We start from the raw sequence: 283,902 nt of genomic DNA on the forward strand, positions 1-283,902 counted from the left end.
CTAAACAAAATTTAAAACATTTTTTTTACAGGATGTTCTCTCTATTTTGTGTTGCCATACAGGAAAAGAAGAGTAGCGCCACGAAAGACGACCCATGGGCCTTGACCCGTGACGCTGTTGGCGCCTAAAATAATTAATATATTATAATATTGTGCAATATCGTTGTTATTTTTTAATTATTTAATTCAAGAAAATTGCCTCTTTTTTTTGTGGTGTCTCTCAATGTTAGCCAGAAGGGCTTCTACATTTTAACGCGGACGCGGGGGTGAACTGAAGGTTCACCCTGGTAGCGACATGCACAAGGGCGTCCCCCCTTGACGGGGACCACGAACCTCGGCTTGAGCTGTCGCTTGAGTGGAGGAGGCCAAGGGCCCTAATCGGACGGGGAAAATTGCCCCATTGCAGCAGCTGCACAACGGAAATTTTCACCTCGAGATTTAATATTTAGTACTAACGCAAATTAAGCCCTGACAATAACACATTCAAATCACTGACTATTTTAATTTTATTTTACACATAAACGGTATAAACGAATAGAAAATCGAAGTACAAAGTAATAAAAAATTTCAGTCACACAAATAATAGAAAATCCAATAAGTATCCCGTAGAAACTACCAACGGTACCTGAAATGAAAGGGATGAAATACAATAATGAATCGTATAGCATTAATAATTGTAAACCCGCCTTTATAAGTTAACTAGCATTCCGGCTGCTTCCGGCTTTTTTCCGCTTATTAAAATTATACTAAAATCTTCCTTTTGAATCACTCTATCTTTTACGAAAGAACCCATCGAAATCAATTGCGTAATTTTAAACACCTAAGCATATACAGACACACAGATGTCAGAGAGCGAGTTTGTTCTATATTATATAGTAGTGATGTTCTATCAAAGGATTTAAAGAAATGGTATTAGATGTTTTACAATGTTACAATACATAATATTATTTATACTCACTAATAATCTCAAACCAGTAGAAGACAACATCAAGGCGGTTCAGTACGCCATCCCTCGAACCTTTATAGACTGAGAGCCATATCTTTCCCGTCATGTTTCTACGATAATTGTTAAGAAAAAATATTATTAAATATATTTCATAATCCATCAGGCCCCGGAATCACAGACACAATAGAAAATCTATTGTGTCGCGGTCGGATCTGGCCGTTCGGGGCTCAATGGGATAAACAATAAACTCGTTCCTGTTCTTAATTTTTATACATTACTAGCTGCTCCGTGCGGTTTCACCCCCGTGGCTCCACTCCTGTTGGTCGTAGCGTGATGATACATAGCCTATTACCTTTCTCGATAAATGGGCTATCTAACAGCGAAAGAATTTTTCAAATCGGACCATTAGTTCCCAAGATTAGCGCGTTCAAACAAACAAACTCTTCAGCTTTATAATATTAGTATAGATATGAATCTTAGTATTCTTTTTAGCTAGTCTAGAGCCTAAAAGAGGCTCTAGACTAGCTAAAAAGAAAAGAAGTTTTGTATAAGTAGGTACTAGACAGCTAATAATTATTATATATATTATACCGTAGATATTGTATAAACATCATGTCATGAGCATACAATTTATCGAATTGTACTTTGGAATATTTAGAGAAATACTTCGTGTGCTGGCAATCCGATAAACAATCATCACATTTGAGTGAATCTAAAAGTTCCAGTTCCAATCCAACTTTGTCTGTTGGTTGTTTCGGGTATAAGTATAACAACTTTTCTGGAAGAAAAACTTATATTTTAATGGCTGTGGAAGAAAGTGTAATCCAGTGGAACTTATTTCAAATTCCGTTAAGGATTACCTAATATTTTATCATTCTTTATTTTTAGTTACCTATTTTTTTATCTCTTTTTCGTTCTAACATCTTTTGCCAAGAAAATAAGTATTTTTTAGGAGAAACATTGATTGGTATGGTCAATCTATGAAAAGAAGAAACAGACAGAATGAAGTTTATAATGGAAGTAGGTATGTGTTTTGTAAACACCTTTTATTTGATTGAGACACGGCAGATCCGCGAAGGTGCAGATACGATCAGCTGGGTCCGCCATCGATTTGTATACGTACGAAATGCATCGACACACATTCATCATTGTTGTGAGTCGACACCGGACTATGCAAGCGCTGTAGGAATATAATGGATTCAAAGATTTGTACTCGTCGTGGAAATAACATTGGCGCTGAAACAAACATTTGATTTGACATAGTAATTGCATCGTAAGTTGTCCTCATTGTTTTGTGGGTCTTTGTCCTTGGGATTATTTTCAAACAGAAAAGGGCGAAATAACTAACTTTACTATATAGACAAATAAATATTAATACCTATATAGAAACAAGAATAATTTCCTGATACTGTATCTTCAAAATTATGCTGTATTTTGTTTTAATTATACCTGCTCACAGCTCAATTGAGTTGTCGACGACAACTTGTCGTTCATTACCTACACTAGAAGTGAAATCTGCTATTCGGTTTCATAAGGCGTTTAATTTTTTCCAAAATTCGTTCTACTAAAAATGAGGTCTTCAAGCAAGAGGAACGAAAAGTTCTCAATTAGCGACTTTTCTACTTACCGTTTTGGGAGAATATTTGCGCACTTCAGCTGACGCGGCCTGCGTGGTTGACCAGATGTTGAACATGGCGCGCTGGCCGGGCTGGGCCGTGCGGTGGATCACTCGTCCACTGCTTATGTCCGGAAAGTGGGTGGGGTCGAATAGAAACACCTGAAAACATCTCTTCATCTATACTATACTAATAATATTATAAAGCTGAAGAGTTTGTTTGTTTGAAGGCGCTAATCTCCGGAACTACTAGTCCGATTTGAAAAATTCTTTCGGTGTTAGATAGCCCATTCATCGAGGAAGGCTATATTGGGCTATATATCATCTCGCTAAAACCAACATGAGCGGAGCACTGCGGGTAAAACCACGGAGCACAGCAAGTAATTGATAAAGGTGCTTTAATGGAAATGTAGTTCGAAAATTGTCTTTAGGCATATTTTGTTACGTGATTCATCGTGATACTTAACGATATTTAGAAGAAAGACATAACGGATTTAAATATACGTCCATTTATAGAATGTTCATAAAATATACCTACACTTATGTGTCAACAGGTTTGTATTTATTAATTATTAATGTACCTCGATACCGTAATAATTGTAAAGGGAGTACGCGTAGTCATCGACTAGCGGGTCCACCAATATGTTCAGACCTTCGGGAATTCCTGGCATAGTCTGACGCCGTGGTTTGAGAGGAATTTTCTGACTGTACGAAACAAAGCAATATGAGAAAGAAAGAAAGAAATATGTGACGAATCTTTTGATTACCGTTATGTGATTAGTTACGATGTTACTATCACATAACGTTAATCATTCCCTTGCCCTTCCCTAGATCCTGTATAAGTTCATAGATAATTTTAGCTGTTTTCATAATAAAAAGGCCGTTATTATTGAAATTACAAGCTGCCGTTTATCGATGATATGGATTTTATTTATTCAAACATATTATTATCGATTATTACTTACTTTAAATCGCCCTTTTTGTTGAGTATATAATTGAAGACGCAGCAGTGGCCGTGCGAAGTGCGACGGACTTGGAACAGTTCGCTGCAGTTTGCCTTGCGATTCGCCCAAAAGCAGTCTAACAGCATCTCGTCACATGAGGGTGCAAGCTATATGTTAATTATAACAATTATTATATTATTAACACACACAAAAAACACGGAAACAGATTACCATGTACGTACGTTTAATTTATAATAATTATTAGAACGGCTTGACTTATTACAAACAAACTTATTCCCGATGCTGCATGTGGACATTCTTTTTAAACATGCGTGGTTTATGTATCGTGATTATGTGTATGGACTCAAGCTTTGCTTATTCTGTAGAGAAATATTAATACGAAGGCATAGGTAAATTTATTAACATGGCGGTAAAACATTTTTAAATAGAGATTTTCAATGAGGCTATTGAAAACCCGTAATAAAACCAATAATGAATACAAATAAGACATAATATATTATGCTTTTAAAAAGTGAGTTTTATAGAAAGTAAAGTACCTACATATTTTGACGGTAGGTAATTGCAATGATGACATCGGTTAATTGAAAGGTTGTTCCCTGAAGGACAATTGTGGATCAATTGAAAGTGATTTGTGTGGGATAAGTCGTTTTTAATGTCAATAATAGCCATGCATATTTCTTCATAATATTATAGGTACATTCATATTGTAGGTACACCGCCGCTCGTTACTGCAGTTTATGAAGATATAGCGACTACATACATATTTAAATACATTTGGATTTTTAAACGTATTTTTGAATCCTTTAAACGTAGAGATTCAATTATTGTCAGATTTCTTAAAATAGCAGGACTCTTTTTGTGGTGCGGACTCTATCATACATATTATATTTAGTTTCTTACCAACTCCATCATGTCTACAACGTTGTAAGTTGTATTCATTAAGTGCTCGAACGGCTTATTGAAATTGTGATTCCTTAAAGATTCATTATAGGAAAAGTCGATAAAGCTGCCCAATTGTCTCAAATAGTCCACCACATCTGATACAGTTTCGTTGCGTTTTGCTATCCAGGGGTGACTATATAATATAAACAAATATACTTAAAACATATGTACATATTTAAATTAAAATTACAATCTATAGAAATATTTTGTAAGCTATTGCATAGCTTCTATCGCGGGCCTTGAGCGCGGGGACCGAATCCAGAAATTGCGTAACGAAAAACCTCACGCTCCCCACTCCGACGGGCGCGGAGGTGTGGCTTGAAGGCATAGCATGCAATAATAATGGTCTTTTTTTATGTATTGTAAAGGTGCATTTAGATCAAACGAACATAGAGCTAGAGCACATAATATATTTTAATAGTATCTAACGCTAGCTAGAGCTAGAACAAGAGCATTATTTCGTGATCTTTTAGTGTAAACGAAAACTAGTATTCAGTGTTGTTCAGTATTAGAACATGGTATAGAATCTTTTCGAACGTACTAAGAACAACGAAAGAATGCTCTACGCCTGTTTACACTAAAAGAATTTGACATAGTGGCATGGCGTTAGAATGAACATTCGTTCGTTTGATGTAAATGCACATTGACGTTGGATAAAAATCAAAGCCACAGAGTACAGTATCATTCAGTAGCAAACTCAATAATATGATATTAATTATTAATAACTCACACACTACGAGCAAACGTTTTCAGAGCTTTTTTACTAATTCTGTTTGCATTGCATACAGCGACGGCGGGAAAATCAATCATGGATATGGGGTATGTGGAAGTCTCCATCGTCACAACAAAGGGCTTATCCAGGCAATCGATCCAGATGTAAAATATTAAGAAATATAACATTATACCAAGCATAATAGCATAACCTAGAACCCAGATTAACCTGAAGAAAGATAAAATATGAAAAATATAATGAATCACATTCGGTTAATACATAATTATGAAAAATCATGTTTAAATCATATGTTATTTTAGAGAGTGAAATAAATTAAGATACAATACGATATCTGGACGATGCACAGTATCGTTAGCGTTAGCTAGTATGTTTTAAGTATTCTGTGCTATTGTCTCAAAAATTATTAAATAGTTAAGTACTAGTTGTATAGGCCTAGACCGAGAAATTTAGAAAAAAGTAAAACTGGCTTTAAGGGCACATTGGCTTTAAATCCAAGTAAAGAAACTCAATCAGCCAAAACAATTATTATAATAACGCGACCCCTGTTGTCAAAAATTGTCGATAATGTTCTCTAAAAGAAATAGTTAGAGACCTCTTGGATATAGCTACATCGATATTATAATAAACATTAATATTTAATATATTATATACCTACCTTTGTTTATGTGTAATATTTGGTTTGCACATTTGCTGGAAACCACTAATTGAAGAATGGTCGGCGTATTCCCGAAAACTATCCTTTAACGCTTGTCGAACTATCATCTCAATGCTGTAAAATTCCTTTGAATTTCGTTTTCTGTAATCATGCCACCACACTTCGTCTGCCTTATTTTGATCAAATGCCTTCATTCTTACTTGTATATAACGAATTTTGCTATTTTTTAAAAGAATTGAATATAAAAATGGCTCTACGTAAGTCCTGCCGGGAATGACTTCAGTCAGGTCAGGTCTATAGGTCTTAAAATCACTAAAACAATCAAAATTAGAATGGAGTCAGTATAGTAACTATGTTTAGTGATGTATGACTTATGAGGTGTGGAGCCAAATACAGAATAAATACCAATTCTACATTTTCTATTGTCATATTTTTATTCAAAATGTTAATAGGATTCCGTATAATATATTACAAAACCTAATTATTATAATTTGATTAATAAAATTCACAATATTTAATAATCTATCCGTGGGTCAGACCCACATCAGGTAGGTAAAATGATGAATGATGAAGATGCGGTTTTGATGAAGAAATAGCTCAATATTCTCTTAGCCTAACGATGAGATCCAGTATGTAAATGAGAATAATAAATTAACGCTTATAAAAAGTTCTACAGACCTCTAGTACTTTGCATGATGAAGGCTAATTAAGTTGGACATATTAAATCGTAGACATAATTATTAACACGCTCTTGCTCGAATATTTAACATAAAATATTTTTATTGTTATCACTCATTAAAGGCTTTATCAATAGTTATTTAAACGATCTTAATTGTTGGGTATAGTTTATTTGAAGATGTGTTATGATAGCGAAAATTAAACTAAAAAATACATAGAGTGCATTGGGGGAATCGGAAAATTGTAAACCACTTCAATTTTATTGTAAGTATTGTGATTTGTGAAGGTATTTTATACAGTTTTGATAATAATAGTAGCCTAAAGTTTTGATATTTCATTTCCTCTCCTGGTAGAGATTGCTGTTTAGCAATAAGGCCGCCTGTGTCATGTGTGCCAATTATGCTTTTGCAATACTAGTTACTTCTTTTTGCATGCTATTGTTTTCTTACAATTTTTTCTTACTTACTTACATGCTATTGTTTCTTACTTGTTGTACAGTATAAAGAATTATAAATAAATAAATAAATAAATATTTTTTTAATCAATCACTAGTTACGTATTACTTTCATCTTAGGTTCTAGGTATGAAGATATCTAAGCTAATCTAAAGCAATTTGAAAAGTTTCGTAGGTACATGCAATTCCTATGGCGGACACAGTCACAAGATGTGATGACATGTTCTTATTTATAATATAATATTATCCACCATTCTATTTGCAGAACTTAAAACTAAAGTTTCTTTGTCTGGTTAAAATTTAAAAAAGTTTTATATTGTTACTTGTAGCCCTAAAAGGACTTAGCATGATATCAGGAACGACAACTGTTCTTAAATTAAACAACTTGTAACGGTATGTTTCTTTTAATACATATTTATAATTATATACTAGACAATAGACATCCTAATATAATTGTAATATACGCGGAAGGTTTTCGTTGAAGGTAATTCGTGCCTCTTTAGTGTCACTACACTAACGAGGCTACTTACATTACTAGGTATATTATAAGAGTATAATTTCACTTATGTCATACAAATAACTAACTATAAGATATCTAAAAAACTTTACTATTAAGTAGTATTTTTGATAATAAATAAGATTCTAGTTGAATTCTTAACGTGGCTCACGTCAGGTTGCTGGCAACTCACATTGAAAATATGCCTGTGGCTAGCCTATGATGTAACTATTTACATAAATCTAGATAATAGGAATCAGGAAGAGGTTATAACAAGTCACACTACCAACTTGTTCAGTTCAGAAATATAATAGAATTTTTTTGAAACAGAACAGACAAAATTAAATGCAAAAATCAAGCTAAAAAAATAAATTTGCGTCAATAATTAAGCAAATGTGAAAACATAACGACCATATAATCTTCACGGGTTTGACAATTTACGAGTAGATAGAACAACGTCTGTCGGGTCAGCTAGGCCTAGTTTTGTATAAAAACGAGACGAAACAGTTATTTTATTACATCCACTACAATAATTAAATAGGCACAAGCTACTTGATAAAAAGAACAAAACAGCCTTTGCATATCGACACACAATCATAATGATGCAGGCGACAATCTCTCAATATAAAAAATGTATAAAAAACGTATAGAAAATGTTTATTTCTTTATAGCTGGAAAGACTACGTTCCAAGTAATTACCTTACCTTTAGCTAATTTATAGTAATTTTTGGCTTGTTAACGCACAGTTTTTGCATTCATAAATTGTAGGTAATATCGAAGCTCTAAGAAGCTTTAATTGGCTCAATGTCATTTAATTATTATACGGTATAAGCTAAGAAATAAATAAAAAGGCTGATTGTATTTCTGCAGGCAGCTGTGTTCAATACATATTGCACGATTAATTATGGATTAAGAAAGATTAGGAAACTATTATTTTTATGACATGAAATTAATTATAAAATTGATTTATTATGAATACGAATCTCACGATTTCTCTTTTGTCTCAAAGATGAATCTTAAAATTCGCCTATCTAGATACTATAGATCTTACACTGAAGCAGCTCTAAGTACTCTAAGTTTAATTTAAAGCATAACATTTATTATTTTATTTATTCTTAAACTCATTTAACATAGACTCATATAAATAGACACAGATTGCTGATTTATTTAACTTGACCGAAAAAGTTACCAGACATACATCTGCTTATAGGGAACCTTGCTCGATGCAATAAACATGTTTGCAGATATATAAATATATCAGATTTAGACAAACAGGTGAGAACAGCAGACTTCTACTTTTTTGAAAATATATAGATATATATGTAAAATGCTCTACAAACCCACTGGAATTATGTATATCTATTGCATCTACATACATTCACATATTGTACTTGAAACGCTTTAAAATAAATAAAAAGATAGGCCAATTATTAATTAAACGACAAAAATATTTCACATCTTAAAAATGTAATTATTAAGTCTCGACACCGTTATTTCTCTAACATAAGTTTATAGTTTTTGTATTGTAATTAAAACAGTCCTACAACCGTATTTGGGTCACAGGCTGTTTACATGCTTATAATGGACCTAATTAAAATATATATTTTACTATGAAGAATTCTGATGTATTAAAATATGGTCTGGAGATAAATTGAGACGAATACTTCAAGTACAAAAAGCTTTCACAAAAAGATCATGGCTTCCTTACATCTAAAGGAACCGGCTATTAGTTATTGGAAGAGAACTGTATTGTTTATATCTATGTCGTAATTTCTAGGTACATCCGTTCATATCCTGAGATAGATGAGAAGATCTTATTTAGATTTTGGTATTAAGTCATAACCCATAACGTCTAGATTCGTCTGTTTTGATGCTCAGCATAGCATACGGCCCCAGTATTATGACCTCTTATTCCCAGTCAGTTTACGCCGTGAATTGAACTGATTGGCTAGTTATTGCAATCATAATATGAATTTGCCAGTCAGTTAAATTCACGGCGTAATCTGTCTGGAAATAAGAGATCATAATACGGCCCCTTTAAGATAAAAATAAAGTGTTGGGAATCATTTTTATGATAAATGATTTTAATAGCTCTACCATCTGAAGACAATCTATTTTTCTTCTTGTCATGGAAAAATGTAAGAGTTGTAAACGTATAGTAATTCGACTCTGGATCTGGAAAAGGTGTTATACAAAAAAAGAAAATGAATAATAAACAGACATGAGGCTACGTCTAATAACATGTTTGACTGAAAAAGTCAGTTATTCATATCTAGTTCTTCCTTGTACTATAATATTATGTATGGTTGTCAAGTCATCTTTAATTAATAAGTACAGGTTCGCATATGTGTATGTCGCTTAACATCAGGCGTGGGGCTTTATTCATAGACGAGCTTATGCCACAGATAATGACACAAACTAGTTTAATCGTAGATAATGTCATAACATTGTATTCGTATTAACTGTACGATTACAAAAAAGTAGAAGGATATTCTAATTATGTCGATTATTAACGTAAATGATCTGAATGACATAGTAGCTACCCCTTCTTTGCATGAACGTAAAAAATTAGCATTTTTAATAACGATTAAATTTTGCATTCAAAAAAAGTTTTCTAACTCTTTATAATATTGGGTAGGTACGGTAATAGCCACTAGGAACTACATACTGATAGAAAACTAACAAATTATTAAACTGAATAACTTAAGACATAATGACACGCCTATACTGTTAATTATTATCATTAATCTCGCCAGCGATCCATCTCTGATTTCACAGAATGAATAAATATGTTATAAGTAAACCAGTATATCCAGACCTCTTTGTTGTATCGAAATGATAACCAAAGATAGATCAAATTACATTGAACGCTTCTTAACGTCTGATAAACATGCTCTTTTCAGTTTTTCTGAAAAAAAAAAATCATCAATCTAGTTTTTTCGCGATGTTCAATAAATCAAATACAAAGAGTTTTTGAATATAGTTTGTTCACGAACCCACACTTGATTTAAAAATAATACTTGACTTAACTCATACTCTTATTGTCTCTTTACAGAAGACAACATATTTAGTTTTAAGTTTCAGTTTTGTGAATATAACGTTATACTTTAACGTCATATACTGCCACTTGTCGTCACGGTAGCAACTATACATTGTAATAACGACAAAAAATATACCATAAGCCTTCATATAAGTTTAGTTTTAATTGAATATCATAAACGACAAAGTTCACAACATATTCCAGTTTTTACTGCTATCATACGACTAGCAGAAATGCGAATATATTCTAAAAGTGACCTCTGAATAAAGTAACATGACCCGTGGTAAAATAATTATTGCGATGTTATAGCTAATATTAATTTTCTTTAATCATTAGAAAGTTCGTAGACATATGAGTTAGGTATACATTGTTAGAAAATTTTATGTTTCTATAAAACAGTAGTTTTAATGTTGTAATTATAGGCATTGATTTAAGAGGAGGATTAATCTTCCCAACATGGATTAAATCTCAACGTAATAGTTAAAGCAAACGTTATGGCTTTTCCCTTTAAATATAAATAAAATTGCGTGCTTTATAGCCTTATAGGCTATAAAATTTATGATTTTTTTGAAAGATATCAGCTGAGAGCTTTTAAGTATTTATATGAATGTATTTGCATTTTGGCTTTATTTTCTTGTTTTTGACTATGTCCAGATAAATGCAGCCCATGTCCTAATCCAGAATATGAAATTATTACCTAATATTCAAGTGAAATTTCATCAAGATCCAAGACAGCTGAGCTTGTTTTGTAGATAATATACTTCAGCTATTCTGATGATATTTATAGAGCTTAAATTATTAGTTACCGCTCATAAAATTTAGTGACGGACTCTACCGTGACACCATATAATATGATTCCAATTAGATTTTAAATGGATTTCTTTGTTTGCCATTACAATATGCATCTATATTTATCGTTCCTAGGGTCATAAACTTCCCAACTAAAGCGTATTCATCATTGTAGTTTTTGTGTGACCCTTTACTTATTACTCTTGTATACCTATAAGGAACTAATATCTGTTATAAAATTATTATTACCACTCTTGCATACAATGTCTTCTTTATGTTTAGGATATTCCTTTCATTTCCTGTTTCCATTTATACTAGTTAGCTGTTAGCTTCACTCGGCTCCGCTTGAGTGCACCTCATATTAGCGCGAAAGCCGTTATCTATACAATGCTTACCCCCCGTTTCACCCTTTTTAGGTTATACTTTCGCGGCACAAAGCCTATGTCCATTCTATATGATGTTCTCGTATCGTATCCTATGGAACTGAAATTCTTCAAAACTAGTAAGGCCTTTTAAAAACAACGTTATTGGTATGCATAATGTAAATAATAATTTATATTTACTTTGCTTAATTAATATAAGTATCAAAAGTTTTATGAATAAAAATTGTATGCTAATCCGGTTATCTCAATAGTAGAGCATTGGTGTATTAGTAGGTATTACTATATAAAACAAATTAGAACTTAGTACATACTAGAAAAGGGCTTTTCATTATACGTTCGTTCTTTTAGCAAGTTGTTTTCTTGTCATGGCTATGTTTTATGCCAGTTATATTTTACCAAAATATGTAAACGTAAGGTAGGTAGGTACGTTTATGTAATATATCCAATTACCCCAGTAAAAAAACGTATATATGCGTACTGTTTATACACATTTATTCACCCTCAAGTTTCAACCCTTGGCGTGGTGGATTATGGCCCATGGGAGACGTGTCTGCTTGCAGAAACAAAGATAGGCTAATGAAGATGAGGCATTAGGCATGTTTAGTATCTGGAAACAGCTATACTATACATATATAGAAGTACAACCTCAATTGTACAGTATAATTGATTAACCAGCATATACAGGGTGTAATCGTTAAGTGTGCACAGGCGATTATTCCGTAACTATTACAGATATCAAAAAACTTTAAACTGATATCGAAAGTACTTAACCTAATGAGTAAAATGGCCAGAATAAATTTTTAAAAATAAAACGAGAAATATCTAAAAAATTAACTTTAAACCCTCCCATACATTTAGTATGAGATATGAATATCCCATGTACATGGGTTGATCCAAAAGTAATGATAATCAATATTAAACAAGGTCATTACAGTTAAAATAATTATGTATTTCTCTAGATAGTCTTCTAACTAGATAATATACTTCGATATTTTTTTTCCTTAACTTATAAAAAAAAAAACTTTGACTTCATCTACAAAAACCCCTCAAAATCGGCCATCACTTCGCTGTCGTCTTAAAATTTCTTGTATCGACGGTGTTTCTTGTGCCGAGGTAAGAGATAGAATTAACTAGGAGCTAGATCTTACAAACAGGGTGGGTGTTCAAGCATTTTCAATGCCGATTTTTGATTGGCAGCCATCGCAACTGACGCTTTGTGATCTGGTGCGTTGTCTTGGTGAACCAACATTCAAGACCGAAGTTTGCCATGTCTCTTTTTCTTACTAACCTACCCGCAATCTTTTAATTTGGTCTGTGTAGTAAGAGCCCTGTGTAGTAGTGGCTACCTTCTTAAAATATTCCACATTTCTTCAGCGTCCCAAAAAACTACGGCTTTAATCTATCCCACTAATTTTCACTTTGAAAATCTTCACCGTCACTTTGGAAGCTCGCATCCAGGCCATTGATTGTTTCTTGGTTTCAGCATAAACATGGTGAACCCAGGTAACGCCCATGGTCACAAATCGTGACAAAAAATTATCCTGATCTCATTAAAAATTTAGAAATTCACCCTCTAAATGTCGAATCGTTGTTTCTTCTTTTCATCGGGAAACATTCTGGCTCGCACTGTTCACATTAAAATTAATGTTAATACTTGGAAACGTGGCCTGTAGATATAATTTTTTTGTGATAACTTAGTGATTACATGAGCAAGCATAAAACATTTATTTTATATTTTTATGTGCACAGAAAATACCCAATTATCATTACTTTTGGATCAACCTATACATTTAATATGAAAGATTTTAGCTTTTTTTTTGTTTTTTTGGTTTTCTGCTTTAATTACTTCGCAAATTCGGAGGGAAGTTCATTTAGAAACTGTAAATAGAGCTCCTCATTGTATTGCACAATGAGGACGTCACTTCGAAAATCTACTATGAATACAAAATGTATGGGAAATAAATTGTATGGGAGCGTTTAATGTAACATTTTTGGTTATTTCTCGTTTTATTTTTAAAAATTTATTATGGCCATTTTACTCATTAGGTTAAGTACTTTCGATATCAGTTTAAAGTTTTTTGATATCTGCAATAGTTACGGAATAATCGCTTGTGCACACTTAACGATTACACCCTGTATACACTATAAGTAAAATTGATTGATCATTGTTATTTTGCTTAAAACAGCAGACGGGCAAAAAATGTGCTTTTTGAATTGGTCGAAATAAAAAATGTTATTAATACGTAAACAATACAATTATGGACATTCGATATGAGACTGGTTTACGAGGTTTTAAAATTAATAATGATTTTGAATTACATAATTCAAAATTCTACATTCTACGCTATTGCTTTAATTTGATAGAGCATCAAGCCTTTTAAGGAATTTAAAACGTTGTTAAAAAATATGAAATGAGAAGAAGTGAAGGGGAACCACTGATTAATTTGAACCAAAACACGTATCTTTGGATTTATGATTATCCATAATTCATAGTTCTACTAATCCTTTTGTTTCGTCTGTGTATCGTGCTCTATCATGCAACAAATGTTGCACGGTTTGGATGCAATTATGTATAGTGTATACGATTTATATGTGTGTATAGATACATTCAATATTTACAGGAATAATTCAAAATTGACGGATCTTTTTCTTTTTTTGTTAAGTTTTTCAAATTTATCACAGAAAACAAAACAAACCATTAAATATATAGATATAGATATATTACACAAAATAACTATGCTGCAAGATGCATAGGATATGTTCATTGGGTGTTATTATAAATTCCTTTGGTTTTATTTGTTGTTTTTAAATGATATAATGTCTAAGACTCTATCAATAACAACTCTATATATGGAAAATCATTATAAAATTAAGAGATATCTGAGAATTTTCAACTAGGGTGAAACTTGAGTATTTAAAAACATTATCTGACCTTTTTACACAATGCCTTTTAACTGTTAGATAACTGTTAAGCATATTAAAATATTTTATAAGTAAATACATAATATTATTTATCTACTAGACTAACTAGACGATTAATTAATTTTATTAACAACTAACAAGGCGTAGGAATGTCTGCAAACGTAAGTTGTAGCTTGATTCCAAAGAGACAGCAAAAATATCCGAAAAAAATATCAAGGACAAAGTAGGCTGCGTAAAATTTATTTAAAGATGAAAGTTTTATATCTACGTATAAAGGCACAACATTCAAAATATTTATATGCGGATACAACTAAATAATTAAATTAATTAAGTTGAAATTAATAGCCATTTAAAGGCCAATGCGCGAAATATCATCTGTTTGAATAAATAAATAATATATTGTAAGAACATACTCGTGGTTTTAATTGTATAAGTTTTTATGTAAATTCGTAGTTAAGTTCTCATTAAAACTGATCATATCTTGACTAATTAGTTTTCATCGTTAATTGATTTAAGTGTTATTGCCATAAATATATTTAAATTTGATTCATTGTTTTTTAGATTTAATGTGTAACATGCTAATATGCAGTTTTTATCACTGGTGTTACATTTACATGTGTAAATTGGAATATTTTACAAGTTTTTTTTACTATTTGTTAATATTGTAACATCGTAAGATATGTATTATGCTGTTGAATGAAATATCATTTGCCATTGCGTACATCGGAATGTACCGGCTTAGGTTTAAGTGTAAGGTGGGGTATCTAGTTTAAGGATCTAAATTAATATTTTATTTAGCCTATGACCTCGTAGGAGCATTTAAAAGACAATTCGGTTACTGTGTAGAAATTAGAAATTAGAACATAATTGTTTAAGATTATTCACACATACGTAATTATTACGTACACTCTCCACATGCACAGAACGCACACAGTTACACTTTGGCAGTGTATCAACGAGACTGCGCGTGTGTGCGTTACACGCGACGGCTAGAGGTGCAGCCACACGCAGGGAGCATTTATTAGTGTGCCAATTTATTTTATTTCTTAATATATTTGAAGTGGGAGCAAAGGGCATATTACTTTCACATATGACAGTTGAATGGTAGCTTGTGTTAAGGTGGTGGTATACCTACGGAAATTTTTCGACTTACAGTTGATTTAGATAATTATGTATTATGCGGTTGTATTTTTGGTTTTTAATAGGGAAATTGTATGTGTACCTGAATGAAAAACAAGCATAAAATGAATTTGTATACGTTAAATACATATTAGACACGTACTTATTTTGCGCAACAATAATATGCTCCTGATATGATTTATCAAAGATAACTGAAATATTAAATAACGATTAAATCGATATAGTTACTGAAGTCTTAAAGATCGTATTATCATATTATGATGCGTATAAAAACAAATTATTCACCTTCTTGACCTTATGGTTGGCAAAGTACCAGCGTAAGACCGGTTTAACCCGCAAATAGGGAAACAATTGAGTACCTACTAAAAGTGCTTTTATGCTTTTTTACTAAGAGTACAAACCAATTTCTACACAACTTTAAAGTAAAAGCTGTATACTTCCTTAATATGAAATCCTTATAAAATGAAAATAAGAAAAATTAAAATCATGATGAGAAAATATGTACATATTTTGACAAAAAAAAAGCCCATAGCCACGCTTACCAAAATTGCCCTGTTGCTCGAATCTTCCTAATGTAAGAGGTAACTGCAGCGGCTGAGGCTGCACAGGATGATTAAGATTTGATCGTCCGCAGTTCCGTGATCAGAAAAGTAATAAAAAGTGCAAAGTGCATCGTGCACAGCAATAAATGCATCGCGTCGAGGAGGGGCGCGGGGCGGGGCAGCGCAGCCGACGGCGGGGCGATCAGTTGCATCGTGACCGCGCGTCGCGTCGCGTGTGTCGCTCGACGCATCTCATACATCGCGAAACCATGGTCTCCGTGGGCAGTTGGCGGCGCCGCTCGCCCGACCAGTGCGAGGAGCGCTCCGAGCCCGGCGCCTCCAGCTCCGCCGTCCCCCGGGCGCCCCCCAACTGCGCGCGCTGCCGCAACCACCGGCTCAAGATAGAGCTCAAGGGCCACAAGCGCTACTGCAAATACCGCTACTGCACTTGCGAGAAATGCCGGCTCACGGCGGACAGACAGCGCGTCATGGCGCTCCAGACGGCCTTGAGGCGCGCCCAGGCGCAAGACGAGGCGCGGGCGCGGGCCGGCATGCAGCCGGTCGGCGTGGAGCTGGAGCGGCCGGAGCCTCCGATAGTGAAGGCGCCGAGGAGTCCCGTGGTGCCGCCCCCGGCGCCGCGCTCGCTGGGCTCCGGCAGCTCGGTGGACTCGGTGCCGGGCTCCCCGGGGGTGTCGCCGCACGCGCCGGTGCCGCAGAGCGCGCCCCCGCAGCCCACCATGCCGCCGCTGCTGCCGCCGCAGCAACCCGGTGAGTACAGTGATACCGTACATGATAACAATATTAACAACCATCACGTTACATGAGGTTATGCGTGTTTGTTTACGCGAGGACGCGTGTCTGTCGCTCACTTTCCGAGATAGATGTAGTAACATGCGGAAACGCGTAAGCGTTTAATAAACAGCAATCAATAATATATTTGTTAAATGTTTTGAAATAATTGCAATATAGGTAAAAGTTTAAAAATAACAGTCGATATATAAGTGTAAAATATTGGCTATAAAATTGTTTATCAGCTAGGTATAACAATCTTAAAAATTAACATAAGACTCAATCACAAAAAGATTAACAAAAAAGTCGCGCTCTGTCCTCCGTATACCTACCTTGTATCAGATTTAGATTACGGTTAGTTTATTTCAAGATGTATGGGTCGATTCTATTTCAGAAGCCCGTATCTAACCTTTATTTAATACTGATACAAGAGAACATTTACATTTGCATTCGCATTGTAATGTAATCATGCAAATATATAGGGTATATTAAGATAAGTATGCACTAAATACAATAATATTCCTCGATCCGAATTACCTTATCCGATTGTGATAACATGAGTGATTGCTGTTATTATTATATTACCTATAAGCAAATCACGTCTTCATTGTCGCTTTTAAACAATGATAGATTTGACCTTATAAAGAAGTCGCGCAAATTGAAAGAGGGTCATCAGAAAATGTTTAATTTGAAAGATAACATTTACAAATAAAGTCAAGTAAGTCATTATAATTTAAGATACTTGCTAGGCCGTATGTTTCTCTGATTCTTATTCAAAGGAAAAAAGTTTTAGTACTTTTAAGTAAATTCTATTTGTAAAAAATAATTTAAAAAATTGACTCTATCTATAAAATCAAACATCACACTAAAAACAAAATTCATAGTTAAACTTAAAAATTAACTTAAAATTCAACAATTCTTGATGTCAGTTATTATGGTTAGGTAGGTACCTTAATTAGGTCAGTATGATGATATATTCTCCAGTTGAATAGTTAGTCAGGAACGAAACAAATATAAACAGAAGTGCAGTGGCATAGGTATCATGCGATGTTATAATATAATATAATTTATTTGTGCGATCCTCATTCAGTACTGTAGATATACCTAGTCTTCTATTAGGTTTTGAATGATGTATTTGAAAATGCTTTATCTAAAATTATTCAGGTTATACTTTCAAAATAATTTAGTTCATCAATCAAAGTTGTCATTCTTTTAATTGAATGTGTTCGAAGATATGAAAGTTAATGCAAATACCTACTAAGTAAGAGAATCTATCTACAAAAATTAATCGCAAAATGTGTTGGTAAGCGCATAACTCGAGAACGGCCGAACCGATTTCGTTAATAATTCATCTTCCAAATATTCTTTGAAGTACGAGAATGGTTCTAATAGAGAGAAAACTTAAACATGTACCTACCACGGGCGAAGCCGGGGTTGACCGCTAGTTAATATTAATAATTAATGTAACATATTCCGATAAAATGCGATATTATAGCAAATTAAATACCATAAGATATGTAGCAAATACTACATAACTGTTTGAAATATTTGATCAGACATGCGAATATTAGCTCCTACGCAATGGACGAGAAATCGAATGCTAAGAGCTTCTAAGAACATTTTAATCCGTAATTTATTAATCTAAAAACAGTAAAATGTACGACAGTTTTATTCAAAGTATGTATTGAAAGATATCTTAATAGATAGAACGCATTGTTGAGGCATTGTCATTGAAATTATGTAGATGTTAACTTTATTTTTTTGAATAATGCAGTATGCAATTCAACAATGAGTTATTTATTCGGATTATTTGCTTATAATTCGATTTAAAGTAGGTATATATTATTCTTTTAAATAAACACTTTAATGGAATCATTAAAAATCTTGTTCGTATTCACTAAGTTTTATCAACAGCAACATTCCGTCGGCAAGTTATAGGTAGGCTAGTAAATTGTTACTGTAGCAACAAAATTTAACAACAAGCAATTAAATTTCTATAATTGTATTTTAATTTCCGTATAAATGACAAAAACAAATAAGTTCTATAAATAATATTATTGCACAGATTTTTTATATATAGGAAAGCCATTTTAAAAATTGTGCAAAAAATTATTGCCTGGAAAACTATAACAAATGTGCAACATTTTTGATTAAATAAAATAAAAGTTATTTATTATTTTCTAATTAAATGAATGTAGTAGGAGTTACAGCTAAAGCCGTTACTCTGTAATGGTACATTTATCTAAATCAGAAGATACTGAGTCAAATACAGGAATTTGAATTATTACTTTGTGGGTTAATATTGTTTTTGGTGTTGAAAATGTCGAGGAATGTATATAAGTGAGACACTAATTTTTAAAAATATTCCTGAACTTCGACAGAACATAAAAAGAAAAATAGATAGGTTGGTATCTCGGATGCATTATAATTATTTTTTATTCTGCTTGAAAGTTGCAAAGATAATTTTTTAATATATATACTTAGATAATATCTACCTCTAGAAGTAGCTAAGTTCACTCGGGTAGACTATTTGTTTTAACTCTATTACTGCAAATACCTATGTAGATACTATCTACTGAATGATTGTTGAATTTATTAAAGATATAAAACATCTACTTAAGCTTCAAAATGTAAGTACATACTAAAAATACTATTATTATAGCATAAAGACACCAAATATATGATAAAAAGTAACTAAATATCTTGTGAAGCATGAACGAAATAAGACTAAATATAATTTCTTAGGTTACATTGCAAGATAAGAATTTTTATCTTAATACGGCACACAGAATGCCTTAATCATATCACACAAAGATATATGTACACTGAGTACTGACCATGTACTGACCTATCTTTCAATTACCTAATAATGACATTGTTGTGACTATCGATGTATAAAATTCTTTTTTATAAAATTAATGGACTAGATATTTTTTTTATTTATAAACATTGTACCTAAGAAGTGCTGATTAATTTTCTTAATTTAAAACGCTCCGTTTCTGTTTGTTCTTAATTTAAAAATGTCAGAAAATTTCCTAACTGAATGGGCACAGATTAAATATTGCCATTCGCGAATTATAATAAATTTGATTTTCGAATTTTATCAAACGCGTTGCTCCAATGACATTTGCATAACCTGGCTGCAAGCAACAAGATAGTGTATCGGGCGTATTACATCAAATAAAATATAAGTAATCAAAGTAACAGCTGATAACGCAGTGTCAATTGAAGTGATAACAATTGCATGGATAATTTAATTGTTCCTAGGTTATGTTAGCATTGAAAATTAGGTTGGCTAGATAGCTCATCTTGTGATAGTCATTTTGCTGTTGTTATTAAGGTTAGGTTTGGGGTTGGGTTGTTATTAATGCATTGAATAATATTTTTTTTTAGAAATATTTGTATTGCTAGTAAAATGTTATTTATACCTACCTACTTTACTTATTAGGTTATCTATAAAATATTACTTAATACGACGCAGATAAATCAATGTACCTATTGTCAATAATATCTTTAACATACAATTTATTTTGTTTTATTTACCTAACTAGCGACCCGCCCCGGCTTCGCACGGGTGCAATTCTGATACTAAATACACTACAGAAAAACTGTGAACGTTGTATATAAAAATTAAAAACATAGCGGCCCGCTCCGGCTTCGCACGGGCATAAAATAGATAGCCGGGCGGCCGGCCGGTACTGCCGCAAACGCTACGTCCCGCAATTTTTAAATCTGTAATATCTTCGAAAATATTCACTTAAATCATACGGTGTAAAGGGCCATATAGATCTATATTAAATGAACAATGTATTCAGGGTATTTAATTGGTTAAGGATTAATGCTGTATTGGTTAAAATCGCTTCGAAAATTAGCCATTATTTGTCGTAAAAAGTAAATGACAAAAAAAGTTATTGTGGGTTATCCATAAGAGATAGACATATACCATCGCGGACTTTTCTGTAGACCTTTTCAATGTGTATAATACTTAGTACATTATTTTGATAAAACTCGTAGGGTTCAGCCTGCGTTTGCAATGTAAGTGGAAAAAATGTAATTTTTTACGACATCACATTAGAAACCCCAAAAATAACAGTACTTCTCCACTATTAAATGGATGTTATTATACATATAAACCTTCCTCTTGAATCACTCTATCTATTAAAAAAAACCGCATCAAAATCCGTTGCGTAGTTTCAAAGATTTAAGCGTACAAAGGGACATAGGGACAGGGAAAGCGACTTTGTTTTATACTATGTAGTGATATAACAATTAATCATAGCAAAAATCAATACATTAACATTCAGTCGTCCTGAAAAATGCTGCATCTTCTACAATCAAAGTCAATTGTACCTACCTAATAAAGAAAGATGTAGGTACGCACTAAATAAATAATAATCCAAGTTATTTCGCATATCACTTATTACACGAACTTTGACGTTCGCAAATTTATTATCAACACAAAACTCTTGCTCTTTTACACACAATGTAAGACTGAAGCAGTTAATTGAACTATTAATTGCAATAAGATAAGGGGAGATTTAATTTTTTGTTTTAAATGTTATAAGTTATAACTTTATTGTTCTTGATTAAACATTGTTTAATTTGCTGCGATAAGGGCATGCTTTTTGAAGTATTCATAATTTTTAAGATTAAGTAATTAATATTGAATATTCTTCATTCATGGGTAACTGCGGCTGGCGGCAAGACTGTTTTTAAATTATTTCTTTTTCTGAAGACTACTTTCCGAACTCCTGGTAAATATATAGGTATAAAAATGAAGGTTGGTATGTTATGTATTATCAAAAAAAAAGAAAATAGGATTCAAAATTATAAATATGGTTGAATAAATAAATGTTTGAGTCATTGAGTTACATGTACTACGTACTAGAGAGGACATCGCTACTTCACTATTTGTAACATGAGTTAGAGTCAATCGTCTCAACTCTCTTTTTTTTTGCTACATTGATTGATTTTAATTGATAAGTTTAATCATATTTTTTAATAAGATAAACAATATTTATTTGTTACATTGATTGGTTTTAATTTATAAGTAATAATAGGCAGAATATCTACAAAGTCACGCTTGTCGCACAGATTTTGTTCGTGGATGGTTTGAGTACGATTAGAACAAAGCTTGGTTTGAGCTAGGTATCTTTCCAGCGAAGTGATGGCGGAATAATCGTTTTATTACCTTTATTTAATTTATATATAATTACATACATATTGACAAGGACTTACATAAATACATATTAAACAAAGCATTTTTATATAAATAAAACATAATAATATAAATTCTCATTAATTAATTATGTTACTGGACTTGCAAAGGAGATACATAGTTGTATATTGTTAAAAGAAAAAAATGTACATAATAATATAAATTGAACATTGATTTTCATTTTTATTAAACTTCTCAGCGTCTTGATACGCCTTAATTGCTTATTATGATTGACGTGGAAAAGAGACAGAAATAAATTGCTTAAAAGTAAATGTCGTTCGTCTCGCTCCCTCCTTGAGGATATTTGAAGGGGTGGAACGATTTGGTAGGGATGAAGGCGGCGGCAATAAAAACTAAGCCTATAGGGGCGGCAATGTTTACTCTAGGGGTTGCTTGGACATTATTTTTGAAAGCCGAAACGTATTTCTGTACCGACTACCGAGCCTAAGCGTATTTAGAACTTTTTAGGGCTTTAAGTAGAAAGTAACTGATATCGGCTTTGTCATAAGTTTTACTTTGGTCATATTGCTATTATGAGTGCGTTAGTTTGTGAGGATGGACTTAGGTAGGTACTACTCTGTTACGCGAAAATAATTGATTGATTTTGAATGAAAGTTTGAGACATTATGAAAAAAAAATAAACTGTGGTCTATCTTATCTTTATGCTCAGATACCACGCAGGTCACGGCTGAACAACAAATATTTATGTATAGATAATAAATATATTTATTTATAATTTATATATTATTACTTATTAGTTGCAGATGTGTTGTTAACTTAATATGGCGAATGGAATCTGTATGGAATTCTATTCAGAGTAGGAATGAAAGAATGGGCATCTGGGTAGCTGGCTTTAAACAAACTACCCCTATGTTGCAAACATTCTTTAAAAAAATACATATTATAAATATGGAGAAATATCTATCATATCTCTGAAGTCAAGGTATAGATAATTAAAATAATTTTTCACAAATCTCGTTGTTAATTGACAACAACAGTACCTATATGAAGGTTCTTTATCTTCTCTTTAAATATAAAAATGAATCGCAAAATGTGTTGGTAAGCGCATAACTCGAGAACGGCTGAACCGATTTCGATATTTCTTTTTTTATTATATTCCTTGAAGTACGAGGATGGTTCTTATGTAGAGAAAACGTAAACATGTACCACGGGCGAAGCCGGGGCGGACCGTTAGTATTATATAGTTTTGTATTGTCCAAATTACCCCGTATTCGAAATTCCCGTCGTAACAATACCTACCAAAATACCAAATTTCTAAGATTATAATTCTCGTAACACGAACACATTTTACCTCTAGATACATTCATTCGTAGACGTATAAAATTCCCTGAACACAATTTAGTTTTCAATTACATTTGTGTTAGACAATGTCGAATTGTTTATGTTACAGTAAGTCTCTATCTCTAAAATAAGTGATCAAATATTGATAAAGTTCGATTGGGTTCAGTTTGGACAAAGAAAGGGAACTTTTGATGTGATTGCAGTCGAAATCGCGATCGCGTCTGAAAGAGTTGCTTGAGTTCAATGGGCTAGTGGCACCGTGACTTACTGCTACCAGGGTTGTCACTTCGTACAAAATATAAATTGATAAATGTGTCAAAAGTTATGTATAACAAAATACATGGTACAAAGAACATAGATAAATAGTTTTATTATTCAGTGTACGTAGAGAATTTATTTTATTTCCCGTAAAAAGAATACTTAGGTATACCTATACTCATATATTTCTCATTATTTATTTTAACGAAACATTAAACGCGAAAAACATAATATTATTAAATAATTGTTTGTTTTTGTCATTGATTTAGTTTAATAATAACACTCAATTTCTTATATAAAAAGCGAAACAGCTTCTCGTATATTATTTACATTCTCAAGCCATTCCGCCCTTTCAATATAATAATGTGTCTAGCGCAATTAACAATCCCATATCTTATAATAGGGGTATTTGTCCCTTTTCTACGTAAAGCGCAAACGGGTTGGTTTAACAGAGGACCTCCTTCTTCCATTTATACCGGTGTGATGTTAAAGTGTCCATAACGCTTCCGTTTTTTGTTATATATGGAATCCGAGGCCATATTTATATCTCATTGCTCTTCCGTCCCCTCAATTATGAGTTTACACTTTTTTCAAACTACTAACCTTAATAAACATATACTTAGTGACGGATGGATGCTCTAACGTCATTATAGTGTTTAAGACTTTAAGTGCTTGTAGTGGTAACTGATCAATGGTTTATTTGCATTTAAATGAGTAAGTACTTGTGTTCATAATAATATATAATTATAAATAATTAAATAATGTTAACAAATATAATAACAATTTGTTCCCATAAAGGCTTTTTATTTATATATTTTTTGTGGCTTTGGCAACCCTATCGGCAGATCGCTGTTTTATGAGCACTCGTCATTAAATCTTCACCGCTCTGCAGGATTTAGCTTAGGGTTGACGTGCACAGACTAAAGATCGAATAGAGAACGTCTGATACATAATTCATATTATTTGATTTATGACATACCTCCTCGTATAATGAAATAAATGAAAGAGAGACGATAAAATGAGTAACGATTAAATACAACATAAAATATACTTTTTAAAACTGTATGATATAAATATAATAAAGCTTAGCGTGTGAATTACATTTTTCATATCAATAATTAAAATAGTGTATGTACAAACTGACTATCAGCGGTATTACTTAACAACAAAAAAACAATAGCTGCCAGCCCTAATATTATGTTACGTAAATTTGATGTTAGTCGTATTTTGAGTTTCAGCGGGCAAGGTCGTGTGTTTATATCTCGCATTTTCCGCGGCGCAAACTTTATTAAACTGTAGCTTTGGTAAGATATGCAAACATCATACGGGGGCATAAAGTCCGTTGCTGTTGAAATTGTTTTATAAATTTCTTTGAATTACTTAGGTATTGCAAGAAAATATAAATAACTTTATTGCATATAATTTTGTCCTTTAAAATCAGGGATAGTAGATATCCAGCATCAGCTTAAAGTCAAATAGTTGGGGAAATTGGAATAAATGGTGTTTTATAAAACGCAAAACATTGCAAAGTTTCTGCAATAAATACGGAAAACACAGTGTTGTTCTTGAATATCTCGTCCGTATGCAATGATAATTTAATTCTCTTTGTCTATTGATATTATTAATACAGTAACTAATTGGGATTAACTATAATATTTGGGTTTGGGACTGCTGCCAACAAATAGTCATTTCATTTATTTTGTTTTATTTGGCTGAAAGCTTGTGCTTGTAACTTGCAACATCAGTTAAGTTTTAGAGATAATTCTGGAATTTGTTTCAATTAAGAACTTGGATAGTTATCTTCAGATTGTTGTTTGTTCACATTTCGTGAATTTTTGCGCTGAATGAAATGTGGAAGAGTTTGTAATGTCGCCTTTTTCTTATTTAAAATTATCTTAATTTTTTATAATATAAAATAGGTAGGTATGCTGATTGAATATTAGAGATTATGAGGTAAAATAATTTCTGCAAATTAGAACGGTCATGTCCATTGTCTAGTAACGATTCACAACCTAAATGTGACAGTAAATCTTTTATATGTCCAAGAAAATATAAGAACTTACTTATACCTTCCGTATTATTTACATTTGACGAACATAAAAGTTGACACAAAAGGGTGTCGTACCCACGAAAGGGACTGGAGTAATAATATTATAATATTATAACTATTAGTTAGGTACGTGGCAATTCGGTAGTGCTAGATAAAACTTAAAGAGTCTAAATCAAGTCTTAAAAATCAATTAGCCGTGTTTTTTTTGTTATATCCAAATATTTAAAGTAGATAGGTATGGTCTACCACCTACTTTGGTATTATTGTTAAATTATACATAGATCCTAGATCAATTAATAATTATACTTAGGTACCTATTTAAAATAATTACAACCACTAATACTTATATCCGAAGAATCTTTAGTCTAGTAAAGGTAGGTATCTGTTTAAAAACTGTTTGTTCAAACCGCCTCCACAATTACCTACACGTTTTCATATTGTATTTTACATTCTGAAATATCATCAAGATATTCTCATAACTACATATAAACTGTATTAAAATAAAGCCGTGTACACAACGAGATAATTATAGAACGAAACTGGGCTTTAATTATGCACAATAAACCGAATCAAAGGTTACAATTTAAAGGCAATTCGTTTTATAGTCCGCTTTGTGCTTCTTGTATTGTGAAGCATTTCTAATATAATCCCACAAATACTAGCTCACGTTTAAATTATAATAGGTAATATTTTATTTCCTTTTACTTCACTATGTACTTGATATGACGGCTATTAAAGACCACAACACGTATAAACTCATTATGAGGAATGGAGCTTTAGAATATAGGTATAGGTAGGTACTGATAATCACTACATACCTAGTATAAAACAAAGTCGCTTTCTTTATCTTTAAGAAGCATAGGTACCTATGCTTCTTAAATCTTTAAAACTCACACACGCAACAGATTTTGATGCGGTATCTTTTACAGATAGAGCGATTCAAGAGGAAGGTTTTAGTATAACAATTATAATTTATTAGGTTTTAGACAAAGCGGGCAAAGTCGCGGATTGAAAGCTTGTTTACTATAATGGGACACCATTAAATAGGCAGTGTAAATTATAATGATTGTTCATTATATACGTTACGCAGACTGGCATCGACAAATATAATATTTGCAAAAAAAGAGAAAACCCACATGTGTTTGTCAAAGCAGTTTTCCACGTAACCAAATAACAGTAATTGCAATTATTAGATATTTTAAAATAACGGTTTAATTATTGTCCCGTGTACGCACATTCCATAGCTTTTTATTTACCATAAAACGGCTCTTGGTAATAAAAACTCCGGGTTTTTATTTAAGTGACTATTATTTCTATTACTTTTACCTAGAGTAGGGAATTTTCCCCTGTAACCGTAAGTCCCCACTGAAAAACGTTTGTTGTTGTCGTGGTGATGTTTTGAAACGAGTTATGTGACAACCCTACGCTATATGTAACGTGAAGCGCTGACGATGTGCTTTCGATCGTGAGAACGTCTTATTCCTATAGATTATAATATTAGAATTAAAATATATTGTGAAGCATCGTGCTCATGATAACACGTACTTGTAATTTTTATTTTTAATTAAAATCATTTAAAATATATGATTTTTTTTATTAATTCACTGTAAAGTGAATTTAACTGGCGCAGTCGGTAGGATACTCGGGTCGCCCGCGGGAAGATATATCCGAAATAAATATCGGTTCCGAGGCCCCGCGCGGCCGACCGGTTTTTTTAAAAACCCAAGCGAGTATCCAGAACATCAGCAGTATCCAGCCATCGATACGGAAACCATGTTAATGTGAGTTGCACAGAATTATTTTATTGTGTTGCTTTCCTATATTATATTCCTATATTAATTTTAGAATAAACCTTCACGATTTTCCATCCTAGGAAATCCCGGGGTACCGAGGCTGTTAATTCCCAACAGTCCTCGAGAAATAGTTTAGTTGATAGTATAAGAAGTATTGATAGTTTTAATATGTCATTTGACACGGAAGAAATTTTTAAATCCTTACGGGTGGTCCCAGATTTTGATGGTAACCCCCATGTATTAACAAGATTTATTAAAATATGCGACCAATTAGTTATTAAATATATAAAAGATGACCCCGAGTCCACTCTTTCAAATTTATCGCTGATAAATGGCATTTTAAATAAAATCACGGGACCGGCGGCACGCCTCATTAATACTAACGGTATTCCTGATAGTTGGGGAGGAATCCGTGAGGCCCTAGTCAACAATTTTTCTGACCAGAGGGACGAGACGGCTCTGTATAATGATATAGCGTCACAAACCCAGGGCGGCAGCTCGCCCCAAGAGTTTTATGATAGATTACAGTCTTTATTCAGTACCATGATGACTTACGTAACTTTACATGAATCTCTTAAAAGTACTATAGACGCAAAACGTGACCTATATAAAAAATTGACGAAACAAGCTTTTGTTAGGGGTCTTAAAGAACCCCTCGGGTCGCGTATACGATGTATGAGGCCCGCAACAATAGAGAAAGCATTAGAGTATGTTCAGGAGGAATTAAATACAATTTACTTACAACAAAGAAACGATGCTTCATCCAAATTTAATTATTCGAATCATAATAATGTACCGAAGTCCATATATAATAATTCTTTAATGCCGTCACTCAATTTTCATGTACCCAAGCCTCTCTATGTACCTCAACCATATATGTTTCCTCCTAAAGTCCGACCAAACCCACCGTATCAATTTAGAATGCCTGTTCAAAACCAGCAGCATGTTCCTAGAATGCCCACACGTACCCAACAAATATTCCGAGCTATTCCACCTAACTATAACCCCCATAGCAACGTATTCCGATTACCACAACGTCCTCAACCAAATTATTATAAAGGTCCAACGCCAATGAGTGGCGTGAGTCATTATGTCACGAAGGAATCACCCTCGACTGGACATGACTGGCGTAAGCATGGTAACCCACCACCTACTAACTATTTTAAAACTCGTGATGTCCATGTTAATGAATGTGTGCCATATGAATATTACTCTCCATACTATGACTACTATGACGCTGACTATAACAACTATTATGTTGACTATGCTGACGATAATTACTCTAACTATGACGCGATTTATGATCAAAATTACGACATGCCATCAGAAAACGTATGTGAAATTAATGAAAGTAATGATACTAACCAACAAACTGACTCGACAGACAATGAGAATTTTCCGAAGGCCAGCCTCACAAGAAAGCCAAGATAGAAATTAATTTGCAGACACAAAGGCAGCTACCGTACATACAGATTTTAGACCCACCATTAAAACTTTTATTAGACACAGGAGCTAATCAGTCATTTATAAGTCCCGAAGCGGTTCAAAAGTTTTATTCAAATATAAGATTAAATTACGATCCTTTCGAAGTCACTAATATACATGCCACCACTAGAAACGATTTCTCAATTACTATACCATGTTTCAAAGAGTTTCAAGAGACTGATAAAATTACACTTTTTGTATATAAGTTTCACGACGTATTCGACGGACTTATAGGCCTAGATTTGCTCGAAAAATTGGAATCGAAAATTGACTTAAAAACTCGACAGTTTATTACGCGTAATGCCACTAACCCTATTAAAATGTATAATTCGTCCAATGTAAATTTATATGAATGCGTTTTACCAGCGGAGTCTTCCAAATTACTTAAATTACCCGTTAATGTACCAAATGGTGACACTTTAATACCAGAACAATTTATTTCAAATTGCGTTATTCCTTATTGTTTAACGTCGGTTAAAAATAACAGAGGAATTTTAGAGGTTCGTAATCCAACTCAACATGATATCATTTTCTCAATGGATAGACATGTCACCGGTGAAATTTATAATACAGAATTATTTAATTCAAATAAGTTATCAACCCGTACATCAGACGTTATATCTCGGTTACGTACAGATCATTTAAATGAGGAAGAGCGAGCTAACTTAGAAAGATTAGTTGCACAGTATTCAGACGTTTTCTATTTAGAAGATGAACCACTTACATTTACTAATAAAATAAAACATCGCATACGAACCACGGACGAAGTACCAATTCATACTAAAAGCTATAGGTATCCATTTGTACATAGAAATGAAGTTAGAGATCAAATTCAAAAAATGTTAAGTCAAGGTATTATAAGACCTTCAGACTCAGCCTGGAGCTCACCAATTTGGATTGTTCCCAAAAAGGCAGACGCTTCAGGGAAGCAGAAATGGAGATTAGTCGTAGATTTTCGTAAATTAAACGAAAAAACTATTGACGACAAATATCCTATACCTAACATTACTGACGTCCTTGACAAATTAGGCAAGTGTCAATACTTTAGTACACTAGATTTAGCTAGCGGGTTTCTACAAGTTGAGATGGATCCTAATGATATTTCTAAAACTGCGTTTAGCGTGGAACATGGGCATTTCGAATTTTTGAGAATGCCCATGGGACTTAAGAATTCTCCGTCCACCTTTCAGAGGGTTATGGACAATGTCTTGCGCGGTCTACAGAACGAAATATGCCTAGTTTATTTAGATGACATTATAGTCTTTAGCACCAGCTTACAAGAACATATTGTTAACCTTAAAAAAGTATTCCAACGTCTACGTGAGTCTAATTTTAAAATTCAAATGGACAAATCCGAATTTCTAAGGTTAGAAACTGCATATTTGGGTCACATAATTAGTAGAGACGGAATTAAACCAAACCCAGATAAAATTAGAGCTGTAACTAAATACCCTATTCCAAAAACTTCTAAAGAAATAAAGCAATTTTTAGGTCTTCTAGGTTATTACAGAAAATTTATCCCTGACTTTGCCCGTGTTACAAAACCGTTAACTAGATGTTTGAAAAAAGGTAGTAAAATTACTCTAGATTCAGAATACGTCAATTGTTTCGAAAAATGTAAAACACTTCTATTGAATGACCCCATATTACAATACCCAGATTTTACGAAAGAGTTTATACTTACGACTGATGCATCCAACGTAGCTATTGGTGCCATATTATCCCAAGGCCCAATCGGTTCTGACAAACCTATTTCATATGCTTCACGTACTTTAAATGATAGTGAAATGAATTACAGTACCATTGAAAAAGAGTTATTGGCAATTGTATGGGCAACAAAATACTTCCGACCGTACTTATTTGGCAGAAAGTTCAAAATTATAACAGACCATAAGCCCTTACAATGGATAATGAATCTTAAGGAACCGAATTCTCGGCTGACTCGTTGGCGCCTTAAGCTTTCTGAATATGATTATACGATAGTTTATAAGAAAGGTAAATGTAACACGAACGCGGACGCATTGTCACGTATAGAATTGCATAATGAAAACGTAGAATCTATGATAGTGAATATTTCTGACTCAAAATCGACTGTAACTGCACCCGATGACAGACCATTAAATAGTAGATCATCGACTGTTTCTGCACCTGACGACAGACCTTTAATTAGCCAATCATCGACAGATACTGCCCCCTCCTTAAGAGCTTACGGTACAGACGAAACTCTTAACATTAATAAACCAGAGGGCACAAAACATACTAGCCGTGAAAATCCTATTCTTGACATTCCTATAAGTGATGACCCACTTAACGCATTTCGTAAACAGATATTTATAAAAATCACGAATAACTCACCTTCAACGAAACCTACCATAAAGAAACCATTTGAAACATTCCTACGTGTTTCAGTACAAATTAACGAAGACAGCTTACAAGAAAACATTGTAGAGCTGATTAAGAAGTATGTAGATCCTAAAATTCGTACTGCAATTTTGGTCAATCCTGTTAGTAAAATGTTCGATATAGTACCTTTAATCCAAAATACTTTTAAAAATTCATGTATGAAATTATTTCTTGTTAAGCGACAGATTGAAGATATAACTGATTATTTAGTTCAACAAGATACTATTCGAAAATATCACGAAGGTAAAACGAACCATCGCGGTATTAACGAGACTTACCTTTCCTTGTCCCAACGATACTTCTGGCCTAAAATGAAAACCGACATAACAAGTTACATAAATACATGCCCAATTTGCAACAGTGCAAAATACGACCGTAACCCTGTACGCCCAGTGTTTAAAATTGTGCCTCCTCCTTCTAAACCATTTGAGATTGTTCATGCTGACGTACTGACTCTAGAACAGGATAAGTATCTGACTATTATTGACTCATTCTCTAAATATGCTCAAGCATACCGAATAAGCGACAGTACCGCACCGAATATAATTAAGACATTGTTACTTTTCATGACGCACCATGGTTCACCTATGTCGATAACTACTGACCGAGGTACTGAATTTACAAATCAAGTATTTTCCGAATTTGTACGTCTGCATAAGATTAATCATCATATGATTGCTCCTCATACCCCCAACGAAAACGGTATGATAGAACGCTTCCATAGCACCCTTATCGAGCATATAAGAATATTGAAATTAAAGCATAAAAATGAAACTGCAGCAAATTTAGTGCCATACGCGATCTTAGCATATAATAGTTCTGTACACAGTCTGACTAAATGCCGACCTTATGATGTAATTACAGGACATTATGACCCTAGAGACCCAACTGACTTAAATTTATCGGAAAGACTTTTACAACAATACATACATAACCATCGAATTAACATGGAGACAGTTTATAAATTAATACACGACTCATCATTCGCAGAACGTGAAGCAATCATGACGCGACATAATACCCGGAGAGAACCTGAGATTGACTATGCACCTGATCAAGAAGTATATATACGTAATCCGATATCCGCGAGGCAAAAGTTAGCTTCACGATTCATAAAAGACAAAGTTGTGTCTAATTTACCGATACATGTATATACTTCCAAAAAACGCTTACCTGTTTCGAAATCCCGACTCAAACGTACTCCAAAACCCACTACTTCCCTTTAACCTCGGCCTGATAAACGTTATCACCCATTACCATACCTTTTTACCTACACTATATAAGACGACATTGATTTAAAAATTAATTTAGCTAGAAAGTAAATGTTAGAAATTGAAAAGAATTTTGATAATCGTACATTATAAGATACTATATAAAATTAGGGTTCAACATTTGAACGAAAAATTGGAAAATTGGATAACGCATCGTCCTTGTTAGAAGTTTTAAAACCAGGGCGTTCTACAGAATAACCAGGTCCCTTAGACGATAATATTAAAGATTTACTTTTAGTTATAAGAAATATAGAGGATAGTTTAGCTTTTACGCGTACATCGCGAGCGCGAAATGTTATGTTAGGAATAGATATATTACGTAGTATAATTCGAACTGGATCATACCTTAGTAAGAATAGGATAGTAATTATATTTAGATTCCCCATTATAACTCCTCACACTTATAACCTTTACAAACTATCCGTCTTGCCTAATCGTACAAATCATATCATCATACCTCCCTATCCCTACATAGCAACCAATAAAGATATTTATGTGTACATAGAGGCTGAATGCCCGAAGTTGAGCAATCGGTTTCTATGTGAAGAGACCTTAAACCACCATACAAGAAGTTCACCCGACTGTATTGCAAACCTCATCACCACGCAAGAGATATCCAGCGACTGTGAATCCACCTGCCTAACATTAACTAAGCCAGCAATGGAGAAAATTGGACGAAAGTCACTTCACCATTATTTTCCCACATCTCACAAAAGTTGAATTATCCTGCAATCATAAGGAATACCTTCATCTCCAAGGCAGTTTCATAGCAACATTACCTACAAACTGCTCTCTACGTACTGACGACCTCACTATTACAAATATTAATAATGAAATTAAAGATACACCTACAAAAATTTTAATTGCACCAATCAGCAATATTCCGACGAGAACGCTAAAAACCTTGGGACTGCACTCCATTAACCTACAGGGATTACACAACCTACATAAGCAAATAGAAGTATATACGACGGTCGCCCCTGAGAGAGAGTTCGCCATCTACCATACGACAATACCACTTTACATCTTTCTACTGTGCGCAGCGGCCACTTCAATGCTCCTGTGCTATCGTCGCTACAGATCAAAGAAAATGAAAATTCAGAGATCGAATAATACATCAGCCCCAGAAGTTGATCCTGCCGCAACATTTTCACTCAATGTCCTAAAATAGTTGCGGATCTGCGGGGGGAGGAGTTATGTGACAACCCTACGCTATATGTAACGTGAAGCGCTGACGATGTGCTTTCGATCGTGAGAACGTCTTATTCCTATAGATTATAATATTAGAATTAAAATATATTGTGAAGCATCGTGCTCATGATAACACGTACTTGTAATTTTTATTTTTAATTAAAATCATTTAAAATATATGATTTTTTTTATTAATTCACTGTAAAGTGAATTTAACTAACGCATAGGTATTTTGTCATTTCGCTTTCTTTGGCATCTGTTACGTTACAATAATATGTGTCTGTCTGCATATTTTTTTTAAACTTATATTTTACAGATAAACTAGAAGTTAAGAAGATTCACACACTATTTTTACTACAAAAGCAGTTTCATTTACAAAATTTATTGGACAACTAAATAATCAACGTGTCATATCCAAAAGTTTTGTGACCGAACTTATTGAAGTTTGTAGATTTGGCTCGAGCTCTATTTGATTGTTTGGAACTTTGGAACAAAGGCAACAATTGTCTGTGTAAAATATATCTTGTATCCTCTACCTATTATTATGAAAATCGAAGGAAAACTGCGTAGTAAAATAGAATAGAATCGTTTGATGAATGTTCAACTACGATTAATCGAATATACAGTCTTATTTCCATAATATTATGTTATTTATTAGGTATACAACTAATAGACTTTATTCCTATTTCTGAACATAGAAAGCTCTGAAGGTTAAAACAAAAGCCGTACGATTTGTGTAACACAAAGCAAGCTTTCGAGTATATATTTAGTCGACCCTAACTTAAGTTTAACTGTTCACCTTGAGACCACATATAGAACATGTGTAATATGAATTCATTTTTAATTAGTGAGCGATGAGTAGGTACATAGGATAGCTCGGAACCCTTTTAGCCGGATGGGTATTATCCTGGCGGTCGTAAAACCACGTTTATAGCTCATAAAACGAAGTGGAGATACACATTCAAAGCGAATGTGCATTTCGCATACTTGTTGCACTTTTATAACCAATATATTTGGTTTGATTTGTTACTTCTGGGCGACGCAACGAAATGGATACGATTATATATGAGTATACTGTTTTTTGTTTGTTTTACATTGCGTTTTATGTGCGAGCTCCGCGGATGGACGATAGTAAAATGTTTATGTAAGCTTCATTGTGCATCGACGCTGTTAATTTTGAAATAACGCGGCAACAGAAAATACGTGTCGATTCTATTGTTGTTAAAGACTAAAGGTGTCTTCTCATCATTTGATAAGATAACACTGGACTCGAATAAATATATCAAAAAGAGGCTATTTATTAAGTAGAAACTTTATGAACAAGTATTATATATGCTCTACTTGTTATACACATAATATATGTTTTAGTTATCTTTATATTGATAAAATTGTAATATCTATATACCTACTTGGCTACTTAATATTATAAACATTTAGGCCTGAAATAAAAGGAAAGTAAAAGACAGGTGATTTCAATGTTGTTAAAATTTTATGACGCTACAATAAAAGTCAAATGTGTAAAATATAGCCAAAAGTAAAGATTGTAATAATTGGGTTTGTTTTATTAGTTAATAAGAAGTAAGAATGCTAATTTCATTATTTAATTAAGCTCATTTTTATTTCTTCAGCACTTTGAACTTCAAATAATCCAATTTCATTTTACCTACACATAATATTTTCAAACATTTTCAATTCTAAGGAAACATGTACAAATTACAACAGTTTATCTTGTCCCATTAAATGTTACTTAAATTTATTTAAATTATTTAATATTTGTAAGCAAATATACCGTAACATGTTTGTTCTAAATACATAGAATCAAGGTGAATACTTGTGGCAAATATAATGATAAAATATTTTATTAACAACATTGATAACAATTTGTATGAAATATATTCCTAATACGTGCTCTATTTTCTGAATACATAGGCTACTTATTTTTATTTTATGTGCTCTATTTCTCTTTTCTTGCAAAATTATTATTTTTGTTATATATGTATTTAATTACATCTGTTTCTGAATAACTGATATCAGAAATTATACATTCCGTTGATTAATGTAGGTTTGTTATAGTTATAAGTTATGTTCGAGAAAGAAAATATTTTTCGACGGATTTTCAACTGGGTGGATTATTAATTATTATGGATATATACATATTTTACTTGTAAATAACATTTAAATGCCTTAAATATTACTTATTATGGATAAAGATACAAAACACACACACACTTTATTATTTGTGTTTGTAGTTTATCGTGTCTAAAATGTTAACAACAAGGAAAATAAACACTCACAATTATTTAAATATTCAAAATCTACAGGATAACCTGTTTGCATCTATCGGTATTATTTACCTGAGTTAATATTTATTTTCACAAAAGGACTTTGTAAATAATTATTTGAATGTCACATTGACCAATTCGTTGGTTACCGGAGAGAATTAATATTAGTAGAAAAAGATTATTACATTTGAATATGTATAAGTCCTTAAATGAAACGTTTGCATTAATTATAAAGTAGATTCAATACGATTGCGGTTTTTCTTTAAAGTACTCACGCATATAAAAGTGTAAATATGAAGAATTATAAATTTATATGAAGAATTAAATTTAAATCCGTTGATATATTTTATTCTCTCTTAGCTGTGGTTGGCAACGAAACGCTCCCCATCCAATATTTCGCCCGAGTTGCACATAATATGGAACACATTAAGACTCAGAACATATACACATATACATATAGGAATAATATAAAATGTATCCATAGTAATTTTAAGTGTAGGCATGGAATACTTAATAGTAGCTAACGCTAGTCTAGGTAAGCATTTCAATAATATGCCGTTTGGTAATGGTCAATATCTAGATGAAGATCATAGAGGAAAAGAACGAGGAAATAATTTTGTTAAAACCGCAAACTTAGGGCGCGGGCACACGATGCGTTGCGGCGCCGCACCGCAAAGATTTCACCGTGTCAGTGGGCACACGAGCGGTGCGGCGCCGTAACGTTGTTATGCCGTAACGTTGTCGTGTGCCCGCGCCCTTAGTCTCTAGCCGTAACAGCTATTACATCCCATGTTCGTTGTTTGCTATTTGTACGTAGATTTAAGGACATTAACCCACGGGGCAATTTGTAGCCTTGTTTGCATTTAAACCGTGCAAAGGGAACAGGGACCACACACGCTCCTCACTAAATACCGCCCTATAAAAATTCGAACGCAAACAACTCATACAATCATATACATAATTATATGTAAGGAAATAAAATATAATTTTATTACCGCTCGGTTTATAAGTTTTATGGTTCGAATGATCGTCGGATAGATGTCAGTGAGGCCTAGACGTCGTAAATAAGTATGAAATATGATAATTGCAAAATTCTCCAATATATTACGATTTAAACATTGACGATTCGCGAGACGTTTTGTGGGTCATAACTCGGGCTTTCGAGGAAGGGATGCCGTCCCTTTCGCACGGTGTTTGCAGACAGCATTCTAGCTTAGCGTCTCACGCGCGTCTGGCTAACCGCTAAAGTAAACCACGCATACTGGATTTAAAGACTACTTCGTTTTTTGAAGTGAAACTTCTTTATGCGCGTTGAGAGTAAAATTTCAACGTCGTGTCATGGCAATACCGTGACGTCATGGAGTAAGGCGATGATTTTGGTATCTTTGAATCTTGCCAAAGAAGTTTCACTTCTGACACGTGTGCTCGGCACACACGCTCTTTTTTTTAATTAATTTTGACACGTTAAATGATAGACATACCCAAACGGGTACAGCTACAATTTTATAAAGAATCTTTAACTTAATAAACAGAAACGGAACGTTTAAACACAGACATGTACTGTGTGGTTTTGTACGTCCCGTTTTCACGACAAAACGGCTAAACCGAATTTCCTGTTAGCGCTATGTAATGTGTAGGTATGTCACAGTTAGAATTGCGAAGTTGATTACGCATATACGTGCGGCGCATATCAGCATAATGATCGGGAAAGTTGCATTCCATTTCTACGCAGTTATATTTTTGCGTAAATTTACAACAAGACAGTCATAAATCATATCGTGAAAAATTCGATTTTGTTTCGAGGAGTGCATGTCCTTTGAAAATGTGCTTGTTAAAATGTTTGCGCTAAATTGAAGATGTTTTGAAATTTTCCACAAATTACCGTGAAATGCCTCTAGTGGTCCAAGGTTGTTCGCAGCACGTTTCATCCATGTCATGGATACGCCTCTAGGGAAGACCTATAGCGAAATGTAATATTGAGTTTCAAACTATTTTGCATTCTATTATTGGGGAATTTAAATTCTAGGAATTAAATATTATGTTGCCAAATAAGATTTTGATTGTAGCTAGTTTTAGCTTTGGTCAATTAAAGCTGCGTTCTAGACGTATTCTAAAACCTAAGCAGTGTTTCTACTTCTTTACTATAATAAACCTCTTAGAACGATGTAAGATGCAATTTAGTTATTGCATATACATACCTACATAAGGTCAATATTATAACATAAGTAGATTCTAAATACAAAGCGTATGATTATTATTGTAAATATTGGAAACACCATAAAACGACAGTAGAGATCTTTCCAGAAATATAACCAAAGATTTGAACTAGCTGTCCAAGTTCGTGACAAAGTTGTTCAAAGGGCAACGAGCTTAGAACGAGCTGTATTTATTTCATTTCTAAAACAAACACAGATGCAACAACGGAACAAATATTGTGACTGCTAATGTTATGTTACAATATGTTTTATCGTTATCGAATCAAAATTTAAATCTTACATTTAAACCAATTTTAGTTATAGCCAGATAAGGTGAAAACTGAAAAATAATATAATACTACCTATGACATATTATAAGCACGTGGATGTTATTTATCCATCTTTCGGCTGGTTATTAACGTGTTTATAAAAGCTTCACTAAAAGCGCCCAATATTCACTATTCCTATCCGTGCAAACTATAACTCTTCATACGTGATAGAGCAAATAACATCCTCCTAACTTTTCCCTCAACTTTCACCGATAGGATAAGCAAGTAATAAACTCGATTCAACTTTTAATTATTGAACAACTTGTATGCGCATAAATGCATACCACGATATCGGGTTAATTAATTTTTTATAGCTATGTTCGTAATTAGCAGGACTCGATTGTACACAAGCGTTACACCAAATTATGTATGACCGACCTGAGATTGATTAAGCACTACATAAATTGATTAACACATTTTATCAGAGGTAGATTGTGTTCCTGATTATTTAGGGTTCCGTGGTTGTGTGGTAAAATCGTGGTCATGAGCTTTAACATATTTTCAATTATTTATATATGGTATCGTAGATAGAAAGATGAGATAGAAAGATTGTAGAAACGATCTTTCTTTATAATATATAAAGTTGGTGAGGATACTTGGATGAGCGCAGAAAGCTTATTGCATTTGTATGAAAATTGGCAGCTTCCACATTTTGCATTGTGAAATAATCAAAATTCAGGTTTTACTATTAGTACTTAGAATTTGTTATAACAAAAATTATTTTCATTTGTTACTAATATCAATCATGGTTTTATAGAATTATGGTTAGATAGGTACTTAAATAAAAATTAAATCCTATTAGGTATAACGAATCCGATAAAAATTAAATCTTAGGTGAGATACGGAACCCACACTACACAAATAGATCTAGCATGACCATTGACCAGTTTAAATGTGCACATTGATTAACCGGTCGAATGAAATTTTGTTTGAATTAGAATACGTTTTTTATCCACGAATAGGTACGTATATTTCAACTTGTACGTAAATTTAACGGAAATATAAATCAGGCGTTTTGAAACTGCAATATATGCAGTTAAGAATGAAGTTACTAGTTTTTGATTGCAAAATTAATTTTATTTCACACTATCTTAGCCAATCCGAAATGAAGCAAATGTATGGAAAAAAGACAACAGACAGATAAATAAACTTTTGATTATTTGGTGGATATTTACATTGTACAGTGTACCTACACGTGTACCTATTATCAAAATTATTTTGTGAACTTTTTTTAATGCAACATTTTAATCATGGTAAGTAATTATGAAATTTATTGCAATCTGAATATTTATTTTTAATTCGCGTCATAAAGTTCGTTATTTATTTGCGTTTGACATTAACAACGAATATCATCAAGTTCTCATTGCATAAATAAAAACATCACGAAACAATTAAAACCATTGAGATAATATTAATAGGAGACGACACCGCCTACATCACTTATGTTCCACTCAACATACGTCATGTGACGTATGTTGAGCGGTATTTTTTAATGGTTTTAAAGTGAAACGCATCAAACATGCCTTCGTGTGTGTTACGATATTGCACAAATAATACAAATAATACGGAAAAGTGCAAAGGAATAACTTTCATCGTTAAGTACCTAACTAAATAATAATTTTTAAAACTTAGTTAGAGCAAAAAAATGGCGCACAGATTTTGTTCGTGGTGTCTCCTCCATACGTAGTAATATTATCTCAATGATTAAAACACGTTATTCAGTTATATTTTAGTGTAAAAGCGATATATCAAAACATCAACACACCTTTACACTTATATCAATATCACCTTTTATAATTCCAAACTTTCCAAACATACCTAATAAAACAAAAAGAAATTCATACACATTTTAAACAATTTTTTTTGTGATTTTTTCATTTCCTGTTCTTAAAAATAAAACTTCGAACGTAATTTTATAATCAAATCATTCAAGCTTCATATTTGAATTAAATCAGAAAATGATTAGGATATTAAGAGTCTGGGTGGAAACAGGAGTTACACTATCTCTAGTTCAGAAGTTAATGCAATTCAAAGTCTCAATTCTATCATTAAATTGTCATTGAGATAGCCTACTTTACTTTGTAATTCGCGTATCATTTGTTGCTAAGTTGTGAAATATTATGACTGGAGCGGTCTAATAAATATCAGACTCAAGATTGTTCTAAGTATTTTTAACCTAATTAGGTTTATCAGTTGTTTTAGAGACTTCGTTCGTGCAATCTGAGTTACTTAAAATAAATTATTTTAAAACATTAGAATAAAATAACTTGAAAATCCACAAAGAGGCACTCAAAAAAGAAAAATAAATAGATATAGATAATTATTCGCTACCCATTAATCAATTTGAAGTCGATGCCAGCCAAGTATGTAAGAAGTAGATTTGTATTTCCGACTTAATTTAACTTAAACGATGAAGATACTAATATTTTTGCTACAATATAGTAAGCCTTTAGTTTACATTAATTTCAATACCAATAATTTAGCTTAAGTCCCAAGATATTATCTGTGCCAAGAATAAAATAACTTGATAGAACCCATTGTTAAGGCATTGTATTGTTATCATATTCAAGAGCAAAATACAGTGAAACTTTAAATCAAGTCCGCATAACACGTGGACGCGGTCTATTTACAATGCAAGGGCATTGTCCAGTTTTGATGGAATTCGACAACTCAATTACTCTCCAAATGGGTTACCGGGAAGAGTGGGTCAGTAATTGTGGCGGGACCTCGGGATCCCATCGCTAGTGACACGTAGGTAACTAGAATTGACTTCATATAATCGAGTCGTGTTGTCTTGGTGGAGTTATTTACGTTTGTATTTTTCGGATATTTCAGATCTTGGGTAAACCTTTTCACATATTTGTAAAATTCCAATGCCGAGTTTTATTCTTAAAGTTTGATAAAAAGCTTATCCCTTTTCACAATAAAATACAGATTTTCTATAATATATATATAGTATAGTCGAGATCTTTTTGGACTTTTAAACGTACAAGAACTAGGTCAAAAGTCCAGAAGGTCCTTATCACGATCGTGATGAAAATTTAAGTATCTCCATGTTTTTTTTAATTGAAATAATGTCGATACTTTTCTGGCTTACCAGTTTCTTCTGCTAGTTAAAGCATGGCTTATAATATCTCTAATCTCTAGGTGAAAATAGCTTAAGATTTAACCATTGGCCGGTCACGTAACGGTGCTTAATAACTGCTATTTGTTGTGCACGACTTGATACCATTTCTGTGTATCTGTTACTAAGTAGCAGTGGACAATAAAAAGGTTTATAGTTCACCAAGAAGGGTAACACTAAGTAGGTATATTTAATATGATTTAATAAGGTTTTATCTTCTTGTGGTTGAATTAGGATTAATGTTTAAGTTTTTCTTTATTCCCTTCACCACACTTTCACTGATCAACCATTTATTATGTTATAGGTAGAGGAATAATTGCAATTGAAGCATGATTGAGCAAAGCCTATTTTATCTGTATAGTCTTCTCTAAATAACACCAATAAAATTGTGGTTGATTTTGTGCGAAAATAACAGATTTGCCCACTGTTTCTAACCACATTTGTTATAAAATGTTTCAATCTAGTATAGATATTGTAAATACTGAATTGAATATTGCTTTGCCTTTAAAAAATGTATGCAATTAAGATATAATTTTTTTTTAATGAGAAAAACCTTCCTTTCCTGGACAGCTCAATGACTAACTTTTATTTTTAAACCCAAACTTACACTAAAAGCACAAAGAAGCATGTATTGTAGATATCATTACCTCATTAATAATATATTAATATTTCGAAATACATTTGAAAATTCGAATCGATTTGAAAATTATCCCACTCGAACTCGGATGTTACATTCAAATTATTGATTTAAAACTACCTCCGCCGTTTTTCAGCAGTTTGTATGAATAGTTTTTGGATGTTGGCAGACTTAGCTCCTTGTATTGTTTAAATTTACACTCGCAAAAAACTTAACTGTTTAGTCTAAACAAGAAAACTGTTGTAATATCAACAAACACATACAAATGAGTTGAACATTAATCACATTAACACAATAATAATATTTAATCACATGTAACGGAAGTAAAGTGGCCATCGTACAGATACGATCCACTCGACATTGATTGTATATATATCTCACACGTGTTGGAACTAAATATAATTATATAATTAGTGATAACATTGACCCGTATCAGAGAAAACTAAGAAAATAAGATGATTTTCACTTGATATGTTGATGTCTTTATTTATGGTGGTAACTGTTAAAAATATGTAATGTCGATTCAAAAGTGCTTCTACAGAGTCTAATTGAATAAATAAATGTTTGAGTTTGAATATGGTAGTAAAAGGGGATATTATTATTTTGTGAGATACCTTTCAAATAGAGTCCCCAAGGACCTGGTTTGTTCATGTCTGTTTTGAAACTGCCTCGAAGGACCAAAATTTCGTTACTTTTAGATTCTGAGTAGGTTGAAGCTTAGAAGAATAGTTGTTTTTGTTATCTAAGTATATTTAATTGCTAACTATATGTATAATAATTAGTTATATTTTTGACATATTATCTTAAAAATTACCAGCTTAAAAGTGAAGTCCCGTGTCCCCGTAGTGGGGTAAGGAGCAGATGCATTATGCATACATCTGTTTCACTGATCAATTTTCTTTAGGGACAAGTAGGTGGTCAGCCTTCTGTGTCCTACCAGACCGAGACATTTTTTTTTCTTCGTCTCCACCGGGAATCGAACCTAGGCCAGGACCCCTCGGTTCTACGCTCACGCGTCAACCACTGTACGAAGGAGGCGGCCAAAGCCAGCAAAACCAGCTTAGCTAATATTGAATTAATAAATTTAAATGCGACCAATTATAAGTATATTGATTTTAGCTTCAACCACGTGGTAGATAACACTTTAACAGAGACCTTTGTTTCAGTACATTATCATACACTTGTCTAAACAGAATCTTTAATTGGATAAAGTAAACCAGTTAAATCTGGTTTTAACACAATTTTATGTCCTGCAGGACATCGTAGTTGTTAATGAAATTGATTAAAAAGAGCTTTATTGATTTGATAAAAAGAAAATGATTCAGACTTTCTTGATTTTAATAATTCATAAAGTGAATTTAAAATGTTAGGTTGAGTTGAGTATTTCGTAATCTTTGCAGAGGTTATCTTTATTGGTTTAAGTTTGTGAAATTCAATTCACGAAATCATTATTTTTATCTATACATATAATAAAATCGTAGGAAAGTCAAAACTGTACATTGAATATTTTTTTAAAAGAATACATAATCCATGATCTATAATCGATATAGAAGCCAAAAACATAGTTTTTAGAATTTTTGTCTGTTTGTCTGTTTGTCTGTTTGTCTGTTTGTCTGTATGTTTGTCCAGGCTAATCTCGAAAAGTACTGCATAGATTGACTTCAAATTTTGCATGAATATTACTAACAGGTCGGGTGAGGCTTTTTTAAACATATTATCATGCTATCACCTCCGGGGGAGGAGCTGTGAACCTTTTTTTTTCTTACGTATTCCGTGTATTACGACAGCGTACAATCTAAAGACTCATGTTTAAATGTTGGTTTCGGGTAAGCTATGCTATTATCTAGCTTTACACAATAAAAACTATGTCATTTACGTAATTTGGGCAGAGAATCAGTTTAATGAATTTATTAGTATACAAATTTGAAACAGCGCCATCTATGAGATTTCGTAAAAATCAAATCAATTTACATGTTAACACTACTGAACACAATGTTAAAAATTAATAATTTAAATATAATTATGTTATTTATTTATTTAACTCTTTAACCCATATCTTCCCTTCCCTATAAGGTGCGCATATAATTCGTGTGAATATACTACATTTTTAAAAGTGAGGGTAGATGTTTATTATTTTAAGTCAAACTAGACACCATTACAGTTAATCTAATATTGATTGTGTTCATTGGTTACATTTTTAAAAATCTTCGTGTTTTAAAAATTGGATAACGAGGCGGGACTCGAACCAGCATTCTTTAGTGGTCGAATTTTTTCTATTCTTTATAAATTTATTGTTTATGAATTTATATTTATAAACAATAATACAAAAAGGTTAGTTCGTTGATAATTATTATTCCTTCATCATTTACATGTTGTAAGTAAAAATATACTTTGACTGTTAATACTTTTGTTCAGTATTTACCTGTATGATTATTGCTTGGTAATTAATATATTTTCATGTCGTATACCTAATTAAAAACATAAGTTTGATGTGAAACTAGCTGGATTTATTTTTACACACTCACAGTCTTATATTTTGTGTTAATGTTAAAATAGTATTAATTAGGGATGTAACGATACATGATTTTGCCGATACGATACCGATACCGATATTTGTAGTAATGTATCGGCGATACCGATACCGATACCGATATCGATGGCTTGGTAGAAAAATAAATAGTGAATTATGCATAAAAAGTTACCAACATTTAACAGAGACAACTGTTAATCGTATTCTTTTAAATAAAAATGCCAAATCAAAAAACAACAAAACCATTTATTTTAGTATTATTATTTTACGAAGTTAAACTTTAAGTAATACACATACAATCAGTACCTAATAAAAGTTTACTATAATTGGTAGAGTTTTTTCAGAAAACAAAGTGCGCACGCGCGGGCGGCCTCCCGCATCGTTCATTGGGCGCGGATTTTTGAATTATTTGATATCAAAAAAATTGGTTGTTTGTAAAGTAGGTTTACGATCGAGATGTTTACGTGATAACATAATGCAGTGGCAGCGCTCGAGATGAAACGGGAGATCGGTCCGTCTCTCTCTCGTTATACCTGCGATCGCGCTCGTGAGGTTTTGGTGTGACACAAGTTTATGACATGTTCACCCGACTAAAACGATTTTAAAAACGTTATCACGTTAAAAATTAAAAAAAATTCAAAATTATTTATTTCTTTCCTTTACATAAACAAATTTGTGATTGGAACACTCCTAGTAAGCAAATAAAATGCTTGTGTCAGGAGGTTCCGCTCTTCCTTAACACTATTACAGAAACAGAAATAAAACAATATGAATGAATACAATGCAAAAACATAAAAGAAAAGAAAGAATTTAATAAAAAAATATCGGTATCGGTTGATTTATTATCGGCGATACCGATATATCGGCTTGCCGATATATCGGCCGATATATCGGTATCGGTATCGGTATCGTTACATCCCTAGTATTAATAGTGTAAATCATAATATTTTTTCTCAATTAAAAATATTTCCTTTTTTCTGATGTTGGCATCGAATTAAACCGCGCTGTCGTTTCGTTCACAAAAAGTGATGTTATGAGGACCGAATATGTAGCCGCCTCAACTTACGGAAACGAGAGTAACCTGCGTTGTCTGTTAGTTATTGTATAGTCGAATTTAACGTTACATGGAAATTGGAATCTAAATATATGTATACTTATATACTTATATTAAATCTGTAGAAGTCAATTCTGTACATGAAATATATTTCCTAAATAACTATCACGAGGTGATTAGGGATCGACACTGACGCCAAAAATTTTTGTCCGTCTGTCTGTCTGTATAACCGTTATACAAACAAAAACTACTATTTAAACGAAACTTGGTTCAATTATTTTTCATATTCGTGAGCAGAGCAGTAACTCCATTTTTAAGCTTTCGTCGCGTGTGCAACCTTAATGGTTAAAGCTACACAGAAATCAAGTATGAAAGAAATGTTCTCCATATTATATAAAAAATATCTCCCGACATCATAAATGTCTATCTTTTATGGTTGAGCTTAGGAGTTCAAAGCTTTCTGATTATATTTGTCTACTAGCTGTGCCCGCGACTTCGTCCGCGTGGAATAGTGACTATGGGACCTATGACCATGGGCTCAGGGTGGGGCAACAATAATTTTTTTTATTTTCATGCTTCCACTCCCACGTTCACTCCCAGGCCCACGCCAACGCCCACGCCCACTCCCCTTCACAATTGGTACCTACCAGATCAAAGCCAGGGTAAGCGCCCCACCCAGCCCCACCGTGGCTACGCCCATGCTGAATTACTACTTAACATACAATTATTGAGTAAATACGTACTACCATAAATAATTAAAAGAATTGTTATTAAAATTTCTTACTAAACTGAGCTAAAAAACTTACGTACCAACTTATTAAAGAAAATCAAGAAATGAAATGCCTAACCTATACCAAATAGTTACTACATAATATTGTAATTAAAAATTATGATTAGTAGATATATAATATCGAAAATCAAAAAAGAAATGCCTAACTAATTCTACGTAAAATTTCTTTTAAATTATGTCATATTATTTTTTAGGAACCAGGGGGGGAGAGGAGCAAATTCTATTTCCTTCCTTTCTTAAATGGATGTTTTTAATAATGTATGGTGTAGCCCGTGATCAGCTTAATCGATACTCAATTTTTATCAAATCCAGCAACAAATCCAAATTAGATGTTTCCTGTCTCACGCACGTAACTAAAGGCTGAAGAGAGAGAGAGGGAGCACGTAACTAAACCGTTTAGACGAAGAAAAGTGTATAGAAAAAGGAATAAATAATTTCATAAACTTCCCGACGATCTTTAAAAATAAATTATTATATCATTTTTTTCATTCCCACTTTTACCCCTATGTAGGTATAATAAGTGGATGAACCGATTTTGATACAATTTATCTAAGAACCAGCGTCGGAAAATATGCTGCCTAACAAAAAAAAAGCCGCATCTAATTCGGTTTACCTGTTAGCCAGCTACGGTGCCATAGACAGACACACACACACACAGAAATACATAGCAGTCAAACACATAACACCCGTCTTTTTGCGTCGGGGGTTAAAAATTATAATACGACATAATTTAAAGGACATTTTATGTGGAAAATTTACCTATTAGAAGTAACCATAATGTTAATTTGACCCCCCCCCCCCCTACTACCTCAGCTTACCCCCAAACCCTTGGGGAATTTTGATATGATCACCTGGACATGTAAAGGAATAACTGTAGCGTACATATAACAGATAAATTACGTTTTATCGTACACTGTACAGTGTACAATAGAATGCCTTAGCAAATGTTCGCCGTGATTACTTAAATGGCCATAACTTTTTTATTTATGAACCGATTGATATAAAATAAACACTAAATGTTAAATGAAGATTAGCACAATACATTAGTGAAAACCGCATCTAAATCGGATGAGCCGTTTCTGAGATTAGCGTGCACAAACATACAGACAAACAGACAAAAATTTTTTAACTACAGTTTTGGGTTCAAGATCGATTTAATAATAACACCTGCTAATTTTTTTCTACATATTTTCATTGTACAGACATCGCTTTTCCACAATTTTATTATATGATGATGATTGATGATTATAACACTCTCAGTCCGTTTTGACTTAATTTTTATTCACTCGCATCAGTGCTACCTAAAAAATCTTTATATCGAAATTCGAGCAAAGCTAAGAAAATGAGAAATAAGAGTTCTCAAGGATCGTTAGAGGTAAGAGGCTTACTATTGACCGAAAACAACATGTGTTATGCCGAGAACCTGAAACCGCTTCACAACGAGAATTGCCTGTGAGACCGAAACCTTCACTGAGAGGGTATAACGTCTCACAGCTGATCGCAAATGGCATATTTTATCTCGATAATCTGAAACTTTTACTCAATATGAAGACCGTTTGACAAATGATAGGGTGCACCATAATATTATTCGATCTCTTGAAGATGAACATGAGCATAAGCAATGACTAGAGTAGGGACGCGAATATTACCATTATTTGAGACAAGATTATTTGAGACAAGTACGTTTAATAAGTTTGTTTAATGAAAGATTAAGAATTGAAACTATTTGGTCTCTTGAAACGGACGAATAGCGAGAGGCCCGTCTTACTGTAGATAGATTTCGACAGTCTTAATGACTTAGAGGTAAACATAGAAGATCAATCTACGAGTTCGGTGGTGTGGTCCGACAAATATAAAAGTGGGTTTGCTTATAACCTCACAATTGATTACAGATCATCTTCTGTATAGGCGATATTAACGTAGTATGTTCTTTTTGTAATGCTTTAGGAGGTCTGCTCTTTTTAAAAGAGGAGTAAGGAGTCGGCTTTCGTTTGAAGATATACCAGAACCTTTGAAATCACTACTTTTAGAGGAACATGTGCAATCTAAACAGTTCTTAGACAATATTCGCTCTTATAGTAGTGCGTTTTAAATGATCCTTTGGTGCTCAACAATTATCAGAGGATCCTTTCATGCTTACTTTTAAGATACAAGGTCAAGTTTATCATTTGATAGGATCCCTTTTGCCTGAAGGCCAACCTAAGTTTCTTCAAATATATTTTGTATTCGACTATTCGTTTAAAATATTACAATTTTTCCTACAGTAGGGCGACGAATGTATTTTCGCATAGTAACGGAGGGGAACTCACGGGGGGTCGAGTGACGCGGGCCACGTACCACAAACATGCTTAGTTTGTTGTACCGAGCGCGAAAGAAAGTCATCGTGTTTTAGTAAAATTACTATACGTAAACTATAACGTAATTTAATACTTAGGTACATATTATATAATGATGCGCTCAAACTGTTAATCTACATTTAATTTAGATTATTATTTGAATTACTAAGTAATGTAGAATTTAAATCAAATTCACTCATGTTTTCCTCAGATTTTCGATGTCCTCCGATTTTAAGATTTTCTTATCAGAGTATTCAATTTTAATGTAGTTAATTTTTATAAGAGACAATTAAGAACATTCAAAAATAAAGTGTCACGTATTTTTTTTAAACGACGAATGACGAAAACGACGTAATCGCGGACGAAGTCGCGGGCAACAGCTAGTAACGTAATAACTCAGCAAAACTATCTTAGATTTTACAATATGAAGTATTGATATCATTAATTCACAGAGAAAGACAAATATGTATTTAAGATTTAAGTAAAGAACCCTATTTTAATACGTTTAAAGCTGCTCAATTCACACGTATTGTTTTCCATCGACAATGAAACGGTAAAAACAGAAATTTATTGAAAGTAGCTCATTAAAATAGAATCATAAATAGTTGCTAGTATAAATTAATGCTGATTACTGAGATATCGCTCGTGAATATAATTCATATATGCAGATCCCACGTACAACATACAAGCGAACAATGATATCATAAATTTATAAGTAAAAAGGTGTGGATAGGTTACCAACATAATGTTACCAACATAAGCATAACATTCGAATTCGATCCACACCCCGGACACTCCATACAAAATTATCGTTTTGACAGTCACACTGTAGAGACTGCAAATGTGTGTGTTAACGCTTTATGGTTGGCACATTTTTGACAAGCGTAAAAAAAAATTCGCGTTTTTCTGATGAAATACATCCGTAAACAGCACAATATCTAACCATTTTCTACGAAAAACGATAATCACAAATCCAAAATTAAATAAAAAATAAATATGAGTCAATTTGATTAATGTTGTCAATGTTCGTTGCGTATCGTCCCTGTAGAAAAATATGGACCATTTTTAGACTGATCGTGCGGGGTGAGGTAAGTGTTTAATTTTGGCGGGAGGCGGAGAGTGTCCGTTCTGTAGTGTTTAGCTACTACATATTATGTATTCTGTGTTCGATCTTCAAAAATGGTACACCAACGCACACACCAATAAACGTCAAAGTAAGATGGCATGATTCAACTATCGTGAAGGAAGAGACAACTGAAATAAATGTGGCTAATTAGCCTCATTTTGACATGCCACTCCCGCTAATATATAATTTATACCATTTTACTTAAAATATAATTGCCGACGAATACATTTTTCGTATCATAAGTCATAGGAATTGTTAGTTTTTTTATATCAGTCGGTACGAAACCAGAACTAAACGAGAAGGAATAATTGCTAAAAACTAAACGTGTAATTATATCCTTATACGACGATCTTTAAATAATTTCGATCAATAATGGCTTTAACATTTTAGCACCGTCTGACTGTTCATCCAAGCAAAAAGTGATCTTGATTTGGTCTGTATATCTGGAACTGTCTCGAAATCTTAATTGCAAATTCCTTGTTTTGCTACAAAACGTTTCGTATACTATTGCAAGTGAAGTATTTTAATATCATAACAATTTAGTACCTAATGTTTGCGTTTTTTTTTCAATATATTCAGTTAAAAAACATAAAATGGTACGTGTTACACGCTGTATGAAGGTAAAAAAAATTATACTTTGTTAATATTATGCAAAGCCTTGTTATAGAAAACTTATACTTTACAAACTAAAACCGTAATTATAATTCTTTCAATTATGCTTTTTAACACAACATACCTATTGTATCATCAAAGCTTTTTATTTATTTGCATATAAAAACTGTAACAGCCACACTGGTTCATATAAAAAGTGGTAATAATACTACAAGACAACGTATTACAATATAAAAATCCCTCATCTGGAAAAAGACATCATTTGCATTTGTTGACAAGAAAATAAATGGACTTTTAAAGACTTGCTTCAACAACCCGAAGAATATGATTAATGATGCAAGTCCGAGGACTAACGCAATATTTATTTTAACTTATTTTTATTGAATATAATATGTGTGATGCAGGTACCTAATATTATACTGTTTTCAAATGTATATCGAGTGCGAGAGAAAGAGAGAGATTTATAAGAAAGTCCAATTTCGACCAACAGACGATAGGCAATAGGTAGTCAATACTTTTAATACTACCTATGTATTATAACTTATAAGCCACCTATGTTATACAGCATAATTAACACTAAAGATAGGTACCTAATATTTTTTCCAGTTTCAGCATAATACGTATCGGAGAATAATGCTCAAAAGTTATTAAATTAATTCGTTATTTTTATGTTCGAAGTGAGATAAAAACGTATGTACATAACTGAATGATATAAAAGTGACTTTAAATATAAGTCATTCTTAAATAATTTCGTAGTAACTGGTGACCTCTAGACATATGTTATCAATGAATGATTTAGCTGAAGAGATAACTGAATTCGGTTGTATCTTGCGGTAGGTTATGGCATTACGATAATTTCGCAAAGATAAAAAGAATACTGCATACGTTGGTAATAAGTTATAATGCTATAAAGTTTTGTTAATAAAATTAAATATCTCGGTTTTACGATTTCCTTGTAACGTGCAGCAGGTGCAGAGAATTTTGTTGCAATTATATGCAATGCTATAAAATGATGAAATTTATAAATGTAGGTATGCTTTGAATCCGGTTGTAATGATTTTTATTTGGTTTGGTAGAGTTCGTAGTGTTCCTAAGTATTATAGATTTATTAATGTTTAATTATTATAACAAAAAAATGATTAGGTAATTGCTATACGTTTTATATGTATTGATTGTAACTTTTCTGAGAAATAGCATGTTTTTAACCGACTTCAAAAAAGGAGGTTATCGGCCGGTATATTTTTTATTTTTTTCTATGTATTTTTCCATAATATAGTTCGTATTAGGTATACAATTATTTTTGGTTTTACGTTATTGTTATTTTACCTATCATGCTCACATCCATCACGTCTGTCTCATGCTTTATCGGTATGTAAGAAACTCATAACGTTAATATGTACCTATGTAATTGAACCGTCATAAAACTTCATAAAGACCGTCATCTTAACATTTAGCATTACTATAAAATTATTAAATCATTATCATTAATATCCGAGAGTACTCTGTTTTTCCGATAACATTTAATGGTCTGGCAGATTTCGCTTGAGCACATTTTATATCACGCGAATTTATTACCGTCAACAATATTTTACGAGTGACTGTATCGTGGTTTTTATAATACTTTAATTTCACCGCCAGAAAACTATAAAAATATGCTAATGTGGCGTTAAACGCGTAGTTTAGGGTGAGGGAAGTTTGATTTCAATGATTGGGTTTTATAGCACTTTCTAACTAGTCCTACTAATCCTACTATTAGAATAATCGCGAATTTTGAGGATGAATAGTTTATATTCTTGAAATAATGCGGATGGATGTCATTTCCCGTTCGTGTAATCGTATTTGATTCTGGCTTTAACTTTCATTGTCCTATCTGTGTAACATTTGGCATAAAGATCAATCCAGATCTGCAGACGAGCTACTTTTAGAATAAGCGTTAGCAAGTAGCAACTATAAAGTATTTAAAATAAGTATGAAATTGTTTTTGTAAGTTGTATTTAAAATTTTACGTAACGATAAAATAATACTACTTTTGAATTCACTTCAAAACATAGACTGCAATTTCCTTTAGAAAATAATCTTATTAAAAACAAACTTAAATTTATGAACCATTAATTGCTAGTCAATTCAATAGCAGAAGGAAAATTAAAGCAATCTTATAATTACTTCATTGTATCCAAGTGGAAAAAAAAAATATTTATAAGATTGAAAATGTGTTTATACTGTAACGTAGGTAAAGACAACTGTCGTAACGTATATATATATAATTAGGTATATGTACTTATATATACTTAGATATTTTCTTGATCAATTTTAAATTGCTTAAGCCTTATGAATTTCAGTGCGAAAACTGAATACGAGAGGTTGCACAATTTGACGTCACTTATTAAGTTTTCACTCTACTTTTTCCAGGATCTTTATTCTATTTTTTCCGTTCGTATTCTAGTTTTCAAAAAGACTCAATTATATATTTCATTATTTTACTTTTAATAACCCATATCTCTTCCATACTAAAATCATATTTAGAAATAACAATGCACAATCGTCATACTATAATTTTATAAAACAGTCGTAGCAATTACGAATTACAATTTACAGTGAAGAATGTGATTTGCGAAGATGTATCAATTAGTTATTTAATTGATTCATAGACGAAGCCTTAGCAATGAGAATTGGCGCCAACCTCATAGAATATTTGTATTGGATTGTGACTATTAATTCACTAATATTTATTACTGTTTATGTATGTAATTTTTATTTAAATTGAATGAACATTATAAATGGGACTCCATATAGTGAATACGCATATCGTATATGTATTGAGAAATAGTTAATTATTATCTATTGTTAGATTTAATGATGCGACTGCAAGCAATCCAAAATTCTAGACAATCACAGTATGTAATTGTGGACAGTTTTATTGGCACTTAGTGCTAAATCCATACTAATATTATAAATGCGAAAGTAACTCTGTCTGTCTGTCTGTTACTCAATCACGCCTAAACTACTGAACCAATTTGCATGAAATTTGGTATGGAGATATTTTGATACCCGAGAAAGGACATAGGCTACCTTTTATTGCGAAATATGTACCACGGGCGAAGCCGGGGCGGACCTCTAGTAGGTAATATATTTTTATTCATATCTATACTAAAACAAAACATAAAATGCCAAAATCTTTGCTACGATAAAATACAATCGAAACAAAATAAGTAGATACAAAACCTAAGCCCACCTGTCTGTTTATTATAATTTAGCGACATCGATTTCTGCAAATGCATATAAAAATATTAACCCATTTCGTTCCACGTCACGTTGCGAATATTCTAGAAGCGGATGAATGAATAAGAATAGCGGCCTTATTGGACGTTATTAGAGCATTGTTTAATTTTGTATGTTTGTCCGTGTGAATCCGGTGTCGAATTCGCTATAGTTTCATAGAAATAGGTACTTATCGCTTAATCTTCCGGATATAATTATTTATTTATGTGGGAATTGTAGACATGTTTAGTTAAAAGGTAACTTTGAATGATAAAGGCTTCTAACTCGCAGTAGTGTTTTTTACTCAATGGTTTTTTATACGCTTTGTATTTATTTTCATAAGATTAATTAAAGTACACTTTGATACCTGCAGTCGTAAATTATTTTGTATGCGTAAATTAAATATGCAGTCATTAAATAAAAATGTGCCCACTTAATTTTACTCCATGTGTGGTCTTATTTGATATAATAAAATAACCACAGGAATACTGATGAGTTTTGGGAATTAAAAAAGTAGCGAACCGAACAGGCACTTTCGAAAAATATGAGCAAATTATTTGGTGTCACTTCTTCCACGGTTATTTTCATATTGGGCTGTAACTTATAAAATAACCTTTTTATGGAATGTCTTATTTAGAATGTGTACCTATAATGCAATGTCTTTGGCTACCGTCCTAAGGGAAGCTGTAGTAGGTATGCTGTGTATAATATGAAAGATACTGTGTATAATAGGATAGAGTTTTGCTATTTGCAAAGCTATTTGTATATCATTACTAGCGGTCCGCCCCGGCTTCGCCCGTGGTACATATTTACGTTTTCTCTACATAAAAACCATCCTCGTACTTCAAGGAATATAATAAAAAAAGAATTATCGAAATCAGTTCAGCCGTTCTCGAGTTATGCGCTTACCAACACATTTTGCGATTCATTTTTATATATAAGAAGATTATTATAATAATCGAATCCAGGACATCCTGTAGGCACAAAATTATTAAGATAATCGACAATATTCACAATTGTCTCTCAGTTTTTATGATACCAAATTAAATATGCATGTCAGGAAATCTAAATGCCCAGTAATCGGAAACAGGTCCAAAAGTTTCATAGAATCGTTTAAATGATAATTTTGTATTTGCATGCATATGAATGAACATCACACGCATTTTGATTATGTTTCTGGGTATTTGGTTCATGTGTTCGCAGTTAGAGGAAAGAAACGTATCAAGGATTTTTTAATACTTAAGACAAATTTCAAAAAATTGGTTGTCAGTAAAGGAAGGTAAAGTGGCGGTAAAGGTAGCTTATGAAAATTAAGAATCATTAACGATATATGTAAATACATAGGTAGTTACTATAAAATGCTATTGGGTATATGTATGTTAACTAATTAATAGCTAACATAAATATACCCTATTTATATATATATTTAAAAAAAAAATGACCAGTCTGTAGATGCCTTTAGGGACAATATGCGATCTAAATTTAAGAATTTAGATTTCTGTTTTTTTGCTAGTAGGTAACTATTGGTTTAACATAAGTCATAACTTTTAATCTTCGGGCTGACAAAAAATCAGACTGATGATTTCTTTCTATGTTTCTGCCACATTCCATAAATCCGTTCATTTTTGCATAGCTGAGCAACAAACATGCAAACACAAAAAGTTTCACATTTATGAAATAGCTAGGATAAAATATGCATCTTCTAATTAATCCAATGCTGAGAAAAGTACGGATGATTAGGTTGAAAACAATAATGAGGCATTACTGCAGTTATTCTTGAATAGTAATGTTTTCACTAAGTTATAATGATTATAATGGTGTTAATGCGATCGGAATGCATACATTTTACACAATTATGAATGTGGCCTCTCGATTAGGTAAGCAATTACATCATTTATTGTTTAATTGTTCATATTTATAATGCATTTCGCCGTACGTCTCCGTATTTGTAAATAATCTGCGTTCGCGTTTATTTACTAGAAATTGAAATAGTGTAGTAATTTTCGGGGAAGTTTAATTTTTGTTTACTATTGTTTATGCTACTATTGGCGGCTGATATAGTCATTTTTCTGGGAATTTAACTCTAGCTCAGGGATTCTTATTAGTGAATTTGTTAATAACTCTTTCATACTATCTTTGAATTGTTCATTCAAAATAGATGCAATTTGCAATGCAATTTCTATAACTCTTGAAATGTGGTATACCTAGATGACCAGCGTATTGTCGTTAATTGTCTAGGCCACGATAAAAGGTGCTAAAAACAGGACTGATTTTCCCTAGACACGTTTTCATTAAGTTAAGTGAAAGATCATCAGAAAAGTAAATATTTTGATCAACTTTGACCATTAACAACCGCATACCTATTATAAGCCTATTAATTAATTTTCCCGTTGCGTAATAAATAATTCCTGTAAATATATAACTGTTAAAGATATTAATGTGTCGATATACCCGTTAGAACTAAAGCTTCTAAACTATTTAGAATAAAAAGGTGACATTTATTTGTACAATAACAACAGCACTGAAACTAATTACTTACACGTAAGTATCTATTTCTCACGTAACCTTATACTAATTTGACGACCATTATAAAATATCTAGTGTGTTTACGAGTTAAATTTAGAATATTATGAGGGATGAAAAGCGTTGGTAGGGGCAATGTTTTGATGACGTCATAAAAACTTTTCATTGGCTCCGTCAACCGGCGGTTCAACTCAAAGTTAAGTTTATATCTGTTTTATGGCGCGGACGCTATATCTTAATGTGTATTCTTCCTACTTTCCGCGTTTATGTTTTCATATAAGGATAGTGCATATTTATGAGGTTATAACTTATAAATAACTATGATGGGAGTTGGGAATATGAACGATTTTGCTCGAGCAGTTTACTGTTATTACAATTTTTTTCAATAATAAAGCAATATTCTTATGACATAATGCATAAATTAAAAAATAAATAAATCATAAGAACGTTTGTGTGAAGTTCCTTTTTACTAATATAGGTAGAAGAAAAGAAAAAAATTCAACACGTCATACAGATAACTTTTATGGTTCAAACAATTTATGAATTTTTTACGCATTGATCTGATGCTAATTAAGTAGTACCCTCATAGGGGGCCCGTGTCCCAGCAGTGGGAACTAAAATGAGCTGATGGTGATGATGAATTAAGAAGTGATAATATGACGAATACTGAAGGGACATGAATGCTATAAAATAATCAGTTAATAATAAAATATTAAATATTTTCCCATATTTTTATAATGCACCCAAGGACACTGAACGTATAGGTAGTACCTACTTACAACAATGCACTCATCACGAGTTACAGCATTTTTTCTCATGTATATAAATTACAAAGACAATCGTAATCGTATGCTTTAATGACCTATTGAAAATCAAAATGGCCGATCAATCGTGTGTAGAGACAAAGGTGTTAATTGGTCTTGACTTACTCAATTATATACAATTATACATTTTATTCGAATTTGAATTCAATACAATCTCGATAATTCTTTCAATTAGTCTTAAACGCTTTTATTGTTTCTGGAATGTTCATTTTAATACATTCTTACAAGTATAAATTGTTTGCCATTAGTTCTTCTATAGGTACATATTGATTATTGAGTTTGATTCTTCGTTGTAGAACCTTCTTCTTTTGTGAAGTCGATTTAAATCAAACAATTTAAGCTTTAAGTACCTACCGACACATACCTAATTTAATTAGGTAAAGGTACTTAAAAATTAAAATTTAACTGCTGCTAAAAGTGGTACCTACCCAACTCTCTATACAGCGCGTGCTGCTATGTTAATTATGTTAAAAATATAAAAAAAGGGTTTTAAACAAGTACTTATAAGTATTATAAGTAGCGAAATTATCTTATTAATGGACCTTATTAATGTCAGCACAGTTCCTTGATATAACATATTATATTTTATTGCCCGATCATGGCAAATTTATAAAACCTCATCTCGATTTTAGAGGGCTGATTAACCGGTCAGCCCTCAATTAAGTTGTGAAGATATTTCATGTTAATAATGATATAAATGAGCACCAGATGACCACAAATGGTGGTTCACTAAAAACTACATTTTGTTTATGGAAGTTGAACGAGTTTTTGTGGGCAATGCGTTTTTATAATGGTATTGTTCTTCATAATTAAAATTGATCTCTTTTGAGAGTCAATTATAATAGAATTTCGAGGACCATGAGATTTTTTCTACAGGAGATACATAGAGAATTGTTTCTTGTGAATATAGTTTTTGTCATATTATGCCAGTCCGATTTTGGGCACTCAACATCATTTTAAATTGGATTGGCAATTTCATTTACCTATATTAAATGAAAAGTGGGTGTTTGGATAAAGTTATTGGTAGAGTAAATATTGAATGTCTTCTCGGCTATGTATGGTGACTAAAAGCGTTTCTAAAATGAGTCTATTTGAATAATCTTTTTATTTTGAATAATCCAATCGATTTTTAATTCAGTATTGAGTAAACATAACTTAGGTCATAGATGAACACATCGAAATGTAAGAGTTAAATAAGACGACATTAGACGGTCTTCTCATTGTAATTTCTTTAATTATTCAGTTGAACATTACAATATAGACAATGCCATTATTCCTTTCAACATATCCATTTGCATAGTCATCGCATGTCTAACGTTAATCTTACAATTGTTGAGAAATCTTTATATTAGTCGTGATAAACTAAAACTCGATAAATTCTTTGTTTCAATATTTCCAATCATAATGTCTAAATATTACGTTGCATTATTGAAGCTTCGACTATCAAGACTTGCCTCGTTCTCTATAATTGTTCTCTCTTAATAATATCGCGGTGTAAATAAGCACAATAAATGATAATATAACTAAATCGAGAAAAGAATGCTCTTTTACTTTTCTATAATGATTGATTGTCACTTCGTTTCCCAACATAAACGTCGCCTAGAAAAATAATGAATGCGTGTGTTACCTAAAAGGGACTTTGATTGTATAAACTGCACCTATATGGTATTGTACCATTCATCATTGCAGAAGGTGCGGCTTCGCGGATGGATAGCTAGCTTGAAGACATAGCCCTTATGTCGATGGGGTAAGATTGAAATTGCTTAGGAACGTTTTAGTGGCGTAATGTGTCTGCGCACTGGGTGGAGTCTCACTGACAGATATTAATGACTCCTAGCTCGGGTCCGCATCAAGCTAATTTCATGAGGATAATGCCCATTTGTTTATTTGCTTTTTGTGTAGGACGTGTTTTATCTCGGCGACATGATTGGGTTGAGAATCATACGGGTATCTAATTGAACTGCTGGATGCATACCTAGTTAGTTTTTTTTGCACTTTATAATCCAGTGTGAAGTTTTCAACGGCTTCTTAGGTTGTGTAGAGCGTTGATATTGTCAATGAAATAATATGTATTATGTAGAATTAACAGTCATTAAGTAGGATAGTGAAGATTATATGAGTAGGTATATAGGATAGAGAAGAGGGTATGGGGGTAATTTTTTATAAAACGCATTACATACTTAGGATAATGTAGGTACTATTTACGGAGATACCTTATCAAATGAGAAATAAATACTTAAACATTTCAAAATCTATACTTAAATTTGATAGAATGTACAATACATATTTAACTTCGTTGATAGTGAGTAGTGAGTACCCATACCTCCCTCACATCAGAAAATGAATATTAACATAAATTTAACTTGTAAATAGCCAATAGCTTATACGTTATGAACATTGAACAAGTCACGCCTCTCAGCCTCAAAGTGAAGGCTAACCTGTGAATCGTAAAGTTAATATTAATGTTTAAATTATTGCTGAAACACGCTTATAATATGGCGAAAACGTGGTTCCGAAACATAAATGGTTGGTTTTTATTGCTAGAAGCTCATGATTTTTCTAGAAATTTCGTGTTATTGTAGAACATGTTTAAAATTATAGGTTAAACAAAAATGATTGCTATAAGTATTGTTTAATATCAGCCAATTAATGTATGTGCTTATTACAATTAATATTTTAATTATAAAATAAATTTGATTATACTTACATGGTAATTGGTATCAATTTAATGCCGATAATTGAAACTTATCGTTTGCAAACTTACCTATAGTAGGGGAGCCCAGGATGCTAAATGTGGATTTACTCGAGCGTCACGGGAACCTATTAAAATTGGTAGATTAGACCATAGCGAGAAAAAAAGGTCCTATAATGTTTTCACTTTTAGCGGTGGGGAAGGGTTTTTTGATTTTTTTTAATTTAAATAAAACCGGCCAAGTGCGAGTCGGGCTCGCGCACAAAGGGTTCCGTAGCAGCAAATATAATAAATTACAGTTAAATCAACCTATCTCAAAAACTATAAGAGATACTTTGATCAAACCAAAAATCGTTGAAAGAGTTAATTAGCATGCATCACCTCTATTTTTTTTAGAATTTTATACCCCGTAGTTATAAAAATAGAGGGGGGGGGACATACTTTTTACGACTTTGAGAGCTGATATCTCAAAAACCGTTCACTTTAAGAAAAATGTTTTTTAGAAAACTTTATATCATTTTAAAAGACCTTTCCATTGATACCCCACACGGGTATGTACATCGAAAAAAAAAATTTCATCCCTCAGTTACATGTATGGGGGGCCCCACCCCCAATTCTTTTTTTTACTATTTAGTGTCATATTTTTGTAGCGGTTCATACAACACATATTCCCATCAAATTTCATCACTGTAGTACTTATAGTTTCCGAGTAAATCGGCTGTGACAGACGGACAGACGGACAGACGGACAGACGGACATGACGAAACTATAAGGGTTCCGTTTTTGCCATTTTGGCTACGGAACCCTAAAAAGAAAAAAATTGGCTTGGAAATACTCAAGCGCGTTAGATATTGATATTTTGCATGCTCCAGGACGTCACTGAAAAAAAGTATACGTTAATCTGACGATTTAAGTGGCGATTTAATCGCTATGAAGAAAGGGTAAAAAATTAAAGTAGTATTATTCGAGCGCGTCAGATTAATATATGGGGGGGTTAATTACAATATAAGAAGTCCCCATTTCGCTAATCTGACGATTCGAGCTCAACCTTAGGGAATTATGGATTATTCAAATTTTCCAGCGGGGCCCCTGAGCGCACCCACCAACCATAACTGCTCATATTGACTAGAGGTACTAATGAATAGCTAAGGTACCGTCCCTTATAGTAATCTGACGCGCTCGAGTAAATCCCAAAATCCCCTCTTGGCCTCCCCTACTACTATATTTCAGGAATATTGACAGAAATGCCTGGAAAAAATTGGTTAAAACTGCCTTGGAAATTTACATTAGGTACCTACCTATCGAAAAATGTCAATACTGGTTATCTATATCTAACGAGCTCATATTAAATTATATGAGATCATACTATCTTGTTTATGTACTTAGCTACAAGGTGATGAAAATATAAACTCCAGGGGATAAATAAATAATTAATACATTTAAATTAATCTCATTAACTTTTAAGTTTATTTAATAAAGCGATTCATATTATAAATACTATTCATTCGTAATCGTGTAGGTAGGTAAAGTGTGTTCTATAAAGATCTTTTACATTATAAAATTGTTTTTCCTTGCTTTTAACATATTAATAGGGAATGCAATCCCGACTCGAGATTGCAAATTCGGGATCCCGCGGGATTAGAAATATCAATCCCGCGGGATCCCGGAATTTTCGGGATCCCGTCTAATTTAAAAAAAATGTTGAATTCAGATGACTGAAAAAGCTAATAACTGCTTGTTTGTGATAGGGGGCCATCCATAAATTACGTCAGGCGAATTTTAGAACTTTTCAACCCCTCCCCCCCTCCTTGTCACAGGTTGTCACATTTTTAGTACCCCGTCCCCCCTAATGTGACGTCACACATTTTTCAAACTTATGTATGTATCTAAAAATAATCAAAAGAAAACAGTTAATTTCATTTTTTTACTTATTTTTACTTATTAAATAATCTTAAATATCGAAAATTTTAAAAATCGTAAATTTTAGTGTCCCACTTGCATTACAAAATGACTCTAGGAATTAAATGTTGTTGCGTAAGAGATAATTTTATAGCGAGAGTGCGAAATTATTAATAAATACATGAAAGTGAAGTCCCGTGTCCCCTAGTGGGGTAAGGGGCAGATGCATTATTCATACATCTGTTTCACTGATCGATTTTCTTTAGGGATAAGTAGGTGATCAGCCTTCTGTGTCCTGCCAGACCGAGATATTTTTTTTTTCTTCGTCTCCACCGGGAATCGAACCCAGGACCCCTCAGTTCTACGCTCACGCGTCAACCACTGTACCAAGGAGGCGGTCAATAATAAATACATGAGGAGGTAGATTAAAAATTTTCTGTTCAAAGTTTTTTGCTCACGTACAAATTTCGTTTCGTTTTATTATGTCACGTCACAAAGCTTTTGATCCCCCCCTGCCCCTTGTTACATTATGTCACATAAAGATGATACCCTCCCCCCCTATTAACGTGTGAAGTAATTTATGGATGGCTCCTAGTGAGGTTAACTAAAATAACATATTACTCGAATAAAAATAAAAACCTTTATTCTTTAATCTTACCAACTAAATAATAATCAGGTTGTAAGGAAATTAACGTAGGTAAATTAGGTAATCAAAACAATAAGCTTATTTCAAGGGAATTAGGAAAAATTAGGAAAAATTGATAAGCTTGCGCCTCGAGTGGTTGTGTGTTGCGTCGCTGACCACTGCCGCCCAATCCCGTCAATCTCGAACGGGATCTCGTCATATGATGCGTCGGGATTGATCCCGAAAAATTACACGAGATCTCGCGAGATCGGGATCCCGCGGGATCGGGATTGCATTCCCTACATATTAAGGCATCAACAATTTAAGCTGTCCTAGTCTTGTCTCTGATTTAATAGGCAGTATAACTGTTACTTGTATTTTCTATTTGCATTTTTATATAGAATTTTATACATCTTATAAGAATCTTCATACACGTGCGTTCAGCCAATTCTCGACTTCCTGCAGGACGGATCGATATTGACACTAAACAATAATATATTAATAACAACGGTTACAGTATTGTTATCGAAGTAGGCGTTCGTTTCCTGCGGTACTCCCGCCCGGTCACGTACAAACACAAAGTAATGTTTTTCACCGTTTATTTGTTTGCCTGAATGGGCCCTTGTTTGTCACCGGACGTGGCGATAAGTGTCCATTAAGATTACTGAATAATAGGCCTTTGGTGACTCTCGAATGTAACTTTGTTTATAATGTTACTGTTTCTCGCGAATGTATTTATCGTCCTGGTGTGATAACAGCATTTTTGGTGGTATTATTATGCGTTTTGTTACTTTGTCACTTCGATAGCAACAGGTTAACAAAATGGCGCTCTGTTTTGTTTTATGCGGCTTCCGGCAGCTATCATAAATAGCTTTTAAGAGCAGTTAGAGGGTAACAACCATTCTGGCTTAGCGGGGAAATAAGGAAATTACCTATATCCCTATTTCAAGTCATGTTCATCAAAATGTTCCGATTTTAACATGACGATTTCTTTAAAAAGCTTTTTAGAATCAGAAACAAATGAGCTTTAGCACTGGACTGGCAATGTTATTTTGGATTTTCGCATTAAGATGAGTTCAGCAAAAATTCTTATCTCTATGAACACTTTATGGTTATGAAAGCTATAGTAGTAACATAGTATAAATGGTCGAAACCAAGGTATGTACCTACTATGTAGATAGGAAATCTAGAAGTTTCCATCATTAAACAAACTCGTGTTAGAGTAATAAATGCCTGTCCTTGTCGGCATGGTGGATTTACGTTTTCACGGCGTTTACTATTTTCACGTTAATTTTAAATACAATGTATCTATTTATGTGTTCGTGTCTGTGTTTCTTGTGATTTTTCTCATGGCACACATTTTATGGGTGTACTCGTGTACCATGTAAAAATACCTAAGTACAACATAATATTATAATAATTCATAAACTTAAGAAGTTCTTTCTATGGCAAAACTAACCTTTAAGTAGGTACTAATAATTAGCTTCATCTGTATTTTTTAATGTTCCTATAATCGACTCCTTTACTCGTTTCCACCTACTTTAAACGGACAGGTTTAATTCAAACTTTGTACACTTATCCGAAATCGGTGACGATAATTTCTTATTTCACTTTTTTGTTTCTTAACTACCTACATTAATTTAAGTTTAAAATGTTTTGCCTTCTTACAGTAGGTACCTTACTAATGAATGTATCCATATTCCCTTTGCTTACATTTCCAGTGGAGCTACTCCTTTTCCCGGTTGAGTAAATAACACAATTGAAGTGGAACGGAAGTGACGGAACACGCAATAGCCGCTTGTGGTTGGTTACTTCTTACGATATTTATGCACCACTCAACCAAGTAAAATATTTCTCCCTATTAGCAGGTGGTACTTAGGTATGTTTTACTTTTACATAGTGTTTAACAATGGCTACCCATATGATGTGGATATCAATTAGGTTCCTAATTCCTATACTCAGGTATCAGTAGTTACAGATGTACCTATAGTCATAGTGACGGAATGAAGATTTTAATATTAATTTTATACATTTGAATGCCATTGTAAATCGACGAATCGAGCAAAACGCAAATGTCTAAAAATGTCTTTCCTCTGTCAGTATATTTAAATGTAGAGATAAGCTCTACACTGAAAATAATGATTTATATATTATGAAAAACCCACTAGAAGAGCAAGAAAATAAAATGCCTGTATATATTTCGAACATCAGGACAAATCAGTGATAAATTACCTCCTATCATTTCAGAAATAAACGTCAGGACAATTTTTTCAAGTCATTTGTGAATAACAGCAAAAACACGGTGTTGTTAAAACTAACGTAGATATTAATTGAAACATGCAAGGTAGAGACTAGAGGGTAACTTCAAACGAATTGACTTTTTTAATTATTCATCTACGTTTAATGAGGGTAATTGCTTTATGATACTCCTGTAGTACCTACCTACTTGCTCTTTCACTGTAATTACGTAATATAGGTGCCGTATCTGTTACAATCTTTTATATTGTAATTTGTTTTTTACAACCGCGTGCAAGCTTATGTTAGTGGTTATTTTTATAATGCTGAATTATCATTGAAAACTATCTTTAGTCTGTTCCTGTATAACTACCTAATTCCTTGTTTATGAAAGGGTGCAGGATTTTGACTGATATACCTAAGATAGATGTTATATATATCTATTAAAGTAGGTAAGGATTTATAAGGAAAACTTCTAAGTTTAAAGTTGTTTATTTGCAAATGCATTTGTTTGGACTTTATAGAGATTATGTTATTTTTAATAGAACGTGTAATGGATTTTAAACGTAGCCTTGGTTGAAGTAACATGTTTATAAGTAGCAACAGGCTTTGCTCATCGGGGACAATCTGCTTACTGCAGGTAAGAAGATTGACAGGCAAAGATTTAAAAAAATGTAAGTATGTAATTTTATAAAAAAAGTTATTTTAAAGATTTTTAAGTTTTAAACAGTTTATTTAAAGTAGGTAACTACAAGTAGGACAATATGCATGAACTCCTTATCTAATGAAAGATTAAGCACAAATAGGGTAACAAGACGCATTTATTTCAATGCGAAGGTCCCTAAATTCAGATTGATATTAAACCTAGGTGTAAAACATACTTTATCTGACACATTTTTGTCATTGATATCGTCGTACCTAATTGAGCCATTTCGATTTTGTTAGGTACATTAAATAATAGCTATTGCTTTATCACAGTATCTTGTGCTAAAAACTTCGAAACAAAATGTCTTATTTCATCCATGATTCACGCTATCGGTTGTAACATTGTAACGCTTACAGTGGGAGTGCCAGCCGCCCATTTCCTTGTTTTAGCAATCCTTTCCTCACCAATCTTAATATTTTAATACCTACTATTATAAAGACGAAAGTTTGTATGGATGTTTGTTACTCTTTCACGTAAAAACTACTGAACCGATTACAATGAAATTTAGCACACATATAGAGGGTAACTTGGATTAACACATAGGATAGGTTTTATCCCGGAAATCCCACGGGAACGGGAACTATGCGGGTTTTCCTTTGAAAACGCGGGCGAAGCCGCGGGCGGAAATCTAGTAACTTTATATTACGAAGCATACATAGGTACAACGGACTATATTACGCAGTATTGCTCAGGCGAGTTCTTCAAGACGATCTCAGTTAACAGTTGCGTGGTTGTAGCACAGAATAGTTAACAGTACAGGTAGTTGTAGTGAAAATGTTAAGCTCAATAGTCGTAGGCGTTAGAAAAAAAGCGGTTCTATATTGAACGTCACGATCGACCAATAGCGAGCGGCGGAGGCGTGGTCGCGCGTTCCGATTGGCCGGCCTTTCCTTACAACGCATCCGATTATAAAGTTACATCGCGGTTTCGTGGTCGATGTAACTGTTTTATTGTTACCTACAAAATTCGATGCCATTAATTATTTTTATTTGACGGTATTTATTTATGTCTGAGTTAATTCTGTTTGGCTGGGATCGATTTGTGTGGAAAGATATGCAGAGGCGGCTCGTGACAAAATTTTATGGGTGTTCACTTTAAATAAAACACTGAAAATACATGGTGTAAAGCAGTACATTTATCAAAAAAAATACTTATAAAGGAAATACATACGTCTTTCTTTTTGGTGTGCAAAAATATCTATAACTTAAAGCGACAAGACATTCGTAAATGTCTGTTGTTGCTTTCATCACAACCACACAACCACGGTGTTTTCACATATTGTTCAGATTTAAACACACGCGTATAATATGTTTTCGTTTTTGTCGTACATTTTTGCGTGATCAAGTTCAGGCCGTGGCGGTCCCTTAGCTTTACATTCAAGCCGAATTTGTAACGTTTTATCACACTTTTTAATGAACGCCACATTATAATTATTGTTCATTTTAACACTCACAAGTAATACTGATAACTACAGGCTATTTCAACACGTATTTTATAATTTTAATTAGAAAATTGCATGAATCGCGCGCGTGCATTGAAGTTGACTCGAGTGTTTGTTTATATTATAGAAGTGGCAACTTGCAACGTCGCAATCGCTGTCCTGCCGGGCGGTAAAAACGAACCGGCAACGTTTGCGGGTGCGGCGCTCCGAATTTTGCTACTTTTCCATAGAAAATCTTCTGTTTCACGCGCAGGGCTCTGGCAAAACCCTATCTTTCACTCCTATTGGATTTCGTATTAGGAAATGTACTAAATCTTTTTTCATTGGAGCGCAATCGTGAGCGCTCCGCTTCGCGCGTTACATAATACAGTAGGTATTATACAGGTGTATGGGATGATGGAACGATGGATATATTCATGGGTATTAACAGTAGTTTTAAAGATTACGATTGATTTTAAATAGTAATAATTAATGTTAATAATTAAATTAAGGAGTATGATTTTATTATAATTATTTATGGGAGTTCACTGCACCAGCGCTCCTTAGGGCGAGCCGCCTCTGAAGATATGGGTGGTTATCGTCTTGTTAGTTTGTCTTGTAAAGCGATTTGTTTCAATGTCGTGGTAGTGACCTACTTACATGTACCTAAGTTCAGTCCAGTAGAAGCAATGATTATTTATAAATAACAATTAACATCCTACTTACGTAAAGTTTGTTTAATTAATAATTCATAATATTAATATCGAACATAATAATTTACCTGATACAAAAGATAGATAGGCCGCAGACTATTAAAAAAAATACCTACCCCTTTTTCTCTAGTTACCACATAATAAACAGCCCTAGGTGCAATAATATCTTCCAAGCAATTGAGGTCGACCTCTGAAGTTATATTTCACACCTTAGTTACAATCAAATACAGTGCCTTAGGTACCTTATATACCTATGTACCTATAGGTATAACTGACATTGTAACTAAAACCTCTAAAAGCGAACATAAATGGCGAACCATTGTTATCGTTATCTCCTCACGGATACGCCATAAAACGCCCCTAGCCTATGTACCTAGTACCTACTGTAAAAACAGAAAACGTGTAACGCTTTACTTATCTTGAACTGCCATTGTTTAGTTTCCTTACTGCTTAATTGCCAATGATAGCTGGAGGTGCGATAGTAACTATATCTTTATATGTAGAAGTTATTATAATTATACTAAAGTATGTAAAAAGAGTGTTCTTGTAAGGTGTAGGAAGTTCTTGGAATAACTGTTGATTTTGTTGCTCAAGCTTCAGGCTTTTAATAGAAGAAAAATATTTGATAACTACACTGTCTACATAACAAAGAGGTTGGTATGTAAGTAGGTGCATGTCAAAATAAATTAAGGCATACATTATAATCCGTGTATGTATCAGTTTCAGAATGTGCAGTCAATGCTCAATATAGTTCCTGAAAGCTAGGAATGGAAAAACGTTATTAAAACTAAAGTTGTTTAGTTTTGTAGAGATGTCTATCTTTCGTCTCTGTCCGGTATCTACAGAACAGCCAACATGATAACTGGATCAATAAAAAAAAAGACGGGTTGCACTCCGGGAGTGCCGGCAGAAGTGAAAACTTGATAATTAACGTTGAGCATGTTTGATATCCATCCGTCTTACGCTTTTTCGATCAGGTCATGGTGTCCTGACGCGAGTTTAAGATTTTATACCCAACGCCGCTAAAGAAGTTTTCACTTCAAAAAAATTGGCAGATCGAGGTTCCTATAAACCTTCAAAGCGGATAAAAATCACAGCATGCCTTGCTATCCTTGTATTACTTCTCTATAAAGCAATCAGCTACCAAAATTGTACTTCCAAAGAACATTTTCTCATTTCGCTCGCATTCCAATTATGCGAATAAAAAGAATTATTCAACACGAAACGGCAGCGCAATAACGTGAGTCGTAAACCGTATCGCAGGTTATCCCGCCGTAAACCAGATGCCGTAAACATACTGCATTGCGACTTGCGACTTTTGTCCAATTCTTAGCTTTAGGTACCTCCGTTTACCCTTTCAGTTTTGTATGATAAGAATAAGAATTGAGATATATAATCCAAAAGATATGATACATGTCGAATGTTCTTACAGTCATTATTTTGTTGTAGATGATAGGATGGTAAAGATATTTCAAAGCCATATCCATGAAATATTAAGCAAAATTGTAGTCCACATTTGTAAAAGCATGGTAGTAGACTACTACTAGTAGATAGTGTCTTGTTCTTTCTTAACATAACGGTTTCATTACGAAGTCTCTGTTAGTTCTCTCCATTGATAAGTGCATTGTCCATGTGGATAATAGGTATGCATCTTCAACCCTTAGCCTTAACTTCGAACACACCATTTTTCATCCTTTTTTTTTCATCGTCGTAGAAAAATAATTCAATAGTATAGCCTTAGTATAGCATAGTGACTGATGAGTTATGATGCATTCTGATTGCCACCTTGTTTTATTGGATAATAAAAAATGTATGTTAAACTACTTTTAAAAATAAATGTAGCATATGGTAAATTGCAACTACCTTCATTTAGTGGAAAGAAACCCTAGTATCTAGGCTCGGATCAGGAGTTCCTCGAAAAACAAATCAATGTATTGGCTGTGTGTCTTCTTGACATTATTGTTGAACGAAACAACTAATTGAAGGGTAGGTGATTTTCTTTGTGATGTTTGATCTCGGTTTATTCACATTTTGATATGTTTTGTAAACGAAAGTTACAGTTGTTTAGTCATAAAAAGCTCACCAAAGGAAAGAAGAATAGGTTTTATTTGTAGATAGTGTTGTATTTAATTTTGATGATGCTTTGAGCCCTGTTCTGTTACAAATAAGTATATGGACATGGGCAGACTATTTCGTCTAACCTTTATCATATTCCAAGGATATAATAATCGAGTAAAACACAACGCTTTAAAATTATAGTTATTCTTTTGTAGTAGAAAAACGAAAAGAACGAATGATTCATTGAAATTATGGATCTGAATGAGATTTCTGAACAGGGAAGTATGATAGCTCTTCCCCAGCTATTCACAACAGTTGAATTCAGTGACAACCATAAAAATAGTTGTTAGGAAGTCATAGAAGTTTTCATAGGTAATCAAATGAGACAATACCGTGACACACGAAGCATACAAAGCATTGACACAAGGTGACTGAGATGATGGTCCTCCCGTGAATAGGTATTTACGGACAAAGGGAAGTCGTAAAGCGAATGGCGCGAGACCTTCCACTTTATGAGCTGGTGACGATGTTTCTTAATCCTTTTTACGAGCTGCGTACTTTGTAACTGGGATGCGCGCTATGGCGGGAAAATTATTTCATGAAATGTTTAAAGATTGTAAATTGTCATTTTCTATAGGAGTGCTTGATTCAGTAGGTAGGTACCTATGTATAAAGCTAGAAAGGAACTAGAATTTACAGTGTTTTGATATTTTGACGATATGTTAACACGATTTTTTTTTTATTTTAATATCTAGTTTATCTTGCATATATTTTCTTAACTCCAATAGCACTATTATTTAAGAAGTTGTAGTATATTATTTATACTATTGTAAGGAATTGACTATATTCTAAAGAACATACATATGAACATATTATACCAGTCTCATATTTCTGTCGCACCAGATCTTAGCGAGCTCCTTGAAACAATTGACGCTTTCAAATAAATATTTATATGAACGCTCTCAAATATTTACCTTTTCAGAAGTGTGATTAAATTGTATAAATAAACATAAAGACCTAAATAATGTCACAGTATAAACTCTTCAGCGTATTTAGTTTACACGGTTCATTTCTGTTGAGTTTACATTAGTGTTGGGTGGCTATTAACCTTCTTGGAAGTAAATGCCTTAGGTCAGTGTTACTGTGGTGTTAATAAGTTCAACTTTATAACGGCTTTTCTAACAAACAGTATGTAGAACGTTCTGCGTGAAGGATAGGGTTAGTGCTTGATTAGTAAGAAAAATACGTTACATATTTGCCTTCATGTATGCATTTGATTAACAGATTACAATTGATAAGACAGGTACACCTATCTAGATACTGTATGTGCTGTTTTAAAGGGAATACACAAATCATTATTCATTCATTCATATTTTTCAAATCATTATTCATTCGAAGCTCCTTATTTCTTAAATTGGCAATACGGGTATTTATTGATTATATTATATATATTTTTCTTTGATTGATGTGTTGATTACGATGCATCAGGTTAAAGCAGTTTTCTTCATTAGAAGGTTAATGGGAAAATGCCTCAATTGATGATAGAACAACGGTTCGCTAAATGTGCGAATAATAGTTGGGTAGCTTTTGCATTCAAGTGAACCTTTGTAAGTGCTTATGAATAGTATTTTAATAAGCTTTTATAATCAAAAACGGTCAGCAACTATTTAGAATTTTTCGCACTTAACCCTTTGGAAGAAGTGGGTATACAAATTTTATCTTTATCTTTACCTGTATAAGAACTAAAGTCGCATGTAAAGACGTATATTTGAGACTACTCAAAGGGCGAAAATGAGTTGCAATTATTTAAAGTGGGTAACTAGCTGCCGTCTCAACGACGCTTCAGTTAAGCCTGGAGATTGAATACAGCTTGTTACTTGAGACAAGCATAATTTTGTTTAAGTAGGTGTGGAAGTTACAAATCAGTAAATTATCTAATCTTGAGATGTTAACACCATTATGGGGAATATATTTTAAGATGCACATAATTGCTCCGAACTGTTGGTAAAAGAAGTCGGTTAATAATCAATAATATTCCAAGATCTATTATTATATTTTTAACTAAGAGGTTTGGGCATTGAAATAACATTTTATAATGTCCATTTTAAATTGAAGGAAAAGAGAAAATATTGTTAAAATTGAATCTATCCTATTCATCAATATCATCCATTTAGATACCTACTTGTTTCTTTTTAAACATACCATCTTAATAGAATTAACCTTCTATTCTTCAATTGGATGTCAAATCTAATAACAATTAATGAGGTTCTCCATTGTTCCAGCGGTGTCTTTAGAGCCCCTCGTCGAGAACTGTCACAAGCTGTTAGAAATATTCCACTACTCCTGGGAGATGATGCCGCTGGTGCTCGTCATCCTGAACTACGCGGGCAACGACCTGGAGGAGGCCTCACGGAAAATTGATGAAGGTAGGCAAAGGATATTTATTATATATTTATATATTGATAGCCTTTATATATTGTAACAGGGGCTATCCAAAGATTACGTTTGAAAACGTAGGGAGGACCTTTACATAGGTGCGATATTCAATTGCAAGGATTGGGAAGGTTCATGAAATGCCTCAATATAATATGATGACAGTCTAGTAAGCTTAATAACTTCAAAAGTATTGAAATTAAAGTACCTACTTAATTTAAGCTCTGTGTTAATCATTAAAATATATCATCTTACAATAGAAGAGGAATTCATATTTAAATAAGTAGGTAGTAAGAATTCAATTATTCAAACACATGAAATTTGCATGACGTAATTTTTGGATGACCCCACGCAAGGACCTTGGTCTTAAATAAAAAAAAATAAAGGTGAGAATATGTATCCAAAACGAGCAAATCAAATTATAGAGTAGTGAATTTACTATTGGTTTTCTTGATTTTTTGTGTACAATATATATTCTCATTTAAATTACTCTGTTTATATTTTATATCACTATCGAAGTAAATTTTTCGGATGCAATCATAATAATAATTAGATAATTAAATATTTAACGGAACAATCATGTTTACTTCAATTTGATTATTTAAATTAATTAAATTGCCGAGTTAAATTTAAAGCAATGGATGATGGGTCTTCATCATCATCATTCAAAATAATAATATCCCTACTAAGGACGAAGAACCTTATAAGATAGACACTGCAAATTATAAATAGAAGAAAATGAAATAAAAATATTTTTTTACCATTTTAATTTTTATCATACCTATGCTTATTCAAATAATACATTATGTTTATTTCATCACTTCAATAAGGCTCATAGATTTTAGATTTACAAGTATGTCATCATATAAAGAACTTATCGATAGAACGGGCTTTGATATAACATTGTAACACAAATAAATATTATAGAAAAACGCGATTTACTCCTTCAACTTGTCATGTTTCATATATTCATCAAAGAAAATATATGGGTCTCGATGGTTTTTCCAAGTAAGTTAAGTAAAATGTTATCTTCAATATATTCAAAGCATTATGCAAATATCTAGAGAAAATGTAATCTGTTAATGTGTGTTACATTTGCAAAAAATAAAGAATTTACCTCGTGAGTCGTGGCTACGCAGGCCTTACTAATTAATGTATGATAAGTGGTAGGTAGATGTCCTAGTAACGCCTATTACATGTAAAAAGTAAAATATTAACGTCAAAGTGTTGATAGGAGCCACTTCTTTTCTATAAACAACTCTATTTTAATTAAACGCTGTTGAAGGCTCGTGTTTAAGTTATTAGAAAACTTGATGTTTTAAGGTATTTCTTCTTACTAGCCAACATTTATATCTTTCGTGAAAGTTTTAATTTTTCCGTGGGATAGAGGATAGCTTTATACCTATACTAGCGGTCCGCCCCGGCTTCGCCCGTGGTACATGTTTACGTTTTCTCTACATAAGAACCATCCTCGTACTTCAAGGAATATAATAAAAAAAGAATTATCGAAATCGGTTCATCCGTTCTCGAGTTATGCGCTTACCACACATTTTGCGATTCATTTTTATATATAAGAATATAGTAATAGGTACCTTACCTCCGATTTTTGTTTGTGTTATTTTTACTGGTTATAAGTTATAACAAAACTTCCAAGTTTAATATTTAAATTCGATGGTGATATAAAGTAATATAGCATAGAGTTATTTAGCAGCAGCGAATTTTATGCAATGCGATTTTTTTATGAATTTACAACAAAGTATTATTTGAGCACAAATATATGTTTACTTTTACCATTTTATCATACCTGAGTAATAAATGCAATAACATATCTGTCGTAAAAAACAAGCAAATATAATATTTTATAAAAAAATGTGCTTTCTTAATACTATGTTGAATGTTATTATAGTTAAAATTTTACCCATTTAATATTTTAGTTATAGTGTTGAATTCTATACTTACTACAATGTCAAAAAATAACAAAAAAGGAATACAATGTCACTCCAGCTCGCATCGGCAGATAGAGCCTTTTTATTTAATATTTTAGTAGGATTAATTGTGGGAAAATAAACGTTGAAACATTCTTTTTTTGTTTATTTTAAAAGAAATATTTGGACTCTACCAAAACACTTTTCATTTCTGAAATGTGAGTTGAAAGTTAGTTGATTGTAATCTCTTGTATCATGTTAGTTCAATAAAATTGTTGACATGCAAATATTAACCCAATACTTGACCAATAAAAGCAGAAAAATCAACATCGTATATCTCTATACCATGTTGATGATAAAGGAACGTACAGAAAATTGTTACGGGTCCAGGGTCTAATCCGGACAATCCGTTAGCATAGAATAAGCCCATTTTATTAAAGACTTATGTACAACAAACTCAGTATATAAATCTATATTTTTTTAAATATATAAAACTCAAAGGTGACTGATATAGTGATCTATCAACGCACAGCCCAAACCACTGGACGTATCGGGCTGAAATTTGGCATGCAGGTAGATGTTAGGACGTCATCCGCTAAGAAAGGATTTCCCGAAATTCTTGCGGGAACGGGGAAAAACGGGGATGCACGTACAAAGTCGTGGGCGGAAGCTAGTTGATGATATAATTTATAAATGATGAATTGACCCTGATCAGGAAACCAAACAAAAATGCAAGTACTGTTTCTACTAAAACAGAGAAAGATAATTCAAATAGACAAGAGAGATAAGAGAATCAGTTTGACGTAAAAAATATATAAGTGATGTAAAAAATATATAATTACTTTACTTATTCAAAGAATTAAATGTGGGTAATTAAGATTTAAGCTTGTAGATAAATGCGGGCTGGAGGATGTCGAAAAATTCCGCCGTTACGTAGGGATGGTAACAAATATGTTGATAATGGTATTAAATGGGTATGAAAAAATATTTTCAAATAATCTACATAGTTCCATATTTGACTACCTACTCCTTCAGTTAAATAAAAAAAAAAAAAATATTTGCAAGAGATTGTCTTTGATTGTAATGATTGTTTTTCTTAGATTATTTGTTTCCTATATCAAGGGAAAACTTGATTGTTAATTAGCTGTAACAGCATCAATAGTTGGTCTATTTTTTATACCTTCTTACTTTTGAAGGCTCTTTAGTCTGATTTTCTCTTAATGAAGTCAAACAAATAAACCATAAACAATCATTATTTCCTTCTTCTAACGAAGACGTAGTTAAGATCATGAAAAATGGATATTCAAAGATAAATTTAATTCAATATGAGTAGGGTCAAATATTGAAACGATTTAATGAAATGCTAGCGATTGTTTATAAATATGTGTCTTAAATGTTGGTTTGAAAGAAATAACTATAATTTTAGGAAACTTTTAGCCTTAAATTAAATTCTCAATATGCCATCATGTTAATCTAATTATTATTTGTATTTTAATTAACATTTGTAAGTACCGTAAATCTATTCAAAATTTCTGATCAATATCCTGCCTGTAAAAGCATCTCTTTTATCTATACGTAGAGTCTATTTGCTAAAATATACAAAATAGTTATTTCTTCCACCAACCCGCACTGCGATTGCCTTTACGCGTCGTGTCACTTGTCCGCAGGCAAAATGATAATCAACGAGTACGCGAGGAAGCACAACCTGAACATCTTTGATGGTCTCGAACTGCGGAACTCTACTCGCCAGTACGGACTTTAATACAGTAATAATAGTTGTTTCATTACACACTTACATACAACACATACAAAAAATAAATAAAATAAAGTTTTATTGACATAATAAATAGGTACAGCTTGTATATAAATCCATACAAAGTTCAAACTAGAGGGCTAGGAGTTATATGATAGGTTAAAATAAAAAAAATAAAGTTTTTTTCACCAAGTTTGTTATCAAGCAAAAGAACTTAACAAAAATAAGTTCAAATATAATCTATTTGTTATTTAAATTCATATCATCCAATTAAAATCAGTGAAATGCGCTGAATGGATTAAATTGACTGGTTAGTGGTTACTATGATAAATTTATTGTTAGGTTTAGATTCCTTTTATGATATTTGTTTTCGTATTTTGTAAATACATTACTTTTATTTCACCTTTGTTACTGTAATTTCAAGTAACTACCTATAACAGGAGTTTACAGGAATGTACGAATTAAATTATTTTCGATTATTTTGTCGTAAACAGTTTATTTTTGAGATTAATTATTCAGTGCATTGAAAACTTAAATTTGTATGAAATATTTATGAATACAGAACATGACTTTTCACATCCACTATCCTCATATTGATACATGGTATGCATACAATTCTTGTTTTGTATTTAAAATTGAAGATATTTGAAAATAGATACACAATCATCAAATTATCTGGCACATTACTGATTCGGCTAGTCTATCAATTTATTGTTGAAATTAGAGCTACAGTCATCCATTTACAAATATATTCTTATAGGTAATTGAGACTTAAAATAAATAATCGGCACGGTCTGTACTAAATTAGAATATAAAATTTTAAAATACAAAAGCTCAATAAATTTCATAAAATACATTGTTTTTGTTTCGTATTTTTGTTATCATACAGCTCATTTGAAAAGTATAGATGCTATTTGTAATGTACAGTGCATTGCTAAGTTGTACAATTATTGTTTTTTTTTTAATTACAAAAAGATTACACGTACCTAGTACAAAATCTAGAGCTTAATTTCAGTTATAATTTTAATTTAAAACAAGACATGTGAAAATCAAATAAAATTAAAATATTTTAACATTTCAATAACCAAAAATAATTTAATAAAATAGCATATTATCTAATAAATAAATCAAACAATATGATTTTACAAATTGCATGTACGAATTTGTTTCTCAACTCGCGTCACTTTAATTATGACAAAAAAAATTAACAAAATATTACGGATACTTTTATAGCTCTGTTCCTTTATTTATCATAGGAAATAGATTCTTGCACGAGACAGTGTTTAAGCGGTATTATGTTGCCGCATGTTCTAAATAAACTGATGAAATCACGCGTATTTACCGCAAAGTCGCAATACTTTCAACATTGAGTATGCGCTCGATTAGCAAAAAGAAAATATGTGAACAGAGTCATGTCATATCAATAAAAAATGAATCAGTAAATACTAGTAGCAGCATATGTATATTAGGCAATCGTTTGCATTAATCAGTTTCCTCATTCAATGTATTATACATTGAAACAAAGCAACAATGTTTAACACTCACACAGCAGAATTATTTACACAAGTCGATAAAAGAAGTTACAAGTCAGCTAAATCAGTAACACACACACACACACACTAACCAGTAGTGATTTCCACTTTGCAGTGATCGGACGAAGTTGGAGAAATTCGATAGTTAATAGTGAACATCGAAATCAGCATGCATAGTGACGCAAGTGTTGTGCTAGTGTGTCGTCGATGTTTTTAATTTTTTGTTTTATTTAGTGTTATTTTCTTTTTTGTAGGAAAATGCTGAGCGAAATTAATAATATAAGTGGTGTACTATCGTCGTCGATAAAGTTGTTTTGCGAATGATACTTTATTTTACAAGTGCGGTGTTGTGTGTGGACGTGCAAAGCGCAAAGCATATGTGTTGCGAATAAGGACTGTGCGGTCGGACGGAGACGGCGTTCCAGGGTGAGCCATTTGATTTTATACTGCGCAACCAAGCTAATTTCTTTATTATTCATCTCGACTAAAAATGAATTTTTGAAAATTAAAATCATAATATTAGATTTCTTATAAATTTGCTTGGTTGCGCTCATATTTCAATATTTTATCTAGATGTGTAAAGAATTACGCTCTTTTTAAGTTTATGATAAACAAGCCGATGATACGCAGTAAAATATTTGAGTTTCGTAAGGATATAAATTAATTACCTATCATACAAAAAGTTTAGTGAATACAATTATAAAAGTTTCGCATGTACCTACATAGATCGTCACGGTCGTTACACGTATAGAAATTATTAAATTAAAATCGCAATTTTCATACACTTAACTCTACCTAGTAAGGGCTCCTGAATACTTCTGAAGAAAAAAAACCGCTGAGTTGTGGCCGAATATAAACAATAATACTAATTTTGTACGGCTTCATAATTAAAAGCCTCATGGACATTCTTTCATTCCTCCGCAGCCGTAAACTGCGGGGTTTATCTCCATTTATAATATTTCCTTCGACTTCAGCCATAACGCGGGTCGTTCAGACTTTTATAATATGCAATTATAGATTGTAAAAATGTCGAGCGAATCACTGTAATGGCATATGCTGTAAAAACAGGCCTGTAATGAGTCGCGTGTAGGCAAATTGTATTTAAGATTCTCAGAAATGTTGTAAAATTCTTTTCGCAATTATATTATATGGCACGTTAATGCGCTTTCCTTGTTACGACTTCTGCAAATTAGAGCGATTAATCAATTGTATTATTTACCCAGAAATAAAAATAAAATATAAATAATCTGGTTTCACCTCTACAATTTTGAATCCGAGTTGCATCATGACTGTCGCATTTTAAAGGTAGGTACCTCAGCAAGTCGTAAAGAGTTAAATATTCTATTAGAAAGACGCATTGACATTAGTTTACGCAGTTTTTAACCGCAAAACTGATTACCCGTATCCCGTATGCTAGACAAGACCGCCAGGCAAACTTTGTTGTACCAACTTCTGCTAGGGTGGTCCGCGAAAGCTCGACAATAAGTAAAAAAAAGGCTATGTGGTCATTATACAATTTACTTCAAATAAAAAGTTTAGGATTCGAAAATATCGATATGAAAGAGATGTTATCGATTCGATTGGATCCATCGTAGAGTTTTACTTCTCTTGATATGTCATTGCAATATTTACGTACCATAAATAAAATTGTGTATGTAAAGCACTACATTTTTGATGGAACTCTACTCAAAAGATAACATTAAATCATATTCATAAATTCTAAATAATCAAAGGACATTAATATTCTACTTTTAGGATTAACTGCCATATCATTCAGTTTTAACAATCTATAACACATTATGTTATCCCATACCGCCAACAATGTAACCGGATATCGCTGTTGCAATCCCACTTATCGTTAACGTCTCAAGTGTGACAAGGACAGTAGGAAGTTTTACGATAGTTCGCGAATAGAAGGACTTTAAACGCTTTTCATTGCTTATTTTGCTCTGTGACTAATTTTACACTCGCAAAATATAATACATATCATGCGTTCCGATTTCTTAGAAACACCGCAAGTTGAGGATTTTATTACTACTTTTATATGACTGTTTCTGTCAAATTGTTTTACCATGTATAATGTTTGGTCTGAACAGCAAAATTGCGTGGAATAAAAGTAATTTTGTAAATTTTAATTAGAAGAAACTTATAGGATGGCTTGTATCTACTGCAATGTTCACTAGGTAGTACTCAGTAGGTCTACATATAGACAAAAAGATACAATTTATATTAGTTAGTGAAGTGAAGTCAAAGATATTTCAAGTATAAACATAATATTACCGCACAGAGATTTAAATAAAATGTCTGTGTTTACATCTCGAGAAGCCACGAAAGTGAAAGATGTAGAAATATTTATAGAAATTAATCATTTACACGTGTAACGTATAGCAAATAATCTGTTAATCTCTTGATTCCGTTACATCTTACAGAACTCATTGATTGATATTCAAATGAGATATTAATAGATATTTACGCACTTGCAAAACAATTGTATTAACTACTTAATTATGCGTAGGTTGTTTTTTATTGGTGTTACAAAATCACTTACCTATAGAATAGGCACTTTAAGGGAATCAATGGTAAAATAATGTTTAATATTGTAATTTATTCATGGATAAGACAAAATGGTTGTTCACAGATTTTTACAGTCTTCAAGATATTTCCATTACTTAGACCGCAGATACATTATTTTCATCACCAAATTTTATAGTGTCCAGTTTTTGCTGGTAATAAATCATAGAACAGGGCATCGTTATTAAGAGTTAAACAATATTTAAGGCCTTAATAGGGGCTAGCGACCTTGCTAGGTGATTTACAAGGCGGGATCGGAGGACCGGCGCGAATCTACCGTAGTAAAAGTACGTATAAAAATTATTCAATTTCATAAACACACTGTAAAAACACTACAATAATTGACGTTATATTGACTTAGCGTTTTGGTTTAAAGTCCAAAAATCGACCTCAGTTCATGATTTTTTCCAAAAACCTGATTGTAAAATAAACAAATTAAAACAACCATGCCCATTATCATATTCGAAACTTTAATATAGGTACATTTTTTTTAGATATATGTTCATTAAGAATCTAAGAAGAACAAGTGATAACTGCGTTAAAAACAACCGACTTCAAACTTGCACTTGCAACATTTACAAATACAGACAAAAATGCTTATAAAATAAAAACTACTGGGCCTACCCGAAAAAATTTTTATGGGACCAATTCGACACCATCCCGTATCGAACAAAAAAAGAATCACGTAAATCGGTTCAGAAACCTCGGAGTAATCGGTGTACATACATAAAAAAAAAACATACCTGCCGAATTGATAACCTCCTCCTTTTTTTTGATGTCGGTTAAAAACGGTTATAAATAGAGTTAATTTTCGGTATTAAAAGGGAATTCTACCCGATTCAGGCCTTAAAGATCAATATTCTCTACATTCTAGCTAATGCAACACAATTCACATCAATGCAACAAATCGCGTTAGGTAATATCGCATCAGATTATATTAAACTTATGTAGCTTCTTCTCATATAAACATTTAAAGGGTCTTTTCAAATCAATTCGTCAAACAATTACCGGCTTAATGTAATTAGAAAATGCAATTGTTTGTGGTTAGTCCAATACAATAGGTTCTGTGTTGGATGACCATTTCATTAATGTCAATATCATCCCCTTAGCAGGGGGTTATTAAGGTTCCATTATCCATTTGTTTGGAGACAATCAGCGGTAGTTAAAAAGTGAAATTATACACATACGACTTAGGGCCGATTTTTCAATGCTTGGATAAAACTTATCCGTGCAATAAAGTATTACACGATAATATTAAAATGTCACGTAAACTGTCAAATACGGGCAATTAGAATACGTTTTTAAAATGGTAGTTTTATACATTATACGACGAATAAGTTTTATCCAAGCATTGAAAAATCGCCCCTTAAAGGGGCGTATTATAACAAATTAAGTGCTGTGATTTAAAATAAAGTTGCTTAACTGGATTAGATATTTAACTGGTTTTGTTCTATTACAAGTTACAACATACTAACGGATAATAAGATAAGGAAGATGCATTTTAAACGGAATTACCTTCTTATTACAACTAAATCTCATTTAACAAAATAGAGCATTTCTAATATTATATTGTTAGTTGTTTTAAGAAATAACTTGTACATTTCGATAACAAAACAAGTGCAGTTGTCAATTCAAACTTTTCAGGTGGAAAATTAGACAATTGTTACTTCATTGAAGTTAGAGCGACGGTTTTCAACTGTCGCCAACTAAAGTTCTCATATGTGGTCGTCCGGCTTCGTCTGTTTTAAACAACATTCAAGTTTTCAACGTTAGACAAGTTAAATATGGACTCTAACTACATAGATTGAGGGTTGAAATTAGATGAAAAGTAAATTCAAAGTGACGTTTGTTTTGGACAGTGGGTAAAGTTTGAAAGCCACAAATTGACCGCGCTTGCGAAAACAATCAAAATAGGGAGCCGGTAATATGGACACCCTGATTACATCTGTCTTTAATTTAGTTCTACCGTGTTTTGTTTTGGTTTAACATGGAGTGATTAATCTATACTAATATTATAAAGCTGAAGAGTTTGTTTGTTTGAACGCGCTAATCTCGGGAACTTCTGGTCCGATTTGAAAAATTATTTCGGTGTTAGATAGCTCATTTATTGAGGAAGGCTATAGGCTATATCTCATCACGGTGCGACCAACAGGAGTGGAGCCATGGGGGTGAAACCGCGCGGAGCAGTTTATAATATAAAAATAGTAAAAAATTAATAAAATAAGACTTGTAGAGCATCGGTAGAGTTGTTGCAGCGTATCTATAATTCAATGTCAGTTGGAATTGTAGTAGAAATATTAAACTTATAAGAATACTGTTATACGTAAACCCTTCCGGAGTCTTTAGGAAAATCCTTCAAAAGACAAGGAAACCCTATTTGATAAAAAGAAGGACTTGAGTACTTTAAGTATTTATATTTTATTTCCTTAAAGGTAATAAAATATTTGAAAATGTTTAAAACTGCCATAAACCTAGACGATACACGGACCTTCGACAGTAAAAGCAAGCTATGTCCGATATCGCGGATTCCGTCGGATCCTATCAAAGCTTTTATTGCGGAAGCTTTTGTCCCGCTCACACTGCACCGGCTCAAAAGAGATGATGCTATTATCTTTTTCAGGAATTCATGGTCGTTCTAACTTTTATGTGTCTTGTGGAGCATCGCATATTTTTATTGCGTCTCGTGAATTGAAAAGCGGATGGAAATTGCGAAAAATACAACCAAGACTATTTTAGTTTGACTGTCAGACTATCCTATTCATTAGCAGATAATGCACTGAAAAATGACACCAATATTGTTAAATCTAGTTTAATTGTGACTGGCATAATAACTAATAAGGCTTCCGTAAAAAATGCAACTACCTACTACATTGTAACCGACGGTCGCGCTCGTGAAGGTGTATACAAATAGGTGTTAACTATACGTTCAAAGGTCAGCTTAAACCGACTTATAATTAAAGGATATTACGGGGTAATACCATATGATTAACAATAAAACACATATTTTAATCGATACGTTAGGCAATAGCTAGTTAATGACTTAAACCGATTATGTTCAGATTATCTATGTAATCGGTTGAATGGGAAAATTTATTGTTTTATAGTAAATTGAATAGTGATTCAATTTACTATAAAACAATAAATTTGTGAAATGAAAAACAATAAACAGTGGTTCATAGTAATAACGATTATAGTGAAATAAAATGCATTTTATTTTACCCTTATATCGGATAGGATTGATTTTTATTATGCCTTTAAACGTTGCGTTCTTTTCAACTTTTATTTATAACTTTTATTCCATAAAACATTAACATTATAGCTTCTATATAGTATAATAGTCATCCAATCTCCAATATAGTAATGGTGCAATCGGGGCAAAATGTAAGCAGCTCAATAAAATTATCTTTTACTGAATGTTGTGTTTAATAAAAATGAAAAAATGCAAAAAAAATGCTGAAAATCAGCGTTGCAACTATATTGCAACTTATGCTGAGTGGCTACCTGACTTGGCTCCACTTTTCGGCTTCATTTTATTTTATTTTACTCTTTCATTTATTATACTTATATTGTTTTGTTTCATGTTGTGTTGTTTTAATTTGAATTAAGTATTGTATTCAGTGTCAATTGTGTTTGTTATTAATTATTATTGTGGAGTCAAATAAATGATCTTTCTTTCTTTCTTCTTTCTTTCTAATATAACGGTAATACATGAATGATTGCAGAACATTTTATAGGATTACAAGGAGAAAGTTAAATATCTTTACAACAGTTGATGCACCTTTTAGGGCCGATTTTTCAATGCTTGGATAAAACTTATCCGTCCAATAAAGTATTACACGATAATATGTATTAAAATGTCACGTAAACTGTCAAATACGGGCAATTAGAATACGTTTATAAAATTGTAGTTTTATACATTATTCGACGAATAAGTTTTATCCAAGCATTGAAAAATCGGCCCTTAAATAAATAAACAGTAACTTATCCTCTTATTGTCACCAACCGCTGTTTTTACTATCCCCTTAAACGTTTTTTTGTCCTTGCATTGTAACTTCTGTGTCAATTTTCTCATGATCCATACTATAACTAATCACTACATAGTATAAAACAAAGTCGCTTTCCCTGTCCCTATGTCCCTATGTCCCTATGTCCCTTTGTACGCTTAAATCTTTGAAACTACGCAACGGATTTTGATGCGGTTTTTTTTAATAGATAGAGTGATTCAAGAGGAAGGTTTATATGTATAATAACATCCATTAAATAGTGGAGAAGTACTGTTATTTTTGAGGTTTCTAATGTAATGTCGTAAAAAATTACATTTTTTCTGCTTTCATTGCAAACGCAGGCTGAACCCTACGAGTTTTATCAAAATAATGTACTAAGTATTATACACATTGAAAAGGTCTACAGAAAAGTCCGCGATGGTATATGTCTATCTCTTATGGATAACCCACAATAACTTTTTTTTGTCATTTACTTTTTACGACAAATAATGGCTAATTTTCGATGCGATTTTAACCAATACAGCATTAATCCTTATCCAATTTAATACCTTGAATACATTGTTCATTTAATATAGATCTATATGGCCCTTTACACCGTATGATTTAAGTGAATATTTTCGAAGATATTACAGATTTAAAAATTGCGGGACGTAGCGTTTGCGGCGGTACCGGCCGGGCGCCCGGCTATATATTTTATACCCGTGCGAAGCCGGAGCGGGCCGCTATGTTTTTATATACAACGTACACAGATTTTCTGTAGTGTATTTAGTTACAGCATTGCACCCGTGCGAAGCCGGGGCGGGTCGCTAGTAATATTATAAAGCTGAAGAGTTTGTTTGTTTGTTTGTTTGAACGCGCTAATCTCATGAACTACTGGTCCGATTTGAAAAATTCTTCCGGTGTTAGATAGCCCATTCATTGAGGAACGCTATAGGCTATATATCATCACGCTAAGACTAACAGGAGCGGAGCCACGCGGGTGAAACCGCGGAGCGCAGCTAGTAATTTATAGAACATAATCAGCTCACATTTTATATGTATATCTAAAAGTCTGTTTCTACATTTTGACATAAAATAATAAAAGACCGGATTATGTAGGTTATTTAGTATTGTAAAGAAAAAAATAACGTTATATTAATGATGCCCGCCAACTCAGTAAAGTGGTTTTTTCGACATCGTTTAAACAAGGAAATTCGTTTGAAAGTAGAAATCTGTCTTCCAAGTGAGAAATCAGATTTATTACCCAGAAACCTAAAAGAATATTTGCGTAACGTATAAACTATAAGTTTGGAACATCTAATCGTCTAATAACTAATTACTGTCCTTTAAGAGATATAGCAAAAAAAAAGTGGTCCTGACCTGATTAGCATATTCTTTAAAAATTGCATCGATATAAATAATATGATATAATAATTTATGTATTTCTTATATTTTAACTTACATGTCTGTTATAAAATTAAAAAGAAGAAGTTAAAATCACCGACGACCTCTAAGATGAGTATTAGACGAATATAACAAGATTAGAACCTTTGTTTTGAAACTAAAACGCTACGTAATGAAATACTGCAGCAGCAAAACTTTATGTTCAATAGCAAGCGAAATGTCGTAAATACATTCCTTGACAATAAAAATGCGACGCATTCGGTCATACGCTTTTTACAACGAACCTCGTAACTTGATGTAAGACCCGACTTTATTGATCTATTCCTCTTTATTAAAGTCTAGACTATTTACCCACAGATCTATTTGCTTAATAGTGTACTGGAGACCTTGTTCTCTTGGATTCGTTATTTCATTCTGAGTCGCTGTAAGTAGGACATAAAAGTGTTTGCCGAAAAGCTTCATCAGCTTCATTTTATTTACGCATATTTGTCGTAGATTCAAGGTCATCGTGTTTTGTATTAGTCTCAACATACGAAGAGAAATACTCGTTCTTATAGTAGTTTACAAAATAAAGCTATTTACATTGTAATTTATATAGGCATCGCAGTTAAATTTAGATAGATGGCAGATGGTAGAGTATGTTGAATAAATATGAGGTCTTTATTTGTACTTTGTGTCGTTGTTTTACTTAATCTTACAAAAATCAATTATTAAATTCTTATATTGTAACAACACCCTTGTAGGAGGCCTGTGTCTGTGCAGTGGAAACAATGATGATGATCTTCAAAACGGTAAAAGTAGTACGGGCGATAAAATACATTTTAAAAAACCAGTGCTTCGCAACCCGTACCAATAAATGTTTGTGAGTTTGTCCTGGAATCTTTAAATTAAAAAACCAAAAAGACATTTGCTTATCAGCTTTACAGTTTTGAACTCAAAACCTTTTGCAAAGTTTTTTTTTTATTTTATTTATTCCAACAATTCGAACGCTGCGAGCGTGAGCAATAACCCGTTATTCAAGTGCGTTTTAAGATATTTTAAACTCCCAGTTGTCAAACAGAAGATTAATTATCGAATGAGTATGGCATCATCACTATTTTAAGCTTTTTTTAGTGTCACGCTGACAGTAGGCTTACAATCGTTGCTGATAGCCGAAAACTATGAAACTCTATGAAGCACGCGCGCTGATAAAACGCTGCATAGAGTTTCATACGTTTCAGCCTTCATTACTGATGGTCCCTCTGTCCGCGTCAGCGTCATCGTGACACTAAAACCAGCCTTACAATTCATATTTTTAAAAAGCAAGTTTTAAAATTATAATGCCATGTTATGTCAATCATATAAGCCTACATTGTAAATTGTGTTGAAGAGTGATAGTTTAGAACTAAACCGTTATGGTTATAGGTGGTTATAGGATAAGTATTGTCACCGCTTACTCATAATAGTCGTAGGTGTGCTATTTATATTCACCTGCTTAAATACTTATTTTTCTTACCGATACAATATTAAATCTTCACTTATCTTTTGGCTTACATTATCATCGAGTTGAATAGTTTATAAGTTGCAAACATAAAAACTCAGTGCACCCTATTATCATAATGCCGTTGCGTGTTCCGTAAAAACTTGAAGATAGTAACACGTGTGTTCTTACATAGGAAGTAGGAACCATGGTAACATAGTTTTTGTCTTTACAATTGCCCTTTCAAGACTTACTGGAATGATATGAAAAACGTAATGCTGAATGTAGTGTCGGAGGTGCCGGCGTGAGTGCATTTGCATAGCGCATATGCGACCAAATAATACGCTTACCCTTAACTACTTTAATTAAACTAAGGCGAACGTCACGAACGTTAAATGTAGACGGAGTAGACCATTGTAAATTCCACCAGCGTTTCAGTTTCATGGCTTTAGTTGGAAAACGCCGTCCGACTTTTATGGGCAATTTCGGTTCAGACGTTTTGTTATATTACCAATGCTTTTAAGGTGCTGCACCTCGCTCCGGTAAACATATGTGCAGTTTTACGAGCAACTAGTTTATGGAAAATGTGTAGTAATGATCGCAGAAGCGTTAACTGTTGTATGTAATGCGCCATATATTGTGTTCTGACAGATGCGCCTATGAGAGACAGCAAGGGGCAGACAATGATACGTCTACTTGGCGGAACTAAATGCACGGTCAGACGAAGCTACAACAAGTTTTAAGTATGTAAATCCCTGGCGGTGAATGAAGCAAACACTTTAAAAATAGATTAAGTATACTAAAGCCATTGTTGAATCTACAGTGCTAATTAAGAATTTTTTTTTTTAAATTTTCTTTCTTATTACTTATAAAAGAACTTGTGAATTAAAAATGAACAATTGAAATAATTTTCTACCTTAGAACACAGAACTATATCGAGATATACATAGTTCTATGGCTTAGAATAGTAAACTTTTAAGGGACCAATTAGCACTGTAAAAGTTGTGGTGAGATCGTTAATATAACTTTATTGCAAATAAGTCTCAATAAACTGTGCTAAGTACACTCGAAGTACACTCGGAGCCGACAAGGGAACAATCAAAACGCAACATTTTAACCATTTTAATGTCTCGCACTGCAGTAAAACCTATCTCTGTTTAATTCCATAATGTGCGAAGGTACTTTACGACCTATTCTAATCTTTGCAAGATAGATAATGACATTCGATGAGTCAACTAGAGAATTAAATGTGTATTTTTATTATTTAGCGTTCTTAATTTCTATCTTTAATAATATATTTACACTCATCTATTTGCACCTACTTATTTACGATGTGAGCAAATATTCCCGAATATTAAATAGTAAACTTAGTTTATAATTTACTGTAGGTACGCATAAGTCACATCTGCGTAATAACATTTGCTGTTAGCATTGAAGCGAGCTATTAAATTTATGTTCTTGTAGTAGCTATCCTTCATTAGTTATTCATTTCCCGGGCGATGGAAACTTCGACTTACCAAATATAATACTTAAACTAGATTTCCGACCGCGGCTTCGCCCGCGACTTCAAAGAAAGAAAATCCCGCATAGTTCCAATTCCTGTGGGATTAGTAGCCTATGTCTTATTCTGAGTCTTCAGCTACCTACATACCAAATTTCATTGAAATCAGTTCAGTAGTATTTGCGTGAAAGAATAACACACATCCATCCATCCTCACAAACATTCGCATTTTATAATATTAGTTCGATAGCTCCGATTACTAACGACGAGCTGTGTGACCGTATACGGGTAAAAAACCTTCGCATCTAACAGTAAACATTATTAAATAAAGTACGTGTAATCGCACGAGGCGATAACTCTCAACAAATATTGAGACCGGTTAACCTTAATGTTTTTGCAAAAAAAAAAACTACATGAGAATTTTGTCAAAGCTTTAGAGGAACAAAAAAATTTGGCTATAATAAAAGCAATTCATTCATTATTTTATTGTTTGTAGTTTATAGACTTGTAGTATATTACTTAGTAACCTATAAAAATACTATTTCTGTGTCGTCGCACTTGCCATCAAGGCAATATGATTATCATTTATTTCGCATTAGTAAGTATTCTTTTTATTATCAAGGTCCTTTTCTTTTACAATGAAGCTACATTTTAAGAACAATATCGTCTTGGAACGTAAATAATGGCGGTTTTATGGCTCTATAATTATAGACTTATCCAGAAGTATTGATCGAGCGGTAAATAAATGTTTATTGACTATCATTAAATCTAGATTCTCGTATTAACCGCAGGCGAACATTTGTTGGCTTGACAGCTGTGCTTAAGAAAAATTGTTTGCAATCGTTATCGTGAACGGGCTTGTAATATGTAATATAAATGTAGTAAACAGTGTTTTTGTTTCTCTAAGTCTTAAAAATCATCAAAAAGAAATTATTCATGATAGTTTATCGCATACTTGAAAAAAATCATTAAATTTCTATATTACGGTCAAGCTTTCACAGTTAGCTTGTTTGAGGCAGTTTCTTAACAGTTGAATAAGGATGTATCTTGCCTTATCAATTGGGATTTTATTTTATAGTTCACTTAAAGTGACGTGGGATATAACTCTAGTTCAGGAACGATAAAACTTTAGTATTAGGTCGCATTACCGGGAAATGCATTTTCGCGAACTAATCAAAGCGTGTAGTTAGCTAAAAAGTCACGCGCCTTCCTCTGAAGAGCTGAAGCAATTCTAATAGGGCTGTCACATTAAAGTTTTCTTTGATTACCTTTGTATTTTATGTTGCAGAACTGTGCTAATAATGTTTTTATAATAACTTTAGATCTAATTAAGTAGGTAATTTAATTACCTCAGTTTATTTGCCACATTGTATAATTTTCAAAAAACACATGACGTGAAGTAAACATTTTTAAATCGTTTTTTTTAAGTTATATGCATTTCCTTACATTGTGCCAGCCTAATCACTACACGCAAACTTATAAAAAATGAATGGAAATCAGCAATATATCGTGTCGATGAACTCGAGCATTTTATTAGAATGTATTTTTCATAATTAGGCAAAAGGTTAAACAACAAGACTAATTGTAGGCTATTCTACTAGGTAATAAATATCCAGAGCGTGTTCAAACGTGCTTAGAGTTCCGTAAATAATATATTATACGAAAATGGCAACTTAATTTGCTAAGGGCATTTTTATGTCAATTATTTTTCATTGAAGCTGAAAAAAATTCATTCGTCCCGATAATTTTATAATTTTCTTATTACATAATGCATAATATAGTAACAGACATATAAATAAAAAATGAATATGTTGGAGGTCCCTTTTTATACTACAAAAAATTTGGCAAGCCCGTAATGATTTTGCATAAATTAATAGATTGATAGACACTTCATTGAAGACAAAATTAGTATTATAATAAAAATTAAAAAATAGAACAGAAACTACTATGACACGATATTATTTTTTAAATATTTTGTTGTTTATGGGCATTTCTTCAGTTGGATAATGTAGCCGCGAATTTAAAACGCAATATTACATCAGTGTCAACCCTATTCGCGTTGTGTACAGTCAGACTCATAAAACTCAGCTCTTTTTACTGCCATCGAATTTTGTTCCTAGCTCGAACGAGCCTGTATTTTTAAAGGTTTAAAAGGAAAACTTCTTTTATTACTCAGTGCACTTTTAGTAGTAAAGGCGTGGATTTTACGAGCGCGAATGGCGGTGCAATTAATAAGTTTTAATTACTCATCTCGTCGTTTCCTTATATTGGTACTTGACCAAGTGTAACCTTTTATTTTATGGTGTCACTTACACCTTTGCAGTCCCGATATGAAATACACACAGGCTCTATTCTATTTTTAGTCTAGTAAGAGCAAACGTCGTATTGAACTTATGTCTAAGATACTTTTTTAAAAGCCCGTGCACACGATATGCCATGACGGATGTTTAAAATTAATTGAATAAGACACATGCCTCTATAGAAGGCATATAAGTTACATTGTACATTTCGTTTCCTCTTATAGTGTACCTTAATGAGGACAAAAACTTGACTAACCATATCAGATATAATAATTAATGCATGGACGTGATCAAGGCCGAAATATTATTAACAAAACGTCCTGCCCAAAATTATTATTGTTCGGGCTCATCCAATCAATCAATTCTTTGCAGTTAAAACTTAAAATATGCAATTCCTTGTAAGATTTTTGTATTTTTTATACTCGTATACAATAAAATATGTGCAGTAAAATAATGTAGGATCGTGATTATTTTATAGTAAAAATATAGCAGTATTTATAATTTCTTATCAACTTATGATAAATCCAGGTTTTATAGCATATTGCAAGACTGTAAACTGTTTTGTTTATTGACAACAAGTTGATACTGCTGACTAGTTTCTAGAATTATGTAAACAAGTTAAGATTGTAGTTAGTACACTTATCTTATATTAAAATATTGTGGTACGTGGACCAATAAATTTTAGATTAGGGTAATTCCGGGGTAGATGGCCATACAGGAGAGATGGCCTATTGAAATATTTCAGGGATTCGTTCACTAGGGGTCATTATTTAGCACTTAGTTCGATGCGCGTCGTGCGTGAGGGCAAAGGTACGGCAAAAAATTAATCGAAAAACAAAGAAAAAATAAGTAAATCCTTTGTTTTTTGATTCGAATGGCTTGAATATTTTTTAGATGTCAACTGTTTTTCACAACTGTGGTGTTAGTTTCTTAAAATAATGGTGATATTTGAATTTATTGTAAAGTATACGAACAGTGCTACGTTATAACCTCAAAATTATTTGTTTCATGTCATTACTTGTTTTAGTTTTTGATGTGGCCATTTCTCCCGGAATATAAGGACAGATGGCCAATTCTAGTCGGTATATGATGGCCATAGTTACATAATATAAAAATTATGTTTTGTAAAAATAATTGATTTATTTTTATATTTATTTTAGATGCCTAATAAATAAGAGAGAGGCAGTGGCTGTGAGAGGTCGGAAGAATCGGTAAAAGCAGCTATTAATGCTGTAATGATAGCTTATCCGTACGCGCGGCAGGGCTCCAGTACCAAATACCAAAAGAACATTAGAATGAAAAATAAAAACAAAAAGAGCGTGTGTGCCGAGCACACGTGTCAGAAGTGAAAGTTCTTTGACAAAATTCAAAGATACCAAAATCGTCGCCTTACTCTATGACGTGACAGTATTGTCTTGACGCGACCTTGAAATTTAAGCTCAACGCGCTTTAAGAGGTTTCACTCCAAAAATAATGTCAAGAAAGCACCAATGGGACCTACTTCATTTGGAGAAGACTTAAAAGACGTAAAATTAAAAAAATGGGACTAAAAAGTAATCGTAAGCCTACAATTGAGTTATGGCCATCTTAACTCTAGTGCCATGGCCATCACACCCGGACACCTCGGGAGAGATGGCCAATTGTGTTTTTTAAAAAACTTAAATAAATAAGGTGTTTTTATTAGAAATTGTTACTTTTATGTTTAGAATATCATAGTTTAATCTTTAAAGTTTAATAAAAAGTAAATACAATTACAAAAACAAAAGTATTTCATTTCTGACAGAGCTTAGAAAAAACTATGGCCAACTACCCCGGACTTACCCTATTAAAAATGTGCTCTCCTCAGTAAATTAATTTTCGGGATAAAAATTAATTACCCGCCTATCCGATTAGAGATTGTCTAATCTAAAAATGAACGCCCCTCCACTAAACTTAATTGTTTCAATGTGTGAGGACAAATAATTATTGAACCACTTTATATGTGTGCGCGCGTCGATTCTACTGCAAACTTTGACACTCGCGCACTGATTTGTCAACTAATCGGGCGATCAGTTCAGGTGCCTAGAATTGTATGGCGGGGAGAGCGCGCTATGTACGGAATGACACGTCCGTTCTGTCGTGCATCGCGTCATTTATGCACTAGTTGGCCAACTGGTCCTGTCGTTCGGGCATGGACAGGACTGGAGGACTGAACGACCAATGAGGCAGACCAATTTGTGTGTATTGCGTCTATACACGTACTTTGAATGTGAGCGTAAACACAGTGGAGGGGCGTTCATTTTTAGATTAGACAATCTCTACCTACTTACGAAATTATTATTTACGCCAATTTTGTTTAAGACTACTGAAATTCTTTCATTTGATATACTTAATTACTTAATTATATTGTATTTATTGTAATTATCCTGTCTGTACGCAGGTTGTTGCAAGCTTTATATTGGCTATTCATTGTCGACTTTATTAGATACGGTGACAAATAATCAAGAAATTGAGCTCGTTTTGCCGAGCCTACTACCTATCAGTTGTAGAAAATAACAGCTGTACTTACCTACTTATATTAAAAATGCGAATATATGGTACGATTTCATGAAAATACTACTGGTAACCTGCTTAAAAACATCGATTAAAGTGAATTAAACGATACGGACTTGAAACATTTGTCAATCGAACTTGTAACACATGTCAATTTTAAAATACATCAGGCAAAGCCCTGTCCCAGTAATATATTTTCTTTCGTGAATTTAAGGAGCAAAATAAGTATCTGCATAATAAAAAAACACAACGCATTTATTAATTTATGGTGTTTTTTTTTCACAAGGAATCAATGCATTCGATTCTAGATGTCAGATTTCGATTTTTAGAGTAACATCTCTGGTATTTAAAAAGAAAAAAAGTTTATTGACACAACATTGTAGCGACGTCAGTTCTATAAATGAGATCGTTATGAACGAAATAAAATATTATTCTATGGCGTCGTTACTAGGTTACGTTGATGAATTTTATTGATCTGTCAAATGTTGCCTATTAAAATGACTCTATTATAATAGAGAACTACTTTCAAAAATATAAATTCTGTAAATATTTATTAACCCTTCCCCTTTTCATCAAGTTGGAAATATTATATAAATTGTCCTGACTGATAAAATGACTGTATAATTATGTAAAGATTGCTACTAAAATCTATAGAATCGTTGTCTTTGAAATATTAAAAAAATCAGTATAAAAAAAAATCAAAATTTTCGGTACTACATAATAATATATATACTTCTACAAGACCCTGTGCATTGAACCCTTTACGTGCCTTTAGGCCCTGCGCAGACGGCACACTTTTTGTGCGATCGAGTCTGCGGCGCACAAAAAGTCTGCATGGCGCGCAAAAAGTCGGTCGCGGATTTTTCACAGACTCAACGCACACGACGCACATCTTCGATCATTTTGTCGGCAGAGCTGTAGGGACGTAGACGCTATGGAAATCGTGTAAAGTGTGCGCCGTCTGCGTTAGCGCGCGTTGAAGCAAACGTTCAATTCTTTTCACACACTTTTGTGCGGAGCGGCGCGGTGCGGTCTGCCCGAATTACACGGATTTTTTGTGCGCCGGACTTTTTGCGCGTCGTGTGCGTTACTGCATATAATTTCATAGGTTCTATTTTCGCAGACTAAAAAGTGCGTCACGGATAGTCTGTCGTCTGCGCATGGCCTTACTGTGGTTTTTCCTTACCGCAAAGGGTGAAAATTGAGATATTATTACCAGGGGCTGAAGTTTGAGGTACACTAATTACTTAACTTGTATATTATGTTAACATCATTGTGACATTTAATATATTTTTAGTGAATACCTAGTCTAAAAAAAGTTCTGAACTAGCCATAAGAACTTGTAACATCCCTGTATACCGTGTTTATTGGCAAATAAATTAATTTGAATTTGAATTTAGAAAACGTTATAGTTTTTTTTTATGTTTGCAGTTGCGTTAACTATTGGATCAAAAAACATCGTTATTTAAAATAGAAACTGACCTATAATCGTTTGCATAAAATATAGTACTGGCATAATGGACAAAAATATGTTAAGAATGTCTGAATGCCATATCTATTCCATTCTATACTTAGTCTATGCTCTATATAGGTTTATAATTAATGAAGTCTTTTAATTAATAACTCTTCAAGTTAAATTAATTACTAGTGTTAATTGATGTTATTCATTACATTACACTATCAATAAAATATCAATAAAAAAAATTATTTAAATTAATTTAAAAAAGGTGTATTGAATTAAAAGCCAACCAAGAAATATAATAATATTCGTTATTTAGAAACTTCAAATATAAACCCACGTGTTCCTATCAAACTTAGCAACTAATTTGGAAATCCGCTAAAACCTAGTAACAGTTTCTCCCTGCATGCAGGTACCGCTTAAGCTAGAGAAGCCTGTCCGCAGACACACGAAGTATTTTATATAAAAAATAAGCGGACTCGGTGACAACCTATTTTCTACAAAGTGGCTGAAACATTTAAAGGGGAAACCGCCTCATGATAAACGTTAATAAACCTAGTAATTACCATGACCTTTCTCACGTGCATATTCTATAGTGATTTAAAGCAATAATATGAGATATTTTCTTTTATAACAACACAAAGACCCATCCAGCGCATACTTTTCATACATTGCGCATCTGTATTGCGCGCGAATTTCATAAAAAGTCAGTGCAACGGTCTGTCACGATAAGACAATGTGGTTTAAGCGAAACCAATAAGAAAATAAGTACAATTTATTCGCGGCGGTCGTGGCAGAAGTATTGAGTTCCATTTTTCTTTATGTCATAATCAATTTAAACCACTTAAGTATGAAAGGCGGAATAAAACGTGCGACGAAGGTATTGTTCAGTTTTTGGAATTTGAATGATCCATAAAAGTCCCCGTTCAATGAGTACAAAAACTTAATAAATTGATATCCCGTTAACGTTGTACTAAAACTCCGTTTAATATTATATTGTAGATCAAGTATGCAGCAATAAACAGCGTTGAAATGTTAAACAGATATGGTTATTCTTTTGTTGCATTCTCCTAAATAGTTGAATTATAATATAATTTCATTAAAGTCCAGGTAATATCGTGCTAATTACAGAAGTGGATGTACTTTTTATTTAATACTGGACGTATTAACGGATGTAACTTAACATTTAGCATTGCGAGTGGATGGCAAAAAATGCATCGCACTATACAAGTTGCGTTTCCAATGTCGATTGTGCGGCGATCCTTACACTCGTTACATTGTAAGCGTTCGTTCACCTGCCGGGACCACTGTACTACTATAATTAGGACCTGTTTATACACAACGTTATATATCCCCAATCAATATGGGACAGCATTGTAATACTAAATACAGCTACGAACGATTATTAGTTTTTGTTGGATTGATTTTATTTTTTTTTACCATTTTTTCCATGTTAAATGGAAATTTATATTTGCACTTACCTATGCTATGTAAATAATGGTTGTAATAAAATAAACATAATTAATTGATCAAATAGTAACATATTTTATGTGCATACTTAAGTATACGAGGATAGTAAATGTCGGTAAATAAAATTACTGGAATAATAAAATTATGTAATAGCAATCTAACGAGGACAAAGAGGGAAATCTGCTTTATACTATATGTACATCGCGTTGCATATTTTCTTCAAATATTTAATTGTCAATTCGCCCCGTATGTAACTAACTACCTTTATCCTGTCGTCTTAAAAATAGTGACTGACCTTTGTACCGCATCGCATAGTAAAAAGGTCAAGATGCATCTACACTCTACACGAACACGAGGAACGCATGGGCTGAATAATATTTTTCCGTTGGATTGATAATAATTTTTTCAGGTATTTAGAGCGAGTTTTAGATCTGTCATAACATTTTCTTTACTACATTAAATTATTTTTCTTTTAAGGTAAAAACACTGTCAATTTCGTTTCTAATTTACGTTGGCTTTTGGATGCCAAAAATTACAAAATACGATTCAACGATTTCCATTTTAAAGTGACACTGGTAAAAAGTTGTAGAGCTGATATTGAAAGTTAAATGTTGCGTTCTCTCGTCGTTTAAGGAAAGCACATATACATATCACACCGAGCAGAGGCTTTTTATCGAATGTATTCACGTTGAGTGTCTAGATCGAATTAAAAAAGTGCATAATCTGTTAGCCTTAGCGCGCGCCGGTGCGTGGCATCTGTTTGATTTGAGACAATGTTGACGCGGCGCTTATGACCGGGCCGGGTACAATGTAAGCCATTCTTTACAAAAACGCCGGTATGTCTCATTACTATGGAATTCCTGTGTTGCGTGGTGCCAGTGTCAAGGTCATGCGACAAAGTTGCAGTTTGTTGGCCCAGAGTCTGCTGACGTAACGAATCAAAACATTCGCTCGCGCAATGTTGCATGTTGCAAGGCCGTCCCTATGTTTGCATTGTATTTTCTCTTATCGTCACTTCGCACACACGATTAACAACATTGACAGGTATCTTGTGTATATTTAGTAGCTCAAGTCACAGACTTAAGTGGGTCATTGCATTGATTAATATAATTTAATGTTTTTGTGTTATTGGTTAAATGCGCATTATGTGCGTTTATTGTGATTCGTGACTCGTCTTAAATGAATACAATCAAATTTGATACAATTTTGTTAAGCCACAACAATATTATTGGTACGAAAATTATTTGTTTTAATGATTTTCACCTTATTGGCACAATTTTGCGTTGCTTTGATAAACGTAGGTGGTTGAAATCTATGGAATAACTTCTCTATGTAGCGTTTTCCTAGACCTTAACCTCTAGATTATTGTTATTAAGTGTTTTATTCTTATAATTATCACTTCTTAACAAATATTACGAGAAGAGTATCTATAGATGAAGTTAGACGAAAAACATATTGAACTAAAATTCAACTTGCAATTTGAATTATAATTAGGTATTGAACTGCTAATATTAATATTTTGTATGCTGGATGAATGAAATAGTGAAAGTAAATGTTGCATGCAAAAGTAAGTTCATACATCATTTCTTTCAATATTTACTTATTAACATCATAAATAAAGTTGCAGGTTTCTAAAATCACACTATTTGCATATCAGCCCCCCTAGTCAAGTGGCTTTCTGTTAGCGTAGCGTTCAATAGAATAGACTACGAATGTATGAGATTGACGTAGGCTGTAGATAAACGTATCTTGACTAGGGGGGCAGTTTAGTATTCGATATCGCTTGGAAAGTTATAGAGTATAAATTATATTTCAATAGTAATAATTTGAATTAGCCTATCATACCGAAAACTGCCCAAAGAGCGTTAAAACGTATGTTGGTTATAATTTTTGAACTGTGAACAACACTAATTATTAACAACGATTAAAATTTAAAATATACGAATAAAAAACTATCGTGATACGCGCGCATCTAACGTAGAGAAACTATAATAAGTAACGCGTTAACACAATTAGGCTTGTATTTTAGTTATAACAATGTAATGTGCCAATTCACGTTAAGTATAGCCACATTACATGCATTAAATGGCTTATAATGTAGACATGATATTATTAATTGTGTACAAAAACATTTGCAGTGTTTATATAATAGATGCAATAGAAGGGAGTACGACCTTGACCGAGCGCTACACGTGGAAGCGTGACGTCAGCGAGCGACAATGTTGCGCGACCTCATTCCGATTATACAATCGAGTACATGCTTTTAATTGAATTTTCATTAAACTGCTATAAACGGCTATGGGATTTAGAAGATTGTCTTGTGTTCTTACTTTCTTGCGATCGCTTCGGTGACTTCGCGACGTTTATTTTTGTTTATTTTTAGCGTTCTCTATTTATAGAGCTGTTCAAATTATGGGATATAAATCGATGGAATATATGAAATATGTATGTAGGTATATGTCTCTAGGCATTTGAAGTATGATAGTATCAGTCTGTTCCTATAGTCAGTAGATTAAACATCTTTGTTTTTTCGGTATGACGATTTTTTAGGAAGGTTTAAAATAATTTACTTATTTCTTAGTTTTGATGAAAATAATTCATTTCAAAAAACATTAAAATTCAACATCAAAATCGTTATTAGAACATACGATATGCATCGTGCATTAAAGGAAAATTTATTAATGTAGATCAAAGGTCCTAATACTTTTTGATAACTGCACACGCAAATAACTATTAATGAACATTCTGGAATAATATTTCCACTGCAGTTAAATAAAGAAGTAATTATAAAATAATTTGGAAAATCCAAAAGTGCACGCCTCATAATTTTTTTTTAATAAATATTTATTAATTATTATTTTTGTTTATTTAATAACAATTAAACCACATCGAATCAGACCCTGAAAAATGAAAGGGTTCTATTCCTGAGCATACTCAAGCGTAAGAGAAAAAAAAAGACTCGATTAGTAAAGTATTTCGGTCGCTATCGTGTTAACAAGAAAAAGGATCCGCACATACAGACACACGGACGTCCAAGACAGAACTTTTTTAAACTGTTTTTTAACTAGTTTAAATAACAAAAATGACATCAAAAATATCATGAACGTTAAAAATAGTGTTTTTTCTCAATATGTGTGTGTATGTATTATCTTACAAGTGCAATGTATGATACATAAAGACATTTTAAGTTTGAAAAATCAGATGTTTTGCGCGAATACTTGTACTTTGTAGGTTAATATAATTGGTTTTGTATAAATACTTCTGAGTTCTGAGGTAGTTGACCTTTATAATTTATGGTTTATAGTTTATACATTTATTTATCAAGGAACAATCTTTATGTGATAGAAGAAGGATGTATCAAGGGACAGTTCCATCATTAATTCAGTGTTTTAATTTTTTAGATGTAAACACTACGCAGGTGTGGATAACGGAAATATATACAGACTAAGAGCTATTGAACTAGACTGCACTATCTTTTATAATATGAAATGATAGCGGTCAAGTGTATGCTACTCAGACATGTAATCTATAAACCTATATGCTTGCTATGTTCTCAAGTGTTAATCTCTCTTTTTTGTTTCATAGAATGAATTTTACATCAGATTATTTATATTGGAAAATTAACGCATATTCTTCGTAAAGCTTTGGTCTGGTGATCATGACGCACAACGCTGAGGTATACGGTTTGCGATGCCGGACACTCAATCATATGAAAAACGTCGACAATGTTCTCTTGTTCCGTCGCAGTATGCGTCCGCGGCGAAGGGCAAGCGCGGTGAGTGGGGAGGTGTACTCCCGCACAGCGCGGCGTCATTCTCGATTGAACGCTGCGGTGTGCGGGTATGCGTCACGGCATATATGAATGCGACAATATGAATTTTTTCGAAGACAATTTAATAGAATTAGTTCGCAGCTATCCTTCTTTATACAAAAATAAAGACAAAAAACATAGAAGTTTGATAATTACAGCAAAATTGTTCATGTTCACGTCTACCTTGGTAGCTGCGGCAAAATCAACTGACCACCTCTCCGCAGGGACGGTAAATGCTGCGTCGTGACGCTGCGTTGGGGCGCATACCTCAGCGTTGTGCGTCATGATCACCAGACCAAAGCTTAAGACGAGGAATATTTTAAAGAACGCTTTAGGCACACTTTAATAAAGGTCATAACGTAGTTTAATATAATTTATGGTTATACCTTTCCCTTCCGGATTAACCTTTAAGTTTATCTCAAAATCAAAGTCGATGATTTTGTTTTAATTAAGTGATAGTAGTAAGTGTAGAAAGCAATACGTATGTATTGAAATTATATTGAGATTTATTATGTAACCGTTCATTGCTTGTAAGTTCGCCTCAAGGAAATCTTATATTTTCAAATGACATATTTTATGTTAGCTTAAGTATATAACATTTTGATATTTGGCATTTTTAACTCCATTTTCCATTCTTCCTATGTAACGTTTTTTAATCATATTAGGTAATACAAGATCGTTTATTTTAAGGATACACGACGTTCTTATAGCCAACTCTTGGTCTAATAGTTTTTTGTCAAGTATGTAAAATGAATGCAATGGAGTGTTACTAACCGAGCAACATTTTAACTGCAAAACCGACTGTAATTTATGTATCTAGTTTCGATATACAAGAAATGTGTGCTAAAGGATATTCATTTTTACTTTTAAGTATAACTGAATCTAGTTTATGATGACGCGTGAAAGAAATTATTAAAACTATTAGGTAATTTACGCAATGTTTTAGATATAGGCTGTTTAGTTTGTGAAGAAAATATTAATGCTCATAAAAGTGTTTCATTTTATATAAAGAGAGATTACATCTCCTAATGTGTAAAAAAATAATTTGTACCAACCTCTATACATATTCTTCGTCTGGCTCAGGTCCAGAATGCAGATGTATCATTTCATCTAAGTATTATTATTTATTTTAATAGAGTTACTAAGGTATAGATGACGCACGGACTGCACCATTATTTCTTCTTCCTGACTTTGTTCTTTTATGACAGCCAATTTCTTGTTGTAACTGTATATGGATTATTGGTAAAATTATTATTTAAAATTTAATGTTCAACTAATTGACTAATTCACTAATTGACTAGTTATGAAACTGATGGATAGATTTTTCGATGTTTCTTGCGAAACCATTCACTGAAGCGGAAAATTATCGTTACAATGTAAAGGATATAATCATTGAACATGTCAACGAAATCGTTTTTATAATGGCTACATAATTGCTAGATAATATTATGAAGAGAATATATTTGAGTATAAGGTTATTTGTACTCGGACGATTTAGAAAATTCTTTCACCAGTATGAGCTTATAAACTCATGACTTATTCTGTTGAATAACCTATATGTACTGTAAAATTTCATCCTAATCCGTCCATTCGATTTTCCGATAAGGAGTAACAAGTTACATACATGGTCACAAACATTCGCATTTTAAATATCAGTAGTATATTTATTAATCCCGTGCAAAACCAAGGAAAGGGGCTAGTTTGATTAATTTTCTTGAACAAAACTTCACTTGGATGTGCGACGTGCTTGGGGAAGCCGTTCGAATCTTATCGCAGATGCTCTGGAGCTATGAAAACAGGGGTCACGAGGTTATCTTAACAAGGGATACCTTCGACTTCGGTATACTGAATTGTCACGCTGTTTCATTTGGGTTTTGGACTACTTTATTGTTCTTTTATTGGTGTAGCTTTTAATTTAACTGTAGGATGAATAAGTACATATACTTATCGTCTTTTTAAGAATACTTTTAATAGTTGGTGAACGATAGCAAATATAGGTTGTGGTATAATATTCTAGTTTTTAGCACATTCTTGTACAACTTATAGACCGGGAGATACTGACACAAAATTTCGAGTCATTTGTAACAGGATGGCGGTTCTACAGGGTTCTTAGTACGCAATGACAAAAAGAAAAATGATGGTGTGAACGCTGGTACCGGCGGCTTAGTCGCGTGGGCGTTAGTCGAACTCGTCGGAAAATAGCGAAAGTCAAACGATTTGTAACAGTATGGCACTTATTTTTCCTGTAAGTTTGAGGATCAACGAATATAAATACAAAATTTCAAAGATCTAGGTGTTGGAAATCTTCACTTATATAAATTAATAATAAATTTATTTTTCAAGTATGACAGCACTTTTTCCCCCTACTAGAAGTATGGCAAATATATTAATGGTCACATTTTATCAAATACTCTCCAAAAAGCCAAATGCAATACTGGTACAAAAAGATAGGCGAAATAAAAAAATTTTGCAGATTTTCGGCGGTATGGCGACCATTTGGAATCGTCCGAAAAGTATCGCATGGCGATTTTCGTAAATGGCTGCACGACGATGGTTACCTGTGCAAAAGTTAGCTTGGTACAAATGGTTGAATAATTGTTTTTTTTAAATCAACACATTCGTGTCGGTATGGCGGGCTGTAAGTCATACCGGAAAAGTATGGCATGACACTACCGCCTACTTCTTTTTTATGGGCTATCGGTAAATTCTAAAATTTTTGTGTTACAAATCGTTTGACTTTCGCTATTTTTCTGACGAGTTCGACTAACGCCCACGCGACTAACCCACCGGTACCAGCGTTCACACCATCATTTTTCTTTTTGTCATTGCGTACTAAGACCCCTGTAGAACCGCCATCCTGTTACAAATGACTCGAAATTTTGTGTCAGTATCTCCCGGTCTATTACAAATCCCATATTGATAATATATAATCAATATCTTAATTGATAGATACATGCGTATTTAAATAAAATGGAATATATGCATTGAGAAAATTAATATAAGTATATTATATTTTTTTAATAACACGTTACACGATTAGTAAGACCTTGAACTACATATTTCATTACTACAATTAGAACATAAAGGGTAATTTCCTTATAATTGAAGATATAATAGGCACATAGGAACATATAAAAATAATATGTACAAAGCTTTGTGTTATTTTTGTTTATTAAAGTGAAACTTTTATTACATCGTCTCAAACTTTTTGGTCTGTGTAGCGCATGTCGCGTGTATCGCGGCTGCCGAGGATACCTACTCGGCAGCCGACCGTCACGCGACATGCGCTACACAAAGCAGTGTTCGGAACCGTTCGGACAGTTTCACTTTTACCGTGGTTTCATAAAACCACACAACATTTTTTTTTTATATTAGAGATTCCAGGAACCGCGAGTCCGATTTAGAAACTCATCATTCATCTTAAAAAAAGAAACATGCTATACAGTGGCTCCTGCATTACATTATAGGTGGTTGAGATTATTTGAATTTAATGACCAATGCGACTCAATTATAAGATATGATACTTAACTAAGTATGAAATATAAAGCAGGTTATTTGTATTCCGCGTTTTAATATCGGACCCATGCTTGACCCTGCATAATGAACCATAATATAGTATAATTAATGCATGCTTGTGCATAATCGTTGGAAAAAATACATTTTAATTTTACAAATTATTGTATTGTAAGAATGTATTACAAAGTCTACTTTTTTATCCGATTGTAAATAGGTAGTCTCGTAACAGTTGTAATAATGGAATATTTAATTATTAATTTAAACAAGGTTGCTTAATTAGGTCGATCGTTATGAAAGACAGGCGCGTTTATTCCTATTTCCTTTTAGGGCTGATTTATTAATCCTTGGTTAATACTTATTCGTCGAATAACGTATTAAACGACCATTTCAAAAATGTATTCTTTGTAGTCCATTGAATAAAAAGTTCTAGAGTGCGTGAGTTAGTAACGTAAGATGTTTCTTCGGAAACATGTCAAGAGTCCCTGGGTAATAAACATACTAAAACCCCGGGACACTAGGAGGAGCCCCGGAGTGGGGGGAGGGGGGAATGGGTCCATTTTTTTCATTTTTCGCTTAAATCTCAAAAACGGTACATGTTAGAGAAAAACTTTCAAGGAAAAGTTGAAAGGCCATAAAATTATCTACAAGTTGTACCTAAATCATTTTTTCCTATATCCTACCGTTTCTGAGTTACACGCAGTAAAAAATGATTTTTGCTCAAACAATTTCCCCATTCACATCAATCGATCAAAAAATATTTCTTTCTTCCAAAAAACTCAAATGTGCAACTTGTGACCGGTACTGATAGATTGCTCTTAATTAGGTCTATAATTGGTAAAATAAACACATTCCTCCATGGAAGCCTTTAGGAGGAATCGATTGTCAAAATATTATAATATTAGGGTAGTTTGAGTTACCGAACTTGATCTTTTTATTTTTTTCTTCCAAAAAACTCATATGTGCAACTTGTGACCGGTACAGATAGATTGCTCTTAATTAGGTCTATAATTGGTAAAATAAACACATTCCTCCATGGAAGCCTTTAGGAGGAATCGATTGTCAAAATATTATATTAGGGTAGATTAAGTTACTGAACTTGATCTTTTTATTTTTTTCTTCCAAAAAACTTAAAAGTGCAACTTGTAACCGGTACAGATAGATTGCTCATAATTAGGTCTATCATTGATAAAAATACCAGATTCCACCACGGAGGCGTTTACGGGGAATTTAATTTTATTAGGGTAGTTACGATACTTGAACTTTTTATTTTTTTTCTTCCAAAAAACTCAAAAGTGCAACTTGTGACCGGTACAGATAGATTGCTCATAATTAGGTCTATAATTGGTAAAATAAACACATTCCTCCATGGAAGCCTTTAGGAGGAATCGATTGTCAAAATATTATAATATTAGGGTAGTTTGAGTTACCGAACTTGATCTTTTTATTTTTTTCTTCCAAAAAACTCAAATGTGCAACTTGTGACCGGTACAGATAGATTGCTCATAATTAGGTCTATCATTGATAAAAATACCAGATTCCATCACGGAGGCGTTTACGGGGAATTTAATTTTATTAGGGTAGTCACGATACTTGAACTTTTTATTTTTTTTTCTTCCAAAAAACTCAAAAGTGCATCTTGTGACCGGTACAGATAGATTGCTCATAATTAGGTCTATAATTGGTAATATAAACACATTCCTCCATGGAAGCCTTTAGGAGGAATCGATTGTCAAAATATTATATTAGGGTAGTTTGAGTTACTGAACTTGATCTTTTAATTTTTTTCTTCCAAAAAACTCAAAAGTGCAACTTGTGACCGGTACAGATAGATTGCTCATAATTAGGTCTATCATTGATAAAAATACCAAATTCCACAATGGAAGCGTTTAGGAGGCGGGCACCCTAAGTTGGTAAAATAAAAAGTTTTCAAATTTTTCACCTTTCATGGGATGTAGCTCGAAAACGGCTGCGAATAAGAAAAAATGATTTAGGTACAACTTGTAGATAATTTTATGGCCTTTCAACTTTTCCTTGAAAGATTTTCTCTAACATGTACCGTTTTTGAGATTTGAGCGAAAAATGAAAAAATGGACCCATTCCCCCCCTCCCCCCACTCCGGGGCTCCTCCTAGTGTCCCGGGGTTTTAGTATGTTTATTACCTAGGGACTCTTGACATGTTTCCGAAGAAACATCTTACGTTACTAACTCACGCACTCTAGACCCCCCTTGGAGGGACTCATTCAATGGACTATTGCCCGTCTTTGACAGTTTACGGGTGACATTTTAATATTATCGTGTAATACTTTATTGGGCGGATAAGTTTTATCCATGGATTGAAAAATCGGCCCTATGAGGGTTTTAATGAATAAAAATAAGGAATAAATTGTATCACTTTATGGGCTAGCAACCTAGCAATGACGCGTAACTTTCAAGTTTCAACATACTTTTTGTTCATTATACAACGTAGTCTATACTAATATTATAAAGAGGAAAAGTTTGTAATTATGTATGTATGTATGTATGTATGGTTTTCACTTTTCACGCATAAACCTCTCAACCGATTTTGATGAAATTTGGCACAGACAATCTTTAGACCCTGAGAAAGAACATAGGCTACCTTTTATTGCGAAATATGTACCACGGGCGAAGCCGGGGCGGACCGCTAGTTTTCTATAAAGGTATGAATTTGATGGACGTGCAGTTGTTATTGTTCATATGGGATACTTTGCTTAGATATAATTCACTGTTTTCTGAGACACAGGTAATAAACCTAGTTCAGAAGGCAGAGCAAAATTGTGAACTGAATATGTAAAATTTGCTAATAAATATTATTTTATTTTTATTTATTTTAATTATTCAATTATATAAATAAAGTAATTTAATCGTTCAATAGTTCAAATATTATTTATTTCATATGAGTAGTTTCTTTAAAAACCGTAATATTTATTAAAACATAATTCACATATGCTTGTATGTCTGTAAAATTACGTCCATTACGTACCTACGTTACAATAAAAATACAAAAGTAATTATAACTGCTAAACGGATTTTTATAATATTTGTTTCATAAAAATCCAAATCTCTAGAAAGGCATAACGTCCAAAAATTTAAATCTACTGAAACGGGAGAAGAATAGGTACTAAATTAATATAGTAATTAGGTATTTGCGCGAATTTCAAGCGGGGCCAGGTTAGAAAATTTAACTATTAAACGCATAAATTAAACTCTCTAAAGGTTACGGCAACACTCCAATTTGTATGTACCTACAATTACATACGGTATTAGTTCGATAAATATATAATATTGACACTACAAATGTTTAAGCCTCGCTTAGAGCTTGAACACAATGCAATCATGAGATTATGTTAATATAAATAATAATAACGAGTTATGTAAGAAAATTATGTTTAATTATCATTAGAAGTGTCCTAGAATGCAATTTCTATGACAGATAAACGATTGGAACGATTGTTTCAAAAGTGAAGAAGCGTCATGTATTACATAATACTTTGTTTGAAGTAAAATATTTTCATAACTGTTACATAACAGGTTCACATCTTTTGGTATTCTATATAAGCCGGCTACTCATGTACCTGCAGCAGGGTCAATATTAGATTGGCTTGTGTATAGGCAAGCAGGGGCAATTTACAGAACAGATTGTTCCAATATTGCCCCTTAGCGTTTATTCTTTTGCCTTGTGATGTTAATAACAAGAAAGGACCGAGCTGCTATCAATATGTCAAACAGGACTAACTAATCACATACCTAGTAGGTATGTACCTAATGTACCGTATTTCATAATTCATTATTATTGATGTGTTCCTTTTGTAATCATTGGGAGAAACAGTTCATAATATTTTTATATCAGCCCGCTTTGTTACAAAGAATTCCTTTTCTACCCCAGCATGTGTAAAAAGATCAAAAAGATTTGATTCATATATAGACTCGTATAATTTATAAATCCAAGCTCAATTGCATAGAGTTAATTATCTAAATGATTGGGCGAAATGCCAACATTCACGATGCATACAAAATCTCACTTTGGTACTCTCGTCGTACTGTTCGAGTATTTCCTTTTATCTCTAAACAGCTGTGGTATTTCTGATATGATATCCTTATTTAATATTTAAATATATTTTAGAAGTTAGTTCTTTTTTTAAATACTAAATACATACCATATGATGCCAGTTTATATTGTAATTATTGATGAATAATACGCTATACACACATTTTATTCAGTCACATTATATCATAAACAATACTGCACCATTAAATGAAAAACAAAAATCACACCACTAAAATATTTATATTTTAACATACTTAGATATAATATTTTCAGTTTTCACTTTTAAATAGGTACACTCAAGCCACCTCAAACTCAAAATTGAATTTTTAAAACATTTCACGCGCCTTATTTGAATATCGAACGATGAACCTTTTTCTTTTTTTTTTACTTTTTTTCTTTTCGAATTGCGGTTTAATGTATTCTTATTTTTAAATTTTATCAGTCACCAGGACCTACAATTTTTTTTTGCTTTTTATACAGATTAGGTATACAGATTTTTAAAAATGTTCATGGATCATTACTTTTTCTTACTTTTTATTTGAATTGCAATTACATTTTACTGCTTCCAGTTAAAGACCAAAGTAATAAATAAATTATACTTATCGCACATGTAACAACGGAGTATTCACGTAGCATAACATTGATATTTCATAATTACTCTATCGATAACGGACACAAAGAAAATCTTTGTTTGAAAGTCGCTACAAATTAACATACAAAAGTTGCTTTGTTGATGTTTAGATTCTTTGACGTTAATGTCTTGGTGAAATATGAGTTAACATATTTTATATGTAAAAGTAACTCTCGTTATTCAGTTTTTTAATTTGATGTATTTAATAAAAATAGTAGAAAACGAATATTACCATTGTAAATATGAATAATCTGTATTGTTGGTATTAATAAATATATTGTGTATTGCAAATTCCACGCAAAAAGTAAAAAAATGCAATATAATTGTAGTTTACATAATAATCTAGATATTAAACCTTACATGTAAAACATAGACAAAAACATCTTACATCGAAGAAAACTTGTTATTAAAGTACTTCAAGGATCATAAAATTCTTTAAAAAAGCCATTAAAATATCAATTCGGACAATAAAAATTGCGTGTTGAATAATTAATTGACATTAAGCCATTGAGATATACATATGGAGACGACAACGCCATATGGCGTATGTTGAGCTGTTTTTTTTAATGGTTTTAAAGTGAAACGCATCAAATATGCCTTCGTGTGTGTTACGATATTGCACAAATAATACAAATAATACGGAAAAGTGCAAAGGAATAACTTTCATTGGTAAGTACCTAACTAGATAATAATTTTTAAAACTTAGTTAGAGCAAAAAATGGCGCACAGATTTTGTTCGTGGTGTCTCCTCCATACGTAGTAATATTATCTCAATGCATTAAGCATATAAATAAAACTCTCGCGTAATCCATAGGTACTATTTTTAAACATAATAAAATATAGACAATATACTTAGTTATACAGAGTGTAATCGTTAAGTGTGCACAGGCGATTATTCTATTATTATCTGTGATTACTAGATATTTATTTTTCGCAAGCATTCAATTGCAGCTACAAAAAAAAAGTAAAAAAATTGTCTATTCCTTGATTCATTTTTATCATTAGTTATAAATTAGGCACTTTATAATTCTAATTGAGTGAAAGTGTACAAGAAAAATACTAGGTTTTTAATTTATAATTTTTATAGAAAACAGAATGATTCATATTTAAATAAAGCGGTAGGTACACTCAAGTACGTTGCGATCAGCCAGCCCATATAAAATGTATAACAAATTACCCTTGCACGTGTTTAAAATAAATTTATTTATATCGATATCATTTCCCGCGCTTCTAATAACATATCTTATGCATATCATGTTATTATTATTTACATATTAAAGACATGAATCTTGCTTCATTATTAATTTTTAAAGTAATAATATGTGAATATTGTTCTAATTAAAAAACAAATGGTATTTTTAACATTCCTTATAGATGTGAATCTTAAGAAAATATTCGTCTTTACCTACTTCATAACTTAATCAAAACCCTCTTACATCTTTAATTTATAAACTTTATTCGTCTAATTTCAATCGATCCGTTTTAATTTTATCTCACAACACTCAACGGAAGCGTAAAATTACTATGTAATAAATCTTTTGTAATAACTTTATAACTTAATCAAAACCCTCTTACATCTTTAAATAAACTTGATTTGTCTAATTTCAATCGATCCGTTTTAATTTTATCTCACAACAATCAACGGAAGCGTAAAATTACTATGTAATAAATCTTTTGTAATAATATAGCGTGTCTTGGCTCAATCGCAACATGACCAGAATGATTGATCTGCCGGGGTTCCTTATCTCATGGAATAGTGGGTGAAGATAGACTTGTGAGGAGAGCGAGAGGGGTCAACGTATGTTGGTCAGACGATTGTATCAGCATTCAGCATACATAGTGTGGCGCGTGGTTTGTATAGATAAGTTGGCAATTCAATACATTTCACACATCGCTTATTGCACACATGCAAGTAGCAACCCGCAATACTGTTTTAGCAAGAAATTGTCAATTTTGATAGCGTATTGATACTTTCTCAAATAATTATTTTGTCGGACTGATATAGTGGCAAAATGTAATTTTAAATATGTTCCGATATCATGATGTGTTTGATGAACAAAAACTTCAATTTTGCTTCTCTTAACTTAGGTGAATGTTAGCCAATATCAAAACGTTGATCGAACAATCTGAAGATATAAATAATCCAAATCGAATGTCGGGGTTCTTACTCAATGAAGTCAAAATTAAAGTCCACTTCAGAGAACGGTATGTTAAAAATAATATAAGTTACACGATTAATCAAAGCTTGTCTAAGCCTTACATTTCTTACGCAGTACAGTGTCTAGACAAGCTGTTAAAACGCTACCTTGTCAACTAGAGCTTATTACGTCGAGTGTCCTTTATGTTGTAATAGACTTCCTCATTCTATGGCACAGGATATAAAAAAATAATATATTTTTAACATGGCCGTCGCACTTTTAGCGTGAATAAAACATAAATTACTACTAAACAGATGATAACTTAATGATAGATTAATGTGTTTATTTTAATTTTACGGTTTTTAGGCTTAATCAATTACAATATTATATTATTCAAACATGAAGATTAAACCAATAAATTGAAAGCACTTGTCTGATAAATGCATTCATTCATAAATCAAGCATAATAAAATAAAAGTATTGAAAGCACGTACACTGAATAGGTTAAAGTTTTTGCTAACGCTGCAAATATCAAGCATAGATAAACATAGATCGAGCATAGATAAACCCTTATAATGTGGTAGCTGCTAATAAATTTTATATTTATTTCAATAGCAAAATTTATGGTCACATTTTGCACACACGTTATTATTTAAATACGACGTCAAATAAATTTTATTCCATGTTGTCAGTTGTGTGATGAATGTAGACTATGGCGTGATACTTACGTTCAAGTTTATATTTCTGATATCAAGTTTCATAAAAATAAGTTCGTCCGTTTTGTCTTCAAAAATAGCACATAGTGAGAACTCTATTATTACTCCAATCGATATCTAGTTAATATTAGGAAAAGTTTACTGCAATCAATACTAACTATCTAACTCGATACTTATATTCAATAGGTACGTAATCGTTTAATGATTATCGATACTATAGTATTAAAAAATTGCATGACTTTTTCCGCCTGTTACGCTATCGTGGAGAAATTGAGCCACTTTTGATGCAATTAATAATGAAAATAGCGTGAAAGTACGAGGGTACTACATTATCAAATATAGGTCAAGTGTTTTTTTAAGATTCGACCCCTATAGGAATGAAGTGGATGACATAATTAACTATACACTTATATTTATTTGTATTGTTATGCGTAGCTAATTTAATAATTATTTTTTTAATAGAACAAAAGGAATAAGTAGGTGCTATACTTATTGTCAAAGAAACTTATAATCCAAAATCGTATTTAAAACTGTAAAATTGATTTCGATTTGATTTAAAAAATTTCCACTTTCACTTTAGGTATCTTATTTCTAAAATAATCAAAGTTCGACTTGTAGACAGGCATTCTAAATTGTAAAAGATAATGTTTCAAAACCACTGAATGAACGATTATTAAATTAAGCCATAAATTTGATTCTTCAACACAATGAAAACAAGACAAAAAACCCACTGCTACCAGGCACGAAGCTCATAAATTGACACCTGATATTTCATTTGAGTTTGATTCGCGCAGGCCTTTCATTACTATTCGGGAGTGAGGCACGATTTTGAATTATGGCCTATCATCTCATTAGTTTTCTCCCGGGGCATGCCTCATGAGGGGTGTTTAGTATAATCGCGGGACGTGCAACCCGGCGTAATTACAATGTACCGCTACGGCGACGGTATACAAACAGATTCACGGTGCCCAGACAACAACAAAGTAACATTTGTAGATGGTTACGTTGCAATCACATTTTGCGATAGCCATTGGCCATTTAGCTTGCACGATTCAGTCGGCGGCCGGCTCCTTTTGTGATTGACATTGTTGCGTATACGCATAGTATAATAAAAAAAAAATCTGTTTTTTTGTGGGAATAGAAATAAGATAGTAGGTAGTTCATGATATAATTAAATGTAATAACCTACATTTGCGCTGAAATCATACTTACTCAGGTGTTAGAATTGCCGTAGAAACATTATTCTTATCTTAGGTGAAGTCCCATGTCCCCTCGTGAGGTAAGGGGCAGATGCATTATACATCTGTTTCACTGATCGATTTTCTTTAGGGACAAGTAGGTGATCAGCCTTCTGTGTCCTGCCAGACCGAGACATTTTTTTTTCTTCGTCTCCACCGGAAATCGAACCCAGGACCCCTCAGTTCTACGCTCACGCGTCAACCACTGTACCAAGGAAGCGGTCAATTTATTCTTATCTTAGCAGGATATAAAAAGATTAATGTCATCACACAATAAGCATCAATCAAAATGTAACAAGTATTAGTTTCATTGAGAGGTGAAAACAGTCATTACGAAGCTAATCACCAGTCAATTACACAGTTGAAGCTAACGCTGTTCAAATATAAATAATAATAATAGTTTAAAAAAACTAAAAAACACGCTTTTTATAGAAAACCGAACTAAAAAATAGAAAATTTTATCAAATTAGTGTATTGTCATCGGTCCTCAATAAATCTACAAAGTTTGAACGAAATCTGACCGTTTAAAGTGGGTCAAAATCGCGCCCAAAGAAGTCGGTTACAAACATACAAACATACAGGTGAAGCTAATAAAAAGCGTGTAAAAAATAGACTAATGTGTTAGTTGCACGTGCTTCTTGCAAACTCCATCTGATCACGAGATCGTTACAAAGAACATGGCTTATTTCATCACAATTCACAAGGTCAATAGCACTTAGTGACAAACATTGAACAATATATTAGTACTCTGTACTACACAGTGCAATTAGCAATGAAAATGAATCGAAAAGAAGGCATGCGTAATGCGGTTGTTCAAATTGATATATTATGCAAAATTCAAGCACCGTTATTATGACACCGAGTTTTATGCATAAAGAGCAAAAAATGTTAATCACTTAATCAGCATGTTAATCTACAAATTACATGAAAATAATTCAAATGTGATGGTTGCGGTATGCAAATCATTGCGTAATCTGTTAAACACAACACATTAAGCAATGCAATAAAATAGTTTCAGACACTTGTGATCATCACAATGTCCTCAATGGACTCCTAAACCACTTAACCGATTATAATAAAATTCGCACACCATGTGCAGTACGATCCAACTTGAGAGATAGGATAGTTTAAACACGTAGGTACCACGGGCGAAGCCGGGGCGGACCACTAGTAAATTATAATTATAATCAGAACTGTACTAAGTGTCAATACACTTTTTTTCAACAAATAACCTTTTTTAGTTAACAAATTATATGATATACCATTTGATAATATCATTTCAATTTTCAATATAAACAAATGCGTAGTTCTATTAAAAAGTTTTTCTCCGAATCATCGCAAAACTCGCCCATAGAAGCTGGGATAATCATAAATTCCTCTTTATAATGAACTTGTTTACTCGTTTCCATATTTTCTAATATACATAGTATGGATTTTAGAATTATTCATATCACAGATTATGTAATTATTGCTTCCTATCCTACATTGATTAGTGCTTCAAGTACCTTTATTTAATTCAATTGAACATTATTACATATGTTTAAAGTATTATCAAAAAACGCTTCCATCAATTTAATATCAAATACGTATTTTCTCGTATTTTGTTTCTGTCTTGAAAATTTAAAATAATTGACCATTATATAAGTATAAAGTATAAAGATTTAAACTTATAATGAAAAAATCTTATAGTCTGTGGTTGTCCTATATACAGTTAATAGCTAAAACTAGTAAAAAAAGTAAATTAACAAATAGTTGATGCATGTCGATTGACACTTTACAATGTAAACGCAGTGAGATGTTAAGCGACATGTACGCGACATACGACCCGCGTAAGGGGAAGTTTACATTGTATCATACTTTTTATAAGTAGAAGTAGTATAGATAGCTGTATTTTTTTAATGCAAACAAACGTATATTTAATCTCTCATCAGGGTATTGAATTGAAGTTTTGGCTTTGCACTAGGTAGTTAGTTTTATTACAAAATTTGACGTTTTGCATGTAAACATCAGAAGCAATAGATCACTTTTTGGACACCAAATACTATTAGGATACTGTTAAATCATTAGGTACTAATACTAATTCTAATTCGTCTATTAATATGCGTGTATTACACGTTGTTAATTATTCTATAATGACCTGTAATGTCCATTATGCACCTAGCACTATGCCTTACAATGTATGCACACAAAATAAGAAAAAGCTAACCTAACAAAAGTGCATTTTGTGGCCAACTAAACACACGCAGCGACGCGTGACGTCACACGTGGAGGTGCGGACTGCGGCTTACGTTTTCGCATTCTGTCGCGTCTCGGCACATGGTATCGAGTTGCAGTCTCGTAGACCGCCTTAGTAGCCTTACCACAGTCAATAGAACACAGACAGTAAGACAACTTAGCCGATGAACCCACCATTGAATCTAGTTGTTACTTTGTAAATCTTTTCATTACGTAACCTTTATTCGATACGCCGCGCCCGTGCCGTGGCCCTTGAAGGAAGTTTCACGCGCTTTTTGAAGAGGGCAATCGCTACTGACAACAATGCTTTGACTACAGCTTACTCGAGTCGCGTCGATGTTTCGGACGTTTTGTTTGTAGTTTCCGTACGTTTCGTATATTAACTGTGGCCTTAGCAACCTTACTTACCCATAATTATGTACGTATAATATCGTTCGAAGAAATTGAATGATCGGTTAAAACATTCCTCAGCATAGATTTGAAAACGTTTAATCGCATGAGTAATTAACGTTAACAGGCGTTCATTAGTTTAAGATCAATTGAATTAAATTAATTAAACCTTCTGAGTGTGTACCGCACTTAATGCGTAGTAATTATATTAATAAATAATTTATGGTTTAATTATTACAATCCTTCAAGTGTTTTCTGCGTCAACTATGTATTAGCTATGTTACGGGTATTTAAAATTAATTAAAAGAGAAAAGCATGAATAAAATGACTAATTCCAGGTTGTGAAAAATCAATGGCATTTACCAGTAATCCGTGAGTAGTAATAATTTACATATTTAAAAAGTATTTTAAGTGCTATAATTTATTATGTTAAAAAAATGCCCGGCGATTGCTCAATTTTTGCGAATTGTGAATTTAAAATCGAGTGTCATAATTCAACTTAACCCTTAGCTGGTATCGCCTTTTTTGGCAACACTACCGGTATCGTGGGTCAAATTTTACCCATACCAAACAATCTGTTGTAGAACGTTGATTTTTTATAATTTGTATAAAATATGGTTAGTCATGAAATAAACAAATATTTTTTTATAAAACTAACTTTGTTTAATTTTAGAATATATAAAAAAATATCATGTTTTACACGCATTTGTAACTAACCTTATTCTTTGGCACTTTTTGGTTAGTGTGAACTTAAAACATAAAAAAAATAGAAATGTAAGAAAAAATTTAACTAAAAGATATTTATGGCACTTCTCATATCTTTATAATAATAAAAAAATATATTACTTCTGAGATCAGCATAAAATAAAAAAAATGACAACCAAAACCAAAATGACTTCTACCATCAACCATCATCCTCATCTCTCGTATTTTCTCTTATTCTCGTATTCTCCTCTTTCTTTTTCACTGTCGTCAGAACTTACTCCAAAATACTGTCTTCTGAGCAACTAACAGGTTAGGGACTGTCTCGATCGTCGTCGATGATTTCGTCGTCACAAAGTTGGGTTATATTTGGTGTCCTTTCATTTTCCGATTCCAAATCATCACTTAACCCTTAATTACTCGCGTCCATTTAGTTACACTTACGCTCGCGTGGGGTATATTTAACCCCAATTTTAAAGGTACAATAAAACATATTCTTAATGACATACTTTTATTTTTATTATAAAAATTAGAAAGAGACAACATTGTTCTAAATTATAATACTATCTTTAATCAATATAAATATAATAAACTTTTAAAGATGAAACTTTAAATTTAGGACCTTTTTATTCAATACATTTATCACATATCATAGTGGAATGGTCGTGACAAACTTGCTGGTGGAATTTGGCACTGATAAATCTTTCTTTTTTATCCTTTGACCTTGGACAGATATGACACATTTTATAAGTTGTCGATGGACCACCTCTGGAAGTGGGGCTAGGATCCTGAACTTGAGCATTTTTTTAGCCGTTTTTGTATGGCCCTAGGCAGTGTGGTAAATATAACCATAGGCCATCTTTTTGTTCTTCTGCCGACGTTATAGTTAGCACACATTTGGTTGAGTTGTGGTCACTCTGGATCACGTCCTCGTCTACCTCATCTTCATCGGAACTATCTATGATGCTTTCTTCGTCGTCTTCCAAACGCTCAACAATCTGGTAGTCAGAAAGACGCTTACTTGCCATTTTAGGCGTTCTTACCTAAAACAAATAAACATAAAACAAAGATAAGTAAAAAAACGAACCATTTAGTATATGTACTTCACATTATAAAATAAAAATACACATACTCACTCGTCCAAAAAAGTTGCACGAATACTCGCGTGGGGCAATATATACCCCAGACGCGATCTCCTGGCACAACCACATGACATGGAGTGGCACTCGCGAGTGATTCACGGCAGGGGAAGGTATTTAGGCAGCTACTAAGAAAGGCACGCAGGTAGCTTTAAAAATGGCGGAGATACGACGCTTCAAATACGCCGTGGGGTTAGATATACCCCACGCGAGTAATTAAGGGTTAAGTCGTCTATATCAACTCCTCGATTTGTCTATCGTTCAAAAAGCCTCCATTGTAGTACAAATAAACACTAAAACAAAAAAAGTACGTAATTACACCCAGTGAAAAAAGTTACTTATTTGGTGTCGTGGGTCAAAAGTGACCCAGACAGCTACTTACCTCCGCTCTTAAGATAGTCCCAGCGCTGCACTTCCACCCCCCGCCGCAGCTAGTGAAGCACTGAGAATACGTAGAAGCGCACAGTCGTTGCATAAATATTAAAAGAATTATAACCGAAAATGTTCGCTTCTGGGTCAAATTTGACCCACGATACCTGCTAAGGGTTAATTTAGTGTCATTACAACTCAACGGCACGTACAATTTCAGATCTAAACGTATTTTAATTACTTCCGAACCACTGAGTTAAGCTCATCATTATTAATCACCAGATGATTATATCTTACAAAAAGATAAATACATGTTCAATCGGGTACCTATACTTCTGTGAATTGAATCAAGCTGTAATAAATTACACGAACGCATCGAAACACAGCTCGCAATAACTTGATAACCCGGCCAAATTAAGTGGTTATTTTTAATTATTTGGATTGAGTTGTACTGTCCCTGGATTTAGTAATTAGCGCGGATTTGTTTTAATCTTTGGTAATAGGTGGGTTCACACAGAGCGAGCCTTGCGAAGCACTGCGCGAAGCGGTTCGGTCTATGTGGATGTGCCTCGGCGGAGGAAAATGACGGCTCTCGTGTTCTCCTTAGCCTTACCCAAGCTATTGCAATCACATTGCAATCTTTGATAATAGGCGGATCTTCCCAGTGCGAGTAAGCTTTCGAAGGCTTTCTGCGCGAAGCAGCTAGGTCTGAGTCTGTGCCTCGGCCGAGGAAAAATTTCTTTAGCCAGCAAATGCTTCGAGAGGCTCGCTCTGTGTGAACCCTACTTATTATGATCAATAGCAAAATGTTGGCTCACGTGTTTTCCTTAGCCAGCTTAAATGCTTCGCGAGGATGGACCCAGCTATTTCGAATTGTGGGCTTAGTTTGCATATATTTGCAGCACACTGGGTGGTCCGGCAGTGGCAGCTGTACGAGCGGTCGCTGTGCTCGCTGCTGGAGCTGCAGGCGCGTAAGCGGCCAAGCGTGTGCCGCATGCCGCGGTGCGTGATCACGCCGGAGTACGCGTCGCCATGGTTACCGCTACCGCTCGCTGCGAGGCATTCGCCACCGCCTGCGCACTTGTAGCATTGCGACGCGGCACCGCCATTGGTGAGTACTGGTTTTGTTATGGTTAAATTTTGATTATTGTTCTAAAAACGGGTAAGTATGTCTAGGCATTAACATCGTTACCTTATGTATTATATTATGTATACCATATAGAATATAGACCTTCCGTTTATTAACATGCCAATAATAGTTGAAACGGTTGAAAACTAAAGAGTTTAATTGATTGTAGTTTAGCTTTAAAAATGTCCACATAAACATAGAATAATAGCAAATGTTGGCTGATAAAAAATTGAAATAATAATACTAATAATTATCTACTTAATTTAAATGTATCTACCACAATAGGTAAACAAATAGAATAAACAAATTTTCCCTACCACTGAATTAACGGTGGTGTCAGTAAAACTACACATAATATTAGCATAGCTATGCGCGTTTATTGTTAACGAAACCGTTAAGATTCTTCGATTGAATACAAAAGGCATTTAAATTTCCCCGCTTATTTCAGTATAATCTGCTGTAAAACCTAACCAAGAATAAGTTATTTAAATAATACGCATTGAAGCTAAACGCCTGTATGTGTTACTGTGCTGCTACACAGTTTAGCCCATTAGCCATTTACATGCTCCTAGCAATAGCTTGACCTGTATGTTTAGTTTGTATGTATAGGACTCATTAAGGCTCCATTTTGGGCCACATTAAACAGACAGATTTAAATCTACGTTTGTATACTTATAAAGAATCGATGAATACAATAATTTCACGAGCCTATATCTTCCTAAGCGTGTTTTTTATTTATTTTGAACTAGATATAGGTATAAATTTATAAAGAATAGATATATAGGTATTTATTTAGATTGAGATTAGCACAGTGCCAATGTAATGTGCTTCTATGTCTGATCTGAAGTACCAGTCTAGTCAAAATGTTGTAAATCTTCGATCCCATCAAGCTTTAGAGCCGTGTCTAGGCTCTCGAGGCTAATGAATTCATGATTGCAGCATAAATTAAGGACACTTTTTTACTATGAATATTGAACTTTTAGCTTTTTTCTTCTTTCTTTAAAAAGTTGTGTAGAGTGAACTTTTTAAATTAATTTGACTATGATCACCTATTATTTAAAAACACTATATTTTAAGTATCTTAAATATCAGTAAGTCTAAACATCACTTATTATTCTATCAAATCATAGGCATAACCTATCATGCCTTACTTGTCTGTATATAAAAGTTCTAAATCAAAATATGTTAAAATAATAATATTTGTATGATATAGTTTATGTTTGTTAAAACATCATTCAAATACAGCGCTCCACAAAAGTTTGTGAAGCGAGCGTCGTTAAAATATTAATAATTAACCTGAAACACTTCCCTATCCCAACGTCAAGTTAACGATGCCATCAATTCCTGGCTCAGAAGCCATGTGATAGGTTGTAAACCTCGCGATGATAACAATAAAACCGTATGTGTCCGAGCACTTGGAAATAGTTATTGCAAATAAAATTGCGCAAACAATCTAGAATGTTCTAATCTTTGAATATCATTTGGCGACACGTGATATCTAAATTTGTGATTAACTGTTAATTGATGATAATTGATAAACGTTATTAGTTAGTTAAAATAATGTAGATAATAAATGATGTATTAGTATTTAGTATTTTTAATTTATGCTCTACATTCTGTTCTATAATTACATTGATAAATCAATATCAGGTTTAATGTAAAAAATCGACAGTTGGTATTTCAGATATAGTAATAATGTTTTTCAGACAGCGTTCTAGTAAAGCTCACGCACTTAGTACCATAAAAAGGAAGCGTCCATAAAACAACAACGCAAACGTTATAGACAGGTTAAAATTGATAGGTTCTTGTCTATACTAATATTATAAAGAGGAAAGGTTTGTAATTATGTATGTATGTATGGTTTTCACGCATAAACTACTGGACCGATTTCAAAAATTCTTTCACCATTAGAAAGCTGCATCTTCATTGAGCAACATAAACTATATTGCATTTTCAAAAAAATTAGAGATCCTTACCAAAAATGCAATAATGTAACCTAAGGTGTAAAAAATTCCTTAATAAAAATTCTGTCATCGCGTGCGTTGCGGAATATATTCCTTGAAGTACGAGGATGGTTCTTATGAAAAAAAACGTAAACATGTAGGTACCACGGGCGAAGCCAGGGTGGACCGCTAGTATTTTATATTTTCGTTATTATATTTGCACAATTGTTATAACAACTACCTAGTAAGTGTCACGAATAAAAGCATTTCTCTAAGAATTACCTTCGCCATAAAACATAACTCATAAGCGAATGTGGTACTGTCACTACACTCGTAAATTTAAGCTGTTAGAACTCTGTACGTCTGTCTGTAACTCTGCAATAACTCAAAGAGTTATGACGATTTCACTTCATATACCATTTTGTACCTGACGCCTACGCAAATGTGAACTGCAATAGCTAAAAAGAAGCATAAACTGTTTATAGACTACCATTTTATATGTTTAAGATTAACAATAAATATTTACCACAATATAAATTTATATTATTGAAAGGAAAGACTTTAACTCAAAAACTTGATAACAAATTCTGAAAATTATAACATGGAACCTAACCTACATTATTCCTGAGTGACATAGGCTTAATTTCATTTTGGTTTTAACCCGATCAAACCGGTCGAGCGGCTTGTATCATATGACATATTCGAGAATGTTGAATTTGGCTATAACATATCAAAGTTTACTGTACTCTTAAAAGCCTTTAAAAATTAAACACATATTTTTTCCATCCGCTACCGCCTACTAGTTCAAATAAATACAATTGATTCATGAAATGAGTAGCAGAAAGATTGTCATTAAGTTTTAATTCGTTTAATAGTGCGTAGCCGCCATTTTGGTTGTGCGTGACGTCACAAGAATTCTATTCGTCCAGAAAAATCTAACCCGTATTTTTTGTACCAGAGTCCAAGTCTATAAATGGAGACGTTAACGCCCACATACGTATATAGATCGTTAAAATCATTGACTTTTCTTACTGACTGCTCTAATCGGTTAACATATACACATAATCCTAAATAACTGGCCAACTAATTGCTCTGTATGGATGCATTTAGTTTTAATTAAATTATTTTATTCGTCTCTTGGTCCACCTCATGGTGTAGACCATTAAATCGTTGCAAATTACGTAGACTTGATGGAAAAAATGTGAGAGCAAATAAGCAATTAATAGTACCTACGTACAAACATTACAGGACATGACTTCATGATAATCATGAAACGCATGATTCTTAAATGCAATTAAAATATTAGAAACAAAATGGCATCTCCTTATTTGTAACTAGAGGTCCGCCCCGGCTTCGCCCGTGGTACATATTTCGCAATAAAAGGTAGCCTATGTCCTTTCTCGGGTATCAAAATATCTCTATACAAAATTTCATGCAAATTGGTTCAGTAGTTTAGGCGTGATTGAGTAACAGACAGACAGACAGAGTTACTTTCGCATTTATAATATTAGTATGGATTACATATAACGTAACGTCAATTACAGATCTCCTGCAATAACGTGTATTAAATTAAATTTCATCTTATAAAACACGATTCCAACTTCACACACGAGCATGGCTACGCAAAATTTCTTTGAACTTTCCAAACACGTTTACATCGATACATATTTTTTCCCTTCCAAAACTGGCTCCGCGTCAGTACAGATAATTTTAAAAGCGGCTCACGTATACAGTTAGCGTAGGTCAAGATATTCAACGTCGATTAATTTGCTTTTTTTAAACTTGCTTCACTTCACTCAAAATTTATCGATCAGTCATTTTCGAATGGTCGCGTAATGTTTGCGAAGTATTTTATTTATTGCTGATGTATTGCGGTTTATGTTCTTTGAAGAGGTTAATGTTGCCGGCCTGTGTAACGTTTAGTTAGTGAACGGGTTTGCGTTTTTTATTTTGGTAGGTCAAGTATAATCAGGTATGGTCAGGAACGATGATCTTAGATTAGATGGAGATTTCAACATACATGGCTAAACAATGTAATTTTATCTTTGATAGAGACCGCCCATATACTGGGCATGGACTTCATAAAAAGAGGTCATAGAATTATGAGAATAAAGTAATACAGAATTCTTCATACTTTCTGTGTTTGTTTCGGAATCCAGAAAAAAAATGGTCCACATTTTGCATTCTTGATAGAAAATAGATATAGAGCCACATAAACTACATTCTCACGGTAACGTTATACGGTGACTTATCACTACTCATATTAGATTTGATATAAAATATGTGTTCTTTTTTAACTTGAACCTCCACGGCGCGAAACCGTATCCTTCTGGCTTCTTTTTGGGGTTCAAACACGCGAAAGCTAATTACGCGCAGAGGCCGTTTCTACACCGCCCTCTCGCATTTTTATCCTACCTCAATTGGCCTGAATACATTAATACAAGAACGACGCACCTGGACAACCTTTAATTAATTGAGATGACGTTTTGTATGCGGCGAATTTGACAAGAAAATATTTATTAGCCGATTGAGTTGAATTTATGAGTCACATTAACACATTTTTTGCTTACTAATTCAAGGTGTCAATTGTTTATCCGTAAAAATTTTCATTGTTTTTGTGTTGTTTGTATGTACTGTCTTTTAATTTCATTTTTATGTTGTTTATACCACCAAATTTAAACGAATTTCTATATTATAGTGCATAATTATGATATGATTTACAATTTCTGAAGCCATAAAACAATGTATTTAATAAGCATAATCTTGTAGAACAATATTTTACGATGATTTTAACATCACATTAACATATTGAATGCTACGATAAAGGGAAAAACGCCGCCAATCTAGAATAGCTTTTAAGTTCGCCGAGAAGCTGTTAATAGAAATAAAAATATATTTAAATTAAATCGGTCTTGATGTTAATTACTAAAAAAATTGTTTTAAAATATTTTAAAATTGGTGTCAAATATTTAGTTTTCCTGCGTTTTCCAAGTTCTATATTAAGTTAATTATATACTTACGAATAATTCGGATTTTGATCCAACATATTGAAATTAAAACGGTTGTTACATTTAAATAGTATGAGTTAGGTACTGGAAATTACACGTAATTATAATAATTTGTACTTTTGTAAATTTTTGTAAATATTAAGTATGGGAAATAAAAAAAACTCGTCAAGAGGACTTAAATCCGTCTAAAATCTAAAATCGTGATCTCCATCAACCGTCGTCGATTGTGTTAATGTGTGCGCGAGTCACTCAAGATCAGCTAGCTCTTATAGTCCTCTTAAGTCCAACCATCAAACCAGTTATATTTTTATAGTAAATCGATGTGTTCAATTACACTGTCATTCAGATGAATCCATTCAGTTGGCCACTTCAAGCGCTTATTTATAATATTGTATTAATTAATACAAGTTGTCTAGTAACCACACAAGACTTGGACAAGATAATAAATCACTACATAGTATAAAACAAAGTCGCTTTCTCTGTCCCTATGTCCCTTTGTATGCTTATATCTTTAAAACTACGCAATGGATTATGATGCGGTTTTTTTAATAGATAGAGTGATTCAAGAGGAAGGTTTAGTAATAATTTATTCGGTTGTAGACAAAGCGGGCGAAGCCGCGGGAGAAAAGCTAGTTAATAATTTTGTACTTGTAACCACACAAGACGTGAACATGATAATTTTTCATATAATTCCATCGCACAAGCCGATTACGATACTCTCCATGTATTTTCTACTCTGTGGCTTCTTCAATATTGTGAACGCAATACCCAATTTGTCTCGTTTTGTTTGCTTTTAAATCCTTACTATATAATAAATGTGAAAGAGTATTAATTTGTTTGTCAACTTTTACATAGTAAAAGGATCGATTTCATAATGTGATTTTTATGTCTGGATGTAGAAGGCTAGAGAGAGATAACTTTTAAACGCGACGAAACATCTCATTCCCATAGGAATTTCCTTTTACTTTGCGGGCGAATCCGCGAGCGAAAAGCTAGCGTAATTAATGGAAAAGTTTTATACCCATTACTCATGTCGCTATTAAACAACATCTTCATTTATTGAAGCAATGATGAAATGAATTGTGTGCAGGTAAGTCGAATATGTCGATCTATATTTTTGCACGTTCGTGAGTCTTCAACGTCGAAGCATTGTTCAGTGAAAACTAAAAACTACGTCTGGTGTAATCAAAGTTCACTGAAAAAGCTCTCTGTTGCACAGATCAAAGCGGCCGATCGCAAAAACATAGCCTAATACGGCAGATAACAAATACAAATGTCATTATTACATTGATTTACAATGGAGGGTCATGATTAGCTTTCCGAAACAATATATACGATGCGCGTCTGCAATAAAACCCATGAAATATATAACCATCTCGCGTTTTCACGCTCGTAAATGCCGGCTAGAAAGGGATAGGGGATTTATAGCTACACTATTCGCAACAAAAACTTTTATAACCTCGTAATTTATACGCAGACTTGTTCCAAGGAAAAATTTTAGTGTTTTTACTTTTATGCATTCCATTGCATATTCTCTAATAGATGGTAAATTTTAATGATGCTTCGGAATTTTATTGTGCTATAGATTATTGAGAGATTTAATTGTTCATTTTTCTTACTTCCCCGAGGTTAATACTTGTAGATAATAAATGCAAATATCATGCAATCTGCGAGGGTTAGCCGAAGCGCACTGTAAAACATCGTGTTATGAGATACTTACACGTTAGCTCCATATTCATTTATTAATTAACTCGGACATCAAAACAGATTTTTGTCATGGCTGGATAAACAAATGAATGCGGTCACCTTATGCTCAGCAATTTTTCTAGCTATTTAATTAGTATTATTTATCTAGCTTTTACCCACGACCGTTCGCTACTTGATACATTGATAAACTGTTGCGAAATCAACAGAGATAATTTCATTGTAATTTTAATCGTAATTTGTCCAGTTGATCGAATGTAAAATTTATTCCAACTCAAGACATTATCTTGATGAACATTGAACACTACTTTGAAAAAATTCTATATCTATAATAATTATTTCTCTGCAAGCTATATTGATAAATTATGATATAATTAAAGGCATATCGACCTTATTCTGTTATTCCAATGACCTACCACAAGCGAGGACTCGTTCTAAAATGGAACTCGGATACGAGACGAAACGCTCGTAAAATGAACCCTTTAGTGATGTCAACGTAACTTATCGATAAATAAATTAATATGCATCAAAAAACGAATAAAATCTCTCGGAAAGATCAAGGAGAGAACTTAATAATAAATATTGAACTGATTATTCTTTGTTTGTTGTATGTTAATAAAGAGATAAAAATCTATTGCATGATTGGAAATTACTTCATGAGGGAGCTAATCTAGGGGCATTGAAAAAATACCGGAAAAAGTGAGTTGACTAGCAATCAATGTATTATGAGGAAAGATGAAAGATAACTATGTAAGTAAGCGAAGATAGATAACTATGTAAGGATTTTTCAACCAAGATGCGATCCGATTTATGCAAAGACACTCGAAAGTTTTATGTTAATAACTCTATCAAGCCACAGATCAAGCGTAGGTATACATAGTCGAATGTAGGATCTACGAGCAAATTAAGCTACTTATGAACGATTAAAATAAACAAATCGACATCGTTATTCTATCCACTGCTACATCACTTGACTTTTGATGCGTCTGCGGGTCGTAAAACTTTTCGCGCGTAAACGTCACAGATGATATTAAAACAGCAGCTGCAGCGCTGCGTAAAGTTCCATTGTTTTGTAACCGTCTAATAAGATAGTTGGTTTTATCGCTGAATGCGCTTACCTGTGTAATTTGTTAAGCTTTGTAAACGACGTGAGGATGTAATGGTATTTGCCGGATTTTCATGCTTAGGTACTTTTAATACAGCTGTAGACTTAAAGTGGCTATAACAAAGCTTTGTATTTACGAGCGCTTTAACGCTGTAATTTTTTGGCAAACATAATAGGTTACTAGGCATAAGGCATAGGGACCGAAGTGGTTGCATGTAATGTCGTTACTGAATATGAATACAAATAAAAGTATTGGCAATTGCAATATTTGTTGTTTTCACCAAAATATGTTTAGTTTAAAATATGTAAAACATAAGAATGAATATACGTAATATGTATACGAAATAAATAGACGTCATATGTTTTATTGTTCACCAAAATAATGATCGTTTAACTATTGCCACTTCTGCGATATAGAAGCTCCTTCACAGTTCACTATGAATACCTACTTTTACCTCTTTTTATCGAGAGTATTGAGACTCGTTAAAACTATAAAAGGCGTAGATATACTAAAGTAGTAAATAAAATTAAAGCGGCTAGACTATCCCAAAATGGAAAGGAGAACTAAGATAAACACATTGGTGTCGTATGGGAACAAAAGCTGTGCTTTTAAAACTTTTTAAATGTTAATTTAGTATATAGAGTATGGGAGTATGTGTGGATAAGTTTATAAGAAAAATAATAAATTATGAGCGATATTAATTATGCATGATATTTAGATATACATATGCAATTATTTATTTATAAGACTGTAACGTCTGTAACAAACAACAAGCACCTGTATAGCTGTATAAAAATACATATTTATACATAAATACATATTTGTAACCTAGTTATTTGCAAAATTTATATATAAAAATTAAAATTGTCATAGTAATCATTTGTTCCGCAAACTTACGGCCATTATATTAAAATACTTAATTTATTAGACGACTTAAACCGCCACTCAAACCCAAATATTTCAACACAAACAAACATCACGCCAAACGAATAGAAAATTACAAACATATTCCCATACTCATGTGTTTAATCTTCGATAAACATCTTTACAGCGGTTATAAATAATTTGAAAGCATAATGCCGTCCAGAACTAGACAGTATTAAAATCTAGACGCAGCTTCGTCTCCAATCGTAAAACCGTACCTAAAATGACCCATAAAATATTGTCTGCCTGTTTAAATTTATCTGTAACGCAGGGTTTATTGGAAACCCTATCTCGGGCAAAGCCCATAACTTGAGCCCATTAAATACTATTTCTTATTATACGTGCGTTTTTAATTGAAACGATATTACATTGGTAATAAACGTATTTATATGTTAGTGCTTACAAGTTGAAATTGATAACGAATGTAAAGGAAACCCTTTTAAAATGATAAAACTAGTATGTAAAGATTTCTGCTCTTTTTCCTTTTTCGTGTGTATGTCGTCTGTATCTACTTAAAAATTTTCAGTTTTAACCTTAGTCTGTTATTTTGGCATCTTTGACAGAAATTATGAAATAGACTTTTAACTTCGACCTTAAATGAAATGGTTTAAGAACTGCCAACGTTCGGTTAATTTGCTCTCACTTGTCGCCCATCCATTCTGAGAATGTTTTAACGACCCTTTATGGCCCTGTCGCAATTTCTGTTGAATACTTGCAAATAATTAAACGTCTTCCAGAAAAAAAAACTAAATGTACGTATCTAAAACTCTACATTACTATCTTTACTATAATATTGTAAACACTGTTATAATTAATTATCCCCTGTCACAGCTTCAAATGGAAGCTAGGAAAGAAAAAAATGTGTGCTCTAGCCTTAAACACTCAGTAATTATATAATGTAGCATGTCAATGAGTAATAATAGAGCTTTCTATTGGTCTATTTCTGTGGTATTAGTTGTAAAATTGAACCTTTGTTTTTATATCTAAAAACAATCTACATACATGTAGTTCGGTATTCTTTCAAATGTATGCTCTCACAAAGACCTCAAAACACGTTTAGTAATAAAAAAAAAATTAACAGAAATATTCATCGCAATCAAAGGTACGAGAAAGAAGCTATGCGATTTCGTGTGGCCGGTGAAAGACAAAACCTCCATCGTTTCCTGATGGGGCCTTTATAAATCGTTCCAGCAAAAAACTAAATCAGACAGGAAAGCATAGAACCTGTTGTGTATGGTTCCGTACTTTTAAACAACAATTATATAGCTTATTCACTGTAGTGTTATATGGTATAAATGTTCAAATAAAGTCCTTAAAAACTGCCAAATTATAAGAAATAATCTAAAACACAAAGCTTCGGTGATTGTATTTGAATTGATTTATAACTTAAACTCGAATCCCTAAAAGCAGCATAAATTACGTCCAATTATTATCACACCAAAATAATCACGTCTCTTTTTAATTACAATTAATTGCGACCTAATAAAGTATCGGTAACGAGATCAAAAAAACTAACGACATTGAAATATGTCTGTTATTTTGTGCAATTAAAATTGTGTGTTTTCTTGTTCAACCTAAGGTTCAACCGCTTCATTGAGCTTTATAATTCGCAAGATTTAAATACGAATCTGCATTTTTTCTAGAGCACGTAAAGATGTTTGCTTTTTCAGTGCTGTTTTTTGGAGAATAGCAAACTCCTTCGGGTGACCAAAAGCTTTGCAATATCAAGACAAATATTATTACTTAAGTAAACATTTTTAAAATGATTGCATCGCGATCGTGCTTATTATAAGACAGTTATCATAATATATTTTACGTTAATCTTCATTAATGGGAGTTTAAAATTGTAGTTCAAATGTGGTATATGACAAAATTCTTAGGCAACGTCTTGTAAAATATAATAAAGCGTCCGATGTCATGATGTAATTACCGTTTGGCGACCCAAATGTTTTTGTTTCGCGGTTTGTAATACAAAATGTGTACTGTCAATTGATACGATCAATACGTCAATTCATATTAGGTATACACAGTGGATAGTGGATAGCGATTCACTTTTTAACCTTTTTGAAACTCGTCTGATTTATTAAGATATTTTTCTATAATAATTAATGTTAAGAATGCGTAAATGTCCAACTGGATTACTTACTTAAGAATGTTTTGCCCATACCGGTAGTCTGGGCGAAACATTCTTATGACGCAGTGTTTCCTGCTGTTAAATAAATTTATTGGTACGCTTTCATATTATTATTTTAAGAAAAAAAAATTAATATCCTCAGCATCAAACAGAAGTTTAACAGGTATAAACACAATCATTTTGATCGTTGTTACATTATTGCAAAAAGAAAACCAACGTGTAACGTTCCTTAAACTGTTGCTTCGCATTCCAATACTGATTTTATCAAAACCCATGCTCTTTCTAAAACAATCCTTTTCAATGTATTAAGTTGGGCTTTTATGTTGCTTATCTACAGTATCTTTAAAGATTCGCTCCTTTTTCGTTCTGGAATTGCGCCCTTAGCAAATATAGAACTCTTAACTAGGCTATGGTTCCATCGTTTAGTGTAAGAGACATTATGGTACAACTAGTGTCAGAAAACGAAAATTTACTGAGTAAAGTTTTGTATTGAACGGAATAAAATAGCAATTTACCGTCTTAAAAGTGGTGTAATCTGAATATCTTACCTACTAGTATTATTTTCAATCTCTTTTACATTCCTGCATAATATCACCCAGCTTACATGCAATGTCATTTGTACGCAAACTTTGTATGGAAATTATAATTAAAACTTTGCACAGGCAAATTACAAGTTTCTTGCTGTTTGTGATTCACAGTCCGTGTTTTGATGCAAAGATTTATTGATAGCAAACTAGGGCTGCCACTTAATCAAAATCATTTTGTTCATATTACAAGTAATGAGGATCCAACAATAATAGTACAGTTACAATAAAAATTATGATTTTTGTAGATTCTGCATAGATGTAGTTACATTATCTATTTGTACGGGTCGACTATATCTTAAAGGCTTATTACACTACCCGATATTAAGGGCCCTGCATCCAGGGTGGGCGTGTTCCCTAGTTAGTGTGGCGCTTATTACACTTCTCTGCGAATTGGGCCCTAACTCAGTTTATACGCGAATGTCTAGAGAGATAAACATATTGTTGCATTTTACATTATGCCGTCGTCAGTATCGAAACTTCAAAAAATTGCTGTAGCAGTGGCAACCGTTGTCGCAATAACAAATATTAAAAAAAGAAAGAAGAGAAAGATCTGGGTGAAAGAGTATTTGCGGTTACGTGAAAAGCTTTCAAATATGCAAATACTAAGCGTGCTTGAACCGGGAGTTTTAATGAATTAATAAGAGTAGGTGCAGAACAATTTGAACACTTGTTGAGTTTGGTGACACCTTACATACAAAAGCAGCCACTCCATGCACTAGTCGCGCGGCAACTGAGCTCCCTAACCGCCCTAAACGTTATTACATTACCCAATCTGCAGGGCGCTTAGGGAGCTAGGCAGATCGGGCAGACCCGATCGCCCTAAATCGGGACACTAACTCCCTAAGTCTTATTACACCACTCTTAGTTAGGGTTAGAGTCCCTAAAAATTGGGTGGTCTAATAAGCCTTTAAGGTATATTAAACAGATAACATGATTAAATGTAGGTTTTACGATCACATGGCAACCCTAACGCCGACCCCCAGTGTGCGCTCATAATACCAGATATTATTAAGTGATTTGTGAAATTGATTCACTTATAAAGCCGATCCGTAATATCACGATACGATAGATAATTTTATATGATTTTAAAGATGTCGGCGCATCTTTCGAGATGATTTAATACTTCACACGTGAATCTTGGATTCATTATACGTTGTAAATGTTGAACATAAAAAAAAATATGAAACTCAATACGAGAAGCGGTTTTACTTGTCAAGAGTAATAGCTGATGATTACTATATTCAAAATATAAATCACCTTGATGAACGTCTGTTAAATATTTTTTTTTAAAGAAATAACTTGTCTCTCTCAGTGATGCTTTAATTTTAACTTTTAGGTTATTTATTAGTTTGAATGTTGCCAGACGTACATTTTACTAAAATAAATGACGAGTACTCCGGGCATGAAACAGACTTGTTAAAATTTAACTTCATTACAGTACTTGTTTAGTATAAGATTATTAGTAGTTAATAAAGATCCTTGCGAAATTTTCGATATGGATATTCAAGTGCATATTTCTTGTACACTCTTCCAAAACATATTAGTCCACTAAAACATTTAATTTACCTTTCACAAATAGGTTTAAGGTGGTTTTCAGGTCATCGTGTTGCGGTTTTTGGTTTCAACTGTGTTCTTAACCAAAACCAGTTTGGCTGCAAACACGTCGGGATAGTTTATGGTTAGCGCTCATTAAGTATGTCCAAAACGTTTAAATTGTTTCGTGTGATGTATAAGAATTTCAACCATGTTTATTAAGACCTAAACGACTTATTACAGCATACCGGTGGAGGTTGGCTTTGCAAAAATTTGAGGTTAAGGTTTAAATTAAATAAAATAAATTATTATGTATTTAGTTGATTTCATCCTTTTGGAACTAATGGCTCTATTAGTTGAATTATTCAACTAAGCCGCCCTGAGTTTAATCTGGTAGATGTTCATTAGCTTAAAGCTTGATTTAATAGAACACAGACAGCAAATTTGTTCATTGTTGTTGTTATTTCTAAGTCGTTACTCATGCCTTTGTATGAAATGACCATATATGGGTGACATAATAGATATATATGCTAATAATTAACAATACGTAGATTTTTATTCCTGTTCAGAAATCATATTAAAATTTAGTTACTTATTGTCTTTTACGTTTTAAATTTTGTGAATACCATTAGTTTATGATTTCCAATTACATGTTAGGACCCTACCACACCTACAATTTGTTCCATCAACAAGGCCAAGTCAAATTAAAATAAAAATATGTATTAATATTTTTGAACAAGTAAACCATACCTACTTAATTTCATTACACTCAATAATTTGCTGCTTCCAATTATTTTTTCCAGTATTATTATCACTACATAGTATAAAACAAAGTCGCTTTCTCTGTCCCTATGTCTCTATGTATGCTTAAATCTTTAAAACTACGCAACGGATTTTGATGCGGTTTTTTTTAATAGATAGAGTGATTCAAGAGGATGGTTTTAGTATATAATTTATTATGTTTTAGACAAAGCGGGCGAAGCCGCGGGCGGAAAGCTAGTACTGTATAATTATCACACTACATTGACTTACCACCGCAGGGGTTACTCAGTCCAAACGCTACGGCTTCTAAGAACAATTTAAAAGTCTAAGACGAATTGAAAACCAATAAAACTGACCTTTTAGGGTTTATGGAAAGCCTTCGTTCAGTGAGCTATGGGCGGGTACTAGATTACGTTTCTAGTAAACTATAAACTCTCAAGTCTCAGTAGACCTGCGATTCCTTGAACTTGTTATATAATATTTGTGGAATATGGAATTCCCGAAAATATTTTACAAACTTTTTTACATTATATGTAGGTAGTGTGTACACAGTACACTGTACCTGTAGGCACCACCACAAAATAATAAAACTAGTAGTGGCACCACACCTTTTTATGGCAAATTGAGACGACCATTTTCATCACTGGATAACCTTATAAACCTTGGATATTAATTTAATTACAACATCAATACGAACGCGCATAATTGTAAAGAAGTACAAATTTTAACATTCATTTATTATAATTATAGAAAATAATAACAACAGTAAAATTAAGCACAAAAAGCTCGTTCAGACTCGCGATTTATCTCCGTGCAAATTTAATTAATTATATAATATATTATCCTACATGCTTTCTCTAAGAAAAATTAAACATATAGTAATAATAATGGGTAATAAACCCTCGCCTCCCACATCAACAAATCCCACCGGTACATTCAAATGCCAAAAGCTGTCCCAATGACCTTAATTTGACATTTATCTTCTAACTAACCATAAACAGCATAGGTAGCGCAGTTTTAACATAAAACGCCATTAATTAAGCCCAGTATTACAATATGCGGATAAAATATTTCTCGTTAAGTGACAATAAACTTAAATTCAGGCCTTATGTGCATATCAATCACAAAAATTTAACGCGGATGGCATTCCTATCGCCATATTTGAAACAGCGACGCAACATTGTTGCAAGAATCGGGTCAAGGCATAAGCTTGAAGCGATGTTTTATCCTGACACGTGTCCTTCGCCACTCCTTGATATATGTTGAGATTATTTTTTATAAATTATGCACTTTATCGAATCGATCGCTTAATTTATCATGTCGATTTTTGGATTACAATTAATGTGGTTTGGACACAGTGATAAGATACTTTTGTAAGATTCACATGGTTTTATGTCTCATCAATTTAATATGACTTGTTATATGAATAATAATATTGTTGACATCGCCTGTGTTAAACTGTTTCTCATGTTTTTGCCGGCAATGATGAATCTTTTCGACTTTAGAAGTTTGCTTAGTTGAATCTCATGGCTCATATCTCCCAGTGAATATGTCCTGACATAATCTGGACAATTATTATAATATTAAAAGCTGATATTTTGACAAAAGATAAATAGGTGAATTTAATTATATAGATTTATTTTTAAAAAGCAGATATTTTTAAAAGCTAATTACTAATTAGTTATTTTAATATATATCGCTATAGATATACATTTTAAATCGATTTGTATTTTAAGACATTATTGCATGAAGATGTGTAAATTCTTTAACGATTCTTATGTTAAACTTCACTAATGAAACATAACAATGCATTAATATTCATAATTTGTAATGGACATACAAGACAAAGCTTTTAACGTTTCTTATACGAATAATATCATGTTAACATGGCTTTTTATGGCTTATATGGAAATTTTTAAAGGCTACTTACTTAGATTCGTTGCGTTTATTTCAACGTGTTAAAAATCTTAAAATAAACGAAAAGAGGTTTATAATAGCACCAGACTAGATAATCGAGGATAAGAAATAAGAAAAAGTGAATAATAATCATAACTCAATCTACAATCGTTTTAAATATGTCAGCTGCACAGCTCCTATTTGGTTTTTAATCGTGTGATAAATTATTTAGTCAATCATTCTGAAGAACAACGCATAATAATAAACATTTGAATTTGTAACAATCAAAGTCAAATTAAATAATAACCCGCTTGACTTATGTAAAATATCCGTAAATGTACAGGATGATGTTATTAAGATCCCTGTGTTTGATGTTAATTAAGTTATTCCTATAAATAAACCTTACGCTTTTATTCGCTTCATTAAAATATAAAAACAATATTATTCTGGCTTCGAATGAAGTTATAAAAGGATTATTCTGAATTGTAATTTACATACGTATTTACGTAAATTGAATATTTTAATACCCTACAAAGAGTTGTAATAAAAAGATATAGTTATAAATAATTATATAATTTATTATGTGTATTTAAAGTGAACGAACGTCACTTCAATTGAACTTGAAGGTTTATTATCATTGAAATGTCTTACTGAATAGTATTTATTATAAGGGTACGTAGGCTTAACAAGGATGTACATAATATATGATTTTTTTCTTGATTAGTGATTACAATTGTTCATAACGTTTGCAACTTAATTAACCGGAACGACTAAAACATGGGCTAATATACTTATAGCGACCATCCGAAACTGTCTGAAGATAAGCAAATAATAACAACCGCTAGTCTCTTCTCCCTTAAAACATATAAAAAGTCCAGTTGACAACAGCTGGCGGAACACACTTGTGCAGTTATGCTGTAGGACTTAGTAGACCGGCCTGCAGGTGGTAATGAAGTCCAGAAGCCGGCGAAACTTGCTTGCTGGGAAAGTTCGATACCTTGTTCTTGACGAACATCACTATTGGTACAATATGGACAGTTATTTATTATATAAATGGGATAGATAGTATGGTTATTGGTATTAAATATGAACATAATTTTTAAATATTATCTGTTTAATTTGTTAAGACTGATTATAGAATATTTATTGTAGTGTCGCTTTTCAGCTGTATAAAACAAATTGACTTGAATTAACGTCCTATAAACAAAAGTTTATGGAAGACGTAAAAATTGTCTCTTGAGTAAAAGTATATTATGGCTATCGCAATTCCGTTCAGGATGATTTCTGCTTGTAACAATTATTAACAAATTCAAATGTTTATTTTTGTCATTTTGGTCAGTTCTTACATTTCATTTAACATTTTTATTTGATGCTCATTGACCTTATTCAAGTCAATTGGCTACCCATTCTATCAATCGTGAATGAAAGCAAAAAGTCTTGCAAAGAAAAAAAACAATTTTTATCATTAGAATGCGAGAAACACATTGCATATTACAATGTTTCCGCTCCTATTAGGATATTTCGATAAAAAAACTGAAATACTAACTGTGTAGTAACAAAGCTATCAGCTTGTAATTAACCACAACATGACTTAGTAATTTTTTCCATCAAACTTCAAAGACATACCTACGTTTTGAGCATTGTTTATTAAAAAAATGAACGGCTTTTAAATAATTATTTTGAACCGTTAATCTTGGGGCAGAATCTATTAGTGTGAAAAAGGTATTACTACGATTTATTTTCACAGATAATTCAAAATGTTTTGAAAAAGTGTTTTCTTAATCAAAATCTTATCCTCAATCTTTAAAGTTCAAAAGAACACCTACATGCATATTGCTGTTTCTATGATCTAACTCAAACTACATTTCATTTTTTTTTCACGGTTCACGTATAAAAAGTTTCAAGTGCAAAGTCGACATTTCAAGTTCAGACCCCCGAGTCCCGTCTCATTAATGCGTATGACAAATAACCTGCGGCGTACATATTCCCATGTTTACAGTAAAATCACGCGCGCGCGGCCACCGCGGCAAAGTATTTGTAAAACAACCCCGTGGAGTTAACAACTGGCTGGTAAAGTTGGTGGCACACTGGGTTCTTTGTTATTTTTATTATAAGTTACACCTGTGTCTATCTGTGTTTTATGATAATGTGATGACGTTGTAACTTGTATTCCGTCGTCAAAACATTTTGTATCATTGCAGTAATACTTATTTTAAAAGAGCTTTATTTATGACACCTTCATCATTCACACATAACTAACACCAGCATCCAGCATATCAGTAGTCGGAAGTCACTAGATACCTAGATAATAATGTACCTAGGTAAATAACGTTTTACGGTTAACCTAACGTTTACGTTTTTACGGTTTTACGGTTTTCATTCATGAAATACATGTAATTATATTATATTATTTATTTTCTTTTTTTATTTTCCTTCCATGTAACAAAGGAATAAAGTGAAAGCTTATGTGAAATTACCATATTAAATACCTATGGAAATTAGAGCTTAGAAGATACATCTGCCTGCGTAAGGTAAACTTTATTAATATAAATGTTGTGTTATAGTTGGTCACTAATGCATAATATAAGACGGTTGTCTATAGTACTAGAATGGTACAACGGCGCAAAGTAAGTCTTAACCTTCGACAATATAAGAGCTTTCAATTTGACTATATCCTGCGCCATCTCTTGTCAGTTTTGAATTTTACCGCCTTGATACAAGTAAATAAAGAAAAGTTGTAGTTGGTGCCAAGTGTGTCAACACCTTTAAGCTACACTGAAATAATTTCTTGCTGATTTATATCATGTTTGCTAATACGCATCCGGATTGATTAACAGGCTTGGTTTTATTTTAACTTGAGCGTAAGAACTAAAAATATTGAAATATAGGAACTTATATACTTACCTAAGTAATAAGTAAATAATATAAGCAATTATTTTTTTTAGGAATTAGGAATAGGAATAGGAATTTTTGGCTATTGATTTTACTTTTCATTGATTTAATTTTCTCTTATAAGCCAATCCGGCACAGTATAGAGTTATGAAAAAATTTGGAAAATCCAAAAGTGCACGCCTCATAATTTTTTTTTAATAAATATTTATTAATTATTATTTTTGTTTATTTAATAACAATTAAACCACATCGAATCAGACCCTGAAAAATGAAAGGGTTCTATTCCTGAGCATACTCAAGCGTAAGAGAAAAAAAAAGACTCGATTAGTAAAGTATTTCGGTCGCTATCGTGTTAACAAGAAAAAGGATCCGCACATACAGACACACGGACGTCCAAGACAGAACTTTTTTAAACTGTTTTTTAACTAGTTTAAATAACAAAAATGACATCAAAAATATCATGAACGTTAAAAATAGTGTTTTTTCTTAATATGTGTGTGTATGTATTATCTTACAAGTGCAATGTATGATACATAAAGACATTTTAAGTTTGAAAAATCAGATGTTTTGCGCGAAGTGACAGTAGTACCCACCTCAACGCTTCGCTTATGAGGCGTGCAATAAATAATTACATTTCTATATAACTTCTTTGTATTTAAATATGTAATGAATAAATTAATTTTTATCGTGTGGTCCTATTATAAAAACATAGCCCAAATAGTTTCCTTTGTACGTCACAGGACAATAATAAATAGATAGGTATACTACGTTTCAAATTAACTTACCAATTTCACAAAAGGCACACAATAAGAATTCATACCAAACCTGTTAACTAAATCAAGTATACACGATTAGTTTTGGTACCTCACATGTGGTGACACTCGTAAAAATACGGTCATTAATTTTGACGACGGCTACCAAAAGACCCGACACAATAAACTTTTAGATTTACAATAATTTTATTCATGTATTTGTACCACGGTAGCTGACGCTTCAGCTTTTTAAATTAGTGATGAATAAGGTTAAGTTACTTAATTTTTTGTTTGGGAATAATAAGGATACATATTCTCTATTGAGTACCAATCAATACAGTAGTACATGTTATGAGAATCGGAATAAAAAATATTGAGCCAAAAGTGAATAAAATTATTACTTAATAAATTTTGAGAAATAATTGTATGATTTTTAATCGCTAGTACACCGGGCATGAGGGTAGTCATAAGATTCTACCCTTACCAAGTTTGGATAAGGAGATATTACATGCGGTCAACTTTCTCTCATCACAGTGATTTCCTGTACCTGCAAATATAAATTTTGGCTAAAATTTTTTACGCTCCTCCAGGACTCTGTCCGTTAAAACCACTAAATTAAGAGATTTATCGCACCGAACAGTACCTATACGATAACACATTCCAAATCTTTAGGTTGTCATAAAGTGTTCTGCCAATCTGAAAATTTTTTTAAATATACCTGCCGTATTGTACTCAGTATGTAACGAAGCAAAACGCAAAATTTTTTGCTTCTTGACACTAGAAGATTAAACTCACAGGACTTAAACGTTAATTTAATCACAAAGAGAATCCAATAATCATCCCGTTTTTATTGTGAGCGACTATGTCAACGCCCCAATCATTATAAAAAGGTGTAAATTATTGCGCTGAATTATTTAAAACTGGTTTCACCACCCAACACGATAATTTCCCTTATTAAAAGTGTAACCACATGAAATATGATGTGTTTTTGTTGGCCATCGGCTGTGATCATTAAACATAAGAGTTATAACTTCATCGCGAGATGGTGGAGCTTTGTACTTATGATATACGAAGCAGTTTGACTCATACAGACGGTTGTTTTTTATATAATTCCTCCTGGTTTCGTTTATGATATAGGGCAACGGAAACAGTACCTGTGCAATCTTATTTAATCGGATATTGGTGCATCATCTAAGCTAAATTAAGTCGTTTCTGTAGATAAGGACTAAACAAAGATACCTATATCATACCTATATTAGATAGACCTACCTAATTTATATCTTTATTAATACGGTTTTGATTGTACGTAGATACTAGATATATTTGTAACGTAAAATCGTCGGAACAAGTTCTGATAATAATTATTTTTTTATAAGCTTATTTTGTACCTATTGCATATCATAAGGACCTAAATCTGCGTCGGTGAAACTGTAGGCAAAAATGTAGAGCCTTTTGATCATGCAGACACTCTTTGCACATTGCAGATATCTCCCGCGTCAAAGTATTTTGTACTAATTAATAGCAGACAAACGATAAAACTAAAGATTATAATTATTGTCTTACAACTATGTGAGGGCAAAAACAATACAGACGGTCCAGTGTACATCGCCGACTATATACGTTTTTGTGTCATCTAGATTGGGCTGTAATATTCTGTAATTATGTTTTATAGTTATAAAAGACTAGTGTCGGTATGCCACGATAATATGCTCAATTTGAAAATTAAACGCAAGAAGAAGAAGATGAAATAGTTTATTACCTCGGTAATTTATAGCTGTTAATTTATTGGTCTATAAACAAAAACTTATCTGTATAATTTTAGTGTCTAGGTATGTGTTAATATGTCCTTGGGCGACTGTCTGATGATACAAATTCCTTGCAAAAAAAATTATGAGTGATTATTATAGCGAACTTTTATTAGAATACGTATAGAAATACAAATGAAATTCTAATGATATTTATTTTAAATTTTTATAGCATTAATTGTAGATTTGCTGGGTGAGATTATGGGTTGTCTAACGGTCTAAACTCTTGAGGGTTCACGGCAAAGGTTAAAGTTCTACGATAATCCTGCCTCAGGTCCCTAAATATTTCAGATATCCTCTTATATTTATCTGGAACACGGAACCTTTCAAACCACGTGGTTTTGTCGAGGACAAGTAGTTGGCTTTTTGTACTAGAAGTCAGTTTGGAGCGAAAGCGATTGATAAGAAAAGTGACTACTTAATGCCTTATAAAGTTTTATTGGAACGAAGAACATTTCGACAGCTTTTAAAGCGTCCAATTTGGCCCTTTTGTGGACAGATCCAGATTCCACTTTTATTGCAATTAATAAATCCTTATCTCAATTTTGATTTCTAATGCAATGTCTTTAATAACATGAAAATGGGTAATAATTACCTACATGTAAACAATACAATGACGAAATAAGAAGGCTATATTTTTTTAAATTAATACTATGGTAATTTATACTTATGCAATCAAAGAAATCAATGTGAAGGAGCAACAGACACAATATGCTTGCTTTTCCTATAGATATAGGTAATAGAGCGTAATAAAAATAATAAATAAAGTTCAACATATTCCCATCATACTTCTCTATGTAAATTCTGGCAAAAACAAACTGTTTAGTTGTTAATGTAATTGTAAATGTTAATGTAAACTTGTAACTCATTAAAACATTTGTACATTACATTATAAAACACAATTTATGATACTTTTTGTTATAAATTTAGCAAATTTTATCGATTTATAGCCTGCAAATTGTCTGTTTGTAGTTTTAAAGCGACTGCGCAATGCAATGTTATAAAAAGAACAATAATCAATATTTGCATAATTACATTAAGCCTTTTTATATGCAAATTGCAAAGTACTGTTAATTGGTAATTTTGTTCCTTAACACTTTAATTAACATCGCTGCATTTGATTAAAACGATATTATCTTAGGATAATTCATTATTCATTTAAAAATCACAGCTGAAAAGTTATCTATATTGTAGCCAATCCATTATATGATTTTCTAAAAATATCTAATAACACTGCTTAATTGTTTTTTTTTTCTATTCTAGAACTTACCACCATGAACAGGCACCAATTGTATTATTTAATCTGTATTATATATTTTAATCTTAACAAAACATAATGAAATACGTTTACGAGTGCTCCACTTCCCGCCGACCGGCTAGCGGCTGTCAAAGACACTTCACGTTCAAACACTGTAACTTTTATTGCGTCTCGCATAATTCTTACTAATATTGTAATATATTTCAAATATTAAGAAGCATATACACTTAGGAATTATTTTTCAAATTGTGAAATATTTATTTTTTATTCTCTCACACTTTTCCTCTCTCTGAAAAGGCACATATCTATAACTTATTCGAATTAGCTTTCAAATAAAGATAAGTTGATGATAATTGCAGGATTTTCAACCAGCAAAGCATCTATTCTTTAACATAGACCGTCACTTATTAGAAAATGCACTGCAAATGCAATGTCTGGCTCTATAAACAGTTTTTCACTCATGCGTATGAATTTCAAATAAGTTTCAATGTAAATGTATAAACTTCTTTATCCCCAACTCTACACCTATAAGTACTCTCGACATGGGTGTTAAGTCTCCATTAAAAACAACTATAAAATAAATACAATATGCTCTTTCAACGAGCTATTAGTTTCGGATCAACAACGTTGTGCGACGGCTTTCCAATGTTGACGAATGACATTTATGAGTTACTCATAAATTGTATAAAGAACTAATTTCAAAGCTCTGTAGTTTAGTTATTATTTGATTTTTATTCTCCTTTGAATAGGTAGGTACTCGTTTTTGTAAAGATTAAAAAGCTGGCCATCTGTCCGCGTTCCCAATTCATAAGGAATATAAAAACAATTTAGCCCGTTGTAAAAGTAAATTTTTCTACTTTTGCATACCTAGTTTTTGATCTTGATACCCAGAAAGGGCTATTTCGCCACATATGTATATCAAGTAGCACTATAAAACTATTTACAATATTACTTATTTTACGATCACAATAACGTTGAAGCCCACAATAACACTAAACGTTTGGCTAGATCAGTAAAAATAATCGCCAGTAAAGTGCTTGAGAGCGCTGTTAAGCGCTTATACCGCTGACCGGCAGCGCAAATTGCTTTAAACTTCGCACATATTGTGGGGCGGATAAAATGTTATAGCGTGTTTGTTATCTTTTTATTATTAGCTTCTGTTTAAGGGAAGTGTCGCAGGGTATTTTTGCCTTGCACTATAGGTATAAATTCTTGCAGAGCAATTGACGTTTTTTTTTTGCGCAAATGTTTGAATACAAAGTTGCTCGTTAAAGTGTTTTGCATTGGACCATCATGTTGTGTTAGTTCAGTTATGGTGTTAGGGAACCATTAGTATTATCACCTGCCTATTAATGTTCCATTGAAGAGATCCTTTGATGGATTGAACAACAATTTATCATTATACATGTGCTTGATATACGTCTTATGTTGGTAAAATGACTAGTTCTTTAACATATCGGTCTCATAAATTTTTCTACAATTTGTTTTTCATAAGTTATTCAATATATCATAAATATGTATAAGTAAATAATTTATTCACTTACACATATTTATGATATAATTAACAGTGTCTGTATCCTTGTTTACGAATTACGACCTAGGACATATCGAAACAACACTTCTTATACGAGCCCATTTGTTTATAGCTAATAGTTTTCAGAATCAACAAAATATAAAATATAAAATAATTGAGGTCATTGATTTCTTTATTACTAAGAAATAGACTAAAATGTCACTTTTCAAATATAATTAAACTAACCGATGTTGTTGCCAAGGATGATACAATTTGTTACGATATCTATTAATATTTCGAATTAGTTCAAAACAGTTATGTTTATAATAATATGCTATTTGAATGGCAACAAATTAGGATTATCACCGAACATTTTATGTGCAAGATATAAAGCTGTTTGGCTGAACGCGGAATTGAGACAATTGTCGTAAATTAGGGTATTATACGATACTGTTGCTATCCTTATGTATTAAAGTATATTTAGCATAATCTCCATAATAGTTAAAACAAATAAAAACAATATCAGCTTTAATTTAAGACGCAATTTCGCTTGTCACATACCTATTTCATAAAGCAGTCAAACATTAACTGGAAAGAGAAACTCTGAACTTTCCGACAATAATATTTAAAGTTTAATATTTCCCCGTATATTGAGTTATAATAAAGCTGATTTCCTACGAAACATTCACATGGAGGTAGTAAGTAATAAAAGTAAGTGGATGCGGCGTTTACGATCACATTTTACGAGACTTCACATAACTCGCTTCTACGCTCCATGATTAAAGCGAGATATGGACCAATATAACAACGCTTGATTAAATTTTAAACCTTGATTATGCAAACTCATAATTTATATTAACTGACATTGATTTCACTAGTATCGTTCGTAATACGCTGGATGTTATGGCTTAGATAAATTGCAGTAACCGTGGCGAGGAAATGACATTTAGTACTGTATCAGGGCTTTTTCACTGACTGTTTTGTCGCGGTTTATTCTTAGGTTTGATTCGTCATACAATTTTAACGCTATAGCGACTAAATTTTCATCTCCGAAAGATTATGAATTGTTCTGAATGGAAATGTGTTCATATTGCATCAATGTATAATTAAATGTACATATATCCCTAATTAAGCGACAAACTATGACAATAAATTTTTCCTCACATAGGTACCTACTATGCGATCAACTAAGAATAAGAAAAGTGAATGACAATTATTATATTGTGTCATATTATGTCATTTGATAATATTTAGTTTGAATTAATTTTAAGACGGTTTATACAGTTATTGACACAGAGCCTATACTTTCTTAGTTGAATCGTATCAGTACTACATCTTTAGTTGGTTTAGTTTTATCTATTACATCTTTAGTTTCCTTTGTTTAGCTTATCTGTCAGTTAAAAACAAAAAAAATGATAGTTTATGAAAATTGAAAGCAAAAAGTATTTTATACACTATCAGTGACTTTATCAACAAGAAGGAAATTGACCCTTAGCTTCGTCAATTTTTAATGATGTACCTACGTATGAAGCCGTACACACAACATCGGTTCTTCGAAGTTCTCGGCGCTTTGTTTTAGTTTTGTAATATGATTAAATTATAATCGCCTTATGAAAATATTAAGACCCTTGTTAAGCATGTTAGCAACGCCGATAGATATAATCTGTGATCTTTGTTCAATATTTAACAGGAAGCATTGTAAAGTTCTGATTTATTTAGCAAGGTGTGTCTCTGGTTATCACGGTTAAAGGCATTTATTATATTACTAGCGGTCCGCCCCGGCTTCGCCCGTGGTACATATTTACGTTTTCTCTACATAAGAACCATCCTCGTACTTCAAAGAATATAATAAAAAAAGAATTATCGAAATCGGTTCAGCCGTTCTCGAGTTATGCGCTTACCAACACATTTTGCGATTCATTTTTATATATAAAGAAGATTATAATATATTAATTATTAAATTGTAGATAAGTAGGTATAAACCTTGTTTTTTATCCTACAAACAGTACAATTCTTTGAATTACAACTCGGTATTAAAGAAAAACATATTTTTGTGCTTGATATATAATTATTACCTACATATTTATCTATTCTCTCTCAATGATTTAACTATATTTTACACCTTTGTAATCAGGTGTTGCAATGATACAAACATCTATATTACAGTAGTCAGTAAATGATCCACAACCCGACGCTAAAACGTCTGACTTGCTTACAACCTGCCCAGTGCCCGGCGCTTCGAGTCTCCAACGTCTTTTTGTAAGGTTATACAAATTTGTCCAAGTTTTTCCACTCCGTTAATCTGACAAGTCTTTTTGTTCGCGTATCAAATTTCGCTATAATTTTCGTGCTAAATTGTTAGGTGCATGTCGAAATAAGACGGGTTAAACATTAGTATTTCAATCGGCTTAAATGTCGGCATTAAACCGGTGTTGATTTATGCACGTAAAGTACCTGCCTACTACGCATCTTTTGGTGTCGTTTATTTGTTATTTTGTTAAAAATCTTTAAATGGTACCTATCTTATTTTTGTGTGTGCGTTTTGGGACAAAGGAATTTCAATATAAGCAACAACAATCAATTTCATATCGTCACTGGAAAGCCAATACTACTGAAGCGCCAAAAGGCCTTTTTACAGTAGATCAATTCAAAGTTTTTTTTTCCACAAAACCAGACATAACTTTTTTTCTGATTTATGCATCGAAAAATGCTTAAGGAGAAAAAGTTTTGTGACATTATTACGCATCTAATAAAAATAAAACCTTCTGCATACTTATTTTAATTCAGGAAATAGCTGTCGCTTTAGTACTTTTACTTTATGAAGTTAGTAAACAGAAAGTACTTAATCTGTGAAATATATTTGGGGTGCGGTGTCAAAAAATACTAACAGCGCAGGTTTGTTAAATTGTACTAACGCAAATATTACTAACGTGCATTGCGGATTAATAATGTCTGAGGGTATTATTACTGAACGTTCTAATATGTCACTTATACCGTACGTTAAAACGATTTATATTATAGTAAGTTAGTACTATTGTGTCATAAAAAAAAACTAATGTATGAAAATATGATTTAAATTTAAATCTATTTTACTTATGGCGCAGTTGACATTAAGTAAATTAGGCAAGTGGCAACAAAATAACTCAATCCTGTTTATTAGCAGTCGCGCGAGGTCTCATCCAGGTAGTTCTAGGTATATCTACGCTAAAAAAACCATAATAGGTTAATCACATAATATCGCAAAAAAATATAATGGTTTTAAAACAAAATGTACACAGTTTCGTAATAATCTTTATTGAAAAAAAAAAAACGTTATTTTAATCAGTCTTGTCATAAGCTTCTTATTAAATAATTATTACTTGATAAAAAAAAACTTAAACAATGTCATTTAAAGTAAAATATAATAATCACAAATGTTAGCTTTATTTGGTATCATTTACGAAAAGATCAATCAATTAGGATGCATAATTAGATCCTTCATACCCGTATGAAGAATATGTATTTATGTAGTATTTTGAAATAATCATAGTTATAAAATTTTAGGTATAAAAAATATTATTTAACTTAATAATAATTAGAATTTTAATTTGTTGCCATTTTTTGTAATTAAACGTTGTCTTCGACATCCGTTTCTTGAAGGCTATCCTGGATATTCATGGCATTTGGAAAATTTGCATATTCTTGATGGTAGTTTTCAGGAATTATTTTTGTTGTACAAAGTTTCCATAAATCTTCGTATTTCTTTTTTGATATAGGTAGGCGACTCTTGTAAATATTTTTCGGTTGTAGATTTTTGTTTTTATTAATTATTTCAATGTTTTCCTTTGCTTCATCCGTCGCCATTGTATATTTAACTGTCATCTTCTGTGGTTCAGCTTTTTTAAATGTCGCTGTACGCACCTGTAATATTTTTAAAGTTAGAATATTTATATCAAAATAGTCTCCTAAGTGTAATTATGAAAAGACAACGATTGAGTTACCTACTTTCGATATTTTTCCCGTCAGATTTCCCTTAAAGTATTTATCTGCGACAATATCCCAGCCGCAAAAATCCTTAAATGTTAAGACATTCACATGATAGGGCTTAGGATTCTTTCGGGCTAAATTAAACACTGTCGGCCATTGAGATGGTGCCCAAACAATTGTGTTTGTAACACTTTTTTCTATAACAGAATGCATTGAGTCCACTGGCATATAAGTGTGTCCGGGCAAGAGATAATTCATTTGGATGCTAGTTATATTCTTTCATTTTTGTAGACAAATATGGATACAAGCAAGGACGATTTTGTTTTTATTTTGTCCGGGGCAGGCATCACTGTAAAACAGAAGATGTTTGATAGAGCCACGACCGTCCACCATCTTGATGTATTTTTCTAAGACAGTGCACACTTCGTTAGCTCCGCGTTTTCCTTCTGTTTCCGTCCAAGTGTAACAGTAGCCTTCTCTAGTTCCAGATTCGTAAAAAGTTAGATTATATACAGCCAATTTGCGACTGTAATACAGTAACATACTTTGGCCATACGGCGTATTCAGAACTTTCTGTAAATCAAAAGATACGCAAAGTATGTTTCCATTTTGAATTTTCTGATGCGCTTGAAATCTTTCATAAGTCTCCTCTTTGTCTTTCAGATGAGCCAATTTCTCTTCTTCTTTTTCTCCTTTTTCTTTTTCGAAACGCACACACTTAGCACATTTGTCTTTATGAGGTATATGAAAACCAATATTATATTCTTGAAATATCTTCTGAAAAACTCTTTCTCCTATTAATCTTTTATCTTCGCGTATCATAGATTCTTTGTAAATTTTATACAAATTACTCATATTTCGAAATTCTTGAGGCAGATAAAATCGTTTTGAGTTTTTGCGGCAATAATGAGACGGTAAATATGGTAAACTTTTAATGTAATTCCTTGTTTCCTCTACAATGATCTCTGGTGTTTTATTTGCTGGAATATGCTTTCCCCGTAAATCGTCTTTAGATGAGCCGTATGCAGCTTCTGTAATAATGTTATATAAATATTTTTGTTTTATATCTAATGTGTTCAATAAAAACTTCAAACAAACTTTTCTTTTTCCTTCGCCTTCATTAATAAAATAATCAAAAGTGTATTGTCTACGACTTTGGTCTTCTTTGATACGCTTCCTCTTAATCGTCGTCCTCTTGGCATTTCCCACTAACCAATCTCTTCGTCTTTCAGTGCTTAGACTCCAATAATGTTTAAAAATTGCTTGTCTTTTTTCGGAACCAATCTTATAGCATTCATTATGGCAATTTTCAGGTTTACATAAGTTATCCTTCATACTCTTCTCTGCAACAACTTTGCCAGTTATAGATATAGATACATACTGCTTTCCACTATTTCTTAATTGTTTTCTAACTTTGTTTTTATTAATCTTTCGCTCTTTTTTTTTCGGCTCTGAATTTTCTTTTGTATCGTCAAAATTATTCAACTTCTTTGTTTTACGTTTCTTCTTCAAACGCTTCTTTTTTTCATTAACACGGTCTGTATCATTTGATTCTGTTGAATCCTGTCCAGTGCTCGAACTATAAACAAATTCGTCACTGTCTGACAAGAAATCAATATGCTTATAAATTCGATTATTCTTTACATTTTCTTTGTTTATTGTTGTATTAATATTTTCAATCTCTTCTTCATACTCATTTTTGTTTTCTTCTGGTTCAATATTAATAACTATAGTTGCGTTGTTTAAGTTTTCAGTAGAAGCAGTTTCATCCCTAATTTGCTGTATACAAATGTCCATTTCCTTAAGATGCTCGTATAATTTTCGTTTTTTATATGGTTGCTTCAAACATAGTTCAGAAGATGGAGATCCAAAAGATGTGCTTGCTTGTTGATTATCTTCATATACTTTTCTTTTACCAGCTTCTTCTTCTTCCAAATTGTCGTCGAATCGCGAAATTACTGTTAATGAATGATTTATGGTCGGCTCTATGAACGTGTTTGACTGTATGAAATTACTTTTGAATGGGATTGGTGCCTGTTTAGAATGTATGTTATTGACGAAGGATGTTCCTTCCTGAGCATGATCTTCTATTGGTAGTAGATTATCTTGATGTATGTATGTTTCTGCCTGTATCAAATCGCATGTTTGTGAGATTGATGCCTGTGTAAAATGTATGTTATGGACGAAGGATATTTCTTCCTGAGCATGTACTTGTATCGGTATTAGATTATCTTGATGTAAGTATGTTTCTGCCTGTATCAAATCGCCAGTTTGTGAGATTGATGCCTGTGTTGAATGTATGTCTTGAGCAAAAAATGTTTCTTTATGAGTGTGGTCTTCTAGTGGATTATTCGGATCGATGCATATTTCTGCCTGTGCTAAATCGCCTGTTTGTGAGAATAATGGCTGTGTAGAATGTATGTCTTGGGTGAAGGATCTTCCTTTCTGAGCGTGTTCTCCTGTTTCAAGAGGATAATCTTTATGATTGAATATTTCTGCCCGTTCTAAATCCCTTGTTTGTGAGTTCGTTATTTGAGTGGGATAGTTTTTTTGGACTAAGGATACCCCTTCTTGAAAAGTACAGTCTTCTATTTCTGATGAATTCGGATGTATAAATTGCGATAAATCCAATCCTTGTTGTGAAAAACCAGCTTCTTTCATCATACCTGTTTAAACGACAAGTATTATTAATAAGTGATTTAATGCCCCATTTTTGTTTTTGTTTTTACTTTTCCATATTTATATTTTTTAATATTGTAGAAAAAAATATTATAATTATATTTCTTGTAAATAAGTATAATTATTAAATGTTGTTTATTCACACATTTATACACACGACATGACATTCACCCACATCGTCAGACAGGCAGAGTTATCTTAGCTAAAAGAATAGTATTGATAGCTTAGTGCTAGTTAAAATTTAAAGTTAAAATAAGTAACTGAAACTTCACCGTCTTTTGTTGGGAGTATCTCCAAAATTTTATATTCTTCATTGCGTGGATGCCGTAAATTTGTGACGAAACTATCCTGTTCGGAGTCTGACCCAATATCGCTTTCGTCTTTGGCAAATAGTCTACGAACAACATTTGGCTTAGGCGATGATTCTTTTGAATTTGCGTTTACAGTACGCATGTTTGTAAATTTTCTAAAAAATGAGGATCGTCGACTGTCCATGCTCCGTTTTCTATGATTCTGAAAATTTAGATTGTAAGTGCCTAATAATAATAATACAATAATTATGAATACCTAATACAAATATCTGACGATAACTAGTATAGGTAGAATACGCACTATTTCAAGAATGATGAAATAGAAATAACAGAAAACATTGTACCTATACATAATATCTAGATGTATTATTTGTGTAGGTTACTAGTATGTTATCAATATTATTAAACTTCCGTAATTTGTACACACATTCTCGTTACCTATCTTGTCTTGCAAGAATAATCTCTTTAATTAATTACCTTTCCTAACAATATAAATGGGCAATAATACCAATGAATACCTACTTATTCTTAGATAGATAGGTAACGACAATTACGACAACGCAAACAAAGCCAGATAATAATATGCGAATAATAGATCAATAACCATACAGAAATAGTTTTGTAAAATGCAGGAATAATATTTACTTACCTAGTTTTAATTATACGAACAACTAACTCGGCCGCCGCGTAGGCGGAACAAGCAAAAATGCGTCACTCAGTCACCGCTGCTCGAAACCGACTAACAACGGTCAACCGGGTCAACTGAACCGCCGTCAAATCCCGCGCAATGTAGGTATTCTAAATACTTAAAAGATGTAACCAGAACTTATTTGAATTTCAAAAGACTAAGGTTAATCTTTATGATAAGTTTACGAACTTCTTAATACTAAACGACTAATGTAATTTTTTTTTTTGTAAAATAATCCATACTAAAAGTACAATTCTCTTCAATTTCACTGATTGCAAATATTCTTACTAAAGACTCAAACAAATATTTAAGTAAAGCAAATATACTTACACTATTATCTATTAAAAAACTGTGTAAACAAAATATACTAACGCGCCACCACATCTGTTTCTACGTAAAGCAAATTTACTTAACCACCGTAACGATTTGTATTGTAAAGTGCTAAAGCGACATCAATGAATAAAATAGCGTATTTTGAGTTGCTGAACGAGCTCAGTGTGGCTAATGTCCGGTAATATAAATACTTAAACGACAAATTTTAAAATTCAAAGATAAATTGTATTATGTAAGCATTTCTCAAAAAAGCAAAGTTATGAAAAACTCCGACATTTGAGGTGCTAAAACGCCACAAAAGTCCTCAGATCGCCATGAAACCTAGACCATTAGACGCGGAATAAAAAATCCAATCCATCGATATATATAACTCATTTTGGCCAAAGTGGCGCTTTAGTAGTTTTGGATTTTCACTGACGATATGTTTCTAATATGTTTGAAATTAAAAAAGAAGAAATCGAAATGATCTAGAACAGTACAATTTTTTCTTTAATAATAATATCTATGAGTAGCATTTAGCTCCTTTGTAAGTAGGCTAATTTTTTGGTAACAAAGGTAAAATATTTTAAACGTGTGGTAGGTATTTAAGTCATTGTTACAAAGTCAGCTAGTTTGAGCCTCTTCCAGTTTAAATCTAGGCCACTCGCGGCTCGCCCGTCTAATGCCTCTCTGGTGCTTGACACCACTCTTCAATATAATATTCGGAATAAGCGCCCATTTTATATTAAAAGTTTTAACACGCTTTTATTAGCTTCATCTTTTTCTATTTATTTTATTTATTTATCTGTATGTTTGTATCTGACTCCTTTAGACTCGATTTTAACAACAAACGGACGATTTAATTTATGTTTTTTATTCAAGACAAATTAATGTATGAATTCAAATAGATTAAAAAAAATCAATATTGGTACATGTATCAAGAACTAGCTGCGCCCCGCGGTTTTTACCCGCGTGGCTCCACTCCTGTTGGTCTTAGCCTTCCTCGATAAATGGGCTATCCAACACCGAAAGAATTTTTCAAATCGGACCAGTAGTTCTTGTGATTAGCGCGTTCAAACAAACAAACAAACTCTTCAGCTTTATAATATTAGTATAGATTGATGACAAAACTGCTACTACTTTCCTAAGTTTCTTAGGTACCAACAATTTACACATTATAAAGAAAACTACCTATCTCTGTGTCAGTTTTACTCGTAAGTCGTAACATTTAGTAACATTCTCGAGTTATGTTTACAATATATATCAAAACGTTTCCAGCTAATGTAAATTATTACGGACTACGGAGATATTATTAAACACAAGTTGGCAGTTATTTTAGAAACATCGTCTATAATTACTAATCGGACAATCGATGAAAATTGTGGAAACAGAGTTGTTATTGCACTAACTCTCCCAGACTGGAACAAAGCTAGGGCATGAGTAATATCAAACAAACATTTTATATTTCTTCATAGTTCGATATTTTATTTCCATTTATGGTAATAAAGATTGCTGGGCTACGTTTTTTTTTCAGGAAGATATTTCAGGTTTGTTACAAGTCTGTGTAAGCGTGATAAAGAAAAATACATAATCAGTTATCAAAAATTGATCAATCATTTTTCTGGTTTGTATCAATATTCAATACTCAAGCTGACACGTCAAAGCATATCATTTTTTGTTCCAATCTAAAAGTTCCATAAGTCGTTCCTAGATTTATGTGTCCAAATAAAATAGGTCTCGTTTCATTGAATATATCCGTCAGTAATTCGCGGTAACTCGTAAAGTACGGACGTTAAAAACTTTCCCACTCGACGTCTGTACACAAAGGAGATCGTAAATTCTCCTCATGTCACTTTTTATGGGATTTTCGAATAATTCCAATAGCTTTGCGGTTCTAAATCATATTCCTTATAACCATAAAAGTTAAATTTTCATAACTTTAAATAATCATTCTGTTATCCTTGTAATTTATTATAATTATAACACGAATCTCTTATTAGTCAATGTAGCGATGTTTTGCTTAATTCTTAAAATACTAATTTACATAATTATATTTTTATACCGACAATGGTACTGATATGCAATAAATAATTCATATTTTTTCGTTGCGTTTGTTAATTTCATGAAAAATGGGTTTTGCCTACCTTCTAAGCGATATAGCAATCAACGGCCTAACCATGCTTAAACTAGATGACACACACAATCATACACGTCCGAAAATGACTATTTTATATAAATTAGTATTTTAAATGGGTTTGACGCATTTGGTGCACTTCGCAACTGGTGAACTTCTCAGTTTGTGCACTTCGCAAAATGTTTTTATGATGAGTGGAGATTTGGAAAAATTGTTTAAAAATGAAAAAATCTTTTGTTTTGCGTAGGTTATTTTCTTAAAAAATATTATCAACCTTTTAAGTAGGTACAACTCTTACTCAAATAATTTTCAATGATCATATAAAAGTCACCCGAAAGTTATAAAAAAAATTATGCACCAGTTGCTAAGTTCACTATTTGAGCATGGTGTACAAGCTGAGAAGTGCACCAAATGCGTCAAACCCCTTGGAAAGAGCATTATAATAAATAAAAGGAACGTAAAAATAAATCCTTGACCACCAGTGGGACACTGTTTTTAATATTTTATGATATGTTCACGTGAAAAACTTAATAAAGACCAGCTCCTTAATCGCCGTGATACTCATTTTAAGGAACATATTTTATGAGATTAAAAAATCGTCAAAAGGGCATATTTCAGAAATTTTATAGACTTTACTTGGACTTAACGCTTATTGTTACATTAAGTGACGTATTTGGGTATATTATCTACAAATATCTTTATATTATAATATTTGAATAATTTGATACCTGTCTGAAATGGATATCTACAATCTACTACAGAATATGCGAACCTCAGGACGTCTAATGACTGTGAAATGAATAAGGAACGATGTATTTAGGAACTGCTCCATCCTAGCTAGCGTTGCTATTGTAATTTATTTACTTTTATTTATTTTTTACATACATAGATTCCTTACAGCTATTTGTATTACAATATTTATAAATTACTTTAACAAAACAATACGATAATAAACTAAAAATTTAAGTAAAAATAGGTTTTGAAAGCTAGTTGATAATTCAGTTTATTCAATAGATAAGTGAGTAAATAAAAATCAAAATAAACAAAAGTTTAATCTTTTAATATAATGTAAATAAAATAGGTTATTAAGTATTAACTTATTAGTGTAAGTTGCGGTTCCAATATAATCTTATAAAACAGGACAATACACGCAACGCAGACAAATACAGGTTACATGCAACATTGTTGCGTTGGCGATGTTTTTTCAGACAATTACTAAAGCAAACCGGTACACTGCCCTAGTGACCGATATAGAATGGAGTTGGAAATAGATTCGATTCAGTCCGATCAAACGATCTTTAAAATGTAATGTATCATTTATAATCCAAGCGTATTGAGTACGATTTTTTATTCGATAAAGTTTAAAGGGGGATCTCAATTGAATCGTTACACTTTTTGTATGTGGACTTGCATAATTTTATGTTTTAATCAATTTTAATGATTGTATCAATTCAGTGGGCTATCTTATTATCATTTTGGGCGTATAAAATCCATTCTAATGTATATTTTACATCGTTAATTTTATCTTATGTACCTAATGTGTATGTTTAATCTAAAAGTGAGTGTAATTGCAGACGCAAAGATTAAGAATAAAATGTTGATAGGAATTTCAAGAACATTTTTAATGTGTCTTAAATATTACAAAATATGTAACTTTTAAATTATTCCATTTACCTACTTTTAATTTTAATGCATGAGAGAGACTGGATGATTTATTTGTCAATCGCATGAATTATGAGAATCGTAGCTATTACCGAATATTTATATATGGACCATAGCTACTGATTATTAATCATATATAATTTTTATGAATTAATTAGATACCTATGTACCGAATTTAGAATTAATTTTTACGACTAGTTTTTTGACGATGAAATATATGGTCAATGGTCATACACCTAATAAATATATGTATCTAAGTATCATTAAGTGCATGATAAATAAAGACAATTTTTTTAAATTATATACCACTCGTTACCTACATTGCGTTTAAACTTTAAACACATAATTGTATGAACAATAGATACAATTAATAAGTAACAACAGCGCAGGCTAGGTATTTTTTTTGTGTTTAATTTAACACGTGTACATTCAAGAAAACCTTCTTATAATTTTTTTTTTTTAATCTGTTCGAAATAGGTATAGGTACTGTTTGATAGTTAATTGAATGCTTAGTTCTACGTCTATATTTTAACGTTGTTGTTTTTTCTTTTCCAGGCGGTGCTCCACCCCACCGAGCCTCCTTCGGCATCCACGTCGGAGATCGCAAGCGAATAAGTTTTGTTGCTACCAGTGGGCCCCAACCGGACTACCGAACCATAGTGTTAGATCTGTATAGACATGTATATATACAAGTGTTCGCGACACGAAATGTACCTTACTTTAATTTAAACATTGTATTGTATATTATTAAGTTTAATTTGTTACAAATGTATCGATATACAAAACCATAGGTTGACAATTGTTTAGCAACTTCGTTACGTCTGTTCCGTTTATGATCTGTGGTGAGTGTCACTGCAGATTGACATTTGTATACATCTGTTGTTTTTGTATATCTGTGTTGTTAGCTATGAAGGCCTCTATGTTTTGCGGTAATCGTGGTATAATCAAAGCGTGCCGCCCTAAAGTAGGGCTGTGCAATAATCACGCAGGCGTCGGGCGGAGCGTCCATAGATACCGCCCAATATAGCTATATCACGTCTGTTAAGCTGTTCCCAGTGGTAGCTCTAGGCTCACGCAAGGTCCCACTACTGACATCATTATTCGATAAACCCTGCGTGATCTTACCTTAATTCCCATTGGACCCTAAGTCCCTAAATTAAACTTCCTTCCAATTTAGGCGGTATATATCTGTGATTTAATTTTAATTGGTTTGGATGTAATGCTGCTCATTTCAATTAATCGTTATATTACTATGTTTTGAACATAAGTTTAGTATAGTTATGGTTATGAATTTTCGAATATATGTACATACAATTATGAATATGTCCACAAAATATTGATTGTAACTCTCTCGGTCCATTCGTCTCATCATGTCCAACTCCGATTTCCGTCACGAGTCCGTCAAAAACGTTTATAAATGTTGTTACTGTTATAAATTTTGGATGATCTCAAAAATTTTGTGTAAGAATATTTAATACATGTTCCCCTTATTCCGAATTTTACACAAGGTTGCTAGTCAATATTTTAACGGTCGCCATCGTCATAGCCAGTGCCCAGAACAAGTATCGTGTATAAAAAATATAGTTAAGGTTATTTACATAGTTAATGATGATATTTTTTAGTTTGGTTAAATAAAAAGTTGTTATGCCTTTTTTCATACCGGCCGGTTCCATACAACGCGCTAGGCACATTTCAGTTAAAAGTTTAAAGGGTTTTAATTTAATTAACTTAAATGAATGCGATAATTACATTCGACGCGTGTTTATTAACATTTCCAAGACGAAATTTTCGCAGATAGTTGTAGCTAAGATCGAGTATAGTTCAGTAGGTACAATCGACGTCGGCCGGACCCGGTCTTCAGTATACCTAGATACTGCTATATTGTGATACATCATCATCATCATCATCATTCCAGCCTTTCAAGACGTCCACTGCAGGACATAGGCCTCCCCCAAAGATTTCCAAAATGACCGATCACCAGCGGCCTGAATCCAGCGGCTCCCCGCCACTTTGATCAGGTCGTCTGTCCATCTCGTTGTAGGCCGTCCCACACTGCGACGTCCTGTACATTGTGATACAAGCCCTCGGTATACCAAATCGATGCATCTCACTTATAACATTGATATTTTAAACATTGACAAAGAATTACCAGCAAAAATTCGATACAATGAGCGCCGAAATTTTAATTCGTCCTTGGAAATAATTCCCGTCAGACTAACATTATAAGAATAAATTAGTTTTAATGTATTTTCATATTTCAAAAATGTCTTTATGATTATACTATAAACTATAAAGTAATGTAAATATTCTGTATATTTAAAATTATATTATGTATAAACAAACTAATATAAATTTCGTAAACATTGTTTGATCGTTCCCTCCTTCCTCCGTTCTTGAAACTTTCTGCCCAGTAAAGAAAAATAATAAAAGTTTCGTAAAATTCTACCTTGTAGCGCCATTTTAATGTAATGGTATTGAAATTTAAGACAATTCAATTTTTAAAAAATCCTTCCGATGTAGTTTTTTTTACGCTACATAAATTATAAATTTAATTTAGATTGAATCCAATTTGTTGAATGCTTAAAAATACCTTATAATAAAGTGTAGGTATCCTTCCCGTTAGTTACATTGTCTAAATACCTACCAGTTGTTTTTAGAATTTATTTTAAGTAAGACGCAGAACACAATGTATAATTTTTGAATGTTTATAAATAAATGTTTTCCATCTCTATAATAATATAATAAACTGATATTTTGAAGGTTCTTTATAGCGACACAATTCAACGAACTGATGTTAATTTATACCTCTAGTTTATAGCTAATTACGAAAGTATCCTAGTAATTTTAAGGTTTTTATGTATAGAATAGAGTTTAAGATATCATTATTTATATTGTGTTATCTATCTAGCATTTTGTGGTGGGCCACTAATTGATTCACTTCTAATGTGGTCATAGTAGATTATTGCAACTGTAAATGTGCAAAATAAAACATGCTAAATCTCATCTCTATGGTTTGAATAACCCGTTTCCGAAAATAACGTTAGGTACCTACATTGCTTTTTTATGTAGGCAACACAAAACGACGGAGCTGGTACTCCGAATATCAGATTTTGTGCTTAATCGAGTATAACTACAGCTGTTTAGAATGCTTTCTTTTCCTATATTATTTCTCTCTCAAATAAATTAAAATAAACATTATGACTAAAATGTTGCCATGCGTCAACCGTGAGATAGAATTTTAATAACAACACGCCATCGTAAAGTTGGGCCGCTGAATTTTTTCTAATTCCATTTATTTTCATTGTACAGATTTCATAATTTCATATAATAATCTTACATAATTTTAAAAAGCCTATTTATAATATGTAATTGAATCCAGGCATCTAAAACTATGCAGCTATGCAACCGTATTGCATTAATTCATAAGGTTTCTAATTAAAATAATATCTAATATTGCAAAAGAAAAAGATGTCGTTTTGTTATTATTTATTTGTCATCCCTGAATGCGTCCTTTTATTGAATTGCACATTTTCAATTGTAGCACAAAATGCTGCATAGACTTACAATTCCGCCCATCTACATGAGGCATCACTTTACATTTTGTGATATTCATTATAACTTTCCATAACTTTGTCCACTATGCATAAGTAGATGATTATTTTTAGATAGATTGTAGTTTGAGAAGCCAAAGTTTTCCTTAGTAGCTTTCGAATAATCCTTTCTATTGATGTCAAAATTATTCGGGTGCTGTAGTCACAAAATTTAATATGCCTACCTTTCTACTAAACTGTAAATAACCCCCCCCCATCTCTTTGTGGAATAATTAATAATAATTAGATATTTTAATGAAACATCACATTATATGTATTGTATCAGTCCATCACAATCTATAATTTAAAAAAAAACATTTTAATTACTTAGATTTAAGTGAAAATGTCTTAACCGTTTTGTGGTTTTAAAATATAATATTAATGGTGTATTTGTACATAACAAGGCGGGAAAATTGAAACTAATAAGAAACGATCCCATTGAATACACATTCGCGAATTTCACATTGATATCATTTATTTTATCTGGATCTGTTATGAATGTCAATTTATATATTTTTCATTAATTTTACAAATTTGATAACTTGTATTTTTGTAAACTTTATTGTTTCTTGTAACATAATGTTGATAAGCACCTAGGAGTTCGATGTAAAATCAAAATTTATTCACATCTCAATCAAGATACAAAAATTTTTTTTTCATTAACAGATCTTTTAGAAACCGGTTTTCTAGACGAAAGCTCCTGTTGTAGGTAAATTTTTATCCATTCTGGAAGTGGATAAGTATAAAGTTTTGTACATGATTTATTGTTACATTTTGTCGTTGAAGAAAAATGGTCGTTCAATGGTTTTCGCATTGTACCTAAGCAATGTTTATAATTCTGAAATAAAACATTTTGGTGATCGTTTGTCGTGTTTTTATTTTACCTCCTATACTGTCAGTCAGAACTCAGAACCTGTCTCGAGTAGACAGACAGTGACTGTACTAATACGAGATTGTGAATGATGAATAAATTGAAAAGCATTTAAATATTATGGTATAGATTGTCTAATCTAAAAATGAACGCCCCTCCACTAAACTTAATTGTTTCAATGTGTGAGGACAAATAATTATTGAACCACTTTATATGTGTGCGCGCGTCGATTCTACTGCAAACTTTGACACTCGCGCACTGATTTGTCAACTAATCGGGCGATCAGTTCAGGTGCCTAGCATTGTATGGCGGGGAGAGCGCGCTATGTACGGAATGACACGTCCGTTCTGTCGTGCATCGCGTCATTTATGCACTAGTTGGCCAACTGGTCCTGTCGTTCGGGCATGGACGGGACTGGAGGACTGAACGACCAATGAGGCAGACCAATTTGTGTGTATTGCGTCTATACACGTACTTTGAATGTGAGCGTAAACACATTGGAGGGGCGTTCATTTTTAGATTAGACAATTCTAAGAGCTACATTATGGATTTATAGTGGTACACAATTACTACATGTACCTATGTGGCTAAGTGTATACAAATATTAAAACCAGATTTCGCTAGGTCTATTATCTATGATCTATCAGCTTAACTATAGGTAATCTATACATATAACGTAAAAAAGAGTAAGAAAGCTTTCTTATTTAATGAATTCAACGCACTTTACTCTAGAAATTCAAATTTCACATTGCATTATGTAATTAATGGACGCCTTCTTACGAAATGAAATAAAAAATGGTCACCGTCGTCCATAAGCATCCTAATACATATTATTAAATGCGTAAGTTTAGGAGGATGGATGTTTGTAATAGTTACCTATCTTAATAACATATCAAAAAAATCAGACATTTAAAAATAAATTATGTTCATTTATTTGAGCTTTAAAGCATTAATTTGACAAAGTAAACTGACGTTTTCTGTGATTATCAGTTTTTGATGAAATAAAAATAGCGTTGTCACGAAGTGAATGATTGAAAAACGGGAATGAATGAAATTGAATCGATCGTCTAGTGAATATTTAGTGTGTAACGATATAACATCAAATAAACACAACAATGACAACAAACACAACGTAATAAGTTAGATACAATTAACGAAAAAATTACAAAAACAATAACGTAAACAGCGTAAAAATAAAAATAAAAAAATGATTATAAATACATTCTACTAGTAACTTATATCCTATATAGCTTTATATAGCTTTATATATTATAATTAGAAATAATGTTATTTTATAGTTTGAAATGATGAACTATTTACACTCATTGTTCATTCATCTGATTGAATGAGAACTGAATTCCTCACTATTACTTTAAAGTTTAAATGTGGCAACATTATTTTACAAAGTGACATTAGCTGCTGTCTACTGTGAACCGAAACTTATATGCTTTAGAAAATAAATTATTGTGTCTTACAGCTCTGAAATCTTGGACCAATAATCATATTGACTATTTGATTTTTACACTGGCAATGTATGACTATTTTCACAAAGTAACGTTTTTTCACCCGTGATTCTCACGAAAAAAGGTCTGCAATATCGCACTGTCAAGTGTCAGTTATCACATTAGCAATTGTCAAATGTCAAAATCAAAAGCACATTTCCAGATTCCTAATTCCTTCATACAACACATTTTGGTTAAATTTATACGGATTGTTTGAAAAGAGACTGTTTTTAAAACAAACATTTTCTTCTAAATATATCCTTGCTAACTATGTTATAACTAATAAGCCATGTCTACGCTTAATATCGACGAAACAGTCCTTAAATACGAGAATTTAATCAACGATGTTCTCAAAGAGGACCTGCGTATACTCCATTTAAAATTACAACAAATCAATGCTGAAATATCTGATCTAATACAGCAGAAGCATTCATTGAAAGTTATAACGGATAAAAGCGTACACCCTGATGGTTTCAAAACACAGGTGAACTTGGGATGCAATTTCTTTATGGAGGCTTCTGTACCGGATACTTCTCGTCTTCTAATGAATATAGGATTAAACGTCTTCCTAGAATTTAGCTTAGAAGAAGCAAATAAATATCTGGATGCAAGAATAAAAGTATTTGAACAAAAGTCTGAAGAAATAATCAGTAAAGCTGCCAAAACTAAAGCCCATATTAAATTAATGTTATTTGGATTAAATGAACTGCAAGATAAGAAGGAAGGAAATGGTTAAAGTTTTCAAGTGTTAAGTACATTATATACTTTTATACCATGTTTAATTTTTCCTAATTTTACAAGTTAAAGCAAAAATTCCTTTAACAATTCTTCTGTTTAAAATTCAATTATTATACACTATCACCTAAATAATAATACAATAATAGGAAAAAATTTTGTTTAGTAGACTTGGCACTGTGGAGCAATGTATGAGTGTTTAATGAACAACGCAATCTTCTGCCGATAATAAAAACTACTACCAACTTTGCTCGGATGATGAAGCCACTGTAGTAAGTCAAGCCACAGTGGCTGACTGGAACATTTATTGCCCTAAAACTAGTTATATATGAACTCCTTGTTCCCTGGAACGACCTAAGATAGGCAGTCCAGGGAAAATTCTACAAATTGAGAAATACAAAAAGAAAATACAACTGTGGTCATCATATTGCGGGCCACTGGGTTATTGGAATGTTTGCAGTGCAGTGATGACCCTAGGGCGGAAGTATGTCCCAACAATAAAAGATCAGCAGAAATTTTGGTGCCACTTTCCATTTGAAGAACTATTAACTGTGGAATATGTTTATAAAATTCAATAAATTTGTATTTTAAAATAATTGTTTTTTATTATATTTCCTAAGTATAAAATTTTAAATATTGGAAAAAACAATTTTTTTTTACCAACCATTTAAATCTGATCATTAGTTTTTGCGTGAAAGAGTCGCAAACATACATCATGAATCATGATTCTTACAAACTTTTGCATTCATAATATTAGTAGGATTTGGGTTTGCTATACCAAAAATATTTCAAGGAAATAAAAGACAAAACTTGTGTTGTTATTCATTTATACATTTATTTTAACATTCATTTACAAAGATAGTGTTTTATAAAGTGTACATACATTTGTACAATAACTCTATATTAAAATAGGCGAAATATTGTTAATACATAACTATGCATTCATTAATTTAGCATTATATGCGACTTCCATGAGACTAGTTCTCAAAGATAATTCATAATATTCTTAAGTGTACATTAATATTCATCGATAAATGAATTCATCTATAAAAGCTGTTATTTAACAATGCTGTTAGACAAATACTAAACTTAAAAATCAGCGACAATCTTATTAAGGCCACACAATATTACATAATTCATAAATATTTATCAAAGCACCATATTAAATGTCAAAATTGTATTGTCCTTTATGACCTTAGTATTGTGTTTATTATCTACCACTAGATTTCTAAAAGCCCATATAAAATGTTTAAAAATATTCCTTATGAATATAACGGTGATGTCAAAAGTGGAAGGATATTCAGCGTAGTTATTTTTGGCATTTACATTGCTTAACGAAAATTACTGGAAGCACTACATTAAGACATTATAACTAAAAATATATTATAGAATTATCATTTCATCTTAGACTATTACACTTGTGCTGTTTCCAAAAGTAATGCATATTAAAATAGTATGTTAAAAGTATCAAAATAAAATTCTTCATAAAATTCATTATTTTCTGTTATTTAGTTGAAAACTGTTAGAAGTTTGGGCACTACTACATAATTTCACAAGGCACGTCAATAAGTCTGTACATACTAAGTATTACATAATATATTATATTCTCTAAATAAAGTGGGTTTTTATGTCCATCCTCCGGTCAATTTGTGGAATAATTCTTCGTCTAACGTCTGGTTGGCGTCTTTAGATCGCATGGATAGGAAAATGTATCCACCGATGAATTCGTGAACCACTTTGCAGTCTGCTGATTGGACTGAGAAGATGATGTTGCCTTCCTCGAATTGTACCATCATGTGCTTTATCTCCCAGTTCACGTTCCAGGCCTGTGGATAAAATTGAATTTATAACTTCGGGTTTAATAAGTAATTAATATTTTTACTATAAATAATCACGGGGATTTTGTGGAATGTATTTTTCGTTTTTAATTGAGATAGAACTTTTCTTATGTTGCATAATAATTATATCTGCTAATACGTAGTTACAATACAAATTTTGTATAATCAAACATTTGCAAAAATAAATGTTGCTGAAATTATATCAAAACTAGAATTACAAATTCGAATTCGCTATTTTTCCTTATTCAAATGAAAATATATCCTATCCCAACACCTACTGCCTATTCAAACATTTCGAAATATAGACAAAGTTTTAATTTCAACCTACCTTCATAGTACTAAACCGCCAGGTCTTAATATGGTCCCCGGTATTAGGATCGAGCCGCATGATGCGGTTATTAGCGATACTAATGATCTCATCCTTGCGGTGGCCCATGAATCGTACCACGAATAATGTTTGCCCATAGTCGGGTAAATTTTGCCAGGTCTTGATGTACTGCAGCTTGGCTTCTAGCAGCGGCAGGTCCTTGACGTTCGCGTGGCTTTCCAGCACGCGCTGTGTGAACTGAAACATTTAAGGGTTGATTAGTTTTATATTAAGTGGAAAATAAACAGAGATTGAATGGCAGACATCGGTGCATTCCACAGAAATACATTTGAGATTTGACTGATGAAGTAGAATAATCATCAGCCAAATTATGATGATTATTCTACTTTTTTGATTAAATTTGAGTGAATTACACGGAAACTCAAATTTAGCTGATTATGCAGATTGGTCATCAGTCAACCAAGCCCTTTTATGCTAAAAATATGTAAAGTCGCATGATGTTTCAATTTTAGTACGAGATCCCACAGCAGGATTAGTGCGTTCATAGTTTTTTTGCTAAAACCAAAATTTTATATTGATAATTAGGAGAATATACCGGGTGTAATCGTTAAGTGTGCACAGGTGATTTTTCCGTAACTATTGCAGATATGAAAAAACCATAAATTGATATCGAAAGTACTTAACCTAATGAGTAAAATGGCAATAATAAGTTTTTAAAAATATAACGAAAAATATCTAAAAAAATTTACTTAAAACACTCCCAAGATTACATCCTGTATATCGACTAGGTTGCCAGTCAAAATTTGGCCGCAAGCATTTTTAATTAATTTCTTTTCTAATTGATTTTTCGTAAAACATTATTTTATTATAAACATTAACATAATTTATAAACATTAATATTATTTATAAAATGTAGTCTACATCACGGTAAATCATATAAAGATTCTAAAAAATCACGGTTGCCGTTTTTCACCTGACCGCAACCTCTTCGATCCATTTATACGTTCATAACGCACATTTACGAATCATAATATATCAAATTAAAGCAATTTTTTTTTCAGTTAATTATATTTATAAATAAGCAGTTAACGAAATGTTTCCCGTAAAATCGATTAGAATTTTTTTTATTAAAATGCTTGCGGCACAAATATTTTACTGGCAACCTAGTCGATATATATTCGCCTAATTATGAATATACATAAAATTTTGGTTTTAGCAAAAACACTATGAACGCACTAATCCTGCTGTGGGATCTTAGACTATTTTTGCATTGAGTGGGAAGGTGTCGCGGGTTGCATGTCGAGCTGCATGTCGGCTGCATGTCGGTTGCATGTCGGGCTGTAATTGCTTGCAGCTCACTCACCTTGCTGCGCAGCTTCTTGAGGAAGCGCGGCGCGAGGTAGTTGTCGGGCTGCAGGTGGTCGAGGTGCGGCAGGCTGTGCTGGTGCAGCTCACTCACCTTGCTGCGCAGCTTCTTGAGGAAGCGCGGCGCGAGGTAGTTGTCGGGCTGCAGGTGGTCGAGGTGCGGCAGGCTGTGCTGGTGCAGCTCACTCACCTTGCTGCGCAGCTTCTTGAGGAAGCGCGGCGCGAGGTAGTTGTCGGGCTGCAGGTGGTCGAGGTGCGGCAGGCTGTGCTGGTGCAGCTCACTCACCTTGCTGCGCAGCTTCTTGAGGAAGCGCGGCGCGAGGTAGTTGTCGGGCTGCAGGTGGTCGAGGTGCGGCAGGCTGTGCTGGTGCAGCTCACTCACCTTGCTGCGCAGCTTCTTGAGGAAGCGCGGCGCGAGGTAGTTGTCGGGCTGCAGGTGGTCGAGGTGCGGCAGGCTGTGCTGGTGCAGCGCGGCGCCGGGCTGCGGCCGCTGCAGCGCCAGCAGCGAGCGGACAGTGCTGGCTTCGCTTGCAAACGCGGCATCGGCTAGTGATCGCCCGCGAGACCCCAGCCGGCAAGCCGCTACCCACTCCGCGTACTGGTCCTCCTGACATACAAATCGAACATTACTCACAATAATTATTAACAGTTCAGCCAAAAAAGGAAGTGAACACACGGCAGAGAGAGAGAAGCCAAAGAAAAATTTAAACTAAGCTCTTGGAAATTACGCAACGAATTTAATTGTCCATCCACCAGTTATGCAATTTACTCTGTGCCAAATGATATGCAAAAATATTTATGGGAAAAAAATATGACATCGATGTTTTTAGGATATGTCTTATCACACAAATCCCTATTAAATTATTGTATAAGATTGGTTTGCTCGTATCAGTCGTATCGACAACACAAGGGACAATGCATTGCAATCCCAAAAGAAATAGATTTCATGCAAGCAAAATGCATCAATTTGACTATTATTAAAGTAAACCAAGCGGTGTACTTCAAGGCAGAATACTGGGCCCACTATTATTTTTAATTTATGTTAATGACATGGTTGATTCGACCTTTAATAAAATTATCTTATTTGCTTACGTTTATTTTATCTTATCTACCTTTCTATGAATTGACAATTATAATCCATTGACAAATACAATAAACAAGATACTTCAAGCAAAAAACCCTTGCTGGATTTCTGACAAAGAGCATAATTTTAACAGAATGACATTTTATTCACAAAATAACAAGAAAATCTATAATTTCAACTCACATTTTCACACTTCAGCCACATTTCGTGCATGGTATCTTCAGAAGGAACCTCCAGCTTGATGCCGTACCGACCTGATGCTGGGTGAGCGTCTGGAGTTACCTGCAAAAGTATAAACATTTATAGATGTTTATTCCGTTTCAATTTAAAAGAAGGAATAATCTTTTATTATTAAAATTTTAAACGGTATTAAAATTAACCTCAAATAATTTTACCACATCATCTTTGAGAGGAATTATTACTACTATTTAGTTGAATTTTTCATCTTTAGAGTCACTAATTAATCTAAAAACACAACACTTCTAAAAATTCGTAAAAAAATAAAGAACAAAGTCTGTGCCTTTGACAACGTTGGCTCATGTAAACATAATGTACGAAAAAAAAAAGACGGGTTGCACTGGGGGAGTGCCGGCAGAAGTGAAAACTTGATTATTAACGTTGAGCATGTTTGATATTTTGGAATGGTATCAGTCTTACGCTTTTTCGATCAGGTCACATGTCCTGACGCGAGTTTAAGATTTTATACCCATTACAGAAAAAGTGCTCAACGCCGCTAAAGAAGTTTTCACTTCAAAAACTTAATTAAAAAATAATCAACAAACCTCAGCCCCCCTTAGTTCCACAGCATACGAGGGCGGATCACCCTTGACCGCGGCATCTCTGGAACTGTGTATGCGCAATACTCCATCGCGACACGAAACCCATCCACGTTTGTATGCACGTAGCGTGAAGCGTTGGCGGCTGTTGGCGGAAATTGTATTTTAAATACAGACAAATAAGGTTCATTTTCGATCATTTCATGAATAATATGCAACTTTTCACAAGGAAAAATAGGCTACATGCTATTTTACGTGAGTGTCAATTCAATGTAAAGGAAAAGAGTCAGGATTTGGGTCAAAGGGCCAGCCAGTCAGTTCCATAAACGAAACTTTAGGCATAACTATAGTATAAACAACAATATAGTTTTAGAAAAGTACTTATATCTAAGTAAATTTGTACATTGCGACGCGGTTTTAGGTAAGTAAGGTAAGTGTTCCTTTTTATTATTTTCTTTAACCTTCATATAGTCATAATATACACTCAAATAGTATAATATCAAAAATATTTACATAGTAATTAAAATAAAACATTGTTAGTAGATATCACACTAATTAGGAAATCTTAAACGAAACTTAATTTATTTTTAATTATACTCGCATCAAAAATATATACAATCGCTTGAAAAGTAATTAAAATGTTAGATAAGGGATAAATATAACACCACGGGGTAACAAAATGACGCTTACACACAAAACTCGCCATGAAACTTTCTTTGTAGCACGCCCCAAACAACGTTCAATGGAAAATATATAAAATATCATAAATATTAATAAAATATTACTTCAATATGTATAAATATGAATAATAATAGACTAATACAGTCACCACTACTGATACAATAAGAAAAATATTGATAAATACTCAAATAGCATAATAGTTCAAACAAGTATCAACTTGATTTCAGTATCGTGCTATTTGTACGTATCCATTTATAATGAATGTACTTAACCTATTCATATGGCCATATATTAGAAGTTATATTATTTTGTGTTTTAATTTTTCCATGTTGTCGCAAAAGTACACTAGTCTATTCCACTTTATTTGCGATAAGTTAACCCATTTCATCATTGCCAAATTTTGTTTCCATTGCAAAGACACAAACACATAGGTATATAACCTTAACGATAACGATATCGATAACGATATCGCAGCTAAACCCAAGAAATTAAGAATTATGTATTACTAGGTTTCCGCCCGCGGCTTCGCTCGCGTTTTCAAAGGAAAACCCGCATAGTTCCCGTTCCCGTGGGATTTCCGGGACAAAACCTATTCTATGTGTTAATCCAAGTTACCCTCTATATGTGTGCTAAATTTCATTGTAATCGGTTGAGTAGTATTTGCGTGAGAGAGTAACAAACATCCATACATCCATACTTACAAACTTTCGCCTTTATAATAGTAGTAGGATGAATAAAAAAAAGACTCGTTGCACTCTGGGAGTGCCGGCAGAAGTGAAAACTTGATTATTAACGTTCAGCATGTTTGATATTTTGGAATGGTATCCGTCTTACGCATGGAATATAAGGGCTAAAAAAAAAAGAAATCTGTCTTACGCTTTTTCGATCAGGCCACGTGTCCTGACGCGAGTTTAAGATTTTATACACAACGCCGCTAAAGAAGTTTTCACTTCAAAAAGCTCAACTTACCCTCTATACTTCAAATATCCCGCCAATTCCGGTACATGCGTTATATCGGGTCGAGCTGGTGGTCCACCTTCGAGCTGCACCTGCAACTCACTAAGAGCAGCATCTATCTCGTCTTCTGGAGCCATTCCAGCGCTGCTGTTGTGGGATCCGTCTGCTGCTTCTACACCACCACCCGCTAGGGTCTGCAGCTCGATTTGTAGCTGGAAAATTGGAAAAGATTGGTGGAAATTTTACAGAAGAACTTTTAGGAAAACAAAGAAGTGTTACTGACAAAAATATTGTACACGATAAGACGCTGGAAGACTATTGGGTCAGAATTACGAAGCTCATTGTTTTCATCTCAACGTTGCTAATAAACGTTCCTTAATAGGATTAAGGAAAATTCAATTTTTAATTGTTTTGTCTTTTAGTTTCAGTTCTATTGTGTGATCTGAGGCCTAAACTAGACCTCAACATTGTCTACTGCCTCCCAAACCCATAATTACCTGTAATGCTGCAAATAACAGCATCTCCTCCTCCGTGCAATGCACCTCCTGGTTGAGGATCTGCCAGCGAGCCTGCTGGTACAGCTGGTTGAGCCGAGATGCATCTTGAGCCCGAGGTGTTAGGTCGAAGAACGAGTAGAACTTGAAGCGCAGCTGTAGCGTGTCCCATTCGCGGACGTATTGCTCCATTATGGAGAGGGAGGAGTCTAGCCAACTGCGGACAAAATGGTTGGTCTAGTTTCAATTATATTATTTTTTATAATCATTTGATACACAATGTAGATAAGTTTGGTAAATAGTTATTTTTTATTCAGAGTTAAAAACACGTTATTCTTTTTTTAATTAAAGGAAGACGAAATATAACTTTTGATTGTGTCAGTTAACTGTTCGCTATAAACAAACAATTTATATTTCTAATCAGGATTCCAATTTTTGTCGAGTTGGAGTTGTTCAAATTTCGATATCATTATTACTTTGTATTTCATTGCAGATATTTTAATATAGTTTCAAACATTCAAGAAACAAATCTCAAATTGCTTTTTAAGCCTTACTTAATTATTCATCATAATTACTCACCCGACATTCATTCTAGCACGTTCCATCAGTGACTTGGGCGTGAGCAGCGATTCGCGCGACTGACTGTCTGGTTCGAGTGGTGAATCAGCCAACGAGAGGTCAGCTAGCGAGTCCAGTGCGTCCATGGAGGCGGCCCGTGGCGGGGTACCGCAGTAACCACCATCGCTTGACCCGTCGCTTTGCGTGCTGTATATGTGACCACCGTACCGACGGAGCGTGCCATTCTAGAGAGGAAAATTGAATAGTTATTGGGAAATCTTGAAAACGTCAGTAATCTATTACGAAATATAACATTTCAAGACCATTTATAAGTTTATTTTAATGATGAAATCATGCGTTACCTGAAGATTTCAAGACATATATAAAAAATATCACTGTCCAAACTTACATGGCGTAGGACGTAGGTTTAACAATATGAAATACTTGATCAAATACTTATACGGTACGATGCATTTGAATTCAATAATAGGAAAAAATCATAAAATGGGAAGCTAATTTGAATCGAATTATTAACCAAAAACATCAGAAAAATACGAAACTAACCTGTTGTGAAGCCACTGGAGTAGCTGACAAAGACCTCGGGGGTGGTGGAGTAGCTGGACACGCCAAAGACCTATCAAGACTGTTCGAAGAGCCCCTGGTTGCTGCTATGAATGTATTTGTGTCTGGCGGTTGAGAGGCTTTGATCTTCTTAGCTTCTTTCAAGTTCTGGTAGTTTTGCTTTAGATGGGATGGTTCGAGGGGATAGCAAAGTGATAGTTCTTCTGGATGCCTTATACCTGAAATTGTTATAATACTTTGAAAATTTAGACTATGTAATTCTGTATATTACGTAATTGTCTAAACTAATTCTTACAAGGAACATTATTTATTTACAGGAATAGGATTGTATCTTTGTAACTGAACCTGGTATTTTTTTTAATTGTTTACTTTAATTTTGTTGCAAATTCTTCAAATAAAGTTAAAACTATGATACAATCAATTACTGGAACTTATTGTTATAAATTAACTCCTCAAATTAAACTGGGTACAAGGAACATCGCGAATTTAGATCACCCACCAATTTAGATCGTTTATTCATTACAATCCCTGCATTCTCAGTAGTCTATCGTTTCTGCGAAAAATAATTTAAGCTCCTAATCTCGAAGCGACGCTGCAGCTGCTTCTGTCATATCATACTCTTTCTTCCCTTTTATATTTATTTTTTGGTAGGTTCCACATCCCTACAGGAACTTGAACTCACCTAAACTCTTGCATAGCTGAACAACAGCACTGAACGTGTCAATGGAGAAGTCGATCTTGCAGTCAATATATCTCAGGTCTGGTAACTGGATCCTCAGCGGTTTGTGCATGGGGGTGAAGTGGAGGGCCGCGTCCGCGTGCACACCATACTGGTCAAGCGTGTGTTTGGGCCGCGCTAGCCATTTGTTGCGCGTCGGCCACCAGAGGGCGTGATCTGACCAGTCCTTTTTGAAATCTGGAATAGATGATGTGTTTGTTTATAAATGTTTTGGAATTTATAATGTTTGGTTTTTGGCTGTTTTATTTCTAGAATCTACAATAAATTAATGCTTAACTATAATATGCCTTTAACATTAATAAAAGAGTATCAACATGGAAACGATAGTTGGTAAAGAATTAAGAATTTAATGTAATCATTTACATTTTCAATTAGGTGAAATATTCTGGCATCCACCATTGTTAAAAGTGAATAGGAGTTTTATTAAAGAAAACGAATCTCCTATATTGGCATAACACTCGCATATTAGAGAAAGTCAAGTCTCATCTTAACAGATTCATTTGCAGTGAGTAACTACAGGCATGATAATCTCATTAGACACATGACACTAATGAAATTCCACGTGCCCGCTCGCTCAATTCCACTCGGCACTCGCATATCCAATGTGGTCATAAGATGGCTGTACACATCTTAAAACGAGTAAAATAACAGTCATCCGGTCTCAGGCTGCGGGCACAAAACGAACAAAAAAGCAATAAGCGATCAGATCTCAGGGGCCGTGACGTCACGAGGCAGTCCACATGATTTAGCAAGATGAACGTACTCTCACAAAGAGCCCTCCTACGAGTCGTTCTGTGATTGCATGTAGGTATGAAGGGGTCAAAGTACATTGGCTATCTCCACATTCATTTTGCTTCCCTTGCATGAGTCAGTCGGTTAAGCGGCGTCAAGCGGAATTCTAGTTCTAATTACATAAATGAATCACGAAGCTTTACACCAAGTATCTATATTTTAACTGCTGTCGCTCTTATAACTGCTTTAGTTTAGTACGTTGACGCAACGTAGTGAACAATGTTGACACAGTATGAGCGGTAAAACAAACACTTAAAATGTTTTGACAAGCTTTTACCACATTATGTATAACATGATATCTAGTGCTGGCCACAAAGAAGTCAACTTCACACTCATCACAGCTTTGATAGATATGAGTGTACGCAAGTAATATCGAACTTTTATTGACCTGTAAAATTTTTATGACCCAACGGCCGTTGATATTAAGATTTCCAGCGCCATGACATTATGTAATGTGGCAACTTGGGGCATCTATGTATAATACATGTTTATTGGTTTTACGATCTCTTTACCTCCGTTAGAGTCGGATGCATAACTTACTGTTTTCGACATCTACGAACTACAAACAGACAAGATTTACAGCCGGTAGGCGAACATAAATCAATAACATAAGAAATATTTATTTACAAAATATTTTAAAGATATTGAATAAAGGCATAGGTATTATTCAAATGAGAATGAGTATTCAGAAGCCTTTGGTGAATCACTGTCAACGTTCCCTTGAAATAATATCTAGCTTCTGGGAACTAATGTAAAGCTTTAGTTACAAACTTTAGCCAGAAAACTAACCATCTCGCGTTACAAACAGACAACTCCGCCGACCGTGAGCGGCCAGCGCACACCGTGACTCACGGCTCGAAATATTGCGATTTTGTTAAATACCCGTAAGGTCACCAGATTCCGTGAAGGTCAATATGATATAAACATTATTCGTCTGCGTTATGCGCTCCACTTTATTGTATTTTTGGGCATTGGCGCGTGTAGAGCACTTATTTATCCACACAGAATACATTGCTTGGATTGGTTGTTTTTCTTTTTGGACAAACCAGAAAGCAGATATATCTTACATTAAACATACTACATGTAACAAATCGCCACATATTGTTGCTACTTGCTAATTGTAACACTCAAGAACGGCTCGACAAATTAGGCTCATTTTTTTAACGTTTTTGCACAAGAAAAAAGATTCAACACGAAAAAGGGGCAATATCGCAGAAAAACGTCTACTGGGACACCTATTATTAAACAAAAATAAACTTAGATTTACATATTTATTTTCTTCCTTTTCAACTATATTGTTATTAAACACTTTTCCCTATTAACTCATCTCGTACAAGGTCATCACATGCATAACAATGCAAATTCAAGAAAACATTCACATGAAAGTTTTAACATACATTTACATGTGGCGTCTCCGGTATTTAACAATCCTTCACAAGTTAGTTGGAAAATACAATCAATATTCCTGGCTATTAAACTTATATAATACTTATCTTCTTTATTTAATTAGATCTTCCTGTTTGTTTAATATTCTACACTGGCACAAAACAAGCGCATATTCGCAATGCATTGTAAATACAAACAATAATGATGTATTACAATCGTTTATATCATGTTTATGGACACGAGGCGCATAAATGCCTTGCATTCCAAGGAAAAAACCACAATCAAGCAGAACATGATATTTACATACATATGATTAGTTATTCTATACCTAATACGTACAATGTACATCTAGTTTTAATAATATTATAAAGCTAAAGAGTTTGTTTGAACGCGCTAATCTCAGAAACTACTGGTCCGATTTGAAAAATTCTTTCGGTGTTAGATAGCCCATTTATCGAGGAAGGCTATAGGCCTTATATGTATATGGGTATATATCATCACGCTAAGACCAACAGGAGCGGAGCAATGCGGGTAAAACCGCAGGACACCAGGCATAGCTAGTCATGGATAACTGATAAATGATAATAAACGTAATTGATAAACTAAAGATGAAGGATTCAATGAATACGTCACTCTCAAGATATTTTAATTGGCGCATATATTAATCAACAATATACGAGTTGAGGTTAATTAATTATTCCAGTTAGCTATGAGTTATTGCACGCCTCATAAGCGAAGCGTTGAGGTGGGTACTACTGTCACTTCGCGCAAAACATCTGATTTTTCAAACTTAAAATGTCTTTATGTATCATACATTGCACTTGTAAGATAATACATACACACACATATTAAGAAAAAGCACTATTTTTAACGTTTTTGATATTTTTGATGTCATTTTTGTTATTTAAACTAGTTAAAAAACAGTTTAAAAAAGTTCTGTCTTGGACGTCCGTGTGTCTGTATGTGCGGATCCTTTTTCTTGTTAACACGATAGCGACCGAAATACTTTACTAATCGAGTCTTTTTTTTTCTCTTACGCTTGAGTATGCTCAGGAATAGAACCCTTTCATTTTTCAGGGTCTGATTCGATGTGGTTTAATTGTTATTAAATAAACAAAAATAATAATTAATAAAAAATTATGAGGCGTGCACTTTTGGATTTTCCAAATTATTTCTTATATGGACTCACGTTCAATGCCGAGGTACCAAGTGACTATTATGGGGTCTTACTAGATTCAGTTCCATGCATATATACCGACTTAAACAGATACATAGCAACAAAGAATCGATATATACTAACGTTCTTGGAATTTATCGGAACCAGACGTCCACCTTAACATTTTTTATCGCCGACTCTAGACATAAAACTTATACCTTGTCGTTGTTATGGATGCAAGAGTTTTGCAATAAACAATATTGGTTTATGCTGCGCTAGCACCTAAACTAATATAATTATATTAAATAACACTATTCAATCAAGGAAGTTATGAATTTTTGGTTTTTCCGATAGCAAGTTTAGTTGGGAGAAACAGTTAATCCTTCAAAGGACAAATTATTGTTTGAATAATATTTTATGGTCCTAACTCCTAGTATAGATGGTATAGGTACATCCACTTATATGAAATAGTTTAAAAACAAATACTAACTTTTTTTATCATCATAATTAACGTACGTGACACGATTTTAATAATTATATTCTTATCATTCTAATATTCAGAATATCGTGTCATTTTGATCACCAAAGTCAACACATCATTGGTAAGTACACAAAATTACAGAGTAAGTACATATACTTGCATTTTGTCACTTTTCCTTTATATGTTTTGGAATCAATATGGACACTTCTACACACTACTATGTCATATAATGAAAAGGTATCAAATGAACAAATAATTAAATAATTACTGGTAAAATAAACAAATAATTTCTAGACCAAGTCACATACCAAGTCAATCAAAAAGTGGCTCTACGCCATAAGAGTTATCTTCACACTTTAACACTGCAAAATTGTCGATTGTTCAAGTTACAAACAACGTCAGCCGACAAATTACCACGACACTATCAACAATCAACATTTGTATGAATATCAAAGAACTTTCCAGACACGATGCACTTTACGAAAGTGCAGCTAGAACCATGACACAAATATAACGCTATAACAATTTACAGCTTAACATTTTCTTTATGACGAGGAGTCATAACAATGATATCTTAAAGCAGTATTATTACCAGTGTGGAAGAATGACAGAGCTATGTGGGTCGTCTAGTGCCATCACTTTCCCTCACTGGAAACAATACTGCTTTAAGACACTATGTTAACCTCTAGTATGCACGGACGGTAAACAGTGGGTAATTAAACAAAACCGTTATCAAGTAAATAAATCTTATACCATTCGTTAAACATAGACAACACACGCTTCCACTTTCATGATTGTTTACATTTGGTATTTACTTTGTGGCTGCTGATGCCTATTGAATTAACCGATTGAGTACTATTTTAGGGTGACAGTCGGAAGCGTTTTATACATATATTAGTAATTACAATTAGGCTAAGGGCCGATTTTTCAATGCTTGGTTAAAACTTATCGGTCCAATAAAGTATTACACGATAATATTAAAATGTCACGTAAACTGTCAAATACGGGCAATTAGAATACGTTTTTAAAATGGTAGTTTTATACATTATTCGACGAATAAGTTCTAACCAAGGATTGAAAAATCAGCCCTAATTCATGAATGTACCTATTATACTTTAGAAATTGGCAATTCTCCTCCTTCGTCAGATGTATTCATCGGAATCTGGAAGTGTAAATCGATTCAGGTATGGTAAATTCACACCCGAAGACGTGGAATATAATTTTACTTGTAAAATTGCCAATAAAGATTGTAGATTATAAGCTGATCAGTGATTACCATCTCTTGCAAATGATCTGGTACATTCCTAACAAATCTTATCAAATACATCATCCATCTAAGTTATCATCCAAAGAATTGATAGCGTAGAAAGTCTATCAAACCCACACACGATATTCGAACCACAAACCACGACCAATTAGGGTCCCACAAACAGAGATCCGTTAGTAGTAACAATAGTATTCTGCACAGCTGTCCTTTTAAGATGAAAAATTTATCGGTGACATAAGCGGAGAGTGGGCGCGATAGATCTGATCTCCGCCCACCGCTTCCGTCGCGGAGGCGGTCTGCCACCTGATGGCTGTGAAGCAATCTCTGGCCAAAGGTTACAAATTATTTATAGCTATAGAGCCGCGGGGTATCCTTTTAGTTATGGTTATCTGGATCGTTTTCTGGGAAAGAACGGAGAAATACTTCCATGGACATCATAAACGTTTTGTTTATGGATTGAAGTCTCAGGAACCTAGTTCTGCTCTAAGAAAAAATGTCTCTGTTGAAATGTTTACCTTCCTTAGTACAATGATAACATAATACTTAAATATAATTATATATTTTATTTGGTTTAACACTTCATATATTATTAGCAATGGAATTAATTATTATTTATCAATATGCATAAACATATAGCTATGCATCTGGCATAAAAGGCTCCGTCGAGAAGTAATCAACAAGGACAAATCTTATTTAATACATGTTTATGACATAACCCAATGAATTCAATAACATCAAGCCAATTTGTGCTTATAAAGTGGTGTAACCGTTAGCGTTATTCATTGTTTCATTTAGATAACGCGACCTTTAGTCATCCCTGACCATTTTATCTAGTTTGTAAATGCAACACTGTTCTGCATAATACATATTACATAGCGTCAGATGAATACTATAAATATATTATTTACCACTAACTATTAAATAATATTTTTTGCAAGATAATAATTATTTGACGATCATGAAGACTATGTACATATGTCAAAAATAAAATAACACAGTTTGTTAACATTAGTCATAAATGAATTACGAAAATGTAGTTTTCCGATTGTTCCGTAGGAGTAACGTAAATTTAGATGGAAATTAAAACATAAAACAAAATTTTACGGCAATTTAAATAACGGAGATTCACTTTATTACCTGTAGATAAGGGCCACACATTAAGCTGTAAATTGATAATCCCAACACTAACGACAAATCGGAAACCAAAGGCCATAAAATCGATTCAAATCGTCCAACGATCAGGCAAGGTAAACTCTACTATGCCGAGGCAACAATAAACCAATCAAAAGTGAGCCCTATGCCAGAGCCAGAAGATGTATAATTAAAGAAAACTGTCTGAGATAATCGAACTACTTAACCAAGATAGAGATAATAAATTTGGAATTTTATTACGTCGATTACAGATAAAACGTTGGATGCGGCTGTAGCAATCTTAGAGGAAACTGTCAACATGGCCGGTCTTCAGATCGTAATAAATGTATCCGTAAGGGATAGTGTGAGATCATACGCATTAAGCCACATTGAATTGTAACTCGCAGCTCTATTTTAACATCAAATGTGATTATGTTTAGCCCACGACCAATCCTTTTATGCTTCGGGTCCATGCATACCGCATAAATCGAATGATTGCTGCGCCTACTACATTCAAATACAACTCAGCCAAGCGAAATGCAGAATGTTACGAATTTAAACTATGGCATATCTTTAGGGACCAGAAAAAGATAGTAGAAATACAAATTTAAAAGGAACAATACGGGAAATATGAGCTCTTTATATTCCTTTTATCGAAGTGTTTGCGACACTTTGCACAGTTTATAAACCATAAAAGGTTTATAATAACAATATTGTAATTTATGTCGCAATTCGCCTCTACGGCACAATCGGACATCCACGTACGTGTATCGAAACGGAAAACCAACTATTTTACGCATTTGTCACTAATGACCAATGACCATATCGATCTAATAACAGGAAACTCAACAAAAACATAACATCTATATGAATAAAAATTACAATATACATATTTAAAAGATTACTTCACACGAATGAAGAGATAGATTTAGATATAAATCTGATTCCATCAGGAACAACGGTTCCATTGATAGTAAAACATCTGTTCGTAGTAAAGAAAAGCTAGTAAGATCCAAGATTAGATAATAAACCGGTGTACGCTCTAGATTTTGGGTTGAACAACTGCGACAAAACAAAAATAAAGAAATAAGGTCAGGAAAATATCATGTCCACTGCCGCTTTTGTTGAATTATTCTATTACGTTACCAATTCAATTCTGGAAGTGCAGCTTACCTTTACCTGAAACAAAAACAGATACATGAATAAAATATTCAAACAATACGCATATTTTCCGTCATCGCCCACTCCCAACAGTGGGTGAATAGTGAAAGTATGACACAGAGTAATCATTAAGTATTCCAAGTAGTATCTATTGCATACGTAATGCTATTTAGATAATTACGAGGTCGCGTGTGTTTCGAAAGAAATAATCATCGTCTACCATGCGGCATTTCATCAAGTTAATAAAACACTAGTCACTTATGGTCCAAGAGCCAGTGAACCCTGGGAGTAACGGTCTCCCTGTAAGGCTAGAAATTTGTATACTTACGATTTATGGCATTCTAAGAGCAATAGCCATGACCTGGCAGGCGTCAGCCCTGCACGTCATCAGCCCCTTTATTTTTTAAACTGTTAAAAAAATTGGTTTTCTAAACTTGTTTCTGTAAATTTGAAAATTTAATAGGACAAAGTTTATTTATTGTACATCTTAAAAAAAAATTGACAGGCGATTACAATAAGCAGAAGTATATGACAGATCAATTAGAAAACGCACAGTTGATGGGGTAAAATAAACTTTATCCTGTATACTCGAAATTTTTATATGTCTTCAAATAAACGTCTCAGAGTAAGTATGTACAATGCCAGGCGGTTTTGAACAGCATAAGACCTTGACAGGCGAGGGGACAGTTGCTAAGGGCGGCGTGCAAATAAGAAATTTTACATGAACGCATACAGTAAATGCAATGTATTTTATTGTGTTTTATAATTCAAATCAAAAAAGCTTTTTAAATGTATTAAAATCACAATAAAATACATTATTTCATTTTTTTAATATTTTAAAATGCATAGGTAGGTACTTCAAATAACTTTCTTTATGATGATTATGATAAATAAATATGTGAGCAATCAATGTCTTCTTAAAGTACTACCTACACCACCTAATATTTATTTTGTAATATTTTTGGAACAAGTATGTTCCATATCGCGCGTTGCGAAAGGGGGCTAGACATGGGCTAGACAGAAAAAATAAAGGCCAGAAGCTGTAACGAAGCTTTTTTTTTTAAATCGTGGCCGCGTCGCCACGCTATGTGATGTTATTATACATAGTCTATATTATAGTAGTGACACTACTAGCTATACTAGGTAATATAATAAAACTGAAGAATTTGCTTGTTTGTTTGCTATGTTGAACGCGCTAATATCAGGATTCAGGAACCACGGGTCGGATTTGAAAAATTATTTCATTCATTTGTTAGATGGTATATTTATAGATCTTATAAGATAAGCGAAAACTTACAAAACAAAAATTATTTAATATTAAATTTGTACGTTTAAATAAAATAAATCTTTACTAATATTATAAAGCTGAAGAGTTTGTTTGTTTGTTTGAACGCGCTAATATCGGGAACTACTGATCCGATTTGAAAAATTCTTTCGCTGTTAGATAGCCCATTTATCGAGGAAGGTGATAGGCTATGTATCATCACGCTACGACCATCAGGAGTGACAGACAGAATGCACTATATGCATTCACGCAAAACCTCCCACTCGCACGCCCTTAGCAACTGTCCCCTCGCCTGTCAAGGTCTTATGCTGTTCAAAACCACCTGGCATTGTACATACTTACTCTGAGACGTTTATTTGAACACATATAAAAATTTCGAGTATACAGGATAAAGTTTATTTTACCCCATCAACTGTGCGTTTTCTAATTGATCTGTCATATACTTCTGCTTATTGTAATCGCCTGTCAATTTTTTTTTAAGATGTACAATAAATAAACTTTATCCTATTAAATTTTCAAATTTACAGAAACAAGTTTAGAAAACCAATTTTTTTAACAGTTTAAAAAATAAAGGGGCTGATGACGTGCAGGGCTGACGCCTGCCAGGTCATGGCTATTGCTCTTAGAATGCCATAAATCGTAAGTATACAAAATTCTAGCCTTACAGGGAGACCGTTAGTCCCAGGGTTCACTGGCTCTCCAGCTATTAAATCATCAGTTTAATAAGCTTTAGAAACATCTGAGACATTATGAATTTAAACACATTGTAGATTTAAATTAAACACGAATGTTCTAATCCCATTTATCATTTCGAGATCAGTGACCGTGTATCTGTTTAGACAAATTATATAGTCTGCGGCCGCTTCAATTAGCAATTCTAGAGCAATTATCAATTGAGGCGCAATGCTCTGAAGCCTGCTATTAGCGAGGCGAAGCTAAATAATCATCCCTATCGAAGCCCCAAAAATGCTTCACGTGAAACATCGCAACAAACAGTTAAATACTGAAGTCATTGAACCAATTCAGATTTGGAACATTTTGTTTATGATAAAGCATGCGTAAAGAAATCTCGGCCAAGTAAATGTTTGTCCGATAAGGCGATGAGAGGAGCGCAGCGAATTTCTCGCATTTTTGGACAACATTATCTCATGTATTCTCACGATAAAATGTTGCAACATTTACTTCGCAGATTTATTGCTATCTGAGCCAACTCGTCTGTCAGTAATTTAGATCGGTTGGAACATCGTTTTAAAACTAGCGGGAGTGATGTCCGTCATCATCCACTTAGCACATTGCAAACCGTCGTCGCAGTCAATCAAATTGTTAACCTATGTCTTGCTACTTACAAACTTTTTATAACCATCTCAAAACCGTCAATAAAAGAGAAAGTAAGGCGTCAAAAGCACATTTATTTCTCTAAGAGTATTTATTATGTCTCTCACATTTTATTAAAAACCTTTCACTTATAATTGGTGGGTCTGAAGATAATAAAGGTGCGTTTATTCGTGAAATGGTAAATTAATTATATGTTTTTAATAATAGACGTTATTTTAATTATAGTGTCACTTTATCATAAATTATTACTTTAGCGTTCACATTACCATAATATATCAAATGCAACGCATGAAAAGCATGTGAATCTAAGTGCACTCAATCAACTTACCATACATTGACGTCACATTCAATATGGTAACCAGCTGTTACGACAGCTGCCATTGTGATTCTTTGAACATACGCAAATTGATAACGTATGTAATCTAAGCAGCGGAATGGACACCGCAAATTACAATTAGAAATCAGGCTGCATTCTTGGACATATAGACGTTTTTATATTCTTCAACAACCATAAACAAATGTCGGAATCTCGTTGGGAAAACAAGAGTTTTTGCGATAAAAAATCAACTTTCAAACCTGCGCCCTACCCGAGCGGGCTTTAAAACTAATATAGAGTTAAGAGTGTTGTAGGTTGAGTACTTGATAGTTTCACATGTATCAATTAAGCTGTAAGAGGTATTCGTGTCGTTTTCTCCTATTGATTAAGAGTTAAGACCTTTCCCACCTCTACTTAGACTTCACATGGCCATAAAATACATGTAAGTACCTTTTCTGTGAACTATATTTAAATTTTATATTATCTGTGTTACAATGTAGAGAAATAAATATCATTACAATTGAAAGAGTCGGTGAACCAATTTAAGAATTGGGGCACGACACTCAAAAACAGTTATTAAATAATGCAGTGCATAACGAATGCATAATAAATTACTGATGTCGAAAATAAGGACAGACTAATGATCTGGTTTCGAATAAAGATAACATGTTTTAAACTGGCTTGGAGCAATTTGAAGGCGACGAAATTATTAGTATAAGTACTAAGTAGGTAGAACAATAATTACAAAATGCCTATAGACAAGGTATTTGGTAATGATGGGACTAATTGCATTTCAAAGAATCATTAAAAATTGAAATATAGTAACTGCGAAAGCGCGCGAGTCGAAGATCGATGCGTCATTGCTTTTTTTGTAATTATCGTATCGATGTTTCTGCTATAAGCGATCATGACGCAGTCCTGTAGTAATAGAGGTTAACATGGGCCAAAACGAGGTTCACGATGGACCGTGACCCAGATAACGTATTTGTGCAGGAGAATCAAGACTGTGACCACAGCGGAAAAAAAATATTCAAAGAACTGTAGAAATGGACGACATTTTTATTGGAGTATGATATCATGGGAATTAATATAGTGTTTGATAAAATTTTTGGGAGAACCTACATCTACATGTTGTTCAAAAGTTATGTTGGAATAAGCATTATTGTGACGATTTTTTGAACCGAATAAAAAGTAACAAATGGGGCATTTCACGCGAAGCGGACACAGATTTTTCGGGTCAGGTTTCCGATTTTGGTTATATTTTAGTATGTTACACCTGTATATATCCTCGGTATGTATACGAAATATTTTTGCATTTAGAAGCTTAGTTTTCAAAATACAGGTCTTTGAAGATGTCAGCAAGCGCGAGGCATGCATGACTTTGAATGTAATTATCAGTTAAAGAAAAGGATTTTTTAATAAATAGATGACTGAATAATAACCCCCATTAAAAACCTTTTTATTCTCATATTTTTGATATCGAATTTATTTTTAAATTCCTAAGAAAAATTAAAAAATATTTTTCTTTGTAATTTTTTACGAACTTAGCATATTTTTAAAATTTTTTAAGATCATTAAATAAATGGCTTATATTATGCTTAAACTACATGCCAAGTTCTAGAGTGGTCATCGCAGAAGTTTCGAAGCTACATGTATTATAATGGCGAAGCGCGGCAATATCCCCATATATCTGCATCCCCACTGCAGAATGTCGCGCTAACCAACTAGGGCTAGTATGGGGATATTGCCGCGTTTCGCAATTATAATACATGTAGCTTCGAAACTTCTGCGATGACCACTCTAGAACTTGGCATGTAGTTTAAGCATAATATAAGCCATTTATTTAATGATCTTAAAAATTTTTTAAAATATGCTAAGTTTGTAAAAAATTACAAAGAAAAATATTTTTTAATTTTTCTTAGGAATTTAATAATAAATTCGAAATCAAAAATATGAGAATAAAAAGGGTTTATAATGTGGGTTATTATTCAGTCATCAATTTATTAAAAAAATCCTTTTTTGAACTGATAATTACATACAAAGTCATGCATGCCTCGCGCTTGCTGACATCTTCAAAGACCTGTATTTTGAAAACTAAGCTTCTAAATGCAAAAATATTTCGTATACATACCGAGGATATAAACAGGTGTAACATACTAAAATATAAACGAAATCGGTAACCTGACCCAAAAATCTGTGTCCGCTTCGCGTGAAATGCCCCAAATATTAACCATTTCATATTTTCAGGGTGACCAAAATTGGAATTTGAAAGGGAGCTCTAAGTTAGCTCTATGTTTGAAAAAAGGACAAGAAGAAAATATTTTATTTGTTTATGTTTTAAAACCATCTTCGTACACTAATAGACCAACCAGTTTAACATTTAATTCACATGAACGCATCGTGTCACGGCATTCTAACATCTTGTTAATGTGTTTCTGTAATGACATTTTAAATTAAAACCTCGCAGGAACATCGTGACGGACGGTGTGGTCAATGAATTGAAACGGTGTATGGTTTGAAGTGACTTTATTTATAGGCTTGTTATAGCGTCACCTCTGTTACATCATTATGCTTGGGCGAGTCGTGTTTTTTGTTTGCTGTGCCTTAATGGCTGTATTAATTTATGGACACGCAAATCAAAGTGGCAATGTTAAGGCTTCGATACTTGTTAGTCTTTTATTACAATACACGTTATGGCCATTATCCTATTTAAGATTGGCTGGAGATAAGCTACGCCCAAGTCGGACAGCAACCTTTCACATTTTTTGCAATATTAAACAATACATTTTGGCTAAAGAACATAACGGTCCACTATCCGAGTTTTTACAGTCGTTTTTAGAGCTTCTTTGCTTTTATTGCGATCGCCAAAGTACTTATATAGAAAAATGCAATCTATTTCAAAGTTAGTCACATTGACCGATGATATAAAGATTACCAACAATGTGAGGGCGTGGGAGTGCTGCCGGGTTATCAGTTTCTATCGCATTTTGCATTAACTAAGATTGATGTTTTGCATCCGCTCTTAGTAGCTTTTTGTTAAATTGGCGTACCTTACGTAAAATATTATATAGCATTAATACTATAAGCTATAAAATATGATCGATTAACAGTATAATGAGCAACTTGGTGTGTAATTTATTAATTTCATCACATCCTGTTTTATAAGGAGAGAAAGGTGTGTACAAGTATATCATGATAAATAATTATGTTTAATGAAAGGGCAATTCAACGGTGACTTCCTCTTGCTATTAAATGCTGTTAATTTATATCACTATAAAAAATATACAGAGATTTAAAAAAATCAAATTATGAATGTTGAAATAAATTTTTTGCAGTAAACGTAAAGTTCAACTATAACAAAGACTCACTCTCATTTAAATCACTGATTTAATAACATTATGTGATATTTTCATTTGAAACATTCATCATTGCAACTTAATATAATGGAGAATTTACATCATTATTCCAATTGACTGAATCGCTCAACAGAACCTTTTATTGGTTCTTCTTCTCCATCGGACTCTACGTAATAACACCAGAAAAAAAACCAACGTTCAACGAGAAAATCATTAGACCACAAACTTGCATTAATTCCAAGGCAATATGTAATCAGTATCGCTTTGCTAAAGGAAATCCTATAGGAAGTCGAGCACACCCATAAACAGCCAGATAGGTTATCGTTTGCATATGCATAGACCAATAAATCCATTATAATTCCCCCCAAGTGAATAGGCACTACAAATCGGCGCCATATTTACGCGAGCGGCGCGTGCGCAGAACGGATACACTCCGTATAAATAGATGCTTGTCTATTTTAGTCGGGACGGAGCGCCACAGGGCGGCCATGTGCCACTAAAGATGATGTCTGGGATCCCATTTGGTTGATTAAATTCTAGAGCAATGACTCGTTTATACGCCCTTAATGCAGTGTTTGGTTTGCAGGATTGAATAGAACATGCTTTGATCTGGGCTCATATTCAAAATAGATATTTAAATTGCAAATTAAAATCTTCTTTCAAAAATAAGTTAACTAGTTACTTCCAGTACAGAATAAAATAAAATTTCCAAAATTAAGTAGATTTCAAACATTGTAGAACAAAAAACTGTGTATTTGAACAAATGGTCATCAATAGTAAAGGTGGATTACCTTCACAATATACTCGGCTATCCTCATAGGTAAATACTTATGAAGAAATCCAATAAGAAAAATGTACATGTCTGCGTACACGCTAACACATGTACATTTGTACATACCTTCAAATTAGTTGAGGTTAAGTAAATTCGCTACTTACTATTTATCCGACAAATATTTCAAACAAAACACGATCCGTGTCACAGTACACCGAAGCAAGGTCAGGGGCTCACAGTTGTTTAGTTTACAAATATTTATCTCTCCACTTAGACAGAAACGCATTTCGCGTGGGAACCAACACTTGTACTTATCGCTCGATGGAAATCCTTATTTCCCACGGCGTAGAGGTGAAAATTAATGCATTATTGCTTCACTACAACCCGTCTATTAGTACTGCAAGCAACACGATAGATTTTCTCCAGAAAAATATTCAACGTTTCTGAAAAAGCGAACAGCAAATACTAAACAATGAAGCTGCTTAAATATTTCTTTAACACACAATAATGGAGCAAAGCATTTTTCCGGGCGCGTAATCACGTCAAATATTTAGGCAAATTCAAATAACCCAACAATAAGGACAATCTAGTTGTTCTTAATTCTTATTATTATTTTAAGGATAATAAACATCGCGTATGCGGGTGGTCACGTAGGAACTTACCTAATAGGATTGTGCTCGTTTTAATTTAAAATGTAAAGCCCAAGCTTATTACAAGAATGACTTGCTCTTCTGATCATAATGGCACTTGGGTAAGTGCAGCCAAGTGTAACTTGTCAAGATTAGACACACTCGCGTATTTCACAATTTATTTTTAGTAAAAAAGACTAGAAAGGTTCCAAGAATAATAATTACTTTAAATAAGTTGAATCACACGAAACATATGTCATACCAACATTGAGGGTATTTAAATCTCTCAGATCAATGACCTCTTCAATCGACCCCTCTGTCTCAAGCAGGGCTTTGCAGATTACAAGAGGACCGGATTTTAAGACTATTTATACATTTGGGGCAATTATACAGGCATACAAAGTAAAGAAATGAAAAAATTATTGTGAATGAAATTAAATTATTAATTTCTATTAAATTGCTACTAATAATGTAATATGTACATATAAATAAATTGTAGCACATACTTCACCAGTTTAAAAAGATAAAACAAATATCAATGAACTAAATAACTGTAAATACAAAAACGAGTAAAAGATGTTGAATTTTTTACATTCGTACGTGACTTAACTTCATTACGCAAGTATGAAAAACAAATTTATTCTACGGTTCAAAATGTACATAAAACGCTACTCTTTACATAGTAAAGGGGTCAGAACGGGCACCTTCTGCGTGCCCTTTTTGACATTTCCACTATTGTCTATCCCAACTCATAATTCCAGGAATTATATCACTATGAAACAATCTTCATACTCAGCTCCTTTCCCACTTAGGATTAACTTATAGCACATTATCTTCAGTCATCTAACACTTCTACTTTATCCATCAGACCACATAAGCCAATAATCGTTTTCAATTATCCCATACGTCTACACCATAAAACTAATAAGACGTACCAATAAATCAAACTGAGCACAGAAAATGTGTTCCCAGTAATTAATGCCTAGAGCTTTACAATCTTGCTCCTACGATAAATACTATAAGAATAGAAACGGTTATTTGTTGTCGTAATCCAAGTTACGAAATACGACAGGCACCGCATCGTAAATGTGTTGGCGTACGTACACGTAAAACTGGAGCATCGACATCTGGTGAGAAAAGCGAGTAATAGCCAGCTAGTAATAACCAGGATGTTTCAGGTTGAAATTTTTAATGATGCTTGTAACCTGGCGCTGGTTGTAATTAAGGTACCGTGTAAGCCCATAAATTTTCTATTCACGAATATATTAATGAATGACTCACAGCTGAAGTAGGGGCGTATAGGCTGGAAATTCATTTTAAATTATACAAGCTTAATTGAGTCGAAATGGGCAAGATTTATGCGAGTAAACATGCATCTTGTACATGAAGTAAAAACTTTATCAGATTATGATGAAAAAAGTAATACGGAATTAAACTTAGACGCTATATTGACTGTGACTGTGAAATAACCAGTAGTAGATTTAAGAAGGAGAAAGTTGAAGATTATGAAGTTTACAGGATCATGTAAAATCGAATAAGTTATAAATTTTTAAGGATTATAACGAACAATATTACACTAAAATTTGTTCAGATGCCAAGGTTATTTGTCTACATTATGACAAATATGCTTTAATAGCTTGAATTAAAATACCTATTATAGTCGAGCCAATTTAATAGGCAACATTTGACGTCTATCAATTTTATCTTCGAAGAGAGGTAACCTACTTAAAAACATCGATTAAAGTGAATTAATCGATACGGATTTGAAACATTTGTCAATCGAATTTATTAATTTATGATGATTTTTATTCACAAGTAATCAATGCATTCGATTCTAGATGTCAAATTTCGATTTTTAGAGTAACGTCTCTGGTATTTAAAAAGAAAAAAGGTTTATTGACACAAAATTGTAGCGACGTCAGTTCTTCAATTCAGAAATTGTTTATTATGTTTAGAATGGTTTATCAGTAAAATGAAATCTTAAAATTACTTGTATCGGTCATTATTATTATAAATATGTGGTCGTAATTGAAAAAAGTTAAGCAAATGTGCAGTTCTAACAAAACGAAATATCATGTTATTCTATGTTGTCGTTACTAGGTTACGTTGTTGAATTTTGTTGAACTGTCAAATGTTGCCTATTAAAATGGCTCTACTATAATATAGTTTACCTCATACGGCGTGAAACATGTTTTCCTTGTACAAGTTTAAATTACTCGTAAAGAGTTACTGTATCCCAGAAGGCAGAATCATACATTGACGCAATAAAGCACAATAATGATAAATGCAATTAGCTTTAATCTATTCACAACAATGACATTGGAGCTAAAACGACAACCGAGACAGTAGACAAGCGTAATTCAATTCTTGATAACATAATGGTCAAGATAATGAATGAAGGGTATAAAAAGGATGTATTCAACAAGAAAACATTAAAGGCAGAATTACGAACAAAGAACTGCTGCAGAGAACAATTGCGTTTAATGGATCGGTAAATAAAAGGAGTGGCTGTGATGTTATGGAAGACCTTGACCTGATAAAGTAAATAACGTAGTGTCAAGTTATGAGTGCACAGTGAAAACAACGCAACCTTTAAAATGTGTTTAAAATGCGCTTCATGTTTCAATAGGTATTAGGTATACATATTATAAACAAATTGCTATAACTAATGCTGAAAACGAATAAACAACTAACTATTAATGCTTATAGCATTAGTGTCCTCGATCTATTGAGAAATTGAGAACTTATGCTTCAAACAAACTATAATTTATTAAAAGCCACTGATATGTACATTTGATAGTTTCATTAACTTTAACGATACGACAATATCTGGTGGCTAAAAATATGTTGTGGTTTTCAAGTAATGTGATACGTGTTAAATAACATCAATACACGTAGCTTGATTAATTTATCAAAATACAGTAAGATTGAGACAATGTAGAATATATTGCGCTCAATGAATGCAATGTTCAAATAGCTAAGTTTAATTCGTATTACATCAGTATTAACTGGTACGTGGTCAAGCCACAAACACCGTATTGTTTCTAACAGAAATTCTACGTAACCCGCTCGGGTGAAGTCAGGAGAATATAAATAGAATTTTGAATTGGAACGAGACGAGTTTGAATTTTCACGCCGCGATTTATGACTGTAATACCAAAATAAATATTACGAGCCGTAAGCCTACCGTAAAACCAGTACAAAGCAACTTTAAGACCATTAAAACAGTGATTAGTTTTTCCTTTAGGCACGTACATATTTTCTTATCTAATAAATAATGTATTATCAACTGAGCCAACCTCTATGAATCACGAATTAAAAATAAATACAGCTTTTATTTCATTAGTTCCAAATCAGATGTCAATATTACATTGAACATATTCGTTCGATGGTGCCCAACCCGATCACCTTCTTCTGAATACGTTTTCCAATCCGCAAAGTGACGTCATTGATGGTAGAGCAGAACCGGTCCGTATCATGCGTGACCGCTGTAGTCATCCGCGATCCTGAATCATCCATGTGTATTGTGGTTAACGACTCATGTAGTATTCGATGTATACAACATCTATTGAAAGAAACATATCATACTATTTCATTGGTACACAACTTAAAACTCAAGAACAGTTAGCTCATTATAATACATACGATGATAAAACCTGATTTTAGGAAGTTCATGAAGGATAATTAAATACATCAGCAACATCGTAATATACAAGAGGTGACGTGATATTGATGAACCTTATTAAGATGATATCATAAATCAAGTGCGGAATGCAACATTAATTTAATACCAGACGCTGCTGTTATAATCAAGTACATAAACATAATTTGTTATGTGTTAGGAAATATGGAGCAAGTGTGCTAAATAACAGGCCGTTTGAAATTATAAATAACCAATAAGGTAACGCAGGTGACAATTATCATCTTGAATAATTGCATGTAATTGCAGTTGATGCAGAAGATAATATTTACTTCATCCATAAATAATCTGGTTTCACTCTTCATACTCATATTTATTATGGCTATAAAACTTTCACAAAAAGGGTAGGTACAAGGCAGGAAATGGGAATCCCGGGAACGATAAATAAAGAAAATCGTAATTTCTCAGAATCAACGTTAAGATATAAATGTAAGAAAGTTTAGACACTTCCTAAATTCAAAGCCACACACTAAAAACACAGGAAGCAATTAGCGAATTCCACAAACGAATATGTATTTAACTGAACCAGAGACAAATCTGGGAATAATGCTGGGAGTTCTTGCCGCACAAAAGACTTAAAATGGTCAGACATTCGCGCATAAGAAGCAATTAGTTGGCCGGGTGGAGGGAAAGGGGGCGGAATGCGCGCGACCGTTAGCGTCCGGCAGCCAGCCCTAGTTGGTGACACTCCTTCCACGCTGCATCTCGATCTTGAACAATTGTTCTACTATTTACTTACCGGATATACATATTTTAAAACAACTCACATAATTATGGTCAATCTAGTCTTTAAACTTGCGCAAGAGACTGCTGTTATACCAATTATATTGTCATTATACTTATTAAGGTTACGAAGCAGTGTGGGACCTCTGATTGCATGTGAAACACTACATGTATAGTGTATGGATTAAATCCATTACAATGATCGAATTTATCTAACACCCGATAATGCGGGCTCTTTATAACATTTAACCATGACAGGCTGTGTACGTGGGCTCATGGGGCGATGAATATTATCGTAAACGTTTTTAGATAAGGAACATATCACCCTTTCTGCTTTACATCAGCTAATAAAATCGATTCTTAATTTAGATGAATGTGTATTATGTAAGCAACAACCAATGTATAAAACCTATGTATGAATACAATTATTGGCGACAACTATCTATACACATTATTTCCATAAAATATTGACTATGAAATCATTTAATACGCTCCTTTTAAAATTAGCCGAAACTGTTAACCTCTCTTTATTTGATATGGAAGGATAAGATAGAAATCATCTATCGTCATCATATTAAATTCCGGCCAAACACGGTAAAAAAAATGTTTCTATTTATTAATTCCTTTTTGGTTCAGTGCTTATATTTCTAACAGAAATACCAGTCAAAACAAACGCTCATTTGTCTAACAGTTCACCCAACAATATATTGACTCGTATCTATACTTTGAACCCCTTATCTGGCATTCCATTGTGCGTTCACAGTTATCAATCAAGTTGTAAGTTGTCATAAAATCGCCCAGTAAGATACTGCATTCTCTGCTTAATTTAGCCAAGTCAACAACCTACAGCACGTTGGTCATCTGCATAGGGGGACAATGAGCGGATGATAACGTTATCTAGTAGCGGGATGGAGACGCCGGATATACACTCTACATAGTTATCTCGCAGCCTATAGGATACTTGAAGAAAACTACTACGGACTTATGTGCATTCAATTTTAACTCGAGTCTATAGTTGGTGAAGTTTTATTGTTGGGTTTTGGAGTTAACGATATTTTTCGCAATTTCTTCATATCCTATGAATATACATATTGTATTTTATAAGAAGTAGGTCCTTACTATTCTCAGCTAATATTATAAATTCTAAAGTGCGTTTGTTTGCCTTTCTTTCATGTAGCAAAGGAGCCATGTTACGATATGATTTTTGTGTGATATTATAGGCTATTTTTTACCGCAGTGAAACATCTCATTCCCATGGAAATTTACTATAACTATGCTATTTACGCGGGCGTAGCCGCGAATAAAACAGGAAACAAAGAGAATGAAATTAATTTTAAGTATAATAGCAGTTCACAAGTAAAGACCAATAATTCCTACGAATTTTTAGGAGTAAAATCACTAAAAATATCGAAATGATGCATATCATTTACATTGAAGTGTTTTAACAGTAGACACAAAGTACCTAATCTAAATTAGGTTCGTAACAGATATAACGATTGTAATATAAAGATAACTCAATCTTGAGACTAAAGTAGATGTTATGCAAACGTTCATATCTTATCTTAAGCAATGCTTATATTATTTGCTAAAACTAGACGTATTCATGTACATACACGCAAGGCAGATAGGTTGCAACGATTTTCTTTTCAATTGGATCCACTTCATAGGTACAAACAATATCGAGTTGTCGTCATGTCGAGATTTTAGTAAAATCGAGAACGATACTTTCGTATGATCTTGTTCTGTTAATTTCGAAATATATTCATGTAAGATATTACGAGCAAACTTAACGAGGTAAATAGACAATTACTTATCATCAAAACTCTGGTTATGCCCATACGAGAGATGGCCGTGAAAATGAGTTTCTTTAAAAGGAAATGTATGCCATATGTACAGATTTTGTATTGCAAATTTAACACTTAATCAAATACATATTTTGAGTTGTTACCCGATAAAATGGTTTTGCTTTTATTACATTTTAAATACATATTATGAAAGTTTAACTATTGATGAAAATTATAGCTGAGCATAATACCTACCGTACGTTCTACTGTAAGTACTGTATAATATACGAATAGCAATAACCCATGGAAAATAAGACGTTTAAATTAGGTAATACGATTTATATCTTATTTCCATTCGTCTAGAACTAATTCGGCCCAATAAGGACACCAACTTTTCTCGGCTCAGATTTACTTCAATGTCTAGTTTTTTCTCTCTCTAAGTATTTCCATTTAAGGTCAAGCCATTTTCGCGATCGTGCTTAACAATTTACTATCTCGTTTTAAAATATTCAAGATATTTAAGTTCCCGTAAACGTTGAATAATTCATACACATTAAATTATGGTGGGTGAATATCAAGCGCCATTTTGAAAGTTATCTTTTAGATTGGCGTAGGCGCCTTAACTCATTTCTTATGAATATAAAGATGGAAATAGGTAATATAAATAATTTCTGTACTGTAATAACATCTTAGTGCAAGAGATGATGCAATTGAATTTATCGATTGCTTTTACTTATCATAAACAAATACGTAAGTAAAACATTTACGAAATCGATTAAACAGCGTGATATGCTACTAGCTACTGCTTCTGCTATGCTATCTTGATGTAATTTCCATGTCACAGTCGGTAGTTCACCTGTATTGGTCAAAAAACTTGCTCAGTAAAACATACCGTCCGCGAAGGACGCATGCCTGCGTACGCGCATCATGCGTCTCGCTCGCACATCACCCATCTCCCTTTCTCAGTAGCCCCTGCGAATCTGGTACTACTTTTATTACTATGGAAACCTGTTAGGTCTTTTCCCATCAGCGGCTAATGACTATTGACAAAATATGTGATTTGCAAATTATTACTTGGGCCCAAAAAGAGACAATCTATAAAATGATTATTTGAATTCTACTACAATTGAGTGTTATCGAAGTGTATTTTATTCATAGAAACAACATCATATAAAATTTTAAAGCCCCAGAAAACTTAGATTACGCGGGATTCATACCCGCGTTTTTAACCGTACCGTGGTGGTAACACCTGACCTCTTGGCCACCCGTGATCTCATTTCAGCCATAGAACTTTGTCTACTGTTTTGGTTTTCCTTTTCTTATTCTTAAAATGTAATAATGAATTTGAATGCTATAAAACTAAATAATTATAATCTGCATGTGCAAAAGATTATAATTTCAAGAAGTTTATGAATGAATCTAGACTAATATTATAAAGCTGAAGAGTTTGTTTGTTTGAACATGCTAATCGATGCGCTATCTACTGGTCCGATTTGAAAAATTTTATCAGTGTTAGATAGCCCATTTATTGAGGAAGGCTATAGGCTATATATCATCTCGCTAAGACCAACAGGAGCAGAGCACTGCGGGCAAAACTGCGGAGCACAGCTAGTGCATGGAATTTTCATTATTCTATCGTAATTCTAAAGTTTCAACATATTTCAAATTTTGCATCCAATTTTATATACAGGGTGTCCCAAAAAGTAGTGATGAACGGAAGCTGGGAAGTAGAGGACCAAGAGGGCTATCCGAATCACCCCCATGTGTGTTATGCGATTTTTCGTATTTTCAGAGTTATTACATTTTTTTCAATTTTTCATCTATCGCCGAGTACGATGAGATTTTTATTTATGGTGACGTGAATTATTGCGCTAGATGCTTGATTTTTTTTGTGTGCTAAGCTGAAAAATAGGCCATTTCAGTATGGTAACATTTACTATCGTTAGATCTTCGAATGGAATAAAAAAAAGAATTAAATGCCAAGAAAGATAAAATTACCCAGTATGTTCATAACTTCAAGGGCCCATAAAAAAATAAAATCACATAAAAAAGGTTTTCCATTTGGCTTTTAAAAACTTGCTCTATCGATCAGGTAGCTACCCTAAAAATTTCATTTTATTATTCTGAAGGCTTCAATCGAAAAATTGAAATCTAAATGTGGTAAGTGCAAAATTTTTATTAACATGATGATCATTAAAACCAATAAATAGGTGTTTAATTACCAGAATTTTTTTAAATAGCCCCGCTGTTGCTCAGTGCAAGTGCAACATCACCGTAAAAAGTTGTCTTTTAAATGTCTGAATGCTTTTTTATCATTTTTAATGGTTTCTTCTGCTACTATGAATTTCCGGGTTATTTCGTCCAAATTGGGGCATTCTCTCAAGTAGCCGTGGTCTTTTTAGTATCCCCATTGAAACAAATCAATGGGGTTTAGGTCGAGGGACCGTGGAGGCCAGGCTTTAAAGCAGGCGTCACCGGCGCATGCGCAGGCTGCAACGACCAATCCATCTTTCAGGGTATTTTTGCCCTTTAGCCTGGCCTCCACGGTCTCCGGACATAAACCCTATTGAATTTTTTCCGTGGGGATACTACGAAGACGAGAGACTGCCACAATTTGGACGAAATAATCCGGAAATTCATAGTAGCAGAAGAAACCATTAAATATGATAAAAGAGCATTCAGACATTAAAAAGACAACTTTTTACGGTGATGTCGCACTTGCATTGAGCAACAGCGGGGCTATTTAAAAAAAATTCATTTTAAACACCTATTTATTGGTTTTAATGATCATCATGTTAATAAAAATTTTGCACTTACCACATTTAGATTTCAATTTTTCAATTGAAGCCTTCAGAATAATAAAATGAAATTTTTAGGGTAGCTACCTGATTGATAGAGCAAGTTTTTAAAAGCCAAATGGAAAACCTTTTTTATGTGATTTTATTTTTTTATGGGCCCTTGAAGTTATGAACATACTGGGTAATTTTATCTTTCTTGGCATTTAATTCTTTTTTTTATTCCATTCGAAGATCTAACGATAGTAAATGTTACCATACTGAATTGGCCTATCTTTCAGCTTAGCACACAAAAAAAAATCAAGCATCTAGCGCAATAATTCACGTCACCATAAATAAAAATCTCATCGTACTCGGCGATAGATGAAAAATTGAAAAAAATGTAATAACTCCGAAAATACGAAAAATCGCATAACACACATGGGGGTGATTCGGATAGCCCTCTAAGTCCTCTACCTCCCAGCTTCAGTATATCACTACTTTTTGGGACACCCTGTATACATAGGTATAGTGTGAAAAATAAAGACTTCCGTTTATCTTACACTAGCTTACCGCCCGCTTTGTCTAAAACCAAATAAATTATATACTAACACCTTCCTCTTGAATCACTTGTTCTATTAAAAAAAAAACGGAACAAAATCCGTTGCGTTGTTTTAAAGATACATAGGGATAGCATACATAGGGACAGAGAATGTGACTTTGTTTTATACTATGTAGTGATTTTCATTATACACCATAGCGACTATCCTGAATCCTTTAATTACAGAAAAATGTGAGTTCACTGTATTTCAACAATCTCAGTCTTTCAACCTCCAGAGAACTATTTTATCTGCATTGCTTAAGGCAGCTATTAATAACAACTGATAATACCTGACATCATTAAATGCAGTTAATTGCGTATTTTTCTCATTTTATGGATTAAAATGTTCCTCCTAAAAGTGAGGTAAGCTGATAAAAATATTATTTTGATAAACATAAACAATCAAAGAATATTATTTTGTATTAGTACAAACTGAAAATTTTCTAAATACCTAACACAAGCGTTTTTCTTTTCTGTCTATAGTAAATATATTAGATGAAAGAACAGACAAAAAAATTCGAGACCTTTGCCCCGACAGGAGATAAAAGGGTAAACTTTTTTATCGCTTGTAGCTACCGTAATGATTCATCTCAACAGATACGGTAAACAAGTGTCGCTGTAAATAAATATCGAACATACTTTATAACTATATAATGGTTCGAATTCTGCCCCAATAATCAAGAAAGTTGATGAGTAATGCATTACTTACCAAAACTCTCTGTTAATTTTAGCATAACCCCGCCGATATGCATGTCGCCCTTTACAACCATTGTACGCTTCTCGTTCATATCCGTCACGTAGATCGTGAGGTTCCATGACCCATCACCAACAATTTCTCCGTCCGCTAGCATTTTGCACCAGTTTTTTGATCACTCAAACATAAAATAAAAGTGTCACTTCCTGTGGCACATCGCGAATAACTTGACAATAATTATAAAACACTTCCACCAACGTCTATTGTTGACGTTTGACTGACGATTTGACGGAAACTGCGGAGAATAGCGTACATAGACAATAGACAAGCATGTCATAAAAGACATCTCTCGACAGCTGATAATTTTGTTGACATGTAACATCGATATCACATCGATATCGTAGAAAATTTTTTCATTGATTAAATAATAGATTCATTGTAAATTAATAAGGACTTCAAAAATAATATTTTAAACTAATAATCTTTCTAATTCCAAAAACTTTGAAGTCTAATAGAAGAGTGATAAAAAATTTAAATAGTATTTTTACATAAGTGTATACTCTGTATAATATTTAAAGATCCCGCTCGTAAATAAATAAAACCCTCTTACAGTATATTTTATAACTCCTTTATGATATTAATTATATTTCTTTCGTGTGTAACCGTCGCCGCACACGAGCCATGGGCCACAGGCGACAGCCACAAACGCCGCCACGAGAAGCTAGAAGCGTGTAGCGTGTGGCCGCCACAGGCGTCAACCGTGTGCGGCGAGTCCATATAAAATGTATGAAAAGTGCAGGAAATATGCCGGTGGCCCGTGTATGGTAGCCCTAAGCAATCAAGTAACGACGAGTGATGACATGTGGGACCATAAACAAAGAAGAGTGATCAGTGATGACATTGACATTTGACATTTGACATCTGAAAATAGACGTCGGCGACGGCACTCGGCAATCGTAATTCGTAAACGTAAATAATTATTTATCACAGTTATTTAGGACCAAAATCTTGCTGAACATCTTTCAACAAAAGACTGCTTCTATAAATTACACGCTATTAGTATTACTATATTGAAAGTAACCATTTTTAACACGTTATCCCTTGTTTTTGTTACAACAGTTTGTTATGTAGTTAAGTGTTATTAAAAGTAATCATTTACTTCTATTCGGGCATAAAATACATGTTCTATGAGTAAAAGAAGATTATCGCAGGAAATGGTTGCTAAAAATAAAAATAAAGGTAACAAAATATCACTGTCTAATGTAAGTATAAATTAATTGGTTTTCGGTGCAATATTTTGTTAAGAATTTATCTTTCTTTCAGTATTAGCATGTTCTACTCCCGAACATCGATTGGAATCACCGTCGAGGGACAGTGATTCAATATGTGATTCAGATGCTGGAAGTCCTGTGCCATTTTTATGCACTCAAGATGGAGCAGAGGGAGAAACTGATGTTGTATGGAATTTTTACACACCTAAAGCTGAACATGCTACACATAGATCTAAAAACACAACACCTGTGAGTCGTAAAAGTAGAAAAGCTTTAAGGCCTAAACTAATTGAAAAACCATTACCTAAAAGAAAACCTGTGAGACCAACACAAAAAAGAACTGAACTATTTCAAGATTTGATAGAATTGAATCAAAACTTGCATGAGTTAATCAAGCAAAAAGCAAAGTCAAATAATAATGTAAATAAGCCACAATCAGGTAGTGAAGATGACATATTTAGTGATAACAGTGAAAGCTCACCAAAAAGTGTATTGCGTACAAGTAGTCGTTGCCTTAGAAAGAATGTGTTGAGTTCAAAATTTAAAAAGCAAGAACCGGAACCTGGCTTAGAATCTGATGACTCCATGAATGAATGTCTTTTGAGAGCAAGTCAAATTGTTGAGGAAAATATAATAAACTATGATCATTCAGCACCAAAAAGGCCATGCCTTGAAGCTCTTACTACAAAAAATAGAAGTAACTTTAAACCCAGTGCAAAAATTAACATGGATCAAGATTCTATGGACACAATACTTAGTAATATTAAATTGGAATCTCCAGTTATTAACAACAAAACTAAAAAATATGACTCGCCACGGTTAAATAATGATTCATTTGATAACTTGCTGGGCAATTTAAATGATAGTGCATTGGAGAGGCTTTCCCAAATGCCTGTTAAAGAAACAAATAAAAATGTAACAAGTACTAAAGATTCAAGTTGGGTACTAGAAGATTTAACTATACACGGAGAGAGTCCAACATCACGATCATTGTTTGGCAGGCATAACTCCATGCCAGAGTCTCCATCAATGATAGAATTGAATAAACCCTCTACTAGTGGAATGGCATTTGGAAGATACAACTCAATGCCGTTTAATAAAAGTGACGAGAAGATAGGTACTTGTTTTTGCTTTTATAGAACCACTTCAATGTGGAATACATAACCGTTTACAATCTTCCTACTTGCTTGTATTTAATTTACTTTTTACAAATATGTACCTACTCAATTATATTCACTGTCATGAACTTTCTTTTATAAAATAGCTTTGTTTTTTTTAAGTATAAATTTGTAGTTGTAGTTATTAATTTAATATTGAAAGTTCCAGGCGATTCCCCAATTAGATGTACCCAAGACGAAATTAAAAAGAAACATCAGCAAGCCCGAGAAAGACTAATGGCTAAAAGGCTTCTTCCATTTACTACATCACAACATCCAACACAAGGGTCATCACAAAATCAACCAATTCAGAAAAAGACTGTTTTTCAACCTAAAGTTCCTAGCATAACAAAAGGATTATCAGATGTTAAAAATAATAATAGTGTAGCAAAACCTATTAATACTAATAATAACGCAGAACAAAATAAAATTGATTCATCTAATGTTAAACTATTGATAGAAAAGAAACGACAAGAAGCATTAATGAAGTTAAGACGAAGACAACCACAAACAAAGCTGCCATAATATTATACTCCAACAATTTAAATGTTTTTAAGTTTTTAACTGAACTAATCTATGTGATAATGGAGTATTTTATTTACATAAATAAGTGTATTGATCCAATTATGAATGACGTTGTTTTATAAATTATGTATGTATGATTATAATAGAAAGATTTGTGATTTTAATTTGATGTTTTCATTTTTTTCTACTTTAGTACGCATTATTACCGTGCTAGTATTGTATTATTGTCTGTATAATATTATACTATTACATTATCGAGTAGTGCTATTAGCCAAAGTCTACGATAGGATAATTAACTTGGATGATACCTATGAAATTAATCAATTTCAAGTCTCATTGATAGAATGAGTTACATAAAGCTTAGAGCGTATACGCACTATGCGGGTAGCCGCATTGCGGGTAGCCGTCCGGCTGACCGCAATCACAATTATGTACGTAATATTCATTTCTATGCGCACTGCGATGCGGCTACCGCAGACCGCACAGTGCGCATAGAAATGAATATTACGTACATAATTGTGCTGCGTAAATGTGTGCCGGACGGCTACCCGCAATGCGGCTACCCGCATAATGCGTATACGCTCTTAGAGTTTAGACCAATAATCTATACTAATATTATAAAGAGGAAAGGTTTGTATGTATGTAGTTTATGCGTGAAAACCATACATGGTTTTCACGCATAAACTACTGGACCGATTTTGATGAAATTTGGCACAGATAATCTTTAGACCCTGAGAAAGAACATAGGCTACCTTTTATTGCGAAATATGTACGGGCGAAGCCGGGGCGGACCGCTAGTAATAAATATAAGCTTGATCAGCATTATAAAGCAAAATATATGACTGCGAAGTTTGAAGATGGTTGCGAATAACAAAACGAATACGACTTTTTTATAAACATAGCCCGAAATCAAAACAAATCTATAGTTATAACTTATAACATTTTTAATTACATCATTTATAATTAAACAATAATTCATTTCTTTAACATTTTTAAACGATACCTTGTATGTCAATTAGACTTTGACAAATGAATTTATGACGTTTGCAAAAACTGAAAGTTATTTGTCAACTGTCCAAATACCTACTCCGAAAATACAGAAATTCAATTTTGTAGTCACTTTGGAAATAATTTTAGAATAAAAAAAATAGCGTAACATTGTTATTTGTTACACCACCTCTGTTATTATTCGAATTTGAAGTGTGAATGTTATGAATTATTACGCTTAATACATAATCGAAGAAGGTTATAAAATCAACGGTTTATTAAAATACGAATAACGCAACTACGATGGCATTAAAATACGTTCGTCAGGCTTTTAAAACGATATGCATTCGTGAGAAATGTAGCCATCAAAGAATGCTAAGTACCAGCGAACCAGCTAGATTGGGAATGATACCCATCGTCGTTGAACAGACTGGAAGGGGCGAACGAGCATACGACATTTATTCAAGACTTCTACGCGAACGAATTATTTGCTTAATGGGCCCTATTAGTGATGAAATAAGTTCTGTAGTGGTAGCTCAACTCTTATTTTTACAGTCGGAATCTAGTAAGAAGCCGGTACACTTGTATATAAATTCTCCAGGAGGTAATGTCACAGCTGGCTTAGGTATATATGATACAATGCAATACATAACTCCTCCGGTTGCAACATGGTGTGTTGGTCAAGCATGCAGTATGGCTTCACTTCTGCTTGCAGCAGGGGCACCAGGCATGCGTCACGCCTTGCCTAACTCTAGAATAATGATCCATCAACCATCAGGAGGGGTAAGAGGTCAAGCGACAGATATTCAGATTCAGGCAGAGGAGATATTGAAGTTAAAAGCTCAAATTAATGGATTATATGTGCGTCACACTGGCTTGCCAATTGAGAAGGTACAAAATTCAATGGAGCGAGATTATTTCATGTCACCTTCAGAAGCTAAGACATTTGGATTGATTGACAATATATTGGAGCATCCGCCGTCTCAGGCATTGGAGGATGAAGCTGCTGGTGGCCCTACTGCAACTTCTAGTGAATAATCTTTCTTAGTGATAATATAATTCTATAATGGCTTAGTTGAGGATTTAAATATAAATTTATATATTTTAAAATTCTCTTATTTTTCTTGTTATTTATATGAGTGGGGTGAATGAACTTGGTTATATATATGATGTTTATATTTACATAGGTTCGGTATCTAGAGATTGTTGTGAATGTTTATAAATATTAACTAGATAGTTCATGTTAAAAAATGAAGTTAAACACCAAGTTTTTTTATATACATAATTTGTTATACAGAGAGAAATAGTAGCTTCTGCCAGGATGGGACTCTTGTCCAAAATAAAGATATCTCTAGCCATACATTGTTTATAATACCTTGAATTCTATTATCATAATACCTACAAACATATCAAAAGAAAATAAATAAAATTCAAAGCTACTTTTAATAAATTATGACGGGCAACATATTTTTTCAGATTTCTCTTGTATCCACTTGTAATAATAAGAAACATTAGTGTAGACAATAAGTGCAGGGTAGGCATTAACCACATGTGAAACCAATCCAACTAATTGATAATCATTTGTTACTAAACCACTGCCTGAATCACCTCTGAAAAAAAGTTTTTAGTTATAAATTTATAGTTTTTAGATGATACTAAAATATATGTTGAATATTTGCAAATTAAAATAGAAGAATCTTTCTTACAAAGATCAGAAAAAAATTATATTCAATTACAAGCAGACATGCTGTTTGAACACATGCTAAGATTATAGCTTACTATTTATCTGCCCATGTATTCTACAAAAGTATATACTTATAGTTCCCCATCCTCGTGGGATGTCCGGGATAAATGTATCCTATGACCTTCTTCAGGTTCGAAATAATTTTTGTACCAAATTTTATCCAAATCGTGAAATCGTTTAAGTGTGCAGATGAGACACGGACAGACAGAGATCGTTGTAGGGATTCTTCTTAGTTATAGAATTTAAATAACTACAAATGGTTTTGACACTGTTATTATGCTGTCCTACTAAATATATTTAGACCAAGTAGGTACATACTTAGCTGGTCTTGAGTCGTTCCGTTTGAAGCTTCCCGCGCAAATCATACCGGGGTGAAGCATTCCGATACGGGAACACGCGTCTCGAGTTTGTATTTTTTGCTGAACAGCTTTTAATTTATATGTGAATTCGTTCATGTCTGGCTAAAAATAATTATGTTATAACATATATAGGTATTCGAGTATTTTATATTAGACACATTAATTGTGAAAAATTATTCATGTTATTGTTATTAAATCCACATATATTTTAAGAATCTATATTTTCCTCGTTTCAGGCTTCGGATATAGGTCGCCCAATTTCCATTGTAATTCGCCAGTACACCAACAACAACACGAACAAAAGAATTGAATTTGAACCAAGACGTAGTGGTTGATCAATTAAATTTCCATTAATTATGAAAATCTTCCACTGTTAAGTAAAATCCGGGGTTGTTTATCCATTTAGGTAATAAGTTTACTCTAACTTACGTCAACGGCTCCCCAACCGGCCAGCACACCATTTTGGCTCGGGGTAGTTGGCCTTACAATGACGCGTTTGATAGAATTTCCCAAGGGTAACTCATGTTTGAGTTTCACTAGAGCGATATCATTGGCTATAGATCTCGTACTGTATTTACTGTGTCTGTAAACCCTTTTTGCCTTTCTTACTAGCGATACCTTGAAATTAATATTTTCTATTGGACAATTTGTAACATGCTTAGTTCTTCAACATTGCTTTGATTAAGTTATAGGCGCACGTAGTTTTCACATATCTATTGCTTTTTATTCAGTTTAAGGTTATTAGGTTTTAGTTCATTTTATAAGCAAATATTAAAAATTAAACGAAGTATTCATAGAATATATATAAGAGAGTCGTTGTAAATTTGAAGCTTGAACTATATTTATTCATAATATGTTCAAAAAAACGATATATAAACACAGCATGAAATTAATTCGTAACAAACCTTTTCTACATCTTGATGTCCACCGTACGCTCTTACAATACTTTTCTTATTTAGTATTTCGAAACAATGCGCGGCCGATATCAGTACCATTTGATTCAGCACGGAAGAGCCACATATAAAAATAGCATCTTGAGATTGTATTAATAAAAATACAGCATGTGGAAAGTTTTGTATCGTGGAATATTCACCACCAATAACTCTTCCTTCCATTTCACTAGATGTCTCTTTGAAAACACAACATGTTAATATTAAAAACCTTATAAATACGTCTGAATACATATCCGAATTTGATCTGTACAAAATGGTGCAATAAAAGAAGATTAAAACTGTTTTATAGGTTTAATTCCGTTGTTATGGCACCGTAAAGATTGTTATGTTGAACAGTAATTGAATGGATGTCCTTCGGGTCGCTGCGACAACATTTTGATTTCTGCTATTTCATATTCATCATGTAGGTAGAAATCGAAATATTTAACTGTAATGTTATTCGATAAAGCTGATAGTTTTGGTGTATTATGTTTTTATTTTAATAATAAGTAATGTTTAATAAATGTTATGAGGGTTCGGAAGTCAGATTGATGATAAAGTTGTAACATTAATCTTTTGAAAGTGTTAAGTGGCGTAGCGCCGCGGCCAAGTGACGGGTCGCTGAAAATTCGCCAATTTTACAAGTGTACACTTGTGGGCAACATCTTATTGCGATATATTTGTAGATATGGTTGTATCAAATACGCAATTCCGGAATCCGGCGTTGGGAATGCGCGGGAATGAAGGCGTTATTTTTATTTATGACGAAAGGTTTACTTATGGTACGGGAGCTAGTAACGTTTTAAAAAAAGTCATTTTAGTATAGTTGGGTTTTTCATGTATACTGTTTCTCTTGCTATTTAGGTTAGAGTTCGGGCTGTCTGGCTGGCGGTAGTGGTTGCGTTTATTAGTGCGCACAGGAAAATATCCGTAATTTAAAGTCATTTATTAACGCGTAATTTTTAATCTTTTGCCTTTAGATAGATCCATCAGACATAATTTTATTATTGCAAGACGTTTTTTTCGTTGTTAAATAGGCGCCAAACGCAATTTTTTATTTCAAAATCATTTAAATGTCATCGAAATAAGTGAAATTCCATCTATAAGGAAAAACGTGGTTCTACTGAAATTTCCTTCCTAATTTTAATTAAAAACAAATAGGTTTTAGGTACTTTATGCCTGCGTACAAGTCGTACATCCGCGTATTACATTAACTAAACAAACATTTAGTGTAATAATGTGTACTAATCTCATATTACAGAAGATTAAATTAAGGCTAATTTTAATCATCCAAATGTGCGGCCCACAGGCGGGGGAGTCTATACAATAGTAAGTGTAGAGGCGATATAGGCTTTTATAGGGTAGGTATATTCTTAAAAAATAATTGTAAAATTATGGTAGGATCCCATATTTGTTTACGAAGCCAAAAAAGCCATCTTTTTTGTTTTGTCTATAATTAATTAATTAAACTAAGTAAATAAATAAATATAATTTAATATTATGTAATGAAATATTGTAATTGTTTTTGTGTTCCAATTTATTATTCATCTCTTCACGATAATAAATTCTATTTCAATTCTCAAAACCAATTATTACAGGTTACGGCTTTCAGAGCTTTTTTTGAAGCCTTACCTTTTGTGTGAACGTTTTAATATTTTCCTGCTTGAAACAAGTTATAATGCGTAGGCTTTATGGTTTAAACAACGTAACAGTGCGTATTGTTCCCACATGAGCCATAAATAAACTATGATGATTCAGCCATTCAGAAAACATTGAATAAACTTGAATGAATAATCGGTAGTCGATTAATGTCTCTTCTTATCGTGATACCAAGTATAGGTATCTTGGCGTCTGAGCAAACAAGGTCACAATACACGAGACATGTGGGTTGTTACTTGTTACATTCAAAACAATGCTTATCTATCAGCCCCTTTATAATCTGTGAGAAGGTTTGCCGAGGCGCGTGCGCGGTTCGCGGGTCGATATTTAGTGACGTCAACAGGAGTCCGGCTTCAGTCAGCCGCCGGTGGCCACGGTGATCATGTGGCTGCAATGGATCACCGCAACGGTACTCATAGCGACGGTGTACTCCCGCGAAGTATTCACCAACTCTTTCCTGGTGCGGTTCAAGCGGTCGCTGCGCCACGAGGAGGCGCACGGCATCGCGCTGCAGCACGGCTTCGACAACCTCGGCCCGGTAAGAGCACGTGATCTACGTAAACATAGCGATAGCCTGGCTGTTGTGGCGGATCTCATCGCGATTACGGCGATGAATGATGGACGTCACAGCCAGCGTTATGTTGATTGCTTGTTTAATATGTACCTATTTATATTTTGGAGAGAATTTTTTACGGTGTTACTGTTGATTATTTTTAAGTACACACTGTATAAAAACATGATTTCGTCTACAGGAAACAATCTTTTCATAAATCTAGATAACCGAAGTATAACCTATAAAATGTACGTGTACCTAATAAGAATTGTTAATAAATGTTGGTCTGTAAAAAATTCTTATTTCAGGATTTTACGTCCATTTGGCGGGAGACTCCAACTGAATATCTAGATTTGTATATTAATATAAAAAAGGCTTCTTTATATTTGTGTAATTTCTTAAATTAATATAAAGATCACCAGCTCTTGTGCAGTAAATTTTAGTTACATTGAAAAAAAGTTCTAAACGGCCATAGTTGGTTGATCTGTTTAATAAAAATAAGAGTATAGGAAATTATTTATAAAGGTAGTAGTTACGTGTTAAGATTTTATAAATGACGATTAGAATGAAAATCAAAGTTATTGATTAAACGTATTAAAAGGCCTGACGTTAATATCATTATTCAAAATTCCAAAAAGGGAATCAGTTAAAGATATTTTCTCTTTTTTAATATTATAATAATTAACAATATCAATATAAATCAATAATTATATGGCAGTAAATAATAATATTCAAAGTCTCATAGAGTCTTAAAACATCTACGCTTCACTAATTCATATCCCTCAAACAGATTTATGGACTGTAATTAACGAGACGTCTTATCAGTAATCAGGCCATGTTCCTACCCCTTTCATGTTTCAACCAATTTTAATGAAAAATTAACATTTTGATAAGCTCCCGAGAGCTTTTAGTAAAACTTTGGAGCTGAAAAACGTTTACTGTGATGGCCAGAAGCTACGATAGTTCTTCAATGATATTAAAAAAAGAGCGAGTGTGCCGAGCACACGTGTCAGAAGTGAAACTTCTTTGACAAGATTCAAAGATACCAAAATCGTCGCCTTATTCCATTACGTGTCGGTATTGCCATGACGCGACCTTGAAATTTTACTCTCAACGCGCCTAAAGACACTCACTTCAATAGCTCTAACATTATCTGTGCCGCCTAACATTAAAGTTTGCTTTATTTAGAATCGTACTGACATAAAAAAACGTATTTGAAAAAGGAACACATCTATTTAAATCTTCCTGGTAACACATGACGAAAATTTGTTTCCATTATTAAGCATCTGCTTTACGCCTCTAAACATAGAAATGGTCTAAATTAAACAGATAGCATCAGGTTTTCCAATCCCCTAGTTGGCACATTATAGACGTGTGGACGTTGAACCAACCCGCATGTCTGTTTACCAATGTCACGGTACTCAACGATATTACAAGCTATTTCTAGACATCACTTTAATTAGTGACATAAACTCTTTTGGGAATTGCACGAAGATTTTATTATTGTTTCGCAAACTTTTCGCAAAGGGCTGGTATTGTTCCAATGTTCGAGTATGATAAAATATTATTTTTTCGCAGTTAAACTTTATAATTGTTTTTCTTTATTAGAATAAATAAAAACAATTTTTAATTACTCACATGCAACAAATATTACTATGTTTAATCGATTACGAAAGCGCAATTAAAAAAAAGACTTCCATTTTAACAAATTTAAGTGTTAGTTCTACACTTTAGATATTTTTTCCTATTCTATAGTGGGTAAGCTTTCCATTTTATTCCTACAAGAAATGCCTTCTCTAATATACAGAACATAGGTAAGATATAAAAGGAGACCGAATCGAGACTTAACGACAAAGCGACCCTAAGCTGACCCTGGCGACGCCAAGAGGCGCGTTTTCCTCATATATTATTAAAGAATCGATACTATAAGTGCCAATAACTATTACCCTACGCTGTTATCGTGTACCATGCATTCACCATAACATGTACCTCTATATGATGAAAATAATTCTGACCTAAATCCGTTTCTCTCTGGAGGGTGTAATATGAGAGTGCAAATCAAATTTAACCTAACGCGCATCGCGTGCCGGATTTTGGTTGTTTTGATGTGGAAAGTATTGCTGGTTGTCGATTTGATAACCGTATATGTTTATGGTTTTAAGCTATTGCATAGCTTCTATCGCGGGCCTTGAGCGCGGGGACCGAATCGAGAAATTCCGTAACGAAAAAACCTCACGCTCCCCACTCCGACGGGCTCGGAGGTGTGGCTTGAAGGCATGCTATGCAATAGCTTTACCGCGGCAGTCCCCGAGTGCCACACGTCTTTTTTTTAGTACATCATTGCTTTAGGATGCATTTTATGAACGAAAATGTTTATACACAATTTTTTTTTCAGAAACTTACCTACACTACCGCGCATCTAATCTGTGACCGTTCTTTCAATTTCTATGTAATTTCTGTAATTTAGACTCAATTTAAGATATAAGCATATTAATTCATATGTCGGTGGGATATGTCGCTTTAAAATAATATCATGTGTTATTAAATAACTTATTAATTACAACGAAAAAAATACTATTAAAAAAAAAGGCCCAAGGTACGAAGCTAATTTGTTGCTTTCATCAAATATGCTCTGAAAACATAAAGCTCTATTTTTTGTTACTATAAAATTATTCTTTTTCTGACTTTCCTTGCACTACCTACTACCAGAAGTCACGGCCAGATATAACAGTATTATAGTACCTTGGGAAATAAAACTATAATCCCCGAAGCAGTTGCCTTGGCCTTATCGAATAAGTTAATAACTATGCGAATAAATTGCGATATTAATTGAACTACGGTTATCAGCTACGCGTTAGAAATATTGGCAACAAATAAAAATTCTATAGCTTTGGTCCCTTCTTCAAATTACTGAGTAGGGTCTTTGGCAAAGAGCTTAGTCAGAGTTCTTGAAAATAATGTCGCAAGCACTTTGAAGAATTTTGGCACTGCCGGCAAAGGAAAATTTTATTTTTTGAAAGCCGAAGATTCGAGGAGGTAGCCTAAAGCCTTCTTTTTTTCCATTTATAGTAGCCGCTCGCCATTGAATGACTGAAAATTCTTATAAAACACGTGGCCTGGGATAAAGAATTTTAATCCAATTTCACAAACTTTATCTCTGAAGCTTTCTGTATACTAACTGTAGTACCTACCCGTTCTTGTACTTATCAAGAGATATGTTTATTCGATTGTGATTAGTAAGCGCTTCGGCGTACATTCTTATTTTAGAGTTATTTTCTATTGTAAAATACCAATAGGTAATTTAGTTTGTAAAAAAAATAGTTTATATAAAAATTAAGCGTAGTATGTATGTACTTAGTTTATATCTAATTAACAAATGTTATGGATAAGTGTCTTTTTTTCTCTTTTTTGTTCGCTTTTCTCCAAAAGAAAAAAGCTAAGTAATTAATTTACAATTATAACAATTTAATTATATTGTTTGTTCAACTACACATGAACAGTAGCTATTGTTCTTCATCAATATTAGGTACATATATCCTACGTTATTATAGCGAAATCTCATATCCCACTCATCTTTTGTATCCTATTAGGTAAGTAATCAATATTCAATAAATTATTTGCTATTCAGTAAATAATTTAATCAAAGGTTGTGTTGATTACATGAATATGGCAAAATGAATACGTTACATATTATAAGCATTATAATCCCCGAATATCTCCAAAGAAATGGAACAAATAGGTCGAATTAGACTCTCATTGAAAGTGAATGTTCGTGAATAGCTTAATTTGCGGTATTCATGATACCTATGTCATATATCTGGAAAAGGTATTTCTTAAAAATGGTTCGAATTTAGAGTTCAATTAACGTCATCTCGATATAAATATTGAAAAAATATTGAAACATCGTAATAAATAATTACTACATTATGTTTATTAAACCATAACTATGATAAAATTATGTTTTAAATACATAACTACCATACCTAAATAATAAAAGAGAGTAAAAACAATGTTTTTATTAATGATTCCTTTTGATACTTTTGTTATCGGTTCAATGAGATTATTTTTATACGAATCTGTGTTTAGAACTTAACACATTATATTCATCTGCACACTTATTATGATTAGTACCAATTTATATCACTAGTTGCATCGTTTACCAATTCATATGCTTATTTAAATTATTATTTAAACATATTATCTGTTCGTGAAAGATCCTTGATGCACAGACAGTATAAAAATATTTGCCAAGCTTCTAGCTCTGCGATGTACGTGTTTACAATATACAATTGCGTAGTTAAAAGGAAAAGTTAGCTAGTTAAGTTAATACTAAAGTTAAACATGATCATGACTTACATCTTCAACGGTAATACAAGTTTATAAAACTTTCCTTCAATTTAAATGCATTTCAACTAGATGCCAAACTCTCAACAGCTTTTCTGAAGACGTCTGCAAACTCCTAAGATGTAAAACTTTTAATTAATTAATTACCGCTATAGTTGTAGTTAATTGAAATATAATAGCTTGGAGTCTATTAAGGGAACTACTAAATGTTTATTAGTGGTTTAATAAAGCTTAATTTGGTAGGTTAATTGTATTATACTGGAAACTGTTCTCGTCGAATACTAATTCAAATGTAATTTATTAGAGTAGCTAGACATAAAAAACACAATAACAAAAATTTAATCTATTTCAGCAAAAACGTTCTTTTCTCTGGAGAAATAATAAATACCCTTCCACAAATATATTTTTAAGCTAAACAATATATTTTGCGCCTGTGAAAATATTTATTCCGCGCGAGTCCGCTGTCGACTACAAAATTATGCAAATGGGTCCCTTTTCAAAAGTGAATGGTTAACTGTAAATACATTTGGAGAGTTGTTTGTTCAATACGTAAATGGACATATTAGAAATAGTATTCGTACTTAAATATTCACTGAATGAAATGTTGCCGATTTCTATTAAATATGTTGTCGCTAAATCGAGCGTGCGATGTTTGTGTTACGCTTTATCTCAGTATTTAGGTATTTTTCAGAATATTTTCTTCTTACTTTTTGTCAACGTTCTGGGATGTATTTCCATTTGATTATACATTGGAGAACTTGAACTTATTATAGTTATATTTAAATTTGGGTTTTAAATTTTACAGACATATTTATGTAATAAAGGTATCATACAATATATTTATTAATATGCATAATAATATTGTACTCATTATTCAGGACTTTAACTGTTAAAATTTAAATAATAAAATATCACCATTCACTTGTTGTAATAAGCCTAGAGGCCAGAGAGCTACGCCGTAGACGGCAATTAAAGCTCCCTCGTAGATACCTAGAATAATAAATAAAGGATGCTTTTAATGCTTTGTCTCAAGTTCTTAAACCTATTATAAAGCTCTATTTTTTTTACTATAAAATAATAGTTTCTCCTTGCATTGACTACCAGAAGTCACGGCCAGATATAACAGTATTATAGTACCTTGGGAAATAAAACTATAATCCCTCTGTCTGTCGTCGTTTAAACTGTCGTTTAAATCAAGAAATTTTAACGACAATTTATTAATTTGGCTTTAATATAAAATTGTAAACGAAATCGACATGAAATCGACAGCTTAAAAGCTCTTATAAACAAAACACGTAACTAAAGTAACATATACGTCTCGAATCATAATATAAATATATTTATTTAATAAACATTCAAAAAACGTATTGTAAAATGTATGTATGTAATTTATCCTCTTACGTATAATAGATCACACAACAAAGCATATTTATCTTCCCCATCTATTTTAAGTAAAGCGTTTATAAATAAGATTGTTATTTTCGTAACATCATCAAACCTACGTGTGTTTGAGAGTCATCCGTCTAGACACCTTGAATCTATTAGAAACCTATCGGAACGTATAGAGTGAGCTCGTGGGAAGGGATTTCTTAACGCCCTCCTCATGTGACGTACCTCATGAATATTTACCAACCCGTGAGACGTGAAACAGTGACCTTTGCCGTATTTATATGAATTATTAAAATATACTCTATATTTAATCACGTTCCAAATTGCGCGCCGCACGAAATTAAAGTTCGTGACACGTTGCATGATCTTATGAAATATGTTTTAAACATAAATTAGTATGTAGTTGCTTTTAGGTGTTTTGGGTATGCTTTTAATGAAATTATAGATTGAAGCTTGTATTTTTGATAGCGTTGTTTGTTGATAAAGAACGTTTTATAAACTGTACTTCGTCTTCAATTAGAATAATTTGCGCTTCAATTTAAGTCAAAAAAATTTTTGTTTCGTCTAAGTATTTATATTTATTCTTCATAAAAATTGGTGTACATTTTTAACCAAAGCTGACCTTTCCCTTGTTTTGAGAAATTACCTTGTAATTACATCCAGTGGCGACGTGGACGTCTAATTTTACTTGAATTTTACTGACAAGAGAGATTCTGTCAGTTTACAGAGGCAATTTGAAAATGTTTTAGCGCGGTAAATAATTTATGCGTGACATTTTCCGGCCAAGATAAAAGAAATGGAATAAAGTTACTCACTCCTAACTGAATTTGTACTGAAATTGGATATCTATGTACGTTTTATATCCTTCTTAGCTTAAAGGGTATATTTAAAGTTATTGTTATCGCAATGTGTTCCTATAACCTTCTATTAGGGCTTCCAAGAAAAATGGGTGTTTCGTAATGAATTTCTTAGCAAAGGTTTTTTTTTGGTTTCGTTTATATTTTGCTGTTAAAATTACTTTAATCAGGTAACCAAATGTTTTATCAGAATTGAGTATTACAAAATGTGGTTGAAAGTTAAGTATATTAAAGGAATAACTGTTTATAAATACACTAAAAATAAATCTAAACTATCTAAATTAAGTACATACTCATCTTAGCTAGAGAAGCGAATATTGACTACATATTATTATTACACACGTAATCAAAAACAGAACCAAAAGGGATTTAAACCGGCATTGATGGAAATTACAAAATTTGCGGTTCACAATAACCGATGTTTATATTCGCTATGCAAATGTTACCCTCTGCAAACAAGTTAATCCTGGGCGTGTGGATGATAACGTTACGCACTTTGTACATAATGTAGGAGGATTGAGGTCACAGACTCAAACTTTTTAAATTAATACAGATCTGTTGAATTCCTAAATGTTATTTACATGACCCTTTGGAACAATGCTAATGATACGAGGCTTCGGCGCTCTCCCTCATTGTACTATTTTACGAGTCGAGTTTACATATCATGTTTACATCGATAATTTTAACGTAAGCATTCATACAAATAAGGAATAATAGGTGACCAAAAAAGACCCTTGTGGTACTCCTGCATTATGGTTTTGTTTAAACAGCATAATACATTATGTGCGAATGATAATCTGGTCCAGTCCAGAAAACCGCAGTTGTTGAACGTGATTCTGCAACCAATAGCGAGATTACATTTTGATTGCATCCTGCGTCACGTACTGTGGTCAACCTAACGTTTTCAGCTGTTCTGCTCGTTACTGAAATAATATTTTATACGATATCTTAACGAAATTTAATAAATTTAACACAGAATCTTATAATGAATTCTTGGTAGTGATAATTTAGATAATAGATAGATACATACCAATCAAATACTAAAAATAAAATTAGAAAAAATAAACGTTTTTAAGCAAAGGATAAAATTGGATTTAGTTTTATTTTTTAAATCATAATACGGTACCTTACCTTACTTTCTGATTCTTTTATATTGAATAATATTTTATTGAAGCCATTTACAACGTGTTCAGTATCTCGATTGAAACATAATATTCACTGCCACGCTTTCTCGCTTCAATAGAAATCGTTTGATAAAATCATCCTATTTTCATTTCATTGTTCTACGTCAACGATATCAGTGTAGTTAGAAGCCACGTCCGCGTCGCTTAATCGAGCCATAGTATATTATCACAGAAAATAATATAATACTATATCTACTAGTTATATATCATCTGTGGTTGAGCTTATAAAATTTTATGGGTCATTACGATCGTATAACAGTAGAAATTAATACGTACGTTATACGAAGCTATCTGTATTGTTTATTTAAAAATTATGAGCACGGTAGGATAATGGGAAAATAACCGTAATTACAATAATTTTATAAAAGTTACTAGTGGTCCGCCCCGGCTTCGCCCGTGGTACCTACATGTTTAAACTATCCTATCTCTCAAGTTGGATCGAACTGCACATAGAAGAGAAGGAAACCGCTGATTTGTTTGATTCTATAAATAATTAGATATTTAATCATTCTCAAAAACTATAGCAAGACAGACATCTAATCCCTATCTTATCGAGGTACGAAAAACGTTTTTCCCGCTTGCACTCGTCCTTCTGAGTCTGCTTAAGCATTACATAGAAAAATACTATAAAGTATGTATAATCTCATACAATGTCATGCTCTTGCAGCTTCAAGTTTATACACAGCTCTCAAATCCAAACAACACGGCCACAGACACTCGATAAACCTCTTATAGGCTTAATAGTGTCAGTAAGTGCTTGCGTTGACTTTCTCGATATAATGGTTGGTTTTCATAGATGTTAATGGAATGTATTGTGTGAAATCTGAATGGAAAAAGTTGAATGAAGAAAACATGCAAACTGGACGTGTATAAAGTACTTTATCTGATTATTATTATTGGAATTTATTATTGGATAATTTATTATTGGAATTCCTTTAAGGGTATAGTTTTCTTTTATTGTTATACGTGGTGTTTCTTTTTCTCTTGTGCAGAATAATAAAAAATATTTTTTTTTATAATTATTACATATCATACTACCTAGTTGGTTTTTTTTAACTACATATTAGATACTTTAAAGTCACTTCAAATTCTGTTGTCGTGATAAAAATTAGCATAAGTACCTACCTATAATCTACATTCTTCTCAAGTGTTCGATCTTATGCAAATTTATACATGCGCATTCAGTATTTTACTCGATAATAAAGAACATACAACGCAGTGTTTATATTATATCGTAAAATTATTTGAACAAGTTAAAGTCACAAAATTATACGATCATCTTTAATAACCAATGTTAAAATATTGTTCTGGAAAATGGTAAAAGAAAATATTAGCACAAGACTATAACATATTGTTTTGTGCCATATTAGAAATAACCAAATATTTATTTTTCAAGTTATTTGTACATATACATAAATCAATAAGAGTATCATATTTTTTAAACAAACTTCTTGCAGCGTTGATTTTAGTATTTTTTGAAATAAAAAGCATTTCATTTTGTTTGGACTGTGTTAAATATACAACAGTGTAGCTTTGCGGAATAACTAAGCAGAATGGTTGTTTAGCCAGCTTGTTTAGATTATTTAGCAGATATTCTCAGAGCAAATACTGGCTCATGTTGATAACGTCAGATGCTCTAACTGCCTCAAAGGAATCTAATTTTAAAAGCATTTTCCGCTTCTTCATAAGATCAGTATCATATTGCTTATTTCCCTTTGTTATGTGCTTTTAGATAACAATGATAAAGATTTTAATTAAATATACAAATATTGAAGTAAATAACTATAATACAATATACGAATTACGAATGTATATGTTGTATGTTCTGAAGCATTATTTAATAGTAATTGTTTATATCTTATATATAAAAATGAATCGCAAAATGTGTTGGTAAGCGCATAACTCGAGAACGGCTGAACCGATTTCGATAATTCTTTTTTTATTATATTCCTTGAAGTACGAGGATGGTTCTTACGTAGAGAAAACGTAAACATGTACCACGGGCGAAGCCGGGGCGGACCGCTAGTTGAATAATAAATATTTAAATAGCGAATAAATAGTTTAATTACTAATCCAATTGCCGCCAAAAGCGGTGCTTAAGTATAATATAATTTATCATTAAATGGCGACTATAAAATAGAATTTATTACTGGGCGAACTCTGAATGATTTAAAGCCTTATGCTAATAATAAATTAAATCTTTCAGAGCCTTCACTAATATTTTGAAACATTAACTTTTGACGAGGGTATATGTATTATTAAAGAGCAAATGTTCAATGAGCATGAAGGACCTCGTAAAGCTGAAGGTCGCACTCAATGTGTATTTCTATTAAAATTATATCTATATTGAATTTATATTGAACTTCATTAATATTCAATTTGTTGCTTTTAATGGGCCTACTCTAAATTACGGTTCGGCTTTTAGGCCGAAGTAAAGTTCAAGTTAAAAATGTTTGTATTTATTCAATATTTAGTAAATTATTTAGTTATTTCTTATGAATTTTCTGTTTGAATCATACTTATTTGAATCTTTACTGTCAGATCTGAATGTAGTCAACGTAGACACAAAAAATACACAAAAATTATGTGACCCTTTCCTATATTCTATTCTTACATAATATATAAATTTATTATATTATGTAAATAGGTAATTCTGAGATAAATATTAGACTTAGTATTATCTAACAATAAGTATTATTTAACTCGTGTTAGTACTAAACTTCTCGTAGACGCAAAAGTCGTTATCAAAAAGTACTGAGAAAGTTCGTAACATGTTCTAATGTTATAGCAATGACAGTGAATACCTAACTCATGCGAAATACGAGCTTTCTCCCAAATAAGAATAGACTTTGCGATAAAAAATATGAATTATTAAAAATTTTATTAGATGGAGTACAATTTTAATCAAAAATATTTACTAAGTACCGGTATCTAAAAGTATTGTGTAAATTTGTTAGTTTTAAATTATTTGATACCGGCCGTTCTATTTATAACGCTTCCAAAAATAAGGGTGCTAAAACATGTTAAAACTGAATAGATATACTAGTGAACTATCCACAAATACATTTCATATACACCCAATGTATATGCTACGCTAAAACATTCCATCAATGGCTGTTAACTGCCATTTCATCATACACAGCAAAGTTTCCGCATGTGAAGCCATAATTAGTTTATAATTAATGTGCTCCCTAAAATACAAGAGAGCATAGTTTATCGTGACGTAATCGCCCCGGGTATAATTAATCGTATTTACGGGACATTAATTATGTTAAGCTCGCCGTGGCATCTTGAGCATTCCTTCATTTATTATCTCAGCCTAATGAAGCGTCTCCAGTTACTTAATTGTGTACAGAATCACGGCCGATGGTTCTTGGAATAGCAAATTAGAGGCACGATCTTGACCGTTATGACTTTTTATTATGAGCGAGGAAAATAATAGCGCTGATTCGAGGATGTCACATAGAATGTACTCTATGAGGTAGTGGTGTAATGTTTATTACACAGAAGTAGTTTAAATAAGTTAGGAATAAATGTTTTCACGTACCCAACGAACAATACGAATCAAAAGAATAAATCTTATTTCATCTGAACTTTGATCGAGTCACAATTTTCTTATTTTATACAACACATAGGAACATAGCACACAGAAATAAAGAACTTGTGACATTAAACGCATTACTCTAGTACTACTCATAGTATCTAAACTTGAGTCTTGAGATAAAATAATACCTAAAAGTAGTTAGCCAAAAGTAATAACAGTCACCGTGATTATAATAATAAATCTTATGCATAGATTCTATTCATTAATTCTGGTTCTTATAAACAGAAAAGTCTAATCACAATTTAACTTTTTATGGCAGTTCTTAGAAGTTTAATTTAATCCTGTTAAATATTTCAAGCATGATGTCGCTTGTCAAATTCTTTTATCCACGCAAAATTATCAACAAATATTCTGAATCATATTTCAGCCACGCTTAGTTTGAAGCTTCTTCTTGAACTTGATATAGCTGAAAAAGAAAAATGTATAAAAGATATCTTGCTTGTTTGTAATTTTTATAAATTTTGGTAAATTTTAGTGTACAAGAACGTAATTTATTTTCAAACTAGCTCTGCCGCGTAGCACATTATATTTTTTTCCGTTTTGACAACATTTTCATTTGCTGCTCCGTTCCTATTGGTCATCGAGTAATGTTATTATATTATAGTCTATATAAATTCAACTTTACACAAACAATATTGAGTTAATCGTTTGTCCGAATCCAAGGAAGCTACGAACTGAAAGCAAGTTACAAAGTTGCAAGATGCAACAATACAATGTGCATTTTACGGGGCAGTTAAATTTATCTTAACTAATTGATTGTAATGCGCAAGAATAAAATAAAATTGCATTGTGTGCAGTACTTCAAAGTATTGACTGTAGCAATTTATTAAATAGCTCTATTATTATTTTATTATTTTTAAGGTGAAATTATTAATGTAAAAGTAAGAAGGTATATTATATTTTCAAACAAAATGCATTTTTATTTACTTCTGTACTCGAGAATGGAAAAGTTGGAAATTACCTCCACAAAGAACGTTCTTTGTGCACTTTCAAGTTTAAAAACAAGTTCTTGCAACTGAAAGGCGGAATTCATAACTATGAATAAGTAAACGCAAGTTGTTACTTTTTATTTTTATGCAGATACCGTCTACGGTCTTCTTAACTCTTTCATGTATTTAATGTAATTAATAGTTTCTGCTTATTGCTTTTCAATCTTGTAATTTTTTGTACTAAAATATGTATTATGTACCTACATTAAACTGATGGTTTACATTTAAATCTCGGCTGATAATTGGAATTCTGCCGGACTGCTGACATACTCTATAGTTGTATAGTGTATACCCATCGTTCTTGATACTTGAATCAAACATTATGTGCTTTATATGAGCAATCGAAGTTGAAACTATAAATTCGAAGAACATTTTAAATAAGAATCAGTTTACGTTAAAAATAAAGATTGTAACTGAAGTTAATACAAGTAAAGAATAAATATCCAATCCAATATTTTACTTTATTAACCAAACAATTGTGTGTTTTTTGTTTGGATATTTTAATTGACGCTTGGAAACTAATTTGAAAGTCAAGTCGTTTTATTAAAAGGTAAATACATAAAAGCTTAAAGTGTAATATGGGGTCGGATTACATAACTTTTGTTTCATGATATTATTTCTTATTCAGATGTAATAATAATAAAAAAAAGGAAATAGATGAGTATAACCAAATAAGCGCTATCGTAATTAATTAACTAATAACACATTACTGTATTTTTAGAGGACAGCTTTGATATCACAAGCGCATTTAAGAAACAGAATAATTTTGATGTTCATTGCTCGTAAACGTAATAGCCACTTTACTGCCCAGTAATAAACTTCGTTTTCATTCGTGCCTAGTCTTAAGTGAGGCTCAGTATACTGCGGCAATAAATCCAAGCAAATTGCTGAAGAATATGGGAGTTTTTATACGCTGTTTAAAGGGAAACGTTTCCCGCCAACGCATTGCATTTTACATGCTTTCAAAGTACGATAAATTTTAATTTATCTCCTGCACATAAAGATAATATTGACAACTGTAAAATAGACATATCTATATATATAAAACTCAAACGTGACTGATATAGTGATCTATCAACGCACAGCCCAAACCACTGGACGTATCGGGCTGAAATTTGGCATGCAGGTAGATGTTAGGACGTAGGCATCTGCTAAGAAAGGATTTTCCGAAATTCTTGCGGGAACGGGGAAAAACGGGGATGCACGTACAAAGTTGTGGGCGGAAGCTAGTTATGTATAAAGTAAAGTCTAAAAAGTAAGAAATCATCTCTTTATAAAAATCTTATGAAATATTAACATTTACTTTCATCACGGTATTTCTTATGTACATAAAGATGTTTTAATATAAAAGGTTTTTTAAGCCTTAGGGTTGACCTTTGCCATATTTCTTATAACATCGTAATCTATAATGGGCGAAATATTAGTCCTAAATGTCACAGCTAGCAATGTGTCCATGATTTAAGTTGCTACGCCGGATATTCGTAGATGTGCGCGTAGACCCATGCTACGAGACGTAGCAAAGCTAGCATAATTGAATGAGCAAATATTTTAAACGTTGTTATCAAAATATAACTGATACCCGTAGATCTTAACACTTTTGAGTTAATAATGTATTAAAAAATATGAAAGAGATGACTTAGAACTATAAGGTCGCCATTTGTACAAAATACTTTAATAAGATATTGATTCGATAACACCGATTGTACAATGAAGAATAAATATTATATATTTTTTCTTTATTTACATTGCTGCACATTATTTACTACACATTTTACCTGTAATCTGCACACAAGATCATTTTACTCAAAGAGAACTTGCATATATCGTATGATAAAAGCGCTTTGTAACAAGTGGAAACAAGTATACATTGTATCAATGCTATCAAATATCTATTGTTCCACGTGTATGTAGTTGGCACAGATTTATTGCTATAAATTGTTATTTATGCATACAGTAAAGCTATTTGTTGTATTTATTGAAAAAAAGTCAACATCTTTAATTACCTATTTTTTTGTATGTTCTTAAGTATACTTTCATGTGATATAAAGTTATTGACTTTGTATTACGTTTAAGTGCCAGGAGATAACACTGTAAAGATAAATTTTCAGAATCAAGACATTTTAAAAAATAAATTTTATTAAATTGTATGTCAAGATATCAAAATCGTCGCCGTCCTCCATGACGTGACGCTATTTCCATGATGCGAGTTTGAAAATTTACTCTCAACGCGCCTAAAGAAGTTTCACTTCAAAAACCTATTTATCTAACGTCTAAAATATATTACAAACTGATAACAACGTTAAGAAGAACAAATTCATATTTCTTTATCGTTGTATTCAGCGTCTTTGTTGTACATTTGTAGAGGAAAATATGGGAGATGTTCTTTGCCGAGAATTTAGCAAATATCGAGGGATTATTGTATTGTTGGAGGCCTAGTAAGATATCGGAATGATAGGAATCTTGTGTGTATAGAAATGTTAGTACGCACATTGTAATAAATGTTTAAGCTTATACGAATACGCATTTTCCATATGAGGTTATTAATATTAAAAATGTTATTTTCAACATATTATGCACTAGCTGTGCCCCGCGGTTTTACCAGCAGTGCTCCGCTCCTGTTGGCCTTCCTCGATATATGGGCTTTCTAACACGGAAATAATTTATTATCAGACCAGTAGTTCCTGAGATTAGCGCGTTCAAACAAACAAACTCTTCATCTTTATAATATTATATATTATTAGTATAGATTTAATATTAGATTTAATTCTATTTTGAAAAATGTCAAGCATAAATCGAGTCGAGTGTTGAATATAATTTCTCGCTTAGAGTTATGAATATGCATAGAAAATATAAGAACGAATAAATTAAAAACTCTTTAATTTCTTATCGCAATATATGAACATTCAAAATGTTCATTATATAAAATATTCTTATATACTAAACACAAAAGAGACGTTGCAAAAATTCTTGGCTGTTTTTTAATTAAATGCAGTATTGAAAATTTCTTATTTATGACCTAACGTTCAAGAAAAGATATCAGAAGCCAAGCAAAAATATTCATTTCAGACTATATAATACCTACCTATTTTATATAGAATTGTGGTGTACGGTAAATTAATTCTAAGCTCAGAAATTAATTTCGTTTAACAGTTTTGACTAGCAAATTATACACAAACTGCTCCCACATACGGTTTGTAATGCAATTTGATAGTCCAACAACAAACCGAGCTGTTTCAACTGTACTGTGATTTCAATATTGTTCAGGAACTCTAGTGAAAACCCGAGCTAATATATTCTATAGATATATGTATGCATTGGATTTGCTCTAGCATTTTAACTCTCCAAAACTTTGGATAACTTTTTTTACGATGGAAATACCAAGACTTTCATTCCTAACATACTACCAGTATGTTAGGAATGAAAGTCTTGGTATTTAAAAAAGTTATCCAAAGTTTTGGAGAGTTAAAATGCTTACGGAAAATAACAAATTAAATTATTTCTATAAAAATGAGTTCCGTGCATTTAAATATCATTTTCGTATTTTAAGTATTCATGAATTCAAGCGCACATGCCATATAAACATTAACATGAAGAACAAGAAGCATTTACAAATCATTAGTTGGCATGTTCGGTCCTGCCAATCTAAAACTGCACTTAGGCTAACCCTAAAAAGTATATTAGTAGATTTATTAATGATCTGCCGTACCTATATAATAAACTTATAAGAGACCTGTATTTCCACAGTAGAAACCGACTAGGATACTAACTGTGTCTACTCCGTTCCTTCATATTATTGTGTAATATTTATTTTTCTTGTGAAAGCTCATGCGGTGGCGAATGCTCGCTAGCGGGTAACCCACAAGTTCGATTGCCCGTTTTTTTATAAAAAAAAGTGTTTGACAATTGAATTTGTTGCAGGTTCTCAGTTCCAACACAGAATGGCATTTCGCGCACCGTGGGCTGCCACACGCCCGCCCGCGCCGCTCCATACTGCATACACGACTTTTGAAACGACACCCTTTGGTAAGCAACATTATATTTTACTGAAAGTATGTATCACTATATTGTATTATATTCATTATGAAAAAGTAGTATGATATTTACTTTGTAGTAAGTATTTCTAAGAATATACGTACTCTTGACTGATGTAAGACTTCTCCAAACTGTTTTTTTTGTATCCTACCTATAGGATATCTTGAACGAAACGAAATATAATTTTGACCTATAACCATTACCAGTATATTTTAAACGAAATTAAAGCACAGAGAGAAGATCAGATTAATTGTGATGTAATAATATTATAATAATTAATAAGTAATCCATCACATCTAATTAGCAATTCAACAAACAAACTAAAGTATAGAATATACAGGGTGTTCCACTGTTGGTATACTAAGCGCGAAGGGACTTGTAGTTTTGCATACACTGAATACGTAAAAAATAAAATTACGTCAAAATTTTTTTGCTGATTTTTTCCTGAAAATCCATGCTTTCTTCTCTAGCGTCGCGCAGCCTAATGTGCCGCCATTTTGTCTATGAAAGCATAATCTTAAACGATAGCTGCTGCTGGTGGCAAAGTTGCGCGGGCTGCTTGTTATGGGCAGTTACTGTACACATAGAGTTTTAAGAATTCATCTAATTGAAAAAAAATGCGTCTGGAATTTTATAAGTTTTTTTAAAAACTCAGCGTATGCAAAATTATATAACCTCCTTTGAGCTTAGTATACCAACAGTGGGACACTCTGTATATTTAATAGTATTTTAACAAAAAAGAAAAGTTGTAAGACTCAGGCTACATTGTTTTGACACAATTTTATTGAGGCGGAAAGTTTTGAAATTGCCAATATAAAGAAAATGGTATGTACCTAAGTTAGGTTTCTACTTTCTGAGGAATAAGTTTTAAAACTTTATATGTACATTTCAGATCATTTTGTACCTACGTCTTACTTTATACTTCGAAATAAAATAAAACGAATAAGACATTGTGTACATAATGATACAAAATGGAGGGGATAATGAGGATGAATCTACGCCTTCTTTTTACACGTATTTTATTCATCTGTGCCCATACTTTCGTAACATTTGATATATGTACATAATATATTAATTCTGTACTGCCATTCAAATTACAAATGTCTGTTTTAAAAATAAACACAAAAATGTTTGGTAATTTCAACAATTCCTGAGTAATATAAAAAATGTTCGTAACATACACAAAAGGATTCCTCTGTAAATATCCTGCACATACAAAGGATTACCTACATGTTCACGTAACCGCACAAAAGGTTTACGTAGGCATTCCACAATTTAACAGAATACCTACACGAGTAGGTACGAGAGATATATTTTATTCTTTTGAAATATTAATAAAAATATGAAAACCTCTCGATTTTAATTCCATATGCCTTGACGGGTAGGCCAAGGCTGAACTTCATTATTGTATAACTAACACCAGAATTGTACCCATGTTCAAGGAATAAAATATTTGAATTTGAATTTGAAGTTTTGTGACTTTAGAAGTAACGATATTGTTGGAGGGAAAACCTTAATAAAAGTTGCGAGATTTTTACAAATTTTTCTTTGCGAATTAATAGAAAAAGTCGATTGTTTTTGAAAACTGTTTTTACATTATTGTTCGTCGTTCTGTTCGTCTACATTATTCCAGTTATTAGTAGACCGCGAATCCAGTTACTGGAATGCTTACTAGATTCAGTTCATTCCAGTGCCGCGGCCGGTTTACATTTTTCCAGTAAGCAATCCAGTACTGGACTGGATCGCTGGACTCGAATAATGTAAACCGGGCTTAATGTAATCTTCGTTTAATAAAAGATGAATATTTTGAAGAAAAAGATTAATCTAATTTACATTTACACTACCAAAAAATAGGTACTAAAAAGGGAATTCCACAGGTCCACACCGCGGTCCAACAACCGGGTTTCAAGCGGGTAAAACGTGGTTTCCGAGCGCTTCGACTCCCCGAAACCGTACCAGCGTCTGAACCTCGTGACCCGTACTTCCCTCTGCAATGGTACTTGAAGAACACGGGACAAAATGGCGGCAAACCTAAGCTGGATTTGAACGTTGAAGCGGCCTGGGAGCAAGGGTATACGGGCGTGAACGTTACTACCGCTATTATGGACGATGGTAAGCAATATTTGTCGTTGATTTCTCTATTTATTTATACCTAATAAATGAATGATTATTAAAACAACGTATACAAGGATAATATTTTTGCAAATGGATATTATTTTGAGGGAAGTATGGTGTACTCGCTAAACAGACAGTAAACTCAACTTCTCGTTGTGAAACAAGATATTACCTATAATGATTTAGATTAATATTATAAATACTTACATTCGTTAGAAAAGTGAAATCTTCGTTGCCAAAATTAAATAATAATAAATGAAAGTTAACATTATCTGTATTCTATATAACCTCTTTAGTTCAGCATGATTAGCTTTTTAAATATAAAAAAAATACATTTCAAATATGGAACACGAATGGAATTTAAAAATAAAAATGTTATCTAACAACATGATTATTAGTTTTCATTACAATTCCTTTGTTTAATGTTGATTACAGTTATTTTTAATTAATTTAATTATGAAAAATGATAAAAGTAAGTTAATAGTTACATAGTTACGTGAAACAAATATTATAATTATACGTTTTGTTGAGAATGAACGTATGTTGAATGTTGTGTGTATTATTACATCAAGGTGAATTTATGATACAAGTTGTCTTGACAAAGATACCTAATATTAAATATTTTTACAGGAGTTGACTACATGCATCCTGACTTAAAATATAACTATGTAAGTATAAAATATCTTATTAACTCGATAGAAACTATTTTCTTAGCAAAAGCGAAAATGATTGGTTCGTTGAAAAATAATTAGGTATATTTTAAAGGAACTTGAAGGACGCAAGTAAGATTAAATTTCATGAATAAATGATTAATTTAGATATAGAATACACGACGTAGATTTAATGATAATTTGCAGACTGTTTAAATGAGACTAAAAAATTTTTAATGTAGAAACAAACGAGCCTCATTAGTATAATTTTCTTCATTTACCAAGATTACCTCTGGTTATTTTCAGTTGCGAATTTTAAATGGAAAAGCTTTACTCATTATAAGGTACCGAGGCTATTAAGAAGTCCTGGTTTTAAAGGGTGCTTAAGTATTAACAACATTGTTTAATCTCATCAATGTTAATTAGATCTGCGATTTTAATTATTTCAGTAATGTACATTATCTGAAATTGTATTTTTGGATACAATTCTTCGTAAGCTTGTTCATGTATTGGTAAAAGATAACAATGGCTTAACTTTCTTGAACACACATTCGTCAAATGAAATGTTTATAGAACGTAAAAGTTATTAAGATAATTAATTTCAGGATATTTTTATACGAATATTTTGTAGCTTGAAGAAGTTTCAATTGTTAGAATGGGAATTATATTAAATTCAATATGAACTAGTTTTCAAGAAATTTTTCTTTTCGAGTATAATATTACTTATAGAAAATGACAAAAAAAAAACAATTTTTTTATGTTACTAGAATGCTGAGGCATCATATGACTTCAGCAGCAACGACCCCTTTCCATATCCACGATATACTGACGACTGGTTCAACAGGTATGTTAAAATCCATACTAATATTATAAATTCGAAAGTAACTCTGTCTGTCTGTCTGTTACTCAATCACACCTAAACTACTGAACCAATTTTCGTGAAATTTGGTATGGAGATATTTTGATACCCGAGAAAGGACATAGGTTACTTTTTATCCCGGGAAAATGACGCAATCCCGGAAATCCCACGGGAACGGGAACTATGCCGGTTTTTCTTTGACTGCGCGGGCGAAGCCGCGGGCGGAAACCTAGTGTTATATAAGCTCATATATAGAGTAAAGAAATGTTTGTTTGATTGAACGAGCGATGTCAAGAAGTTCGTGTGTCCGATTTTAAAAATTATTTCAGTGCTAGATAGCCCGCTTATCGATGATAGGTATAATTATCATTACGCTAAGACAAATAAGAGCACAGCATTGCATGTAAAACCGCAGAGCACAGCTAGTTTTATTAGTATAATTGTTTTTAAATTTCAAAGGAGTGGAAAAAATTAGCTCTACTATGGTTTGTGTATAAGCTACAACCAAGTATTCCTATGACAAACTTAATGAAAATCAGATGAGATTTTAGAATAGATGAATTCTTATCATAACGTATCTCTTTGGATAAACTGTTCCATAGATAAACTGACAAAATCGACCCTAGTAATCGAATTTGTAGTACTATGTCTATTTTTAGTAATATGTATCTGAAGGGACATGCCATATCATCGATCAAAAGTTGGCTACATTGTCTTGAGTTTGCAACTCCACTAGCATGATACAGTGTTTCAAGATACACCAAAGATATAGGATGCTGTATCAATCTTCCACCGTCTAAGTTTTCTTTAATTATTTTGTAATAATTAGAAGGTTTTGTGAGTTAAAACTTCTATGATCGAAAAATAATAACATAAATAAATAAGTTTTATGTATTTTTCGTGATATAATATAAGCGGAGATTTCGTAAAAATAAGGCAAGTAATTTCCTTCCTTGTGAAAACAGGAAAACCCCTAAGGCCGCTAAATACTCAAAAGTTAAATGAGTTTCTGAAGTAATAACCAAATAATTATCTTGGGTTTATTACCATTATATTTATTACTCATTGGTAATATACAAGTTTAATAAATGTGTTTAATTAGTAATGGATTACTGCTACCCACTTCTTACAGTATTACGAAATAATTGCAATTTTCACGAAGCAACCGCAGACCACTTGACACTAAAACAATGTCGGACTGTGGACTGTGGTCTGTGACATAGGTAATTGAATAAAGAGAATAGCACTGACTATTCCGAATTAAATTATCTATTTCCTTCATCCCAGTAATGTTATTTTAAGCACTCGGTGGGCAGGAATATTGAAATTTAATCAAATAAATTGGAGCCTCTAAAGGCCGGCAATCTGTAGACTGTAGCCTTTAAATATAATGCCAAATGTCTCAATCTTTATTAAATATAAAAGACAGGGTTAATTTTACTTTAAAATTATAAAGGTTGAAGCAGGGTTGAAGTGCGCTGTCTTATATTTGAAACTTTGAAGAACTTTTGGATAATTCTTAAGATTTCTAATTTAACGTTAATGAAATTCATAAAGTAGTTATAAATGTGACCTTTACGAATATATATATACTTATTTAATTAAGTAATCTGCGTATGTAGGATGAAGATATCTTGATGAAAAGTAAATTGAACAACATTTCCAGGAAACTTGTAAATAATCTTACAATTCATTAAAAAAATTAAATATCTAATATTGGCAACGCATTACTTCTTGTTATAAATCCCACCTTTCAATCACGCACTTTTGCTTCTTTTTAATTAAAAAGTATTGAAATTCGATTATATTATGAAATTCCCCTGTCATGGTGGCCTGATTCCTTTCGTATAAGATTCATTTCAACTTTCTTACTTACACAAACGAGCTAACTGACGCGATAAATGAGATAAAATATTTTTAATATACCATTTTCTATAATGTAATAGTAGATACTAAACTTCTAACGATACATGATTTATATTGACAGGCTCGCACTTAGATTGGCGTGTGGCAAATACAATTATTTATCATATTACATACGTGATACGAGTACTTATAGAAATAAAGAATTCAACACCTATTTTTATAAGTACCTACTCTATCTATATTTTTAAGTGTTTTTGCGTGTATTGGAAGCTAGGTAACGAAGTAGAGTACGAACTATAGTAAGGAACGTAGATAACGTAGCAAAAGTTACCTACGTAGGTAATGTAGCAAAGAGCAAAGCACACTGTACACTTAAAAATATAGTTATTTTTATTTTTTTTAGATTTCAGTTTGAGTATGAGATTGAGTTTGAGTTTGAAGTCATAATTTTGTTTTAGCCATGGAACAAGATGTGCAGGCGAGGTAGCAGCCGCTCGCGACAACGGTGTGTGTGGGGTTGGAGTCGCCTACCATTCTAAAGTAGCTGGTAAGAGCTTTTTAATTATTGTAATGTATTTTCAATTATTGTGTTGTTTATGTTCGTTTTAAACACGTGTAGAACTCTTATCAGTTACGTTTCACGGTATATCTGTGATCTATCTATCCTTTTGCGAATTTCATTCGAAGCTTTCTTTATGTTATCGGATTCTAAGATCAATGGTTCACAGTTTTAAAATAGTTTAATTATATGAAAGACGTTCTAATTGAAATCTGGTTCTAATTGAAGAACATTCTTTCTTCCTTTCGTATTTCTTTTAAAATATAGTGTAATAAATAATAATCATACCGCAAACTAATCCATCAATAGTAATCGAAGTATTCGCGGTAGAAACAAAAAAATCCTTATCAAATATTGAAAACGCCTAAACCTCGGCACGGGGATGAATCAAATATTTCGCAAGACAAGACTACGTCAGAAAAACCCTATTCGTGTGAGTTATGACATGAAATCCTCCGTGAAGGTCGGACGGGTAATCTTTTTGGTGCGCAGGTGTAATTTGGAAGTTTATCCCGAGTGATGTTCAGATGTTTCGATTATTTTTTACAACCGATGACTAGTTATTATGAAATATTGTCTTTGGTTTAGTAATTTTATTTGCCAGTGAAGTCTGTCATTGCTACGATGACAAAAATACATGCTAGGTTTTTTATTATTGTAGTTAATTTGAAACCCTTACATATAGAAATTAAAGACTTTTTAACGGATTTTAAACGCGATTTTTCATTATATTATTTTCCCAACGTTTCGAACACTTTACAGCGAGCGTGGTCACGGGGAGACCCTTACAAATTTTTGCTTACAATAAATAATTGAATTGTGGCCGATGATATAATATGATAATAGTATTATATTAAAATTCATGTATAATGTGAAAAAACTTGTTATTACTTTTAAGGTAACATCTCTTCAGGAGTTACAGAAAATTATTGTAAATGATGACCACTATATTACATTACTGTTCCAAGTATTAAACGAAATAACACTTTAGCAATTCAACTAGCCCAGTTGAAAATAGATCGATCATATGAGTGTTCTTCAAGGCAGAATTTTTATCGTAACAGTCAAAAGGTCCCTTTCAAACAATATCGGGACCATTGACGCGCATGATTGCTTTTTCCTGACAAACTTCGAATATTAGATACCTATATACCAATTCGCAATCTTTTAAGAAGAATAATACGAAATGTAATTATTAAGCTATTTCGATTTACTGGTACATAGTTGTTAAAAATAGGTTTATTTCACGAATGTTACTGAGAAATTCGTTAATTTTGAGTCTTTCTAAAAGTCCATCGTATTTTCAGTAATATAACTGTATTATAATTTATAAAGGAACGTCTATTATCAATCTTTGAATTGATATGAAAATAATATTTCCAATTCAACATTAAAACTAGTTACAAGTTCAGTCATGAGAATCGCGCAAAGGCCGTGAATAATAATCTTGTTAGTCCTTAAAATCTCCAAGAAAAGAGGATAAAATGTTTCGTTAAAATGTTAACAAAAGTATAAAAACTCCAATAAGCGCCAATTTATTTTTGTTGTTGCCAATATTGAACTTTTATAAACCATTAAGGATTGACGCGAATTTATAGTCGTGTTGATTTATTTCTTTAGCGACGTTATTTTGCTTATTGCTTCTTTATATTTTCTAAATAATTAAATCTTTGAATAAACTTTATTATATTATATTATATTATATTATCAGTTTTATTTCAATAATCTTAATACAATATCCGTCAACCCGCACATGGTCAGTGTGGTGGATTATGAGTACCTGTAACCCTCATAGAAGGCCCGTGTCTTAGCAGTGGGAATTTATATGGGCTGATGATGATGATGATGATGAATACAAATATTGACCAATAAATAACGTCTCTCGTCTCTATATTATCTATTATATTCAATAAAAATAAAAATAAGGTAAGAAATGTAGAATATTCACCAATACTTAAATATACAATATATATACCACAGGCTCATCTGAATATCCAATATATCTTAAGGATAATCTTTAAAAAGTTTGGAGAGAAAGGCTTACATAATAAATGAAGATTAAGTATCATTGCAGCGACCCTTTAAAATATTCTATCGAGTGACTTTGACGATTAATATAAAATGTTTGATTGCGTTTTTTTATGCGGCAAATTATGAATTTTGGAAATTGTAAACTATATTAACATGTATGTAATATGTATCCATATAGGTACCTAAATTGCATATTCTACCTATTCTATAATATGTTACCTTAAATATTCAAGCAAATAATATGCATACTCGTTAATCGTAATAATTATTCATAGTAAAGACATTTGGTTTAATCTCAAAAGTTTAAAACAAATTTAAATTTTGTTTAATTACTCGGCTCCTCGTTGACCTTTTGAGATTAATCTCTGTATGGGGCGCCTTTTGTATTAAGTTTTATCATAAAATTATCATATTTATTTTTATAGGGATAGTTAGGGCACCTGGGATTTTCAAGCTATAAGAAAAATTCAGAAATATTTTGTCTGCGATAGCTACGATATAAAAGGTTTTCAAGGGTTTTGTTAAATTTTTCATAACGCTATATTTTTTTGGTATAGTTCGCTTTTGTATAAAATATTATGGTGACCTACATTCTTTATCTTCTATAGAAGGATAGCAACCTTTACAAACTAGGCCATTATTAAAAGATCCAACATTTTCTATACCCAAAATTCGATAGAACTCCTTAAAAGCTAACCTATAATTTAAAAATATTTTCTATGTGACATATAATAGTAAAAAGTAGATATACTTTTGTTATGGGCGGGAAATTCCAAGAGATAGGTATATAGAAATCACTCAGCATAGAAAGATCAACACGTTACGGTGCATTTAGATCAAATGAGCGCATGTTCATTCTCCCCACTAGGTATGTCTAATTATTTTCGTAAAACGGGCGTAGAGCAATCTTTCGTTTTTCTTAGTGCGTTTGAAAAGATTCTATGCAATGTTCTAATACTGAAAAACACTGAATACGAGTTTTCGTTTACACTAAAAGATCACGAAATAATGCTCTTGCTCTAGCTCTAGCTCTATGTTTGTTTGTGCACTATGTGTTCTCATTTAATAATAATTGCAATCCCATTGACTAAGTTTTATTTGTCTTCTTCAATTTCTATTGCTATCCGGATTCCTAAAAGCAATGGTACATGTTCCATTTTTCTTATTTTATAACAATAATAAAACAACAAACATGTTCTCATAGGTTTACTGCTTTTTTGCATATTAGTTTCTAAGTAATAATTGTGATAAGATATGTGTTATTCAATTAAAAGTTAAGATCAAGCTTACACGTGTTGTTTGGTTTGTAGATATGTTTGTACACGTAACATTACCAAAATAAGCGAACATTATAACATAACAAATGTTACGTAATCAACATTTAGGCGAAGTATCGTGGTGGAAATCTCAGTTACGTCACAGTAAAGGTGCACTCACACACATCAGTCACCGACACGGCACGTCACCGGACAGGATTAAAAAAAAATATGTATCAATAGTTCTAGTATGACTCTGTTCCCACACGACAGTCGCCGGCACGAAATCTATCAGTGACGTCACCGGTCAGGCACGTCAAATAATCTTTCCATACATGTATCATACTTTTATCCCCACTCACCCGGTGCCGTCACGTCTCAGTTCAGTCAGCGTCGTGCTACCGTCAATTGCTACATGTTCTCTAGCGTGACACACGTCTAAACTCAAACTCAAACTCAAACATTTATTTATTCAATTAGACTTCTTCCAGAAGCACTTTTGAATCGTCATTACATTCTTTAAATTTACCACCGATTCGGAAAGCAGTATCTATGGAGAAGAACCGGCAAGAAACTCCATAGTTGCTCTTTTAAAGTCATGTCCATATACAATATAATTTTACATTACATGTTACTTACATCTAACTACATAATATTATATATTATCATAATATGCCAAAGAACTGTCCTGTTATTCTTACGCGACAACCCTCCATGGATTTTCATCTTCCATATATTCCTTAATGCTGTAGTAGGCTCTCTGAACTAATACATTTTTTAAATAAGTTTTAAATTTAACACTACTAAATTCTTTAATACTATGAGGAATTCTATTGTAAAAACGTATACCTTGGTCCATAAATGAATTTTTAACTTTAGCTAACCTATAAAATGGCATTTCAATTTTATTTCTATTCCTTGTGCCATAACAGTGTCTATCTCCTACTTTTGTGTGTAAGTCCGCGTTTTTGTGTACATGTAAAACATTATTAAATATATACTGTGATGGTACAGTGAGGATACCAATATTCTTAAAGAGATCTCTTAGTGAGTCCCGAGCACGTAAATTATATATAGAGCGTATGGCTCTTTTCTGTAATATAAATATAGTTTCTATATCTGCAGCCCTGCCCCATAGTAGAATTCCATAGGACATAATGCTATGAAAGTAACTAAAATAAACCAATCTAGCCGTATCTTCATCGGTGAGATGCCTTATTCTTCGAACTGCATATGCAGCTGAGCTGAGCTTAGCAGCGGTGGTGGCAACATGGGTCCCCCATTGTAGCTTCTAATCACTGACTAACCTGATGTATGTGTTCAATGATTCAGTCAAACCGGCGACGTGACTGACGAACAACATGACGGTGACTGGTGTTTGTGGATACGTACACAAACCGTCACCGATCAGTCATCGGTGACTTGACGGTGACTGATGTGTGTGAGTGCACCCTTAATCATAATAATATTATGTACTGGAACTTACGTGACGATGGGCGTGTAAGAATATAAGTAATGGAATGAATACTTCTAATGTTATAAATACTTGTAATGAATAAACATTTCCATGCCATATATGCCTAACTGTAATATTATTATGTAAATTGTTTCAGGGTTTATGTTTCAAATATAATATTAAGTATTAATGCTTGACTTTATTAGTAGAGCGACCGTCTATAATTATTAATTATGTTAATCGTCCCAATAAATAACTATTATAATATCAAGTTATTTGACATACAAAGGGACACATCGTGTAAGGTAGATATAATTACAGTCCACAGATAATTATATACCTAATACTGTACATTAGTATAATTTATGTACTTATTAAGGAATATGTGGTATAATGTAGAATGCGATATTTTATAAATTTATAAAACGAAAGAAGATACACAAGAAGAACGTATATTGTTCTTGCTACATTTGTAAAGTACTATCTCATATCAGGCACCTAATAGGCGGATCCCTACATAGGAAGCAGCCTTGCGAAGCAATTGCTACGCAAAGCATCTCGGTTTATGTAGACGCGGCTACACTGACCGATTTGGTTCAAGCAGCAATTATTTCGAGAGGATACTAGACAACAATTATTCAGGGTCATAAATAAATAATTAAGTACTCAGAACAGAGAAATAAGCAGTTATAAAGTATGTATGTGTATTACTAAATGCAAAATTAAAGAGACATGAATGATGCTTTGTATGAGAATACAAAGTGTACGTAGCGAGGAAATATTTTATGTATGTGTACGTGTACCATTCTTTTCTCTACCTTTTCTATAGTGTACACTTAACATACATGACAAGTTTAACTAAAAGCAAAGTAGAGTTGCGTACAAATTGCATAAATTCAGGTCCTGAAACTTTAAGAAGCTTTTTTATAGATTGTTATTATCGAAAATATTATTTTGTTTTCAACACTTTTTATGTTATGATAATACTCTTTAATTAGCACCAATCAAATACAGTATAGTACAAATACCAAATATACATGAATAAATAATTTATGAAGCCAAAAAGGCTTACTTCAATAGATAAACAAAACAATCTTTTTTAATCCCTTATTATTTTATCTTTACTATTTCATAAAGTATAAAATATTTGTCATAAAGTGTTTTATATTTTCTACTAATTGTGGACGAAGATTACTAAAATAGCTTTAAATTAGTTAATTAAAACGATAATCGGCGGTTATAGGTTAATTAAGCTTGATTATCGGCATTGTTCAGAATTTGTCAATGTTGAGTGATGCGGTTTGGAATTTAATTTCCTCCGTACCAAAATGTTGATCAAATTCCTTTTATAATTATAAATGTGTTTAACTGGGGAATTAAACTTATAGTATATAATATAAACAAAGGTTTTAAATGGTAATTAATATGATTATCTACTATTAAACCTGACGTTTGCTACACTTTGATACTTATTACTTGTGAATAATTATGATTTAATCTTAATTACCTTTAATATTCCCGTCTATCATTAAAATCCAGGAATCTATTACGATGTTAGAAGAATTGAAAAAGATTTGCCCTGATATCACATTGCGTCTGCAGACTTAGCTAAACCTAATCAATTTTGGTACAGGCATTCGGATGTTGGACCAGCCGTACATGACGGATCTGATAGAGGCGAACTCCATGGGGCACGAGCCCCATAAGATCCACATTTATAGTGCCTCCTGGGGGCCTACGGATGACGGCAGGACTGTGGACGGACCGAGAAATGCTACCATGAGAGCTATAGTTAGGGGTGTTAATGAGGTATGTAAAATTATTGTAAAGCTTTTGTTATTGTAGGTATATGTTACCTACTAGCGGTCCGCCTTAGCTTCGCCCGTGGTACATGTTTACGTTTACTCTCCATAAGAACCATCTACAAGGAATATTATAAACAAAGAATTAACAAAATCGATTCAGCTTCCAACTTACTATTTTTATATTATAGGTTAAGAATGATGTATCTGATAATTTGTATTGATTTAAGCCTATAGTTTACAAATATCTTGCAAAGATTGTAATAAATTCGATTGGATTCGAAACATTATTTTGAGTAGATAATAACTAAAAAAAATCGATATTCGATACAGTAAATATTAAAAAAATTTGTAACATCAATGTTTATAACATATTGGAAACAACAAAAATTTCGTAAAAATATTTGAGATGACGAGTAGGTTCTTACGTAAGTTGTGTATTTATATCGGATGTGACATTTAACAAGTTTTTCACGCGGTTCATGCCGTCATTCATGACGTCACTATTGGCAGGCCTCACATAATATTACGCATCTATTGATAAGACATAACAATCCCACAATATCCAATATACATATATTGTACATAGTTAACAAAGGAACAAAAACAACAGCTTTCTAATAATATAGATACATTTATTGAACGGTATCGTTAATTGTTAGTACCTAGTTTGTAAATATATTCCTTGATAAAACGTTCTTTTTTTTTCAAGTAAAGAAACAAATAATAAGTGAGATTCAAGAGATAAGCAGCAATGGATTGGCTGCTACCAATTTGCTGTATATTGTTACTCACAGCTGATCTTTTAAAAGACGAATGTTCTTTCACTTTCGTCTTGAGAAATTGTTTCTAAATTAGGTAAATTTATCCAAAAACTTACACTTGAAATTGTTTACTATGAGTACAAATGTACAGTGTACAGGCTTTACTACCTATATATAGTGAGCAAGGAGGATAGTCGTATTTTATTCAAATAAAGTGAACATAGCATAAATACAAAAAAGTTATTATCCTAGTGAATAACTCCATCATGCATTCCATTAAATTTTCTGCTAAACAATTGAGCCGCAATGCTTTTATCTAAAGTATCATGATAACATCTACTAGTTCTACTTAATATCAATTAAATTATTATATAACAATGGCGCCTACAAATAATGCAATCTACGTAAGTGCACTAACTGTGAAAGTGATACTAGAAAGTTAATGAAAATATATGGGTCAGAAAATTTCAGCATATTTCATAAATTCTTATAAGATCCATTAATTACCAAGATATACTTAGTTTCATATATTTTGTACTAGCTTTCCACTCGCAGCTTCGCCCGCGCAGTCAAAGAAAAACCCGCATAGTTCCCGTTCCCATGGGATTTCTGGGATAAAACCTATCCTATTTCCCTGGGTAAAAAGTAGCCTATGTCCTTTCTCGGGTATCAAAATATCTCTATACCAAATTTCATGCAAATTGGTTCAGTAGTTAAGGCGTGATTGAGTAACAGACAGACAGACAGAGTTACTTTCGCTTGTATACGTAGTATATAATATATTATTATTAGTCTGTGCTTTCGCATTTATAATATAATATTTTGTATGAGGCCCTCAAACTACGAATGCAAGTAGGCTAATCGAGTTGAAATCGTTCCTTTTTGCATAAATATCCGAACTCATACTATTTTTATAGTGTTAAAATGTTTCATATAATCTCCTGCATCTGGATAAAATTTCGTTACATGAAAATGATTTTAAATCAAATTTCTGAGCTCTTTGTAGTGCAAACGGTCACAAAATTTAGTAAATAAGTATAAACTTCAAATTTGAAGCAGTTATTTGTTCTCACATAAACTTATCAATAATTTTACTTCATCTTTGCGAATTGGATTGATAAAGTCGAATGAACAATAATAAAATAATTACATCTAAAATTATGATAGATAGAGTTGCTTCTATCAATCAAATAACTATTAAATTAATTATTGGATTGCTTTATTGCTTTTCGTGGAAAACTTTATTGGAGGATGCTATTTATTGAGATATTTTAGCCCATTATTTAATACAATATTCTTATTCGAAAATAATATTCGAGCTTATTAGATATACTTATTGCGATAAGCTCACACGTGGATTCGATCTCCGACTCCGGTAAAAATAAAGATTCAATTACCAGTCCTAAAATTATCCTTAGTTCTAAGAACATAATAAAATAGATAGCGTTATTCTACTTCTGAAACAAATAAACATAATTTACCCGAAATAAAAGAGGCTAAAATTAGGTATGTTTCCTAAGTACATAATAGAGCATAGCAGTGCTCCTGTTTTTCCTTGACCACCAGGTTGTCTGAAAGAGATCGCTGTCTTAGCGAAAAGACCGCCTTTTGTGCTCAACTGTGTCTCTTAATATATTTGCTTTTGTAATATTTATGTCCTGGTGCACAATAAAGTATTTTTGTTTGTTTGTTTGATTCTATATTCATATAAACATAACCTCACCTCGCAAACTATTAAAGTTCTTATATGCATTATGCATATAAATGTATTTCCATATAGATAGATACTTAAAAGATAACGATGTGGGAGGGGAATATGTTTGCTCTAGAAAATTGGAATCGCCGTCGTCCAGTTACTTTTATACAAAGTAAAGATAAAATACAACGATCATCTTAATTTTCTCATCTCATTTTCGTGAATTCTTTGATTATTGTGAATTTTCATTAGAGGTATTTAATCAAAAGGGTCTCTACCAGGCAGTCTTAATATATTGGAAAGAAAGCAAAACGTGGATGAGCAAAAACAAGACTATTAAAACAACTAAATAAAACTTTGCTAACTCACACATAAAAAAACATACTGTATGAATTCGTTTTTGATGTGCAACAATGAACATTGCTTATGAAAACACATATTAATTGTTGACGTGTATATTTTACACATGTATTCGGTACAATCCTTCTAATTAAATAAGCTCAATTATTGCCGTGTAAGTTGATTTATTTAAGGTTTAACTCGATTCTACAACAGACTTACTCAGTTAATTTTGACGCAGCAAAATGTAAATATGTAGACTGTTCAGGTAATATTTGTCGACTTTGGGTTGAACACAAACAGACCTCTTTAAAAATTGGTATAGAAATAGAAAATAATTCCTAACCATTTGAGAATGTATAATATATAAACTCCAATGATAAAAGCTAAAGTGATGTTAATTTAGCTTTAAAAGCTATGTTAAAAAGGAGCAAAGTAGAAAAAATAACGTTGAAGACAAAGGAGAGCTTATTGCATTTGCCTTCTGACGCCTCCACAAAGCCCCTCAGTAAAGCATTTTAGCTTCCTTTATTTCAAACCTCTCAGCCATCATTTCCTTTCTAAATGATAGCTGAAAGTTGAAAAATAACGACGACAATGCTTCCTGTGCGAAATGAACAATCTTGCATATTGCAATTTTAGACATTACCAGTATAGCTACATTTTGAAACATGCTTTTCTCAATAGTTTGTAATATTTCAGTTGCTCTGACGTGTTTCTTACATAATTTAAAGTGAATGGACAGTGTACGATTTAACATTTTCAAAACATGGAACAATTTCAGCTAGTCTGCCGTGCTTCTTGCATAATTGAAAACGAATAAACTAACTACGGTTGTAATCTAATAAAAATAAATATAAACCATTGTTGAATAAAATAAACTTATCAGACTACAATCGTATTGTAAATAATAGAAAAACAAATAAAGTATTTTTCCATTTAGAAAAGAAAGTTCTCGAAATAACAGTATGTGAATGTCCTTTATTCAAACCGAAATAGTAACATAATCCTTAAATAGATTATATAATTCCCGAATACAAGTAAACCCGTTGGGCAATAATGATCATGGTTCAGAAAATATACAAATTTCCCCCGAGACCCATCGAACAGTGTTTTTGTTTTCTCTTTGACGAATACAATGTCTGATTCGAATGAGATAATTTTATTCACACGCGTATTATACGAGAATAGTTTATTGTTTCATTGAATACATTATTTCGAAATTTAACAAACGCGAAGCTGTAAATATTTCTATTATATTAAAAGTACGGATTTATTTTTATGTCTTCAAGTATTTTTTATTATGACTCTTTAAATCACAAAGGAATCTTAGATACATTCTCATTTACTACAGATCATAATATTCTGAAGTCTTCTAATCATTGAAAAATCTTCTTATTATTATCTAATAATTTTAATAAAATATTATTACGAATTCGCAGTTACACTTTTCCGCGAACTCTTACTTCCTTCAATATAAATTGCGATATTGATATTATATATTAAAGAAAGATTGTACAACCATAAAATATAAATTGCCAATTAATATAACGTTTAATTGATTTGACAGGGTCGCAATGGACTCGGTAATATCTATGTGTGGGCGAGCGGCGACGGCGGCGAAGATGACGACTGTAATTGCGACGGCTATGCTGCGTCTATGTGGACCGTCTCTATTAATAGGTGACACCTTTTTATTGCTTATTGCTATATTATTTGTTTGGACAGGGACGGTTGGAGGGTGAATATCGTCTTGCTGGACAATCAATGTTAAGTAAAACATAAGTTGTAAAATAATATACGTATTGGGATTCTGTTTTATGCATTCAACTTTCTGGAATTTAACGATCAATATTTAGAAACAGGTTTTGTCGTGTTTTATGAAATATGCGTTTATCGAAAGCTTACTTTATGTGTGGCTAGCGACAATAGTATTTTATTATATAAACAGTGTAGTACTTACTATGTTTGTAGTACTATGTTTATAGGATAGCCAACATGGCATTGTGGGCTATTCTATAACTACAATTCCTTATGGCTTATATCTAAATACAAATCAACAGCGCAATAAACGACGGTCAGAACGCGCACTACGACGAGTCCTGTTCCTCGACACTCGCGAGCACGTTCAGCAACGGCGCCCGCGACCCGAGCACGGGCGTCGCGACCACGGACTTGTACGGAAAATGTACCGCGACACATTCGGGGACTTCTGCTGCGGCCCCTGAAGCGGCTGGCGTGTTCGCGCTCGCGCTGCATGCTAAGTGAGTATCAACCTTATTATCTTTACTTACAACAGTGTAATCCACGATGGTCAGAATGACGTGTCCTGTTCCTATACGCTCGCATCTACTGCAACGGCGCCCGTGATCCGAGTACGGGCGTCGCGACCACGGACCTGTATGGAAAATGTACCGCGACACATTCGGGGACTTCTGCTGCAGCACCCGAAGCAGCTGGCGTGTTCGCGTTGGCTCTGCATGCTAAGTGAGTATCAACCTTATTATCCTTACTCACAAAAGCGTAGTCAGAACGCGCACTACGACGATTTCCTGCTTCCCGTCCGTCTTAAAAAAATATTTTCTGTTCATAATAATTAATGATAAGATTGATTAATTATTTGCTTCCATTGTATTTTCATATTTATACTAGTTTATCGTAGAGTTATTCACGAAAGAATAGTGGGTGTACCGTGTAACCTAATCTACGCGGTGCACCCATAAAAACATACCTACTGATAAAATGAACAGCATTTCTAGATAACATTTCCTTTTAACACTAGTTATGTCCCGCCTACGCGCTTCGGAATCAATTAACGCGTCGAGCGAAATTCGTTTTATTAACGGAAAATTCGATTTGCGAAATGAGAAAATAGTTTTTCGAATATACCAGTAAATCCAGGTGTAGAAAAATTTATCAAATCTATTCTTTGTCTGTAACTATCAGTTAAATATTGCATTGTTTATTTTTGATGATAAAATGATTTATGATAAAAATCGTCATTGTGCTGCTTTTATTAAAAAATGCTCTCATATTTATTTGAATCCTCGTTAATTTGGCTTCACTATGGAATTTATTCCAATTCAGTCGTTATAAGCCGATTGAGCCGCTCAACGTTATTTAAAAATTTTAAATCCATCGAACCGTTTTAAAAATGTGAAAAACAAGTTGATTAATAGACATACGGCTACGAAGACAAATAGATCAGTGAACATTGTTTACAATTTTCATTTCACATTCATTTTTTTACAAAACGGTATTTACTTGATATCATTATGCTGTTTATTTAACATTTTTAAGGAAAATTCTCGGGTTACATTGCTATTTAGATACCAAATTCCTCGGTTGGTACCTTGCTGGACCGATTTCTTTATAATTTGATGTACACAAAAGCTATAAGTAACTGATAGTTATGTTTACCATAACAGCTAGTATTTATCTAAGTTTCCGTTTTATACCGACTTTATTGTATCTTGCTATGCAAAACTTCATTTATGTCTAAAATGTAGCACACTGCAGAATTATTTATTCCTCTACCCGAGGCGGTTTTGTTCTCGGCTTTCTGTGTCACAATCTACCTAGTTTACTGTTTGTATACTCGGTATTATCTATAGTTTATATTCTAAATATCTGACCTCAGGAAATATTGTAACAGCATCTACTTACTCTTGGGAATTTACAATAGGTTTTGAAACGTATGTGGGATGATGATACATATTACGTATCTACCTACATAGTATTTAGTATTGAATAGGAAATACCTCTAGGTATTAACATGATAGATAATAAATTGTTTTCATAATTAGTAAGAAACAGATACCTACTTGTAAATTAAATAATTTAATTTTGAAACAACCTTCTCTTCAAGGGTATACAATAAATAACTTCGTAATTATATTATGTATATCAATTCAAAAAACTTTCCATATAATATAACTAAAGTAATTATATTATATGGAAAACCTTTGTATTTAATAACCCAATTTTCCCAAAGCAATTAAGCACTAAAAATTCGTAGACACAAAGAAATAAGAAATGAACTAAATATTCTGTTATTTCACAACTAGAGGCCAGTTTTTTTCTCATCTGACTTTAATTTACTTGTTAAGCTTCAGGACTGATTGTTTGTAAAATTACTGGACCGAATACAATTGATGGGCACGAGATTTCCATTAAAATTTCACAATCTCTATTAATTATTTTTGTAATAAACGTTTGCAAAAGGTTCGCTTAATTAAAAACATTTTCGTTCGTACAGAATATAGGGTTGAATATTCGAGAAATTTTATAAAATACAAAGTGGAATTGATATTTCGCTATCACTTTTTAAAAGTTATAATTTGGTATAAAGCACGTTTTCATATTAACATTTTCAACTTATAATTTATCTACGTAAAGGTGGAAAAGTTTATATGAGTTGTGTTGTTGCTCTTTTACGCGAAAACTTCTATAACAAGTTCGCTCAGAACTTAGCAAAATGTACAGAGAAATATATTCGTATAGTCCTTTAGATGGCCTGAATTAATAGCTTACGGTCTTGATTATAATAATGTCTATGTTCTTTACCATTGAGTCCGAGGAAATAAAATAATTTTACGAAAACGCAAACTGTGTGATACTTACTTCGTTTCATATAAATTAAATAACATTTCCTTGTTTTCAGCCCCAACCTGACCTGGCGCGATATCCAGCATTTAACAGTATTAACATCTAAGAGAAATTCCCTTTACGACGCAAAGGTAAGGCTTGTTAACTCCATGTCAATTAACTGAAGCACCTGTATGCAAATGATGTTAGTTCTATCCTGAATCTTGATGTCTATGATGCGATCTGACTTCCCGTGAACTTTGGCTTATCTTTACAACGTGTATTTGACAACAGAAATACTTTCTGTTTAGATTTAGGTAGTCAAAGAATTGTAAAATCTTCAATTAATTAAAAACATTTAAACATTATATTATTAATATTTGAAGCCAATCATTTGCCAAAAAAGTTAACAGCTGTAATATGAAGTAATCGTTAATCTTATATATAAAAATGAATCGCAAAATGTGTTGGTAAGCGCATAACTCGAGAACGGCTGAACCGATTTCGATAATTCTTTTTTTATTATATTCCTTGAAGTACGAGGATGGTTTTTACTTTTTATGTAGAGAAAACGTAAGTACCACGGGCGAAGCCGGGGCGGACCGCTAGTCTATAATATAAAAATGAATCCCAAAATGTGTTGGTAAGCGCATAACTTGAGAACGGCTGAACCGATTTCGTTAATTCTTTTTTTATTATATTCCTTGAAGTACGAGGATGGTTTTTATGTAGAGAAAACGTAAATATGTACCAGGGGCGAAGCCGGAGCGGACCGCTAGTTATGAATAATTGTAGTAAGTACCTACAAGATTTTTGGTAGAGGTTTTTATAAATTCATTTTTAGCAATTAACTTTTTGGTCTCTAACTTTCGACTCAATTCAGATATTACGATTTTGGACCGTTTTTTCTTACAATAATATCCAAGTCCGCTGATTAACAAAAAGATTTCAGGTTTTTGAGATTTTCATTTATTAATTTCGCTTTAGTTTCTGTTTATGTTCCCGTGCTATTATGAATCACTGAAGCTATAGGTATTATATACATAGGTAACAATGCTACAATAAGTAATAACCTTGTATTATACAATATTGAGAATTTGGCAATGTTCATAAAATATAGGTCCTAGGAATGGTCAGTGGTCTGGGATTGGAATTCTAATTTTAGTACCTAAATTCGCTTGTGTCGGAACAAAAACTACAAGCAAAATAATGGACCTTTCTTGATAAATGTTTATAAATCATCGAGACTTCAAAATTTCATATTCTAATACGTACCTAACTCATGGAATAGATGCTAAGAATAAATTATGAAATTATTTGAGAAGTTATGGTCAAATTATTTTTTTATCAGGGTCGTTTCCACTGGACCATGAACGGAGTAGGCTTGGAGTTCAACCACCTCTTCGGTTTTGGCGTGTTGGATGCAGGCGCTATGACGGCATTAGCGGCGAATTGGAGATCGGTTCCACCCCGGTATCATTGTGAAGCTGGATCGGTTAATACTCATACGTAAGTTGTTGTCATTAATAATAAAATGTATATTTGTTTTTTGTTTGTCATTAATAATAAAATGTATATTAATTGTTTTATTTGGTGGTTTATTATTTACCTAGACTATTTTAGTTTTCGGTTTAATAGTTATTTCCTTAAAATTGCAAAATGGCAGAATAACCTAACTAAATAAAGTTCCTTGGTCCAAGAGGTTGATAAAATATCTGTTTCATTGAGTGGTTATTTATTATTCATACAATTTTAGTTTGCGTTTATCAGTTAAGTTTTTTTATAACTAATTGTCTTGTAATACGAATACCTAAAATAAGTTCCTTGGTTTAGGAAGATGGTTAACACTAAGTATTTTCGCGTTTATTTCGACTTTTCCTTTTATCAGCAAAAATTATTCTCACCTTCAAATAACTTAAACTTCAAATAATTTAGATTCAAGGATCGTATCACCAAGATTAAAAGTCAATCCTACTCCTACTAATATTATAAATGCGAAAGTTTGTGAGGATTGTGTATGTGTATATTTGTTACTTTTACGTATGTTTTTTTGTTATATCATAATTGTAGATACGAGTACTCACTCGTATACGCAGGGGATGGGATTGGCTCGTTACGCCGCCAGTAACTAGGGTAAACACACGTCCGCTCACGCCCGGGGCTGCTGAGTGCTGCGTGACTGTGCTCCCCACTACCCGCGAACCCGAGACATCCGGGGATATAGTACCTATACTTTACTCAAACATCACAATAAACACAAATTTGCAGGGAAATCCCCGCGGACGGTAGTGTAACCCTCCACATCGACACGACCGCGTGTGCGGGCGGCGCCAGCGAGGTGCGCTACCTGGAGCACGTGCAGGCGGTCGTCAGCGCCAACGCCACGCGACGGGGAGACCTTGAGTTCTTCCTCACCAGCCCCATGGGCACCAGGTTGGTCACATTTACACCACGCGGTACAAAACAAACAAACAAACAAAAATACTTTATTGTGCACCAATAAATAAAAATTACAAAAGTAAATATGTATATAAAATAAATAGACACAGTTGAGCACAACAGGCGGTCTTATCGCTAAGACAGCGATCTCTTCCAGACAACCTGGTGGTCAAGGAAAAACAGTGTATTAGTTTATGGGCAAGAGGTGCATTTATAAAGTTTAAAATACATAAATAAAAGTGGTAGTGTAGCAGTACGCATTGATACTGCCGCTTGTAGAACACTTACAAGTATATAGTCTACTAGCTGTTGCCCGCAGCTTCGCCTGCGTGGAAAAGATAAATTTTCATCGTACAAACTTTCATCCCCTATTTTACCGCTTTAGGGGATGAATTTTCTAAAATCCTTTCTTAGGGGACGCCTACGTTATGACATCTACCTGCATGTCAAATTTCAGCCCGATACGTCCAGTGGTTTGGGCTGTGCGTTGATAGATCACTATATCAGTCACCTTTGAATTTTATATATAGATGAACACTTAGAACGTGTGACACAGTAACACGCGCAGGGACATCCCAGTACATGGTAGTGTGATATTGCACATTGAAATGACCGCGTGCGCGGACAGAACGAGCAAGGAAAATAAAACCAAACAACACATCACCAGCCCCATGGGCACCAGGTTATTACTACGATATATAGATTCCATAACGATACTTGTAGGTTATACAGGATACCTGCAGTAGGTCTACCATGAGTTTACACACGATACTCGCTAGCGATTGTAGTAGCGACCCTAGTGTGCCGCAGCGGAACTGCTGTATGGTATTTACTTTGGTGATATTGCATATTGATTACCGCGTGCGCAATTATAATGCACAATGTTTGTCATTACAAATATCTATAGTATTCTATAGGGAACTGATCACGTAGAGTGATGACTTTATCTTTCAGAAATACCCAGAAATAGAAACCTAGAGCATAAATTTTAAGAATTTTGTCAATCTTTTGTACATATTTCAAGAAGACCTGTAAAATTGAAAATTTCTAGTTGAATAAAAATTCAAATTAAATGCTTCAGATCGATGATACTGAGTAGGCGGGCGAACGATGACGACATGAGAGATGGCTTCACGAAGTGGCCCTTCATGACAACACACACGTGGGGTGAATATCCACAAGGAACATGGACTTTGGAAGTAAGTCACCTAATATTTAATGTTATATCATGGTAGACCGTGGAATAGTATTTGAAATTACTTATTTCAATATTTTCTTTCATTCGTCTTATATTTAATTTTATTTTATGAGTTTAAATTACTATACTATGTATTTTAAAAACAAAAAAAATGGTTAGGTTAGCGTTTTTAAAATAAGTCTAATTGGGCTGAGTAAAACGCGGGAGTGCCACGGTACTGCAAACTCAAACTCAAACTCAAACATTTATTCATTCAATTAGACTTCTTATAGAAGCACTTTTGAAACGTCATTACATATTTTAAAATTTACCACCGATTCGGAAAGCAGTATCTACGGAGAAGAACCGGCAAGAAACTGCAGTGGAGCTTAGTTGATTGTGGTGGCCTAAAACAAAAGCTTTCTAAAATCAAATTCAAATTCAAAATTATTTATTGTGATTCTCGGGTTATATGATTTTAATGTTTTGTGTTAATAACATTATAATATTATAGTTTATACCAAGCACAAAACAAAAAATATAGCACGAAATGTTATTCGATGGTCCATATTATTTATAATTGAATAAGTAGATAAATGTCATATCAGGTTATTTGTTTAGTGGAGGAGGCCGGAAGGACCCTAGTCGGACGGGATTATTATACTAAATGAACATAAATATAAATTTATAAAGAACTAGCGGTCCGCCCCGGCTTCGCCCGTGGTACATATTTACGTTTTCTCTACATAAGAACCATCCTCGTACTTCAAGGAATATAATAAAAAAAGAATTATCGAAATCGGTTGAGCCGTTCTCAAGTTATGCGCTTACCAACACATGTTGGGATTCATTTTTATATTATGGATAGAAAAAATTCGATCACGAGGCGGGACCCGCCTATAAAGCATTTGAATGCTATTAAACCAAAAATATCAAATTGAACTAAATGAACATGTGTGTAGGCGCGGTTCAACGGCGGGGGGGGCCCGAGCGGCGCGTCGGGCTGGGTGCGCGGCTGGTCGCTGGTGCTGCACGGCTCGCGCGCGCCGCCCTACGCGCAGCTGCAGCCGCAGGACCCGCACTCCAAGCTCGCCGTCGTGAAAAAGGCGCACGAGGACAACGCACGGACATAAATGTATATGACATCCTATTTATTTATATCTTCCGTTATTTTTTCTACGTTTTCTGTGTTTAGGTTTTGATTGGTTAAAAGAACCTAAGTTCTTTTGTTTAGCTGCAGCTACATGACACATCCTGCAAGCGAGATGAAGAAGGCGCACGAGAACAAGATTTTCGTGACAAACCTATAATATGATACCTCCCTTTCTTTGCTTTTAGTTTCGAATGTGGCTTTGTTTTACCTTCCTTTTTGTTCGGTTAATTTTTATTTTGATATGCAGTTTTGTTTAATTCCCATTTAGTTCGAACTTCGATTCCGTTTTTTATTATTGAGTTGTAACTTTTTTTCTTTACCTGTAGCCGCAACAACCGCTCGCCGTTGAAAGCGCATGAAGACAACGCACGGACATAAATGAATATGATATAGTGTTTATGTTTAGTTTTTTTGTCTATTTTAGGTGTTTGCTTTCTTCGATTCTGCTCATTTAATTTGTTTCGCTGTTGTGACTTATTTTCTTTCGCCGCAGCCTAAATATTGCTGTTTAGTTTGAACTCTTATATTTTGTTTTTGCTACTAGAACCTTATATTCATGGTAATCATTTGTTGAGAAATTGTTGATCGACATTGTTGGAAGAATGTTGCTGAAAATTTTGTTAAAATGTTGTCGATTGTTCCTCTTTCTAAAACGTGGCAACACTAAACACGCAGTGTAGCTAACAACTCACGTTGATTCAACTTTTTTATCAAATAAATGTTTGTCATGAATGGCTGTAGATATTTGGTTCTTCGGTTTCGTTAATAATTGTCGGTTTAATTTTATTTCTCTCTATCTTCTTGTTTTGTTGGTTTTCATGAATTATAGAAATTAGTTTCTTCTCTTCCATAACGGGTTACTTCCTTGAGAAATACCCGATCTTTATAGTATTTATCTACGCTACGATGTATTTTACTCAAAATGGCAAATGTAATAAATTACTAAGATGTTCTTGTACTTTTTATTTTACCGTGAACAAAGTTTTTTTTTCCACTTAAAGCTATAAAAATAAATAATTATATAAGTCTTAAATAATTATTTATTTTTTATAACTACTTATTAAACTACTTATCGTCTATTTATTTAAAATGTATACATAGTTATTATTTATAACGGACTTATTTCTCTGAACTTGAGCTTTTTTAGTTGAGTTAATTTAATGTACCGCTTTTATTTAAAAGTATACTAAGAACTAGTCGATTTGTTATAACATATATATTCGCATTAACATCCATTCCATTGTATTAGAATATCCTCCAATCTATAAAGAATATGTAACTTAAATAAATTATACTAAAGTATTATGTTAAACTCTTGAAATGAAAATAGATATAAATGTTTATTTTATTTTTAAGATTAACTATAAGCAGCATAATTATTACGTGATTTTTATTTAACTTTTTTATCACTGCCTTATTAATATTTTATTCTGTTGTCGGATTTCAATGAAGTTTTAGAAAAAATCAATCCTTTCAAGAAATGAATTAATATATTTTTCCCTTTCCAAATTTTGGCACGTTTTAAAAAACAGAGCTTCGTATGGCAATACTACGTATGACCAATTAAAAGAGGCCAAATGTTTTTAAATCCGGCCAGTATATCTATGTAAAAAAAGGGAAAGAAATTTATTATTATAATTATTAAACTAATATTCCTATGTTATAACTTATGGCACACGTTAGTTGTAAAAATAATATCTTTATTTTTCTTTAAATTAAGTATCAAATATAATGAATGGATGCACGTTGGCAAACATTGACATTAAAATGTTTTTTATTTTTTTTTTTATATATGCTTAATGCTTCGGTCTCCTAAAAATATAAGAAATAATGCGAGTAAAGGAAAAAAATAATATCATATATTTTGTTTAAATTTAAATTCATTTTATCAAATCATCAGAAATGTTGTTCATCTTCTTCATGCATTAATCTATAAATAACATAAAAAGGTAACATATCAGGTCTGTATGTGAACAATATTTAGTGAAAAATACAAAAAAAAGTAATTATCATGTTGAATAGAAGTTGAGCAAGATTTACTGTAACTATTTTAAGGAATGAATATTTTTTAATTATTTTAAAGTTTACTTCAAGTTAATGTATTCTGTAACCAAAACGATTTAGTTTTCATTATATTGTTTATTCAACATTCAAATTTACTTCTTTAAACCCAGCAAAGAAGTAAATTTGAAGAATTTTTATGGTTTATAACCGGTGTGAACCATAAAAATGTATTTATAAAATTATAAATAAATTATAAAAAATGTAATCTTCCTTTTGGGCCCAACATCAAACGTTAAAACGAAACATTTTATAGAAACATAATAATATTTCAAAATTTTTGAACGTTTCCATTAAAAGCAATTTATTCAAATATATTAATAATCAATAGTATCACAAAGTTTTATATTGGGCATAAAAGTAGTTTTAATACAAATTACAAATGTAGTTAAGTGCATAAAATCATATAAAGAGAAATCTATTATGTATTATTATAGAAAATATAATGTGATTTGGTGTTGTATTTGAATTAAAACATGTTTTTCTAATTAATATCCTTTCCCTTTCTTAACCACAAATAACTAAATTATCCCCCATTTATGATATCTATACTAATATTATAAAACTGAAGACTTTGTTTGTTTGAACACGCCAATCTCAAGAACCGGTCCGATTTGAAAAATTCTATCGGAGTTAGATAGCCCAGTTATTGAGGAAGGATATACATATATGTTATCATCACGCTACAACCAACAGGAGCGGAGTAATGCGGGTAAAACCGCGGGGCACGGCTAGTACATCCTATAGAAGTAAGAGTAGGTACCTACCTAAGTATAAGAACTCAGTCTATCATTTATACATAGGTAGGCACTCGTAAAAACGATAAAAAAGGAAAGAAGGAAGATGTGCTGCTAAAAAAGGACGGATATTTGGTTTAAATAATAAAATAAAACTCAGTTGTTTTAAATAAAAATTTATTGCTTAAGTAATTAATAACAAGTGGCAGGTTTCAACGATTTAACTATTAAATTTATTATTTTTTCACTGTCCCAACTAGGTAACTAAATTTCTTACAAACAGATTCATTGAGCTGTTTTTGTAAAGTTCGTTCAAAGTAACATCTGCATCGGTGAATCTTTATTTGTGAAAAAATATGATGAATTATACAAAAAAAAACGAAGTTTATTTTAATATAAGTCCGTCATCTTGATTAGAGCGGCCACTTTTCAAAAATACCAAGTAACATAGACATTTTTAATTCTTACGTCAATAATAAAATTAATATTATGCTAAAATCTGCCCTATTTACATAAATAATGTTCATTGGTGTTTCACATAATACCTATTGTTTTCATCTTTTATTAATAATTGTCAAATTAAATATTTGCAAGTGTGGGTAATAATAATAATAAGAAATGTAGTGTGGACAAAATAAGAAAGAAAAGACAGTCTTATTATTTTTACAATATACTTATCTTCTAATTAGACTAAGTATAATATCAACATTATTTACATTTCTAGTATGATACGAATTTTCAGGCACTTTTTTTCAATAATAATATTTAATAAATAAAGGAGCTATTCAAATCAAACATTTTACCATAGACCTATTGTGTAAGGAAATACACTCGTATGTATATTTGTGAAATATAATTAATAGTCAATACAAATAATTATTGAAAATGTATAGTTTGTAAATCATGTCATAAAGTTCTAATTAAATAATCGCCTTAAACACTAATACTAGCATTTGACGAATATCTATCTTACTCACAAATCCAACAGTAATAACATAGTCATAGCAAATGAAAAAGAGAAGAAAAAATATTTCAAATTCAAATGCTCATAAACAAATTTACATTCACTGCTGTTACCTCCTTTTATCACTATCTTTATTCTGCACCAAGTATTTTTCAATGTTTCATTTACACTTTGTCCATAATTATTTACATATAACAATATGTTTGGACACATTAAACCCCCATTTCATTATATGGCCGGCCGTTTGGACGCTCTACGTCGATTGCTCTTTCCGAAATCCCGTTTAGCCCATTCGTATGGCCACGGGAGCTTAATTGTCAAAGATCTGGAAGAAAATAGGCAAAAATAAATTATCTTTTTCTGGTTGGTCTGGTTTACCAGACGGTACATATGTACACGCTTTATTGTATGTAATTTTAGATATATAGAATAAAATAAATCAAATAACGGAGTAAGTATTAAGTATTTAGAAACTGAATTAATATATTAGACCGTAGTCCAGCTTATTTAGGAGTATGTAGATGGAATGGAATGAATTCAGGGACACTTTTATCGTATTTGTTCAGTAAGGTAAAAACCATCATTAATAATATGAATTAATGCTAAAGCTTATTAAATATTCAGGATGGAAGAGATTTTTTTAGCAGCATTAATCTATATTTTTAAATGCAAATGTTACCCATTGTTTCCTGCTGTAACTCCAATTTGTACGCTGGATTGTCGTAAGGGGGCAAAGACGACTCGCGGGGAGCTGTTGGCACAGCTGAAAACAACGTGTAGTAAGTGAAACTGGGTTTGTTGGACAAATTTTAAATTATTTTGTATTTCTTCTAGCCTATGATACTGAAAATTTTTCTACTAGTGAATTTTCTAAATCGGTATAGTCGTTACGCAATTTATAAACATTTATATTTATATTTACTAAACATTTATATTTATTAAACGGAGAAACAATTTTGTTAATAAAGGTATAATTCTGACGTCACCTCACCACAGCGAGTAACAACAACTCTGATGTGAATGCGCCTAGCGCAGTCATAACGAGCTATTATAATTTATTTTCTACACTTGTTTGATTATATTCAATAAAATTATACTCACGCGTGATCGGCACGGAGTGCGGGCGGTGTCGTCTAACTACAACGAGCAGCAACAATACAGATGTGAGTGCTCCCAGCGCGGCTATGACGCCCACTATCACTAGCTATTATACTCATAATATTCCCCAATAATTAATTTATTATATATGTACACTTACGTGTGATCGGCACGGAGTGCGGGCGGTGTCGTCTAATCACAACGAGCAGCAACAATACAGATGTGAGTGCTCCCAGCGCGGCTACAACGCCGACGATCACGAGCGCACCGTAGTAGTCACCCCGGGGCGCGCCACGACTACCCGCTATTGACGATGCTTCTATTTCGTCTGAAATAAATTGAGTATTTCTCTTAGGAACTGAAATGTTTAAAAAATTGTAGATATGTTCTACACGAAAGTGAAAGTCAAGAGTAAAAGAAATTAAAGTGGAGGATTTATTAAATGCGATATAATGATATTATAGCTGTCTATCCTTTTTTTATTATATATTTTTAATTTGGAGTAGGTATTGTAAGTAGGGCCTGGAAACGGGCAACTGCTGGGCGGGACATGCGGAAGATTGCGAATATGTACCCGCATCCCGTCTAAAGCAGCGCGCTGGTACACGGTGGGGTTTTAGTCGGTAGGAATCCGACATAACCCACGGCTCCTTCCCCGGGAGCCGTGGGTATCTTAGGCAAGATTTCCCCACTTGAAAAAAAAAAAAAAAGGTATTGTATGTAGAAATAATGATAGGTGAATTGGAGAAAAAGTAGTTGTACCTAGTCATTGTTGATTAAACAGTTAACCAAATAGAAAGGTGGGAAATATTAATGAGTTTGAGTTACAAAAATAGTCTATAAAAATTGGCGTAAGTCGTCATAAGAAGGAATACTTACTGTCAACTGGCTCTGGCGAATCCAAAGATTTCGTGTGTATTTCCAACACATTGCTAGTTTTAACTTTTCCATTCGTCAAAAACAGTTCAAGCCATACACGACACCTGTAAAAATATATCATTTAGTAATTAGTAGTTATAACTATCAATATAAGTAATGATTTAATACAAGATTAAAACTAGGATATCTTTTGGCCAGTCTAAATTCGTCAAGTTCCTTTTCGTGTTAAGTACAACCGCACTCAGCGCCCCACGCACGTGTTCTATCTTTGACTTACCTAGAGTTCGGCTCCAAGCCAATCAAAGTGATAGCCGGTGGCAGGTCCCTTGTAGCCAATCTAAAGTCGTCATGTTCCTTCCTCGCTCCACACGCGTGCGCAGCTCGGTACACCCGCACCCAGCGCTCCGCGGGCGAGGGTACACCGCGCCACGTAAGTTCAGCCGCTTCAGAGCCGACGGTACGCGCTTCTACTGTTACCGTCCAGTTGTATGGATCTAAAAGTTAGGAGTTATTGGTTTACAGTTGTTAAACAATTTATTGTACAATTATAAGTAGTATAAATCGCGAGCGAACATTTTTAAAGGAATAAAAAGCAATTTATTATGTTACGCTCGCATCGTTGTTAACTAATTGCTTATGGACGTAATTACAGTATAATTTATATTTATTCAATGATATTTTTATGTTTATTATAACAATGTCAAGGCGCAATATGATGTTCTCTCATGTCATGTCTTATCTTCTATAAAGAACATATCAGAATTTCACAATCAGCAATAAAAAATCACTTTAAATAACTACAGATTATTTCAAACATTACAGATAAATAACATACGAAAATACATACCAATATAAGGAGATGTAACAAATTCTACACGGCCAGAATCAAACAGTTCTGTAGCAGACCGAGTGGGTGGGATCAGAACCATAGAAGCCTCGTATTTGCTGCCAGGACGTAGATCTATAAGGTCTGCTGCTGAACGACTGTGATGGAGTAACTCTGTCATGCTATATATCGGTGTACCGACAGGACGGTATCTGGAAAATATTAAATAGTGAAAATATAATATTACGTAAAATAGGGTCATAATTGATACGTATGTCATCTAATTATCAAAAATCTCTCGTGAAAGTAGTTATTCCACTAATGGATGCAACATTTTAATTACGACATTAGCGGCTAAACCGATTTTCAGCACTATACATTGGTTTGATATTGCGTAAGTATCAAAATATTTTCGAAAAAAGATGAAAAGAAAAATATTTTCTCGTTTATAAAAAGTGACAGCATATTTGTAGGACATCCCTAAATTATGTACTAATTTAAATACAAAATATCTGAATTTATTGTCTATTCTTACCTTACTTGAACTCCATCTATAAACTGAAGCTCCTCCTCTGTGAAGTGTCTCCACGTAAGGTGGGCCGTAGTATCATTGACATCAACTACCCTCAACTTACAGTCTATTTCTCTACGTTTCTCTTCTGCTGGCTCCGTCTAAAACGTTCAAGAGAACATAACGATTAATATACTCTATAGCTGAAAACTATAATTAATAGTTATTACCTAGTAGTATTACTTACAGATGGCAAGTCTTGAGTCCGAATAGTATAAATTTTACTTTCAGGCTCAACTGGTAGATTATGTAGATACAATTTCCCGCGTATTCTATACATTGTGGAAGGCTTCAGACCACTCAATCGGAATTCCAGCCGAGGTGTGGTTAATATTTCATCAGCTGGTGCGAAAACTTGTGAATACCACTGACCAACATCGTCATCGCTAAAAAAGAATAGATCATTAATTATAAAATATACTAGACATTCTTAAAACATTATATTTCCTTGATTGATTTAAGGAATGTATAAAAGTATATAACTTACTCTGTATCTGTGTATCTCAAGTCTACACTTCCACGCAAACCGACTAAAACAGGAGGCAGTCCAAACAACATTTTGATACTCGTCGGTGAATCCGATTGCAAAGATATCACTGTTAGCTTTTTATTTTCTTCCCCGAAACTAGGTAGAGGCAAGCCAGGTGGAAGGCCAGCTAATGCAGGCTCCAAAGGATTGTCAATGGGCCGGCGAATATTATTCTGCTCATAATCTTCTAATGGATTGTCTTCAGATGGATATCGATTATCAGGGGGAATAGTAGGAAGGAAGCCTGGTGGCTGCTTTCCTGGGAATCCTGGCGGTAATTGACCTGTAATTATTATTTCATTTAAGTTAAAAATAAAAAGAATATAAAAAAACACTAATTAAATAATGTGACGTAAAATGAGATGGTGTGCAAAAGGAAAAGTGGTAAACAAGTTAATAAAATAGTTCCTAGATTTAAATGCTATAAATTTATGAATAATCTTATTTTGTAGACAGAACAGAGATAGAAAACAGCCATCTACACATAAGATTAGAAGTGACACCAAGGCGAGGTCACTGACCTGCCGCGGTTGTTCGGCTCTTTTCAGCTGATCTTCCAAGGTTTCTGTTTACTTCTGACTCTATTTCCATTTGGCTAAGAATATTTTCAAGATCGATAGTAGAATATTTTACCACAGGATTGCTTGGATTACTAATCGAACTTTTAATTGCTGAATGCATTTGTGTTTTAGGAAGGGCTCTCAGTAAAACTGTTTCGTAGGGATTTGGATCCTTTTTAAGTAAATGTTTAAGAATATCTGGTTTCCATGAAGCAGTTTCTACAGCGTTTGATTTGATGGATTGCACGTCTTTATTGCGTAATATAGTCACATACTTTCCTTGACTATTTTGGATGATATGATTGTTTGAACTGGGGTGTGATTTTGAATGATATGTGGATGAATACGAATTCATATCGTTTGATTTATTACGCGAGGGTTCAAAGAGATATTTACTATCGACACCATCAACCATATCTGCATCATTATGAGGTGTATCAAGGGGATTGAAAACTATCTTTTTATTAAATTCTGGTGAAAAGAAATTCAGATTCTTGACTTGAGAAATGGGTACTTTTCTAATAGGAGAGTGTTCATGGGTTTTTATTACCATGTTATATTTATTAGGAAAATGTGCATTATTAATAGCAGAATATTGATTGTGTTGTTGCATTTTACCGGGAGATTCGGTTTTATGTATTGATTGCTTAAGAGGAGCTCGGTCGTGTGAGACAATTGCATGGCCAGAATGAGATTTTTTAGGAGCTGGTTTCATTGTTCTTTCTTTAACATCACCTTTGTCACCTTTGGGAGGTGTTAGTAAATGAATATTTTGACGAAAGTGAGAATTTGCATTATGTTGTTCATCATCTGGTGTAAATACTGTAATATTCATAGGGTCCTTATGACCAGTATATTCAGTTGAGTCTGAATAAGTATTGTTAACAGTAAGCGTAGTTGTGGACTTCAAATATTTCGGAATGCCTGACTTCAGAGGACGTAATCGTTTATAAAAATCGAAATTCCCTACGTTCAATCGCTTATTGAAATTCATTGCTTCTGTGGTATGGGGGGGCGTTGGTAAGACAAATGTAGCGGTTGTAGGTAGCACCGGCGTTATTGGCGTAACATAATGAATGTTCTCTAAATGAGACGGTGTAAAATGGTTTTGTAAAGCCGATGCGTTCGTGTTCCCAGCTGTAAGTAATGAGTGATGAATGATTAAACATGCAATAAATAAGCAATTGTTACTGTGAAATTCAACATGCGTGACGTGATATGGAGTTATTAATAATGTTGATGAATGGAAGTACTGACAACCACGATGACTGTACTTAGCTAATTATAAATCTATGCAATGTTTTGTATGACAATGAGTATGCAAATGATAATGGTAAATATACATATGAAATTGAAGGTTAATATAAAATTGTTTTACCATGTGGCACGCAACCCCATTCCTTGCAGCAGTCTTCGTCATTAGATATATTTACTGGTGCCGGTCGATGCATGGGCGGACATCTTAATGTTTGTGGAGGTAGCGGTGGTAGTGGGCTACATGCTTCTTGACAGTCCAGTTCTCCATTCTCGCAAAAGCAGTGTTGTTCGCACCCCGATAGTGCGATTGGTACCTCACTCCAATTGGGTATCCTGGAAAATTATCTTGTAAAGCTTTGATTGTCCAATAAAATGTTTAAGTACAAAAAGAGTTTTATTTCTGAATCACTATAAATTTAATCTATTAACTATTACTACTATTACTTCAGCCACATGAAACAATTTGACAATTTTAAATTAGGAATTATTATACTTACCAGAAACTTAATTTGATTTAAAATTTCTACTTACGCAACTCCCTTATAATGACAAGTCCCATCACTCAAACATCTAGCAGTACGAGGACAGCAGTTCGGCGGCTGCGGCGGAGGATTAGGAGCCCATTTCACACAACCTTTGGACACTAACTCCAATCCAACGTGATTCGGACAATGTAAAGGCGCACATTCACGCGTATCTTGCCCAGTACATTCACATAGTTCCGTGCATCCTATGTTAAATTCTTCGCCTGTAAATTAGTATGCATTTAGACCACACTGTATTCGCATTAATGAATTAGTAATTAATACTTTACTAACGCTTTCGCGCGCTCGAAAGTCGATTGTTGTATCCTAATCGGTTGTATTGAGCAATATAAATGTAACTGTTATGCTTAACTGATGTTATGAATAGATAATTAATAAGTATAAGCTTAACGAATGTAGTTGCGTATGTATTAGTAACTGTCAGATTTATATCTCTCTCATTTAATTTTAATTTAAACATTAATGAATACTAACCAACTGCGTAAAATTGTCCGTCGTGATAACATCCATCTTTTGTAACATTGTATAGTTCCTCATCAGGTAGTTCATTACCAACATCAGATGCTGTTATAGTGAAGTTGAATTTCGTTCCGGTTTCTTTTGTTTTCAAAATATAATCTTTACCACCTTCCAAATTTAGTATTAGATTTGAATATCTTAGTTCGACATCTTTGTAGGATTTTCCTCCATCACTACTGAGCAATAAGTGGATAGGGTCTTCCGTATCATTGGGATGTATGAGATTAACTTGAACGCTGTTGTTTTGTAGTACTTTGATGGAGCCTATTGGTTCTAATAAGACCAGTGGACGCATTGTAGATTTCGGAGTTTCCATTGAATTTTGCTCATTTGCCGGTGCCTAGTGGAAGAAAATCTTTAATATAACACAAATATACAATGAAAATCAATGATTATTTTGTCAATACCGTCTCTTTACCCTCTTACTTTCACAGTTTCCTATAGGATTATGTTATTTAAAAGTTAAAACTCAAAACCGCCTCAAAACTGCCTTTGCCATTTTACTTAAAAACACGACACTGAGTTTTAAATCAGTTAAAGGGTAATCGTTTCCACGACCATCCTATAATTGGTTAATAATAAATAATCTAATAATACCTGAGTAGTAGATGTGGAAACAGTGACATTATCCATGGGCTCCTCGTGCACGTCTTGTGACACGTCGCAGATCTGTATTTCGCAACACGCGTCGTTCGGGTCCTGCACGTTTATGCATCTGTCTGATTGCGTTATGCGTTGACATCTGAAATAATTAGTTATTTTAATTTGCTGATTTAATTGACAATTTGTATTGAGTTTAAAATTGGCTTTTGTTTTTACATATATGAAATATGTGTAATATTAATTAATCATATCAGAAAGTTAAATGAAAAACTACTAAGCTCATTCAAGAGTTTGCAAACATCATGTTCTTACATTAAATTAGTACAAAACAACAAAAAATAAAAGAACATCTTTAAAAACTTGTATGTATAAATAAATAAAAAAATAACTATGTTAACAGCTTAGATCACATAAACATAAACATCGCAACGCGGTTATAACATTATACTCATTTATTTACACAAATACCGGTTCAACACTATAAAATAAATTTACCTCGGCTTGCAAGTGACTATGGAGTTTCGTTCACAGGTGCAAGTCTGTTCGCAGCCGATGTTCCACTTAGCACCTACGTGGTAGGTGTCGTTACCATAGCGACAGATTTCTAATGATGTCGGTTTTAAATCTGAAAATATTAAAAATCCGCTATAAACTGAATGTATGATGTATGATATAAATAAATTAGAATATAAGATAGTGAGAGAATCGTTTTTTGTAGTGACGCATTTGTTGTACCTATTTTTAAGGTGCAAATTTTATTACTGTTTAGATAGTGCAATATTTTAATTAGCAATACACCTCGAGTTCTAACAGGTTTAAATGTGTGAATTTAAACCATCTAAGACTAAAATAAACACAAAACTATCCTCAAAATTAGCATCAAATTTTTTCGTTAACCACACATTTATTTCCTGAAACAAATATCTCAGAAATTTAGAATCCAAAAACCCACCTCCATTATTAGTAGCACATGCCATAATAGAGCAGCATTCATCAACCGGCGACTCGAAGCACAAAGGATCGTTTATACGTCTGCCTCTGCGAATGTACGGGTGCTTGCACCGCGGCGAACATTCAAACACGCCTCCGGGCGCGCACTCGCAGGTTTCCTCGCAGCCTCTGTCCATTCTCTCGCCAAGCTACCGAAATGTACAGTTTTAGCCGAAAAAAGAGTAAGTCACATTTCAGAATGACGAGACGAGAGTCTTGTGTGAAATATGTTTTGCGTTGCTATGTGGTGAGGAACTATAATAGTTCTAAAATAGATTTGTCATTTACTATAAAACGCAAAAGAAATTACTACGACTATGAGCAACAGTAATAAATAGTCAAAGTAAAAAAGAGTAGTTATGATGTAAAAGTAAATATAATAATGCTATAGATGTATGAAGTAAAAGTAAAAATAATGCTATAGATGCTTAACATACAACCCCTTCCTCATATTGTTAGCGTAATAATCCATGAATTCAACAAACATGTTTGTAAATTCTTAGCAAAGTTGATCAATTAGGTTTGCTTATCAAACAATTTGGTCTCATTCTAAATGTTTACCAATACATAACAATTCGCGAGTTACCAATACCCCATTTTGGCTTGTTTGAAAATATTTGTTTGTCCGCAAATACTTCAAATAGCAACATTTCATAAATAGCATCGTTATTATGAGCGAGTAGGACATCAACGCAATCGTGGAATTACAACACAAGTTATTACAATTACATATTAGGTAGGTACATACCTTATACGTTACTTCGTTCACTTTGCAAGTTTCTATCTCATCAGATTTATCCATATTAAGCATAGGATGAAACGGCGCTTGAAGATTGGAATAAAATTTATCCGGAATGTGATTTTGTTTTCTTTCTTGTACCAATATTTTCGGAGGCTCATCATCATCATCGCCGTCCATATTTACATCACTTAAATCATCTATATTCTTCTTTGGTTCTCTCTGGTTTGTTTGGTTGTGCAATGCATTGGCAAAATTTTGTAACTCGTCTACGTTTAAATTAAGTAGTCTAGGCTTAGGTTTAACTATTGTTTCGGTTACTTCATTTTGCTCTGTGGTAATTTCGACTGTCTTATTTTCGTTTATTCTTGGAGTCGATCTTGTCGGAGTTGCAGCAGTCGTAGTTGGTCGCACTTCTTTTATCGAAGGTGTGGTTACGACAGACTGGCCGTCTTCATCGTCGCTAACTAATTTACCTGAAAATAAATATCATATTATTTTTAATTTACGAGCCAATTAATCTGTGTGCAACTTAGTTTAAGGGGTGATTGCACGTCTTAAATAAAAAAGAGCCTGTGTGCCGAGCACACGTGTCAGAAGTAAAACTTCTATGGCAAGATTCTAAGATACCAAAATCTTCGCCTTACTCCATGACGTGACGGTATGGCCATGACGCAACCTTGCAATTTTACTGAACGCGCCTAAAGAAGTTTCACTTTAAAAATTCCCCTTCACAGATTAGGAAAAATTTCAAATGGCTCTACATTTATTATCTTAACATAAAATATAAATAACAGTTCAATGCAGATGAACCCAGCTAGAGTACCTAGTCAGTATGACAGAAATGAAAGCGAACTTCGTTTGCTTATCCTACTAATATTATAAATGTGAAAGTATGCTTATTTAGATGCTCGTTATTCAATCACACAATTACGTTAGAAAAGAAATAAATTTGACACTTATGAGAAGCTTATAAGTTGATCTAATACACAAAATGAAATCCCATATCAACTACCAAGCATGAATTTATGCGCATATTGCTTAGCAAATAAAATATCTTTATCCGCTTGTAATAAAACAATGTTATACCAAGGAATGTGACTAGTTATAAATTATTTTCGTTCATGTAATGTTACGGTTATGAGTTCGAACTTCGAAGTCTTACACGCTCAGCTGGCTTAAAGCCGCGTGATGAAAAATCGGCCTTTGCTTCGGATCCGTTATCTTAAATCAATATAACCGTTATAATAATAAAATTGATGTTGTTTGTAACGTTTTTTTGGTTCACTAAACCATTTAGATGAGATTTGTTTATAGATAAACGAAATAAAGTTAATTGTTGGTTTAACGATTTAAAATTTAAATCAATCTATACTAATATTATAATGCTGAAGAGTTTGTTTTTTTGAACGCGCTAATCTCAGCAACTACTGGCCGATTTGAAAAAAATTTCTGTGTTAAGGCTGGTTCACACTTTGATTAGTGCGAGTGCAGGTGATTAGTGTGAGTGCAGGTGTGTAGTGCGAGTAGTGTCCAATTCAACTGCGAGTGCAGGTGATTAGTGCGAGTGCAGGACAATGGTGAAATTCGCGACGCTACACACTACGCTAAACACTAAACACTAAACACTCCTGTCCAGACGTGTTTAGGCAGGCACACTGCGAGTGAGGGGGAAGGGAGGGCGCGCGGGACGTGGCTACTCGCAGTCCACTCGCAAAAAAATAGAACACGCTTCTATTCACTTTACTACACAGCCTACTAAACACTCGCACTAAACAGTCGCTGTCCACACGTAGTACTACTCATCACCTGCACTCGCACTAATCAAAGTGTGAACCAGCCATTAGATCACGCTCAGACCAACATGAGCGGAGCCAAGCGCGTGAAACCACGTGGCGCAGCTAGTAAAAATATTAAAAAAAAAATATGAATCAGTACATCTTTACAATCATGACATTAATAACCTTTACATTCTTTTACGATGTCGAATGTTGCCATGACAATAAATCACGAATAATCAAGGTTATTTAACTACACTTCAATTTAATTGGTGCATCCTGTTTATATAATGTACTCGTAGATAATACTATTAACACGATTTCTTGTATTTGATTTTACGCGAATACAATAATTACTATTCATTTAGAAATCGCAAATACAAATTAAATCTCGATTTATTCAGGGCAAATACGGTTTGATTGGTCAGGCATAATCACGCTCTATGTAGAGTTCAAAATATTGTTATAAATGGTGATTTAAAAATCCGTCCAAAATCTTTAGTCTTCACAATTACAATATTTTAGAGTTTATACATAATTTAATAAACACGAAACCACTCAAATTAATGTAAATATAATAATTACCTTAATAAATATATTAGCTCTATTAATATGAATGCCTTCATTAAGTTAATTTACGTAATTTTAATAACATTTTATATAAATAATTATTGTTAATATACTTTTATTTAACTTTCTATCCGTACACAATATTTTTATTTTTTATAATCTGTTTTGTAAATATAAAATAACAATAGCTCATTGCTCTAGTACAAAAAATTTTACTGCTTATTACATTGTAGAGAAGATTTGCCTTTGAAGAATTGCCTTAAAATTTTATATAAACCCTAATATATGATTTCCTTGACAATAAAGAAGACTATCAGACTTTAATGTATAAGTCTGAGAGCTTTTTGATTTCTCTTCATCAGACAAGTCAATAACTGCGTTAAAAACAACCGACTTCAAACTTGCACTTGCAACATTTACAAATACAGACAAAAATGCTCATTTAAAATAAAAACTACTGGGCCTATCCGAATAAAATTTTTATGGGACCAATTCGACACCATCCCACATCGAACAAAAAAAGAATCACGTAAATCGGTTCAGAAACCACGGAGTAATCGGTGTACATACATAAAAAAAAAAAAAAACATACCGGCCGAATTGATAACCTTCTCCTTTTTTTTGAAGTCGGTTAAAAATGAACAAGACTTAATTTTCGTAACGTAATAAAATACTGGAAACTCATAACACTTAAAAGAGAAACTCCAAGCAAATTTTCACTATTAAAAATCATGATTAGGTACAATTGACTATTAATACTACTTCCTCTATTTCATAATTACGACTTAACATCATTAATGAGGTTTTTGTGGAACTAAGCAGTTACAATAATTACACATTACAATCTAGGACTGCATAAGTAAGAATTAAGTAAGTCGTTTGCCTGAATAACTTAAGTTAGTATTTATGTTAAACATCCCGTATTTAAATATATGAAAAGTGTTTGTAAACAACAAAAACGACCTTCTGAAGACTGTTGTTGTAAGTTTTGTTATAATATATCTTATATTAATTAATAAATTGTAATAAACGTGTTGAATTATTAATTGAAACCTTGTTAAGGTCGTTGTGGTGCAAAATATTGATCTACATAACAAGTTTCTGTTGTACACTAGCTTTTAGTCGTGGTGTGATATTTTTCAGATAACAGTAGGTACCTACACTAACTTACTGCCAAAATTATCTCCTCGCAAAAATAATTTCATTCAACTGCGCTATTCTGACCGAAAAAAGGCTTTGAAATATACAATCACAAATCTTACAATACACCATAATTGAGTATTGATATTGTAACACATTTTTAGGTTATATTTTGCAATAAGAATCAGTTCCAATATTTGAAATTATGTGCATTGTGATGTGACAATATTAATTTCGCAACAGTGAAAACCCTGACGAATCAATGAATAAGTGGACACGTAAGTCTACACAAGCTAATGTTGCGTAAAAGAGGTAAGTATCCGGCTGGGGTGCTCACGCGTGACCAAGTGTGCAGTTTGGTGGTTAGGGCTGTAAATAAGTTATCCTACTACTATTATAAAGGCGAAAGTTTGTAAGTATGGATGTATGGATGTATGGATGTTTGTTACTCTTTCACGTAAAAACTACTGAACCGATTACAATGAAATTTAGCACACATATAGAGGGTAACTTGGATTAACACATAGGATAGGTTTTATCCCGGAAATCCCACGGGAACGGGAACTATGCGGGTTTTCCTTTGAAAACGCGGGTGAAGCCGCGGGCGGAAATCTAGTATTTAATTAAATTTACATATTTTGAATTATTGCATTTATCGTCACAATGAAATTAATGTGCCGAGGACGTATCAATTACATAAAAAACTGAATTATTGCTTTGATGTTATCAAAACAAGTTTGGGGTATTTATTGCTCCAATATACTATGTATACTTGCTACAATATTAAACTAAGCTTTGACATTGTTAATTTTCAAATAATATACTATGTATATTGATAATATGAACAAATTGACTTTATTGTTTAAGGACGCGTTTACGAATCTGACAAAAATACGCAGTTTTTCGGTGCATTTTGCGGCGAAATAGTACAAAACCAAATTTAACTAATAATTACCATAAATAGATTACTCCTTAATCTTTAAATGGTACTATATTTTAAGTCGAAAATTTTGGTTTATAATATTGAAAAAAATAATTTCCGTTGCCTCTTCACCCAAAATTGACAATATCGTGCTGAATAAACGAACATTTTTCTTGTATTTAATAAAACAAATTGATTTATTTAAAAATATTTTAAGTAAGTAGACATGTCTAACTCAAAAAGGTACTAGATAAAACTATCAAAATGTTACAAATAGGCTGAGAAAAAAATTAAAATCAAATCTTATTTTTTCACATATTTAGCTGTAACGCGTGATACTTATTGCATTGAAATAAGGGTTATTTTATTTGTCACTACCTTGAATTATTGCAACACAATTTGTAATGAAATATTTTAGTAATTTAGTCTGCGCTCAGCCGCCGTTGTGAGTAGACACTGTGACGCTTGTAAGCAGCTCCTCGTTTACGAAAAGATCACTGTACGAATACAAAATATTTCACCTAATAAACTTGATCCTTCACGCATTTATTTTATTTATAGATTTTATACTTATGGGATTATAAATTTCATATTTAGTTTCTGACTTGATGGAGTGACCTGAAGGTGTACTTCGAAGACGGCTACTGGAACTAATAAACGATTAGAGCTAGGTATGCCGAGTTTGGGCTCGTTTTGTTAGTTATGTTGAGACCTTACCTCCGGACTTGATGGAGTGACCTGAAGGTGTACTTCGAAGACGGCTACTGGAACTAATAGACGAGTAGAGCTAGGTATGCCGAGTTTGGGCTCGTTTTGTTAGTTATGTTGAGACCTTACCTCCGGACTTGATGGAGTGACCTGAAGGTGTACTTCGAAGACGGCTACTGGAACTAATAAACGATTAGAGCTAGGTATGCCGAGTTTGGGCTCGTTTTGTTAGTTATGTTGAGACCTTACCTCCGGACTTGATGGAGTGACCTGAAGGTGTACTTCGAAGACGGCTACTGGAACTAATAGACGAGTAGAGCTAGGTATGCCGAGTTTGGGCTCGTTTTGTTAGTTATGTTGAGACCTTACCTCCGGACTTGATGGAGTGACCTGAAGGTGTACTTCGAAGACGGCTACTGGAACTAATAGACGAGTAGAGCTAGGTATGCCGAGTTTGGGCTCGTTTTGTTAGTTACGTTGAGACCTTACCTCCGGACTTGATGGAGTGACCTGAAGGTGTACTTCGAAGACGGCTACTGGAACTAATAGACGAGTAGAGCTAGGTATGCCGAGTTTGGGCTCGTTTTGTTAGTTACGTTGAGACCTTACCTCCGGACTTGATGGAGTGACCTGAAGGTGTACTTCGAAGACGGCTACTGGAACTAATAGACGAGTAGAGCTAAGTATGCCGAGTTTGGGCTCGTTTTGTTAGTTACGTTGAGACCTTATCTCCGGACTTGATGGAGTGACCTGAAGGTGTACTTCGAAGACGGCTACTGGAACTAATAGACGAGTAGAGCTAGGTGTGCCGAGTTTGGGCTCGTTTTGTTAGTTTTGTCGAGACCTTACCTCCGGACTTGATGGAGTGACCTGAAGGTGTACTTCGAAGACGGCTACTGGAACTAATAAACGATTAGAGCTAGGTATGCCGAGTTTGGGCTCGTTTTGTTAGTTATGTTGAGACCTTACCTCCGGACTTGATGGAGTGACCTGAAGGTGTACTTCGAAGACGGCTACTGGAACTAATAGACGAGTAGAGCTAGGTATGCCGAGTTTGGGCTCGTTTTGTTAGTTACGTTGAGACCTTACCTCCGGACTTGATGGAGTGACCTGAAGGTGTACTTCGAAGACGGCTACTGGAACTAATAGACGAGTAGAGCTAAGTATGCCGAGTTTGGGCTCGTTTTGTTAGTTACGTTGAGACCTTATCTCCGGACTTGATGGAGTGACCTGAAGGTGTACTTCGAAGACGGCTACTGGAACTAATAGACGAGTAGAGCTAGGTGTGCCGAGTTTGGGCTCGTTTTGTTAGTTTTGTCGAGACCTTACCTCCGGACTTGATGGAGTGACCTGAAGGTGTACTTCGAAGACGGCTACTGGAACTAATAAACGATTAGAGCTAGGTATGCCGAGTTTGGGCTCGTTTTGTTAGTTATGTTGAGACCTTACCTCCGGACTTGATGGAGTGACCTGAAGGTGTACTTCGAAGACGGCTACTGGAACTAATAGACGAGTAGAGCTAGGTATGCCGAGTTTGGGCTCGTTTTGTTAGTTATGTTGAGACCTTACCTCCGGACTTGATGGAGTGACCTGAAGGTGTACTTCGAAGACGGCTACTGGAACTAATAGACGAGTAGAGCTAGGTGTGCCGAGTTTGGGCTCGTTTTGTTAGTTATGTCGAGACCTTACCTCCGGACTTGATGGAGTGACCTGAAGGTGTACTTCGAAGACGGCTACTGGAACTAATAAACGATTAGAGCTAGGTATGCCGAGTTTGGGCTCGTTTTGTTAGTTATGTTGAGACCTTACCTCCGGACTTGATGGAGTGACCTGAAGGTGTACTTCGAAGACGGCTACTGGAACTAATAGACGAGTAGAGCTAGGTATGCCGAGTTTGGGCTCGTTTTGTTAGTTATGTTGAGACCTTACCTCCGGACTTGATGGAGTGACCTGAAGGTGTACTTCGAAGACAGCTACTGGAACTAATAGACGAGTAGAGCTAGGTATGCCGAGTTTGGGCTCGTTTTGTTAGTAACGTTGAGACCTTACCTCCGGACTTGATGGAGTGACCTGAAGGTGTACTTCGAAGACGGCTACTGGAACTAATAGACGAGTAGAGCTAGGTATGCCGAGTTTGGGCTCGTTTTGTTAGTTATGTTGAGACCTTACCTCCGGACTTGATGGAGTGACCTGAAGGTGTACTTCGAAGACGGCTACTGGAACTAATAGACGAGTAGAGCTAAGTATGCCGAGTTTGGGCTCGTTTTGTTAGTTACGTTGAGACCTTACCTCCGGACTTGATGGAGTGACCTGAAGGTGTACTTCGAAGACGGCTACTGGAACTAATAGACGAGTAGAGCTAGGTATGCCGAGTTTGGGCTCGTTTTGTTAGTTACGTTGAGACCTTACCTCCGGACTTGATGGAGTGACCTGAAGGTGTACTTCGAAGACGGCTACTGGAACTAATAGACGAGTAGAGCTAGGTATGCCGAGTTTGGGCTCGTTTTGTTAGTTACGTTGAGACCTTACCTCCGGACTTGATGGAGTGACCTGAAGGTGTACTTCGAAGACGGCTACTGGAACTAATAGACGAGTAGAGCTAGGTATGCCGAGTTTGGGCTCGTTTTGTTAGTTACGTTGAGACCTTACCTCCGGACTTGATGGAGTGACCTGAAGGTGTACTTCGAAGACGGCTACTGGAACTAATAGACGAGTAGAGCTAGGTATGCCGAGTTTGGGCTCGTTTTGTTAGTTACGTTGAGACCTTACCTCCGGACTTGATGGAGTGACCTGAAGGTGTACTTCGAAGACGGCTACTGGAACTAATAGACGAGCTGAGCTAGGTGTGCCGAGTAACCAAGTAAGTAAGTACACCTGCAAATGTAGTAGTAAGACTCAAAACGTAAAATTGATGCGCGTCAATTTGTATATGCGTCCTTAATATTTTAAATAATTGTACAAACAAACACCGACCGCGCAGCTGAGCGGCGTTGTGTGCGTGCGTCAAGCTTGCGTACGTACATGAACGGGAGGCGAGGCCAAGCGCTCCGCGTACATACAAACGGCGCGATGTACCTTACTTCGAAAATAACTTACTTTTCTCTTTATATACTATGCTCTGTATCATGCAATAATCTACTCGGTAAATTTTAATGCAATGGATTCCTTTTGTGCTAAAAATTAATATATTTTTCTTTAATCTTACCATCTACTATGTACCTACACTCAATTATCTATCAAATTTTTAACATAGATTTTTATACGTTTTAGTCACATGACATCACACGCAGCAAACAGGCCACATGTTTGCGATATTTGTCAAAGGGATTTTAAACGGGTTAGTAAATATCACAATTTAGTTCCAGTAGCAGTCTTCGAAGTATACCTTCAGGTCACTCCATCAAGTCCGGAGGTAAGGTCTCGACATAACTAACAAAACGAGCCCAAACTCGGCACACCTAGCTCTACTCGTCTGTTAGTTCCAGTTGCCGTCTTCGAAGTACACCTGCAGGTCACTTTATCAATTGCGGAGGTAAGGTCTCAATATAACTAACAAAATGAGCCCAAACTCGGCACACCTAGCTCAAATCGTCTAGTAGTTCCAGTAGCCGTCTTCGAAGTACACCTGCAGGTCACTCCATCAAGTCTGGAGGTAAGGTCTCAACATAACTAACAAAATGAGCCTAAACTCGGCATACCTAGCTCTACTCGTCTATTAGTTCCAGAAGCCGTCTTCGAAGTACACCTTCAGGTCACTCCATCAAGTCCGGAGGTAAGGTCTCAACGTAACTAACAAAACGAGCCCAAACTCGGCATACCTAGCTCTACTCGTCTATTAGTTCCAGTAGCCGTCTTCGAAGTACACCTTCAGGGCACTCCATCAAGTCCGGAGGTAAGGTCTCAACGTAACTAACAAAACGAGCCCAAACTCGGCATACCTAGCTCTACTCGTCTATTAGTTCCAGTAGCCGTCTTCGAAGTACACCTTCAGGTCACTCCATCAAGTCCGGAGGTAAGGTCTCAACATAACTAACAAAATGAGCCCAAACTTGGTACACGTAGCTCTAACCAACTATTAGTTCCAGTAGCCGTCTTCGAAGTACACTTTGGCAAGTACTTGTTTACCAATCAATCACTGTCCAATGAAATTAGGTAAATGGTATCTACTTTTGTGACCATTCAACGTTACAAACAAATCAAAGTAAATTAAAAAAAAAAACATGGCAATAAAAATAAGTTCAATTATCAAGTCGTGTCAGTTTAGTCATAATTTCGTCGTTTCTCGCATTTCGCTGTGTGTGTGAGCCGTGCACGTGTAGTAGTAAGACTCAAAACGTAAAATTGATGCGCGTCAATTTGTATATGCGTCCTTAAACCAAACGCATAAAACTTGTTAGCATTTATATTATTCTGATATCTATTAAAATATAATATAAAAACTGAAAGCATCTCATTTTTTCTCTTCACTCAATTATTAGGTACCTATATCCGGTGAGAATCCTGCCTTAAATTCTGTACTTATGAAGTCAAATCACGACATCTGGCAACCCTTAACCCACCTGACTGAAGGAAGTGCACAGGTGGACATCCGAAGCTTTAAAGTTTGTCAAGATTATTATGGGAACTTCCTTTGTGATAAAATTTTTATTGAATGACGTTTTTAATGCGTTTTAGTTAGGCATGTATATTGTATAATTATGTAGGTGTAGCAGTGAATATCCCATGGCAGAAACGATGATTGGTTAATAATATTTCGTATTTTGATGCAAGTTATTTAACTATATGATACAAAACTTATACGCTAAACCTTTTTTTTACAAAAATTAAACGTCGAATACGTTGCGATAAGACCGCCTGTTGTGCTCTTTGTTACTTATATTATATGTATCCTTATTTGTACTTTTCTCTGTGGTGCACAATAAAGAATTTTTGTTTGTTTGTTTGTCGAAATTATGACCTTTCAAACAGTGCTAATTTTAAATGAAAATAAATGGCACAATAACATTTCCGTTAACAAATATGATTTAAAATAAAAGCAATACAGCTGACATTTTACATCCGCGATGTCTATTTCCTTAAGTGGATAATTAATATTCCTGGCTATAAATTATATTTACACGCCAAATATACTGTTAAGTGTTAAATATTTATTCATACTATAATTTGCAATTAATTATTATAGGAAAGTGTTATATCTCTATATTACATCTTTAACAGTTCTTGCCAGTTTACCATCATTATAATATTATATTTATAATAATTAATATAGTTTAAAAATAAGTGATCCTTGATACAAAGATTGAATTAAATCCGTGAGTTTAAAGTGGGTCAAAATGTAAACAGTGTCAGTGTAAACCTTATATTAAGCTGTATACAGACATAAAGGCGAAACTAAAACACATTACTGAATTTTCTTTTCTGTCATAATTGCCCTTAAATATTAGGACGTTTACCTCACTTTCCTCGTATAATTACGAAGAACTTTAACCTACATAGCCTTGAATAGCAGCTATATCATTAAGAATCAGAAGGAATGGAGCCTCACGCTTCTCGTGGGCTGTATGGGACATCACCACGGTCGGTAACTTTCGCTTTATAGAATTAACTATTAACATTGATAGATTATAAATTAATGATAATGTAATTCAATTATTATCATAGATAGTTAAAAATAAACGTCTCTTAGTAAATATTGAACAGGTATATAACTGATATCATACATAATAATTAGTCTGAGTAGCTACGCTTGCACGCAACGGAAAATCCATCAATGGAACAGTAATGCATCTATCTACTACAAACTAAAGAATAAACAGTACTATAATAAATCCAAAACCTAAATGCAAGATTTAGCTTTAGTTCACCGATAGATCCGCTTTTTACTGAACTACTGCTTGGTGACTTTTAATCCTTGTCATTTTGTGGATTTTATACAACTTATCAACGTTTCTTTTATACATATTGTAATTTTTTATTAAGTAGTTAAGTATTATTATGGTCCATAAAAAATCTGTAACTACATTCCCAAAGAGTACGTATTGGCAGATTTTAGAGTTAGGTTACAGGTACAGTTCCACATAATCCGTCAATATAAAAATCGTCTAGAATATAACTTCCCTTTTCTTCCTATAAATCTATTCTTCTTCCGTACATCCCAAATACACCTCTCACAAAGATGTCTCCGGAATTTCCTAATGAAGTAACAAATTGACATAGCTCAATGGTCCGGAGAGATTTCACGGATCCGGCCGCGACACCGTTACGGAAAAACGATTACCTCACTGACCTGTTGCCACGTTTCTTTACTTTAACGCATTCCTTCAAAAGAAATACATACAATTTCTATTCATTGTAGTAGGGGAGCCCAGGATGCTAAATGTGGATTTACTCGAGCGTCACGGGAACCTATTAGAATTGGTAGATTAGACCATAGCGAGAAAAAAAGGTCCTATAATGTTTTCACTTTTAGCGGTGGGGAAGGGTTTTTTGATTTTTTTTAATTTAAAAAAGAAAAAAATTGGCTTGGAAATACTCAAGCGCGTTAGATATTGATATTTTGCATGCTCCAGGACGTCACTGAAAAAAAGTATACGTTAATCTGACGATTTAAGTGGCGATTTAATCGCTATGAAGAAAGGGTAAAAAATTAAAGTAATATTATTCGAGCGCGTCAGATTAATATATGGGGGGGTTAATTACAATATAAGAAGTCCCCATTTCGCTAATCTGACGATTCGAGCTCAACCTTAGGGAATTATGGATTATTCTAATTTTCCAGCGGGGCCCCTGAGCGCACCCACCAACCATAACTGCTCATATTGACTAGAGGTACTAATGAATAGCTAAGGTACCGTCCCTTATAGTAATCTGACGCGCTCGAGTAAATCCCAAAATCCCCTCTTGGCCTCCCCTACTATTGCAATGATGATGGACACGTGAGTCAATTTAAATTTGACAATGTATTTTATAGGGATAAAACATGACACAATTTAAATTAATTTGGTGATCTTATTATTTTCATGGAATTACAATTATATTTATAAATCAGCTTTCTTTCACAAAAGACACAACAGTGATGTATAAAATATAAATGAATAAGTATTTTAAAAGTGCTTATTATAGCTGCGCCTAAATTATCATATCTAATTTAATATATTCCATTTAAACATTTGTTTTCTCTAAACACTCATAATACCACGTAGCAACTATAAGTAATAGGTTCAATAATCCTTCGCCTACAGCAAAAAACGACTCAAACAAATACAACCAAAACGAGTCGGTTATGGAATGTGTTGATTCCCAAAATGGTAGCGGTGAAGTCACGATTCTACTAGCCCGCGGTTCTGCCACATTTAACATTTTTAGGGTTCCGTACCCAGCGGGTAAAACGGGACCCTATTACTGAGACTTTGTCGTTTGTCTGTCTGTCTCCAGGCTGTATCTCATAAACCGTGATAGCTAGAAAGCTGAAATTTTCACAAATGATGTGTTTCCGTTGCCGCTATAACAACAAATACTAAAAATTAAAAAAGTAAAATATTAAAGGGGGTCCCCATAGTATGGAACCCTTCGTGCGCGAGTCCGACTCGCGCTTGGCCGGTTTTATTTAATGTTCAAGCTTCAACAATTATATGGGTAGGAACGAGATTTGAGAGGAAATTACCTCATTCATATTAAAGAGAAATATCTCTTGTGCTCTACAAAATGTTATTTTGCTTGGAATTGCTGATAATGATAAGTGATAGCCGAGGTTGTCGAACCTTTTGTTTCAACATTTACTGTAAATTTCCAATCTAGATCAGCTCGTTATGGTATTGTTTTTAATTTTTATATTGAAGACATGGATCTATAGATACCTACTACTATTAGGTGTAAAGTATATTTGTTAAATTTCCTTATAGTTTTTTGCTCAATACTATTTTAAATCGAAGCTCTTTTATACGACGCGGCGTGGTTCACATCACTTTTTATTCGGTGTTGTATTTTTCCTATTAAATTTTTGTTTACGGAAAGCTCTATCTCCACTTAATAGAAACACAATACAACAAAAAATGAACAAAAACGTACGAACTTCTATCGGTATCACAAAGGTTTCAACTTTTTTGATTGCAAAAACCTTGTAATATGGCAATTATCGGCTTACGGAGAATCTTCAGTCGATTTGCCATGGACGTGCCCACGGTAAGGTCCATGAATCATTCGATTATAAATACTTTAAACTTCTCGATACATAAACATCGGGTTGGAAACCTGTTACGTTAACATAATACCTGTTGAGATGAGCTAATGGAGTTTTTGCAATGATCATATCGAGATTGTTATAACGGTTCGGAAATCGACATGTGAAAGTCATGATAAAAACTCGCTCTGACTTATCCTGATAATGCACAAATCTCCTTGCATGGATAAATCATTATAAATCTTTGAATTGTTTTGTATTTTTATTATTCGTACCTACTTTTTTGTCGTTTTTTGTCATAACACGACTCAAAAGTTCTTATTATGATACGGGACGTAAATTACTCAAATCTTAAAAAAATAATAGGAAATTCAGGTTAAAAATTTAAAATTATTATTTTTTATTCCTACTTAGTATAAACTGGTATAATTAAATTATATCCAGTGTCGCAAAGTCATTCATTATTTTCTACCTTAAATACCTACATTAGGTACATGGTCATTGAATAATAATAGGTAAGTAGTAACGACCGAACTTAAAAGCCACATTTCTATTTATTATTATTAATATTATATGGTGTGCAAGCATTTATTTACTGTCATGTAATTATCTCAAAGGCCAGAATCACCTTGACATCCTATAGATATCTACGTTTTTTCCAACATAATATTTCTATAAGCTGATAAAGTCAATATATTACAAAGATTTATCCCACGCAAGTGTTATTTGTGATTCATAATGCATTTGATTAGCATTCATATAAGGATGAGATGAACAGGAAGGTCTTTTAATATATATGCTGTAAGTAATTATTAATAGATTATTTTGTAATATAGAATCTTTTTGTTATTATTCACTGAATATTTTACAATCATCACTACATAGTTAAGATGTTAAGAACAAAGCCGTTTTATCTGTACCTATGTCCCTATGTATGCTTTAAAAGTACACAACGGATTTTGATGTGTTTTTTTAAAAGATAGAGTGGTTCAAGAGGAAGGTTTTAGGTCTAAGGACAAAGCGGGCGAACCCGCGGGCGGAAAGATAATTTACAGTTGAATAATATCTTTAGCGTAGCCTACATCTCGCGATAAAGGAATATAGAGCACATTATTTTTTAAGCTCGGCCTTATTATCTTGTTGATTAGACAATACTAAATCAATTCAGCAGATGCATGAAATACCATTTCACATAAGTACCTACATTTCGAATCTACCTCCGTAATAGTATCTAGTATCTACCTATTGACTGTATAAAAATCTTAAAGCCTGAAAGACCTCCGAACTTTCATTCGAAACATTTCGTAGGTACAAACAAATGTATGTTATTTCACTTAATATCCTACTTCCGACTAATATTTTAAATGCGAAAGTTTGTGAGGATGGATGTATGTGTATGTATGTTGTTGTTTCACGCAAATACTAATAAACCGATAACAATGAAATTTAGCACACATATATAGAGGGTAACTTGGATTAACAGTTAACACATAGGATAGGTTTTATCCCGGAAATCCCACGGGAACGGGAGCTATGCGGGTTTTTCTTTGAAAACGCGGGTGAAGCCGCGGGCGGAAAGCTAGTCTAGTATAATACTTACTAAGTTCAGTATCGCAGTCTGTATACTCGTGGTTGCAGTCGACGGTGTAGGCCGCGGCGCAGGCGACCACCGCGCACCATAGCGCCAGCGTGCGCACGCGAAGAGCCATCACCTCGCCATCTGGATCATATTTACATATATTTAATATTTCTTTGTATATTCTATTTACTACATTATAAAAGCATTGGTCAATTTATCGTATTATTGTACGTATTTTGGAGAGTTTCGAAATAGTGTAGTGTTTAGTGTCACATTATTTCACATGAGGTTTTTACAAGCAAGAAGACGGAATTACGGTATTGTGTCATCGATAGTTGTATGCTATTATGGATAAGAGTTAAGACCATAGACATATAATAATTTATGTAAAGAACAATATTTTCGTCCCTCCACCAGTCCGTCGCAGAATTACGAAGCAGGAAAACATTCTGCTAAGAGGTGCGTTAGAGACCAAAATGTTCTAATTGTTTATGTCTTAGGAGTAAAAAATTATGTATTTTTGCAGACAGTACTTTGCTATTAAAACTCAGTCCATGTACAGGAATTTAAATAACAGTAACTCAGACTCAAATGTACCTACATCACTCGTCACTTTAAACGCAACTACAGTTATTGCGTCCGGTTAAGATTCCCATTTAAAATTAACCGACAAACAACATTGTAAACTTTGTTTTTCACTGTTCTCTGACAATATCTTAGAGATCACTAAGTGATAAATCTGCCCAGTGTGCGCCTTGTACTTTGAAGAATAATATATAAAAAAATAACTATTTGGTACAAAAAACAACTTCAAAATTTATATTTTTTCGGAACTAAACTACGCAGTTTTTATACAACCTACCTAGTTATGTGTTATATTAATTTTAAATTTTTCCTAAAAATAGCTAGTAACTTGATATTAAGGAAAAAGTTAAAATTATTGGGCAAGTTTTATTTGTTAGGCAAGTGTTTGAACAATCGTAATCCCAAATGATACGTAAAAAGAACAAAAAATGATAATACTCTTGCAATCATGTAAGGAATAATTGTTTCCCATTTGTCTTTATATAAATAATGCAAACGGTACTATAGAGTATAGAATAATAGCACAGACTTAGATTATGGATTGGTCTCCGCGCGCGCGCTACGACTAGATACCGCCGGCGTACTTGAAAAATGCGGCAACTAATAGTACGCCGAATTCGGCGTACCCAAGCCAGTCGTGTCACATGCATTGTGTGGAGAGGGCGAACCGATAGTTTATAAAGATTTTGAACAAAATCTGAAGTAAAATGCCTATTTGTGTCATAAAACTATTTAAAAATAATACAACAAAAAATAAGAAAGACACTAGGATCACGTACCATCACTAAAGTTTCGTATTAATCGAAATTTCTCCTTTACATCGAAAATTTTTTCTACGAAAATACGACGCCATACAGTGTTGCCGTACTGCATATCCAAAAAATACACGTGGTTGAGGAAATCTTTTAGCAATAATTTGAACTTTTTTTTTAATACTATTACTAACGCATGTATAAAAAAGTATAATAACAATAATTTATTTCTGTTTAACCATGTTTAACTGACTCATATAATATGTTTTTTTTTTATTTCCGCTTTTTTACTTTTAAACAACCTTTGTGACTATAGTATAGTAGCGTCGCAAGTGGATTTGAGTCGCATGTTCATGGATTCGATTCCCGGCTAGGTCAGGATGAAAAAAAATATTTTTCAAACTTCTTTCCAAGATGCCAGATTTCCCATTTATGAGGTAAAATTTAGGTAGCTGGCAGCCCAATTCTTCACACACACTAGCGTCTTTACAAATTGCCTAACACACACTACAGAAATGAGTTGCCGCACTCGCAGAGCTATTGTTTTTAGGTGGTGCGGTATCTAGTCGTAGCGCGCGCGCGGAGACCAATCCTTCATCTAAGAGCACAGACAATAAATCTGATATGACATAACAATCATAGTATAATGTAACAATGTTACGTAGGGTAACACCTACTATTGTTAGCGTATCAATATTGTAAGATGTCACTTTCGTAGGAGGTCGTTTGTTGTGACAAAAAATTGTAACGAAATTGAATTTAAATTGATATACATACATGCTTACATGCGACATGCGTGTGTAAATTCAGGGTACTTCTTCTGAAGTATAAAGTATTGGTAGGTATATATAATATACCTGCAACCATGGACGTATAAAAAAAGACGGACGGTATATCGCTTAAACATGGAGTGAAGCTTAATAATGGCGGCGACACATCCATGTGTGTGTGCCATGTTGCCATGGCAACAGCTGTGTTGATGACAATGGCGGCTGTATTTTTTCTATAAATTTTGCCGTAATAATTTTGTCATTAAAACATAAAAGAAATAACTTGCTTCCCTGTGGAATGTAATCCCCTGTGTTTTGTTATTTAAAATTGTACTGTTGCGACACCATTTAACCACGCAAGACGGCATTTTAAATATTTTTTGTGAAACAGTGACGCAGTTAATCAGTCGGTAGTTCACGACGTAATGGCGGCTGACTAGCTTACTATGGTGAGAGTGTGTGCGTGTTCATTGTCTTTACACGATCGCTAGCTTACTACGGTGGCTTCACGTTGTTTGTTCGTAAAACGGCGTCCGTCTTTTTTTATACGTCCATGCCTGCAACGTAATCTTTTTTAAATGAGCATTGAAGCAGGTCATCTCGATAAACACAAGGAACAAGAAAATATCTTAATTTTATTTAAAAGAGACAATTTCTAGTGCTTAGAAAGTCCCCTAAAAACGTGTGAATACACGGTTTACTTGCCGAAACCCAATTTACTTTGAATGGTAATTGGTACACGCATTGTTTAGTTTGGTAATAAAACAGAAAACACAAGACTGTTTATGTCTTTATTTCATTCTTTTACCTACTTTCCAAACGTAGATCATACAGACTATAGTACTTAGGTACCCTTTATTTAAAATTCGCAAGTAAACGCATTCAACATTAAATAAAACATAAGCAACGTATCGCAAAACATAAGTAGTTAGGAATTACGTGTTTTTCTTTAGTCAATAGGTAACAATGAAAACATATTCTCATAATACATTAATAAGTATATTTAATTAAATAGATAAATAGGGGCATATTGACACTGTAATATGGACTTAAATATTTAAAAAGCTGTGCAAACAATTAAGCAATTCTTACTTTTACAGCAATAAATATTATATTCTTAACAATTTACTGTCCAATTTACCTTTTTAATTGCTTCCCATGTCTCTAACAAGCACACATAATGACATTATCTTTTCGTTTTACAAGTTCATTATAAGTTTATGGCGGAACGAATATTATACTAGCAGTTCTTTGAATTAAGCACTCAATATAGAAATTGTTAGACAAAAAGCGAAGTAAGCGAATATTTTCTCAGTTCTCACAGTTGTGAAGTGGCTCGTTGAACTCGGCACACGTGACATGAAATCGAGCTACCGATGTATTACCTCTCAAGCTTACACGCTATTGTTTAAAATTGACGCATCAAAATGGTCCATTAAATTGTCCTAATTGATCAACTAATGGAAATCATATGTATTTGTTGTAATTGTGATGTGCGCATGTGAACTTTGGGACGACGTTTAAAATGTATAAAAGAGCTTTTAATTATTTAATTTATTACTCTAAATAAATTTGTATGCAGCTGTTAAACCTGATATAATCAAGATATTTTTTTAATTAACTTAGAGAGGTTTGTAATGCAACATGATTTATAAAAATCAAACCTTCTAAACTTCGATACTTATTTCATTAAGAGCTAGCGCGCACCACGACTTTCTGCAGCGTGATTATTTTATCGCAGAAATACAACGTATGAGTTACTATGACAATGCGCGCACATGCGATTAAATAATCACAGCGATTTTAAAATTGTGATTTGTCACATTTTGCTGCGATTGCTCGCGACGCGATTGTCGCGAAAATCAAATGCAGAATATGAAATTGTATGGTACCGCGCGCACTGCGATAATAAAATCGCACACTCGGGCCCGGCCGGCACTTCACTTGTGTTTCGTCTGTCCAACAGTAAACATCGTAGTTATATAGGTAGGTACTGTTTGGTAAACATGAACTCAGTAATCTGTCAAAAGTTTGAATTTATTTATTTAACACTTTATTGTGCAAGAAACAAAATATAACTAAGTACATAAAAGTTACAATAATAAAAAAAAGCGCAATGGGCGGCCTTTTGGCGGAATTTTCATTCTATAATAGCCAAAGAATTTTTTGGGATACATCCGAAGTTCATTGCATTTCTGATAAAAGAAACCATTGACAATTCTATCTGCTGTAAAAGGATGAGTCCAATATTGACGAATTTTCTTTTTTTTTTCTTATCCTCCGAAGTAGTAAATAAAGACAAGCAACTTGTACGAAATCAATGATGAAGTGAGTAATGATCACTATTAAATTATCGCTGTGCGCGCACCGTACTCTCTGCGATTTTCTACAGCGCGATTTTGAAATCGTGTCGCAAAAATTAAAATCGTGGTGCGCGCTTGGCCTAACATGATTTACTTATTCGCTTTTGCGACTTATTTTTAATTTATTAGTTTCTTAAGCTTAAAACAGAATTAATGATCTTTTTACACACGAGATTAGTTCAAGCACTTGCTAAACAAACTGATAATGTAATTGCAAGCTATTTTGTTCGGTTTCAACAGAAGTGTATTCACACGGCTACAAAGGCTCTCGAGGTTTTTTTTCATCTAATCGGTCGGTTTCGTAACTTATTGTTTGGTAAGAAATAAGCATTGTTAGTTTGTCTACATGCATATTTGATTACTCAATAAAATTAACTGGATACCTACTTACAAAGTACTGTTTAATGATAAAATCATGATCGATGATTGTTTTGTTTTTATAACCTTAAAATTACGAAGGTCACAAATGTAACTGTTTGTTATCTATACTAATATTATAAAGCTGAAGAGTTTGTTTGTTTGTTTGAACGCGCTAATCTCAGGAACGAGGTCCGTTTTGAAAAATACTTTCGGTGTTAGATAGCCCATTTATCGAGGAAGGCTATAATATATCATCACGCTAAGATCAACAGGAGCGGAGCACCGCGGTTAAAACCGCGGGGAACAGCTAGTAAAGTATAAACTTATAACTAAAATTATCATTGAGTTTAATCGTTCGTTAAAAATCAAAACATGGGCTCACATTTTAAGACAATTACTCAGGTAGATTGAGATTAAAAGGTGATGATAGATAAAAGTTTGTTGGAGTTTTTTAGTTATAAAAAACTGTATCCGCGTTATCGTGGGGTCTCGAAAACTTACCTGAATTTTACGACAGCAATCAAGAGCTACAAGGATAAACTTTTATCCAGCTTTATATTATCGAGGTAAAGACAAGAGTTCAATGAGTTTGTTTTATAAAACTGCATGATTTTTGCACGATGCTTACGACAAATATATGACTTTTACATTTATCTTGATAATATACCTACTTGTAGAAACTTTAGGACTAGGCATATTCTCGATTTTAAACTTTAATACAGGATTATATAAGACTTCTTCTTATATTAATATTAAAAATAGTTTATAGCGATAAAATTTGATCATATGTTTGCCGTGATGAAACTCAAAAACTATTAAACCGATTTTAAATTTATTTTATCATTTGGAAGTTAGCTCTCCATCGAGCGCCATTATTTTTACTTCAGCACGGGCGAAGCTGGTACAAACGGCTAGTTTGTTAAACACAGCGTTTATAAACGCAAATTCACACAGCAAGATGACCAATAAAACGTGTTCATAATTAATATCTCGTTGGCAGTTGCAATAGATGTGCAATAAGGTCACTTTCTCCACATCTGACCACACTTTCAATGGCCGCGTGAACTAGACAGAGATTGTTTCTTTGATATAAGGATGTGGTTTGTTTTCCGTTACAAAATATAAACTGTATTTATCAAAATTAGTAATTACGTAAAAATGTTGACACATTTGTGTAGAGTCAAAAGTTCTGTGTGGATAAATAACTTTTTCGTTAATTTCGTTTAAACTTTCGTTGCATTTAATAATTTGATTAGGTTAGTGTTTTAAACTATCCTGTCCCTGCAATCCTTCCAATTTCATATTTCCTTTAAATATTTATTTACAGAGTATCTTTACTTTACACCTACCTACCATAGTCCATAACCCACTGCAAAGCTGAACAAATTAAGAAAGGTCCCAAACGTTTTGATGAATACCACCCGAATTAAATGTATCGATTACCTTAATAGCATGTTATATCCACATAAAATTAAATATAAATTGTATGAACAATCTCATTAAAAATATAAATTATGTAGCGTTATATATAATTTATATCAGTCTATATTATACGTGCGTGTTAAATAATATCGTTACCGCGGTGTGCAGCAACAAACACACAAGTGTTATGTAAACCAAACGCTTTTGTGAGCAGAATACATGATAAGGTATTGTTTTCCAACCAAGTTTCGACGGTTGGGAATTTTAACTGGTTTCTTGACTTCGATATTGTTTTTGAATACAACGGTTGATCCGTATGGGAGTAGGTATATTATATAGACGATGGTACATTGTGATGTCGGACATTTACTAACTGTACACTAAAGAGATATTTCCTAGATAATTTTCACAATGGACATAAATATGATGAAACATATTCGTCAAATTACTATTGATGATTAAAGCATATTTTTAAGGACTACAGAAGGTGGCACCGAGTAGGACGATATTTTTATAAAAGATTTAAAGACAATATTAAATAATTTGGAAAATCCAAAAGTGCACGCCTCTAATTTTTTTTTAATAATTATTTATTAATTATTATTTTTGTTTATTTAATAACAATTAAACCACATCGAATCAGACCCTGAAAAATGAAAGGGTTCTATTCCTGAGCATACTCAAGCGTAAGAGAAAAAAAAAGACTCGATTAGTAAAGTATTTCGGTCGCTATCGTGTTAACAAGAAAAAGGATCCGCACATACAGACACACGGACGTCCAAGACAGAACTTTTTTAAACTGTTTTTTAACTAGTTTAAATAACAAAAATGACATCAAAAATATCATGAATGTTAAAAATAGTGTTTTTTCTTAATATGTGTGTGTATGTATTATCTTACAAGTGCAATGTATGATACATAAAGACATTTTAAGTTTGAAAAATCAGATGTTTTGCGCGAAGCGACAGTAGTACCCACCTCAACGCTTCGCTTATGAGGCGTGCAATAATTAAAAATAATAAAAATAAGTAAAGAATCTACACGTGGGCACATATTTAAATAGTAACAGCAATTTAAAAATATTCTGAAGGCACCCTTATCGTAAAAGAGATAACAAACAACCCATTTTGAATAGACAATGTACATAACGCGAAGAATGTGAATTTAAATAAAACATGGCTACAAAAGAAAAGAGAAAATGTAATTTTCCTCATAACTATTTCCTTCTAAGCAACAACTTGTTTTCCGATCGTTCTTGTAGGCAATTTCTCCCACGCTATTTACTAAATATTTCTAATATGTTGGAGAATTAGATATTACATATATGGTTAAGCCAATTTTGGTGAAGCCGTATATATGTCAACCAAATATTTGGTACTTAGAGCGTTTTATGGATGAAGCCCAAACATTCGTGTAATACTTATAATAGGGGCTCAACATATGTCGTCTGTCTTTTGGGGTTTCATACTAGGAAATACAAAGCTAATAAGCATTATTATAATTATTGTAATTATGTCTTATTTATTTAGTAAAAGAAAGAGTAAGAATAGATATTGAAACATAATTTCCATGGACCACGATCGAAACTAGATTCTTCTTTTGGGTTGTTCTGCAAACTCTAATAAAACTTTTTTAGAGAGTCTTCAGAACTTTTTATTTGTGTTTAACAGTCGATCAATTAGTTAATATAACCACAATACGTAATATTACTTTACGTTAGTGACTCAGAAAACGAAAACAATATTAAATTCTGACGTAGGTAAAATTGATCTTTCCGTGTCTAATATATCCTCATTAAAATTGATAACTTAATAAACTTAATAATATCAATGTTATTGCAAATACGTAAATTAATAACGTCATAAATATAATCTTTCAGTACCATGAACAAGCAATATTTAATAATAATTAGTGTGGAAAGCTGGAAAATCTGGAAAGTAGCAATGTAGCGCTTGTCGCAATCTAGGTAGAGTTGTAGAGTCTAGAAATCTTATAAAACACTAGCTGCTCCGCGCAGTTTCACCCCCGTGGCTCCACTCCTGTTGGTCGTAGCGTGATGATATATAGCCTATAGCCTTCCTCGATAAATGAGCTATCTAACACCGAAATAATTTTTCAAATCGGAACAGTAGTTCCCGACATTAGCGCGTACAAACAAACAAACAAACAAACTCTTCAGCTTTATAATATTAGTATAGATTTGTCGCCTATTCTTGGAACTGTATCAGAAAATAACACACGAATAGACTTTCATTAATACTGTTATCTCAAAAATTATAAAAACTAGGCCCTTTTCGGGAAGAACCGAGATAAAAACAAAAATATAATTCCTGATGGCCTCATTCAAATTTATGTACTTATTTGATAAAAAAATGAAATCTAATTTAATTTATCCATTGCAAAAAAAGAAACAAATAACATGCGGTTTTTACTTTAATACAATTAAATATATTGCATTCGAGCAATCACAATATTCCGTGTGTGTGATGAATTTTGTGTTTATTGAATAATAATTAACTAAAAGAGATATTAATAATGTAGTGTTAGATATATTTTATCTATTCTGGTATATTAAAAGTTAAAAATTGACCTCTTTATCTCTATTTTTTCTCGTTCATTTATATCGGAGGTCAAACTAAATTGGTAACTGAAGCGAAGCGAGGGTGGTCGTAAGTTATTAAGATTATTTTGTAAATGTCAAGAGCGAAATAAAAATTTGCATTCTGGTATATTAGCGGTAGCAACAATTTTTGAAAATATTTCCATCCAGATCCAGTTTTTCTCTTTATAAAGTTAACATCATTAGATTTTATGATATTTTAAAGAAAAAGATCCGTTAAAACATTTGATTAAATATTAAATTAAGTAAAATATAGTTTTAATTATTCTAAAAAAAATCTTTTAGCTTTTCTTCATAATATTACTTCTTAATAATTATTTCTTATATAATATGGGGTATATGTAAATAAATTTGTACTGCAAAAAGTTATCTAAGTAATATTGAGTATAACGAAAGAGCGGAAATATTTGCTCTATCAAGTTTATATCAAAAAATGTAGAACGAAGAAAGGTCAGATAATTTATGGTATATTTTAGACCTCAAGTAACCCAGCACAAACCGCGGCAGACGGAATGCCGACAATTCTATGAGAACCATAAGCAAGACCAATAATACCGCTATTACACGCATCACAATAACATACCGGTGGCCGTCGAAACAATCCTAGACACTTTCTAATTTCTAAAGTTATAATCCACAACACTTCACACACACGTTTATGTAAAATTATATCGGATTTCGGTAAAAGTTCTTTGTAAAAAATAGTGTAGGAGCGCGTGGTGGCATGGACGCGACGCGCGGCACTGACGGGGCCTCGACCGGTCGGAGATTTCTCCCCGTAAACATCGAAAGCGAGGCCTTTCTTCGACTGGCGAAACTCATCGTTATCCCCAACCAATGGTTCTCACAAAGTTCTCACTTACCACTCGAACGCAATGACTTGCATGAAAATAAAGAGAGAGTAATGAGAGAGAAAGAATAAAATTTGCTCTTGAAATTGTGTCTCTACATTCCTAGTTCAACTTTATAATTTGATTCAAAACAAACAAAGCCTTACTTTAGAACAGTTTACTTGTATTCCGATTTGGATTTACACATTATAGGAAACACGGACTTGAAACACGATCGACATGAATCTGGCTTGTGAATTAAAATTAGTTGTAAGTGTTTAATTTTTTAAATTGTTGTTAGGTATATTATTCAGGATCGTAAATGATATAAAAAACATGCATAAATGAAATCATGAAATTATCCATTTTATCATCCCTGTTCATATTAAAAAATACGATAACTATAAATAATAATTAAAAATAAATCAAGTATACAATAAGATTTTATTTAAATTACCTAACTAGATAAAAATAGTTATTTACGAAAATCGAGAACCAAGAGTAGGGCCCAAAGAAGACTTACTTTTGAGTTTTGACTCATACAATACAACGCTTGATGACGTTTGAAGTGGTCAGGATGTATAATTCAAATCGGTCAAGGTACTATATAATATGCATTTAAAATAGGATACAAGATTTAACTGATTCATGATGGATTTTTCGTATACCA

At 33.1% G+C, this 283,902-nt stretch overlaps 10 protein-coding genes across 14 annotated transcripts; 5 read left to right on the forward strand and 5 right to left on the reverse strand.

Annotated features, from left to right (window-relative positions):
* The first annotated feature begins 16,445 nt into the window (after window positions 1-16,445).
* On the forward strand, window positions 16,446-155,072 carry dsx (transcription factor doublesex). Of its 5 annotated transcripts, XR_016457721.1 has the most exons (5): window positions 16,505-17,067; window positions 72,310-72,453; window positions 76,053-76,134; window positions 77,925-78,096; window positions 118,203-118,343. XR_016457721.1 is itself a non-coding variant. In XM_090112209.1 (4 exons), the coding sequence occupies exons 1-3, from the start codon at window positions 16,446-16,448 to the stop codon at window positions 118,385-118,387; spliced, it is 951 nt and encodes a 316-aa protein (XP_089968335.1). In that variant the 3' UTR covers window positions 118,388-118,411; window positions 154,554-155,072. The 5 variants fall into 5 exon arrangements, 4 of the variants coding, with proteins under 4 accessions (XP_089968335.1, XP_089968336.1, XP_089968338.1 ...); XM_090112209.1 differs by lacking the exons at window positions 76,053-76,134; window positions 77,925-78,096 and adding an exon at window positions 154,554-155,072 and having other exon boundaries at window positions 16,446-17,067; window positions 118,203-118,411; XM_090112210.1 differs by lacking the exons at window positions 76,053-76,134; window positions 77,925-78,096 and adding an exon at window positions 154,554-155,072 and having other exon boundaries at window positions 72,322-72,453; window positions 118,203-118,411.
* On the reverse strand, window positions 116,200-117,083 carry LOC149900514 (uncharacterized). Its single transcript, XM_090112213.1, has 2 exons — window positions 116,929-117,083; window positions 116,200-116,835 (listed from the first exon to the last, which is right to left on the reverse strand). Exons 1-2 carry the CDS (start codon window positions 117,001-117,003, stop codon window positions 116,599-116,601), a joined length of 312 nt encoding a protein of 103 aa, XP_089968339.1. The 5' UTR covers window positions 117,004-117,083; the 3' UTR covers window positions 116,200-116,598.
* On the reverse strand, window positions 145,636-146,498 carry LOC149900515 (uncharacterized). Its single transcript, XM_090112641.1, has 2 exons — window positions 146,231-146,498; window positions 145,636-146,146 (listed from the first exon to the last, which is right to left on the reverse strand). The coding sequence occupies exons 1-2, from the start codon at window positions 146,468-146,470 to the stop codon at window positions 145,853-145,855; spliced, it is 534 nt and encodes a 177-aa protein (XP_089968767.1). The 5' UTR covers window positions 146,471-146,498; the 3' UTR covers window positions 145,636-145,852.
* Window positions 155,073-160,108: 5,036 nt separating the features above from the next.
* On the forward strand, window positions 160,109-160,731 carry Uxt (Uxt prefoldin-like subunit). The gene has a single exon (XM_090112582.1). The coding sequence runs from the start codon at window positions 160,251-160,253 to the stop codon at window positions 160,695-160,697; it is 447 nt and encodes a 148-aa protein (XP_089968708.1). The 5' UTR covers window positions 160,109-160,250; the 3' UTR covers window positions 160,698-160,731.
* A 775-nt stretch (window positions 160,732-161,506) lies between these two features.
* Window positions 161,507-195,728, reverse strand: Fit1 (Fermitin 1). Its single transcript, XM_090112182.1, has 11 exons — window positions 195,453-195,728; window positions 170,042-170,277; window positions 169,342-169,577; window positions 168,799-169,022; window positions 168,223-168,436; window positions 167,738-167,937; window positions 166,094-166,232; window positions 165,495-165,593; window positions 164,226-164,834; window positions 162,863-163,099; window positions 161,507-162,522 (listed from the first exon to the last, which is right to left on the reverse strand). Exons 1-11 carry the CDS (start codon window positions 195,596-195,598, stop codon window positions 162,322-162,324), a joined length of 2,541 nt encoding a protein of 846 aa, XP_089968308.1. The 5' UTR covers window positions 195,599-195,728; the 3' UTR covers window positions 161,507-162,321.
* Window positions 195,729-196,369: 641 nt separating this feature from the next.
* Window positions 196,370-198,535, forward strand: LOC149900518 (uncharacterized). The gene is made up of 3 exons (XM_090112335.1): window positions 196,370-196,680; window positions 196,765-197,829; window positions 198,033-198,535. Exons 1-3 carry the CDS (start codon window positions 196,629-196,631, stop codon window positions 198,392-198,394), a joined length of 1,479 nt encoding a protein of 492 aa, XP_089968461.1. The 5' UTR covers window positions 196,370-196,628; the 3' UTR covers window positions 198,395-198,535.
* A 958-nt stretch (window positions 198,536-199,493) lies between these two features.
* Window positions 199,494-200,491, forward strand: ClpP (Caseinolytic protease proteolytic subunit). The gene has a single exon (XM_090112626.1). It carries the CDS (start codon window positions 199,685-199,687, stop codon window positions 200,417-200,419), a length of 735 nt encoding a protein of 244 aa, XP_089968752.1. The 5' UTR covers window positions 199,494-199,684; the 3' UTR covers window positions 200,420-200,491.
* A 55-nt stretch (window positions 200,492-200,546) lies between these two features.
* Window positions 200,547-202,599, reverse strand: LOC149900520 (hypodermin-B-like). Its single transcript, XM_090112702.1, has 4 exons — window positions 202,390-202,599; window positions 201,914-202,102; window positions 201,444-201,586; window positions 200,547-200,991 (listed from the first exon to the last, which is right to left on the reverse strand). The coding sequence occupies exons 1-4, from the start codon at window positions 202,597-202,599 to the stop codon at window positions 200,832-200,834; spliced, it is 702 nt and encodes a 233-aa protein (XP_089968828.1). The 3' UTR covers window positions 200,547-200,831.
* A 1,852-nt stretch (window positions 202,600-204,451) lies between these two features.
* On the forward strand, window positions 204,452-245,820 carry amon (prohormone processing protease amontillado). The gene is made up of 14 exons (XM_090112349.1): window positions 204,452-204,613; window positions 220,914-221,018; window positions 222,905-223,139; window positions 223,773-223,810; window positions 224,560-224,636; window positions 226,976-227,064; window positions 233,453-233,628; window positions 237,991-238,103; window positions 238,484-238,684; window positions 241,084-241,159; window positions 242,359-242,516; window positions 243,276-243,440; window positions 244,528-244,645; window positions 245,586-245,820. The coding sequence occupies exons 1-14, from the start codon at window positions 204,458-204,460 to the stop codon at window positions 245,754-245,756; spliced, it is 1,878 nt and encodes a 625-aa protein (XP_089968475.1). The 5' UTR covers window positions 204,452-204,457; the 3' UTR covers window positions 245,757-245,820.
* Window positions 245,821-249,725: 3,905 nt separating this feature from the next.
* On the reverse strand, window positions 249,726-283,171 carry sas (stranded at second transmembrane protein). Its single transcript, XM_090112621.1, has 19 exons — window positions 282,986-283,171; window positions 273,552-273,671; window positions 258,664-259,130; window positions 257,878-258,064; window positions 257,421-257,550; window positions 256,920-257,064; window positions 256,278-256,662; window positions 255,790-256,006; window positions 255,380-255,591; window positions 253,963-255,138; window positions 253,400-253,724; window positions 253,100-253,298; window positions 252,877-253,013; window positions 252,363-252,553; window positions 251,793-252,009; window positions 251,516-251,619; window positions 250,797-250,964; window positions 250,218-250,301; window positions 249,726-249,863 (listed from the first exon to the last, which is right to left on the reverse strand). Exons 2-19 carry the CDS (start codon window positions 273,658-273,660, stop codon window positions 249,856-249,858), a joined length of 4,461 nt encoding a protein of 1,486 aa, XP_089968747.1. The 5' UTR covers window positions 273,661-273,671; window positions 282,986-283,171; the 3' UTR covers window positions 249,726-249,855.
* Between the last annotated feature and the right edge of the window lie 731 nt (window positions 283,172-283,902).

The sequence above is a fragment of the Colias eurytheme genome, chromosome 18 (genome assembly GCF_061535395.1).
Source record: "Colias eurytheme isolate Ceu_HAF_F1 chromosome 18, ilColEury1 Martin Lab GWU primary, whole genome shotgun sequence".
Classification (NCBI taxonomy): Eukaryota; Metazoa; Arthropoda; class Insecta; order Lepidoptera; family Pieridae; genus Colias; species Colias eurytheme.

Coding starts and splice junctions, on each gene's coding strand:
- sas (XM_090112621.1), bottom strand. CDS start 273,660: ATGGCTCTTCGCGTGCGCACGCTGGCGCTATGGTGCGCGGTGGTCGCC. Junction 256,007..256,277: donor CGGACAATTTTACGCAGTTG/GTTAGTATTCAT, acceptor ACTAATTTACAG/GCGAAGAATTTAACATAGGA. Junction 255,139..255,379: donor ATGGGGTTGCGTGCCACATG/GTAAAACAATTT, acceptor CATTACTTACAG/CTGGGAACACGAACGCATCG.
- LOC149900520 (XM_090112702.1), bottom strand. CDS start 202,599: ATGGAAGGAAGAGTTATTGGTGGTGAATATTCCACGATACAAAACTTT. Junction 201,587..201,913: donor CCGGTTGGGGAGCCGTTGAC/GTAAGTTAGAGT, acceptor AATTATTTTTAG/CCAGACATGAACGAATTCAC. Junction 200,992..201,443: donor AACGACTCAAGACCAGCTAA/GTATGTACCTAC, acceptor ACTTTTTTTCAG/AGGTGATTCAGGCAGTGGTT.
- dsx (XM_090112209.1), top strand. CDS start 16,446: ATGCATCGCGTCGAGGAGGGGCGCGGGGCGGGGCAGCGCAGCCGACGG. Junction 17,068..72,309: donor GCTGCCGCCGCAGCAACCCG/GTGAGTACAGTG, acceptor CCATTGTTCCAG/CGGTGTCTTTAGAGCCCCTC. Junction 72,454..118,202: donor CTCACGGAAAATTGATGAAG/GTAGGCAAAGGA, acceptor ATATATTTGCAG/CACACTGGGTGGTCCGGCAG.
- LOC149900518 (XM_090112335.1), top strand. CDS start 196,629: ATGAGTAAAAGAAGATTATCGCAGGAAATGGTTGCTAAAAATAAAAAT. Junction 196,681..196,764: donor TGCTAAAAATAAAAATAAAG/GTAACAAAATAT, acceptor TCTTTCTTTCAG/TATTAGCATGTTCTACTCCC. Junction 197,830..198,032: donor TAAAAGTGACGAGAAGATAG/GTACTTGTTTTT, acceptor TAATATTGAAAG/TTCCAGGCGATTCCCCAATT.
- amon (XM_090112349.1), top strand. CDS start 204,458: ATGTGGCTGCAATGGATCACCGCAACGGTACTCATAGCGACGGTGTAC. Junction 227,065..233,452: donor CTACCATTCTAAAGTAGCTG/GTAAGAGCTTTT, acceptor ATTTTGGTACAG/GCATTCGGATGTTGGACCAG. Junction 244,646..245,585: donor AAGGAACATGGACTTTGGAA/GTAAGTCACCTA, acceptor ACATGTGTGTAG/GCGCGGTTCAACGGCGGGGG.
- Uxt (XM_090112582.1), top strand. CDS start 160,251: ATGTCTACGCTTAATATCGACGAAACAGTCCTTAAATACGAGAATTTA.
- ClpP (XM_090112626.1), top strand. CDS start 199,685: ATGGCATTAAAATACGTTCGTCAGGCTTTTAAAACGATATGCATTCGT.
- LOC149900515 (XM_090112641.1), bottom strand. CDS start 146,470: ATGAATTATCTCTTGCCCGGACACACTTATATGCCAGTGGACTCAATG. Junction 146,147..146,230: donor TGACGGGAAAAATATCGAAA/GTAGGTAACTCA, acceptor AAAATATTACAG/GTGCGTACAGCGACATTTAA.
- LOC149900514 (XM_090112213.1), bottom strand. CDS start 117,003: ATGTGGTTGTGCCAGGAGATCGCGTCTGGGGTATATATTGCCCCACGC. Junction 116,836..116,928: donor CGTGCAACTTTTTTGGACGA/GTGAGTATGTGT, acceptor TATTTGTTTTAG/GTAAGAACGCCTAAAATGGC.
- Fit1 (XM_090112182.1), bottom strand. CDS start 195,598: ATGCTAGCGGACGGAGAAATTGTTGGTGATGGGTCATGGAACCTCACG. Junction 170,278..195,452: donor TTAACAGAGAGTTTTGGTAA/GTAATGCATTAC, acceptor ATCATCTATTCC/AGATTTCAAAAAGGACTGGT. Junction 168,437..168,798: donor CGTGCTAGAATGAATGTCGG/GTGAGTAATTAT, acceptor TTTTGTCCGCAG/TTGGCTAGACTCCTCCCTCT.